Source organism: Pagrus major, chromosome 5 (genome assembly GCF_040436345.1).
Source record: "Pagrus major chromosome 5, Pma_NU_1.0".
Taxonomy (NCBI): Eukaryota; Metazoa; Chordata; class Actinopteri; order Spariformes; family Sparidae; genus Pagrus; species Pagrus major.
This window is the reverse complement of record NC_133219.1, coordinates 24,614,338-24,902,695: the sequence shown is the minus strand read 5'-3', so window position 1 is coordinate 24,902,695 and position 288,358 is coordinate 24,614,338. Positions and strand designations below refer to the sequence as shown.

Here is a 288,358-nt window from a genome sequence, read left to right as displayed (position 1 = left end):
GCAAAATTCTTAGTGTGATACCTGTGAGGAGAACTGAGCAAAAGTCGTGGTGAATTGCCTAAAATTAGGATAGATAGACCACTTGGGGAAAAAAAAGGGGTTTTAGTAATAGTAGTAAAGAAACAAGAATTGAATGTGTTGGTTACATTGACATGAGTGACTGGGAAGAGGTGTCTTACATGGTCAGCCGTTACCAAAAATTTGTCTTATGAGGAAGCTGAGATTGCAATAGAAGTTGAAGGAGAAATATCCCTTACTTATTTGAAAGTACTGTTAGTTTAAGACAGGCTTATAAGATTAGGAAACAGACAAAAGAAGCTGATTTTGAAGTAGGAAATTGTTACTGTCCAAAGTGCTCTGCAGGGTGTGTTAACTGTTGTAAATTAGGGTTTAACATGAATTTGAGGGAACTAAAAGAGCTGGTGCTTGGGAAAATGGAAGAAAACACATTGGAGAAGAACAGAATCAAAGCAAGAAGGGGAGCAGAGAAATTATGGACTGAATGGGTGGATCAAGGTCTCCTCGCCAATGACCCAGAGGCACCTATCCCCACTGCTTCGATCATTATGAGCATTAACACGACAGCTGCAGTGGCTAGAAGGGGAGCCACATCAAAGTGGGAAAAGACAGGACAGAAAAGCTGGGGACCAGCTTATGGGAGAATGATAAGAGCAAGAGATAGAGATGTTCTGACTAAGGCAATGTGCGTGATAATGTTATCAGTAGGAAAATACCAGGAGAAACAGAAGATCAGGAAGCCTGAGAAGCAGTTGAAGGATGAAGCCCCTGTTCAGCCAACGGCGCCCTCTGTGGAACAACATGCATCAATGTACCCTTCTTTACCTAAGGCCCCACCCCCATATGCCCTTCCCAGAGGAGAGAAATGCCATATCCAGGCTCCCTTAATCAATGTAAATGGAGGTATTTTAGATCTGGACCTGCCATCAAATCCAAATGACATTCAACTTAAACAGGAGATGGCTTCATTAGCAGACGCCGTGTCCCGGCTGATGAAGACGGCTCAGCAAAGAGTAGATATTCTGGAAAATACAGTGACTGATTTGTCACAGCGGCAACAGGGAGAGGTGAGCCAGAACCCGCACACTCACACTAACAGCTCTAGATCAATATCATCAGTTATGTCACAGGCATCACGTGCTAGCTCCCGAAATAATGAAGGATCTAGGAAAACCAGGGCCTCGACCAGCGGACGTGGCATCCCCTCAGTTGGAAAGCCACTGACCGCAATGGCAACCCCACACGGAGAGACTGGAGGGGCATCAGAAAGTGATGAGGAACCAGGCTCACGACAACCTTGGCAGCTCGATAGGGACCCTGATGGGTGGGTCCAACAACCAGGATCTGATCACTGTCAGGAATGGGAAGGCAAACTGGTTGTACGCTTTAAAGGAGTGTTGCATACATCTACTCCAGTCCATAGAGAAGAAGACGAAGAAGACGAAGAAGATGAAGAGGAAGAAGAGGTCCTGACACCTCATGAACCAGTTCGGCCTTCCCAAAGGGTCACTAGGTCCCAAACTGCGAAGCAAGCAGTCTTATCTCTGCCATTAAGGGTGGCCCCTGGAGGAGCACCTGCCTATGTGCCCTTTGCCCATCGAGACATGGAGGGTTTGCTCTCCAAGTTGCCCCCATTAGCTGGAGGAGCGTCTGAGTGGATAACAACGTTGGAAAATCAAACCATGGGAGAAGCTTTCTGCGCTGGAGACATGAGAGCCTTGCTGGGAAAACTGGAAGGAAAAGAAGTGACCAAAAGATTGCTAAAACAAGCTGGAGTGAACTCAGTGATGGGAGATGATGTGCCCCTGAACCGATTTAGGAGCACGTTGTGGGAAGTTCTACGTAGAACTTATCCAACGGAGAGAAATGTAACTAAAGTGAGAGATATAAAAGTAAAAGATGGAGAAGGAATGTTAGAGTATTTGAAGAGAGCAGCAAACTTGTGGGCTAAACATACGGGACTTCGACATGACTCCAGCACTGCAACCCTGGCTCTCTGGAGAGTACAGTGTGTTAAGGGACTTCCAGCCTCCGTACAGAGTGCCCTATCAGAAGTGGTAGGATTGGCAAAGATGTCTGACTCTATGTGGAAAGAGCACCTGGACCACCACTATCGCAGACACACCAGTAAACAGGAACAAGAGGCTGAAGAAATTAAATCACTCTCTAAGAGGCTGCTGAAGCATCAAGTTACCTCAAAAGATGATGAAGTCCTCCATCTTGCTACATAGCAAGCCAGTGAACGTACAACAAATGCTGGCCTTCCTGGGACTCACTGGATACAGCAGAAACCATGTGCCAGGATATGTGGAGCTCACACAACCATTGAGAGACATGGTGGCTGAAGTAGGAAATAGAAAACTTACAGCATCTCTAACATGGACACCAGCTGCAGAAGAAGCATTCATCCTCACAAAACAAGCATTGGCTAATGCAGCAGCCCTATCAACACCTGACTATACCAAAACATTCTATCTTGATGTTTCTGAAAAAAGCAGGGGTGGTGAGTGCAGTGCTTTTTCAGAAAAAGGAGGGAGAAAGAAGAATGTTGATGTATCACAGCTCGAAACTTGACAATATGGAAATAGGACAAGCTGGATGTACAAGACACCTAGCTGCTTTAGTAAAAGCCATCACAAAAACAAGTCATCTGGTAATGTGTTATGAACTCAAAGTAAATACTGACCATGGGGTTCCTAAAACCATCAGATCCAATAATGGTTCACATTTCAGCAACAAAGAGTTGGCTGAAGTGGAGAAAGCACTGGGGATCACACACAGGTTTGGAGCAGTATATCACCCTGCATCACAAGGGCTGGTTGAGAGAGCAAACCAGACACTGAAAAGAAAAATTAGTAAAATCTGCCATGGAACGAAGGTGACATGGTTGGATGCACTTCCTCTGGCTCTCATGTCAATGAGAACCTCACCAGGTGCTAAAACACATCTGACACCTCATGAGTTGCTGACAGGCAGGCCAATGCCAGGCCCACCCCGAGAGGGAGGTCATATGCCCTCTCTGGATGTTTGGCAGGTAAATTGTGATGAATATATGACTGCACTGACTAACTTGACTCGAGTTTTGTCTAAACAGGTGCAGTTGGCCGAGCCCGAAGCAACCACCCCAGAGACTCCAGGGATACAGGTAGGAGACTGGGTGCGTGTGAAAGTCCACAAGAGAAAGTGGCTTGATCCCAGGTGGACTGGACCCTATGAAGTCACTGAAGTGACCTCTCATGCTGTCCAGGTAAAAGGTAAAGCTGGAGCAAATTGGCACCACCTGACATATTGTGCACCTGCTCCTCCACCCTCTCGTACTTCCGCAGAGGTTAGAACTGATTTGAATAATAGTGGTGAAGGCTCCAAAAAAGTAGAAAACTAAATTGGCACCAACAAAAGAGTAAAAAGCCTGACCACAATTATGCTTGGGTTAGAGAATCGCTCTTGGCACTCTTTCCGCCTTCCAGGTTTTTGTGGCCTGCGAGGTTCATTATGCTCTATGCTAATAATATCACTTATAATAGTGCTTCCCATAATATGGTGGGAGGGCCAACAGTTGAAAACAAATACTACTGAAACTGTTCTGTCTCGCCCAAAAAGGTTTCTTAGAGTTGCTACCCCTCTCCTCCACATTCAGTTCACTGAAGGTGTGGATGAGACTGTGAAATTCGACCTCTGTACGGTAGTACACTGTAAGGCTCAGGAAGCTAGCCACCAATCGTCAGATAAGTATGTGTATAATTGTAGGAACTTGTGAGACGTTCAAGGACATATGGGGACAACAACATAACCCGTGGGGTTGTAGTTGTGAACAGTGGAAGTGGGTAGCAGCCAATACTGGGCCTATAGATTGGGGCTATACAGGAGCAGGGGAATTAAAGAACCGCCTGGCCCTTGTCAGCCAACAGTCAAATTGGGTTATTATCTATTACATACCTCACCAATGTTACATATGAAAGTAAGCTTGCTATTGAAACTGGCCATGATGATAAAAATATGTGGCTTGAATGGGTTCGCTATACTGCCACGAGTACAAATAGAAGTGATTGTGTTGCATGTGCTAAAGCTAGACCCGTGTTAGGGACAGCTCCCTTCCGTCTGTCTAATCGAACTGACCCCAAGGGCTTAAATTGTACTATTAACCTGTTCAGTTCTGCTTCCATCCCCACAGAACAAACATGCAAGACCGTGGCGTTGATTTATCCATCTGTGTTTAGGGCTGATGTTCCTCCATACATAGTTGTTTATCCTTGTAATTACACCTGTTTCACTAGGTCTGGAGGAGGGATTAAAGTGAGTATGTTGTCTAATAAATACTGCCAAGAGATTATAAATATCACATCTGACACTGATGGGTACTTAGCTTCCTCCTTCCTCAATCAGAATGTGTCCAGAACTGACCTCTGGTGGCTCTGTGGTAACAGTAAGCTCCGCTCATACCTCCCCTCTTTTTGGGAAGGTACTTGTACCTTAACTCAACTGCTAATGCCATTCCGGATTCTGTCCCTAGGGGCTGACGGCTTGACTAAGCAGCTACCGCAGTATCACCATCTGCACCGGAGTAAGAGGTCTATATCTTCTCAACCTGGAGGCTCCTTTGACCCCAATATTTATATAGACGTAATTGGAGTCCCCAGGGGTGTACCAGATGAGTATAAGGCTCGAAACCAAGTTGCTGCAGGGTTTGAGTCTTTATTTTTCTGGGTGACAACAAACAAAAATGTTGATTGGATTAATTACATCTATTATAACCAACAGAGATTTGTCAACTATACCAGAGATGCTGTCAAAGGCATTGCAGAGCAATTAGGTCCAACTTCTCTGATGGCATGGCAGAATAGAATGGCTCTTGATATGTTATTGGCAGAAAAAGGAGGGGTATGTAAAATGTTTGGAGACTTCTGTTGCACCTATATCCCTAATAACACAGCGCCCGATGGAAGTATTACAAAGGCTCTTGCAGGACTCACCTCACTGGCCAATGAGTTGGCTGAGAATTCTGGTATTGATGATCCCTTTGGAGGTTGGTTTGACAGACAGTTCGGAAGGTATAAGACTATTATTGTATCATTATTTATTTCAATAGGGTGTTTTTTTAGCTATATTAATTATTTGTGGGTGTTGTTGTATTCCCTGTCTCAGAACGTTGATAAATCGATTAATTATAACTGCTCTCTCCAAAGAAAAAGACCCTCCACCGTACCAGATGCCTCTTTTAGCTGAGGAAGGAAAGTCAGATGAGGATGAGGATCAAACTCAGGGAGAGGTAGACTTACAGGTACCGATCTGGCTGGACCTAGATGAGGAGGAAGACGAAGATGAGCTAGCGTGGAGTGAGGGGGAGAGAGACAGTGCAGTTTAAGTTTAAGTATTTTGTCTTAAATGAGAAAGTTACAAGGATGCAGGCCACAGCGGTTGGCCTGAACATAGGAGAGGATATAGATATCTTAACTGTGAAACGTTCCTGAAAATGTGATTTACACCTAGAAGGTGTAAAAGGAGGGATTTGTTAGAATAAAATGTCTTTGTATTTGTAATCTGTATTCTGTGACCTGTTAGTTGTTTTGTAAACTCATCACTGTAGTTTCTATAGATCCATAGAGCAGAAGGCCACCTCTGATTATCAGTTGATTGAAACAGGATCCGTAGAACAGAGGGCTACTCTGATTATCAGCTGGTTGAAAACAGAGGGACAAGACATCGTCAGGGTCAAAAGTCAAACCGCCTAAAGTTTAGTATGCAGTTAGTCATGTGAGGCATACTGTAAGATAGAGGTCTCAGATCGCTGAGTTGGTACAATTGAATATTGAAGGAGGAGTCTAGGGTTTAGGTTTTCCTCCCCTTTAGGATGCTGGCTGAAGACGGTTGGAGCAGCTAAGTGCCAACAAGGGAGAGCCAAGTTTAAACCAGGGCCGCTCCCCAACAGTTTTTGGACCAATTAGATAGGAACACATACTATATAACTTTGTGTAAATTCTAAGTAAGATACTCTCTTTTGGGAAGTTGGTTGCAGCTAACTGCTTGCAGACTGCGATTGGCTGAACAAAAGGGGTCCATGTACATGTAACATTTTGGTGTCCTGATGCTAAATAAATACTTGTACTAAGGAACAATTCGGCTATAGAATTCTTCTACGCAAATCAACGAACGCGCTGATATCAGCGACTGTCAGCTGGCTGGATGGAGAGCAAGGTGTCTCCCAGTGGAGGTTGGATGCAGGGGTTTTGCAGCCCGTTCCCTAACCAGAGCCTTCAGCTGTTTGGGCATCGCGGGAGAGAGAAGGAGGAGAGCCATCCGCAGTACCACCGATGTGGCAGAGAAGGCCTCAAGATGACTGTGGCTCAAAAGAGGAGAGCCATGGAGGCATGGTAGTTAGTCAGCCATCTGGACACAAGCGGGGGCCTGATCAGCCCCGACTGGGTCACCTGAAGGAGGGCGTATTATGTTGAAAGACCTGAAACGTCCGATGATTCCAGGCACATAACTGACGATGTGTCCAGAGGCATCAGTAGATGTATGTACACAGCAGTAGATACTACATGCAAACATGACACCCATTCAAACCAATGAGAATTGCTTCCCCAGCGCATACGCCAAAATAGTTTTCTGGCTTCCGCGTTTACTTCCTGGTTATGCGGCCCACTGAATATGGGCAGTAGAGTTTGCCCTGCTGGCCCCGCCTGCGAGGTCCCACTTGGCCCATGGGCTTTACATTGTGATGACGTCACAGATTTTTAAATCGCTTTTCTTAGCTTGAGGGAAGTTTTACAAATATAAAACCTCCATGGATTCCGACCTTTAGCTTTCCAGCTAATAACCTCTGAAAGAATGGGATCTACTTGTTGTTTACTTTTCTGAGATCTTCTTCAGAGAGCTGAAGCACACAAAGGTGGAGGAAACAAATTTTGTGTCATACAGCGAGTCTGGACCAGGAGGCTTTGAGTTGGTTTGGATCCAGGAAACTGGCATTGGATCAGTATCACAGGGGCTGTGGTTATGTATAGAACTAACAGAGCATGATGGACTCACAGGACTTGAGGGTCTGTTGTCAGGTTGCAGACTGACAGAAGCAGTATAGAAGGCACTCTGCTCAGCTGCTATGGTGTCGGTGGGGTAATGTGACATTGCATCTGCATTTAGGTGGAAGCCATACCCAGAGTGCTGGTAGGATGGGTGCGATGGAGAGTAGTACCTGACACGTCTGTCATTGTCATCCCACTCATGGTGTCTCTGATGAACAGGGGGAGGAGAATAATGTTCATAGTGGGAGCTTGAATCATGACCATAATACTGCTCAGGTGAGTAATAGTCTCTGGAGTGTTGTCTGTTATGGTAGGGTGAAGGAGAGACACTGAGTGAACTGTATCACGCATCATAGGAAGAGGATAGTTAGGCCCGGAGTCCAAATGCTGAGCAAGGTAACTGTTATTCTCTCGTAACTGGTGTATGTCATGTTTCAAGCTGGTTTCAGGAGGAGTAAGCTGCTCAACTACCTGTAGGAGTTTGTCATCAGGAGTTTTCAACAAATCATCTCTACCTGAAGGTTGAGTGTGTGGGGATCCTGCAGTGGTCAGTTGCAGCACTGTGTGTGCTCTCTCACAGTGGCTTGCAATGTGCACAAAATCCTAAAGGTTCTCTGCACCCATCTCATGAATTTTAACTCTAAGGTTGGGTCCAAACCAGCAACAAATTGGTGAAATTTCTCACCTTCTAGTGCATTGTTGTCATAGTTGGGAAAAGCTTCAAGCACAAGACGAGTAATGTCTGCGCTGTACACATCAAGACTTTCACCTGGTTAACGAGAGCAAGCATTTACATTCATCTGGAAGAATGGCAGGGAGTATCAACTTTGAGTTATTCTTTCATTAAATCATAGTCTCTCTGGGTTAAAGGAGGCAAACTGTCCCGATACAGAAATGCAGTATCAGCTAGACGAGTAGGGAGAATGGAAGCCATCACTGCAGACAAATCAACATCAGGTAAAGTCATAGCCTGCACTGCCACTTCAAAGCACCAACTTGTGAAAGATGCAGTCCCATCCTCTTTAAAAGCAGATGGAAGGTCAATTATCAGGGTACTGGAGACAGTATGTGGAGCCAAAGGGACCGTGCTGGTATTTATAACATCCACTGACCTCTGCCGTTGCATCAGAGAAGGCTGCAGCTCATCCCTTTCAGACATGTTGGATAGTTGTCTGCTTCAAAACACACGAAAAGAATGAAAAACTGGAGAAAATCACTACAAAAACCTTAATATCTCCAAACTAGTAGCTTTAAGTTCATCTACTGCTCACAAACAGTAAAAAAAAAAAAAAAAAAGTCCAGGAAGCACAAAAAGTGACAATGTCCACATGTGAAGGGAGTAAAACTCACTAATTTGCAAAACTACCAAAATAACACCATGCTGCCACCAAATGTAACACGACAGTTTGTTGATAGTGACTGGACTACTCTTGGGCAGTGCTTTATTGTTCTCCACAAGCAACTTCACAATAAGACTTCCTGCCTCTCACACACACGACACAGAACCCAGAACTTGACTGACTGAGAGTTAAAGATGCTTCGCTAAAGCAACACCGCAAAATGTTGGAGATCTTTAGCGCTGTAATGACAAGTGAAAAACGTTTTTCGATCAATTCAAGACTATGGTGCAGCCCCTTAGACTAGGGCGGGCCACCAGAGTCTCGTTAATTAATGGAAAACACTGCTCAAAGCTTTGACTGACTGAGCTGAGACTACGACTGACCTTGACTTTACTTCTGAACCTTACAATATTTAACCCCTGTTGCACATCCTCAGGCATCCAAAAGGGGTCCCAGTGAGACGTTCAGATACTTGACCTATTTTGAACGGCCATGGATGTCCAAGAAGTTTCCCAAGAAGTGAATTGTACCCATTCACATCAAAGACTAAAGTCACTTTTAGTGGGTCTTCATGGGTTTCTTGTTTAGTCTACAGTACAAGGGGTAAAGGCTCCTGAGAGGGGATTCAAGACTTGCTCAAGAACACTCTGGTACAGTAAGGTATAAAGTTGGCAACACGGGCCAGAAGACTAGTATTCCACCTTCTGCATTTGAAATATGTGTAGCCCGGGTGTAGAAATCAGGGATTAAAATAAATTGGTTCCTAAATAAGAGCAGTAATAAATCAGTAGCCCTTTTTAGATAGAAAAGGCGGCACATTTGCTCCAAGGTAAAGGCTGCAATCTGCCGCCTTGTCTCTGTGAAACGGAGGTGTAATATTCCTCCTTTTCCAAAAGCTGCTGTTGAAGAAATCATTCAAGTCCAGTTGAGTAGTTTGCTGTGGTGATGTGTTTAATCAGAGTCTAACGGTAGACTGGTGGACTGACAGGCACAGAGCAGATCTGAGCTGGTGAGTGAACACAGAGCAAAAGAAACAGTAGCATTTTATATAGTAAGAACCAAGAAGATTCAATCAGGTTCAAACAATAGGTAAGCAAAAGACATGCAAAGGGAGGGGGGTCTGCTCTTTGGAGAGTGTGATCAGCAGGGGGTGGGGGAAGTATGGGGGCACACATTTAACATAGGGATCAAATCGTCTGTCCATTGATTAACTGTCCATTGATTAACTGGTGTTATGCAAATGTGTATCTACAGGGTTTAGGAGACAGACAGGAATCAAAATTTACGTCTGGAGGTCAGAGGGCCCTTCTCAGACGTCACTCTAAATGTGTATTTTCTTCCTCAATTCACCCTTTTTCATTCAATGTCAATTTCAATGTTAAACAGAAAATCTGGATTTTCTTCCTCTATTGGTGGAGCAGGTTGGGTTACAGTGGAGTACATGATATTATTAGTGGTTTGAGTGATACATAACTTGCACATAGATTTGAAACAAGTAATCAGAAGAATGATAAAAGTCAAAGTTACAAATCCAAACAAAACAAATTAAAAAATTAAACAACCAAATGACCCTAGTTTTTCTTTAATCCAGTCAAACAAACCAGGGGTAACAGGGTTAAGAAATGTCTTTGCAATGTTATGCAAATGGTTCGTTATTTCTTTTAATTTGGCATTGTGGTCAGGTGTAAACGTACAACATTCAGTTCCAATTACAGCACAAATTCCTCCTTGAGAGGCCAATAAGTAGTCCAGTGCAGAATGGTCTATTTTGTGACGGATTGGGAAGTATGTGACAAGTGTCACAGGATGAAGCGGGCAGAGCCATCAGTGGGAGTCCTTCTCTTGTGCTGTGGGGTATGAAGCCACACACATAACAGTTCTTCGGGTTTGGACTATTTATCAGCAACCATCTTTGCCAATTAGAGAAATGTGTTTGACGACTGTGGTTCATATCCATTTAGAGTCTTTCCTTTTTGGTGCATGGAAAGGTCCTGTTTGTGGTGTCTGTAGTTCTCTGTGCTCTGAGGATGTGCTGGTGGGTGTTCTACAGCTTCTTCTGGGCTTCCGGTGCCAGCGCTGCTCCTCTGTTCCTCTGGAAGCTGGCGTACATCTTCTTCTGGTCCTCCGGTGCCAGTGTTGCTCCTCTGTTCCTCTGGAAGCTGGCGTACGTCTTCTTCTTGGCCTCGGATGCCTGCGTTGTCCTTCGGGGGGGGGAAGGTCCTTCCCAGGGATGTGGCCAACTCTTTATGGCTCCGTAGGCGATGAGGAAGATGGCCCACTGGATGTAGAGGGATCCTGCTGATTTCTTCCGCATGGTGGAGGTATCTTCTTACAGTGGGATGCGTGGATCCAAGTGGAATGACACTCACACTTGACTGCTGTGTTGGTGGTAAGCAGGACGTGCTGTGGTTTCGACTAGCGGGGTTTCAGGGCATTTTTCTGGCGGAACTCTCTGATGCAGACCCAGTCTCCTGGTTAAAGGTCGTGGCACGACTGGTTGCTCGGAGATATTAACTTGTCGGTGGATAGACTGGACAGCAGAAGTTAGTGCAGAGCAGAATGTTAACATTGACTCATCCATTGCATGGAGGTCCATCTTCTTCATGTATGGTACTGAGTTGCTCGGAATAGTCATTGGTCTTCCAGTAATGATCTCATGAGGTGTGAGCTTGTGTTTCCTGATAGGTGTTGACCTCATAGACATTAGGGCTATAGGCAATAGCATTGTCCATTTCAAACCCGTTTCCGCACACAGTTTGTCTAGTTTGTTGTTTAAGATACCATTGTGTCTTTCAACTAGCCCTGCAGACTGTGGGTGCTATGGACAATGTTGTCTTTGTTCAATCCCCAGTGATTTACAAAGTTCAGTCATTATTTGTTCAGTGAAATGACTACCTCGGTCTAAGTTGATGGATTGTGGGAGACCATATCTTGGAATAAGGTCTTTCAGCAAGCATTTCGCTACTGAAACAGAATCAGCTTTCTTGCAGGCCCAGGCTTCTGGCCAGTTGGAAAACATATCTATACATACAAGAATATTTTCATACCCATCACATTTTTACAATACAAAGAACTGGGTACCACAACGCGGCCGTCGTTGTGGAGCCAAAAGTTATTTACAATTTTACATCCATGGGAAAGCCACAATTTATGCTCCTTCATATCATTAGATTCTTGTAAAAAGATTACATCATTAGGAGAAGCAAGATCATTAGCGGGTAGGGAAGGACAGAGCTTTACAAGGACAGACATACCTATTTTGCCAGCCTTTTTGGCTGCATGGTCGGCCAGAGCATTGCCTCTTGAAACAGGGTCCTTGGACTTGGTGTGAGCTTCACATTTAACAACAGCAATAGAGGACGGTAGTTGACATGCATCTAAGAATTCACCAATTAGTTTGCCATGTTTAATGGGTGTCCCTGAGGATGTAATGAATCCTTGGTTTGTCCACAGAGTACCAAAATCATGTAGACATCCAAAAGCATATCTGGAGTTTGTGTAAATGGTGACAGTCTTACCTTTTGCTAGATGACAGGCATCTCATCAGTGCGTACAACTCAGCTACTTGGGCGGAACTTGAGGGTGGCAGGGCAGTGCTTTCAATTATTGAAAAATCATCACAAATTGCATATCCTGCACATGGCACTCCATTTTCTCTATAAGCAGAGCCATTAGTGTAGAAAACAAGATCAGAGTTGGAAAGAGGAGTTTCTGAAAGGTCAGGACGAGGATTTTAGAAGAATATGAGATGACATCCATGTAGTTATGGGGATCGCCATCATCTTTGTAGACAATAGTGTAGCAGGGTTAAGAATAGAACATTTTTTTAGTGTGATATGTGGAGCTGTGAGTGTCAAAACATATTTTGCCTCTCTGGTCCCTGTCACATGTCTGTGTGCCTCCCTGGTTATCAAGGTCAGTGCATTGTGTGGGATCATGACTGTTAGTGGAGAACCTAGGACAATATCAGCAGATTGTTAATTTCAAGCGCAGTTGCAGCTACGGCCTTTTAGACAATTTGGAAATCCTCTCTCTACAGGGTCTAATCTTGAAGAAAAATAAGCAACAGGTGCTGAGTCAGAACAGATTGTGCAAATCCACATTTTTCATGAAATCTTTGTCAGGGGGCACTTTGTTTTAGCAATATGTGTGTTGGCTCAACGGTTTTAAATCAAACCAATGTAATTAGAGGAAGAGGCCCATACTGACGGGGCACACTAGACACTACTCTATCATAGACTTTCCCTTTTCTCTTCACCTATGGGTTGGGTTTGATCTATCAGAGCAGCTAACACAGTTTTCTTGTTATGTTGATTAGTCTCTAAAAGTATGCCGTCTGGTGTGCAATAGATGGTGCAATTTAGTTTGCCTAACAAATCTCGCTCTAACAGATTCACGGGTGGGTCTGAGGCAAGAAAGGAGTGGGAAGAAGTGAAACTTAACATGCTTTCAGTGAAAGGACCTTATAGACACTACAGTAGGCTTAGATACAAGTAGATACATGGGAATACCTCCAACCCCCACAGCGCTCTAACTGTTTCAGCTACTTTCAAATTTGTAGATTGTGTTGGTTTTAATGTAGAAAGAGTAGCTCCTGTGTCTACCAGGAATGACGTTGATTTTCCATTTCCATTTATCATTAAATTAGGTTTCTTCTTTTGTTGTTTTGCTAATTTAATTAGTGGAGCTTGGGTTATAATTTCTCCTGTTTCAATTTGGTCACTGTCCTGACAGCTCTATTGGTTATACTGTGGGGTTGGTGACTCTTCTATCTGGTTACCTGATGGAGGTGCCGTGTGCAGGGTATGTTGGGATGTCTTGTATGGGCAGTTTCTTACCCAATGACCTGGCTCACCACATGAGAAGCAATTCTCATGGTTAGAGAAAGGTGGCCTGTGGCTTTGTTCTTGGTGTGAGGGTCTGTGTCTTTGGCGCTCTCCCTCTTTTTGGAAGCTTCCTCTGCCACTGCGTCCTCCTCTGGTTGTTCCGCCTGTGTAGTGAGACACTTAGCATTAGCATTTCAGTTCAGTTCAGTTCAGTTCACTTTTATTAGTACCCGTAGGTAGATTTGTTGTGCAGTGTCGGGAGAGAGAGAGGGCATCTCACAAACATTGATGACAGGACAAGGGACAGACAAGACATGAGTAGAGCCGTTCACTAAAAGAACATAAGATAAAATACAATGCAATGCAAGGGACAATAAATATATTTTAAAAACCATACCAAATAAATTGGTTGGAATAAATAAATAAATAAAATAAACCTCAAGGTGCATTAGGACTGATTCAAGAGGGAAACAGCAGCAGGGACAAAGCTGTTCCTGTAGCGTGTGGTCCTGGATCTTGGGACTGTGAATCTTCGTCCAGATGGCAGGAGCTGGAATTCACACGCAAGTGGATGGGAGACGTCGTTGGGGATGGAGCTGGCTAGTCGCCGCAACTGATTGGTGTACAGCGACTCCAAGCTCAGCTGTGTCTCTCCAATCAGCCGACCAGACCATTTAATGATCTGGTTAAGTGAGTTCCTTTCTCTTAAAGGCAGGTTTCCGAACCATGACACAAGTGAAAAAGCTAAAACCGACTCAATAAAAGCATGGTAAAAGAGTTTCATCATGGTCCTATCAATGTGGAACCGAGACAACTTCCTCAGACAGAACAGTCGTTGGTGTCCCTTCCTGCTCACAGCTTTGCAGTTCTCTTTAAAATTTAAAGCAGAATCAATGATTGTCCCAAGATACTTATAAGATTGCACCTGTTCAATAACTTGTCCCTTGATCGTAACAGGCTCCGGTGTTTTGGCCTTCTTCCTGAAATCAATAGCCATGTCTTTGGTCTTAGTTATGTTGATGTGTAGGTGAGAGTCCTCACACCACTTCACAAAATTGTTGACCACCGGGCCGTGGTTATGTTCACTTCCCTGGAGCAGGCTAACAATCACAGAGTCATCCGCGTACTTTAAAATGAGGTGATTTTTGAAAGTGCTCTGACACATATTTGTGTATAAAATAAATAACAAGTGTGATGATACACACCCTTGTGGTGAGCCAGTGGAAGAGCACACTTTGTCAGATAAAGCCCCATTAACTCTGACCCTCTGTGTTCTGTTTGTTAGAAAGTTTAAAATCCAGCCCACAAGATTTTTACTAAGATTAAAATGTTCTAAAAGCCTCTGTGTTAAAATGTGCGGCTGTATTGTGTTAAAAGCAGAGGAGAAATCAATAAATAAAAGCCGGGCATGACACCCACTTCCTTCAAGATGTTTAAGCAGAGTGAGTGTGGCATCCTCCACTCCTCTTTTGGGCCTGTAGGCAAATTGCAACTGATCCATTTCGCTCTCTGTGTTTTCCAAGATTTCCAGCCGTACAAGTGTTTCAAAAAGTTTCATAATAATTGAGGTCAAAGCCACCGGTCTGAAGTCATTTTGTGTTCCGGGGCAACTAGATTTGGGGACCGGGACCACCACGGCGTCCTTCCAAATCTGGGGGACCTGCTGAATTTCTAAGGATCTATTAAAAATCATATGAAAAACTGGGCTCAGTTCTCTTGCACAGGTTTTGAGTAACCGACCACAGATATTATCTGGTCCCTGACTTTTATTGATCTTTGTGCAGTAAAAGGCTTTTTCAACATCCTCTTGTTTTACAGAGAAGTGCTGATTGTCACACAGTTCTCGCTCTAGTTCCTGTGTTTCTTTGCTAAAATCGGACATATCAAAACGATTATAAAAACAGTTAAGAGCGTTGGCAAAAGCAGTATCCGAGCTGAAGCCGTTTAAAGTGACACTAGTGTTTTCTCTAGAGGTCTGGAGGCCAGTGATAGTTTTCATGCTGGACCAGGCTGAGCCTAGGCTGTTGGAAGCCATTTTGTTCTCCAGCGTGGATTTATAGCTCTGTTTTGCCTTTAAGATCTCTACTTTAAGTTCTTTGTTAGCTGTGTGTAGATCTAATGCTTTCCCATTTTGAAATGCCTCTTTCTTTTTCTGTATAAATGACTTAACAGATTTGTTTACCCATGGCTTATTATTTGGGTATATTTTGACCCTCTTAGTGGGAATAAGCATGTCTCTACAGAAGGCTGAATATGAGCACACAACATCAGTTAATTCATCCAAGTCCTCACACGATTCTTCAAAAATTCCCCAGTCTGTACAGTCAAAGCATCCCTGCAACGAGCTCACAGCGTTGTTTGTCCAAACTTTCACATCCCTGGTTTGGGCTTTCTCCCTCTTTAAGACAGTCTTATAGGTGGGGAGGAGATACACACAGTTGTGATCTGCAGAGCCCAGTGGAGGAAGAGGGAGTGATTTAAAAGCATCTTTAATAGACCCATAGCACAACCCATGCCACGTCTGGTTGGACAGGAGACATATTGGTAAAAGTTTGTAAGGGTCCTTTCCAGGGAAACACGATTAAAATCACCCAGTATGAAGTTCGGGGCCTCTGGTGATATAGTCTGCAGTTTCTGTATGACATCATATATGATGCGGGAGGCAGAGGAGGCATTTGCCTTGGGATGAATATATACAGTGGTTATGAATATCTGGGGGAACTCACGGGGCAGGTAGAACGGGCGTAGCGACACAGACAGGAGTTTAACGTCTGGTGCACAGATTTGCTCTCTGATAGTGACAGAGACACGACTGCAGTACCGTTTATTCACGTATAGGCATACCCCGCCCCCTTGTGTTTTCCCCGTGGCCTCCGCGTTGCGATCAAGACGAAAGGGGGCCCCAAAACTGTTGAGGGAGAGCTCGGAGTCGAGGTCCCGCTCGCTGAGCCATGTTTCAGAGAAGGCTAGGACACCACAGTCTTTAAAGTCTTTTTGAAAGCGGACGGTCCCCTGGAGCTCGTCCACTTTATTCCTAAGGGACTGCACGTTTGCCATGAACACCGAGGGCAGGGGGATCCTGCTGAGCTTCTGCCTCCTGAAGCGCAGTCGGACTCCTCCTCTTCTCCCCCGCTTCCTTGTCCCTCTCGTACCCCTCGTGGAAGCACCATGATCCCGCCGAATAAACGCTGGCAGGCGAAATATGACATCTGTCACTCGAGTGCTTGCACAGTTCATTTGCAGCAGCATGTCACGAGAGTAGACATGACGTGCCCTCTCTGAGATGATGGCTCCGCTGACATCTCTTGCCGGCAAAAAGTACAATAAAAGCCACAGCAGGGCAAAATAAAACAGATCCATGACAGATCGGCGTTGGCTGCTTACTCACATCCACATGACACTTACTGGGTTTCCATAAAACATTTAAGGACATTAAAAACGAACATAAAAGCCCTCGGACAGAGACACCAACTCCTTACTGCCGGTCGCTGCGTGCGCATGCGCCCAATGAATCCAATGAATGACTTGGTGACAGACCACAATTTACCTTTGCAGTTGTCATCATTTTTCCATACAGCTCCCTAGGATTGTCATATTTTCTTTGTTTGATTTTTGTGAGAGGAGTAAAGTCAACCTGTTGTATTACCTCATGTTGAACTACTAAAGCTATGACACTGTAAAATGTCTGAGCTTCCTCTGGTGTGATTTTGGCAAACTCTGTGGGATTGCGGGGGATTTCACAGGCATCAATTACTTTGTCTTTCAAATCAGATGGCAAAGTCAGTTTTAACAGTTGCATCATATCAGGCATATGAGGACTGTAAATTGTACATATTGAATCCCATTCTTCTAGCCATTTCTGTTTATTTGTCCTTACACCCATAGGAAAATCTCCAACTATTGCTTTAAGCTCCCTTCGGCCCCAAGGTTTGTAGACAACATTGTTTCCCATCATAATTAGTGGAGCTAATTTTGCTGGGTCTGTTTTCTTAGTTCTTCTACTTTGTTTTATTGGAATCCACTCTTCTTCATCTCCCTGATTATTCATCACATTTCTTGGGTATTCAAAAACCCAGTCATCATCAGTGCTATCATTACTGGATTCTTTTATCTCTCTTACAGGGTAAAGGCTTTTTATTTGATCGTTTTTGTTTGTTTTAGTGTTTCTACAGGACATGTCCAATTGACTGTCTGGCTTAGTCCAAGTCTGCGTTGTGTTTTTCTTTTCTTCTTCTATTTGAGCCGTTAGCTTTTTATTTTGACCTGTAAGAGAAGCTATTTGAGTTTCTGCATTACGGCGGTTACTTTTAACTCTCCAAAGTTTGAGGGAGGAGAAATGCTCATTTCTATCCGGGAGAGTACTCAATTTCTCTCTTAAGTTTTCTAATCTGGTCTGATCAAATGTCCCATTTTGGGGGAATCTGAGAAGACCATCGTCTCGCGTTATTTTAACCCATGGTGCAACAAATCTTAAGCTAGCGTTACCATAATTATCATGCATGTACTTCACAGAACCAGTTAAATCTCTCTTAGACCTTCTACTGAAATGACTTCCCATTTTCCTTCTGTAAGATCCCTCTATAAAACGAGAACAAAAGTTACCTTCATACACTCTTACTTTAACCACAATTCGCTTACAAATCCTTTCAATCAACATTCTACTCAGAAGATACAAGTCATCCTTTTTTTGTACCGAGAATAAATCAGATCGTTACAGGATGAAAAATATACATCCAAATATTGGGATTTATCATCCCTGGGATAACGAATTATCCCCACTACTTCCTACTGGTCCTACATAGGCCTATTTTATCAGTGTTCCAAACACCCGTTCCCCAAAATAGAATCACAGAACTGAATATCTGATCTCTTCTATTTCCCCAAAATAGAATCACAGAACTGAATATCTGATCTCTTCTATTTCCCCGAAATAGAATCACAGAACTGAATATCTGATCTCTTCTATTTTCTCACATGTTAAGTAGGATGTTAACCCCCAGATGCTTGGCCTTTAGGAGAGTGAGTCATTCTAAAGACTAGGAAAATACAAGCGACTCAATCAAAATCGATTAAAAGCTATGAAAAACAAGCATTCCTACACATCTAAAAACGAACTTCCCAATAACATAATTACAGTAGGATGTTAACCCCTAAATGCTTGGCCTTAAAAGAGCTCCTCGTTCTAAGACTAGAAAGATAGAATCACAGGACTTCAGACCTGTTCTCTCCTATCAAAACAGAATCACAGGACTTCATACCTGGTCTCTTCTATTTCACAAGTTATGATTCCTATGCATATAAAAACTAACCTCCCAATAACATCAGTTTCGAAACCATAAACCCAAAACAGAAAAAAAACTTCACAAAACACACAGCAAACTTACTTAAAATGTCGGATGGCGTCACCCTTCCTTAGGACTGAGATGTCAGCGGAGCTGTCATCTCAGTCCTAAGGAAGGACTCCCTCCTCCACAGACCTCCAACAATGCACAGTAACAAATTGGGTTTTCAAAAAGGACACTTACCTCTGCAATTTGGTTCTCAGGTCACTGGCATGTTATTGGTCTGGAAAAAGGAGTCTCTGTAGAAGGTCTGTTGCCATCCAGGTCACGGCACCAAATTGTTGAAGAAATCATTCATCAAGTCCAGTTGAGTAGTTTGCTGGATTAACTGTCCATTGATTAACTGGTTGTGACGCAAATGTGTATCTTCAGGGTTTAGGAGACAGACAGGAATCAACATTTACGTCTGGAGGTCAGAGGGCCCTTCTCAGACGTCACTCTAAATGTGTATTTTCTTCCTCACCGCCACTTGGCCGCCACTGGGGTAGGCGTAAACATGTGACGTGACGTGAAGCACGAAGTTGGGCAGTGAACAGTGACAACAAATTTGTCTTCAAAATAAGAGCTTTACATTGCACCCCATTGGATTTTAGAACTGGGTTCTTAGCGGGGGGCTTTTAATTTGAAAGTAGCGACCGTTCGTAGCTTGCTGCTACACAACAAGCTGACAGCAGCTACTAGCTGTTTGGTTGTGTCCACTAGCTGTCAGCTACAGAGACCGAGGAGACGCTAGCATCTCCTGGATCTCAGCGGCTTTCCAGTTGCTCATCTTGACGTCCGCGGATGAAGTGATGGACTGATTGCTGTGATCAGCTGTTTCCTGCTTTTAAAACTCTCCAGCTGTGGGTCGCACAACAATGCAGGTCATCGACACCTCCGCCCATCTCACACAATTGCTGGCACATTGACGTCTCGGATTTAGATAGCAATGGAGGCGGAAATAAGTGTACCCTCCGAGGCGTCAAAGTGGCGGACCAAAACAGACCGCCAATTTGCCGCCTTCTGTCTAAATCCGCAGACCTAGTCGCAAAAAGGACGGCCAATTGGCGGCTTATTGCCCAGTATAAAAACAGCTAGAGAAACATCTAAACTAAAAGTAATTTGGTTTAATAAAGAGGAAAGATGGTTAACTCAGAGATTAATTTAAGTTAATTAATCATAAATAAGTGATTGTAAATATTTGGAAGGTAAGTCAAAAGAACAGTAATGTAAACTGTGGAAAAAAACAGAGACTGTGCCTTTATTGTCATTTGTTTTATTTGATTGGTAACTGCATGTATCCGTCAGTGTCACCTGCTGTAATTGGCCGTAGGTAAGGAAGAGCCCGGTAAGGGGGCAGGGAAAAGAAAAGGAGACGGAGAGACAGACGACAGAGCGACACGAGAGTGAGAAGAGTGAGCCACGGAGCTGGAGAACTTTTGGAAGTAGTCTATTTAAATGTTAAAAGGACTTTTCAGCATAAGTCGGTGAGGCTAAGGACAGTCACGCACATTCCTGGTGTAACCACGGTGGTTTAGACCAAGTGTTAGTGACAGTGGGGCCTGAGCTAACTGAGCTAGCTGGCTAGCTGTTGGAGCAGCGGACGCTAGTGTTTTGAACCTCCACTGTTTGGTGTCAACGAGGACCTAAAGATGACTTCACCTCCGCTGCTGGGTTCATCTCGTCTTTTTGTGAACTGTGTCTCTGCAATGGACATTACATGGTGAGGTAAACTGTTTTTTTTTTACCGTGTGGAAGAAGAAAGAGTTTATCGGCCACACCGCACCCGAGCGACCCACAGGCCTGCCACGTTTTTTGATTTGCGCGCGTGTGTGTGTGTGGGCCCACTGCGTTTAAAGTCTAGATAATTCATGTTTCAGAAGTGTCTGAGAAGTTGATATTGTGGTGATTAATGTCTTCAGGATAAAGAAAAGAAAGAAATAAAGAGTTTTTTCTGAAGGCGTATAAGCCAATAAGTTAAGCTATATTTTTATATCAGCTAGTTCATTTTTCATACTGTTGGTTATTATTTGCTACTTTTGGGTAAACAATATTTGTGTTTCCAACTGTTTACAAGTTAATTTCATTTTAAAGGTATATATTTGTTGTATTTGTGGTTGTATTCTGTGAAGAAAGGGTGAATATTCTTTGCACATTTATTTGTTACATCTAATCTAAACAAAGCAGCAGTAAAATATTTTCTTTTCTTTAATGAAAGTTGTCGGGTCAGTCATTTTAAATGTGTATATGAGGTAAAGAGAGGTGAATGCTAATTTGATTTCTGCTTATATTAATAGGGTATTGTATCACCCAACATAGGTAAACCTTCGGGTAGCTACCTTTAAAACAACCCGAGCCCAAAACACCCCATCATCCAAGTCCACACTATTTATATCTCCGGACTTTATATTCCCGAATGTCTCTTAGCTGTACATATTTTATTTTTATTTTTATTTTTAGATCTATATTTCTATTTTATTTTATATTCTTATATTTCTATTTTCTGCTTTTTCTGTACATATTCACTTATATTGTCTGGACAGAGGGAAACACAATTTCAATTCTCTGTATGTCTTGTACATATTGCAGTTTTGACAATAAAGTCGACTTTGAACTTTGAACTTTGAACTTTGAAGTCTAAACTGATCCCAGTTACTTAGGCGTTTTTGTACAGGGTGGCGGGGTGCTACATAAAATGGAGGCACCGCTGGGATAATTTTGTGTTATATTATTTCCTGACCCTGACAACAAAAGTAATGTAGCGAGATAATCATAACAGTTAATAAGGGAATAAATTAAAGCTGCTATATATTTAAGTTCATAAGATTATTCAGTTAAAAGTAACAGTAAACAAAAAATACAAAGTTTAATCACCATAAATACTCTGCTAAAAACAATCTAAGCTATTTGCTTCAGGTACTAACAAATAGTGATTTTCCTTAGCTCAGGTTAGCCTATCCAGTCACAGTCATTATGACACAACTACAGCACTGGTGCAAAGGAGAAGGCATTAACCCTGAATATGCCATATTAGTCAAAGATGTGCCAGAGGACACACAGATTGGCTTTATTTAATAAACCTTACAGACCATAAAAGCCCTTGGACATGTAAGGGTCAGAGGAAGGATGTATGATCCTCAGTGTCAAGCCCTAACTGTACTTTGTGAATGCAGAGAGAAAGTCAACACAGAAGCCATTCCTTTGGACGTGTTACCAGGGGGCAGTGACTTTCCATAGAGGATTGTTGGACCCTTTGAAGAGGAACATGTGTCCATTGAGGAACAAATAAGGGATGCTGTGCAGGAAGAGCAACAAGTACCTGAGCCAGTTTTTACACTCCAAGCATCCACACCTGAAGCCATTATTAGAGCAGTGGGAGACATAATGCAGAGAACATCTAAGCCCACTAGTGACAGTAACTCATACAGGAGATTGAGAACTTTCTCTGGTGTCGTCCCTACACCTCCTGGAGAGGAGCAGCTGGACAACTGGATCGAGCAAGCGCGCCTAATGGTAGAGGAGTGTGATCGACCAGACAGAGAAAAGAGAATGAGAATAATGGAAAGTGTGAAGGGTCCAGCCCTAGAGATCTTGCAAGCTGTGCGATTCAACGACCCAGATGCAACCCCTTTAAGAGTACACTGATGTGATCAAGAACACTTTTGGCACACCTGAAACAGGCGAAGAGCTGTACTTTGCCTTTAGAACGTGTGTATTGAGCAAAGGAACAAAGATTAATATTTTGTCCATATGTCACACCACACAATTAAAAATAAAAGTTAAAAGGTTCTGGAACTTGGACTGGTTAGGAACCACGTTGAGTTAAAATAGCAAGACACAGGGTTGAAGTAAAAAAAGGGAAAACCCCATTTATTTAGAATAAAATGTGCATTTCTGGTGGGCTGGGTTTAAGATGATTGCAGCACAGCCTTCAATCGGGGGGGAAGCGGGGCAATATATTCCTCGACTCCTCGCTAGACTCTTCTAATTAGGAGGCCTTAATGGTACTCCAAGGGGGGAGGTGGGCCCACTTCTCCACGGTCCTACACCGTCTGATGCCTCAGCCTTTATTGAGCTTGGTCTCCTACAGCCTGCTGATCTCTAGGAAAGAGTTAGAGTCAGAGAGAGATGAACAGGGAAAATTATTCGACTTTTCTCTTCTTTTGGGTGCCAGCGATCCTCTGAGAGGGGGGGGGGGGGGGTTTCCAGGTAAGTGGGGAGTCCTCTTCTGCCCAACACAGCCCAGCACAGCACAGCAGCCTCCTCCTCACCACCAGTCTTCACACTGAATGCGTGAAAAACACAGGCTGTGTCCAAATTCAGGGGCTGCATCCTTCAAGGACGCGGCCTTTGCGGCCCACGAAAGCCGGGTCCTTCGGAGAGACCTTGAAGGCCACGTCCACCGTTGTTAAATGGGACGGTCTAGCCTTCGGAGTATTTCCTGGTTGCGTCACCAGGTGTTCATGCATTAAAGTCTGTTTTGGTTCAAATCTATCAAACGTGTACATTTATTTGTGTGTGTACAATGTGTAAAATCTAAATTGAATTATCAACATTACAAAATAAACATTAACCCCTTACGTGAATAACAACTATATTTACCATAGTATTACCAGCGTCACGTATTTTAACTGAAAGTTAAAATTTGGAGGTTTTATAGTCCCTTGAAGTTTAACTGTCTGGCGTTGGATGTTCAAATGAGTAAAAACCGAGTATAAACCCAAGACTCACACTTGAATGTCATGTCTGTGCCACTTGATGTCGCCATTTTCTCTTTCTTTCCCTCTTCTGTTTCGGGACTGAGCGGCGCGCAAAGGATCTTGGGATATGGGAGGCCGCGAAGGATAGTAGCGGTGCGTCCTCCAAAAAGGGGAAATGAAGGCTGCATTTGTGGGCTGCATTTGAAGGAGCCTTCGAATTTGGACAGCCTTCGCGCAGCGTTGTGATGTAATTGGCCTTCAAATGTGCCCTTCGAAGGCTGCAGACCCTGAATTTGGACACAGCCACAGTCTTCATGCCACTCCACTCCACACTGATTAGTTCATTGAATTCAGCTGTCACCTCACGCTCCTCACGGTGCATTCAGGTGCACTGACACTGTAGGACATCCACCTTTTGGAAGAAAACACACTAAGGCTGGTTCAAAACACCATGTTATGACACATACACACAGAACAGGATGACATCACCTATATGCAACAAACCAAGCAATTTCAAGTTGTAACTTGCCAATTTCAATGAAAAATAGGCTCAGTACATATCAGATGGATAGAAAACCTTGAAATCAACACAGTACAAGTACTGATGAAATAAAACCACTGAATGTCACATTACAGCCAGTGAAAAGTACAAAAAATTAGCTAATTTAAAAAAGCATAAACCATGAAGGAGTAATAACACATCTTTGAAATTTTCTTTTATATGCAATGAATATCAACACTTTCACATACTAAAGTTTCAAGGAAATTAATATTATCCTTCTTGGGAAAATGTACAGTCAAAATAACCCAAAAAGTGTGTGTCATTTTTTTTATGCAGGACCAAATAATTTCTAGATGTGACAGACACTATATTATTACTACACAGAACCAAAATTTGGTTGCAAGAAAGTTAAAACTAGTGGAGATATGAATTTTGGAAATTGACTCTTCGATCTGGTAAAAAAAAAAAAAAAAGACTTCCTGTTACTAATTTGATTGCTGTAACCATTCAACAACAACTATTTAAAGGTCCCATATTATACTGTTTTTCATCAATTTCACACAGCTGTCAGAGGTCCAACAACACTGTATTCGAAATGTATTGCCCCAAACCCATCAGTGGGCCTGAATTTCAGCTGTCTAAAAGTCGCTCAAGTGAGCTCTACTGAGAGCAGGCTGTTTCTGTGCCTGCACCTTTAAATGCTAATGAGCTCCGTCTGTCAACGCCTGCCTTGCCTGCTACACGCCCCTCTCAGGGAGAGGATGCCGCTTACGCTAGCGGTAGCATGCACTAATGTTTACGGTGGATGTATCGCTATGGCTCGCCAAGATGCTGTCGTTCAACTGGTTGTATAAGCTTAATAAGCCAACACTTAGGAATTTGTGTGTTGTCCACCATTACATGAGAGACTCCCCACTCCCCAACACAACCACCCGGCTCCCATCCCCCACTGACCTGCAACAGGTAACATCTAAAAACAGCTAGCGAAAGCTGTGTTTGTCTCCAACACAGTCTCCAAACTCTTGGACACTGTTCGTATAGTGTTACAGGCTGAGCCTGATGTGTATGACTGATTATGTATGTGGGGCTGGGGCGTGTGTGTGTGTGCCTGTGACATAGGGGGTACGCGACATTAGTGCGCCAGGTGTGGGTGTGACGTCAGTGTCATGCGACAGAGTGACCGGAAAGTGGAGTGCGGGTGTGTTGTGGGTGATGAGCTGCAGCCACAGTAGAGAGAGAGGCTATGTACAGTGCCGTGTTATAAAATCCTGCAACGTTGAAAATAAAGAGCCGTTCTCTTGTTCAGACAAAGTCCTGGGATTTTGTTGTGTTCTACTGCATCAAACCAGAGGCCCTTTACTATGGTTCGGGGTCTACAGCTGGGAAGTTAACACTGGGGGCTCGTCCGGGATCGTCTGCAAGTAAGAGACATTTATTATTCAGCAAGGAAAAAGAGGAATCTGCAGAGAAAATGACTGCATTTGGCAGCGGTGGGAGTCGGACGGCGCGAGAGAAAATGGCGGAGCGCTCGGACTTCATCGCCGCCAAGCAAAAGAAAAGGGAAGTAATTAACCAGAATATCAGCATGAATCCGTTTGTGACAGACACAACAGAGACTTTCGGAGCTAACATGGCTAACGCAGTAACCGGCGGACGTGCTGACAACAGATACAGCACTAATCCCTTCGTGGTTAGCATGGAGCTAACCCCGGCAGCTAGCGGAGCAGCGGTCTCCACGTTACCACCGCCGTTGTGCACGGGATGGCCGCTCACCCCGCCGCCCTCCAGATCTACTAACCCCTTCACCCCGCCGGCGGTGCAGCGAAAGGAGGCCTGTGGTGAGTTTGCAACGTCCCCGCAGGTCAATTATACTCCTGCCACGCCATTACCTACAGCAGTTGCTCTCCCCACTACTGGCCAAATGATTAACCCCTTTGCCCAAATGAACAGTGACTATTTTGCCACCAGCACCCCTGTTGTCCAGGCTCAAGCCTCCCTTGCCCCACAAATTATCTCACTATTCACCCCAAATCATCGAGTACAGGCCCAGAGTTACGACTGCGTCCCTCTGCCAGCTAGCCTCCCACCTCATCGTCCCACAGCGCGCTCAGCGCGCCATGAGTGCCCCACAGACAGCAGCGATGATGAACATTATGGACAGAGAGAGAGAATCCCCACGCTGCGGCCAGGTCAGTTTGACGGAACCGGTGCATGGAAAGACTTTCTTTACCAGTTTGAGAGCTGTGCCAGCAGTAATTACTGGTCAGAGAAGACCATGGCTGTACAGTTAAGGTTCAGTCTGACTGGAGCAGCGGGCGCTATCGTCCACAAAAATCCAAGGTCTGCTCGATGGAGCTATCAGCACATTGTGGAGGAGATCCAGGCTGCCTACGGGCCGTGCTCAGAGCATGCTGCAGCCATTGGCATTGAACTGAAACAAAGAACCAGAAAGCCAGGTGAAAGCCTGCACACACTGAGAGATGACATTTATGAGAAGGTTTCAATCGCGTATGCTGATCGCGGAGAGTTGGAGCAGGATGCTATCAGTGTGGAGATATTCACCAACGCCCTGGCCGATGCTGAGCTGGTGCAGAAACTTCTGGAGGGAAAGCCACACACCCTGGCCAGAGCCTACCACATAGACCGCAGGTATGAAACCACCAGAAAGGCCGCACAGACAGTCACACAGCTGATGCGCTCGGGGGCAGCCAGTGCCACTGAACGGAGAACCAGAGCAGCTACAGTACGTGAAAATGATAACCTGCTATGTTATGGGGAGCCAGAGAGAGTGGCCATGATGCATACTGAAACACCAGGGAGGCCGCCAAAACCTCTCCAGCAGTGGCGACCCAAGAAAACTGACAGCCCTAAGGGAAGAGATTTGGGACAGGTTGTTTGCCACAACTGTGCAGGCGTTGGACATTTTCAGAGAAATTGCCCATCCCCCCGTCGCCCTAAACAGCCTGCAGTGAATGTCACCCAGGCTAGGAGTGCTAGGAGTCAAGAGGAGGAGGAAATGTGTGTTCAAGTGACAATTTATGGACTCGAAATCTGTGTCTTGCTAGACTCTGGGGCACGGAGAAATGTGCTGCCACTCCATTGTTACAAGACTTTTCTATTCAGCCATCGCTGGCAGAGGTCCTGCAGGGTGTCGGGCCAGAGGGCCTGGTGGTCTTGGGAGAAATCACTGTCCCAGTAGTCATCAGGAACTATATTACCAATGTTAACTTCATCTTGGCAGACACAGCTGAGAATACAGACATTATCCTGGGGCACCCTTTCCTGCTGCAGGCGCAGGCCTGTTTGGATTATGGCCGTCGGAAAATAACTCTTTTCAGAGAAGAGATACCCCGCTTCGTCCCCAGCCCAGAACATGAGGTGTGGTTTGTCAGGGTGGCACGCAGGACAGTGTTAGAGCCAGGGCGTGAATACATGGTGCCTGGCACCACCCTCCCCCATTCCGCGGCTGCTGGAGAACTCATGCTAAGCCCCGCCAAGAGCTTCATTAAAAGACACCGCGTCCTAGTGGCCCGCTTCGTTGTGCAGGCACGGCAGTCTGGCATCCCCATCCGAGTCTTCAACCCCGATGCCACGCCGGTCACACTGAGAAAGGGGGCTGTGGCTGGCGTCCTCCAACCAGCGAAGGTGCTGGGGGAGGTGGAGCCCCACCCTACCAAAGCCACAGCAGCACTTGATCATGTTCATCCAGCTGACGCTCCTGTACCCAACCACCTGCAGGCGCTGTATGCCGAAAGCTGTGAAAACCTGCCCGAAGAGGACCACTGGAGACTAGCTGAACTACTAGAGTTGTACAGTGATGTTTTCTCCATTGGGCCCACTGACCTAGGCCGCACCAGCCTTGTCCAGCACGACATCCTGACCACACCTGGGCCACCTGTCAAACAGCAACCTCGCAGGATGGCCAGAGACAAACAGGCTGCAGCGGACCAGCAGCTGAAGCAGAGCCTAGAGGCAGGTGTCGCACGGCCAAGCAACAGCAGCTGGGCAGCACCGATCGTGATGGTGCGCAAAAAGGACTAGAGCTCACGCCTGTGTGTGGATTACAGACCCCTGAATGATCGCACTATTAAAGATGCTTACCCCCTGCCCCGTATACAGGACACTTTGGACACTTTATCCACTGCAAAGTACTTCAGCACGTTGGACTTGACATCGGGCTACTGGCAGGTGGAGCTGACACCCAGAGCCCGCAAAGCCGCCGCCTTCTGCACCCGAAAGGGGCTCTTTGAGTGGAATGTCATGCCATTTGGACTCTGTAACGCGCCGGCCACATTCCAGCGGCTCATGGATAGAGTCCTGGTTGGGCTACAGTGGGAAACGTGCCTGGTATACCTGGACGACGTCATTGTACTGGGGCAAGACATCACTCAGATGCTGGAGCGGCTCAGACAGGTGTTCAGCAGGCTGCGTGAAGCCACCTTAAGGTTGAAACCATCCAAGTGTTGTTTGTTCCGGGAGCAGGTTGGTTACCTGGGGCACATCATCTCTGCCAAAGGCATCGCCACTGACCCAGAGAAAGTAAGAAAAGTGGCAGAGTGGCCCACACCCCAGAACGTCTCAGAGGTGCGTCAGTTTGTCGGTCTGGCGTCCTATTACCAACGCTTCGTGGAGGATTTTGCCACCATCGCTAAGCCACTGCATGAACTCACTAAAAAGTATGCACGCTTTAACTGGACAGCCGAGTGCCGGGAGGCATTCGAGGAACTGAAGACATGACTGACATCAGCACCTGTTCTCGCCTACCCTCTCGACAGTGGCGAATTCTTTCTGGACACTGACGCTAGTGACTCAGGGATAGGAGCTGTCCTCTCCCAGCAGCAGGGGGGAGAAGAGAGAGTTCTGGCGTATGGCAGCAGAAGACTGTCTTCTTCAGATCAAAACTACTGTACTACCAGACGTGAGCTCCTGGCGGTAGTAGAGTTCACCTCCCATTTCAGACAATATCTACTCGGGAGACCGTTCACTGTACAGACCGACCACAACAGTCTGCGCTGGCTGACCAGGCTGAGAGAGCCAGAGGGGCAGCTGGCCCGCTGGCTGGAGAAACTGGCGGAGTACGACTTCCAGGTGCTTCACCGCCCAGGGAAACATCACCAGAATGCCGATGCACCGTCCAGGAGGCCGTGTAGAGACTCATGCCTGTGCACTGTGCCAGAGCCCGTCCCCAGAGAGGACCTGCATCACAATAAAGGAGTACAGTGCAACTTAACAGACAACCCAACTACAGAGGCCCTCATCACAAGACCCCCAGAGCAACCTCTAGTGGGGGTAGGCGACACGAGTAAAACAGACAACCACGACCACCTCCTGTCTCATCCTACCATCCACAGAGTGAGTGAATCACCACAGGCCGATCTGTTCAGTGGGTGGACCCACGAGCAGTTGAGAGCGGCACAAATGACTGATCCAGACCTGGAGCCTGTGTGGAAGTGGATTGAGGAAGGGAGGGGCCGACCAACATGGACTGACATAGCACATTGTAGCCCGGCCACCAAAGCTTATTGGGCACAGTGGAAACGGCTCTATCAGAAGGATGGGACTTTAATGAGAAAGTTTTACTGCAGCGAGGGAAACGTGTTCTATCCCCAGATCCTGCTGCCACAGGCTTATCGCACCGCTGTGATGAAGCAGATGCATGATGGTCCAGTGGGTGGCCATTTTGGGGTTGAGCAGACCCTAGCTTGCCTCAAGACAAGATATTTCTGGTACAGCATGAAGGATGATGTCACACTGTGGTGCCGCACCTGCAGCAACTGCACTGCCAAAGCCCGCCCCAAGAAGACTCCTCGGGCGGCCATGGGCACAGTTAAAGTGGGTGCCCCCATGGAGAGGATTGTAGTTGACCTGATGGGCCCACTAAATGAGACTGAGAGACATAATCGCTACATACTAGTGGTAAGCGACTATTTCAGTAACTGGGTGGAAGCTTATCCAGTCCCCAACCAGGAAGCAGCCACAGTGGCTGACAAAATCGCCTCTGAGTGGGTGTGCAGGTATGGGGCCCCACACTCACTGCACAGTGACCAGGGCACAAACTTTGAGTCAGCTGTGTTCCAGGAGATGTATAAGCTGCTGGGAATCGAAAAGACACACACCACCCCATTTCGCCCTCAATCCGACGGCCAAGTGGAGCACTTTAATGCCACTCTACAGAAAATCCTGGCAACTACAACTGAGAGATGTCACTGGGACTGGGATCGGATGACCCGTATGCAGTCATGGCTTATCAAGCCACCCGGCACAGCTCCACCGGATTGTCCCCCAACATGATGCTTTTTGGGAGGGAGATCACTGAGCCCATAGACCTGGTTGTCAGCCCACCTCCGGACACCAATGATGTCATCACTCTCCCCGACTATGTCATGCAGCTAAGGGAACGCTTAGTGTTCTCTCACCAGCTAGCCCGGGAGACTCTGGGGTGATCTGCAGAGCGTGCCAAAAGACATTATGACAAAACCATCTGCCAAGTCCAGTACAAGGTGGGAGATGCAGTATGGTACCTGATTAAAGGCACCAAGGCAGTGAAGAATAAAGTAAAGAAGTTCCTGCCTTCCTACGAGGGCCCTTACTTCATTGTGGGCCTGCTGGATGACTTGGTCTACCGCATCCAGAAAGGCCAAAGGTCAAAGGTCAAGGTCGTCCATCATGACAAGCTCAAGCGTTACTACTCCAGAACAACGCTGGACAACAGCTGGATTTTCCAGAGCGCCAACGCATGGTCACCAGTGGAGGTGCCACCACCCACAGCTGATGAGGACCCCACTGATTCCTACATCGGTCCCCTCAACCTGTGGGACACCCCATCAGAGACACAGGATGCACCTCGGGGGGCCTCTCAGGGCCCCTGCCTCTCATCACCGGTTCCGCTGAACAGCAGCCAGCATCCTGATGACATCACCTGGCCCCAGACTGCTGGGGCTGGCGAAAGGAGCCATCCTTCACCCTCCACATCAATGCAGAGACCCCAGAGAGTCTGCAGAGCACCGGATAGGTTTGGTGACTGGTTATTTTCTAAGGACTGAGAGGTATTTTACCTGGGGGAAAAGAAAAGAAAAAAAAAAAGGGTTTTATAGTCAAATCTTTCTAAGTTGCACTAAACAGTGTCAGAGTACAAGTTCATAAGTTGGCAGGTAAATGCACAGACCTACTTGAATGTGATTGCATAGCTTGTATACTGTGGCTGCACTTTGTTATTTTGGTATCCTTTTGCATTTAAACTTGACTGTACAAATTTCAGTGAGAAGAGTAAGGTTCACTTGAGTAAGGTTCACTTGAGGTGCCAGGTTCATTTTGAGAGCAGGTGTCATGTTTGGATTGATATGCACAATTTTTCTTGGCTTTGAACAAGAGTTGTTATCTCTGCCCGAAAAAACAAACAAACTGTGTGTTAAAATGACAATGGAGTGACGTTGCTAAGTTTTGGTTATGAGGCTCCACTAACCAGTAATTTCCTTTTCAGCTGTTAAAGCATAGATGTGGTGTTACACTTCTGTGAGAAGGACATGCAGTATGCATTCATGGACCTTTATTGAACATTTGCCCTCCATTTTAAGTTGCCCTCCTTCCAGAGTGGGAGGATCCCTTCATGGACTGTGGGAAAAATGGACACTGAGGAGAAATGTTTTATTATAGAATGTTGAAGATTTCCTTCTGCTGTGTGACAGTGCTGGAGTGATGTTAAGGGTTTAATCATCATCCAGAGTGGGGGTAGTGTTACAGGCTGAGCCTGATGTGTATGACTGATTGTGTATGTAGGGCTGGGTGTGTGTGTGTGCCTGTGACATAGGGGGTACGCGACATTAGTGTGCCAGGTGTGGGTGTGACGTCAGTGTCATGCAACGGAGTGACCGGAAAGTGGAGTGCGGGTGTGTTGTGGGTGATGAGCTGCAGCCACAGTAGAGAGAGAGGCTATGTACAGTGCCGTGTTATAAAATCCTTCAACGTTGAAAATAAAGAGCCGTTCTCTCGTTCAGACGAAGTCCTGGGATTTTGTTGTGTTCTACTGCATCAAACCAGAGGCCCTTTACTACGGTTCGGGGTCTACAGCTGGGAAGTTAACAATAGTCTCTGTCTCCAGTCTGCACATGTTTCCAGACTTTTTACTGTGACAACCAAGCTCCCTCGTAATATTATTAACGTTAAACTCACTTCCAGCGGCATTGTGTAGCGGACCGAAGTGGAGCTAACTAGTTAGCCAATTTCAAACTGACTTCACCATACTCGTAGGCAACTGTAAATACTATCAAAACATGGCGACACTTACCTGTGGCTCGGGTGCAGTTGCTGGGTCCCGTATGGTTGGAACTGATCCTTTTACGAGGGTCGGTGTCGAGGCAAAGCCAGCTTTGTACTGACCCTCGTTACTGAAGCAGTCCGATGTGAAGTGGTTAGCACACACAAACAAACTTACAGGAACCGTAGCCGGCACGTTGTCATTAAAAATGAAATGCAACCACTGTGTCTTCTGTTCTTCTGTAGCTGGGACAGAATATAGGCACTTATGTTGATTTTTACAACCAACAACAGAGCAATTTGCGTGTCTAGCTCTGAGCGACGACATTGCGAAACACTGCTATCTTACCGCTGGACACACCGAACCTCACCTCGGGGATGAACGCCCCCCTCTCGGATATCTCCGGGGAGAGGGGGGAGTGTTTTTGCGCAGAGGAGCCCGGCCTATGCAAATCACTCCTACCTGAGCCCCGTTTTACCAGTGGGTGGACTGCAGAGACGATGCAGGACTCGTTTGCTTTCCTCATTCTGCGAGTTGGTAGGCTCAGGAGGGACCAGTTTATATATGTAGAGACCAGAGAAAATGTGTTTTTCATAATATGGGACCTTTGTTGCCAAGTTTCCTTAGTGTCTCTTGGATGTTCAGGACGAATTTCAACTCACTCTAAGGGCCAAACATAATAAATTCAAAACTTAAAAAATATTTGGAACACAGCTATAGGATTTTGGAATGTCTAATGACTTTACTAGAAGTTTCAACATGATTTTTTTTCCAGAAAATCCATGACATAAACGGATGGATTTTAGGTGAGTTGGCATGGAATGACCCTTATATAACTTCAGCTGCAAATGTACATACACTATGGAGGACTCCAAGTGTCACGAAAACAGTAATAAAGCATTTAACTAATTGTACAATAAAAATAGGCATTAATAAATTAGTTTACAAATTAATTTATTAATCTATTAATAAATAGACTAAATTACAGTAATTCATTATTTGATATTTTAATGGGCAATAAAAAGAGGAACTTTGAATAGAATTTACAAATGAAATATTAATCCATCAATACATAGTTAAAATTAATTATTAAAAGGGATTTACAAAAACAAATTAAAACAGCCAATAAGTACATCATTTAAAAATACATTAATGAATTCATAAATAAATAATGGAATTTAAAAATCTATTTGAAAATGCAGTTTAAAAAGAGAAATAAATAGCTGGATTCACAAATTGAATTAAGAATACAGACTTTAATCAGGCATTTTTAAATGCCTGATTAAAATGTGTATTCTTAATTCAATTCAATTCAATAAATGGAAATGCAGATAGAAAAGGAAATTGCCCTTTTAAGTACAATTTCCTTTTCTATCTGCATTTCCATTTACTTGCTGCTTTTCCTTTTCCAATTAGCTATTCGATTTGCTTAGTCATTTAGCTTCTCCCTTTAGCCTCTCCATTCAGCCTTTGTGAGACACTTTGGGCCTTGAGCTGGTAAAATGAGGTAAAACAATGCAAATTAGCCATGGGATGTAACAAGCTCTCTGATTGGTTATTATCACCTGGCATATCATCTACAGACATACGAGATGCCTGGATGTGGGAAAGAGAAGGTGGGAGAGTAGAGGAGGACTTGCGCATTTGAAGCGATAAAATGGAAGAAACAGCATTAAACAACACATTGAATAACGAAAGAAATGCCATAGTTTCTCATTACATACATTCAAGTCTTGTTAACTTGCTAAAAATGTTGGGTATAATTCTATGAAATCTTCAGGAACTACATTTCTCAACAGCTGATTCTGCAATTTCTCACTTAATGTTAATACTTTGACAAATAGTTTCAGCAGAATTTAGGTAAATATTGTTTATTTACCCTTTTTTAAAAAAACAAAAAAACAAACTGTGGTTCTAATAGCAATTTTCTGTGCACTCAGACGAGATGACTTGAACAACAGCATCAGTGATGAGGAGTTGGACGTGATTGTGTCTGACATTCATCACCTTTACCTAAGCGCTGGCTACAAGATGATATTGGGTCACTTGAGACCAAGGCAACTTTTTGTCAAAAATGTTAGCACTTCACTGATTTGTACAGTGTTATTGAACACAGACAGCAGAGTGATGGTCAACTTATGTTTTCAACAAAAAATATTGTCAATTTAATCTTGTTATAGATGACAGCTAATAATCTTGAAGTCAGAATGACTTTTAAATAGCCCTTCTTCGGAATCATAGTTTATGAACTGTAAAAGTAATATATACAACTGTATTTACAATGAACTGTCTAAATATGATCTCGCTGTGGACAATGTATGCTACATTTTGTGTTAATGTAACTGTCCTTTTATAGGACAACGTGTGCTGGCATCATTAAGATGTGTGGATCCTCAAGGGGTACTGATGCGCAGGCTGTCACTACGAACCTTACAGCGAAGATGTTACTCTGTTCAAGCTCCCAATAGCAATACAATAATGTACAATAAGCAATACAGTAGAACAGTTTGTGAAGAATGGACTTTGCAGCCCACGTCCACACAGGATGGTGGCGACAAGACACACTGAGGTTTGGTGGTGATGAGGTGAAAAACGCAGCAATGGCAAACGTGGATGAGGGTGAAAAGTGCAGATTTATTTACAGTGCACAAAAATAAGGGTTCCAGCCCAATGGCAACAAAAGAAAACTTCAAAAACAAAACAAACAAACAAACAAAAAAACATGAACCCACCGGTTCCTCAACGTTAAAGGCACTGACTCAATTCTCTCTCTCTCTCAATACAACCTCTCGGCAAGTTGCTCTCTCCAGACTCCCACCCCTGAGGCAGAAAACCCTGGCTTTAAATAGCCCTTCAGTTCCTCTAATTGGAAGAAACCAACGTGACAGGGTATTTTGTAGGTACAGACATTCAACGGATATTTTACCCATCACCCACAGCTGTTCCAATACTAATAATAATAATATTAATATATTAATTATTATTATTATTATTATTATTAATGAATATGATTAAATAATATTTACATCTCTTTATAGTTAAACATTTTGTAATGTACCCATAGCTTCCCCCACTCAAAGCAACCCTTTCCCCTGTCCCAAACCGGGAATAAATTCGTCATCGTCGGGGGACTCGTGTTCCTTGGGGAAGCAAAGTGATGCGGGACCAGGAAGTGAAAGTGAAAGTTATCAATGTACTGTTGGTGTTTGTGTGCATGATGTATGGACAAACGGAATGAAATGAGTTATGGAGCCGAATCGACGGGTACCGCGTCGTCCGCTATGATGTTGGCAGAAGTTTGGTGAGTAACTGAAAGATGTGTAAAATAGTGATTGCGCATGAATGAATTACGCCGCGGTTGCCGGCGCCGCGTGTAATTACAAACGCCCGAAGCTCCGTGTGTGTATGCGTGTAAGTGTGTGTGTGCGTGCGTGCGTGTAATAAACAGTAGTCCATTTAAATGGTGCAGAAAATGTCAGGCGAGTTGGGGGAAAAGAGGGCTAACTTTTCACACAGTTGCAATGCTTTCACAGCTTCTGTTAATGGCAGTGAGATGAATATAGATCATATTGTTTTTTGGTAGAAGGATGTGGATGTGAGTGCATGTGTAGTGTGAACTTTCTAACAACTCAGGAATCTCACTTGTTTCTAACTACTGAAGAGCAACGAGTTCACCAGTAGGCACTACAAGCTTTACTATTTAGGTTCCCTGCCAATTAGTGCAATCCTTTATTCTATTTGATTACTTGTGTATTGTGTGTAATCTGCATTGTCTCAAACACCACTGGCCCAACAATGTCCCCATAATCAACATTGAGGCATGGCATGTTTATTTGTTTCACAGAATTCATACACAGTGGGTGCACAGTGAGTTTTATGAGACCTTGATCTGATCACATTTTCCAAAAATGGCTATGTGCTTCTTAATTAACTTGATCTGTTGCTTGCAGTTTTTTTTCTGAATCAGTTGTTATGCTAAGGCTTGGTATTTAGTTTTAAAAGCCAATTAATCAAGGTGAGCAGTTAGCTTTCCTTTTGCACCAGATGTTATTTCATTCACATTGTCTTTATCTGAGGGATGTTCTGCATCCATCTAAAGGCATAATTCTTGCAGAATGACATTTTCTGCACCTTCCTTGATAGTTATAGTCTTAATCTAAAATGTTGTACTTTGCCTCATCTTGTGTTTCAATGCTACCTCTTCCAGAAAGTGTTTTAAAAGGACCTTCTTTTTCATATTTGTAGATGGAGAGTGGTTGTGCATAGTGGTATTGATGGGTTTTCACGGCTCATCCTTCACCTGACTGCATCGATCAACAACAGAGCCCAAACTGTCGTGGAGAGTTTCCTGTAAGCAGTAGAGCAGTATGGTAAACTGTCTAGAGTCTGCTCAGATAAGGGAGGGGAAAACATTCTGGTGGCATGCTTCATGGTGACCAGTCGTGGACTTAATAGGAACTTTCACATTGCTGGAAGAAGTGTCCACAATCAACAAATTTAGTTGAGTTTCTAGATATTTGCATTATAGTGATTAATTTTCTTTGCAGACATTTACGTACATTACATAAATTATAAAAATCAACAAAATTAAAAGTACATTCTGTTTTAAAATGACACTTGGAATAATTTATTATCAGAATGTCTACAAACATATATTCTTATGAATCCAGATGTTACAACATTACTTTATGATACTTCTGATAGTTAATACATTTGAGACAGCATATTTAAAAGTCTAGTTGTCAGCCCTCAGGGTTATCAGTTATCAACATGTCATTCCTTGTATTACTGCCCTCTCCCAAGGCAAACAGACTTGAGCTGAGATAAATGTTATTAATATAGGTTAAGTTGTTTTAACTTTCACACATTCATTTTGAACTGAAAATGGACGCATCAAGGACCACCTGTGTAGTTTTATTTTCACACAATGGCTGTATTTGTCTTTATTATATTGCATGTCATTTGTATATAAAGTATATAATTAACATATAACAGTTGGGGGTTATTTGAATTCACCATGTCATCAGTGTTTATCTTCCTGCATAAATAGTAGTACAGTAGTCAAACGTCGTTTTGACTTTTGACTACTTTTGACGACTTTTGACTACTTTTGACTACAGTAGTCAAAAGTCGTTTTGACTACTGACCAAAATTTAAAACTGAACAATGAATGTATATTGCAGTGAATAGCATTTAAGAATGCACTGCACATCTAGTCATCAAAAGTTTTGGTAAAGATGCAATTCACTGGTAATGTGAATTGTGTGAAGTTGTGTTGGGTCCAACTACACTACTAAACTACACTAGTATGGTTCTTCAAAAAGCAACATCTTGCATACATTTTATATACTATATAGTTGAAATGAAAAATTATATATCCCAACTGTTTTTATTTATCAGCAGGGTGTCAATGAAAAGATGGCAAGTGAATGCTGAAATGTTTTGATATGCTGTTGTGTGTGTTTTGTTTTTTGTTTTGTTTGTTTTTTTAAGAATTGAGCGGCTGTGGAGGGATGTATTTGAAAATGTCCTTGATCTCTTCTAGACCACTTTTCATTGCCTGGAAGCTGAGGGATGGCTTAATCCAGACAAGGAGAGAGACCACTATGCTTTACATAGATGTTACATGCCGCATACCCAGTCACATCTGCAATAATTCCAGAGAGCATGAAACAACCACTCCTTAAGATCATCCAGAAACTAATCCCCTCAGCAGCTGTGGTTGAGTAAAGCAAGAGATGGGAACAGGACAAACTTTTGTCAGCTAATTATTATTATTATTATATAAATATACATATATATGTATATATAAATATATATATATATATATATATATATATATATATATATATATATATATATATATATATACATAGTGCCTTTACGTATTTCTAAATATGCAACCTTACCAGAAATAAGCTTGTTTTAACTACAGTTAGCTAGTTTAGCCCAGTGGTTCCTGACCACTGTTTGGGCATGATTAATGGGAGACAAAAGAAGAAGAAAAAAACAAAAAGTTATGATACACATTTGTTTTTATTTTTCAGACGTTTTTTGATATATTGGATCATTTGAACAGTTACTGAAATGAAACCATGTGAGATGTTTAGAGGGGAATGTCTCTTTGGTGGAACTGCTAACAACTCAGACACCTGAAACATGACAAGGGGCCCAATTTAGAAACTTGTAGCCTTGTTGTGAGAAGTCACAAGCAAAAAATGTTCAGACCCATTGGTCTAATTGTTAAAAAAATATATTGTAATTTATAGTATTATCCTGTTTTATTATTAAAGTAAGATCATCATCCAATTATAGTGGAGTAGAAGTATAAAGTAGAATAAAATGGAAATGCTCAAGTGAAGTACAAGTACCTCAAAATTGTACTTAAGTACAGTACTTGAGTAGGGCGGCTGTGGCTTAGGGGTAAAGCCAGCGTCTTGTTATCGGAAGGTCGCTGGTTTGATTCTGCATGTCAAAGTGTCCTTGGGCAAGATACTAAACCCCAAAAAAACTGCTCCTGATGTGCTGGTCGGCACCTTGCATGGCAGCCACCGCCATCAGTGTATGAATGTATGAATTACTGTAAGTTGCTTTGGATAAAAGCGTCTGCTAAAATGCCCTAAATGTAGATGTACTTACTTACTTTCCACAACTGTCAGCATATAACAACTAATTTTTTAGGTTTTCTTGCAGGCAACTTCTGTTATTGTTTCACTTTCAGCCAAAGCGAGCAGCGGTTTTCAGGAGAAAAGCACTAAGAACCCACTGTAAACTACCTGCAATTCATCAAAGAGCAGGCAAAGTTATCAAGCCAGATATTAATCTTGGGAGTTGAAAGACCAAAAGAGAACTAAAAGGAGAGTGATTACTGGACTGGCATTCATCAGGTGAACAGGAATACCACTACAATTGGATTGTGATGTTGCTTTGTGTCTGCTCAATGTGTAAATAAGCAGCTGCTTGCTAACATGTTCAACATAGGTGATAATAAATTATTGTTTTGTTTACAGCTTGTTGCACTGCTCGCAAGTGGGCAAAAAACAGGTTTGATTGGCCTGGTCTGTACATTCAAATTCAGCATGGTTGTAGTGATTTGGTAGTTTCCAACAACCTGCAATCCTGTTCATATTATACATACTCATAATACAATGCAATACAATGACTGAAAACATTCATTTGTGTCAATATTCAAAACATATTAACTATTACTAAGTGCTGTATCGTAGGCAACTGGACTCGTTTCAATTTCTTGAAGATGTTTCACTTCTCATCCAAGAGGCTTCTTCAGTTCTAACTAACTGGATTGGAGTTTGCAGGCTTTTAAACTCTGTGTGGGTGTGTCCTTACAGAGTCGTAACGGACACGTGTGAGCTCTGAGTTAGAGTCGTTGGGGCCACTTGTGGGTCTTCAAGAAACTAAAACAAGTCCAGTTGCCTATGATACAGCACTTAGAATTACCATGACCTGGAACCTTCATCAACTCATTAGACTTAGACTTAGTCTTTGTCATTCAGTGAGCAACAAGTGAACACAGAACGAAATTTCATTTCAGAGGCTCAGCATAGAATTAAAATGAAAGTATATCAAAAAAATACCACAATAAGAAAATAAATATCAAAAACAGAAACATACTGAAAGTGCAAATTATTTAAAGTGACATAGTTGAGTTAGGTAGTGCAAATGTTTTGAGGAAACAAGGTATCCAGAATAAATGACAATTGTCATTTAGAGTTCAGCAGTCTGATGACATGGGGGAAAAAAGCTGTTACAGATCCTTGTGGTCCTGCACCGAATGCTGCAGAACCTCTTTCCAGAGGCCAGCATGGAAAACAGTCCATGGTGAGGGTGGGAGGAGTCTCTGATAATATTCCCAGCTCGGGACATGCAGCACTTGGGAGCAATGTCCTGAATGGAGGGGAGAGAAGTCCCAATGATCTTCTCCGCTGTCCTCACCACTCTCCTCACATTCCTCCAATCAGAGGCTTTGCAGCTTCCACACCACATGGAGATGCAGCTGGTCAGGATGCTCTCTATGGTGCTCCTGTAGAATGTAGTGAGGATGGGCGGGGGCAGGAGGGCTCTCCTCATCCTTTGCAGGAAGTGCAGATGCTGTTGTGCCTTTTTGACCAGTGCCGCAGTGTTCACAGACCAGGTGAGGTTGTCTGTGATGTGCACCCCCAGGAACTTGGTGCTGCTGACCACCTCCACAGCCGTGTTGTTGATGAGAAGTGGAGCGTGGCTGGGCTGCTTCTTCCTGAAGTTGACAATGATCTCTTTGGTTTTGTCCACGTTCAGGATCAAGTTGTTTTTGCTACACCAGCCCACCAGCTGCTCCACCTCCTCCCTGTAAGCCAGGTCGTGGTCATCCCTGATGAGGCCCACCACTGTTGTGTCGTCTGCAAATTTCACAATGTGGTTGGTGGTAGCCCTTGGGACGCAGTCGTGAGTCATCAGAGTGAACAGCAGGGGGCTCAGGACACAGCCTTGAGGGGAGCCTGTGTTGAGGGTGATGACACTGAAGGTAATCTGACTGACCCGCACTGACTGTGGTCTTTCAGTGAGGAAGTCCAGCAGCCAGTTGCAGGGGTCCCAGTTTGTCTACCAGATGCTGTGGTGATGGTATTAAACGCTGAACTGAAGTCCAGGAACAGCATCCGAATATGAGTGTTTTTCTCCTCCAGGTGTGCAAGGCTCAAGTGAAGAGTGGTGGAGATGGCATCCTCAGTGAAGCGGTTTGGCCGGTAGGCAAACTGGAAGGGGTCAAACGTGGCAGGGAGTCTGGAGGTGATGTGCTCCTTTACTAGTCTTTCAAAGCACTTCATCATAATAGGAGTGAGTGCGATGGGCCGGTAGTCATTGAGTGATGTGATTTGAGGTTTTTTTGGCACTGGGATGATGGAGGCAGTTTTGAAACATAATGGGACTTAGGCTTGATCCAGTGAGGTTTTAAAAATGTCTGTTAGGACACAAGCCAGCTGATCTGCACATTCCCTGAGCACCCGCCCAGGTATGATGTCAGGGCCCAGAGCCTTCCGTGAGTTGACACTCCTCAGAGACCTTCGCACCTCAGCTATGTCAAGGCAGAGTGCCTTTTCATCCTGGTGGGGAACAGTTTTCACAGCGGGAGTGTTGTTCAGTGCCTCAAACCTCCCAAAGAAGTTGTTTAGTTCATTAAGGAAGTTCACGTCATCGTCACACGCAGGAGGGGCAATCCTGTAGTTGGTGATAGTCCGTATACCTTGCCACATATCCCTGGTGTTAGCGGGATCATGGAAAAAATCTTGGATTTTTCGACTGTGAGCACGCTTTGCTAGTCTGATGGCACGGTTCAAGTTGGCTCTTGCTGTTCTCAGTGCCATCTCGTCGCCAGACTTGAAGGCTGAGTTCAATGCCTTTAGCATTTTGCGTACTTCATCAGTCATCCAGAGTTTTTGGTTGGCCCAGGTGGTGATGGATTTGCTAGCGCTGACGTCCTCCGTGCATTTGTTGATGTAGGCTGACACAGACATGGCATACTCATCTATGTTGATGTGATCGTTGTAAGTGGCAGCTGCTTTGAAGATATTCCAGTCAGTGCACTCAAAACAGTCCTGTAGTGCCTCCATAGCCCCCTCAGATCACACCCTCACCTGCCTCACTGTAGGTTTTCCTCTGACCAGCAGGGGCTTATATGCTGGAATTAGCATAACAGATGGATGATCTGAGTGTGAGTAGATTGCAACTCACTGATAGTCCGGTAGAGAACTTTCATGGCCTCTTTAGTGTCAGCACTGGGGGGCACGTACACAGCAGTGATGGAAACTAAGGAAAACTCCCTGGGCAAAAAGAATGGTCAGTGTCTGGTGAGCAATGGCTTGAGACAAACTAAGCATTTATACACCAGTTGTTTTGAAGTAAATACATAGACCACCCCCTCGGGATTTACCGCTGAGTGCGCAGCTCCTGTCAGCACAAAAAGTAGCCAGTCCCTCGAAGCTGACAGCATTGTCCAGGATTGACGAGTTTAGTCATGTCTCTGTCAGAATTATTGTGCAACAGTTCCTCATCTCTCGTTTACTTGTTAATTCCAGCTGTAGGTGATCTATTTTGTTTTCCAGGGAACGGGGTTAGCTTTTAGCTTAGCTGTTAGTCCTCCCCGACAGCCGCGCTTCCGCCTTCGGTCACACCGTCTCCGCTTGCTCCTCTGTCGGCTTGTGATGCTAGGAGCATCCATAGCAACTGGGTCTTGTCAGCGTAGCACTCGGTCACACCGCCTCCACTTGCTCCTCTGTCGGCTTGTGATGCTAGGAGCGTCCAAAGCAACTGGGTCTTGTCCGAATAGCACTTGGTCACACCGCCTCCGCTTGCTCCTCTGTCGGCTTGTGATGCTAGGAGCGTCCATAGCAACTGGATCTTGTCGGCGTAGCACTGGTCACACCGCCTCCACTTGCTCCTCTGTCTGCTTGTGATGCTGGGAGTGTCCATAACCTATATATTATAACCCTAACCCTAACTATTGCTCAAAATCTTACAGTTGCAATCAAAATTATTCAACCCCAACTGCAAATTAGGTTTATTGGCAAAATGTACTAACTAGCAGCTGTTTGCAATAAACAAATCAAACAAGGACCATTTAAATAGCTCAACACAACTATTATTACAAGTAGGGGTGTCATGATTCTCCAAATCCTCGATTCGATTCAATTTTCGATTCTAAGGTCATGTTCAATTCGATTCTCGATTTTTACATTTATTTTTTTTAAAGCACAGGTTGCTATGCCATTTTTAGACTAGACTTTTATGCAATATAATGTCTGACCTTTGTTCACAATGTACCACACTACATTGTCATCGACGATTCTATTTTTTAACTCGAAGTTCGAGATTGTGAATTAATTTCAATCGATTTCGATTTAAATTTGAAATCGTGACACCCTTAATTACAAGTGGTTTCTCCAAATTCAACACAAAATGCCACTTTTAATGACTACTGCAGTCTCAAAATTATTCAACCCCTTCATGACAAGCATCTTTAGTACTTAGTAGAGCACCATTTTGTTGTTATGACCTGCTGTGTGAAACATGATGCATGGCTAGACACCAGCTTCTGGCAGCGTTCCTGAGGAATCTTAGCCCATTCCTCATGGGCAAAGGTCTTCAGTTCACTAATATTCTTGGGTTTGCGTGCTGCAACCTCCTTTTTCAAATCCCACCAGAGATTTTCAATGGGGTTATGTCAGGCGACTGTGATGGCCACTCTAGTATCTTCCAGGACTTCTTCTGAAACCAAGCCTTGGTGGACTTTGAGGTATGCTTAGGATCATTATCCTGTTGGAAGGTCCAATGATGCCCAAGCTTCAGCTTCCTCACAGACAGCATGACATTTTCTCCCAGGATTTCCTGATACTTGATTGAATCCATCTTGCCCTCCACACGCTTCAGGTTTCCAGTGCCAGAGGAAGCGAAGCAGCCCCACAGCATCACTGAGCCACCGCCATGCCTCACTGTAGGCAGGGTGTTCTTTTCAGCATATGCTTCATTCTTCCTCCTCCAGACATACCGCTGATCCATAGGCCCGAAAAGTTCCAGTTTTGTTTCATTGCTCCACAGAACAAAATCCCAAAACCTCTTTGGCTTATTTATATAGTTTTGAGCAAACTGGAGCCAACTTTTCTTGTGCTTTTGGGTCAGTAGTGGTGTACGTCTTGGAGTTCGGGCATGGAGCCCTTCAGCGTTTAGTATGCGCCTTACTGTGGAAACTGAAACCTCAGTGCCTGCTGCCACCAAGTCTTGCTGCAGGTCTTTTGCAGTCAGTCGAGGGTTTTTGACCACCTGCCTCCTCCACACCTGATTTGTAAATGTGTGCTCTTATGAGGAATTCTATTAAGGGGGTTGAATATTTTTGAGACTGCAGTAGTCATTGAAAGTAGGAATAAGTGTCGAATTTGGATAAAATCCTTGTAATATTAGTTTTATTTAACTATTTAAACTGTTCTGGTGTAATTTGTTTATTGACAAACACCTGAAATTTTTTTAATTTTGCCAATGAACCTAAAATGCAATGGGGGTTGACTAATTTTGATTGCAACTGTAAATGCAACACATTTAAAACAGTGCACTATGAAACAGGTGAAAATTAGAAAACTAAACTTTTCTTTAAAGGTCTCATATTATGAAAAACATGTTTTCTCTGGTCTCTACATATATAAACTGGTCCTCCCTGAGCCTACCAACTCCAAGAATGAGGAAAGCAAACGAGTCCTGCATTATCTCTGCAGCCCACCCACTGGTAAAACGGGGCTCCTACAGGCTGTTCAGATTCAGCTCCTTGCGTTACGTAATGACAGGAGTGATTTGCATAGGCCGGGCTCCTCTGCGAGGTGAAGTTCGGTGTGTCCAGCGGTAAGCTAGCAGTGTTTCGCAATGTCGTCGCTCAGAGCTGGACACGCAAATTGCTCTGTTGTTGGTTGTTTATTCTGTCCCAGCTACAGAAGAACAGAAGAGACAGTGGTTGCGTTTCATTTTTAACAACAACATGCCGGCTACGGTTCCTGTAAGTTTGTTTGTGTGTGCTAACCACTTCAGATCGGACTGCTTCAGTAACGAGGGTCAGTACAAAGCTGGCTTTGCCTCGACCCTGGTAAAAGGATCAGTCCCAACCATACCGGACACAGCAACTGCACCCGAGCCACAGGTAAGTGTCGCCACGTTTGGCTAACTAGTTCGCTCCGCTTTGGTCCGCTATGCAATGGCGTTCGAAGTGAGTTTAATGTTAATAACATTACGAGGGAGCTTGGTTGTCACAGTAAAAAGTCTGGAAACGTGCAGACTGGAGACAGAGACTATGCGAACAGTGTCCAAGAGTTTGGAGACTGTGTTGGAGACAAACTCAGCTTTCGCTAGCTGTTTTTAGATGTTACCTGTTGCAGGTTAGTGGGGGAAGGGAGCCGGGTGGTTGTGTTGGGGAGTGGGGAGTCTCTCATGTAAGTATGTCTCCTTCTGGGTCCGATTCTGGGTCAAACTGGTATGGTTGAATGTCAGCATCTCGGCGAGCCATAACGATACATCCACTGTAAACATTAGCGCATGCTACCGCTAGCGTCAGCGGCATCCTCTCCCTGAGAGGGGCGTGTAGCAGGCAAGGCAGGCGTTGACAGACGGAGCTCATTAGCATTTAAAGGTGCAGGCACAGAAACAGCCTGTTCTCAGTAGAGCTCAGTAGAGCTCACTTGAGCGACTTTTAGACAGCTGAAATTCAGGCCCACTGATGGGTTTGGGGCAATACATTTCGAATACAGTGTTGTTGGACCTCTGACAGCTGTGTGAAATTGATGAAAAACAGTATAATATGGGACCTTTAAAACTTAATAAAAGTGCACAGTGAAACTGCAGGAGGTCAAGGCTACACCAAAAGTCGGTGCCCAAAGGAGAGTATTCCACATTTGTGTTTTGAATGATTCAAAGTCTTTGTGGACTGGCAATCTTAAAACAATCTTATATGTGTTGGCTTCTGGAAAAATCTTGCCTGATTCTTCTGGAAGGATTTCAATTGTAGGCTTAAGGAGAAAGCCATTGGGAGGTATAGTAGAGGACCCAGAGGACAACTCCAGCACGTTCTCCAAGGTCAAGGAGGCACATTCTCCTTTTAGAATGAAAATGTAGTTTATTGTTGAGCATTTAAATAAATGTTTTTTTCATTCCAAACAACTGTCCTATAGCAACTTGCAAGTGTACTTTAAGCTACATTTATGGGATTATTCAAGTTTAGAAAATCCCCTTAGTTAACGATGCCAGGACACACAGACCATTACTGTATATTCACATGATGAATTTAAAACTCCTTTCTGAATGCACAAATGTATGTGTTCTAGTTAACAAATCATACTGTGTGGATTTGGAACTGGGTTTTTTTTCACAGTAACTATAATGAGTACAGCAATTTATAACAATTAAAACAAAAAACAAAACAAAAAAGAGCTTATTATATTGAGGGTTTATTTTAAAAGGGTTTAGTACCTTCAACATCGATGAGACAATCTCTCCAGAAGCAGATTTTTCTGTTTTTGCCTAAAGAGGTGCACTGAGAGGCTGGGTGGAGTTTTTCCCTTACTGGAGTGGCTGACACACACGCACCTGCAGCAGGTTGGCAATCAGCACCTGCTGTAGTGATGTGTTGGTTGCGAACGAAACAGCTCTTAGAGCCGGCTCTTTGAAGTGAACGATCGGAGCCGGCTCCTGCCTGGGAGCCGGAGCCGCTTCGTATTTTTTTTTTCTGCTCAAGCTGCACGTGACTGGCCAACTACATGATGTGTGGTGGCGTGTGTGTGTCTGAACTGAGCAGGAGGGGGAGGGGCGGGGGTTACAGACACAGCACACACAGAGAGAGAAGAAACAGGAGGGAGGCAGACGCGAGAGGGAGAGAGAAAGAGAACAGCCGCTACAGAGACGACACTGGAAAGGTGACAAAATGAGTGACGGCAGGAAAGTAAAATTTGGATGCATTTCAATAACATTGATAATACAAAGGCAGAGTGTAGAGTATGCAAGGTGAAAATATCATACAGAGCAGGCTCTACAAATAACCTGCACAGGCACATAAGAACCATGCATCCATCAGTGCAGTTAGAAGAAAAGAGACAAGCAAGTGAACCTGCAAGTAATGAAGGTGCCAGTTCGTCCACTGCAACTGTTGCTGCTGCATCAGTGTCTACATATAGTGCACCACCACAACCAGCTAGACCTCCAACCCAGAGCTCAATGAGACAATTTGTGCAAAAGGCTATGACCCCAGTAAGACAGAACACAATTGATGAGGAATTGGCTAAAATGGTTGCACTTGATTTCCAACCATTTTCAATCGTGGATGACAAAGGATTCAAAAGCTTTACTCATGCTCTCAATCCAATGTATGCAATTCCAAGCAGGAAAACTCTCTCCTAAAAAATTATCCCAAGCCTATATGACAAAGAACGTGCTTCACTGCAAGAGAGAGTTAAAAAAGCCACAGCAGTTTGCCTGACTACTGACTGCTGGACATCCCGAACCACCACATCCTACATGTCAGTTACATGCTACTTTGTTGAAAATTACAAAATGGTGTCCTGTCATCTGGATTGTTTCGAGTTCAGTGACAGACACACTTCTGAGAACTTAGCAGAGGAGCTGCTCAAAGTGGCAAAAGAGTGGGACGTGGAAAACAAGGTGGTTTGCTGTGTTAGTGACAATGCAGCCAACATAACAAAAGCAATTAAAATCCTGAAATGGTTCCACCACCCATGTCTTGCACACACAATCAACCTGATTGTAAGAGATGCTCTGAAGGTGATGAAGCCCACTGTGGACAAAGTGAAGGCGATAGTGGAATTCTTCCACAGGAGCACAACAGCCACACAGAAGCTCAAATCTATCCAAAGACAGATGGGCATGCCTGAGCTGAGGCCCAAACAGGAATGTACAACAAGGTGTAACTCAACATTTCATATGTTAAAATGGATTCTGGAGTCCAAGGATGCAGTCATCTCTACTCTGGCTGTCATCAATGCACCTGTTGATCCTCTGAGCCAAGAGGAATGGGAGGTACTGCAGGAGGCATGCACTGTTCTGGAGCCATTTGAGCAGGTCACAGTGGAGATCAGTGCAGACAGGTATAGTGTACAAATGTTATCACATTATTATTATTATTATTATTATTATTATTATTATTATTCAATGATTATTATCATTTTTATTAGTTGTTGCATTATTGGTATGAAAATCAGATTAGACATGAATGGAAATAATATATACTGCTAAATAAAACAAAGCATAATTTTAACAGTTATTGTTTACTTTTTTTAGCTATGTTACAGCCTCCAAAATGCTGATCCTGTGCAAGGGTCTGCAGAGAGTGACAGCTGAGCACCAGACCAGAGTAACCACAGGGAAAGTGATGGAATTAGCGGCTGCTCTCTGTGCATCCATGGACAGAAAGTTCCACAGAATTGAATACAACAGTATTCTCTCAGAAACCAGCATGCTCGACCCACGATTCAAAAAGCTGGCCTTTAATGACAATAGAGCGGCTGATGAAGCTCTTCAGAGAATATCTGCAGCAGCAGCAAGATACGGCCAGCCAACTCCACTGCCAGGGGGCCAAAAGGGAGAAGAGGCGACAGAGGATGATCAAGAGGAGCCACAAGCATCTGGTGTTTGGAGGTTCTTTGAAGAACGAGCAACTGGAGACACCACGAGAAGGAATCCCTCAGCAGATGCAATTATGGAAGTGAGGTCTTATCTTGAGGAGCCTCTTCTCCAGAGAAGTGCAGACCCACTGAGCTGGTGGGAGTACTCAAATATTTATTTTTGTAGCACTCTGTTTTGTATAATAAGCCATATAGAATAATAAACATTTGATATAATGTATGTTTTGTACATTAGTAATTCATTTAACACATGATTTTACATTTTTTTTGGTAATAAATTTTCCCGGAATTCCCATCACTAACCTGCTGATAATCCCCGTTATCCACGCTACCTGCTGCCAGATGATTTCGTCAACCAGATGTGGTATATGGCTCAGCCCGAATAGCCTTCTAGTGATCTACTAGTGTTTTCGTGTGTTTTCAAGATTTAATACTGCTTTGTTCTGCCTCCAGTGCCCACCTGCGACCCAGCTCTGCCAGTGACTCCGTTTTCCAGCAACCCAGCTCTCCACACCTCCGCAGCAGACAGCCCTGTCCTGCACTCACCTGAATAACCACACGCCACAAAGCAACCAGCGCCACCGTGAGCTACCTCTTCTCCTCCATCCATCCCTTGGACTGAGACTCACGCCTGTGCATCTCTACACTTCCACCTGCAGTTACCTGGTTCTTTCAATAAATAACCTTGCTCTTCTCATCCTGCCTTGTGTCCGCTTTTGGGTCCTACAAACTACTACCAAGTGTAACAAATAATACTGGATATATCAAGAGGGCAACAGAGCCCTGGGGAACTCCATACTTCGTATCAGTAAATAACGATCCATATATATATACACTGAACAAAAATATAAAAGCAACACTTTTGTTTTTGCTCCCATTTTTCATGAGCTGAACTCAAAGATCTAAAACTTTTTTAAATACGCAAACAGGTGTGGCATATCAAGACGCTGATTAGACAGCATGAATATTGCACAGGTGTGCCTTAGGCTGGCCACAATAAAAGGCCACTCTAAAATGTGCAGTTTTGCTTTATTGGGGGGGTCTGGGGGGGTCAGAAAACCAGGCAGTATCTGGTGTGACCACCATTTGCCTCACATCTCCTTCACATAGAGTTGATCAGGTTGTTGATTGTTGGGTTAGGGTTAGGCACAGGTGTGCCTTAGGCTGGCCACAATAAAAGGCCACTCTGAAATGTGCAGTTTTGCTTTATTGGAGACGGCTTATGGTAGAGAAATGAACATTCAATTCACGGGCAACAGCTCTGGTGGACATTCCTGCAGTCAGCATGCCAATTGCATGCTCCCTCAAAACTTGCGACCTCTGTGGCATTGTGCTGTGTCATAAAACTGAACATTTTAGAGTGGCCTTTTATTGTCTCTGGATACGACACGTATACGATACGTATACGACAGCGTGTTCCAGTTCCTGCCAATATTCAGCAACTTCGCACAGCCATTGAAGAGGAGTGGACCAACATTCCACAGGCAACAATCAACAACCTGACCAACTCTATGCGAAGGAGATGTGAGGCAAATGGTGGTCACACCAGATACTGAGTGGTTTTCTGACCCCCCAGACCCCCCCAATAAAGCAAAACTGCACATTTTAGAGTGGCCTTTTATTGTGGCCAGCCTAAGGCACACCTGTGCAATATTCATGCTGTGTAATCAGCATCTTGATATGCCACACCTGTTAGGTAGGATGGATTATCTCGGCAAAGGAGAAGTGCTCACTAACACAGATTTAGACAGATTTGTGAACAATATTTGACAGAAATGGATCTTTTGTGTATATTTCTTTACTATCAATAGTGATGTCAAATTTCTCTAGGACTTTCTTTCTTATTGAGAAGCACATTGATACTGTTTTTTTGTGATTGTTAAGTGATTCCTTTGTAGCCATTCTGAAACAGTAACCATCTGTCTGCTTAAGATCTCTGAAGCTTGACAGGGATTCTTTGCTGAAACATAAAACACTGTGTCATCAGCATACATCTGACATTCAGTGTCTGTACAAATGGTAGGCAAATCATTTATGTATAAGCAAAAAAGAATAGGACCTAAAACTGATCCCTGTGGCAGACCGGTCTTACTGTTCAGAGGAGATGTTTTTACATTCTGTAGGCGAACACACTGTTGTCGATATTCCAAATATGAGCTAAGCCAACTAACAGCAAGAGCAGAAAAATTAAACTCATGTCTTAATTTACTGACAAGTATCTCATGACTTACAGTGTCAAAGGCTTTCTTCAAGTCCAAAAACACTGCTCCAACCACATTTCCATTGTCAAGGGAACATTTTATTCTCTCAATGAAGTGGCACAGTGCCATCTCATTTATAAATTGGGGTAATAATAGCCATTTTAAAACTTTGTGGAAATTTCCCTTCTTTAATGGACAAATTTATCAGATGAAGTAATGGGCTTATCAAAATGGCACTATGTTTTTCAAAAATAAAACATAGATTCCAAATGTATCTTTTGCCTTTGAGTTGTTTAATTGCATTATGATTTTTTGAATTTTGGTGTGGTCAGTTTGTTCGATGTTAAAGTAGGAAGCCTGACCATTAGTTATGTTGTTTAAGTTTTGTAATTGTTGAAAATCTAAGTTAAGTTCATCTGTGTTGAGAGTTTTTTGGAAGTTTGATGTAAGTTCATCTACAGATTGTATGAAGTATGTATTCAATTTATTAGCTATTTCCTTGATGTTAGTGGAAATCATTCCTTTAATGCTAGGTTCCTTTATTTCTCCATGGTGCTTTGGCTTACGGTTTAAGAGTGTATTAATATGTTTCCAAAGATATGAACTGTTCCCACCTGAATCATTTATTAGTTGCATGAAATAATTTGTTTTTGCCTTTCTTAGTTCAGTTACAACCCGGTTTCGTAGCCCCTTGTAGTTGACGGATCTGGATCAGACTTTTTATTTCAACCCGGTTTCGTAGCCCCTTGTAGTTGACGGATCTGGATCGTCATACCCTGGGCACCGCTGGATCATTGTTCTCCTCTGTTTTATTATCTCCTTATATCTGTATTTCTGTAAAATTTGATGCCTCTTCACTCTGATGTTTTCTTTTTTTTTTTTTACTGCTAATTATCTTGTGTGTCCTTCCCTCTCCAAGGTCACCATAGTGGAGAGGAGGTTGTATGGCTCGAGCACCGCTCGGCGATGCCTTGGCCTGCTCAGTCGTCCTCCTGGATCCACATACATTATGTATGCATTCTGTAAGTTGTATCAGATATTCTGTCAATGCAATTTTTACATTGTGATTTTGTTGTTCTGTTCTGTACATGCAACATCTATTACATGTCCGTCTGTCCTGGGTGAGGGATCCCTCCTTTGAGATGGAGGAGAAGTCTTCGATAAACCTGGAGCAATAATTGGCCATACCCAGCAGACTTTTTATTTCACCCGAATTCTGGGGGTCTGCAGCATGCTGCTGACTTTTTCGGGACCAGCTGAAACACCTTGTGCTGAGAAGATCAAACCAAAGAACTTGAGCCTGGATTTGTTGAACTCACATTTTTCAGGATTAAGTGTGAGACCGTTTTCTCTGAGTTTCTGGAATAGTGCTCTGAGGTTGTTTTCATGTTCAGTCTGGGAGGCACCATAGACGATGCTAACCCAGACCTCAGCAGCGGAACATATGCCAAAACTCTGTCTTTTGTAGCGCCGCAATCCAAGGTGAGTGGTGAATGTAGTGATTTATCTGCTGTCTGGATGAAGCGCCAGCTGGTGGTATCCAGCTCTCAGATCCAGTATGGAAAACACAGTTGCTCCATTTAACTCATGTATCACGTCGTCCATGGTGGGAGTGATGTGGCGTTCCCTCTCTATCGCTGTGTTAGCTTGTCGCATATCAACGCAAACTCAGATTATATCAGGGTCTTTAGGCTTGGGAGGTGCGACAATAGGTGAGACCCATGGTGTTGGGCCAGTGACCTCCTCAATGATGTCATCTGCCTCCAGTTACCAAGGCTCATCCTCGACTTTCTGGCAGATGTGGAATGGGACACGTCAATGTGGTTGGCATGTAGGTTTGATGTCAGGATTTATGTGAAACTTTGGCTCTGAACAGTTTAGGATGACTCCACCAGCTCATCTGCAACTGTACAGCACTGTGGTGTGGCTGATACTGCTGTGACAACTTTAATAAGTCCCAGTGCGTTGGATGTTTTGTAGCTGAGAACATTGAATCTGTCACCTTTAAATCACAAAGAAGGTGCACATTGTCTTTTTCTGTTCTTTCTCCATACTGCACTTGAAAGCACCACTGACAGGCAATGGAACTTTGGTTTGGTGTTGGAGGGGGTGAGTTGCGAACTTGGCATTAGTTTCTCAAAATTTATTTCACTGACAGTTTGCTGAGGCTCCTGAATCAATTAAAACTAGCATACTACTGCCATTTAGCTTGATGTGGGTCTGTGGCAGCTGTGAGATCTTGTCAGCATCAACTTTCTGAAAAAATACACTATACTACTCGACTCACGAAGCAGAAGTAACCGGATAACTTCAGCTTCGTGTCTGCATATTTGTCATCTTCTTGCTGCAAATGTGTCGTAAATATCATGCACTCATTCTCTGACTACATGCAACAGCAGTGCTTTGAGCCTTGCATCACCAGTAATGTTCATTGCAGTGGTGTAGTTTTCATACCTTTGCACCCATTTATTCCTGTGAGGTCCGACAGAGCCAGGGTCAGTTTCAGTGTCGAAAGGTTGGAGAGCAGCAGTGTTTCCTGCCATGCTTACTGCGGTGTGCCGACTGCCATCCACGGTTGTCTTTGTTAGCTTAATTAGCTTAGCTTAGCCTCACTCATCCACATGTCCGTCTTTCTCCCCTCTTTTCTCTCTGGGAAAACAGTGGTGTCTGTGTTGACTTGTCGTGTGCTTTTCCATTTAAACCCTTGTTGCAAATGTAATGTTTCTGTGTATCTGTGCACCAGATGAATGACTTACTGAACAGCAACATGGTTTTATTAACCCAGGACTCTATAAACATCACAATATATACTGTATATCATGGCAGTCTTGAGTTCCAATGATTTTCTACAACTCTCATTTTTCTGTGATGGAATGAGTGGAACACATACTGCTTTGTCACAAAAACATTCATGACGTTTGGTTCAGTTATGAATTTATTATAGGTCTTCTGAAAATGTGGCCAAATCTCAAAAATATACGCACAGTAATTCTAATATTTGGTTATTTGTCCCTTGGCCATTTTTACCTCAAGGAGGTGCTTTTGATAGCCATCCACAAGCTTCGGGTAGTCCTCTGGCTGAATTTTTTACCACCCCTTAGCTTCCAGGAATCAACAGCACAGTCCACATGTTCTCAATGGAGTTCAAGTCAGGACTATGGAAAGCCATTCCAAATCTCCATTCCAGCCTGATTTAGCCATTCCCTCACCACTTTTGATATGTGTTTGGGATCATTTTCCTGTTAGAACACCTAACTGCACCTAAGACCCAATCTTTTGGCTGATGATTTTAGGTTTTCCTGAAGAATTTAGAGATAATCCTCCTTCATTATTCCATTAAGTTTATTTCGAGCACCAGATCCACTAGCAGCAAAACAGCCCCACAGCATAATACTAGGACCACCATGGTGTTCTTGGGGTTAAAGGCCTCACCTTCTCACCTCAAAACATATTGCTGGTCATTGTGACCAAACAACTAAATTTTTCTTTATCTGACCAGAAGGTTTTCCTCCAGAAGGTTTTTTCTTTGTCCATATGATCAGCAGAAAACTTCCGTCAAGCTGGAGCAGGGCTTCTTTCTTGCATGGCAGCCTCTCAGCCCAGGGCAATGCAAAACACACTTGACTGTGGACACCTGTCTTCAAGCATCTTCTAATTTATTGTGGACTTGCTTTTTGGTGGTTTTTGGTTGACTCTTGACCATCCTGACCAGTTTTCTCCCAGCAGCAGGTGATAGTTTGCATTTTCTTCCTGATCTTGGCAGTGACACAACTGTGCCGTGCACTTTATACTTACAAACAATTGTTTGCACAGTTGATTTTTGGACCTGTAGCTGCTTCGAAATGGCTTCAATGGCTCTCCTGACTTATTCAAATCAATAATGCAATCTTTCATATCAATGCTGCGCTCCTTAGACTTTCCCATTGTAGTGTTTGTGGCTGAGTCTAATGGGTGTATCAAAGTCATCAGCTGTTATCAATCATAATCACTCATGTCAAAGGGCAGAAGTGACTGTTTTTAAGTATTTTATATTGTTGCTCGCTGTGTTTTATTTGCATGAGTTTGTTTTGTTGTATTGCATACTTTTATTGTTGCAAATTGGTTTGTGTCTGCACTTACTGTCACTGCTTGATGTCTGCACTCTCCTTGACTAATTTGATTCCCTGATAACCTGCACCTGGTAGATCTCTTGTATTTGTAACAAGCACTGGTGACCACCAATCGAATCTCTGAGAATGGCGCAAGGGACCAATAGCATGGTTTGATGGGTGGGACCCACCACCTGGGCCAAATGTTAAGGATGATGAGATGATGAGTGTGTCCTTAACGAATCTGTAAGGACACACCCACACAGAGTTTAAAAGCCTGCCAACTCCCCTCTAGTTAGAACTGAGGAAGCCTCTTGGATGAGAGGTGAAACGTCTTCAAGAAACTGAAACAAGTCCAGTTGCCTACGATACAGCACTTAGATTTACCATGACCTGGATGACTGTGAACCCTAATCAGGATGATGAGACTGACACAGAAGAAAAAAGAAAGGAAAGAAGGCAGAGGTGTGCAGAGGTGTGCAGAGAGGACAGAGAGGTGTGTGGAGAGACACAGAGATGTGTGGAGCAAGGACAGTGGTGTACCAGTTGTGGAGAGAGAGAGAGAGAGACTGACAAGCCACCACCTTTTCTCTGCTGCACCCACACTGGACTGCAGGTTTTAAGGGAAGCTGGGATTTTAATATATTTGGGACTCTTTTAAACTGCATGCATTAAAAAAAATGTTAAATACATTTTAAACTTTTGTACCTTGAAGCTTGGCTTTTTTGGTCTCCTCAGTGTTGCTCTCCACCTGATTAAATAAAGAACTCACCTTACAGAAAATTTGGCATTGTCAGCAGGATTGGGTTTGAGAGCACCTGTGGTGACCAAAGAGCATAGTTAGCTATAATGATGCCTGTGTATCCTGGTGCATGTTGGCTGCCAAAATTTAAAGGGCCAGGCCAGATGATTTATAATATCAGGATTGGAAAGAACAGATCCAAAGATTGCTGGTATTACAGGAATTATCAGAGGCTAGGAAAGCGAGTATTGTGTTAGGAGGGCCAGCTGGGGAAGCTAAATGCCAGGTTAGTGTTCTTGAGGATGAAGAAAGGGACCAAAATTTTCTTATATTTAGATTCTCCTTATGGAGATCGAACCCCAATCCCAGTCTTGAGGTCCCAGGTGAGACAGTACCATCGTTCATTCTGAGGTTGCGAGAGCTATATTGCAGGTTGCGGCAGCACGACCCTAACGATGCTCCTGCTGATGCTTCCCTGCAAGACCAGCTGCTGTCGGGGCTGTGTGAAGGTCCTTTTGCTCAGGCCTCGAAGGTTTATGCACGACGTAATCCCGATTAAGACTTTGCTACCATACGACAGGAGGCACTGCTGCTTGATGTAGAGTATGGAAACCCACAACCCGAGGTAATGTGCTCTTCTGTGAACAACTCACGTGTTTCCTCTAAACCATTGCAGAAAACCGACTGGAAAGAGACCTTAGAGCAAGAGATCATGGAGGACGTGAAAACACAGATGAAAGGACTCACACAGGAATTGGTGAGGGAAATCAAACCACTCCTTCAGGCAGCCTCAGCTGACCCACAGTCTCCACAGCCCAGGAGGGCCCAACGGCAACCAGCTTCAGGTTCTAGTGATTGGGATTAGCAAGGCAGGCCTATTTGTCGCCAATGTAGACAGGCAGGACATATTGCCAGGTTTTGTAGGAGGCCAGCTGCCTCACGACCAGCTTTAAACTAGCCGTCCCTGCTTCTGAGGTCCATGGGGCAGGGGTTACTAGTCCACCAGATGAGTTAAGGGCCACAGGAGCATTTATCGGGCAATGTCCAACAATAGGGGTTGCCATTGAGGGAGTTCAGCTGCAAGGACTGTTAGATACAGGGTCACAGGTCACATAATGCAACAGTCTTTGACAAGCATTTCACTCAGCCTAAGCTTGGGAAGACCCCTGTAGTTTATCAGTTGAGGGCAGCCAATGGCCTTGAGATTCCTTACACTAGCTATTCAGTGTTAGATTTTGAAGTAGAAGGTATCAAGATACCTGGGCGAGGGATGCTCATTATTGGCATGAATGTTGTGACTGTCTGCTGGGATGCTCTCTTCAAATGGCCCGGAAAGTCTGATTCTTTTTCCCCACAACAGTGAAAAAGACCAGAGAGCTTGGAAGGATGCCTTTGTGACCTGCCGTCGCGTGGAGGACACCATGGCAGAGGACAGGCTGCTCGGATATGTGCAGCCAGCTGGCCGGCGCAGCATAAGAGTTCCCCCAAGAAGTGAGGTGCTGGTGTGGGGTCACGCTCAGATGGGCCCAGGAGGAGCAGACTATTGTGCCCTGGTGGAATCCATGCCTGACGCTAACGACATGGGAGTGGCTAGGACACTTGCTGTGGTAAAGAATGGCAAAGTTCCTGTGCGGGTCTGCAACCCACATCCCTACAGTGTGTCTATAGGTTGGAACCAGAAGCTGTGAAAGCTGTACCATGCAGACAAAGCTGATGTACATAGAAGCATCCACCAAAGCCACTTCAACACAGACCTGGGAGTTGACTGTGTTGAAGTGGCTTTGGTGGATGCGACAGCTGCCCATGGGGCACAGGAGCTGCCAAAAGAGGTGAGCGACCTGACTAACCAAACTGATCTGTCCACGCAGTAACAAGAAGAGCTGTGTGCCCTGCTGCTCAAGTGGGAAAAGATGTTTGCAAAAACATGACAAGGATTTTGGCCGGACGGACCTGGTCCCGCACCGTATACACATTGGTGATGCAGCATCTGTCAGAGAGAGGTATCGACCCCTTCCCCCTCTGATGTACAAAGAGATGAAGACCCTACTCGCAGGTATGCTAGAGAAGGGAGCGATTAAGGAAAGCTGCAGCCCATGGGCTGCGCCCATAGTCTTGGTGAGGAAGAAGGATGGCAGCTGGAGATTTTGCGTAGATTACAGAAAATTGAATGCTGTAACTTATAAAGATGCCTTTCCTCTGCCCAAGATCGAAGAGACTGTCACCAGCCTGACCCAGGCAGAGTGGTTTTCCACCCTCGATTTGGCCAGTTGGTACTGGCAGGTCAAAATGGATCCTAAGGACAGAGAGAGAACGGCCTTCACCACCCCACTTGGACTGTTTGAGTTTGAATGCATGCCTTTTGGACTTTGCAACGCAGCAGCAACGTTCCAACGGCTGATGCAACAGTGTTTAAGTGGTCAAGTGGCAGAGTCATTATATTTGGATGATATCATAATCTACTCACCTGACTTTTCCTCTCACATGCAGCATCTAGATGAGGTATTCCAGAAGCTCTGGCAGTACGGGCTGAAACTGCGACTAGACAAGTGTAAGCTCCTTGAGCCTGAGGTGAACTTTTTGGGCCATGTGGTAGACCAGAATGGGGTAAGACCTGACCCTGAGAAGATCTCAGCTGTGCTAGACTGGCTAATCCCTTCCACCATAAGACAAGTCAGAGCTTTTTTAGAGCTAGCAGGCTACTACAGGCGTTTTGTATCAGGCTTTGCTAAAATCGCATGCCCCATTAACATGCTGTTGACAGGCATTCCAGTCAACAAAAAGTCAGAGTGTAGGAAGAGTGGTCCCCCGAGTGCCTAAAATCAGCTTTGACATAAGCCCCTGTCTTGACATATGTGGACTATTCACCACCCTTCATCGTTTACACCGATGCCAGTAACCAGGGTTTAGGAGCAGTTTTAGTGCAAGTGCAGGAGAGACATGAACGTGTGATAGCTTATGCGAGCTGAAGCCTACGTCCATCTGAGCGGAATGATTCCAACTACAGCTCATTCAAGTTGGAACTTTTGGCCCTTAAGTGGGCAGTGACCGAAAAATTTAAAGACTATTTGACTGGGGCACAATTCACCATATACACGATAACAATCCTGTTGCTCACCTACAGACTGCACGCCTGGGCACAGTGGAACAGCGCTGGGTTGCTCAGCTGGCCTCTTTCCACTATGAGATAAAGTACCGCTTTCTCCAGGTCTGCCGAGATTCCAGATGAAGAGTGGGATACAGGTGTGGCTGTAACCTCAGCAGCCGTCGAGTTGAGCCCTGAAAGGAGAGGATGAATGGGCTGGCAGCAAATGAGAGGAAGCACAAGCCAGTGATTTGGACATTCAAGCGGTTCAGAGGTATGTGGAGAGACAGGCAGCACCAAAAGGGCCAGAACGTCAGGCCTTGTCATGCAGAGCACAGAGAGTTTTACAACAGTGGAAAAAGCTAGGAGGTCTGGAAAAAGTTCCATGAGGCCGCTGCCCATGCAGGTGTGGACAGGACCCTATCCCGGATTCATCAGCGGTTCTACTGGCTGGACATGGAAGGAGAGGTATGACAGTTCCATCAGGGAGAGAATAGAGCCCAGGGCCCAGCTAATCCCCATTGCTGTCTCCTATCCCCTAGAGGTAGTTGCCTTAGATTTCTTGTCCCTAGGCTGCCCCACAGACACATATCAGAACATCCTCGTTGCCACTGATTTGTTTACCAAGTTTGCCTGGGCCATCCCCACATGTGACTAAACAGCTCAGACAACAGTAAAAGCCCTGTGGACCTATGTAATACAGCTGTTCGGCTGTCCAGCCCGGTTTCATTCTGACCATGGCCCCAATTTTGAGTTAGCACTAATGAAACAGCTCTGTCTATGGCATAGCTAAAAGTCGCACAACACCGTACCATCCTGCAGGCAATGGTAGTGCAGAACATTTTAACCAGACTCTGTTAAACATGCTCCACTCCCTAGAGACAGCTAAGCAGAACCGTTGGCCAGAGTATTTATCAGAATTGGTACATGCTTACAATAGAACCCACCTTTCCCCCTTACATTAAACCCCCCTTACACTCAGAAGAAGTTAAGAGGCCATACTACAAAGAAAATTTGATATATAAATATATATAATAAATTCCTTATTGCACCAAACTTCATGAATGTTTTTTTTGTGACATAGTATGTGTTCTCATTCCATCACAGAAAAATGAAAGTTGTAGAAACCATTGGAACTCAATACTGCCATGATAAACATGTTCTTTACAAGTTAATGTAAACTTTTGACCATGACTGTACATGTAGATTGCTAGAAATTGTTACATAGAGCCCGTTTAACTAGATTAGTAAATTAAAATAACTTAACCTTGACTTTTGGTTTCACAATGGACAAGAACAGCAGTCTCCTGGGTGAAAGTCCTCTACCTGTTCAACCCAACCATCCACCGCAACCTCCTTACTTTGTTGCTCTTTATACTACTCCATCTGACTTCCTATTTTTGCTGCCGTAATAATTACTATGGCCACTAGAGGGTAATGCTTAACAAGAAAAGTAAATATTGGTTGTAATAGGCCGCTTTCACAGTTGACCTATATGAATGTTTTACTGATGAGGACAGGTAAATTGCTGCTGTTTGCTACGCCTTTGCTAAGAACATCTTTCTAAATTGATAATATGTCAATATTATTTCCTCAGTGGCCAAAATCCATTTATGCAGATATACAAAACTGTGAAAAAAATTTGCTTTATACTTTAAGTGAATTAAAGATACATTAGTCATTTATGAACTGAATGTTTTACTAATGAATTATTTATTGTTGTATGTATATATATAGGCTGTATTATTGTTTATGTTTTGGTTACATTTGTTTACACAGGTTTGCACTGAGGTTGTGTGTATGTTAGAGGTCTTCACGGGTCCAATTTGACGGACCCAAACCCAAATGGACCCGTGAAAATTGTACCCGGAGCCGACTGGCCCCGAGCTATTATTATAAATCTGAGTTCCGAACCCGAGCAGCACCGAGATATGTCAGAACCGGCTCCGAATAGAACCGTGACATACCAGCCCCGAACCCTAAAAAACCCGTGGACCCGAAATGCCCGAGTTGCTTTATGATTTAATACAAGTTGTCTAGCGTTAAATAAGACTTGTTTTTATTACTTTCTGTTTCTTACCTAAACGTAGTCTTCTTCTACCTGGTTCCTGCTGCGGGCACTGCCAGCCCCCCTGGCCATAACGTGATGTAAACAAAAATAAATCCACGTCGTCATTTTCTTGTTTAGATGGTCATGTACTGTAATCCTTCTTCTTAGCCATTGCTAACGCTAATCCACTGGTCAGTAGAACACATTTTCTCTTGTTTAATTAACGTTATAATTTTGGAGTTTCCATTGTGCTTTGTAGAGCATACCGGTAACAACACGCTATGGCAACTTGATTGTTTAACCATTTTGAACCATTAACCAAAATGTTACGTTAATAAACAATCTTTTTAACTGCCCAGAGTCCTGACCTAGGCTCTAACTTTTGCTTGAACTTTCACCTTTGACGTCATCATCAGAATGTGACAGTCATGAGTCAATCATTTAGTGCCCTCTTGTGGCGAGAGTTTTGTGAAAATGACATACAAATTATCCATCATCAGGGGACAACAGTCTAGTTCAAATGTATTTTTTTTTACTGAACAAACTACAGTCCACACAGCTGTGACCGCTAATCGCCGGGTCCTCTCGGGTATTGTACAACCCGGCCTTTCACTGTAAGAGCCCCGAGGCCCTAGACAAACTCTCTCGGTTCGGACCCGGCCTGGGAGTCACTTCTTGTGAATGGACCCAAAACCCGAGCCAGGTCGGGTCGGAACCTCGGGTTTTCGGGCTGTCGGGTTTTTCCGAAGACCTCTAGTATATGTAGTTATTTAAATCCCACTGTTGGGAGAATGTGTATTTGTGTCTAAATTTGCATGAGGCTAATTTTATTAGCAGTTGAGCTGTAAGATGATAGTTGGTAATGTAAATTACAAAAATACCAAATTAAATAATTTATCTCGATATTTGTGGATGACAGAAAGGCCTGATTTTGTTTCTTAAATTCGATCTCTGGCTACAATCAGGTGTTATTGTTGGCCAGGAAAATGCTTTAACTTATACATGCCTAGATTCAGCAAAGTATGATGAGTATTTACAGTGTCAGCAATAACATATCTCAAAATCTCCAAATTGACTATCGATGCATCATACTTAGTGTTTGTCCAGGGCGAGTTTTTCAGTATACTAAAGAGGTGCTTTCATTGATTCAAATTTAAATACTCAGCTGCTATTAGCAATCAACTGTTTGTATTTTATTATGGCCTTTCTTTACAACATATAGACACACTCACTGACACATTGTACACTCTACACTACGATCCTGGCACGCATGCTTGTCAACCTCATATCTCTTCCTACACTGGTGCCCAGAAGACAGTACAAGTGACAATGAGTGCTACACATGTGTGTGTCTGTGACAAGCATTGCAAGTTTCCAGATGGGCGAGATTCAGTGATTATCTTTTCAGCACTCAAATTTTCAATTCAATTCAATTCAAAGGGGCTTTATTGGCATGAAAGTTTTACAACAATGTTGCCAAAGCATCAAAACACAACTTGTCCAAACATTCGGACAGATCATAACAAATAACAACACAAACACAACACCAAGATTGATTTACATTAATTATATATACAGTATATATACAGTGTGTGTGTGCGTGTGTGTGTGTGTGCACTCACCATCCCTCTGTATCTCCACCCTGCTTTCCCATCTCAATAATTGACTGCAGGGTAACAATGGTTTTAATGTGCATGTGGCTCTTTGTGTGTGTCTGTGAGCAGCTTCTCTGATTAGATAGACAAATATACTCTGTATTCAGCCGCAGCACTGCTAGCCCAAACTGACATAGCTAATGAAGTGCCCGTGTCCCTCCCTTGGCACTAGTGTGTGTGTGTGTGTGTGTGTGTGAGAGTGCATAATTGTGTGATGCGTAGAGTCAAGCTGCAATTAAAAGGCCTGTCAGTGGTGTCTGCCATAATAGAGGCTCGGACTGTCACCATCGACCAGCCATACACACTGTATGGAGGAAGAGCAGAAGGGAGAAGTGAGCACAGGGACAAGGGGAGAGGTAAGGGATGCGGTAGACAGCAGAATCTACATCTACAGTCAAAAGAAAGGCTACATTACAAACTAAACTAGAAAGAGACAAAAAAACAACCAAGTTCTTTACTCTGTTTTCTGTCTAGGTAAAATGTATTGCAATGTATTTGTGGCCACACCCCAATCAGTGATGTCACAGCAGGTATCTTCTTTCAACTGCTCAGGTGTGGCACTAGCCAGCATTGCAGTGTAAACATATATTGGTATGTTAAACTTTTTTCTTGGTTCAACAATTGGACCTCACTTTGGCTTTTAAGACTAAAATCACTGACAATAAGTGATATTTGATTGTCAGAAAATTGAACCCACTGAGAATTATCACTACCCTTCAGCTCTTTTCAGAGTTTTTACCATCTTTCAGCTCTTGTTTTGGTTTCACAGCCTGCATATTGTACTGTTTCACTTGGTTCAGTTTCAAACAAACTTAGCAACTAGCTGATGAACATAGTGGAACATCGAGTAACAGGTAGGCCTCGATCACACCGTGACTCATCGCTACAGTCGTGGCTGCTTCAAGGCACAAGAGAGGAGCACGTGTCGCAACGAATCATAGGAAAACAATTGTTTTGCTGGCAAGGCTTTTGTGAGGCATCATCTTTTAAATTATTGCTAATGTTGCCCTGTGTCTGCTGAATATGCAAATAAACAACTGTTTGCTCCCAACTTTACAGCTTTCTGCTGTCAATGGTCCCCCAAACAAAATCCAGTTTTAATACTTCATCAATTGATAAAACAGTAATCATCAGATTCAAGTTTGATGAAAATAGTTAGTATATATATAATCGTCTTGATAGCAAAAACTTGCAAAATAAGTATGGGTTGTATATTACCAGATGTATCCTTGAGTACTTTGAGAACTATAAGGTCATGCCACTGGGGTTCAGATTTGAAATGTAATTTCTTTTAACTTACATTTTTTGTCTTTCTCACTTTACTCAGATATTGTGTCTTCAGTGTTTTGCAACAAAAAAGAAGGAATGTCAGTACTGGTAGTTGAGGATCAGTAAACACCTGTATTTTCACACGTATAATACCAATAACATAACATAAATGTGGAAAAAAGATTCAGACAACAAAATCATGAGGAAATAACATGAATGAACCTAATGACATGACACAGACTGAAGAAAAGGATGTTTCTTGTGTATTTGCTCCTCTCTTATGAGATTGCTGTCAACATTTAAGAAGCACGCCATGTCAAATATTTATCCAGTCTCTTTTTTACTTTAATTGGGATAGCCTGAACAGTTTTATTGTTTACAGTGGTCAATGGAACACATGACCTACAGTATATTTACATCACACACACAGTCTTGACTATTGCTGCCTTCACATGCTGTTTGCAGTGTCTTGCACAGCACACTTAACTGCGCCATGTTATACTGTTTTTTTTAGCAAATGATGTGTACAGATGTGTTACTATCTCTTCTCTTGAATTCTACACACACATACGGATCAGCTGTCCCTCCCCTGCCTCTCAGAGTAGGATGCGGTATTTGAGTGCGCGAGGAACCCTGTTGATGACGAGGCGTCCGTCGTAGCTGAGTGAGGCGAAGAGCCAGGGGTCAGCTGACGACCACTCTGCTGCATACACACTGTCTTCATGTTCCTCATAGGTGGACACCACGCTGTCCTTTAGGGGCTCCTTACTCCTAACAAATACACACACACGCGCACACACACACACAAACACATACACACACAGAATTAAGCTACTGGAAGAGGAGTTTGGAAGAGGAGGATGCATCATATCTGACAGACCTTATGTTGACTATCAATGTTTAGAAGACACTAAATTGGCAAACATTAGCTAATGCCAAATGCACAACTTTAATGACACAGTTTATCAGTTTTTTATTGTTTACAACAACAATTTCAAGTTTCATTTGGGATGCTGTGTAAAACATTCAGAAAACCAGAATGCAATCATTAACTGAGACTGACTGACTCAGTTAACTGAAGACACCAGGCTGCCTGAGAGGTTTTCCAGTCCAATCCAAATTTGCATATAATTGATAATCCTACAATTACATAAGAGCCTTGTGGGGTTGTAATGATTGTTTCAGCTATTAGTCAAACTCACAGGTGTTGCCAGTGAAACAGAGTTACTGCTTGTGAAAAAACGTCATACTTTGATTGCAAAACACACGAAAATATGGGGGGGGGGGGGGGGGGGGTGTTTGGCACATGACCATGGTATAAGCGGATAATCCAAAATCAGGAATTAAAGGCCTCTGTGTCGTCCATTAATTCCTGATACAGATGTCTCTCCTTTCATATGACATGTTTGTCGCTGCGTTACCGTAGTGACGCCGTGGCTGTAAAATGGGGGGTTGCACTTGATAACTGTAGATGCTAGGTGGCAGCAGAGTGCTTGAATTCTGATGATGACAGTAAAATCCTGATGACAGGATTTTATTTTATACCCAGTTTGACCACAGTGTTCTCAGGAAAGGTACACAGATGTATGTAGTGTAACGCTATGTTAATATGACTGCTTCAGCTGATATTTAACTTTAACAGCTCTTATGTGGACTTAAATAAACTAAAGATGTGTAGATATTTTTCAGTCAGCATTGCGTATACCCACTTCTAAATCCCCTCTGATGTGCACCTTCCTTACATTGTTTGAGGGAACTGTATGTAACTGCATACTTGTGGATGCAACCATCACTAATGATAATGTAGCTCCTCAGGGATTTAAGCTGCTATTTTCTAATTTTGACAATTAACCCGTGACAACACATTATTTAAGATTGTAAGGACTATGGCTGTTGGTAGCTGTTGTTGATTTTGTTCAAATACGCCAACATTTTTATTTTATGGGTTATTGTTCTCCAGACAATGGGGCTAAAATAGCTAATATGTGCTAACAGCAGTTGCCAGTTGTTGCACAAGCAACAGTAAACATCACGTATTGTGAATACTATAGAGTGCAGATTCAGGCTATGTTGTAAATACAGATAAGAGCCCTTGTATTCAGCACAGTATGCATGATTTTAGTAGTTGGTAAACCTGTAGAAAAGCATACCTTTTGATATATTAGAATGAATAATTCTTTGGGATAATTTGGGATACTGTGATTTTGATACAATACTGTGATACATATATATATATATATATATATATATATATTATTGTCAATTTCTTATTTTTTTTATTTCTCTCATTTTTATAGTAACTAACTGATGAAAAGAGGTCATTTGAATGTGCATAAGTGGGCCCTACATTTTTTGTAAACGCAATTTTAAGGTCATCATTATCCATGTTATCCATCAATATTCATATTCCTAAGCTGCTGACACAGTTGCGCAGCCTAGTTATTGATTTTGGACGGCTGAAGGGTTTGATCCCCTTTCAAGCAAAGCCTACTTTATTCAGTGCCTTGTTAGATTAATCAGCCACGCACAGTTGTTATTACTGTTTTTGTCTGTATTTTCATGTCTCTACTGTACCTGCTATTCAAGCCCACCACTGAGGAATGTTATTTTTTTAAAAAGATAACAAAACACCAAATTTGCAGTGTTACAAAGGCTCTTGCTCTCAGTGTGACAATGCACCTAGTGGGGCCTGGGAGACCTGTTGGATGATGGCCCATTAAGTGAACGAAAAGGTCCACTGTAATGCTAATTAGGTGTGTAGTCACAAGCCCTTTTCACACAGAGACTCTGCATAATCTCCGTAGCATAGCTCAGCAAATTCTCCGCATTTGTTTGTTCAAACAGAACCAAGCAGCTTTTGCGTAAGGCCGCACCAGTGGGTCAATTCATACAGCACTTTGGTGCTGCGGATCGAAAAGAGGCGTGAGGGTACACATCATGACGTTGACATCTGTATGGTTTTTTTCAACATGTTTCCCCCGGTGTCCACCTGTTAATCTAAACATGTACCTGCTGACTGTTTATAATCATATGGATGCAGTTATAATGTGTTGTGAATGAGATCCTGACCCACCATACCCCCCGGAAAGTGACAAAGTTACATTTTCTGCTGTAAATTACATAGTTACATAATCGCCATCAGTAAACAGCGGAACCTGTCTGACTCTCTCACTCCCAGGAAGGAGTGTTTTCTGGGGGAAAGTTTACTGAAGTCTCGGTTGGAAGGGCTGATCGTCATGGTGATTTTTTTTAAAGACAGTAACTACAACAACACAATAGTGGAAGGAGATGAACAGATGATGAGCCGGGGACAGAGGCTGTTTTTCGGGCAGAAATGTGACCAAGAGTCGGTAGGACAGACAGGATGACACATAGCCACGTACAACTGTGGTATTTCTTTACTCATATAGGTTGCCAAAGACATTAGCAGTTACCTCAGTACTGTTGTTTGGTCCTGTAACGTTGCTTTGTGGGTCATTTCTCTTTTATTTGATTAGTGAAGGATCTGTTTAGCTGTCAGACTGTGAACACCATCAGCTCGACACGCCCCTGCTCCGTGCCTCTGTCTTATCCATTCACACAGATGCCGGCTCGCCTCTGCTGTGGCTCTGATACTACCTCCAGAGCCGCAGCGAAACTGTCCCCCCTCTCCGCATCTGAAACTTTCACACAGAGGGTGATGCGGAGAATTGGCGCATGATTGCCACACTGAAAGGGCTGTGTGAATGGGGCTAGAGTAGCCCTCCCGGCACGGCCCTGGTGCTGCTGTCTGCTACACACACACACAATGTGAAGAAAGAAAACTTGTAATTTTATTTGACCATGTCCCTGTCCCGGGAAACGGATCGAGGGGAAAACCCCTCTCCCCTACTTATTGCATTTCACAATTTCAAACAATTCTTAGTTTTAGTCTTACTTGTATATTATGTCTTTGATTCTTATTCTATTTTTAAATGTTGTTGAGCAATAAAGGACAATAAAATCTTGAAACAGTTTACATTGTAAGAAATGCTGTATTTAACTGAAGCAGGAGGAGTGCTGCAGTGCGTCTCTGTGTGCATAATATTGTGCGTGAATCTCAGGATCTCGGACAGGTCATAAGAACTATCATTCTGACTAATAGGGGATGGGGTGTGGGTGGGTGAAATAATTAAGGAACATATTAATACCATAACCTGCAATGGACTCCAGTTGCAGAAACATTAGGGGTGTCTCCCCCTTAAGAGAGACGATGCGTGTGATTACACACGAGACAGAGTTTAACTTCATTGATTATTGAAATCTCCCGACTCCATCACTGCTGTTTCCTCTGGAGAGTATCCCATTTACTGTCCTGTTTAATATATATTATTAGTTTTGCTGCTTAAATGAGCCGTGATGTTTGCACAGTGACGTTACGTTGTGCATGGAAAGGAAACCTTTTAAGCTGGGGTTGGTAATCCATTTCAGAAACATTTTTTATTGTATTTGTATACAATCTCTTAACATCCACACAGCAATCAAAATATAAAATGATTTGGAGAAGAAAGGAAAAAAAATCCATGGTCTGTGGCAGCGACAGGGCTGTAAAAACTTCATCCAATTAATTTTAGCGGCCGAAGGTATTGTATGGACAGCCTACCTGTTTATCAATCTGTCCTTACATGCCCACCCTGCGCTGACTCCGCCCATCACTCATTGCGCATGACTGGAGTCTATTCACAGCACTGCTGGAGTTGTTTACGGACAAAACGGCAGAGAAAGTACAGCCACTTTTCATTACCAGCTGTACCTACAGCAGCTTGACTACAACTCAACTCAAGAAGGCTACAAACAAAAAGACAGTTGCTTGAGATAGCTCAAGAAGTTAAACGAGAGGATTGGAGTGGCTGTTCAACAATGGCGACAATGGATGGAGTCAAAGGCCTGAAAATGGATGCCATGGTAGCTGTTTCTCTGTTGGACAGGTAATGAGCTGATTTGTTTGTTAACTCCTTATGTTGCTGTCGTATGTATTAGCCCAACGCTAACATCGTTAGCACCATCAGCTTGTAGCTAAGGTTAGCTAGCTAGCTATGATCGACTACTGCCGTATGAAACATATTTACATGTATCGTTTCTGTTTACATGCAGGCCAACGTTTACACATACTGTGGATCTAATCCATATAGCAATGTTCACACATGCACTGCTACCCTGGTCTGTTTGGACATTAGCCAGGAGAGGTGGATTAATTCTTGTGTACTACATGTGTGAAAGGCCATATCCACTGTTCGGAGGTCCTGGGAAGATTACATATATCTGTGAATATATTTTGCATTGTATTTGTAAGCAGATGTCGTGAGATGGTTTTTCTGTGACATTCATTCATAGACTTAGAACTTGATGTTTTACAAATGTGCTGATGTTGCCTATTTATGTGTCATAAAGTTATGAGAGGAACGCATCAACTTCCAGCCTTTGGAAAGTTCAGTTCACGACAGAACCATGCCCTGCTGTTTCCACTATTTTGTAGAGTCTCTCTCTGACAGGCGAGTGTAACTTGATACTGGTAGCAACATGGATCAGACCACTGTTATTCATGTAAGATGTATCTTTGATGGATACATTTCATGTATGTGTACATTTGTACATTTCAAGTTGGTTTGCTTTATGTACATGAATGTGCTTCGTAGTAGGGATACAATACAAAATGGAATGGCATCATTTCATTAGCTCCACCAGGAAAATGCTTCAAGTACTGGTCCTAACAGTCACATGTTAGCCTAATGCTCGAGACTATTGCATATTAGAAAGACATTTTAAAAAAAATTTAAAATTGACTTTGCATTTCAATTCATGATCTGACTGTCAGCTGACCACAGTAGAATGTAGGAAACACAGAATGCACCTAATAATCCATATAAAAGATCGCTTGCCACCATCACATAAGCTTCCCATCACCCACCTAACCCCAGACTTCTATTTTTACTTGTTTTTATTTTACATAGAAACAGTCCTGTGTTGTCTTTGACAGAATCAATAACATTTTTATGCCCCATAAACACATTTAGATGTAACTTTATGTCCAGTAAACACATTTAGTTCTCCATCCTTATCCAGTTTTCTGTAATTATTATATTTTTTGCAGAGGTGATGGAACTCCTTTCTCTTAGGCCAGGCCAGGTACTACAACAAAAAGTCCAGCAAGTAGAGCTTGTACACACTACTGTCAAAATGCATAGTAAAAATAATGAGAACGTGAAACTATGTCAATTATTCTGAAAGTGACATTTTGCTAACCCCCCCCCCAAAAAAAGTAGAATTGGTAAATATGAAATGACTGTAAATGGCACAATTCTGATGTAACAGAGGCTATTTCTGGTTGTTTTCAGGAATATTTGTCACTCCACATCCAGTTTTTTTTCTACCATGTGACCCTAGAGGGGCTCCGTAGATACGGACTAAGTCAATGAGGAAATAAAAAAATAAAACAGTGTGTCTGGTTCGAGAGGGAGGAGAGAGAAACTCAGTGCCCTGATGTGTTCACTGTAGTCTGGACTGCTCACATGTGCCACCTGGTGGTTGTTGGTGCGCATTGCAGCTAATGCAAAATCAGCTGGATAAAAGCTGATTTACTCCTTTACTGCCTCGCACCTTTAACGCTGCGGTAATAGCCTCATCTTAAAGGAGAGACATCTGTAATGGACATCTCGTCAGACATTATCCCTTACTTATACAATCATGTGTTTGACAAAGTGTTGAACCTTTTCCCATCTTTGCTTGTGAACGACTGAGCCTTCAGAGGATGCCCCTTTCATACCCAATCATGACACAACCACGTGTTACCAATTAACCTGTTTACCTGTGGGATGTGCCAAACAGGTGTTTTTGGAGCATGCTTTTGAAGGCAGGAGTTAAAAGAAGAACAAATCCTGGTGGTCACAGGCTCCTCAATTAAATTATTGGAACCATGTGGGGTTTCAGATGCTGTTTAACCATCTGAAAAGCACTTTGGTTGAAGCATGCTGACATGTTAAGAGTTCATCATTTTCTTATTTAAAAAAATATGGAAAAATGTGTCAAAAATTCTTGAGGTAAATTTGTACTGGGGCAAACATTTTTCTATCCAATTACGTTAGATTTTTTTTAATAAAATGAATATACTTACAATACTTAAAGGTACCCTATACACCCTGTACAATTTTCTTGTGAATGAACATGTTTACTTTCACTGTGCATATGGTTTACCTCATATTTTACGTTTTTTTAAATAATTTGAAAACATAATTGTTTACATGCTTGTTTACTAGTTTGCAGTCTTCACTGCCTTTGAGGGTGCATTGCTGCATTCCTTTGTGCATCCTCATGTGCATGCACATTACAAACAAAACAGGGACCCTCCTGTAAAACAAGCTCCATAGCACTATTAGTGATCAACAACTCCACATGGTACCTCTAACAGTTTGTTTGAAGATAGTCACTTTTTATTCAAAGTATGAACAAGTATGTTCAAACTTGGAGTCAAACGTAGAGAAAAAGGTCCTCTTCCATCTCTCATGACTTCTGCCTTCATCAGCTTCCCCTACTGCATGCGCTGTTTACCTATAAGTAAACATAGCTAATAATGTTGTTTTTTGCTGCAAAAATGAAGGAGACTGGTGAGCAAAGCTGTCCTGAGCAGATAATCACAACACCAAAGCATCTGAGAAGCAGAATGCGGAAGTATTACTAGACGGGAATGTAACTGACAAAGATAACTAGAGAGAAAAGATAGAATGCTAGCTTGTCACAAAAGTGAGGCAATGGAGGCGCACAGACATGTATAACATCATCTGACTGCCTACTATTCATCAAATACAATAAGTATAAGTTATATGCAAGAACATGCGGAAGTGGAGCCACAATATAAAATTCCAAGTTGCACCACAAACTCAACAAATATGTGGAGTGAGTGATCATTATTGAGAACATGGTATCCATCGCTGTCTCTCCCTTTCTCTCTCTCTCTCTCTCTCTCTCTCTCTCTCTCTCTCTCTCTCTCTCTCACTCACACACACACACACACACACACACACAACTTCTGTTTGTATTGGTTTATCTCCATGTTGTGGACAGTTCACAAACACCTGTATCTGCTGATGACGGGAGAATATTTACTTTGTTTATTCACTGTATCTCTGCATCTTCAGTGCTACAACAATGTGACTATAAATAATATTAGCATTATTTCCATCCCAAATTTCTCCCAAATCCACTGCTGTAAATAGTTCTGACATACATATTTGGATTTATTTTAAACATTAACCATTTCACAGAGACAGTAGTTGCTCCCTCTGGACTGCAGCGTGAAATTAAAACACTCCAAGTGCTCTAGTCATATAGACTCATTGGGAAAGACTATAGGACTTTGCCTCAGTAGACTCTAAAGGGCAAGGTAAAGTGTTGTACTGCATTATCCTGAAAGGTATTATCGATATTTTGTCCAGCCAATTATTATCCCATGGAGGGACTCAATAATCTCAATAATTTCTATCACTCAGCGGCCGGTGAACAAACTCAGGCTCAATCACCTTCCTCTGGTCCTTGCTCCAGAGAGAAATGCAGCTTATTGTGCACTCGCTAACACTAAAATCTACAAAGTGGAAGAACTTAAATCAACTTGTGATGACCACAAAGGCAAACAGCAATCAAAATGTTTTTTGGTGTAAAACAGCAGCAAATTTGACTTGGTGGTCCACAAATCTGTCTGTCTGATGAATGGCATTGCCACTGTAGCGTCCTATCAGCGGGCTGACGGTAGCTGTTCTTGGCATTGTAGCGGAGGAAACAGTGGAGTTGACTTGGGTAAGGAACACTTACGCTATCCAAGTAGAAGAAAGGTAAACCTAGCTTGCTAGCTTTTATTTTCTGAGTAGAATAAATAGACATATTATGAGAGCTGAATAGGGATGTAACGGTATGAAAATTTCACACCACGGTAATAGTGACCAAAATTATCACGGTTATCGGTATACCGCGGTATTTTTAAAATGTCTTCAAAATGTTGAAAAAACACTGATACACTGATAAATTTAAATGATTTCACCAAGATTAATATTTAAATAGATTTATTATATATTAAAAGGCTTAGGGTATAAGCAGCCTGTTTTTGAAACGCGTCCTGTAATGTCTGCGTTACAGAGGTAGAATGAAATGTACTGGCAGTAGCACTCGATTGACCAGCAGACCCTCTCTGTGAAAAAAATGAATAGAAAATGTCATTATTAATTATTACTGTCATTGTTACTTAATACTAAGGGTGCAACTAGGGATGTAACGGTTACCGGTGTCACGGTAAACCACGGTAAAATTCCCGATGGTGAAGGTTACCGTTTAAGTTTTAATTACCATAGTAACCGCCGCGGTCGATAACCACGGTGTGGAAAACTCGCGAGATACTTTATCCAAGTCTCCCTACGCAGGCGCAGCGTGCAACATGCGCTTGTTATGTAGTGAAGAAGACATGGCGGAGGGAGGACGTGATAGTAGCGGCATTTTTGCCGCCTTCAAAGAGAACCAAATCTGAAGTCTGGGTGTATTTTGGTTATTATGAGAATGCTCAGGGACAGCTGGTCGAGGATGGCAGCCCTATCTGCAGGAGCTGCAAGAAGAAAGTTGTTGCGAGGGGCGGCAACACATCCAATTTACTTACTCATTTGCGCGACCATCACCCTCAACTGTTAAGCGAATGCAAGGTAAATTAACCTTAAGCTCAGGTGAATGATGTGTGTATGTCGAGTTTTCTCTGTCTAATTTGCTGTTGTCACTAATGCAAACTGACCAGATAGTGGTATAACTGAACAAAGTTGATCCGTGATTTGGCACGTTATCTGAACCGCTTATTAATTGTAGATTTCACTTTTTAAAGTCGACCTAATAATTCCCCAAATATTGATGCAGAGCTGCAGTGAGGAGGATCTGAGACAAACACGTACTGGGTGGACTGAGTTAGTGAATGCAAACTGACCAGCGTCTACCTGTGGCTCAGCAGCCATTAGACCAGTCAGATTGACCGAGTCCAGTGACAACAGACGAGCAAGCAGACAGAGACAGACAGCCAATATATATATAAGTAATATCAGAAATATATAATACTTGTGGATTATTTGTAGAATAGACTATATATAAAGAATAATCTAAAATGGTGAATATAACAAGTGTCTAGATAGAGATAAGAGCCAAAATAGAGTATTCATAATTAATTTAACAATAATCCTTTTTGTTTTGATCTAAAAGATTATCCAACCTGTTTCTCACAAAAGTGATATGATCTAGATTGTGAGTTTTGTTATCTGTTGGTTGCACCCTTAGTATTAAGTAACAATGACAGTAATAATTAATAATGACATTTTCTATTCATTTTTTTCTTTTGAGATGATGGTGCTCATATTTCTAGTTCCGCATAACCCTGAAAAATCTATTTCACTGAAGCTGTTTAAGCTGATTACTACTATTGTTAAATTGAAAAACAAGCCAAACTGAAAAATATATACTTGTTGTAAGAACATCAATCCAAGCCTCCACTGTCTGATAATCTCAAAAACGATCATCTGCAAAATTCATTTTTACTGTTAAATTTTAAAACCACCACATAAAGTCAGAAAATAGTCCAAACACTGGAAGAGTTATGTAGGTAGTGTCCAGGTACTGTGGACAAGTGGGGTCAATAAGTATAGTGGAAGGGTTAAAACTAAAGCTGAGTGCTAGTGATTAGGAAGAAGAGTTGATAATTGTACATAAGAGTCAGTCTTTGAGTTTAAGAGCTGGTAGTTATGGATGAGAGGGGGAATGGGACCATAATGGATGAGGACAGTGGCAGATTTAAAAAGCACTGAATGTTAACCATTACAGAGGATATCCCTGCAATTCTAAAATTGAGTGTAAATGCTGTAGAGAAAAACTGCTGAAGTGTTTTGACAGTAACATATTTTTAATGTTTTGTGTCTCAGTTTGTTTCATTAGGCTCCCTGTAGAAGTCCAGAAACATACAAGAGGAAAAAGATTGTCTGTGCCTTAACACAGAGCTATGATTCTACATCTGCATTATAATACAGAATCAAAACTGAAGAAAGGGTATCACTGTCCAAATATTTTTAAGAAAATTAAAGTCACTCATAGGTAATATGATAAAAGGTGATGTTCTGAGCAAGAAAAAGAGTCATCTTAAAAATGGGTGCGAGTTGTGCATCCAGAAGAATTAAATCACATTCCCCTTAATGTTTAACAGGTGACATAGTGAAGGGTGGTTTATAAAAATCAAGAATTGGCACTGGAAACGTATACGTACCACTCTGTTTCGAATTACTTTCTTCTTGTATTTTCTAGTTATCTGTTTTTATATATTTTTTAGAAAAATGTAAAAATGTATCCGGCCAATATATCAGTTATCGGAATTTTTTACTCCCTAATATCGGTATTGGGATTGGCCCCAAAAAATCCAGATCAGTCTGGCCCTAGTCCATATATAATTAAACGTCTTAATATAATAATTAAACAACAGCTCCTGAAAAGACACCACGTCTGCGGCAGAGAAAAAAAGCAACATAAAAAGAAGCTAGACAAGAGTACATTTTGCAGGAGCTTTTCAATGCCGGAGACAGCTGTGAGAGTAAAGAGCTGAACTCACAAAGTTTCTTTAGACCGGTAAGTGACATCTAATGTTGACCGTTTACCGAAACCATATCTTTAGTGTAACTAATGAACACACAAACTGTAACAGTTAGCATGATGTGACTGTTTTCTTGTTACTGCGGCATTGCTAAAGCTGAGCCAAGTAAGCTATAATGTAAATGCATGTGAAGATCATAAGGTAGCTTATTTTAACCAGCTGTATTCTTGCTCTGCTGTGTCACTTATTAGTTGCCTTTATTTATAACAGATGATTGTAATTTGTGTTTGTATGGACCCATTAGTAGACAGACTATCTTCATTCAAGTCATTATATTGTAACGACTTGGTATTATGGTTATGAGACTTCACTATACATTTTTGAGGACATTACAAGGTTTATTATGCGTGTCTAACTATAGCAATGACACTGTTAGATATTATGTACAGTTCTTAAATCATGGAATTCTTGCTCCAGGGAAGAACAAAAAGAAGAAGAAGGAGGAAGAACCCTCATGAAGAAACAACCAGGGCCTGCAGTGCTGGAAGATCCTGCTGTATCGGGCATTGGACTGAGTCACAGTCAGTACGTTTCCATGCACACTTGAGTCGAGCTACGGTCATAGCTCAATTAGGCCATTTAACTGAACTACTGCCATTGTCCCAGTATACAGTACAAGCACCAGGGGAGAATCAATTTATTGACGGAAGTATGTCCGACTCCACCACGGTAAGTGGTGATATGCACCGTTTCAGCTAGTTGCTACTGGACCTTCATCCGGTTGACCTATCACGTCACATGCCAAATAAGTTAAAAAGTGTCAGCCAGTGACTGAAGATCTCACTTGTTTGTACTTTGTAAACCGTGTGCCCTGTGAAAACCATGTGGCTGTCTGATAAACATGTTTTTTCTCTGCAGTCCATGTTTCCGCTATGTGACAATATAATAAATCCTGTCCGTTGTATTAAAAGTAAAGATCTTACTAATCATATCCTACATGCACAGAAGGCTTTATAGAAAGTATTCAAAACACATTACATTACATACAGCTGACATCTTTGACCATCATCCCATGACACATATTCTTTACACTGTGAACTTTTGGACACCCTATGATCAAGAGGTTTGCACAAAACTGTATAGCTTTGTGAGCCAAACACGTACATACTTACTGTAGTATTTGTTTTAGTATTTCCTTATATTTTCATTGTAATATTTGTATTATATATTTATGGTCTTGACTGTTGCAGTAATTAGCCTTCATTTTTTATGCACCAAACACCAAGGCAAATTCCTTCCTCTAAAAAAGGAGTGGCATTTTAGTGTCCACTATTGTTCTGATATTTTTGTACATTTTGTAAACTTTGTATAAATGGCAAAACATGAAAGGCTTTTGTGTTGACAATAACTGAAATGAAACATTTCAACCTGCTGGAAAGGATTTTGTACCAGCTTTACACAAATGTAGGTTACAATGGCTGTTCAGTATGCCCGCTTTCACAGCACTGCGTTTGTTAGAAACAATAGAATGAGCTGTTCTCAGAATTTACTATCAATGTATTCCTCCAAAAGTTTTATTTAGAACTTATTGTGTAAGAAAACAAAACAACAATGAAACAATCCACAGTAGTAATTTTTTTGGTTCTTACAATTTTAACAACTTGCAACAATGTATTTGCAAAGAAACAAATGAAATATATAAAATAAATAACAAAAAGAGTTTGAACTAAACATTGAGCAGGGGGGAAATACTGCCCCCTATTCGTTTGAACAAGGTGGCTGGAAATTAGAAATAGGTCCTTTTAATGTGTAACTGTTATTATGATTGTTACTTTTACTATCTCACTATTTCTGTACAATACTATACTATTCAGTAATTTAGGAATAAATTGTGATGAAAGTAAACAAAATCCAACAATATCAATTTTCATAATCAATGATTTAGTTAAACTCTATATCAAGCAAAATGTCAAGCATCTACTGATTCCTCTAGATGTGAAGGGCACTTGAACTTGCTTGCAATTTTGGATATACTGAGACTTGGATGACTATGAGAATCTTCACATTTTCACACACAGACATTTTCTGGTTTCAACTTTTCAAATCCGAAATCTGCTACGTTTCTGTAGTTTAATTGTTAATTAAGTATTTTTGGTTGTAAAACAAAACAAGCAATTTGATGATATCACCATGGGAATTGTTCACTATATTTGGACATTTCATACACTTATATGAATAGATTAGTTAATTGGTTAGATTGGACTAGGCCACGCACCCTAGTAAGTAAGACCCATCTGTTTGAATCAGAACTGAGCTATCTTACTTTTCAGTTATTTGGAATGAATAGATGAACAGGGTACTTGGCCTAATCTAATCTAAATAATCTAAATTTGAATTTTTGAAGAATTGTCTTGTGTACTATTTTGATTTATTTACACGAAAACGTATATTTTAACTGTTAACACTGTAATGTGGGCAACATTTCTCAAGTGACAATAGTGAACCTATGATGCAATGACAATCCTCTAATGGGATAAATTCACAGGTTCTTTACTTTACTTAAAGGAAAGCTAAGTTTAATTTAACACATCCTCATACCTCAAGGACTGAATAAGTTGATTGCCAATGATCGATACGAAAAGTACGACATGAAATGTTATGCACGTGATGTTGTTAAAGGCGTTTTCTGGTTGAAGCTGGATTGATTAAAAATTCTGGTTTCATTTTTGTAGCAAAAATAGCATCCAAGCTCTAATAAACCATATTTTTTGTTAAAAGCCACTGCCTTTTCTATGCCAGACTATCCTTGAAAACAGCAATTCCTACTGACTTAGATTACTGGAAGCACTTCCTTTTCTAACTAGCCTGAGTTGCTCTTACTTGTCCTCTTGGTGGTTGTCTTCTCCCTCACTGAGCTCCTCATCATCCACCAAGTGTCCAAATGGCTCCGAGGAGATTGACACCATATTGGAGAGGATGAGGCGGCTGTCACTGCTAGCTGTCAACACCAGTTGGTCATGGCTGTGGTTGTAGCGGACGCTCCACACCCTGGGACAAAAAAAAAAAAACATTAATTTAGCATTTAGTATTGCAGCAATGTGGGGAAGTGCAGGATAATTTACACTGATGCATGGATGCATATAACAGTCCGTGGCCGTATCTTCCATTGTTCCAAACAAAGCTCCACGTGGGTGAACAAACCAGCAGTAACCCAGCACTGAATGCAGTGATATTACTATAGTATGTGAAAGCAGTCATACATAAATGTTGTATAGGCAGACCACACAAACTGAAACACACAAACGTACAGACACACATACACACACAGTTGTGCAGGGTACCAGTCTGTCTCTATCTCTCTATCACACACACATGCTCACACAAATAATGCAGAAAATGCAGTATTCTCACAGTGGGATTCACAGCTAAATATTCCTATCTGGTTGTGTATTCAGGTGCCAACAAAAGGAATTTGGTGCCTTGCAGTCTATATTTGGGCTTACTTCACAAGTTGATGATCATTATCATAAGCTCCATGATCCTGGTTTTACAGTATTTGCTACTTAGTTTTGCCTCTTTGTCAATTCAATTCTCCATTTTTTCTTCCCTACTCTCCCTATTTTTCTCCCTCTCTTTCAGTTTCTCTGATTGTCAACACTGTTTCCTTCTCTTGCTCTTTTTCATCCTCTCTCTCTCTCTCTCCCTCTCTCTCTCTATGTGAGCTCAGAGTGCGGTCCCAGTTCCCTCCCAGGGAGGGATTGAGGGATAACCGAGGCTGTTGACAGGAAATCAGCCTCGGCCACGCTGTTCCCCACGCTCCCCTAATCCGCTTCCCTTCTAAAAAATAGTCCCTAATACCCCCAGCAGCCCCGAGGCCATATCCTGGCTGTGCTGTGAAAAAGGAGCGTGCACAACAAACACACAACACAACACAACACTTAGGGAAACACCTGCACATATATGCATCACACTAAAGATAGGTGACACACAGACATATGCATTATAGAAATGCTTGAGCACACACATTTTTGTAGCCACACATAGAGATAAAGAGAGAGCCCTTGCAAAAACACAGATTAGCGCACACATGTGCACACTTATCTCATATCTGAAGAGATCCCATCTGCAGCTATCTAGAGTTATGGATATGTTTCTATCTTTCTTTTGGAGATAACAGTCGTTTTAGTGTTTATGTGCACGTGCACAAAGGCATACGCGTGTGCATGTGCTTGTGTATGTGCTTATGTGTGTGTGTGTGTGTGTGTGTGTGTGTGTGTGTCTGCCTATCAGGTGAGGATTGGTGTGCTGTAGCAGTAGCCCAGTTTGGCTTGCAGACACACTGATCATCTATTTAGCTCACACAGGAGAGAGTGTCTCCCATGAACACACACACACACACACACACACACACACACACACACACACACACACACACACACACACACACACACACACACACCTGCAGTACACCTGCAGTACACGATGTTCAGCTCTTAGCGCTGCCTGAAGCTTCACAGAAGACAACCTAGAGCAGGGCTGGCCTGTGTTGGACCTGCAGTGATTCATCCCGAATGACAAAACGAGTAGCTGCCTATTTAATTAGTAATTAGTGTATTACTGCCTTTTATTGCACCATCAGTAGTTAGGGCATTTCATTAGTAAGGAGATAAAGCCATTAATAAAACCAGAAAACAATCAACAGTGCAGCAAAGGAGTTATCATCATGTTTATCATTATTGTTAGCGAGTTTTCCTGAAAGTGCCTGAATTACACTCTAATGCTGTGTAAAATATTTTTTCCCATTACGCAAATGCAGTATAATTATATTAGACACACAAAATACTTGCTCACATTTACACTCAAGTTGTAAAATTTAATGAAATGATAAATAACCTTTTCACCTATTCTGATGATATTTCTTGTCAGTTCCAATCAAGTAATAAGATTTATATTAAGGTAAGATGTTATGCCCCTAACACAAGTTCTGCAAGCTGTGGAGAAACATTGGATTTTAAAACAATGTTTGGCACTATAAAACAGGGGACTGTCTCTTACAATTAAATATTTGATCCTGGTAAATTTATATGAAAATAACTCAAATCCAGCACTGTCCCACTTTGTAAACCTATCTAACAAAAACATCTGATACCTTACCCCTCGTGGTATGTAGCCACAATGCTTTTTCCAATAGGCCCGCATTTAAAAACAATGACATAAAACTCATGCTCTCAGGGTAAATATCCTATGTTATAATAAAATTAGCGCCACACAGGTAGGCTTAGCAGTATTTTCCATTGACTAAGACAACTGAAAAGGAAAAAAATGATGTACAAATATTCTCTCATTTTATCCATGTCAGATGACGATTGACTGACTATAGCTGTCAGGCTACAGGCAGCTCAACTTTTATCCCCACACAGAAAACAGATCAGGAATCAATAAGGGAATTGATAAAGAATACAACCGATAAGCAAAATCGATTATGTCAGTATCAATAAAATATTATCAATTCCCAGTTGTCTCTGATTACAAGAATTTTGGCATATAATTTAGTCATACTCCATCGTAGGGAAAATTATTAAAGGTATGTTTCATAGCAAATACCAAAATGTTCTGCAAATGGCAACGTAAGATATAAGTTATAGCTGTGAAAATGTTTGGGTACATTTAAAAAAAGATATCAGGTTGTGGGATGACAATTTCCGGTGACAAACAGGTTGAAATTATATGTAGTGTGTCAACTGTCTGTGAAGACTTTGTTTCATAGACAATCTGGCAACTTGGGTGATGTCTAACAAATCATGTATGATGATGATTTATGAAAAAGTTTGAGAGCCATGCAAATTACATGTAAGGGAGACTCCCAGGACCAAATGAAAGGGTGCTAGACGATGGCCTTGAAATACCGAAGAAAGACAGGAAAAATAGTAGTGTTGGCAGGTCTGCTACATTCTGTACTGACATTGTATTTAAGCATTAAATACATCATAGGGCTTGGAGATATGGCCTTAAAATAATATAAAGCCATATTTTTAGGCTGTATCACGATAAACACAATATATATCTCTACATTTTGAAATCTCAAATTTCAAAGCACTTCATAAATGCTAGGACTGGGCGACAAATTCATATATCACAATATTTTTGACCAAATACCTTTACGGTATATAATTATCAGTAATGTGGATATAATTGCTATGTGGGTTATAGCGAGTATTAGAAAAATAAGTTATCCAAAATCTAAGATGATACAGTCTCATATTACAAAAATGATATAATATCTATATGTTGCCCAGTCCTACTACATCACATTAAAAAAGTAAAGATACCATTTGATGGGACCTTTAAACTTTTAAATCATTTCTGAAGTATGGCACATAATTTCACCTATTAAATGTGCTCACTAACATTGACCTTAAAAAAGTTTAACAATGTCATACTTAACTTATCTATGTACTAAACTTGTCTTTTTTCCACCAAACATGGGAGAATGACAGCAGGTTCTGATATAATGTGGCACATTATAGCAGAGGGGATATTTGCTAACATGGGAACTTTATCTCAGGTCTTGTCGTTCAAGGACCGACTCCACTAACGACCCTTCCCCAAACCTCTTTGGACTTCCACACCAATCCACCCACCAGTGCGAGTGGTCCTCCAGGGTCTTGACAGGCTCCTGGACGTTGCGGACATCCCAGAACTTGACCTTGCAGTCATCTCCGCAGCTGGCCAGGTAGTACTGGCGGTTGGGGTTTAAGTCAAGGTCACGTACCAGCTGTCCATGGGCGTTTTCTATACAGTAGATCTGACTGGAGAGGAGAAAGAGTGAGGAGAAGCGAGAGGTGATTAGAAAGTGGGGAGGTTATAAGAGGCATGGAGTGGAAGGCAGATGAGAGGAGAAGCAGATAGGGAAGAATAAGGATGGAGGGATCAGAATGAAAGGGAGAGAAATGATAAGAGACAGGTATGGGGGGTGTGTGTGTGTGCGTGTGTGTGTGTGTGTGACAGAACAACAAAAGGAGATATGAGAGAGAGACTGATTCACAGGGTCCACACAAGCTAGAACATTCCCAGGGTAAATCAAAGCCTCTTCTGTGGCTGTCAGCGAAGGCCAGGCTCAATAAAGAGGCCGACAGCAGTGGCGATAAATTATGAAGGCAAGCCTCATAACCACACAGCCTTCAGTTCCTGCTAGAGTGTAGTTAACAGAATGGCATGACAGAGGAAGGGAGACACCCTTTGCACTGTGTCTCTTTCCATCTTTCCGGCCACCTCCAACTCCTTTCATCCCCTATACATTTTTTCATTTGCCCAGCTTATCTTCTCTCCTTAAATATATACTTTTAGAAAAACTATTGCTTCCTTTTTTATTTGTTTCCTCCTTTGACCTTCCAAGCATGGCTTTCCTTTATGTATTGCAATGATTTCAAGAGTCAAGTTCAGCTATGGTAAGGGCACCAACCGAATTGCCTTGAGGAACACATATTGCAAGTTACAATTGTGTTGTCTTCTTCTGAACTCGACAAACAATGCCCACTCCAGCGGTGACATATATGGCTCTTGTCTACATTGCATGGCTCTACACAGGTGCAGCAGCTCTACGCCATGAATGTGACAACAGCATTGTTGTTGTTGTTCTTCTTCTCTGTGTTTATTGGCAGCTGGCAAACCAACTTTAAAAGGTGCATACCACCACATACTGTTTGTGAATGCTGCACTTGTTAAGTCAACTAAAGCAATTTGGCTTTGTAGTGTCAGTTCTATTTATCGGCTAAAATTTCATTATCTGCCGATAACCGATGATGTATATTTTCCTAAATAGATATCGTGTGTCCCTAAGTCAAGGTCAAATCTTTTCAGTGATACTGGGCCCTAGGTAATAGTCACTTTCAACAAATTAAATTCACTCTTGCTGGGAACTTTATCTTAAGAAACAAAGTTTCTTTGTCTTTTAGCTTAGCATAATATTTTTTACCCTGACAATGGATTGAATGACTATGTGTAATGTGAACAAAGAGAATTATCATCCAACTTCCCTCAGCTCTATGGAGCATTTTAACCCCTTTTAGCTCTTTGTTTTGTTCATGGTCCACAAACTGGACTGAAGCAAGTTTGGTCCACAAACTTGCTTCCAGACACAGCAGGCAGCTGTCACAGCAAAAAGGCTCAGATAAACCCACAGTACACTACAGCACCAAATAAAAGACAAAATGACTAATTGGTACCGTTGAACATCTAGCAAGTTAGATAAATATTTTTGTATTCAACATGAAAAAAGCAAAAGTAGTTAAAGTAATAGTTATAAATTAAATTATGAGTCCACAACAGAGCTACAACCAGAGTGAATCCAATACTGGATGAATAATTGAGCAATTTTTTCAAATGTCTGTATACACCAATATTACAGCTGTGTGCTCTAGCACTGCTTCCATTATTGTGGTAGACACATTTTTACCGAAAGTGGAAATACAGATACTTGAGTTGATCACAGTCAAATATCACCCTCTTTGTTATTTATTCTCAAAACATTTGTGCAAATGGTTATGACAGGCTTTTAGAAAACTAGAACTGGCTCATGGTTTTAGGGCTCCGACAACCAGTCAGATTGCAGTTAACTGTATATACTGTAATACTGTACATGTTCTATACCGGTGTATATCAACTTTTGACCACAACTGTATATATTACTTCTATCTCAATTTTTGTTGGAGCTGTCTATGTATGTTTGTTTATGTCTTATAACATTACTACTTGTACAGGGATATATTAATGGATCTGTTGCTGATTTTAGCAAGCTGTCTTTGAAGCCTCCTGATACCGTTTGCTATATAAAAGAAGAAAGCAGCAAGACATTTAAATAAAATAGTAATTAATTAGATCTAGAGCTCTGCCTCACAATCACTTCTTGTTTTCTGCAACACCATTTTCTCTCCAGGCTAGCCCAGCAAAGCTCAGCTTGGCACAGTTTTGTTCAGCAGAGTGAAAAGCCTCAGTGTTATGGCCCAGCTGGGTACCAACCACAGCTAGCCAGCTAGCTAGTCACCCTGCTGATCACGTTAGGCAATTAACATGCTAATTAAAAATCTCATTAAAATAAGGGAGGTATAAGAGAATGACCTGGGGCAGACCGCTGGGCTTCAATTAGGTCAAGACAACCCAAGGACTGTGTGTGTCTGTGTATACTTGTACTTGCTGTCACTGCCAGTGTGCCATGGTGTTGGTGTCAGAATATGGAGCTTGACAGAAAATGTCTAACAACAAGTTGAGCTTCCACTGAAAACACACATTTTTAATGGAGCATTGAGATTGAGCATACATTCATGTTCTATGTGACATATTCTTATAAGTATATTTGTATTTATTCATATTCTGTATAAATGAGAGTACATAAATTGATATCTGCTTGGCAGATTGTATGCAGATTAGCATACAGTATGCACAATCCTGGAGCCCACTCAAAAATCTCTCCCACCCTGGTTATGAGGCTTTTGTTCACGATGTTAGCTAGATATTTCCAAGCATCAGCTATGTCCTATTTGCATATCATATACAATGTACCATTGCCAAGATTTAAATATGGCAATAGTGAAGAGCTTCTGAAGAGCTTTTAGATGTAGGAGCAGCAGCTTTCTGCGGGATATGCAAGAGACACCGATGGGGACAATTAGATGAAGTGCATGTTAAATTGCAATAGCGGAGATTTTGAACTGCGCTCCTACAAGATGGATGAACTGCTGCTGCTCAACAGCGCAAACACAGACTTTTCCAGATCTCATGCCCTTTGCCTAACCAGATACTACACTACATCTACCGGGAGTTGCCTGCATACAAGAGCTATTGGGGAACATGAGGGGAGTCGGAATCTGCCTCCAAGGTTGCTGTACAGATTGCAGTGTTTTCATTGATTTTCACTGACTGTAAAGTCACTGCTGCCAACCCAACCTCCATTCAGGACTTATACAAGTCTGGAGTAAGGAAACGTGGCTAAAACATCACTGCAGATCCATCACACCCTAGACAAAACCTGTTCCAACCTGTCCCCTCTCGTAGGCGCTACAGAGCACTTAACACCAAAACAACCAGACAAAAGAATAATTTCTACCCACAGGCCATCATTAAGATGAACAGTTGACATCAGTCATGTAGTGTCAGAAACAATCGCTGTGCAATAATTCTGTAACACTAAGCATTCACTGTACCTACAATTGAAATTTGATAAGCTCATGCAATGTCACAACATTTATTTCCATCCAGAGTTGCATAAATTTCTTGCCAAGATCTCCTATTGATGATGGGAGCAACGGGCCACTGCGTAAAGTCTTCTCCAGCACATCCCAAAGATTCCTAATGGGGTTAAGGTCTGGACTCTGGTGGCCAATCCATGTGGGAAAATGATGTCTCATGCTCCCTGAACCACTCTTTCACAATTTGAGCCCGATGAATTGTGGCTTTGTCATCTTGGTATATGCCTGTGCCATCAGGGAAGAAAAAAAAAACATTGATGCAAAAACCTGGTCATTCAGTATTTGTGTGGTGGGCACTAGGCATGATGGGTGCATCACTTCATCAGCCTCTCTTCTTACCCTGATGTGCCCATCACTCTGGAACAAGGTAAATCTGGACTCATTAGACCACATTTCCTTTTTCTATTGCTCCAGAGCCCAATCTTTATGCTCCTTAGCAATTTTTCCACTTAGCCTCACCGATAAGTGGTTTTCTTAAGCTACACAGCTGTTTAGTCCCAATCCCTCGAGTTATCTTTGCATTGTGTGTGTGGAAATACTCTTACTTTCACTATTAAATATAGCTGCAAGTTTTGATTTTTTACGATTTGATTGCACCAAACGTTCATTCAAGATTTTTTCCGACTACATTTCTTCCTCGAAGATGATTGTTCACCATCCTTTCAGGTTTTAATAATGCGTGGGACAGTTCTTAATCCAATATTAGTAGTTTCAGCAGTCTCCTTTGTTGTTTTCCTTGCTTGATGAAGACCAATAATTTGACCTTTTTGAAACAGAGTAACATCTTTTCCACGACCACAGGATATCTCTTTTGACATGGTTATTTAAGAAATGAGAAGCTACTCACTGAATCAGTTAGGGTTTAATAACTTGTTGCCAGCTGAAACATATTAATCACTGCAGTAATTATCCAATGGAAGGTTCTTACCTATTTGCTTATTAAATCCAGGTGGTGACTGTTTTTTGGCCAGGCAGTCTATAAAGGAACCTGACACATTAATCATTCTATATTTATTCAAGGATCAATTGCACTCTGCACCGCTGCACCGTTGTTTAAATGTTTGCAAATGTCATTCTTGTTTCTGGCTGTGTGGTTATTTCTGTGTAAATACATTGAGAGCAAAGGAAAGCAAGAGTTAAATTCCTTGTATGTATATACATACTTGACCAATAAAGTTGATTCTGACTCTCAATTTGGCTACCGTCAGATATTTACTGATTATACCACGCTAGCAATTAGAGTTCAGTTAACATGTTGGCTGATAATATGTTGTTCCTTTTTTTCTCATTTTTAGATGGCACTGATCATCACTTTTGCCAGACAAAATGTCGCTGAGTGGTATCCAGGGCTCAGGGTGGGACTATTTTGGTCGCACATGGACCCAAAGACCTTTGCAGTGTGGGTGAAATTTAGCACTTAATTTTTAAAAAGTTGAGGTTATCGTCATTTCATTTTTGCCTGTGCTGCGATTTAAATGAAGAAAAACATATATTTGCGCCAATATTGCTTTTTAAAATAATTTACGTAATGTGTTAAGAATTAATGAATAGGAATAAATTCAAACGTTTTATTGGGTGCACATAAATGAAAAGTTAGCGGCACGAGCACAACCAGTGTAAAGTTAGCCTTGAACCCTGGGCCTATCACATCAGCTGTAGATAATTAATGTTAATGTCTTCATTATTTCAAGTGATCGTCTTTGTTTAGTCAAGGATCATTTATGCGTTGTGTCATTTATCAGGACCACTCTTAAACCTGTTTGCTTTTGCAGTTCAACAAGACCAACATAGTCATAATTTGTCTCAACTGAAACACTTGCTGCATCACTTTAGCTCAAGGAGTCAGAATCTCTCACTTAAACACTCATCCATATCATATCAATTTATTTATTATTTAATTTATTTAGTATCTTTAACTTTAGTAACAAATGATGAAAGTTGAACTCAAATGGATTAGATACAGGATTCAAAAGGATTTCCAATGTCATAAACGGATTTCATACTGGATTCAGATTCAATTAAAATTTGATCATACCCCAACCCTAGTACAATAACATTAATATTTATGGTTGTAATAGGCCATTTTGGGTGCAAATTGATGAGTAGGAATGATTGATAGCAAATGTGGATTAACAGGATTTTTACATCATTGTGAGGTTAAATTCAAAATATAGCCCGAAAATGGTCAATATTGGCCGATATCACAGATATGTCGGTGTGTATATGTTTTCTAATATGCACCCATCAAATTCTTTTAAGAATTGTTTTAAAACTAAAAAATATCCTGCCTCCATTACATATCTTTGTATGAGTTGGGCTCTGATTGCAACACATAAACTTTGATAAAGGATTTTATCTATATTTCCCTACTTATATTCAGGTAAAAATCATATAGACAGCATATATATATATATATGTATATATGTGTATATATATATATATATATACATATATATATAGACACACACACACATACACACATACATATATACATATATATATATTAAGTTGCATCTTCCTGTGCATTAAAACATGCTTTATGGGTTTATTTATTATTAATTGCATGTATGAAACATCATTTTAAAGACAGGTATCCTATAAGAATGAATACATATAGTACATCTACAAATTTAAACATGCATCGACTATCAACCATCAGTTCTAATCTGAGTCGACTTGGAACTTCAGTTGAACTTCAATTTCACTCAAAATAGCAATTTCATGTGTAATTTTGAGCTGGAGCATGATTTATTTACAGTGCTCCCTCCATCTTATATGTGAGACTCTGAGGTAAAAGACGTGACCCTGGGCTGTAGGGTGGCTGGTGTTCAACCCGACCTGCTGTGGAATGGGATGCACCCGCCGCGTGAAAAGGAAATGGAGCAAGAAATTGGGTTAGTTTCACTCTTTCCCTCTCTCGTGTCTCTGAGCAATCCCCTCTGTGCAGACAGACACACACACAGACACACACACTCATGCATACACTCCCTCAGCCCAGGCTGATAGTGGAGAGACCTGGGACTTTTAGTATGTGTGTTTGTGTTTGTATGAGAGCAGAGGATTAGAGTTGGGGCCAGTCTAAGCCACCAAACAAACTCAATCTCAAGTCATCCAGCCAGCTAGGCTGAGAGGGTGTGAGTGTGTGATGGGGGTTGATGAGGGGACAGGGGACCTATTACACACACTGTTAAGCGCTTACAGATAAAAACATAAAACTGGGAAAACACATTCCCCCAAATACTGTTATGTGTGTAAATACAGAAGAAATATAGGTGTATAAGAGGGAAGCTACAAGGGTAGACAGACAAGCACACATTTGGCCATTACACACACTCACACAGAATCATCCACACACACCCTCCTGGCTTAGTTTGGGTGATAAATCGCTCTGCTGAGGGGATCAACTGGAACACAGACGCTCACAGTCACACACAAACTCACATGCACATAAACACATACACATACAAGTCTCTGTTTCTATGACAACTGCTGTGGGGAGGGAGGGGGAGAAAAGAAAAATCGAGAGAGGAGAGCAATCATTTCATCGCTGATCAAAATTAAAGCCTGGCTTTGAGATGGAGCTGGCAGAGACAGAAAGATGGGAGAAAGAGAGGCAGTCGGGTAGATGGAGGGAGGGATGAGGAGAGGGGGAGAGTCTGCCTATGCATAAAAGTACGGGATCATTACATCAAGCAGCGGAAATGATTGAGGAGATCTTGATGGTTAGCATGAAGTGCTCACAAAAGTCGTTAAGAGAAAAACTAAAAGTGTAAACCTCTCAAAAATGTTTCATCCCCTACACTTCATTTTACTTCATCTCAGATGTCTGGATTCAGTACTTGACAAAACTGTAACAAAAAGCTGCTTTGATAAAAAACAAATAAAATAAGATATAAAGCCTAAATAAATAGAGCCCCTGAAAACTGCACACAGAACAAATCTTAGCCTTTAAATTAACATCCTTTACATAAATAACTGAACTTGAAAACTGTCCTTTTAATCCCCTTGACCTGACCTCATAAAAATGGAAAATAAAATGTAAACTAGACTGAATAAAATGTATACTTTATGAAGTAAACTGCTAACATTTAGCTGTTCTGGCTCATCAAGCTAGTGCTCCAAGAATAAAAATAATAGAAAACATCAAGATATATACTGTTTGTGCGCTACCCTCTCCAAGCACGCAATGTCTCCATTAGTGGTGGCTGTATTTTTAAACCGATTGGGAATTTTGAGTTTTAAATTTGACCCTCTGAGCTTGCTGTAGCTGGTCATTGTTGAAGCTAAATAGTAGCAAATTAAGTTAATAATGTGAAGTCTGCAGTTATAAGTTCTTTTACACAGCATACTGAATACTGTATATCGCTGCAAATATGAGCACGTGCCATTTTATGTTAAGTAAGTGAATTAAAACATATTGTTTGTAAATTTACTTTTATCACGTTTGTGATTTGTGTGTTTTCCAATCAGCTTCATGGGTAAGATTGCGTTGAGTGCTGAGCTGAAGTCAACAAACAGCAATCTGATGTAGCTGTTCTTTAAGTGAAAGGCAGTTGATATGGCATCGTTTTGCTTTAAGAAAGATAGTGTTAAATTTGTCACACATGTCTATTAGTCCTCATCCTAAAAGTCATTTTAATTGTAAGGTAAGAAGGTGAAAATATACTTTCTGAAAATATGGACAACTGTAAGCTATGCAGCCAAACAGCATTATGTTACAAGGAAATAACAGTCTGATCTTACAATTTCATGTATCATACTTGAAATGCTAGGACTTATGAGCTCAACACAGAAATTTAAGAACAGTGCTGCTTTTAAGTTTTCAAGAAGTGCCAAACTCCAGTTCTTCTAATTGAAGCCAATAAGGAAGTACCAAAAACTGTAGATCCTCAAATGACCACTTGAGGCTCGCTCCAAAAACGAGGCAATCCCTTTGAGAGCCCATGTTAAAATGACCAACTTTGCAGCAGAAATGGAAAACATGTTTACCACCTGGTACAAAAAAAAATTTTGGTGCCTATACCTAATTTATCCCTTCATGACAACTGTATGGGGAGTGAATTTTTATATAAGTCACTCATTTAAATTATTTTAAGGCTTAAAGTTATGCATAGTTAGGAGCATGGCTTTTTTGAGTGACAGGTAGTCCCTAGCTGTCTGCTTGGCTTCACCTTAGCTAATTGCAATCACCGAACCTGATCTCTCGAACGTATTTGTGGTGCTGATGTCTTTTGCAGAATTTTAATTAAGATATCAGACACATAGTGTGTCTTTCTGGACTAAAAGACCGGTGTGGAGGGACAGAGGCCAGTGTTTTGGATTAACAAGCGACTCTCTTAGCGTTTACTGGCAGATAGCTGCTTGAGCCAGCGAGCTCTGCAGGAGATAGCCAGAGCCTGGAGCTTCTGCAGGAAAACACCGGGAGTTGAGGAGAGCACAGTTTGTTTTTTAAACTTTTGGGATTAACAACTGGATTGATCGCCTTAGTGAGCCATGCAAGTCCACTGTAATATACTGTATCTCTCTTATTTGACTGCTGAATGGAAGAGAAACATAAAGTTACTTTACTTCATGAATGTACAGACAGGAGATTGAAAAAGAACTGCAGGATAACAGATAGAAAAGAGTATCTGGTGAGTGTTAACTTTGCTCAGATCAAACATAAACACATACCCTCGGTGCCAGTTGTTGCTTGGTCCGAAGTATCCTGGCTGTTTGGGGCAAATAAACCCCACTCAACTAACTAGGTTGGCTAAAGCTCCACCGGTGCTCCACCTCTTTGCCGATTTTTGATTAGCCGGGAGTTAGGTGGAGTCAGGCACTGACAAGATGGTGAGGGCTGGTACCACCCACTTTGGGCTCTATTATGGCTCCTCAGAAAGCTTTGGATGATGTCATGGTGGCTCTGTCCACTAATTTATACGCTGGTCACTGGTCTTTACTTGATCAAGAACTGTTGAGTTATTTGTTTTAGCCTCAATGTTTTAGCACAATATTGTGTATGTAGCCACCAAGTGCAGTGAAAAAGACCCATTTTATAGGGTTCTTATTTTAGAGTCAGCTGGAAACATATCAATTCCCCTAGTTAGAAATAGCATTTAAAACCGCATCATAACCGTAACATTAGGGCCAATTTACGGAGCTAATATTAGCTTAATAAGCTAATAGCCAAAGCTAGCCACAGATCTCATTTAAGCCTGCAAAAGAACCTGATGAAATGAGAATCCTGCTTTTGTCTACCTCTGTCAAGAGGACCCACTTTTTCAATAATCACTACAAATGTGGAGTGATAAATCTGCCATCATTATCACTGTAAACTGCATATGAGCTGTGCGAAAACGGAAAGGGGTGGTGGGCTGGTGTGAGAAATCTAAGAGGTATCCTGGTTCATTTTTATTTTTTGCATAAGGTCATGAATACACCATTATGAGAGACACAGTATGATTTCTGGTTCATGTCTACTGGGGAGAGTGACTTGGAGCATATGAAAAGGTTACAGATGATCAATTTCACAGTAGCAGGGTTCAAAAGGTCACCCTCATATCAACAGCGGCATATGGAATATCACTACTTCAAAAACACCTGACATCTTCTGCATAATGGCTTGTATTAGAATGTGAAATATGATACTGCTAATAGGCAACACTTTTTGCATAATGGTGCTATATTTCAATATGAGAATAGAATATGATGGAAAAGGCTTTTGAATAATGGTTTACCTGGGTACCCTATCATTATGGCATTTGCAAAGCACTGCCAGATCTGTTGAATATGTGTCATGAAAAAGCTGTTTTTGGTCAGGAGGCATGCAGTGTGAACAGGAGCCTGCATTGTCTGTCTGGATGAGGAGTTCTGACGGTGTCTAGTATTTTGTACTAACAGATAGCTGGCTTTTAACCTGGACTATGAAGGAGCAAATAGCATCACTATCAATCATTTCATCTTCTTTTATGCCATCTCTCTTTCCATATGTGCTCGTTGTGTTCCCTCTCTCCTTCTATGCTTGCTCTCTGTCAGTCCCCCCTCTCACTCACACTCACATGCACAAATACACACCACAGGGCAGGTGTAGAGTCCATGCTTCATTGCAGCACTGCACTGCTTTTCAGTATGCATCCTGTTGTGCATGGTATGGCTGCAGGCCTGACAGCTATTACACAGCTCAGTGTGTGTGTTGCCTCTCACTGGGGACTGTGGGTCAGTGTAAGAACATCTCCAGTTTGATCATTGTGTTTGGCCTGCATAGTTCCTAAGTAATTTCCTGATTCAAACTTTTTCCAGCAATTCATTTTTTGAGGGCTGAAAGGTTTTGTATGCAAACAATGGACACAAATATGACTGTAGGTAGAAAAGGCTATTTTCTCCAGAAATTGTTGCAGCAAAAATGCGATGTGACTTTAAGACAATTTCCCTGGTCATCTCAATAAAGTTTTTCACAACAATAGGATCAGATCTGAAAGTGAAAGCCCTTTACTTTGGAAAGAGCCATTTCGATACCAGCGGTATCAATTATGGCTAGAAAATCTACTTGTGCCATTGGACATAGGGAAGACTCACGGAGACCACAGCTGTAGCAGGTGACATCTTTGTGTATTCTGAGTGAAACTACTTACCTTATTACTAATACTACTTACTGCCTATATGCGAACATAAGCACCTGTCCAGCACCTATGCACCTTAATGGATCTTGAACTTGAAATACCTACTGTATTTATAAAAACATACACTTTATAAGGCACACCTGTACAATCTAATGCAATTTCACACAACTGTTGGCTGATACCGAGTACTGATCCGATACCAGTGCGTGTTTCAAAAAAAAAGAAATGGGTTAATCTAACTATTATTTTTTTTATTACTCGATGAATATACAACAAATGCGTATGCTACGCACGCATAGCATAACTTACAAACTGTGGTTTTCTTGTTGACAACGCGAGCATTGTTGACATAACTCATTGGGAACTCAAAATATTTCAGTGATTTCAGAGAAGCAGGAGGGTGTTTGAGTGTCTCCTGTATCAGCAGTTGCCATGGTGTCTTTTCATTGGCTGCAGCTTCAGGTCAGAGGAGGTAAAGTTAACTTGCTGCGCTACAACATGCTGTGTGTGTCTTGGCACACTTGCTGGACCTGATACTGGTGGCATGGCTAAATCCTCGATTCCACTTTTGATTTCGAAGGTCGCAATCGTGATGTCATTACAATTGATATCCGACTCACAATCGTGATCGTGACACCCTTATTATTTAGCATGGATAAGAAAGGAAGTTTCACTTACACTTCAGTTCGACACAGCAATGATCTACCTCATCCTGGTTGTTTCCTGTTATTTTTAATCCGTCGATGAGGACAAACATCCACGAGTAGGACCAGCATGCCAGTAGCATAACAACGTAGCAGCTTCGTCTTTCGGTAAACTGATCAGCGGGGCTTCCCAACACATTACACACACAGACCAACGAGTGACACTCCCACACTGCCGCACCAACATGCGGCTCTTCGCCGCACCACAGGATCCAATGTAAATCCAGCCGCCCTGGGATGCTTCCGCTTGAAGTGCTTGAGCATGGTGGTAGTACTGCTTACATGCTCTGCGTCGACGCACGTTACGTAAATCGACGTACAAGCCCTAATCTATTTTGACAGTCAGTCATAACTGAAAAAGAACAAATAAAGAAATCTAGAAATAAATAACAATTCCTTTAAAAACTGTCAAAGTGCAGCCATTTTTTTAAATAGAACCGTTTAAAACAGTAGTGCAACAGCAACTTAAATAAATAATTACCTTAAAACTTACTTATTACACGGCTCTATTGAATGCTGCTCTCTGATTGGTCCATCGCTGCGTTCTACGGTCCGTTATTTCTGTATAATGACCGTCGTCAAGTATAACAGACCGTTGCTAGGGACGGCGCTCTGATCCGCCCTGGCAACATATAGCAACATAAGCAAGACAGCTGGACTTTCAACGCGTTACACCAACCACAGCATAAGAAGCACCGCTGTCCAGCTCCTCTCTCAGGCCGGCCTTGAAAGCGAAAGTGAAAGTGAAAACTTTACCGACCAATCCTTGTTGCTGCTGAATCATTGTGGGTGTTTATTTATTATTTATTTCACTCGTAAGCCGTGTAATAAGCGGGATAATGTATAGTTAGTCGGTTATTATGGGGAAATAAACCCCGACCCGAAGCGGAGGGGTTTCATACAACCTGTCGGGGTTTATTTCTCCATAACAACCTCTGAACTATACATTATCCCTTACTTACGGAACTCGTTTGCTTGCACCGCACTTTGAAGGGCAAATATCCCTCACTGTCTCAAAGTTTGAGGAGGGCAGTTGTGTCGTGCCCTTACGCGTGATGCGTCTTCAAATGCTATATAAGGTTGCTGGTGTTGAAATTGGCAACACTTGTGCCACCCTTTGAAATTGCAGCCTTGCATACTGAACATGTTGCCGTTTTACCAGTGGGGTTATCCAGAGTAAAATATTGCCAAAAAGCTGACATGTGCTAGCTCCGTCTGACTCATGTGAAATCAACTTCTTCATCGCCGCTCTAAAAACAGTAGTTGCCAGTGTGTTGGCTGTTAGAGCAGCGAAATAGAATTGATTTCCGGTTTGTATTGTTAAGCAGAGCTAATGGAGCTAGCTGGGAAGTAGCAGGGTCCCGTTTCTAAATGATGAGGTATCGGACCGGTGCGTAGACTCACATACTCGCCAATACTGCACCAAAGGTTATTGAGGTAACACTCACTACTTTTGTAGTAATCTATTCAGTAGTTTTTGTGTAATCCTGCTGACAAACCAACTGACCAAACGAACGGACATGGGTGAAAATATAATCTCCTTGGCAGATGTAATTAAAGTAACTTTAAATTTAAACGACTGCAAGGGGAGACTCGCGTGCACGCGGGAGCGTGCCTCCAGGCAAATACTATAGTGACTGTTTAGGCTATAAAAATGTACTAAATGACGTTGTTTCGAGTAAACTCTGGATGTCGCCACTTCAGGACACTTGGATTGCAGCGGACGAGCACTATGGAGGAATATTACAAAGTTTTTGTGTAGTTTTATGGACCTTTTCTTCTCGGGCACATTGACGCCCGTTATATAGATTTTTGCTACAGGAGGGTACCCCCGCGGGTCTCCAGCTGCACTTTGAGGAATAAGAAACTACACTGGACTTCTCATCAGCATGAGGGTGAGTCGATAATGACTGAATTTCGTTCTAGAGTGAACTATTCCTTTAATGCAAAAAAAATTTTGTCTATTGCCAGTTTAATATTTTTTGATAAATGTACATTTGTTTCAGTGACCATATTCCTATACAAGCTTCAACCTTTTGTAAATATTATTCATCAAGGAAACTCTTCAAAGTACTGCCAAGCAGTTTCTGACGACGTATACCATAAGCAAAATATGACCTTTAAAATTCTGCATGTATTAATGAAAAAGTCCATGTCTAAAAGTCCCAACTACAGTCCTGTACAAGAAGGATTATACTCTGAATATCAAAAAGATCGGCTGAGAAAGAGTGAAAATGTGAAATACTGCTTTCCCCAGTATCGGAGTGGAGCATTCCATAATTTAAATAATGCTGCATATTACATCAGTACAAACTAGAACAGGATCCATACATGTTTTATAAGCAATGTTATCTTTGTATTTTTTTTTAAAGCACTGTGTGTCTGGGAGACAGGGTGCTGGAGATACCGCATTCCTCTCCACGGTGTTAGATAACTAACTAGAGGCGGCTGCCACTGCTGTTCTCCCTGTCCTTATTTCAGTGCAGTAGTGATTTGGCTGGCAGAGTGGAAGAGAAGAGAAGAGAAGAGAAGAGAAGAGAAGAGAAGAGAAGAGAAGAGAAGAGAAGAGAAGGTCTGTGTGTGTGTGTGTGTGTGTGTGTGTGTGTGCGCACGCGTGCGCGGGTGTGGGGGGACACCTCAGAGGCCGTCTGAGGAAGCAGTGGAGCGTGCTGAGAGGCTGCCATCACACAGCTGCCACACCAACTGGACACACACATAAAAACACGCAAGCAGGTCCCATTTATGTAGAGGCATGAGCACGCAACAACACGTACACACAAAAGCAGAAAGGTACACATAGCAAAGCGCAAACACAGTCACTTGTCACATGCACGTCACTTACTCCAACAGACACACACACATGAATGTGACTCACTGCTCATTCACACCTGCAAGCCTTCCAATCGCAACCACTTCACACTTGCGCATGGATGTGCACGCATGAACACACACCACAAAAAATGCCCTTGGTTGTTGCCTGTGTCTGTCTAAAACCTTGGATTGAAGGAGTAAAGAAGGCTGCAGTGACTCATTCAGTCCACTACTCCAATGGATAACTAGCAAAAAAACTACAGAAAACACAGACCTATTATTATTATTATTATTATTATTATTGTTATCTACAATTACTAGAAGTCGACGATTCATCCTCTGATAATTTTCTCAATTAATAAATAGTTCAATATCAATTTTCCCTGACACAAGATGACATATTCTCATTTTATCTGACTGACAATCGTGACCCCCAAAGAGATTAATTTAAAAATTATGGTGGACAAAGAAAAGCCACTAACCATCATATTTAAAGGTCACTTTGGCTTGAAAAATTACAAAACTGATGCTAATTATTTTTCTGTTGATCAACTGATGGATAATTCATTTCAGCTCTATATATTTCTATCTATACTTTTGTAAACTATTACTCTTTGATTATGCATTCAACGTGCTCCTCTTGGTATTATATTCTTATTTGTAAAATACATTCTGAAGTTATTTATAAAAAGTGGCAAATGAATAAAAGTTATAATTGTTATCATTTTCTCACATTCCATAGGATGGAATTACTGTAAATACAAAGACAGACTAATACCTCTAGTTGCTCTCATGAGGCAAATTAAAGCAATTAAAGAAATTAATCCAATTAATTACAAGCTTTGTGATTAATTAATTGAAATTAATCGCACATACCAGTATTTGTTGTAAGCATTTAAAATATTTAAATTGGTAGATAAGTGAATCAGTGAATAAATGGACATTATAAACTTTAAAAGGAAGTGATATTTTCAAGCTTGAAGTACTTCAGTGGCACGAAAATTCCTTGCTGCAAAAATTTCACAAAACAGTGCTCCCGTCAACAGTTACATCTGGGCATATGTCCAAACACACTCCAGTATGTTTTGGTATTTTTGTGATCTTTCCTGACAGTGTTTTATCATTTTTGACAAATAACTAAATTTTGTGCTTAAACTAAAAATTAAGTTTACGCTAAAAATTAATGGACTACAGTAGAATCTGGGACTTTTATGTCATCCACCAAGCTCCACCATAAGAGTGGTGTAGCCCCTTTTAGAATAGGGCAGTTTGTAGTGAGTGAATGGAGAGCAACAGTTGGTGGCTGAGCTCCGAGCAGACAGCTGTTGAAGTACCGGAGCAGAAGGAAAATTTAGCAGTGAAGTTGTCTAGTGGCAGTAAATGTACAGCACAGGTTACAGTTTGCCCATAAATTAGCTCTGCAGCGCCTTAATACAGAAGAAGATCTCATGTTTGAGTGACAGCTATTGCTATCACTGTGAAAATGTGTGCAATTGCCATCCTTGCTAATGTTAATCATGGTGAAACAGGAGTCTGCTAGCGAATCACACCACATTCTCGATTTGAGAAAGAATGTTAATGGTTAGACAGGAAGAAATACTGGCTGGAGTGGGTTTTTCCATTCAGGAGGTCTATGCTCAGCAGCGTCACCTGCCTCCAGCATGTTTACAAAGCGACTGTGGAACGTGACAGAAACGTGTTCAGTGGTACAAGGCAAAGGGGTGTCATTCAGCACGATTAATCTGCGTTATTTTTTTAACACATTATTTTTTCTATAATTGTTGTTCTATTTTTTAACCAGTGGTGACCCTTTGATTAAGCAGTTATTACAAATTCATGCTATACAGAAAAAAAAATTCCAACCCAAAGAACTTTTCAACAAGGTTTTAAAAAACAAAATAATGTAGGAGTCCTTGAGTCCTGCTACATCTATTTTATGGAGTGTTGTTGTTGAAGATGAGTTCAGGAGTCTCACAGCCTGGGGAAAGAAGCTGCTCGGTAGTTTGGTGGTATGGTAGCGGATACTTCTGTATCCCTTACACCTGTATTCTGTGCTTTTTTTAACAAGGGTGGTGATGTGTGGTGAGCAAGATAGGTTCTCAGTGATTGTAATTCCAAGTAACTGTTCACCTGCTCAACCTCAGCTCCACTGATGTAGACAGGGGTGTGTGTCTTGGCCTCCTTCTTTCTAAAATCAACAATCAGCTCCTTAGTTTTGCTGACGTTGAGCAGTAGATTGTTCTCTGTGCACCACTCTGCAAGATTGTCCTGATATGAACTCTCATCATTGTTTATAATACGGCCAATGATGGTGGTGTAGTCTGCATACTTCACAAAGAGTTCTCCTGATGTCTGGTGGTGCAGTTATGGGTGTACAGTGTGAACAGAAGGGGGCTGAGCACACAGCCCTGGGGTGCTCCGGTGTTGAACACTAACATAGAGGAGGTGTGAGTTCAATCTGAGTTCTCTGGGGTCTGCTTGTGAGGAAGTCCAATATCCAGTTGCAGAGTGTTTAGTTTTCTAGCTTCATGCGTGAGATTGTGTTGAATGCTGAGCTGAAGTCAACAGGATCCTGTGTATTTTAGTGTACCTCTCAAAGTTTCCAGAAATACCAGCCACATTTTTATGGAAATGAATATAAAATAATGTACATGATATCTTTCAGTACACTGTGATATTAGAGATGAGACTGTAGTCTCTGCTTACAAGCCTTGTATTACTGCCCCCTCCTTCCCTTTGTGCCGACAGCCAAATCAGCACTGTTGCATCTTTCAAAATAGCTCAGCGGGAGGAGAACGGCCAAAACAGAGCGTGCAGGAACTCTGTAATTTGTTATGGGGCTGAAAGGGAGTGATATAAATGATTCAACTATCTTATCCGGGCCTGTGATACACATCTTGTAAATATATTCTCTCTCTCCTTTAACAGACACCCCTCTCAATCTCTTCAGCATGTTGCCGTTATCATGGCTACAGATAGTGAGGTGATTATCAATCCCCTAGCAGTATACGCAAGCTGACCTCACTCATCACATACCTCAGACACACAGGGAACACAAACAAGACGCACACACATAGTCCACATACATGCACCACACACAGTTCGAGGTTGTAAAGTGGGTACAGTAGCTGATTACCTGCAGTTACAAGGTTAATGTGTGGTAGTACACATGCTCCACGTCAAGCAGGGACATTTGTGTCACCACCTCGCTTCTCTGAGGAGAAGCTTACAATTGATTAGATTCATGAACCGCAGACAAAACATGTCAAACAGCAAGAGGAAATTCAGAGAGATTCAATCTGCCATTCAGTTCACTGTTTCCACTACCTTCCTGGCATTTCCACAGAGAACATTATGCAAGACATTTTAACATGACATTCCTGAATGTCCATTTCACATGTTTTTCTGGACAAAAACAAAACATAGAATTTGGACCAAAATCACAGCAATGTGTAGGTTTGGTTTGTTTTCCCTGTCTTCAATTTTGCTACATTCAGAAAAGAATTTTCCAATAAATACCTAAAATGCAGCGATTTCCTGCACAAAAGGAATTGAAATTGAGTCCAGCAAAGTTGCAGTGTTCAGTTCACTGTACAGCTTGAAAAGTTTTGATCAAATCAAAGATTATCGTGATATGAGGTTAATTTAATATTATAACACAAACAGTAATATTTCAGGAAAGTTTGATAAATGTATTAATACAGTTTACTGATATTATTGTCCTGAATTAACATTAGAAAAATATGAGTGTTCATGTTGAGTAGTCTAATTAGCTTTTTCTCTGTGGCTGATATATCCTAAATTTACTTTCATTCCTTCTTTGACACATACAGTAAAACTGTTTTAAACCTTTCCACAGACTGTGCATTGCAGCTAAGACAATGTCACTGAAATAATGTAAACATAGCTTTTCTTGTCAACTTTTACAGAAGAGCAATAGAAATCATCCTGACTGGAAACTCGCTCTGTAGCCATCTGGCAAAAGATACATTGCCTTAATACTGAGTGGCAAAGCTTATGGAAAACATGCCTCATCTTGCTCTTTTTACATTTTCAATGTAAAATCAAACCAAAGCACTGCATTTAAATTATTTTTTCAAATTTATCAAATGAAAAAAAATTATCAATACAGTGAAACAGGAGAAGAGGTCTTTATAAAATAAATTACAATTTTAAAAAATCTGTCTTTCCCTTACATAATGGCCATTTAAAGTATTCATCAGAAAAGGGTTAAAATATAATAAAAATAAGCAAGATTTATTATTGTATTTTCAGACCAGCTCTATTAAATGGAGCTCACCTCATTGTGCGAAGGTCCCAGCCTCGTATGGCCGTGTCATTTGCTGTGGCAAGTTGACTGCAATTGTGGTGGGGGCTCCACTTGCCGGAGGTGAACTTGAGCTGACCTTTGCCCTCCAGGGTGGCAGTGCTGGAGACCTGCAGAGGATAGAAACACCTTCATTATCATTTGTAAGCAGCAACATGAATTTCATCCAACTATCTGTGAAAGGCTCAGCCAGTACAGTGCATTCAGTCAGCACAATGATACATTATTAGAATTAATTTTCTCTGCAGGCCACACTCACGCTTACAATCATTCAGCGTGACTCTGTAGTAATATGCCTGCATATTTATGTCGCACCGAAACATGTACACTCTTACTCACACTTCTAAATGTTATGGATTAATCTCTCATGCAAGATGTTATTTTTGTTTGTAATTGATTCAGTCTTAATAGAGTCAATATTAATTTAAAGCTGCACTCATCAATATCTTTTATATTAACAGTAAATCAAATGTCAGTGGTGAACATTAGCCCGGTAATCAAATTCAATTAATTTATCCTGGCATTTTAGCTGCTTTGTTTTTGGGAGAAGGTTATTGTTTTTTTTATTTTTTTTTGCCCCAACCACAGTGGTAGCAGGTGGTGTCTCTATCCTGCCGATATTCTCAACTAACACAAATGATGTTGGGTTTTAAGCTTGCTCTGTTTCCCACAAGTGGCAAAAATATCATATATATATATATATATATATATATAAATATATATTAATGTGGCTTGAAATTGCCTCTTGAATGCACAATATGTAATTTCTGCCACTAAGGGTTTCTCTATCTAAATAAAACAAGAGACATCTGCCGGGTGTTGTGTGGGGAGGGCCAGGTAGAGCAGGCAGCATAGCCCCTGCTCAGCTGCACAGAACCAGCAAGCTCTGGAGGAGAGAGTCAGGTGCACAGACCTTTTGGAGAAATAAACACCTGGAAACACATCAGATTCTGCTTTCATCTTGAGCTATTTGCCGTTGAGTGGAGAGCCAAGAGATCACTTTTAAACTTTTGTGATTAAGAAAAGTGGATTTATCTTCACTCCCACTTATTAAACATGATTGCAGCAGCGATCTGCTGAAGAGATCTCAATTGTTAAGTGCTTATGTACTGTAACATTGACTGTGGACTGGAGAGGAAATGTATTTTTCTGCATGAACGTAATGTTCAGTGAGAGATTTACCTGAATTCAAACACAGACACATACACTCATGGTGCGTTCTGTTGCTTGCTAGGTCACAATATGTACAGTAAAGTAATCTGGCTGTTGGGGCAAATAAATACTCCTGCTAGTAACACAATTAAACAAACACAAATGCATTACAAATCATCAACACAAGGGGAAAAAACAACAACCATGGGAGGTGAAAATCTATCTGATGTGACTTAAGCACAGATGTTCTAAGATGTTTTAATGTAACATGAATAAGACTTTATAACATTACCTTGTGTCACGGCACACACTGTATTCTGATTGGCTGTCCTGCATGGCTGTCAGGCTAGGGGGGTGGGCTTACCTCGAGAGCCGGTGGTGGTTTAAAAAGGGGCGGCCCGGAGGAATTACGGGAGGTTTTTGGAGCAGGTGTGTGAACGGGAGAGATTGTTTGTTTGCCGCGGCTGAGAAGGCCGAAGCTCTTCCTTCTACCCATGGAATTGGTTTATAGTTTTTGTCCACGTGTATAACTGTCAACAATTGAACTGTACTTACCGTACCGACGCTGAGTGGGGCACAGAGAGCGGGCTGACCGAGTGATGGACCGGGGCAGTTCCGGGGCCGCGAGACCACAGATAAGCCCAGTTACCTTACCTAGTCTGGCAGCCTAATGCTCTTCTTGAAACATGCCCGGCGAACAAGCCCTGGAAGCGCTAGATGAGCGAGTCCCAGAAAAGCATCGTTTTCTGCAGGGTTGTGTTTGCCGTGACACTTGTCCGTACAAAGTAATGTTATAAAGTCTTATTCATGTTACATTAAAAATCATTTGCCGACTTCCTTCCTCACTCCCTGACTCTATCTCGGAAGTTATAGCAACAGGCATCCAAATGAAACGCACTGTTACCTTGAGTAAACTTGTGGATTTTTCTGGGTTTGAACATTGTTGGAAACATTTGGGATAATGTAAACAATAATGTAGACAAAATTAAAAATGGGTCTAGTTGCACTAGATTGCTCAGAATTATGTATGGATCAGCAGTAGGGGTGGGCGATATGGTCAAAAAATAATATCTCGATATTTTTGGGGATTTTGGCGATAACGATAATCAGTCGATATCCTTTAAAATGTGATTGCTAAACTGTTGCAAGGCAACAGTTTAGCAATCCCAACTGAGGCCCCGTCCACACGGACGAAAATGATCTTTTTTTCCTCCGTCTTCCTCGGCATCATTTCAAGAATATTTGCGTCAAGACCGATCCACTGAAAACGACTGAAAACACTGTAGTTCATATTCCAGGCCTATAGGTGGCACTTGAAATTCACCAAAAACGGACAACAAGAAGAAGACGAAAATGGCTAGTGCAAGAAAACCAGAATCGTTTGTGTGGGCCGATATTGAGGTCAAACTGCTGCTGCGACTCACACTCGACTACAAGGCGAGTAAGTTGCAAGAAACACGAACACAAGCATGTAGTCCGCCATTGTTGTTGTTGTTGTTGTTGTTATGAGACGTCGCGGGGTTCAGAGGTCGAAGGCAAGAGGTCGAGGGGTGGGGCGAATCCTGCCATGCTGTAGAGAGCGTTGCTGCACCGTGTATTAAGTGGATGTGAGGAGTTTCCGCGTGCGTTTCAATATTTTTGGCGAAGTAATTTAAATACGCGATAATGGAATTTGCACATCGTCAAAACAACAATGACGATATTATCGCAAATGATATATATCGCCCACCCCTAATCAGCAGTTGAGTCGATGATGAGCCCTTGGAGAATTTAAAACTGATGAGTGTTGAAAGCAGAATCAAACTAACCTGATTAGACTTGTTGAAAATCATTAAAATATATTGGAATGTCTCAGGTATTTCAACAGAAAAACATTTAACTGACAGAATGTCACTGGATCCGAAAAATTTGAACAATTTAGCTCTGCCTTTCTCAAACTTTGGTACGCGTACCACTGGTGGTACATGGGCTCCCTCTAGTGGTACGGGGAGGAATCTTCGAAATAGCCTGCTTTTTAAAAAATTAAATAAAATTAATTTTAAAATGTATAATACTATCAAAATACTATGACAAATGAAATGAAAACACCATAACCGTGAGATAAATGAAAATGGGTTTACAATAAGTTTAGCCTTAACTGTATTTTTTTTTGTTCGATACGCCAGTCAGCCTGCTATGTAGTCGGATTGTGGCACGCGTGCCAAGCTGTTACCATTAAGGTAAAGAAAAAGATCGTAAGCGGAGGAAGAGTCAAAAACAATGCAGTCGTGGCTCCAAATAGGATCTCTTCGGAAGAGAAGTGGTGAACACAATTGGTGAACAACTGTGTGTGTGTGTGTGTGTATTTGAATGAAATGTGACTTTACAGGGACTTAGAGTTGTTATTGTTAATGTTCTCACTTGCTCTGTGTGTGTACTGTATGTGTGTGAAGGGTTGCCCCTGCATTATAGTTGTGTGAAAGAGTTTAATATGGTATGATATTTGTGCCACATTTGTGAAGGAACAATGGGAAAGAAAAATATATTTTGCAAGCACATAAATTATATTTTGAAGAGAAAATATGCGCAAGCAAAACATAATTTCATTTGAGCAAAGAAAAATATATTTTGTGCTCAATAAATGTATTTGCATGTAGCCAGTAAGAGTTTGAGAGTGCAGAGGTTATTATTGTGCATTAACATAAATAAAAGCAAATATGCACATTTCTGCATAATTTCATGCACAATTTCTCTTCAAAATATAATTTTTGTACTTGCAAGATATATTTTTCTGTACACTCTCTGCAAAAATATCACGCCACAGTTAAGTGCCAGTTCTAGTGCTACTCCTTTGCACAGTGTGATTGTGGCTGACAAGTCAACAATAAATAATATTCCTATTGGGAATAACTTTGACTCCTGTTTGAACTACATTTAGCTGAATAGGGTTGCCTAATTCCACTGCTGTAATTTTACATGGGTCGTAATGGTGGTACTTGGAGAACCGGATATTTTCTGAGGTGGTACAGGGTGTAAAAAGTTTGAGAACCACTGGTTAAGCTGAAAGGCAGTCAGGTGAAATTGTAACATTTAAGGCTTTTCAATCAAGACTACACGCTTGTCATCGGATATTTATCAAACCTGCTACATAGGTTTCACAGGGCAACAATGAAGGTGAAATTAATCAAAGTCAAAACACTTCAAGAGATTTGAATTATAAAGTATATCACTTGATCAGGCTACTACAATTAATTCAGCAGGTTGGCTTTAGAAATGGTTATCTTTTCCTTAAACTATGAGGCATCTAAGAATTCTAAAAAGCAGCATTGCACTGCTGTATTTTTCTCTGCTCTCTGACTATCTGCAGGTTTTTATCCTCATCGTTCTCCCTCTCCCAATCCTCTCTCCCTCCCTCTCCCCTCTCTCCCCTCTCTCCCGTCTTTGCCTGTTGGAGCAGGGATCATCGATCGCCCCGTCACAGCACAGTTCCCTGGTACATTCTCATTATTTCAGCTAGAGAGGACAGAGGGAGAGTGACCGAAAGAGAAAGAGAAAGAGAAAGAGAAAGAAAAAGAGAAAGAGAAAGGCCGAAAGAGGAGCAAGGAGGGAGGGAGGGAGGAAGTCTAAAAGGAAGGAGAACAAAGAGGATAGAAGAAGACAAGAAAGGAAAAAGAAAGGAAAGCTGAAGTAAGGTGGTAGAGGAAGTGGGACAGATAAAGGAGAGAAGCAGGGTTTTCCTCTGTGGCCACTATGTGAATTGCACGACTTTTCCATTAATTTTCATGATCGGATGAGCGCTTCCATAAACTGAAAATATTACTGTAGCTGTGTCCAAATTCAGGGGCTGCATCCTTCAAAGGGCGCATTTGAAGGCCAATTACGTCACAACGCTGCGCGAAGGCTGTCCAAATTCGAGGGCTCCTTCAAATGCAGCCCACAAATGCAGCCTTCTTTTCCCTCTTTTCGGAGGACGCACTGCTACTATCCTTTGCGGCCTCCCATATCCCAAGATCCTTTGTGCACCGCTGCTCAGTCCCGAAAAAGAAGAGGGAAAGCAAGAAAAATGGCGACATCAAGTGGCGCAGACTTGACATTTAAATGTAAGTAATGGTTTATACTTGGTTTTTACTCATTTGAACATCCAACGCCAGATATGTTAAACATCAGGGGACTTGGAAAACCTCCAAATTTTTAACTTTCAGTTAAAATACGTGGTATGCAGTGTTTTCTCAGCAAATCTGAGTTCTGCAGGCAAATCCAACACCATTTATTGCAAAAAACATTGAATCAAGATAAAACAACCTGTGTGCAATATTCTCATGTATTTTCCTTTTGACTTGTTTGCAAAATTTGCTGATCTTTCCTGAGTCCCCCAAATACTTTACTCTAATACTCAAATACAGCGAAACCTGAGTTCATGCATTCCAGGTTCCCAGCTTCATTAGTGTACTAACCAAATTAGGGGCTCTAACAAGGCAGTACACACAACAATGGGGGACACATTCATTTAGGACGCAAGTGGCTCTAATGCGAAGCAATGTATGTATGCTTGCTGTAGTCTCTGGAAGAGAGAGAAGGAGAGAGAGAGAGCGAGAGAGAGAGAGCGAGAGAGAGAGAGAGTGTGTGTGTGTGTTTGTAAGCAGATGTGCAGTATAAAGTGTTGGTGCTCTGTGAGAAGGCAGAGATGTTCTCACTCATTCTACCAGCGATTTTAATTGATGAGCCATGCACATGCAGTTGCACGCACATAAACACACAAATCTTCCTTCAAACAATGTACACTGGTATGCTTATGCACATGATCCGCTCTTATATATGCATGCACACACTCACGCAAACACCCACACTGAACACACACATAATCTAGGCCTGGCCCTTGAGAGAGAGACACATCCACACTGCAGCTGGACACAGCTTGAGATATACACATCACCCTCTGACAGATACAGGGAACAGGAGAGAGGAGAGTGGGTTGAAAGGAGGGAGGAGGGAGGGCGGGAAGGAGATTAGCATTCTCATCAGCACTGGAGGAATTTGTCTTGGCTGCCAAGCTCTTTCTCCTCTTTTTCATTCCCTTTCTCCTCATCAAGCAAACTCTCTTTCCTTATCTTTCTCCCTCCTAATCTCCATCTTTCCAATCAGCCAGGCCCTCCATTGCTCCCTCTTTCTCTGTCCTCCCTTTCTTATTATACTACTTTTCCACCATTACTTTCCACCTCTCTACTTCTCCCTTGATGCAGGATTTAATAGTTGTGCTGTCCAGTGTCAGTGTCAGAGAATAGAATAAACGAACCCCCACCTCCCTGGTCCTACTTGAACTCACACCGGGGACATGTCACAGGGGAAACAGACACTGAATTGATTTTAAGCAGAACAAATACATGTAATAAAGTTACAGGCACAAGGCACAAAGGATTAGTGATGTATAAATTCATTAATGTTTGATTATCTGTCATTTACATTCATGTTGGCATGATGATAAGCATTAAACTGAAAACGACCAAATTTATATTCGGTCATTCAACATATCTTATCTAACATTGTTCTACTATTTTTCCTCATGAGGTTTGCTTTGTATGTACCGGCATTTTTACATTAAGCTTGTCGGACAGGATAAGTTAAACATTTTTTGATTGTCATTCAATGCAAAGGTAAGACTGCATGCATTTTTTTTCGATTATAGAAAGTGTCAACAATATTGATACATATCGATTCTGAATATTTGAAAGTTTTCAGTACTCCTTTTCCAGTGTAGTATCCCCAGAAGGAAGATGGTCGGACTCTTTGACTGATGTTTGGAATTTAATAAATCCATTCACACCATAATAGCTGTGGAGAAAAACTGCAAAATATCACTTTACAATTCTAAGTGCTGTATCGTAGGCAACTGGACTTGTTTCAGTTTCTTGAAGACGTTTCACCTCTCATCCAAGAGGCTTCTTCAGTTCTAACTAACTGGAGGGGAGTTTGCAGGCTTTTAACCTCTGTGTGGGAGTGTCCTTACAGAGTTGGTAGGGCACATGTGAGATCTGAGTTTCAGAGTCGTTAGGGCCACTTGTGGGTCGTTGACCCAACCGGCCTTCATGTGGGTTGACAGGGCTAGGTAAGCCCAGGTGCGAATGGTTGTTAAGCTGTCTGGGGAGGGAACTCAGTAATGCATTGTAGGTGGGTGATAACCCTGAGGAACTGCAGCGTATCCAGAATGCTGCAGCATGCCTTGTTTTCAATCTACTGAAATTCTCCCATGTGACCCGCCTCCTCTGTGACCTCCACTGACTTCCTGTTGCAGCCCGCATCCAATTCAAGGCCGTCAACGGAACTGCACCCATCTACCTCCATACACTGGTCAGACCACACACCCCAGCGCGAGCACTTCGCTTCACTACATCAGCTGGCCAGCTGGTACCGCCATCGCTGAGAGCAAACAAAGGTCGCTCAGCGAAGTCACGACTCTTCTCTGTTCTGGTGCCTCAGTGGTGGAGCGAACTCCCGACCAATGTCAGGACAGCAGAGTCACTCGCCATCAAGACTCAAGGCTCACTTATTTAGACTTCACCTCGACCCTGCATAGCATGACTCCTTCCCACACCCCCACCCCCCCAAAAAAAACACACGTATATGCACTTGTATGTTCTTACCCTTAGCACTTAAATCATAGCACTTATGTACTTAAGGTATCCTTGATAAATAGCAGCTACTTTGCTCAGACGAGGGCTTGAAAATTTTTTCTATTTGTTTCATTCTTACTTTATAAATGGTGATATGTTGTGGTTCCTTTCTTGTGACAAATGTACTTATTGTAAGTCGCTTTGGACAAAAGCATATGCTAAATGTCCTAAATGTCAATGTAAATGTCATGGTGACACCCTGCAAGCCGGCTGCCAGCTGAAAGGAAGTCGGATGGGAGGGGAAAATCAAGGCAGCTGTAACTGTATGTGTAAAACTGGGGTAATCTGAGGTTACAACTTTGGTTTACAACAGTGCAGTATTAACTTTTAAATTAACTTATACCTTGCTAATTGTCTGATATGTACTACTGCACAGGTCATTGATAAAACTCATTGCATTGGGACAAAATTGTCACAATGGTCAAGATTTAATGTTCACCATTAGAGGACATACTTACACCAATAAATGCAGAGTAAATTAATGTTTACAGACACTATGAACAAATGCATGGTCATATTCATGAACTACTCATTCATTTTACTTCACCATTTTCTGTTCTGTTATTACTTGTCTGTGTCAGACTGTTTTTACTTGTGCAACTGAATCGAACTTTAGCACCAAATGCAGAACAGACTTGCAGCACTGAATGAAGAAAAGACCAGGCTAAAATGAACTATTCCTGAACAAACACCACATTAGCTTATTTTCTGTTTTACAGATGGAACTGTAACTAACCTATGCAAATTAATAATAACTGTAAGATATTTATGAATGGCAACATGAAAAGCAATGCCTACCCATGTAATTTAGCTTAATGGGAACAGTTGAGATGATCACCTCTCTTTGCAAGAACATCAAAGTCGAGTGTCAGATGTTGAAATGCACAGCACGGAGGATAGGTGTTATCAGTCAGTCGTGACCTGTAACATGACTTGTTGAAGTTCATCATAGACAAAGTTTGTTCGCACACATACTTGGAGCCAAACAAAACAAGCATCCCCTGTGCAGGCCTGCACAGGTTTGGAAACTGTGTTTCCTTCAGTGAGCAGTACAAGTTGTCCAGTGTGGATGTAGTGAACTTTTCATTGAGAGCAGGGTTACACTGCATGTCAATCAGTTCTTTTTGTTTAGTCAAGTATGTTTTATTAAGAAACGGCTGCAGGATGGATGACATACAAATGCATTCTGCATTTTCTTGTGAGAAAAATCAAATACACAACACAAAAGTAAAATAGTATCCAACGTATATGACACACACAGAAAGATAAAAACTTGAAAGACACCCACCCTCTCTCCCTCCCTCCCTTCTGCTCAGAGCCAACTAAAAAGATTGCAAAGTAAAGCAGTGGAAAATAATGAAAAACAAAGGATGGAAAATTGTAATGGACTGTCAACTATGAGAGGAGTATGCATTAAGAGTTATTTCTTAGGCAACAGATGAGGGGCAGCCAGATTTTGTTAACTTGTGACTCTTTGTTCTTTAGAGAGAACCATATTTTCTCAAGGTGAAGGCTGCTGGTCATTTCACAATGCCACATTTTGTCGGTGGAAACTTCCTTCTTTTTCCAGAATGTCAAATTTTTTTTTTTGCTGTAATCAAACCATAGGAAAGAAGCTGCTGCTGTGATTTTTGTTATGTGCATGTGAAGTCTGTAGTTCCCAGTATGATTAAGACAGGGTCAGGTTCAATGTGAATACTGAGAACATCAGAGAGTGTTTTGAACATTTTCATCCAAAATCTCTCTATTCTAAGACAGAGAGAGAAGCTGTCGAGGAGATTAGCCTCAACCATATTACATTTATTATGTGTGGGAGATATGTCCGGGAACATCTTATGAAGTTTTGATTTTGAATAGTGGAGCCTATGGATGACCCGGAACTGAATGAGACAATGCCTAGAGTTAATAGAGCAAGCATTAAAGGGATAGTTCGGATTTTTTGACATGAAGTTGTATGACATCCTCACCATCAGTGTCGTGCATCAGCAGTGACTTTTCCCTCACTGCGTCCTGTGAGCCGAGGTCTGTCCCGCTGTTGTTGCTGAAGAAAGTAGTTACGGCTAGTTTGCGGGGTCACTAAGATAAAGCGTTTTGCTTCAAAAAACAATATCCGTTCAAAGGAGTAAAACATTTGCATCACAAAATTGTTTACGACAAAAAAGTCAGACCTCACGATCACCTGGCACTACTTCCCCTCCCTTCGTATCACTGCGCGCTTCCGCCTGTTGACACACGGCACCGCTCCGTCAGCTGTTTCACGGTGTTTACATGCTCGGATGGTAAACGTAAATATGTCTGACTATGAAACGAGTGATGAAGACATTCCTTTTACCACAGAGCCAAAGGGATAACTTTATGAACCCGAATACACAGACACCGAGCTTCGTCAAATGGAGTTAGAACGGGCAGAGAGAGAGGAGAGAGACAGAGAAGCGGTCCAAGCTGAAGTTGGACCTGTACAGACAGTACATAGTTGCTGACAATAATAATAACAGTCATCATATAAAAAGGCACCGTCTTTAGCTTGTAGATAGTTGTTCTTACCTGGGGTCGTGGCACAGCAGCGCTCTTCAAAACATGTTTCTTCCTCTTTCCTGGGCGTGTAGGAACATAATCGTCCTTGCTGAAGTGTGCACTACACACACGAAGCTTTTTCACCCTTGGCAGTCTCACTTCAATGTTCAAGCCTATGGCAAGAAGCCAAAGTTGCCTAATAGCAATGTCCGTGACAGGAAAGCGGTGAAATATATACGGCGACTTGGTGTGATCTTTGTTGTTGCAACCCGGATAATCGCAAATCCGCACCATTTTTATATATCCTCTTGTCTAATAATCTCGCTAGTACTCACGTTAGCTCTCACGTTAGCTCTCTCGCACATCCGAGCATGTAAACACCGTGAAACAGCTGACGGAGCGGTGCCGTGTGTCAACAGGCGGAAGCGCGCAGTGATACGAAGGGAGGGGAAATAGTGCCAGGTGATCGTGAGGTCTGACTTTTTTGTCGTAAACAATTTTGTGATGCAAATGTTTTACTCCTTTGAACGGATATTGTTTTTTGAAGCAAAACGCTTTATCTTAGTGACCCCGCAAACTAGCCGTAACTACTTTCTTCAGCAACAACAGCGGGACAGACCTCGGCTCACAGGACGCAGTGGGGGAAAAGTCACTGCTGATGCACGACACTGATGGTGAGGATGTCATACAACTTCATGTCAAAAAATCCGAACTATCCCTTTAATATGTAGCCCAAAGGGAAAGGTCTATGGCATGTAGTAATACATTTAAAGTAACACATTTTAAGCAGTTACAAGACTTTTTATAACTTCAGTTTGCCAGCAGAACTGCACTACTTTCCCTGCCCTGTTGGCCTCCTTGTGCTCTCTACCTCGCTGTTTTTACTCTGAATAAACCAGTGAATATGCAAGAAGTATTATCAGTAAATTAGTAAAGAATGTTCATACACATAGTCATTGAGATTAGACTCTTCTGATGTCATTATTCAGTCTTATCCTATCATTATTCAGGCACCCCTCTCCCCCACCCAATTATTTTTGCAACTTAAAAAACAGTTTCCTGCAATTTTACATATTGTTCATAATGGACCAGCATAAGTAGAGATTAACATAATTGTTAAATCTGATAGAACAAGAAAAATTCAGACAAACAAAATACATTGTTTTATTTATAAACTTAAAATAAATACAAATGGATGTAAAGTTTCATCCTCGGACTCCTCGGAGTGACTATTTAAGAATGCATTTTATTAATCTAGAAAAATAACACAATTCATACCAAAATGAGGTGGTTACCTACTGATTGACCTTCTGCTTCAGTTGAAAGACTGTCACAGAATTATTCAGCTCACAATATTTTCTGAAATCATTTTCAAGCCTGTCTTGCTAAGGTTTGTTTTCTTCTCCTGAGATGGTGATGGCATGACCTGCCCTACTCTGCCTCTGATTGGTTGGTACTCGTTGCCTTTCGTTGGGTTGGTTAGATTTAGGCATGAGGACTCATGATTGGTTAGGGTTAACATCTGGGTAAGCCAATCAGAGGCAGAATAGGGCCCCAATTACGGCAAGTAGCAAGTGAGGAAATATATTAGGAGGGGAAAAAAATAACAAGGGGCAATTTATGATCCTCACCATGTAAAATAGGAGGATTAGGACCTTGTGAAGATGCTCAATTGCATGACTCTCACTGTCAATGCATGAGACCTGCATGCATGCTACAGATGGAACAATGCTAGCTTGAAGCTAATATCCATGTACACCAAGAATTGTAGGAACAAATGTTGGTCTAAGGCCATGTTCTGAAGGAATAGAAATGAAAATGGCAGACTTTTCAATAATTCTAGAACATGACAAACCTCTCCACAATTCAATATTTACACCCCATATTTTTCCAGCTGCCTGGTGGTAATATTTACCACAGCTCTATCTGGGGAACAACTGAAATCACTGCATTTTCTAGAAAACGTGGATGATGATCCAAATGACCCAAAATAAAACTCAACTCAACAATTGTAATTTGAACCTTGATGTATGAGTTTATATGAATGATTAATAAATAATCAATTAACTAAGGACCACCACCAGACACACATTGACATATTGAGAGATCAAGAGAGCGAGGGGGGTTAGTATGTGCATGCATTTATCCAAACTGCAACTACTGAGATCAAATGAACACACATGCACGCACTTGCACTCAAACACACACAGTTGTATCTATTCGGTGTGTGACCTGGCTGGTGAATCCCTCAACGAGGATGAGCATGACTTAGCAAAGACTCATCTATATTCTTCTTCACTCATGGTTTCAAATGGAAATACACACATTAACACGTATACACGCATGCACACTCACACACGACATACACAATACTCTATTACCTCCTCCTAACACACATGCATGCCTGACACACACCATTATCTTGAGTCTATAATATACAATGGGCATTTTAATTGCAAAGCTGGCAGGTTGGAGACAGGGAATTTACAGTAAAGAGCCTCTTCACCTTGCATTAGGAAGCACAAAACTACAAGCAAACTGACCAAACGTACTGGCAAACATCTGTTACATGGTGATTCATTTTTTTTTTGTCATCACTGTGTATTTCTGCATGATAGAATGAGACAAAACTGAGTAGAAATGTGACGAGTTGAATGCAAATGAGTCTGAATCTCTGACAACTTTCTGTAAGCAGTTTGTGTTTGTCCCTTTCCTGTTTCAACATTAAAATGCCCCCGTACACAAAGCAAGGTCCATAAATAATGGTTTTCCCAGTTTGGTGAGAAGGGACTTGAATGGCCCGCACAGAGCTTTGACCTAGACTCCATCCAACACCTCTGAGATTAATTGGAAAGAAGACTCTGAGCCAGGTCTCATCATCCCACATCAGTGGCTCCTCTTGTGGCTGAATGACAGGGGTGTTATGTTCCTAAGTACATTCACTCAAGTACTGTAATTAAGTAAAAATGTACATGTTACATGTTGTATTTTAATTTTATATTACTTTATCCTTTTCAGATGAAGATTTTAAATGAATAAACATGGTAAACTTGTGAAAAATTATATACTGCTATTAATCTATACTATTAAGTACATTTAGATGATAATAATGCTCAACGTTTTTTCTTAGGACGCATTTTGATCTCAAGGCTTTTACTTATAATGGAGCATTTTAAGACAAGGATACTTCTACTTTTACTTCAATAAAGGATCTAAGTACTTTTTCCACCACTGCTCAATGGAAGCAAATCCTTGTGGACAGGTTCCAAAATCTTGTGCAAGTCCCTCCTGGGAGAGTGGAGTTTGGAGTACTTTTAGAGCAAACTCAGGGACTAAACTAAGAACCTGTCATGTGACTCAAGTCATTCGATCCCAATCAGTCAGATAGGAAAGACTGCAGCACATTGATATTTAGTGAAATGAATGTAATTGTACAAAAAAAAAAGAATTTGATGAATGATCATTCATTTCTTCTCAATCAAACAAATTTCCTCCCTAACTTTTAAATAGTTAAATACTGACAGCCACACTGGAAAGACTAAACTAAAAACATAAAATGACCACAAATCATTTGAGTCAATTCAAGTCAAGTCTCAGGTCATTTATTTTCTGTCAAGTCAATTTACAAGTCACAAGTAATGAGTCAACTTGAGTTCAAGTAACAATGATTCAAGTCCACATATTTGTTAGGAACTACAACGTTCCATTATCACGTTCCTCTCTGTGGTCTATCACATCTGAAGACCTACAAATTAGGTAAATTAGTGCAGCTACAGATTAAAATACAACTGTTTTTAGAACATAACCAAGATCAAACTGTCATCAAATAAAATCACTTTCTCACTTTTAGCTGGTGCACACACTCTTTCTCTCATCTTATCTTCTTTAAATCTACCCTTTTTTAGTAGTGGGGAAGCTGACAGTGTAACTTTGATACTTGTGGTGGCCAATATTTCCTTTTGAAATGACACTGTAGCAGCCACATTGACTGTGTATGACCAACTAGTGATATTCAGCCCTCTGCTGAGATCATTTTTGAACCTTGGGAAAGTACTACCCTGGAGCAAGGACATGTTTTGGCACCAAAAACAATCACACAGGCGAATAATTTAGTCCTGTTGTGGAAACGCATTAAAAGCAGTATATTAATGCCCGTGGCTTCGTAATGCGAAAGACTTTCCATGATCATACAGTATATGGATATAATCTTTCAATGTCCACATACATTTGGCCATGTAGTGCAGTTTCCATACCTTTTATGCTAAATTCAATGTATGGCATAGGCAGCACTACTTTTGAAACAAGGCTATAACTATCACTATGAGAAAGACTTGATCAGAGCAATATTAAAGTGGTCATAGCTTAGAAATCTACCCAGATTCTGCGTGTGTGTGTGGAGTGTGTGAGACATAATGAACAGTGGACACTCTGCTATTGTCACAGAGAGAGGATGTGTGCATCTGATAACAACAAGACGATATGGTTGTTATCAAATAATGAGTTAGCTATTGTGTGATATGGTGTGTGTGTGTTTGTGCATGTTCTGTGATTTACAGTGTGAGTGGGCGTGTGTGTGTTTTACCATGGCCTGTGTGGAGCTCTCCTGCAGGTCCCAGAGTAGTGCATGGTTATCAGCCAATGATATCACTCGCTTGCCATCCCCCATGGGCTCCCACAGCACACTGTAAATACACAAAACCACAAAGTCACTGTCAATTAGAATACAGATGTTAGTCAAACATGCATACAGGCTCATCCCCACATGCTGCAGACATAAGGGACTGGAGCTTTTTGCTTGGATTTCACATGACTGCTAAATACAGCACCATGGTTAATACCATAGCCAAACCAATTTTAAACATCTGTGTGGATTTTCCGATCATGTCTGGGATTTCATGCGGATGTATGGATGCATGTATCCTATAAGTACAGTGTCAACAAGGAAAGAATTCTAAAATGTCACACGTTATAGATGTTAAAGGTTAAGGCTGCGTTCTGCAGTAATTTTAAGTTTGTCATCAAATTCCATTAAAAAAGATCTGGTGGTCTGTCTCTCAATTCTTCCTGTGATACAGATCACACATACAGGGTCAAATATTTAAAAAAGCGCAGTAATTTCCTGAAACAGCTGTGCACTGTAGGTTTTAGTGAGCGTTACTTAAACAGGGGGAAACAGTAGGGAATGGTTTATCTGTTCTGGGCTACGCAGAAACATGGCGGTGCAACATGGTGGACTACATGAAAGAGGACCTGCTCTCTCTGTAGAAATGAAAGGCTCATTCTAAGGTAATGAAAACAGATCCGCTAAATCCTACACTCTGGACCTTTAGTGAAAAACAACATTTTTCTGCAGTTTTACATTCAATTCTTCTAAAAGTCTAAAAACTACAGACAAATCCTTGGTTACTATCAAATTATTTCATATTTAGGAAGCATCTGTATCCCAGACCCAGGTGTCACTAGCCATGTTTCCATAAAGCATTTTTATGTGCATTTTGAAGAATATTGCATTTGCTGTGTGCATTGCATTTGTTCGTTGTCTCCGGACAGCGTGCAACATGGCAAATACTAGCTGACATCCAAGAACAATTACAACTTGCCCTATCAAAAGTAATTACTGACGACCTCTCTCCATTTTGCCTCCTGGTTTGTTTATCTCTAGCCTCTGTTTACTTTCACATAGACACGTGACGTAGCCACGTAGCCTACACCGTGTCATCCTCTGACGAAATTACAGTTTACGTAGCTTAGTTAATTCGCTCAAAACAGTTTATGGAAACGCACCAGAATTATATCTTAATTTTTAAAAGATTTTAATTTATTTTAATTTTAAGTAAACTTTCAAAGGTTCACTTAAAATTTGCTTGACATTTTATGGAAACATGGCTGCTGTCACCAGCCAGAAAAGTTTAGTTTTATGTGTGCAATTTGTCATGTTCTTGACCTGCATAAAAAAATCCTTCAAAACACTGTGACATTGCCTTTACAAATTAGGTTGCAGCAGCCAATTATTAATTGTCTAAGAAAGTAACAATAGCATACAACTGAGATCTATAAAGTATGTACTTACTGGCAAATCCAGCAGCCCAATTCTATCAATCTAGTGTTCAAACACAGCAGTGGGATACAGTGTTGCCTCAATGGGGTGAATGAAGTGGTAGCTTTTACTGCATTCTTAACTTTGATTCCTCCCTTCATACTACTTTCCACAGAGTACTGATTCCTCACGGCATGCTTCTTGGAGTTGCAAATCTCCACTGTGCTCTAGTTAAAATATGTATTCTGTGAGGGACCAAACCAGACTTGACACACTGTGTCACTGTTGCTTTATAATTCGCTCGGAGTAGATTGGATCACTCTTATGCTTTTGTTGTTCATTCTTCTTAGTTTGGATGGACTTAGCAGCTAAACGTAGGCGGAGACACAGTTACATGGGATATGAAAGGAGACACAACCCAAGTGAGAAAGCAGTGCTTTTAATTCTGACTCCTGTCAACTATAAAAGCAATGTTTATAGTAATGTTTATAATGGCTGTAAATTCATGGCTGTTGCTGAGGGAAAGCTTTTACTGCCCTCCTAAAGAGCAGAAAGTATATAACAGTACATAATACACACACACTCACAAACACATTAATACAATGCCTTTATACAATAAATGCCATATGTCCATTGAAAGTTGCTGTAATCAGTGGTTGCTGTAAACATTCATCCTCTCCATACTGGCCATGAAGCAATCTCTTCCAAACATGACTACAGTGTAAAAGATGGGAGACAAAATCCAGGTCTCATTCTGTACAAAAATGCATTCCTACTGTAAGTTAAGCTGAAACTAATATGAACCATTTGAAAACTATTTTAACCACTGACATGATCTATTTTTTATGTTTAATCAGACCAGGCTACATTAAGAGTTAAAAGAACAGATAAATTAAACACCAAGTTACTTGACTGATACATCACAAAATAATGACAACTGGCTCAACAAAATCCAACCTACATTGATGCTACTAAATGGCTAATAATGCAATAATATCAGTTTGTATAGAACGTCTTCTTGTATTTTTAAATGACAAATTACTTGTATTTTAATTAAAGATACGTGTAGATGTATTTGTGCCCATCTCTGATTGTCGATTAATACATTTATCATTGACATCCCTAGGTAGGAATGATCAATTGGCACCACAATTTTCCTTTTCATTGAAAAAACTATTAAAATCACGATGACATTTGTGGGGATCTGTACCAAACAAAAATGTCTTCTTACATCTGGAGATCAAGATATTTAGGCCAGGACATCTCTGCAGCAAGACAGTACTGCTGTTTTGTCACAAAAAAATATCAAAAAATGGCAGCTACTTGGATATTGCATTTAGCCATACTGCGATTTTGGTTATATTTTGATTAATTATGCATAGCTATAATGAAGTGAAATAAAATAAAACAAAAACGTATTCACCTATTAGCTTGATGAATTGACAGGACAAACTACTGTAGCAGAAGTAATTATGGAGGTCCAGATTCAAAGCTTTTACAGGCAATTCAGAGCCTCTGAAAGATTAAAACGATAGGCCATCTGCCAGCTGTTGGTCATTTACTGGAAAAGAACCAAAGTCCTTTTTTGAAAGGAAGAAGGCGCAGTTCAAGTTCTGTCTTTCCATACCTCAAAATAATTAAACTATATTACTCGCAACAAATGCACAGGATATATCTCACAGACACAATGTGAGAACAAAGAAGTAGCCTATATTTGGTTACTGTTGACTGTATTTGTAAAGACTTTACATCTTATTTGTCAATAAAATGTGTCTTCTTTCATAGTTTAGGGTAAATGGTGGTCTTGGGTTTAATTCTTTTATTCTGATTGGGGATTTATTTTGATTATAAGTGGAATATAAGGGTCCATGAAAACACAGCTAGTGTGTTCAAACAGCTGCTAAATTTTGGCAGGTAAGACACAGTGAAACCCCAGCTCGTCAAAAACTGACGCTTTCGGATGGGGGCCTACCTGCACCTTTAACCATAACTAACTTTAATGGTTTAGGTTATTGTTCCCAAATGGGTGGCAAGCCGCATGATGTGACTGTCTGTTGGTCTGTCCGTCCATCTCTCTCTCTTTCTCTCTCCTTTTGTATTCCACACATTCTTCTTCCTTTTCAAAACCTGCCGCTTACTTTACCCACAAAGCAACTTAGCCACTGTGTGACATCAGTGGAGGTAATTTATTAGATGACATGCAGCTTCCTCTTTATACTACGCTTTCCACATATGTAGTAGTACTTCCCAAGAGCTGACACACTTTAATGTGTAAAATTGGTGGAGTTACCCACACTCATCCTAAATCTTAACACAGAGAGCAATGATATAGGAAAAAACAATTGCAGGAGAGGGTAACATTTCACTTCCACCAGTGTGCCACCAGAAAAAATATCCCCCGAAGAAGAATCTTGTTGGCAAAATGCCAAAATGGCTGCAGAGTCAGACTTGAAATGGGTATACTCCCATTACGTTGAGCTTATCAGAAAAAAAAGAACAAAAACGTAATAGTCAAGAGCAATATATGTATTGAGAAGCAAAATAAAGCCATGTCTGCCTGCCCATCCCTGTGTCCAAAACTATTTGTTTATTTAAAAAGGCTCCGGGTCCAGGCTATAATACTTAATATAATACGTAATATAAGCGGGCAATTTAGCACATAGGGGTAATCACTACATGTGAATGCATTAATGGGCCAGATTTGTTGTCCGGGGCAGAGCCTTCACCAGGTTATAAAATATTGCCCACCACTGGATTTGTAAAGAACTGCAATAAATTGGAGCTTCTGTGCTTTGATTACTGACAAAATTACCCTCTTCCATTCTATGATGCCCAGTTGTACGTCTGCAGTTATTTTGGAAGTAGCGCAAAAGTAATCAGTAACACATTTCTCTACACAGAGAGTAATCTTGTTAAGTAACTTATTATTTTCGAATGAAAGTAACCAGGAATATGTACTGTAAAACATTACATTTGGAGGAAACTTGTCCAACACTGGACAAAATACCCTCCTTAAGCTTTGACATTGACAAATCTCTTATTGAACCTTTTATCTCTTCTTGTTCTTTATTATTGGCAAGGAGCAATGTAAAAAAACAAAAACAAAGACAACAGTTTTTTGCAGACCTTCACTTTTCCCAGTTAAAATGACAAACATCCCTGATGGCAAATTATATCATCCACTAATGCTGATCTTGAATCCTGAATATCAATATTTTAAGCTTATTAACTAACACTGAATGGGGACCTTCAGTATTTGGAGCAGGTAGGTGATGAAGAAGTTATGTGTGCAAAGTAGAAATGCTACAGTTGTTATTTCTGTGTCAGGGACATATTTTATTAACATTTAATATCTTGGACTACTCATCTAATTTTGTCAGGTTTTAGTGACAGATTGTCAACGTTACTCAGACTGCCACTCAAAATTGTTTCTGCCCTCTTCAAAACATCAACTTTTATTTGTTTTTTAAGTGGTTATGAAACATTTTCAATTTAATACTGACGTAGAGATGTAGGCTATATCTAGGCTAACCCAGGTCTCTTAACATTTTTCTTTGCTTTGTTTCATCAACATCATATTACAGTTATTAATGTTACATAATCACAAATAGATGCATTACCTCATCACCATGCATCTTGCATACAGCTGTGTTTAAAAAAGAAAAATAGTATGAAAAACACGTCTGTTTCTTTTACTTGCTTTCAAAACGAATACATGCAATAGCCAGAACAAGATCTTTATGCTCATACTACTTTTATCCACAGGGGTTGCCAGGATCACAAAAAGTGAAAGTTCCTGTTAACTGCTTTAACTTTAGCAAGTATCATTATTCTCACCCCACACAGGGAAAATTAATCCATCAGTGCATGTGAAAACATTTTAAAACTGGGGCATGTATGGTTTTCATATAACAGCTATAGGTGATTAAAGATCATTGTGTTTTAGTGAATTATAATGTAAGATACTTGCACATGATGAAAGCCGAACATAATTAGATTAGATGTGGGATTTGACAAGAGATTCAATAGTGAGTTGGGATTGGATAAAATCCCATCAAACTTTGACTTCAATAATATTATTACAGATAGAAATGATGGGCAAACCTATAAAAGTAATTCCCAAGTTGTAATAAATTTAAAGGATCCTTTAATGCACCTGCAACTGCAACATCTGCATTGTGGTGTTTAAAGATATGTGACCCGTCACGAGAAAACCAGGAACAAGTCGGGCCAGCACAAGTCGGGAAAACAAAGAAAAATAGATTTTTTTTTTTAAATTTGTGATTTTCGTTTTTTTGCAGAATATGTAAGTTGAAATCATGAAGAAGCCACTCCATGTTTCAAATAATAGTATCGGTGGTTTTAAAACTTTAAACTTTATATTTGAATTTGGGTAGTTTTAGAGTAAATCCTCGCTGCAGCTGGGACCTACTTGGGAGGAGGGGTGATCCCACAGTAAATTAGCATACTGGCTTTTCTTTGGCTGAAAAAAGAACAAAAGCACGTGAATAGCCAATCAGTTGCACGTTAAAAGGGTCTCACATGGCTACTTATGCAGCCGCTCAGCTTCATGTGTTCTCATCATTGAATGAAGATGGACCAAGAAAAACGCATTGCAGAAGAGCTAAATCGTGGCTGTTACAGTGCAAATCTTTTTTTAGTACTTCTTCAACAAGACAGATTCTTCTGGTTATGCCGATGCCGATTTCACTTCTGATTCTGAACCCGAACTAGAAGATGAAACTGAAGAAACTGACGAGAGCGACTGCATTACTTTGGAGAACATCCCTAATCTACAGTTGACTTTAGCCGAAGATGAAGACGACGAAGAATCCCTCGGCCTCGCAGTGGAGGAGCTGGAGCGTAAGATATCAGAAGCTATATCTACTGTAACATTTGAAGGCGACAAAGACAGAGAAATGGAGAAGATCCGTAACTTTGACTGCAAATGCTACGGAATAAGAAAGGAGAATTCTCTCCTTGGGACACAGTCGTGTAGCCACAAACTTTCTCCAGAGCTTATGTACAACATACGGATGGATTCTTTAGCTGCCGAAAGAGAGTGGCAGGACATGAGAATAATTGGACACCTTGAGGCGAACAGATGTACAGTAGTTACTTCGGAGATGACTACATCCACCAAGAAGCCCCCGACGAAAAGAAAGCACCCCCGGACCTCTTATTTAATCGGAGGCATTGAAGTCTGCAGGAATACTTTTATCGTTTCTTATGGGGTGAGTTTTCATTAACATCCGATGGATCTACTTTACGTAATTGTTCATTCAAAGACACACACATGGATTACAAACTGTTTCATTTCTTCATGCTAGATGCCATCTTTTAATAATCCACTGTGAGGGGCGAGTTTTCATTAACATCTAAGTTATCTACGTTATGTAATGTTCATTCAAAGTCACATACAGGGATTACAAACTGTTTTATTTTTTCATGCTACGCCATCTTTTGATAATCCACTGTGAGTCCAAGTTATCTAGCCTACTTAATTTCATATGGTTATACCATACATGTTAATAGCTAACTCAGTATTGTCGTTTTAAAATGCAAATGATATACACATCGAAACTTGTTAGATCAGATGATCCTATTACAAGCTGTAATGTGAGCATCTGCTATTAATTTGAATAACACACCAACCTGATGATGTGCTTGAATAAAGTGTGAATAACACACCCGTGGGTTCTATAACACACCTTTGGTTCATGAATAACACGCCCATGGGTGAATAAGACACTTTGGGTGCATGAATAAAGTATTGACTATGATGCTAATGGTTCAGGTGAGTCAGGTGACAAGGTGCCTGTTTACATGACCCATGATCTGAAACAATGGTTTTCTTTTTGTCTTCTTCAGAAATGGCAAAGACACTCTGACTGACATAACCCAACACTTTGATGAGAATGGGGCAAGACCACGGTTAAGGAAGAAGAGCTCACAGCCACGGCCAGCCAGGTTCATCAGCCGTGAACAAATTGACAGAGCTGTGGAATTTATAAAAAACTATGCAGAAGACAATGCCATCATGCTGCCTGGCCGAAATCCTGGGCATAGGGATTGGCATGTGAAGTTGCTGCCAACCCATATGTCTAAGGCCTCAGTGTGGCGTCTCTACATGAAGTCTGCTAAGGAGCTTGGTATGTGTAAAAATTAATTTCTATATAAGAGTTGAATGCTTCTAATGACTAGTAATATGAAGCACTATTAGCAATTAAAGTATACTTAAACACAAGTATCTGTTTTTTCAGGTGAGCGTGCAGTTTGTAAATCAAGCTTCAAAGCACTGTGGAACCAGCTCCTCCCGCACATCAGAAGTTGCAGGCCACTTACAGATCTCTGCTGGCAGTGCCAACACAATAACGAGCAGCTGGTACGAAGTGCAAACCTCCCAGATGATAGAAAGTCTGAAGCGGTCAAGAAGCAACAACATCATCTTGCCCTTGCGCAAAAAGAGAGGGCTGTTGCCTGCCGAAAGACATGTGCTGACTCTCAGTTGTCTTTTGGACCCTCCCCACCAGCAAGCAAGAAGATCAGGATGCCTTACAGTTTTGATTTTGCACAGCAGGTACTATTTATCACACGTTATTTACCCTTAAGACAGAAAGTTTTTTATTTCTATAGTTTTTTTGTGTTTGATTTATTAGACTGTTATGAATAGACATGAACAGCTTTCATTTTATATCTAATCCTTTTTCCCTCTCTGTCTTCTTCAGATGCACTTTCCCTCAAACCCTCTTCAGCCTGGGCATCCACTTCCTTATTGCTGGCCACACCAAATTTGCCCCTGACTGTGGCTTTGGACTAATCAAGCAAGCATTCATGAGGACCAGAGTCAACACTTTGGCAGACATAGCCAAGGTTAGTTTTTTTATTTGACTACTGTAAATGTGTAAAACATGCATTTTTAAAAAAAATCATGAAAAGTAATAGAATATTTCCATTGCGGTCCTTGCTGTCAACAGGTACTGGAAAACAGCTCTCCTGAGAGTCACCTCAATATCCCACAGCTTGTTGGACTGGCAGATGGCAGAGTGATAGTCAAGACCTTCGACTGGCAGACACATCTGAGTCCCTACTTCCGAAAGCTCCCACAGATCAAGAGTTATCAGCACTTCAGGTATTTACTATATTGAAACTTCCACATTGTGCACATATAAAAAATAATTTCATGGACATGATAGTGTTTAGAGAGAAAACAGTGAGCCATGTTTTAAATATCCTATTATGTGCTTATATTTTGTCACAGCTTTGATGCCAACAGACCAGGCGTGGTGCTTGCAAGAACTCACAGTGATGCAGAGCCTGTCAAATTTCAACTACTGCGCAATCCAGGAGTTCTGCCCCCTACTGACAGTCTTCCTGTCCTGGCCCCACCTGGACTGAACACTGACAGGCAGAACTATCTTTTTGAAAAAATCAGGCCTTTCTGTGCTGACGAGGCGAAAGACATCACATGCCCAGCGCCAAGGGTCACAGGACAGAGGAGTATGCAGAAGAGGATGCGGGTGTGATATCACCAAATATTGGACTCTCCTTCACACTCTCTCCACAATGTGCTGGCTGATCAGCCACAGCTCATTCAGCAACAGACTGATCCATCCACACTGCACCACACAGTGACTTAAATTTGTTTTATTCTATTTTATATTAGAAATAAGTATCTACATTTGCTAATTCTGAAGTATATTGCCTTTCTTGTTTTTCTTTTTTTTTTTTTAACAACAGAATTTCCATTTCAATAAAGTAAATTCTGATTCTGATCAGTAAAGTGTTTATGGAAAATAACACTACATGAACATTACCTACATTCATTCCTTTCTCGAGGAACCCCTCAGGGTCCCTAGACCTAGTTTCTTTCCTGCTGGTTAACAGTAGGGGTTGGACTTAATGTAAATGAGATGTAAATGAGCAGCATTGTGTTACCTGGCTCCCCAGTTAGGTGAGAATTCAGAATCTTTCAGGCTTGATTTCTCACTACACTAGTTTCAGGAATGCCTACATTCAAATGGCCACATCTTCTTCAAATATTTTCAGATTTCCATGTGTTAGACATCGTTGGAAAGCTTAGAACCTACACTTACAGAATCCGCCAATAACTCAAAATGCCCCTCGGGAGACTTGTTACTGGTTTTTCCATGGCTGGCCACATATTATTTAAAAGGCTGGATTGCAATGGCTCTATAATCTACTAATAGCCACAATCGCACACACACTCACATGCATCCACAAGGTTGATAGTCTGCATTAGAGCCTCATATTGGGGACCAACTGATTGGGACTAGGGGACCCTCGCAGAGAAAATCCTGCTAAGCGATCAACAAGAAATCAGCCTTCACAGTCACATACAGTGCATGCACGCTTTTGCATGTCCAGGTACATACACAGACAAAAAGCACAGATGCTAATAGCACTACAGGATAAAAGAGGCTTGACATATATACAGCCTGACTCATTTCACTTGAACGACTCAAAGTCTTTTACTCAGAATGATTACACAAAAAAAACACAAATGCATGTGCGCCACAAACACACAATCACCACCAAACACCTCGTACCCCCTCCTGTCACACCCCACTTTAGAAAATCAACCTTGTTGCTTTCTGAGCTTTACCATTCCTGCCTAGGGTCCTGATTGGCTCAAATGGCTCCACGGGAATTGCTTCGCTCAACCCAATCGAAATCAAGTGGGAGAAGAAAAATTAGAAGAAGGGAAAAAACACAGCAATGGTGAACGCACAAGTACAAAAAAAAAAAACACCAGGTATTGTTTTAGGGGGGGTTCGGGGGTGAATTTTGCTGATATTTCCATTCCATTTCAAGCACAGGGCAGAGGCTCAAATTTTTGCCCACCCAAACAATGAGGGAATTTGGGGGAAGGACACATTGTTTTTGTTGGATAAGTGCGTGTGTGTGTATGCGTGTGTGTGTGTCAGAGAGACAAAGGAGGTGGGCAGCAGGCCAAAGTCATCCATCTAGGGAAGCCAATAGTGCACAGCATAGGCTACAGGCTTCACAGCACCAAATACACACACACCAAATGCACATGCACATGCGCGCACACACACACACACGTGCCCTTGTGAGGGTTATAGCTCTAAGGGTGTTAAGATGGTGGAGCTCAGAGCCATCAATGGCAGCCTTGCTTGACCTGCCCTCTGACACAAACACACACACACACACACACACACACACACACATACACATACAAAACCTGCCTCTTACCACACACAGCACAAAACACACACCAAGTTGCACAAATGCAATCTCTCTCCTCTTGTGCATTCTTCTTTGTGAGCTTCTCTCCATCTTTCTCCATCTTCCTCACACCCTCTCCATCTTTATCTCCCTCACTGATACCGGCTACAGTATGCATCACACTGATGGCCCCTCTAAAAATGATAGCAATCATGTGCCAGCTGATGAACAGCAGACTAAAAATGGGAATGACCATTGATTTTATTCTCCTAGGTGCTGAGTTATGGTAAGGCATTGTGCACAGGAGCTCTGACTTTAAGACAAAAGGATTGTGCCGAGACTACAATCTGAGATGTGGGCCAGTCAATAGTCTGAGCCAAAAAAAAAAAAAACACTCATATGGAGGAGAGATACAGGAGAGAGGGGGAGATAGGAGAAAAGATGGGAGACAGGAGAATCTTTATTCCAGCTGGTAGGAATCTAATGACGTGAAGAGTGTGGGCTATTTCAGTTTCAGTAGGATGACATGTTCATCTGTCCCCTGGTGTGTTTTCAATGCTCACTGTAGTTTCTAAATGGCTCCCATTTAGTTTTAATTTCTGATCTGATAATAGACAAATCCTGCCTGACACTGCATGCAAGTTGCTTGTTTGTTTGTTTGAGCTTTGTTTGACAGAGCTTTTCAGAGGATTATTGACTTCAAACCACATAATGGGTTAAAAGGATTGGTGGGCATGTTCTTTTAAGTCTGTCATACTTACTTACTAAATGAAGCATGCCATTAGTTCATGCAGGACACAGAAGTCATGCACCCCAGCTGTAATCAGCTGACAGACTGCCGATTGAATCATTGTTACCAATCAGTCTCACACCAATCAGAGCTATTTCCACCACAAGGCAGACCATTTAAATATGGCTCCTTCCTCCCTGCTGATGCTGCTGAAAAGCTTACTGCCACCTTTCCAGCCTACACCTTTTTATTTCTGAGTCCTATCAAGGCTCAAGGTTAAACTGTATTCATGAACTTCCTTAGGGCTCACTCTTGTATACCTTGGGGGGATTTCTGCTTTGCTCTTCCTGTTTTGGCTTGGTATGCTGCTTGGTCAATTCAGGGAGCATCTTAAGAGCGGAGCCGTCAGCACCAAGCATAACTGTATTCAATTTGTTGCAATAAATGGCTAAACCTATGACGCGAGTGTTCCTGACTGAAAGCAGTTTGGGTCCCTGTAATCATTCCACCTATTCATACTGGTCATGAAGAAATCCTTTCCCAATGGATTTCCAATGTAAGTGATAAGGGAGACAATTGCGAGCCTAATTAACAAATTAAGCAATTTTCTAGTAAAGTTAGTCTTGTTAGAACTAAATTCCCTCTTTGTGTCAATGTTCTTCCAATTCAGCTCAGCAAGGAAAATCTGACTGGGGAAACAAAAAGAGGGACAGTAACTTTACTTTACCAGGGATACTCCACTCATACATTAATTCAAAACTGATTCTCAATTGAATTAATGAAAAAGGGGCACTATTTTATTCTCTCCTCCTAAAACTGTGTAAATATCATTAATCCACATACTTACTCCACTTCAATGCAATATATTACTTAACCTGCGAAATGGTCTTGATGAAAGCAAATGTCTACCAAAGAGTCAGTGTGACCATGAAATTAAATGAAACAGACAATGGACTGAGTTATTCCCTTCTTCCAAACCAGAGTTGGCTGAAGGTTTTGCGAAGAGCTGCAGTGTGTTGGCTTGTCTGCATGCCACCTGTGCAAGTTCGGTGCTCCACCTGACCAACTCTTAAGCCCCTTTCACATATGAACTCCGAACAATATCCAGATCCAATCAGATCAGGAAATTGTCCACATTTGCTGGTTCACACATGCAGCACTCAACAGGAGACTGTCACATGTGTTCAAACATATTGAAAATACTCTGTATGGTTTGTGCGAGGGGTGGCACCTGGGTAGGAAGCAGACAGCTCTGTTATTACTGTTTTTGTGTTGATATCAATACTACATGTATTTGGACATATCCATAATATCAACAAAAAAGTGGAAAGTAATATACAGTCAAACAGAGAAGAGTACGAAGTAGCCACACACTGCGCCACCGTAGAAAGAAAGCTGCAGCATTTTGGATCTGTGTCCAGCAGATGCATGAATGGGCCATACGGAAGTGAAAGAGACTGAAATATAGGTTGGGAATGTTCTGGGCAGATGTTTTGCAGAGCTTTGATGATAATGAGCAGTACAAACCCCATTTTCGCATGTCCCGGTGCATGTTTGGATATGTGTTAGAGCTAATTAAACCTACACCAACACGCAGTCAACACGCCTACTCGCTCGGCGTTAACTCACTCTGGACAATTGTCTACTCTATTCACACATGTAGCTCCCCCAGACAGTTTACACATACAGCTACTCTGGGTAAACTCTTCTTTCCATTTTCCTTTGTCAGAACTTATTCTGAAAAGGTGTTTCCATCTCTCCTTAAGCGCTTTAACTCTTTTTTTCAAAAAAGGCATAAATCATCTCAGAGTGTAAAAATGTTTTTTTGCCCCAAACTTTTTTGGGTTGTTTTGTTAAATGTAGCCATTTCATTAAACCTATTTTTAATGCAATACAATTGCTAATGAACATAAAATAACGTTGAAAGAGACAGTGCTATTGTACCTCCTCTCTGACATTGGACTTGTGTTTTATGTGACTTCTGGGGCTTTTTACACTTTGTTATTATTATGATTTTACAATATCAAAATATTTTTATAAGGTAAATATTTAAATTTAGAAAGGAAAATACTGACATTCTCTCTCTCATACACACATACACAGACACGTGGGTACGCATGCACGCACACACATGCGCGCGCGCACACACACACACACACACACACACACACACACACACAGACTCGCACACACACAACCTGTGAACTGTTGAATAGTATGCTCATCTCCTCCAACTGGGCAGTCTGCTTCATGGCAGCTGTATCCTCTGTGGCTGATTTTTTTCTGTACTATCTTTCTTACCTGCATGTGACATTTGGACGTTATGTGGTCTTTCATCGTTTCCAATTTTAGGTTGTTAGTACCAATATTTAAACCATTAGTTCTCTTATTGGCATCTGAAGCATGTTGACGACATACCAAACGGAGCATTGTCTGGCTTGTCTCGTCATAAACTAACCAATTACAGGATTTTGCACTGTTGGTTTTTATCCAGTTCTCAAAAAAAAAAAAAAAAAAAAAAAAAAAAAAAATCAAAACAAAACAAAACATTGTTTGACCTTTATCTATTTGGTCTGTGTCTCCTCCTGGGAGGTTTTCTCTGCAGATCTCTTCATGCCACATTGTATTTCTGTGTGTTCTCATGAAAGTGCCCAAGTGAAACAAGCAGAGTCACAATCCAATCTGCATTGTGGAATATCACAAATTGCTGTGTACGCTACTTTTATTTACCTGCCACTAGGGATGTAACGGTTACCGGTGTCACGGTAAACCACGGTAAAATTCCTGACGGTGAAGGTTACCGTTTAAGTTTTAATTACCATGGTAACCGCCGCGGTCGATAACCATGGTGTGGAAAACTCGCAAGATACTTTATCCAAGTCTCCCTACGCAGGCGCAGCGTGCAACATGCGCTTGTTATGTAGTGAAGAAGACATGGCGGAGGGAGGACTGATAGTAGCGGCCCTCAAGGCATTTTTCCGCCTTTAAAGAGAACCAAATCTGAAGTCTGGGCGTATTTTGGTTATTATAAGAATGCTCAGGGACAGCTGGTCGAGGATGGCAGCCCTATCTGCAGAAGCTGCAAGAAGAAAGTTGTTGCGAGGGGCAGCAACACATCCAATTTACTTACTCATTTGCACGACCATCACCCTCAACTGTTCAGCGAATGCAAGGTAAATTAACCTTAAAGGGGAATTGCCATTTTTTACAACCTGGACCTTATTTCTAGCATAAAATATGATCATTTAATCACCCAGATAACTTTGGTGTCATTTGGAGTTGTTCGGACAAAATTAGATCCAGTGGAGCGCCGCGTATATCCATATAATGCGAGTGATTGGGGCACCGAAGCGCAGCCTCTATATAACGCATTATCTGCCACGAAACTAATTCATTTCACCAATATTTTGTTATGATACGCTAGTGCTATTCCCCTCTAAGTCCGGGGTTGCCTGTTATCAACATCCGGGGTCTGTAGGTTGACCTAGCCGTTTAGCCTAGCCGCAGCCGTTTGTTATCTGGGTGAGTAAATGATCATATTTTATGCTAGAAATAAGGTCCAGGTTGTAAAAAACGGCAATTCCCCTTTAAAGGGATAGTTCGGATTTTTTGACATGAAGTTGTATTACATCCTCACCATCAGTGTCGTGCATCAGCAGTGACTTTTCCCCACTGCGTCCTGTGAGCCGAGGTCTGTCCCGCTGTTGTTGCTGAAGAAAGTAGTTACAGCTAGTTTGCGGGGTCACGAAGATAAAGCGTTTTGCTTCAAAAAATAATATCCGTTCAAAAGAGTAAAACATTTGCATCAAAATATCGTTTACGACAAAAAAGTCAGACCTCACGATCACCTGGCACTATTTCCCCTCCCTTCGTATCACTGCGCGCTTCCGCCTGTTGACACACCGCACTGCTCCGTCAGCTGTTTCACGGTGTTTACATGCTCGGATGTGCGAGAGAGCTAATGTGAGTACTTGCGAGATTATTAGACAAGAGGATATATAAAAATGGTGCGGATTTGCGATTATCCGGGTTGCAACAACAAAGATCACACCAAGTCGTTGTATATATTTCACCGCTTTCCTGTCACGGACATTGCTATTAGGCAACTTTGGCTTCTTGCCATAGGCTTGAACATTGAAGCGAGACTGCCAAGGGTGAAAAAGCTTCGTGTGTGTAGTGCACACTTCAGCAAGGACGATTATGTTCCTACACGCCCAGGAAAGAGGAAGAAACATGTTTTGAAGAGCGCTGCTGTGCCACGACCCCAGGTAAGAACAACTATCTAAAAGCTAAAGATGGTGCCTTTTTATATGATGACTGTTATTATTATTGTCAGCAACTTGGACCGCTTCTCTGTCTCTCTCCTCTCTCTGCCCGTTCTAACTCCATTTGACAAAGCTCGGTGTCTGTGTATTCGGGTTCATAAAGATATCCCTTTGGCTCTGTGGTAAAAGGAATGTCTTCATCACTCGTTTCGTAGTCAGACATATTTACGTTTACCATCCGAGCATGTAAACACCGTGAAACAGCTGACGGAGCGGTGCCGTGTGTCAACAGGCGGAAGCGCGCAGTGATACGAAGGGAGGGAAAATAGTGCCAGGTGATCGTGAGGTCTGACTTTTTTGTCTTAAACGATTTTGTGATGCAAATGTTTTACTCTTTTGAACGGATATTGTTTTTTGAAGCAAAACGCTTTATCTTCGTGACCCCGCAAGCTAGCCGTAACTACTTTCTTCAGCAACAACAGCGGGACAGACCTCGGCTCACAGGACGCAGTGGGGGAAAAGTCACTGCTGATGCACGACACTGATGGTGAGGATGTCATACAACTTCATGTCAAAAAATCCGAACTATCCCTTTAAGCTCGGGTGCATGATGTGTGTGTATGTCGAGTTTTCTCTGTCTAATTTGCTGTTGTCACTGATGTAAACTGACCAGATAGTGGTATAACTGAACGAAGTTGATCCGTGATTTGGCACGTTATCTGAACCACTTATTAATTGTAGATTTCACTTTTTAAAGTCGACCTAATAATTCCCCAAAAAATTGATGCAGAGCTGCAGGGAAGAGGATTTGAGACAAACACATACTGGGTGGACTGAGTTAGTGAATGCAAACTGACTGAGATGACTGACTTTCATCTCAGCTCCGTTCACCGGAGCAGCGTCTACCTGTGGCTCAGCAGCCATTTGACCAATCAGATTGACCGAGTCCATTGACAACAGACGAGCAAGCAGACAGAGACAGACAGCCAATATATATATAAGTAATATCAGAAATATATAATACTTGTGGATTATTTGTAGAATAGCCTATATATAAAGATTAATATAAAATGGTGAATATAACAAGTGTCTAGATAGAGATAAGAGCCAAAATAGAGTATTCATAATTAATTTAACAATAATCCTTTTTGTTTTGATCTAAAAGATTATCCAACCTGTTTCTCACAAAAGTGATATGATCTAGATTGTGAGTTTTGTGATCTGTTGGTTGCACCCTTAGTATTAAGTAACAATGACAGTAATAATTAATAATGACATTTTCTATTCATTTTTTTCACAGAGAGGGTCTGCTGGCCAATCGAGTGCTACTGCCAGTACATCTCATTTTACCTCTGTAACACAGACATTACAGGACGCGTTTCAAAAACAGGCTGCTTATACCTTAACCCTTTTAATATATAATAAATCTATTTAAATATAAATCTTGGTGAAATTATTTCAATGTATCAGTGTATCAGTGTTTTTTTCAACATTTTGAAAACATTTTAAAAATACCGCGGTATACCGATAACCGTGATAATTTTGGTCACCATTACCGTGGTGTGAAATTTTCATACCATTACATCCCTACCTGCCACTGTGACTGGCAGGTTTTGTAAATTCATCCTCTACTACACAAAATCACAATCATTTGGCCGGTAGTGGGTGCTGATTTAGTGAAAGTTCAACTGTGAATCTATCAACAGACCAAATATGAGAAGCAAAATATCTCCAAAGTATCTCCAGTTCCAAAAAAAGTTGATAAGTGTACCTTAATTTAACATTATTTTGTCAAACCCTGTGAGTATGATGATTAGCAGAAGGATTAATTGTTAATTTTATTGAGCTGTAGCCACTAAAATCAGAAAATGTAATCACTGAACTACAACACATCCTGGCCAAACCTGAAAAAGACAACATTTAAGACCATGTTTTTCAATCCTGTTCCTGGGGCACCGCTGCCCTGCACGTTTCCCTGCTCCAACACACCTGATTCAAATGATCAGCTCGTCATCAAGCTCTGCCAATGCCTGATAATGACCCATTCATTTCAGATCTAATTCAATGTTCCAATCTTATATCCCAACATTGATATTATATAGATTTACTTCCCAGCACTATTAAGAAATATTTTATTTAACTATTTATTACCTATTGCCAAGGTTTTGAAAGCAATCAATAAAAATTGATATGATCATATCTAAGCCATTTTAATCACTGTGACAAGACAAGTCTCATCTCATCTCATCTCATCTCATCTTCTTCCGCTTTGTCCGGGGTCGGGTCGTGGTGGCAGCAGGCTCAGTAGGGAGCTCCAGACCTCCTTCTCACCAGCAACACTTTCTAGCTCCTCCGGGAGGATCCCGAGGCGTTCCCAGGCCAGACCAGTCTCATTGTCTCAGATATGAGTCAGTGAGTTTTTTTTTAGTTTAGATCAGGCAACGTGTATTATAAAAATATTAAATACCCCATCCAACAAATATGCATGGAGACAAACACAGAATTGCACACACAGTGGACCTAAAAAAAAATTTAAAAAATAAAAAAATAAAAAAAATAAATAAAATAAATTGCACTTGCACTGTGAGTGCAACTGTGTAACTGTTTCCCAGCAGCACCTACCAAGCGGCGTTGCTGTGGGTGCTGTCGTCTAGGTGACAGAGCAACTCGAGGGTTTGGGGGTTGTGGGCGGAGTCGTCAGGTGACTCATGGCTTCCTGTCTCCCAATCAGAGGGCATCCGCCATACTGCTGCACAGGATACCACCCTGCTGTCACTGGCTGTGGGGAGCACACACACACACACACACACACACACACACACACACACACACACAGTCATTCACAGTTTGTTAGAGTATGTGTGTGTGGACAGGCGCTAATGCGGTGATGTGAATACACTTCACAAAAAATCCACATCACAAATGAGTTATTTTGGCACATCTACACCAGAGCCAGAGCTGCTAATTGGAACCAGTGGAGTAAATGTGGAATTGATACAGTAATTGGACTAAAAGTTTAAGGCTGGAGGGCATAACCAATCACAGAGCGAGAAAGGGAGAGAGACAGAAAACAGAGAGAGCAAAAGAGCCTAATTTCTTTTTGGTGTAGATATTGACAGTGCGTGGGCACGCGTTAGGCTATGAAACACTGGTGTTAGGCCTATTTGTCAAATTAAAAAGCAAGGTGGTGCGAGTGCACAGGCTCTTGAGTGGTTTTAGACATCCTTGTACTTGGAGTAAGTGGGCAAGCAATCATCTTGAACAAAAGCCTTTTCTTGCTCACATATTGGAGTGCCGGTGGGAGGCGGTATGGAAACACTACATGGACGCCCTTGTGTATGTGTGTTTATTACGCTTGTGTGTGTTTCTATGTATACAATTTTGTGTGTGAGTATGTGGTGTCTGCAGTGCATAGTGGGCTGTCCAGCCTGGTCTAGAGTTGCTGTAATCCTGTGAACTGAAGCATGTAGAACTCATCTGACAGAGAGATGGAGGGGAAGAAAGAGGGAGTGAGGGTGGTCACGGGTGGTGTCTACCCCTAAAGGTCTACAGTGGACAATTCAGGGGCTGCATCCTTCAAAGGATGTGGCCTTTGCGGCCTCCGAAGGCGAGTCCTTCGGAGGCCGCAAAGGCGAGTCCTTCAGAGCTACCTTCGAAAGCCGTGTCCAACGTTGTTAAATGGGACGGTCTAGCCTTCGGAGCATTTCCTGGTTGCGTCACCAGATGTTCCCGCCCCTTACCCTTACATCACGTTTTCTGCCGCCCAGGCCCGTGAAAGTGATGATCTACACCACTTGATGTCGCCATTTTCTCTTTCTTTCTTCTTTTTTGGGCGGCCACGAAGGATAGTAGTGGTGCGTCCTCCAAAAAGAGGGAAAAGAAGGCCGCATTTGTGGGAGCCTTCGAATTGGGACAGCCTTCCCGCGGCGTTGTGACATAATTGGCCTTCAAATGTGCCCTTCGAAGGATGCAGCCCCTGAATTGAGACACAGCCAGTATCAACCTCCCCATGCCCTATCTGATATAGCTGTCTGCTCCTGTGTGATGAAACCTGGGACACATTCACACACCTTCTATTCTTGAGAGAACCCTTATTAACATTGCATTCCTTAGTCCAAGTCTTACACAGACATGAAAACATTTGGGGTTGTGTGATTATGTTGCCAGGTCACTTGTGACTTCAACATTGCTTATTTATTAATGACTATATAAGGCCACAGAGCATTACTTCATATTTGGTGCAACGATTCTCCAAATAAATTGTTTGGTTCAGACCTCAATTTTTGAGCCACTGTTCAGTTCATACCATGGTGTGGTTCATGCCATTTTACCATGGAAAACAGCGGTGAATGCATGCAACGGCCAGTAGCTATTTCGAGCATTACTATATTTTTGGCTTCTTCGCTGAAACAAGTATTGCCTACAACAGAAATACAATTATCAGCATTGGAGAAGAAAGTGCATGTTTTGGATTAAGAGCAGCAAATTTTAAGATGAATACTACTAAATACGCTTGTTTAGCTTCTTTTTACGCTGCAACTTTTCTCTGCTGCTGGTGTGGTTTCTTTCCTGGAGCTGTGTTTGAGATGATTATAAAAGTTGTTTTCCTGCAGCTTCTGCATCTTTGTGTTTACTAAATAAATCAGGCTGTAAACTTCGATGCGTTGCCATTCCCTCCAGCTGGCTAGACTTCTTCATCCTCTCCTGCGGCGCAGTAGAGGCTACAGTGACTCACTATCATGGAGGTGGTGATATTAAGAAGGGACGGCCCATCCTGGCTGCTTAGCAATGGATGACTCTGCAATACAGTACATAGGCATCTTGGAAATAATGCCAGAACTGTTAATTCTTCACACCCTGTTGATAGGGCTCATTAATTTTTTGAATGTTAAAATTATGTCCAGATTTTACAAAATGCACTTTTAAGACTAGTCTACATATTAACTAAGTGCAGCAAAAAGTCTTTTAAAAGTGGGATGTGAATGGACTGCAACACAATATGCAACCCATCTCTAATATATATCTATATTAGAGATGGGAAAAAATAATTTTTCATTACACCCCTATTTGAAACTATGTCTTCGAGGGCTTTAAAGGACAAGTTCATCCAAAAATAAGAAGGAAGTTTTGTAGTCCACATAACATTTCTGTAGTTTCATTGGAAAACAGCATTGCAGCACTCTCATATACAAGTTAAGTTGATGGGGATTCGTTTTACAACTTTAAAAACAACTGGAAAAAAAACAAAACATTAATGGCACCATACAGCTCACAGGCTGTAAAGTCTCTGGAAGCCCTGAAATCCAAAAACTGATTTGAAAAGACATTATTTACACCTTTTAAAGCTGAAATCTTCACTGTAGCTGCTAAGCTAAAAGTGTTAGTGCGCACCCTATCTGAAGTGCTAAACAGCGCTTAGAGGGTGTAATTATCATCTTTTCAGATCAGTTTGGGATCTAGGGGATTGCAGAGATTTAGATTACACCAGACAAGCTGTATAGAGCCGTTTTATGTTTTCTTTCGGTTGTTTTTTGTTTTGTTTTTTTGTTTTACAAAAAACCCCCATCTACTGTACTTCAGTTGTTTGGGAGATTGCTGCAACATTTTTTTCCCCTGTGAAGCTCCATAAATGTTTTGTGGACTATGAACCATCATCTGACTTTCCATTGGCATGAGTAGATAATGAGTAGATTAAAATTTTTGGGTTAATTTATGCATAATAAAAATGTTTGTTAATGTTAGTGTTAATCTGAATAAACTGCACAATATAAATAGTTATTAGACTGTTTAAACTGTTACAAAGTGACACCAGTATGAACCTCAAAAGTTCAAAAGTACTGGTTAGGCTCTTGTTTTAATCTTACAACCAAGATGTGCAATTGCATCTTGTCATGTGTTAAAATTATGGAAGGCTATATCCATATCACCCTTTTGCTCTTTAAAGTAGAAGTAGTATTTGTTGTCAGTGCTATGGCAGCTTTTGGCTGCGTCACCTGAAAGAGTTATGGGGTTGACAAAACATGATTGTTAATATAGCTATTGGTGTTTGAAGCTGTTTTTTTTGTTGTAACCACTGGGTCACTGCTGAAGTATGAAATGTCATGTATTAAAATGCAAATGCAGGGATGGCATGTCTCAACTAAACTATTCCAAATCACAAAGGTGTTATAGGTTTTATAGCCTTCATCTGTACTATATTGATTCTGTGTAAATCTAGTGCAGCAAACCAAAAACTTTTTAGAAATATTAGAAAAAGACCTTACATAAAAAGCACAGATAATGTGCATGTGACCTTCACTGATTTCCTCTTGCATGACAAAGACTGTAGCAGCCACTGCTATTATCCCTTATGTGGGTCATCATATCCACACGTTGATTCTATCAGAGTCTGAATATGACTTTGAATATAGTGAAAGACAGACAGGCTGTTATTGATCACCTGTTAAAGGCTGATTACATGTTATGCTTCTCAACTAAACTGCACTAGGTTGTAAGATGGAAGAGACACACCGAAAGAGAAAACAATAGGAAGATAAAGTATGTAAAAAAATGAGACAACAAAAAACAGAAAGAATAAAGAGAAACAAGGCACCTACAGAGGGGTGAATGGAGCCAGAGACAGAAGGAACAGTGGGACTCACTTTTGTTATAGCAGGTGGTAAGCACAGCCTTATCTGCAGGACTGGCGCCAATATGCCATATCTCCCCAGCTTGGTGCAGGAGGACAGTCTTATTAATTATGTTATTTTCATCATCAAAGTCAATGATGTGGATCTGGAAAAAAAGCAGAGAGAGAGAGGAGAGATGTGTTGAGGATGAAGCTTGAGTTAAAATACTGCATGCTCCGCCCTAGCCACAGTTCAAAGCTCCACTAACTCCTCTTCTTTCTCCTGAAATAGAAAAAGGCTCCTCTTTTTAATATGACAGTAAATGTAATTTCAAGGCAGGCATCTCTTTGGTTCTTTTTTTCCCCTGTCAACTTCATACAGCTGAAGACTTTTCATCTTGATTTGGCCTTTAAAACGACGATTAAGACACTTTTAGAACTCACACTGGATTCATGGGAGTTGTGGATATAACATGTTGGAGGAGTCAGAGGAAGAGGTACAACAAAAAAAGAAACCGATAAAAGCTTCTTTTTTTTTTAGGTTAATGGCCCTGCCAAAAGGGGCTGGGCATTAAGTGCATTATCCAAGAAAGCATTTCTGTGAAAGGGCTTTAATTGCAGACTTTTTTTTTTTTACCTTTGGCAGCATTTGATTATTTAGCTATAGCTACTGAAAACCCCAAATGCTGTCTTGACTGTGGTGTTAATATGCTGAAGGTAGAAAAATCTACAACAATGCATGTTTTAAAGGAACAGTTAAAGCTGCTGTGTTCATTTCTTATTAAAATGAGTGTTAAATAGCTATTTATTCCAACAGTAATCACTGTTTCGAGTGTTTAGATACAGAAATGTAAAATTTTACTTCATAGTTTTAGGGGAAATTACATGCGATAACATTCTTGGCAAACAAAAGCCGGTTGCAGTGACTTCTTGGAGTTTTGCCATCATCATGAGTTTAGCAGGTGTGGCAATATTTAGGGCTGCAACTAATGAATACTTTCATCATCTTTTAATCTTCTGATTATTTTCATGACTAATCAATTAATCATTTAGTCAATAAAATGTTTGAAAACAGTTCATCAGAATTTCACAAAGCCCAAAGCAACGTTTTCAAATTGATTCTTTTGTCCAACCAACAGTCCCAAACCCGAAGACTCTACTTTTACTATCATAAATACACATAAACATAATATCTATAATAAACAAAGTAAAGTAAACATTTAAATATTTTAAAACATTTGAGAAGCTGAAGTCAGCAATTTTTTTGACATTTTTTGCTTGAAAAATAATTGAAACCATTAACCAATTATCAAAATAGTTGGCAATTAATTTTCTGTCGATCCACTAATCGATTAATTGACGCATCGTTGCAGCCCTTCCGACATTTAAAATTTTTTGCGCAGACCTGACCATATATATGTTTTCTTTTCATTAAAGTATTGAAAAAAGTATTGTTTTGGAAGCAGTACTGAAACTCAGGCATCAAATCAGCACTAGTTTCTTGACAAAAAAAAACAAAAAAACAACTTAAGTTCCATTTACTTTCTTTGCTTGGGACTCACAAGATGTGACTGAAATTCTGGACAAATGTGGCAAGTTTAGCTGAATTAAAATGTTTCAAGTGTTTCCAGCGTAAATTCTTACTCAGCAATAGCATCATATTACTAGGTTACACCTCAGCTTAGTCAGTACTGCTTTCTGCCATTTCACAGCCTGTTTGCCTTAAATCCACCCTACTCTTTCTTTTAGATTTTCAGGAATCTTCATTCGTGATCTTTAAAGATATAAAAGATGCATATGAAGAACTTCTTAACATCCAATCAACTAAATGCCATAAGGTACCAGAAATACAGATTTCCTTTATCTGGTGTAATGATGAGACCTCGGTTGCACTCAACACAATCAACAGCTGTCTAACTTTACACACACAAGCTCAACAAGCAAGCAAAACTTTTATCCATAGCAAGTTAATAGAAACGCTTTTCATTAGATGGAAATCTATTCTATGAGGGCCCTCGATTGAATGCAGTTCAGGGCTTACAATGCAGTAAAACAGTGAGGGTCTCAAGGTTTGATCAGACAATTAATGGTGGTTTCTCCCATAAGAGAGACACTTACAGCACCTTGGGGGACAGTTAATGGGGTTGCACTGGACAATAACTCCTGCAAGGCACTTCCACTCCTCTTCCCTGTACTATTTTTACAGGCTAAACAAGAGGATGACAGGAGACTGTGTGAGGACGAGGATGAGAAGAGCGACGGTGCAGCAGCATCCTTCAGCCTCCTCAAAGTCAGCTAGGTGGCTATTAACCTTGGGTTGGACTGCAAATTATTGCGCAAAGTTATAATTTTATGGTGGTGGGGGAGCAGTACAAATAAATTCAGGCCGGCGGGACAGGGTAATTGGAGGGCCTAGTAATAGGGTCCCCCCGAATGAACCCAGGTGTGAGGGGAGAGAGAAGTTCCAGCCTTCCACTCCCAGGTGATTTATCCCTCATTCTTCCAGTCCTGGGGAGTGACTCATAGCCTTCAGCCACTTGGGCACCAAGCCCAGCACTTTTAATTATGTGCCGATGGTGGGGGGAATTGAGGCAGAGAGGAGGAGAGGAGGGAGATTGGGAAGAGGGGGTAAGGGAGGGATAAAGGCAAGCTGGCTCATGGCCCCCACTTCAGGGGCCTCTACGCTAAAGCTCTTTAGCTGCACAGATGACAGTAAGCAGGGCGGAGGAGTAGGGAATGGGTGAGAGGTGCAAAGCTCAGGCGCTTTATCTCCTTAGCAGCCTTAAATGCCATGCCAACGCGCCCTCCGATTTGTCATTCCAGCTATTGGTCTCTGAGGGATTTGAGAGGTGCTCTGCGAGTTAAGAGAAACATTTCCACCCTGCATTATGCTTAATGGGAGGTTGAGAGGCTTATGGATACAGCAGAAGCTATCAAGGCTGAAATGCCAATTGAAAAAAAAATTTTCACATTGCGAGTTCAAACTTGGACGAACTGAGCTAACCAATGTTGGCCAGCAAACTTATGCAGAGTGGAAAAGACTTCATGAATAAGACGCACGGCACTGACTGAACCTGCGAATCAAATCATCTAAAAAACTATGACCTAAGAAATGAATAATGATCCCTATTAGGTTTAATAGCTTTGAACACTCTTTGATATTTACACCAGAAAACACAGGATGCATGTTTGTTTTTGTTTTTTTCACTTTAACAACATGGATTTGAATTCTGTACAATTCCATTGTACTCAAATACATTACTTGAGCAAAACAGCAATCCATTCACACTAAAGGTCTTTACACACCCTGTAAACTAGAGCTGCAATGATTAGTCGATCAAAAGAAACTTAATCCTAAACTTTTTATATTCCATTAATTGTGAGACATTTTGAAAGCAAAAATATCAAACACATGCTGGTTCCTTAAATGTAAGGATTTGCTGCTTTTCTTTTTCATTCATGAAAGTAAATGTCTTTGGGTTTTGGATTGTTGGTTGGACAAAAGAAGTAACCTGAAGATGTCTCTTTGGGCTCTGGGAAATTGTGATGAGCATTTTCAATTTTTTTTTTTATTTTAAAGACTAAATGATTAAGCAGTTAATTATGAAAATAATCAGCAGAATAACGAATAATGAAAAATAGGTTATTTGATGGGTGTAATAAACCTTGGTCTCAATACTTGTCAGACTGTATGATATAAATATTGAGGGATATAAGAGTGTGCAATGAAAGCATAGAAAATTGTGATGCTACAATGTAATTGGACGAAGAAAAACTTAAGTTTTGTCTTTCCTGTGTTTTATGTTTCAGTATGCTACATAGTCACGTTCATGCATACATCATCCATGATAAGTTACAAGCTAAACTCAAACTGTGACGGCAAGATAGTAAGCAGAAGGGAAATAAAAGGTCCAAAAACACTACGTACATGGCTCCAGGGGGAACTATCGAAGAGAAGTGTGGGGCAGGAGGAGAATACTTCAAGCAGCCATGTTGAAACTGAAGTTGATGAAAGTAAACCAAGCACGAGTGCTAGTGGCTACTTAAGTAGTGCCTCTGAAATGTGGCACAAAACAGTAAGCTGAATAGAGAAGGCCTAGCTACTGTATATAATGTTGGTCATAATGGTGATACTTGGAAAGTACAAATATTTTGGGAGCTGGTACACTGTGTAAAAAGTCTGAGAAACACTACTCTAATACAATTAGTTGGTTTGTATTCATACAATGTGTTGTTCAACCACTTAAGGTGAAAGTCTATATTTCCAAATAGTCACACTGTGAACCTGCAATTAAAGCCTCCTGACTGCATCATTTTTTTTTTTACCTTTATTTATTCAGAGAGGGTTCACGGAGAGGAATGCCCTAATCACATTCACACAGTTACACATGTCTTGTCGCTTATCCAAGTTGTAGGAACAACAAATAATAACTCGACTTGTAGTTGATCAATTGGAATCAAAAATGGCTTATATGAAAGGCAAAGGCCTCTAGATTATGCTTATTATACCAAAATAAAGTTGTGTATCATTCATTGAGTTTTATCATTTAATTAGGTCAGATTTTGCTTGGACAAGTCTTGTCGCATACAAAAATAATGTACGGTAGAAGTTATACTTTATTTTGAATACACAATCATGCTACAATAACATCAGAACATAAAGTCATGGTGCCTGGGGAAAAAGAATTAATATCGTGTATGACTCCCATGAGCTTGGAGGACTGCATCCATACATCTCGGCAATGACTCAAATAACTTATTGACGAAGTCATCTGGAATGGCAAAGAAAGCAGTCTGGCAGGACTCCCAGAGCTCATCAAGATTCTTTGGTTTCATCTTCCAAGCCTCCTCCTACATCTTACCCCAGACATGCTCAATAATGTTCATGTCTGGTGACTGAGTTGGCCAATCCTGGAGCACCTTGACCTTCTTCGCTTTCAGGAACTTTGATGTGGAGGCTGAAGTATGAGAAGGAGTGCCATCCTGCTGAAGAATTTGCCCTCTCTTGTGGTTTGGAATGTAATGGGCAGCAAGAATTTCTTGATACTTCAGGCTGTTGATGTTGCCATCCACTCTGCAGATCTCTCGCACACCCCCATACAGGATGTAACCCCAAACCATGATTTTTTCCTCCACCAAACTTGACTGTTTTCTGGGTGAATCTTGGGTCCATGTGGGTTCCAACAGATCTTCTGCAGTATTTGCGGCATTTGGGATGCAGTTCAATGGATGATTCATCAGAAAAATCAACCTTCTGCCACTTTTCCACTGTCCAACCTCTCCGCAAGCTGTGGGCCTTGGCAAATGCAACACGATTCTTTTGTTGTCTTCTGTTTAATGCTGGTTTGTGAGCAGTAATTCGGCCATGGAGACCACTGCATGAGAGAATTCGACAAACTGTTCTTGTAGATACAGGGGTTTCTGGTGACCAGTTCTCATGTAGCTCTGCTGCAGTTGACTGGCCCTGGACTGCCGAAGCAACAAACGGTCCTCTCGAGCAGTTGTCTTACGGGGTCTGCCTGACCTGGGCTTGTCATGAACATCACCAGTTTCTTCAAATCTTATTTTTTATCCTGTCCACTTGACGTTTGGATACATTGAAGATGTCTGCCACCTCAGCAGCAGACTTGGTCTTCAGGCTCTTGATGATCAGCACTTTGGTCTGTGGTTGAATCTTTGGCATGTTGTCAGAGGTCAGGTTGCACTTCACATGAAGGTCTGGTGTGCTGGGGTTCTTTTTATACACACCTGGGAATGTGTTAATTACAGTATTTGTCACAGGTGGAGCTCTAATCTGTGATTGGTTGAATCGTTTAAAGTGATGACAAGACTTTTGTCCAAGCAAAATCTGACCTTTCTGTCCTAATTAAATGATAAAACTCAATGAATGATACACGACTTTATTTTGGTATAATAAGCATAATAGTCTATTTGCCAGCCTATAGAGCCCCATTGTGAACCCGGAAATGTTGAGTACACCAAAGTTTCATGTTAGAAATGTACAGTATGGGTCCCCAGCATTAAGAAACTGCCGGATGCTAACTTGCAAATGTTGGACAATTTGCATAATTAGCATTATTAGCATTAATTAGCATAATTGCCCATATGGACAATATTTCAGCAACTGCTTGGCCGATTTGGACAATATTGGAGTGGTTTTGGGGGTTACTGAGGATGCTGAATCCATTTCTGACATTTTCAAAATTCAAAATGGCAGTTTAAACCAAAAGTGGACATATTTCAACTCCCAGTGGGCCGATTTTGATGAATTTGAAGTCGATTTTGAGGTTATTTATATGCTTAATACATTGGACCTGCATTTCAGAATCAAGAGAGCACAATGTCATTGGTGTGAATGTTGAGATGTAATATTTCTTCAAATTTCTTCAGTTCTGCTCGCGTTTTTTGGCTGCGCAACTTTGTGTCATTGCCGCTGTGGTTACTGCGTTGGGCTGAATACTGGCTGGATGGAAAGACGGACAAAACAGAGCTTTTTATATTTGGATCATATCATCTCAATGCAAGTAAGTTGGGTTAAGGACCGGGCTAAAATCCTGAGAGTGCTATGGGAAAATTCTCACCCACTAACCACAGAGACTACTACCCTCCACGGATGTAATTTGGGGGGGGGGGGGGGGGGGGACATGTCCCCTGCACTTTTTCAAAAGGCCGTTGTGGTCCCCTGCAGTTTTTACTGTCCAAAAACAATGTTACGCTATAGTAAACAGAGACACGACAAGCACTAGGAACAAGCGGAAAACAGCTGCTCAAGCTGAAGCCTGTTTCCCTTAGTTTAGACCGCCCACAAGCTCCTCGATTGGCTCCGTTTCTTGTGTGATTGGCCGTCCCCGCTGTCACTCCATCTTGCTTGCACACCGGTCTGCTAGTTGCCCAGGAGTCCTTATTAATCTGCCACGGTAAGTTGGGCGTTTGTTCTGCCTGGGTCACGTCAGCTAGAAGGATTGTAATATCAGAGGTTTCATTTACATTAACATTTGAATCGGTGTCCATGTGCGTGCGTGCGTGTGTATGTGTGTTTGGTAATTAGGCGCAGCCAGGATGTCTTTAAAAAAAAAGTGGACATAAGAGACTTCTTTAGAAGTCAAAGTGTAAGTTACTCAAAGAAATGTGTTATACCCATCCTGCAACTGGCTCCCAACAAAGCAGCATATCCACTTCAAGATCCTCCTTATCAATTACAAAGCTCTCAATAATCTTGTAAAGTGTCTTTGAGTTGAATTTAACGTGCTGATAAATCAAATGAATTGTTATTATTGTTATTATTATTATTATTATTATTATTATTATTATTATTATTATTATTTTTATAACTGTAGAGCCTCAACAATGCAAAGATTTTAAAAAAGCTTATATTTAATGCCAAAGAGATACACTTATTTTCATGTATTATTTTTATGTTGAAAGGCAGCAACTGTTTAAAAAAAACACCAACAATGAAAGATTTAAGGAAAAATACAATAAAACCTCAGATTACAAATGTGATTTTATACATCCAAACTCATGATAATTGTGAAACTAAGTTTTTTTCCTCTATAACCATATCATCAAAATTGATGATTGTTGCACCCCAAATTGTCCCACTGTTCATGTCATGCATCAATATATTTTTGTCAGGTGACGGATAGTAGAGATGCAGAAGGAGATACAGGAGGAGAGGCTGGAGGAGGGAGAGCAGGAGAGGCTGGAGGAGATGGAGGAGAAGAGGCTGGAGGAGGTAGAGGAGGAGAGGCTGGAGGAGATGGAGGAGAAGAGGCTGGAGGAGGTAGAGGAAGAGAGGCTGGAGGAGAAGAGGCTGGAGGAGGTAGAGGAGGAGAAGCTGGAGGAGATGGAGGGGAAGAGGCTGGAGGAGGGAGAGCAGGAGAGGCTGGAGGCTCACAGGTGAGGTTGAAAGAATAAACATATGTTAGTCATGAGATTAAGCATTGTGACAAATGTTAGGGTGATGATAATCTGTATCAGAGCTTTCAAAGTTCAAACACCATGCATCTATATATTTTGTCAGATGAAAGAAGTGGCAAACTGGCCAGGTACAGTTTTATATTGAGGCCGGTGTACTAAAAAATCTGTGTAAATGTGTAAATGTATTATTTTATTGGTAAGAAATAGTAGCGACTAAGCAGTGAGTTCATGAGCTGGGTCAGGAACTCGCAGTAGGGAGGGAGTGACATAAACTAGTTTATTTGGCAATATTTTTTGTCATTATTGTAATTAATTAAATTATAAGTTGCTCATAGATATTCCACCTTTTGTTATGTTTATCTTAGCTGGATCAGCAGCAACCAGGGGTCAGTAGATGCTCAGGCAGTAAAGGAGCACAAGATGGAAGAGCAGAAATGAGGTCTGTTTACCATATATTCCAAAAATAAGTGTAAAATAAACCAAAAAAGGGAACAGTAAACTTAAAAGTAGCAATAGAAAACTAGAAGAACTTGTGTCCCCCCCACCTCTGAAATCAAAATTTCGTCCTTGCTACCCTCTACCATATCATAAATGGCCAGGTGGCGGATGGAAAGGTGAATGTGCAAGATGCATTGAAGATCGGGCAGGACATGAGCACACTGTTCTCTTCATCGCTTCCTGGGGGATTTCATGCACCCATCTCAAATAAGGTGGTGACAATGAAATTCAAGACAAAAGGAGTGAAGGTCAATGGGAAGATCATATGTGACCTTGAGGCGTTGTTTGCTCGGCTGCTGGTGGTGGGGAGCAAGAGAAGAATGGGGCTCTCTACCCTCTTTAACTACGAGCTCGGCCTGGTCCCTGCATCCATCATCGATGAGTATGGATGCTTCAGAAAGGGTAACAAGTCTGTGATTGTTCAGCGTCTTGGAATCCTTCTTCCCAATCCCCACCCACCAGACATTGTACTCGTTGATGCATCGCAGCTCATCTACCACGTGGTGTGGCCATCGTCAGGCACTATGGCTGACCTCGCAGCCAGCATGGGGCACCGGCCTGATCGCTACATCACCCAAACATTTGTTATCTTTGACCGGTATGAGCAAGTCTCTGCCAAAGACCACGAGAGGCAGAGAAGAGCCGGGGAGAGCTCAACAGAGTACCAACTCTCACTGACAACCCCCCTACCTAGCCGTGATAAAGTGATGAAGAACAAGACAAACAAGTGGAGGCTAGGCGAGCTCCTGTGCACACACAACATAGGAGATCACATTGAGATGGTCAGCAGAGCAGACAGTATTGTTACTCATGACGAGGCTGACGTCTCCCTCATCTCATACATGTTGGATCAGAGCCGGCCCGAGGCATAAGCGAACTAAGCGGCTGCTAATCGAGAAAAAAACTTTTTTTTTTTTTTTTTTAAATTATTTTTTACTTTTGGCCATCCCTGTACGGCCCGCTTGAGGTCAGCAACTAGCCCTCAAAGTAGGCCTGGGCGATAAACCGAAAATTTACCGATACCAAAATTTACGACGATAACCGACATCATTTTGCCCCTGTCGGTATATTCGGTGTTTAAAAAAAAAAAAAGAAAAGTCGTTTTTGTCTTGTTTGGCTGTGTGTGTAGGTAGGCTACCGGTATGTTCATGTCCCTTTAAGACGCTCGGCTGTACTACGTATACAGCGTGTGTAGTCACGTGACTCCACGCCATCCAGTCTGTTACAAGAAGGGAAAGAGACGGTGAGACGGAGAAAATGGAGCACGCCGGATGAAAAGATGAAGCGGCTGCTGCTGCTGCGGCTGCGGTAGTCGAATCTCTTTATAAGAGACTGTATTTTTAATACTTTGTGTTTGAAGGAAATTTAAGTTATTTTATACTTTTAACATGGATTAAAGTTCTCCGTCGCTACGACGGATTTCCGTCATTCAAACTTAACAGAGGCGACTTGTGAGATCAATGTAGATTGGAGGAGGACTGTTGGCTGATTTTTATTGACAGATTGTCACACTCTACAGCCAATGGTATCGTTAACAGCGTGTGCGCGCCTGACCAATGACAGTGTAGTGACCCACACAGGGCGGGATCTCAACACGGAGCGGCGCTAAAGTTTAGCTGCTTAGCTAGCAAGGACTCGTCACGCTGCTACGTTATCAATTGAGTTTAGTCAGCACGTGAGAACTCGTCTGACACGGAGAGTCTCCTGTTGTGTGCTACATGTGTGAAATAACAACTATAGTCTGGACTTTGTCTGGAGTGTATCTGTGTAAACAGATTCATTCAGCGTCTCTCCCTCCCCTCTGGCACCGTGAGTTACCATGGTTACAGGAACGCCCTGAAACTTTATAATGATGATCAATAAGAAGTTTTTGGTTAGTTTGACTGTACAAAATCATGAATGTTGCCTGATTGTAGCTCAATGCTGAAATCTTGTATTATAACATATAGAACAGAACGGGCAAGGGAGTCAGATGCTTTGCTTTTTACCAAACTTCACACATCCAGTGATGCAGCTGTCAAGACAAGTAATGTCATATCCCACAGAATCGCTAGAAACAGTAAACCGATTATTAAGGAGTGTTTGTTGGACTCTGTAGCACTAATATGCCCGGAGAAAAAGGAGAGCTGCGATGTACGTGACACAGCACAGCTACTCATCTTCGTACGTGGGATAACTACGGACTTTAAGATCATGGAGGAGCTGGCAGCCATGCAGTCAATGAAAGGGACAACAACTGGGAGTGATATATTCACAGAGGTAAATGCATGTTTGAACAAGTTGGGACTGAAATGGGACAAACTGGCGGGTGTGACGACGGATGGTGGTCCAAATCTGACAGGGAAAAATGTTGGACTTTTGAAGAGAATCCAGGATAAAGTGACAGAAATTAACCCTGAACAGAAATTGGTATTTTTGTATTGTATCATACATCAGGAGGTGTTGTGTAAGTCAGTGTGAAAAATGAACCATGTTGTTGATGTTGTAACTAAAATGGTTAACTTCATCAGGGCAAGAGCATTAAATCACAGACACAGAGCACTTTTGGAGGAAAATGAGACTGAACATGGTGACAGGCTACCACACAGCTGTCAGGTGGCTCAGCCTGGGCAAAGTACTTAAAAGAGTATGGGATCTGAGAGAAGAGATTCAAGAGTTCTGTGTGAGTGAAGGGAATGACATCCCACAGCTTTCAGATTTTTAAAATGAGAGAAGATTAATATTGAGCAGAATTAAGTTCAAATTATTGTTGGTTCGGCCCTCCAACACAGCTCGGGTTTGTCATGTGGCCCCTTGGAAAAATTATTTGCCCACCCCTGCTCTAAGGTTAAAAGGTGACTGGTTTGGTGTAAATAACAACTATATTAATACAGGGTCTACCAAGCCCAGGCGGCCAGAGGTCTAGAGGGGCCAGGAGCCCCAAAACATTTGTGGCATGTGAGCAAGGATGGATTACTGAATGAGCCTACTGGGCCCAAGAGGTCAAGGAGCCCTGAAGCCCAAGTCGTTGCGTGAAGTCACTACCTCAATAAGTCAAAAAGCAAAAGGTTATGAATCTAAATGAATTTGGGTATTGCCCTTCTCCAGCTGGCCATCCCAAAAATGCACCAGAAAACAGGAAATCACATCTACCAAATTCAGAATTTTCTGGGGGAGGACCCCCAGACCCCCCTTCCCCCATTTGCACCCACGTTCGTACAAATAAGGTAGGGGGGGGTCCTTATGCATCTGTGCCCAGGAGGACAGTAGTTCAGGAGCACAGGTGGTGGGAGGGGGGCCCCAAATCAAATTCTGCTTAGGGCCCCCAAAAGGCTTGCTCATGGTCTATTGGTGCTGGAAGGTGGGTATCACATGTCACCTGCAGATGGAGAGATGGGATGGCACTGTTCTCAACATCAATTCGACAGTAGAGAATCTGGGTGAGCACTGTCGCTCCATCCTGGCTATGCACGCTCTCTCCGGGTGTGACACCACCTCCTATCCCGTTGGTAAAGGGAAGGTGTCCGCACTCAAGGCCATGAGAGTAGTACCTGGTGACCTGCTTCACTTCATCGGAGAGGAGGGAGCTACTGATGCAAATCACAGAGGCAGTGAGGGGTTTCTTCCTGGCTCTGTACAACCACAGGAAGTCTGCATCTCTGAACGTCGCCAGATATGACATATACCGAAAGCGCAAAACCCCCCCAGCACTGAAGACACTGCCTCCTACAGAGCGCAACGCGCACCTCCATGGACGGCGTGCCCATCTACAGGTGCTGCTTTGGAAAGCAGCAGACCGCCCTAATCCACCAGCTGTGGACATCACCAAGTTGGGACGGGACAAGAAGGAAGGCGAGAAGGAAGGAGAGGAAGTCATCATGCCTGTCCTGGATGCAAGCCCCGTTGTTCCTCCTGCCCTGTTGGACATTATCAGCTGTAGCTGCAAAGCCGGGTTAAAGCCATGTACAACAACAAAGTGCAGCTGCACAGCTGCAGGCCTTGCCTGTACCAGCTACTGCTTCTGCAAAGGCTATGACAGTACATGTTGCAATCCACTCACACACTCACAGCAAGAAGAGCCAGACGACAAGAATGTAGAGTCTGAAGAAGAAGATGAAGACAGAACAGACGATGACGTTGATGATGAAGATATGATTATATAGTGCAGAGTAGCAGAAGTGCAAGGCAATCTTGCTTGATGAAAGTTTTCTAGTTGTAACACGTTGTGTAACTAGTGCACATAGAGTTTTCTGCCCTGATAATTTTGGGTATACTTGTGTTTTAAAACCTGTTCCAGGACTCTTGTGTTCTAACTTTAACTGGTATTATACTCCTTTCTCTATATTATTTAGCCATAGTCATAGTATTCTAGTTTGATATGGTACTTGCCTTTGTTACCTCCAATGTCACCTCAGAGTGTAATGTTATGAGAGTTAAAATGTACATATTCTGCATCATTTGGATAATTGTGTTCATAAATATCCTACAATTTATATTTATAGATTCAGTGTCCTCTAAAACTTCTAAAATGACTTAAAATTCATCAAAATCGGCCCACTGGGAGTTGAAATATGGCCACTTTTGGTTTAAACTGCCATTTTGAATTTTGAAAATGTCAGAAATGGATTCAGCATCCTCAATCCCCAAAACCACTCCAATATTTTCCAAATCGGCCAAGCAGTTGCTGAAATATTGCCCGTATAGGCGAGTATGCTAATTAATGCTAATTAATGCTAATTATGCAAATTGCCCAACATATGCAAGTTAGCATCCAGCAGTTTCTAAATACTGGGGACCCATACTGTACATTTATAACATAAAACTTTGGTGTACTTAACATTTCTGGGTTCACATTCCTGGCAAGACTATAATCTAGAGGCCTTTGCCTTTCATATAAGCCATTTCTGATTCCAATTGATCAACTACAAGTCAAGTTGTTATTTGTTGTTCCTACAACTTGGATAAGCGACAAGACTTTTGTCAGGGACTGTACAGCCGGCAGTCTGATCTGCTGGCAGCTCAACTGGAGCAGTCTGGGTTAAGGGTCTTGCTCAAGCTCGCCTCTTTGTAGTCTTGGCGGGATTAATCATACAAATGAGGACAATGGCCCTAAATCTGGGACAGTAATCAGCTGTAAAAATAAAAAGTTATGGAGGAAGTTATGTAAAGTTTTTAAAAAAGAGTTTGCGAGACATGTTCAAACAATGTGTACTTTCACACCTATCCATTGAGTGCGTGGGGTGGGATGCAAGTGTCCAATTGTCTGTTTTGGAAAGTTACAAAAAAATGAAAATTTTATTGTTTGTCGATTTGTCGCATATCATGTATGTGAGGCCACACAAATGTTATGACAACAATAACTGAAATGAAGAATCGGCTTCTCCATGAAATCATGTTTTCTGGATGGTGCAGAACAGCAGGATGTGAAATACCAAAGTGGCAACTGATTGAACAGATGTGGTTCTGAGACATTGATTTGCTTTACATTGCCTCATTGGATGATCCTCCGAACCTGTTTGAGCCTTTCCTCCAAACTGTGCATCATGCTACACCGTACAAGTTTTCAAGGTCAGAAAAATGATTTGGGAGCTCTGTTTGTGTTGGTTTTAGTGCCAGCACGCAAATAGGGTCCCATGACTTCATTAAATGACTCTAGTATCTACTTTAAACACAAAAACTAGTATCGGGGGAGGGAGTTGGATTGTGCATTTCTTGTTTCAGTTAGAGCTGGGCAATATATTTATACTAGAACATGCATTTCCTGCTTTCCAACAGTTTTGTCAAAGGGAGAAAGGGGTTACCACCATAAGCAGGACAACGATGAACACGAGAGAAAATACTCCCTAAATGAGACAAGACAGCTGAAGCTGCTCTCTGGATCCGTACGCACATGGCGACGATGGACGGGAGTGGGGAGATTGTTCCAGAGTCTGGGTGCCAGGTGCCGGAGCCTGTTGCAAAGTATTTTAAACAAACTTCGGGGGTTCAGAAGAGACAGCAGGAAGCAACTCTCTGACATTAAACACGAACTGAAGAGAGCAAATGACAGATTGGACGAGGCAGAGGGGAGAATTGATTAAATGGAGAATGTGCTTCAAGCAGCATCAATGCTAATAAATCAGCTAATACAGCGCCAAGCTAACCTTGAAACTAAGCTGATAGACCAGGAGGGTCGTGTGCATAGGTATAACTTAAAGGGATAGTTCGGATTTTTTGACATGAAGTTGTATGACATCCTCACCATCAGTGTCGCGCATCAGCAGTGACTTTTCCCCCACTACGTCCTGTGAGCCGAGGTCTGTCCCGCTGTTGTTGCTGAAGAAAGTAGTTACGGCTAGTTTGCGGGGCCACGAAGATAAAGCGTTTTGCTTCAAAAAACAATATCCGTTCAAAAGAGTAAAACATTTGCATCACAAAATCGTTTACGACAAAAAAGTCAGACCTCACGATCACCTGGCACTATTTCCCCTCCCTTCGTATCACTGCGCGCTTCCGCCTGTTGACACACGGCACCACTCCGTCAGCTGTTTCACGGTGTTTACATGCTCGGATGGTAAACGTAAATATGTCTGACTACGAAACAAAGATGAAGACATTCCTTTTACCACAGAGCCAAAGGGATATCTTTATGAACCCGAATACACAGACACCGAGCTTCGTCAAATGGAGTTAGAACGGGCAGAGAGAGAGGAGAGAGACAGAGAAGCGGTCCAAGCTGAAGTTGGACCTGTACAGACAGTACATAGTTGCTGACAATAATAATAACAGTCATCATATAAAAAGGCACCGTCTTTAGCTTGTAGATAGTTGTTCTTACCTGGGGTCGTAGCACAGCAGCGCTCTTCAAAACATGTTTCTTCCTCTTTCCTGGGCGTGTAGGAACATAATCGTCCTTGCTGAAGTGTGCACTACACACACGAAGCTTTTTCACCCTTGGCAGTCCCGCTTCAATGTTCAAGCCTATGGCAAGAAGCCAAAGTTGCCTAATAGCAATGTCCGTGACAGGAAAGCGGTGAAATATATACTGCGACTTGGTGTGATCTTTGTTGTTGCAACCCGGATAATTGCAAATCCGCACCATTTTTATATATCCTCTTGTCTAATAATCTCGCTAGTACTCACGTTAGCTCTCACGTTAGCTCTCTCGCACATCCGAGCATGTAAACACCGTGAAACAGCTGACGGAGCGGTGCCGTGTGTCAACAGGCGGAAGCGCGCAGTGATACGAAGGGAGGGGAAATAGTGCCAGGTGATCGTGAGGTCTGACTTTTTTGTCGTAAACGATTTTGTGATGCAAATGTTTTACTCTTTTGACCGGATATTGTTTTTTGAAGCAAAACGCTTTATCTTCGTGGCCCCGCAAACTAGCCGTAACTACTTTCTTCAGCAACAACAGCGGGACAGACCTCGGCTCACAGGACGCAGTGGGGGAAAAGTCACTGCTGATGCACGACACTGATGGTGAGGATGTCATACAACTTCATGTCAAAAAATCCGAACTATCCCTTTAAGGATCTATGGAATACCCGAAGGTAAAGTGACATGTTTGGTTTTGTGGATAAACTGCTGAAAAACGCACTCGACCTTCCTGCTGACAGAGAGCTCGGAATTGACCGAGCTCATCGTGCAGAAGCACAATGACCCACAAGCAAAACCCTGGTCTATTACAGTCAAGTTTTGAAGCTACCGGATAAAAGAAAAGATTCTCTGGAGTGCATGGCAGAAAAAACTAACCTTCTACAATGGGACTTCCGGTGGGCTTAGACCAAGATGGTGGCGTGATTTGATTGCTCCACACAACCTCGCAGAATCTATAAATCCCTGAGTTATATTTACTAGTTCAACAGCTACCATGTCAAAAACTGCGTCGAACAAGGAGAGTGATATTTTCAAGCGTGCAAGAAGTTCGCAAAAGCAGAAAAATGAGCCAACAATCGGGCTAGCATGGACCAAGCTAGCATAGCCGCCATACTAACAGAGCTACAGGCACTTCGTGCGGAGTTCAGTGGATTTGGCTCCAAACTGGACGGAATAGACGGACGGCTCTGCAAGATGGCCAACTCCGTTTAGCATCCAATATTGCACGGATGGAGGAACCCGAAACACGCACAAGAACACAAACACAGAATAAGAGTAGCCTACTCCATAACGGCAAGATACACCTCTTCTTGTCGCCGGAGGATGCGGAGAAATTTCATCGTGGACTCTGAAGTGACGGCATGGGTTTGTTTACAAACTGATGCCTGTTGACGATGCACTGCACTAAATAATGTTGGAGAGGTTGGTACTCTTGTATCCATGAACAGGTGATAGATATGGTGCACGAGGGTACTATAATTTAATTTAACCCAGTTATTTCCAAGGCTTAATTTTAAACTCTATGGACGCTAACATAGACGGATAACGTGGGTTTGTTTACATGTAGGGTTAATCAGCTGATGTCTTTTGATAGGTCATTACCGTAAATATTGGAGAAAAGGACTAGAGAAGTTTGGACTGTGTTTTCTGTCCAATGTTACCTTAAATATTGTATAAAGGGCCCAGAAGTTTTATGTTTACTGTTACTTGCTTGAGGCTTATCGTTCAACAAATACATGACAACTTATTATAATATTTTGGGCACAGTGCTTGAAAGGAAAGCACGTTTTGAATTAATTCTCTGTCTTTTAAATCCATTATTTTATTTTTATTTTTTTTTAAGTAAAAGGGAAAAGTTTTAGTTAATTTCTTTTTTGGTTTTTCTGACTGCATGGTTTGTGGACATCATTCATGGTCTGCCTGGGATAGGTTTACCAGTGAAGCTGCTCCTCAGTTACGTGGATCAGCATTAAGTCCTACAAATGTTAAAGGTTTTGGAGGGAGATGAAGGAGAGGGGGGAGGCATTAGAAGGGTTCAGGGGTTCACATTGTTGTGGGAGGATGTTGTTAAAGTCTCCCCAGGTATGTGTATATGTATGGGTTTTTTTGTTTTTTTTTTCTTTTTGCAGCAGCCTCTTTTTTCTCTTTTCTTTTGTATAAATACATATGTATCATGACTGTAACTCCTCTAACATAAAAATAATGAGCTGGAATGTCAGGGGGCTTCGGAAAATAACAAAATTAAAACAAGTTATGAGTAGGATTAGACATCTCAAATCTAAAATCATATTTTTGCAGGAAACTCACCTGACAATTGCAGACTTAAAGCGCGTACAGAGCAGATGGCCTGGCCAAGTAATATATGCATGTTATAATAATTATGCAAGGGGAGTGCTTATCCATATTCACCGGACAATACCATTGCAGATTGTTAAAACTATTCAAGACGCAGATGGAAGATACGTTATCGTCCAATGCAATATCCTATCAATGACATGGAGCCTAGTGAGTATTTATGGTCCCAATGAGGACAACCCCAGTTTCTTTAGGAATATCTTTCTTGACTTGTCTACCATGAACGGATTTTTTTTTTAGGAGGGGACTTCAATTGTGCTTTAAATCCAATAAAAGATCGTTCAATGGGCCGTGACACGGGTAAAACTCAAACTAGAGAATTACTGAAACAGTTTATAGAGGACCTTAATCTAGTGGATGTTTGGAGAGAACGGAATCCTGATAAAAATCATTATTCCTGTTTTTCAAGTACATATAAATCACATTCCCGCATCGATTATTTAATTATTTCCAGAGAACTCTTACCCAAGGTTAGCGAATGTTGGTATAATGGTATCGTGACAAGTGACCATGCTGCTGTATCACTCAAAATCCAAATTGACAAAATTGTCCATAGCCCACCTAATTGGAGATTCCAGGCGAGATGGCTGCAAGACCAAGCTTTTGTTGACACTATTGGCTCTAAAATTAACAGCTTCTTTGCACTAAATACTGATGAAACTAGTGCTTGTATCAGATGGGAAGCATTTAAAGCATTCATCAGGGGAGAGATTATTAGTTACACCAGCTTTAAAACAAAACACTATAAAATGGAAATGGAAAATTTGGAAAATCAAATCAAAATATTGGAAATTACCTATATGCAAAAGATGATCCTTTAAAACAAAAGGAATTGATTATATTGAGAGCTAAATATAATAAAATGTCCACAGATGAAAGCACCAAAAGTTTAATGTGGTTGAAACAAGGCTACCATGATCAAGGAGAGAAGGCTGGAAAACTTTTAGCCTGGAGAATAAAAAAAACAACAAACTGACCGAGCAATAAATAGTATTAGGACACCGCAAGGGACTCTAACATTAGACCCGCTAGAGATAAATACATATTTCAAAGATTTTTATGAATCCCTATATAGATCAGAATGCAACCAAGACTCGGATGCGCCGGAAACATTTCTTGATCAGCTTCAGTTTCAGTCATTATCTGACGACATAAAAAATGCATTGGATAGGAATGTAACAGCCGAGGAGTTGTCAGAAGCAATCCAAAATATGAATAGTGGTAAGGCACCTGGGCCTGATGGGTTGCCTATAGAATTTTATAAAACATTTAAAACTAAATTGGTAGAGCCACTTCTAAATATGTTTAAAGAATGCTTCCAGGAAGGAACTCTTCCACCCACTATGAGACTAGCTATGATAACCCTCATCCAAAAACCAGGCAAACCATCCACATAGTGCTCGTCATTTAGGCCAATCATTCTGATGTGTAGTGACACTAAAATACTAAAATGCTAGCAAGAAGATTAGATCCACACCTTCCTAAACTTATACATAACGATCAGAATGGGTTTGTACGAAATCGTCAAGGTTTCCATAACATCAGAAGAGTCCTTAATATATTACATGAAAAAGCTGGTGATAAAGATAGATAGTACTGTCATTAGACGCCCAACAGGCATTTGACAGAATAGAATGGCGCTATGTTTTTAAATTGCTACCATGATTCGGATTTGGAGAGAGATTCCTTAGATGGATTCATGTTCTCTATACAAACCCAGTAGCAGAGATTCTGACCAATAGTGTTGTCTCAAAACCATTCAACTTACAGCTTTCAACCCGACAAGAGTGTCCACTATCACCGATGCTATTCACTTTAGCTATCAAACCTCTCGCTATGGCTGTCAGGGCCCATGATGGCCTCGCGGGCATCCAGATAGACAAACAAGAACATAGGATATCTTTGTATGCCGATGACGTCATCTTTTTTCTGACCAGGCTTAAGGATAGTATTCCAAATCTAATTACATTAATTCAAAAATTTGGAGAGCTCTCTGGATATAAAATAAATTTCTCTAAGTCATCACGCCTGACACCAACTATAAAGACACCATTTACAAATGCAAAAAATGGTTTTACTTATTTAGGTGTTAAAATTACACCTGCAATCAAAACTATTGTATCTTCAAATTATGACTCGTTAACAGAAAACATAACAAATACATTAAACTGCTTGACAGTGATGCCAATTTCAATGATCGGCCGTGTTAATATAATAAAAATGGATATACTGCCAAAATTCCTGTACCTTTTTCAATCAACCCCACTCCCACTTCCCAAGTGTTTTTTTGATAAAAATTAATAACATTCTTGCTAAATTCATTTGGAACAATAAAAAAGCTAGGCTGCAATTGAAGTTGCTTTACTTGCCGTATGAGAGAGGTGGCCTTCGTCTTCCAAATCTGCGGTGGTATTACCAGTCTGCTCAATTACACTCTGCTTCTTTTTATTTTAGCTCAGATATTCTTCCAGCTTGGGTAAATATTGAGCAAGCAACTACATCAGAACTACCCCTCAAGCTGTATCTATATTCAGCAGATCTTAAAACATTGAAAAAAAAGACAAAGAATCCTTTTCTTAAAAATGTCATTGACATTTGGTATCGTGTACACCAGCATATTGGAGACATCCCTGCTTTATCTCGTTTTTCTCCTGTATGGGGAAACAATGATTTTATACCAGGTAGAGGTGATGGTGGTTTCAAGCTTTGGGCAACCAAAGGTGTGCAATGTGTAGGGAACCTATACAGAAATGGCAAACTACTTACCTTTGAGCAAATATGTAAGGAGCATGATATACCAAAAAAACATTTTTTCAAATATTTACAACTGAAAAATTTTATATCATCAAAAAATAAAGACCTAATATCTGAGCCACCTTTGACAAATCTTGAAAACCTAATCATTACAAATCTGGCTAAAAGGGGTGTAGTATCTTTGTTTTATGGGACTTTGATATCTCATGAAAAGGAATCATCCAAAGACAGATTAGAAGCATGGAAAGTCGATATTGGGGAGGATGTACTTGAAGAAGACTGGGAAGTGGCATGCTTAAAGGCACAGCAAAATACAATTAATACAAGATTGAAATTGCTCCAATTTAAATGGCTAATGCGAACTTATATCACCCCAGTAAAATTGAATAAAATATGTCCTAATATTCCAGATATGTGTTGTAAGTGTTTAGAGGGAAAAAGGAACACTGTTCCATTGTGTTTGGGAATGCTCAAAAGTACAATCATTTTGGCAGAGTGTGATGGGGGCCATTTCCCAGATGGTGGGTAAGAATGTTCCCCTGCAAGCCAAACTCTGTATCCTGGGTATATACCCTGTAAATTTGGTCGTCAGTTCTAAACAATCAGTACTGATTGATTTTGGGCTTCTTCAAGCTAGAAGACTGATCGCTCTTTTCTGGAAAAATATACAATTGCCCTCTGTTAAGTTATGGTTGAAGGCGATTGCAACATATCTTGCATTGGAAAGACTTACATATATTGTTAGAGGGAAAAGAAAACAGTTTGTTAAAGTATGGAAACCTTTTTTGGAATTTTTGGAGGATGAGAATGTTGTAATAACTTGAGGTCTTCAAGTTAGCACTGCTGCTGCTTTTTCAGTTATTATTATTTATTTTTTTTTATTTTTTTTATTATTTTGATCTTTTGATTGTTTTGTTGTATAGTACATTTCTACATTATTGCTATTGCTGTGGTCATTGTTATTTGTATGTTTTTCCTATATGTAAAAACTTAATAAAATATTGTTTAAAAAAAACCAAAACTTCTACAATGACACTCACTTCTATGTTGACCATGATTTTCCTCTCGAGGTGCTAAAGAAACGCAGCGAATACACCAAAGCCAAAAAAGTGCTGAGAGAGAAACAAATCAAGTTTCAGGATGTGCGTCTTTTACGATGATGGCACTCGGGTATTCCAGGATGCTTCAGAGGCAACCAGGGACTTGGTTGAACGAGGGTTTCCAGTTAAGGTGGTGGGGTCTTCCAGCACTCCGGACCAAGAAACCCGACTCCTTTCTGCTTGCCCGGCGTGGCAGGAGACTACACAAAATCTAAGAAAGACCACTGTTCTCTATATAAAGAAAAAACTTCAAGAATTCAAAAGGCGATTGCCCAGGGCAGAGGACTGAGATTTCAAAATTGTCGGCTAAAGCAGATAAGTTTTGCTTAGTTTGAATAATATATTTAATCCTGCTACTCATCCAAAAGACTGTCAGCTCGTTTTTACATATAGGTATGTTTCATTTCTACTCTATATTTTCTTCACAGTTAAAGAAGTTAGGGCTCACTAATTAGCGAGTTATCCATGGTTTATTTAGTTTGGATTTTGGTTTGGACACTGGCTAACATGCGGCCACACTTAAGAGCCCCATCGCTGACCCAATGTGGGACACTCCCTTATGGGAGCTTTGACTTTGCAAAAGCTCTTTTGAATCGAGCCTCTTCACTGGAACCAACTATTCTAATTTTTCTCCATAAAGCTTCGTTAAATACTGTTCTTTGTTTGATGCTGTTTTACAATTGTTCTCTGGGAGAGAGATTATTACTGTGCAGTCATTATGTTACCAGGAATGTTGGGAGAGATTTTGTTTTGGAAAATTTTACAAGACTTTGAGCAAGCAAGTCCTCAAAGTTATCTCTTATAATGTAAAGGGGAATCTAAACCCAGCAAAGAGAAGCAAAAATATATCCAAAATGAAAAAGGAAAATGCACAAATCGTACTTTTGCAAGAGACACACCTCACCCAATCAGAGCTTGAAAAACTAAAAAGAATGGGATTCTCAAGGGTATATTATTCATCTTATAAATCAGGTCGAAGGAGAGGCATAGCAATCTTAATCTTGCAGAAAATATTATTCGAACAAATTTCAGAGATAACAGACAAGGAAAGGAGATATATAATAGTTTCTGCAAAAATTGACAATGTTACCACAACAATCTGTAATATTTAAAAATGTTTTCCAAAAGACAATGATACTGGAGATGTAGGCTCAGCTACAGTATGGGACACCCTAAAAGCAGTAATCAGGGGGAAAATTATATCTTTTTGTGCCCAAGAAAGATTAAGACCTCAACAAAGAATTGAAAGATCTTGAGGCACAACACAAAAGAGAACAAAAAACAACCATAATGATGAAAATAAAGAAAATTAGAAATGAATTGAACATATTATACTCTCAGGAATTTTTTTTAAAAAGATGGCATTTACAAAGCAAAAATACTATGAGTCAGGTTCAAAATCAACAAAACTTCTGTCGAGAAAGCTACAAAAACAACAAGCTGATAACACCATATATAAAATAAGGGATCCGGATTCTAAGACGATTAACAAGAAGAAATACAAAAAATGTTTAGAAAATATTACAAGTCTCTAGGACAAACAACAGATTACTAAATTCCTCAATTCCCTTAAATTACCTGGATTGTAGGTACAAAATCAAATTCTAATAGCTGCAATTACTGAAGCAGAGCAAAACAGTGCCATCACCAGACTTAAAACTAATAAATCACCTGGCCCGGATGGCCTCCCCTCAGAGTGGTATAGGACTTTCCGATCAGAGTTAATGCCTAGTCTTCTTCGAGCTTGTAGTATAACTTTAACAGACACAAAAATGCCTCCTTTGTGGAATGATGCTGTAATTACAGTTATTCACAAAGAAGGAAAAAATAAACTAGAATGTGGATCATACAGACCTATTTTGGTGTTGAATGTAGACTACAAATTATACACAGCTATCCTTGCCAAAAGACTAGAAAAGATTCTGCCACAGCTTATACACAATGACCAGACTGGATTCATCTCACAAAGACAAACCCACAATAACATGAGGCAGTCTCTGTACATACTAAACCATATTCAACAAAACAAACTTGAAGCTGTCCTAGTGAGTGTAGATGCTGAGAAGGCTTTTGACTCAGTGAGCTTGCCTTTCCTTTATGAAGCCCTTGAAAAATTTGGCTTTCATAAAACCTTCACAAAGGCCATCTGTACCTTATATAGTAAACTATCAGCTCAGGTTAAAATAAATGGGTACCTTTCAGACAGAATCACCTTAGAGCGTGGATCGAGACAAGGATGCCCACTTTCACCATTACTGTTCGCACTGTACATAGAGCCTCTTGTAGAGTATGTAAGGCAGACAGAAAGCATTAAAGGAATCCACGGTAATGAAGAAGACCACAAGGTGGCGCTGTACATGGATAATAGTTTGGTTTATTTAATTAACCCTTCTGAATCCCTCTCTAACCTTATGAAACTTCCTGACACATTTGGTAAATATGCAGGGTATAAATTAAATATACAAAAAACACAAATCATGTCATTTAATTATGTACCTTCAAAACACCTTAGAGAGAAATTTAAATTAAAGTGGGATCAAAACTCATTGAAATATCTAGGTATAAACCTTCAGCACTGACCTTCAATTTATCTCAACACTGGCTGAGATAAATTATAACCCCCTACTAACAAAAATCAAAGATTGACATACCTAGATGGAATCTTCCGTGGCCTCAGTCATAGAATTGAATGTGTGAAAATGAAGATACTTCCACAATATCTCTTTCTATTTCAAGCCCTTACTGTAGAAGTCCCCTCAAAACATTTTTCTGAATAAATTAAATAATCTCTAGATTTATTTGGCAAGGGAACAAACCTAGGATTAAATGCAAAACCCTACAACTTCCAAAAGAGGAAGGAGGAATGGCTCTACCGAATTAAAAAGCTTATTATTTTGCAGCCCAAATTAAACCCTTAATTAACATACGTACCCCAACATTCCAGGCAAGGTGGAAAGACATTGAGCTTTCCATTATGAACGACCCTCCAATTCATGCATCACTACCCCACAAAAACTTGGCAGAGTTCATAAATGATGCAAAGAATCCACTCCTCAAAGCTCAACTAAAAATCTGGAATATTATTAGGGATTAGTATAAACTAGAAGATAAACTACAAATAATCCAAAGGTGTGCTTATGATCCTATGTTCAAGCCAAACAAAATGGACTATAGATTTAAATCCTGGATTGCAAGAGGAATAACAACGTTTTACTCCCTACAGAAAAAGAACAATTGAAAGACTTTGAATACCTGAGGGAAATATCATCTTGAAAAAAATGATTTTTATAGATATCTAACAGATACGCAATCACTATGAACATAATATTAAGAATTAAACAGACTTTAATGACCCAATACTGAAAACATTTCCTGACACCTACAAAAGCAACTCTAATAAGGGTGTAATCTCTAAACTTTATAAAGGCCTAATGAAAAAGAAATCCAACACCACAGAATACATTAAAGCAAAATTGGAGAGAGAGGGTAATCTTTCAATCTCAAGTGAAAGTTGGCTTTATATGTGTAGATTTCAGTGGAAATGTATTAATTCTAATACCTGGTGGGAATTCAGATGGAAATACTTTATTCGTTTTTGCATATCACCAAGGCAGAAGGCACATTTTTCTACAGGGAATTCCAAATTCCAAATGTTGGAGACAATGTGGTTCTCAAGAGGCCAATCACTGGCATATATTTTGGGACTGTTCAGTGATAAAAACCCTTTTTGGGTAGAGTTTCACAGAGCACTCAAAAGCATACTTAACCCTCACCTACCCTTGGAATTTACTGTATTATTCCTAGAAAATGTTGACCTTTTGACAAGGTGCGCTGATATATATGTATGGTATTTTGGTATCAGCCTGCAAAAAAGCTATAACCAGGCACCGGTTACTTTCTGAACCGCCCACAATACAAGAATGGATCGATAAAGTGAATAACATTTATGTCATGAAAAAGGATTACTTTCTCCCTTCGCCTTCAGAAAGAAGTGTTCATTAAATTCTGGACTAAGTGGATTAAATATGTAAAACCTTTACAGTCAGATTTTGTGGAGGTATGAAAGACCCTTTTATGCTGCTTGTATTTAACAAACGGTATTTGTTTTAGCTCCTCATAAGTCTCCCCTTGTCTACTTTTCCTTTATGCACAGTTTTCCTCTCCCAACCTGTAAATAGTTTTTGTATATAGAAAATATGAGGACTGCAGAAGAGTTTAAACTGACTTTGTATGCATATTTGACTTTTTATGTGAACTGCTGTCCCAATAAAAAAATTTAAAAAATAAAAAATAAAAAAGCTTCAGCAGCTGAGATGGGAGAGACTCTGCATACAACAACTGTTGCCCAGGTTCTTCACCAGTCAAAGCTTTATGGGAGAGTGGCAAAGGGAAAGCCACTGTTGAAGTAAGCTCATATTAAGTCTTGACTAGAGTTCACCCAAAGGCATGTGGGAGACTCCAAGGTCAACTGGAAGAAGGTTCTTTGGTCTGATGAGACCAAAATGGAGCTTTTTGGCCCTCAGACTAGACGCCATGTTTGGCGGACACCAAACACTGCACATCACCACAAATACACCATTCCCACCAGGATGGCGGTGACAGCATCATGCTGTGGGGATGCTTCTTGGCAGCAGGCCCTGAAAGGCTTGTGACGGTACAGGATAAAATTAATGCAGCAAAATATAGGGAAATCCTGGAGGAAAACCTGGTTCAGTCTGCAAGAGAACTACGACTTAGGAGAAGATGTATTTTCAAGCAAGACAATGACCCAAAGCATACAGTAAAAGCTACACAGAAATGGTTTAAAGACAACCATGTGAATGTTCTGTAGCGGCAGAGTCTCTCTCTCAAAATAAATTCTGAAAAAAACTGAAAACTGAAACTTCACCTGTATCAAAAAATAGAAGCCTCTGCAATTTGGATATTGTATTTGACTAGGGGTGGGAATCACAGGGTACCTCACGATACAATAAGCAATACATGTCCCACAATACTGATAACATCACGATACAGCATTTCTGCGATAAACGACATATTGCAAGACAATCATACTGTATAAACGATATATCATGATATCTGTCTAACTGAAGAACATAAAATTCCCATTTAAAGGTAAAGTGCAGGATTTCTCTATTTATTCATTGCAATCTGGTGTCAGTTTCACAGAATTTGACATGAGATGAAACACTGAACACAAAAAGTCTTGGTATAGTGCCTCTTTTACCACTGTAAACTTCCTCTTCTTTGGCCAATTAACTTCTGTTCAAGTTTCCCTCATTCAGGTGATAAGCGTCACCGCAAGGAGCCATGAAGTAGCGACGCTGGGGAGTCAAATTGGCAGGGAAATCTCTTAATCTCTTTTAATCAAAATATCAACATTTGGCGCCAGCATATCAATAGTCTTATCATACAAGGAAGGACGACGATATATTGCCATATCGATATATCCCACCCCTATATTTGAGATATAGGGGTATTTATAGATATATGCAATTTCGATTGATAAGCCCTAGTTGCAACTATTTTATGATAAATGTCATTTATCAAGGAAGGTTTTCAAACATTTGCTGGTTCCAGTTTCTTAAAGTTTCATATTTGCTGCTTTTGTTTGGTTTATATTAGTATTCATCAAATATCTTTGGATTTTATGCTGTTTGGACAAATTAAACCAATTTAGGATGTTTGACAAATGAGAAGTTGTGATGGAAATATTCTGACATTTGTAATGAACAATTAATTTATTTAGGGCCACAATCAACAATTATTTCATCATTAATTATTCAGTTGATTGTTTTTTCAAACTATGTGCTGTCAGAAATGTCAGAGAAAAGCAGGACATCCTCGAATTTAAGACGCTGGGAGCAGCAAATATGTTACTTAACCTTATTTGATCAAAATTGTTTTTCTAATAATTGTTTTCAATCCAATTGTTTCAGCAGTCAACTAATTAATTAAAATTAAGTTTTACAGATGAATCAATAATCAAAATGTTTTTTAGCTGGAGCTCAATTATGGATGCCTAAATCCAAAAAGCTCACAGACACACAGGCACATGCACACACTCCACTATAACAAAGACAGGAAACCCTCAGGCTATCTTAAGTCCATTTGTGAATAATTTTCAGTCACAATTTTCAGTCTTCATTCTTCATTTTTGCAATATGTCGTTCTTTCTATTACTACATCAACGTTTTGTCAATTGTTTCATTCTTTAATATCTGACATTTACTGGCCAATACAAATCCACTGAGATATCTCATGCCGTTTGTCTTTAAATCTTTTTCATATTAAGGTAACAAATACAGGTCCTACTCCTACGCAATTATTTGGGTGCTTTTCATACAAATGCTGGATCATGAACATGATCTACAGTGAGGGAGTCCTTGAGAAAGAAAGCATCCTTACCAAAACACTGTGGGAAAACAAAAGTGTCTTTACAGAATCTTGATCTTTTTAGCTCTGTGAGTCTTTTTAAGCAGTTGCAAACACTTGACCATAAGATTACAATAACACCCTTACAAATATAGCTCACCCTTTCTGCACTCTAATACTGACTGCCTAGAAAAAAGTTGAAGGTTAGATTAGATCTCCAGATTACATCAGGAGCATTTTTTTTAATATGGACCTCATGTGGTGGCCATGATGGGCAAATCACAACAGTAAATACAAAAACACCACGGCAAATCAGAAAACACGATGGCAAATACAAAAACCAAACAGCAAAATTAAAAACATGACAGCATATACAAAAACACGACAGCAGTCTTTTTAGATTTGGTTTTGTGTTTTTGTATTTGCTGTTGTGTTTTTTATACTTGGTGTTGTGATATGCCCTTCAGGATCACCGTAGCCTCGGCTTTAGTTACTCCTTGTCCCTTGTGTCATTGGCTGATGAATCGGGGACCTGCAGTCAATCATAGTCTATTTGGGCTATATGACTGTCAAGGAGTTGGTCTGTAAGGTCTCTTAGACATTTGTGCTGCTTACACTCAGCGTGTTTGTGTATTGCAAGCTATTTTGTCAAGACCTAGCTCCTTTGTATGACGTTGTCAGATTAATGTAAGAAAGCTAGTGATTTGCTGTTAAATTTAAGTTAATTTATTAATTACTTCAAGTTTCTGTTCCATGTTCCTTTGCATCTTAAAGAGACAGTTCACCCCAAATGAAAATGTATATTTTTGCTTTTGCCTGTAGCGCCATTTATCCATCTAGGTTGTTTTGGTCAGTTGCAGAGTTTGGTAAATATTGGTCATTGAGATGTCTGCCTTCTCTAAAACATAATGAAAGTAGATTGCACTCCGCATGTGGTGTTCAAAGCACCAAAAATATACACGTGAAATACTCTGAAACAGCAATGTCTTTTTCCTGGTTACCCAAGATAATCTAAAGACCTTGTTGTGAGCAGTTTCATGTAGGAAATATTTTCTTTCCGTATCACCTCACAGAATGAAGCGTGCATCTACTTATGGACAAGCTAGCTAACTAAGCGGAAGAGGGAGCCATTAATGTTTGCATTCCACGCTGTCACAAGCACAAGCTTCTCGTCATTTATTTATTTATTTTCAGTCAAGCTATAGTTCTGGAATCTTGATATGTTATGTAAACACTCCTATGTACTGTCTTCTAACTCAAATTCAAATACATTTTAATAAATTCAAATATTTTTATTTAATTTAATTTATGTTTGCTGCTGTCTACCTGCATTTGACCACTACTGTATTGTATGGCATACTTATTTTTTTATTACAATGGTATGGCATGGTCTTATAATACTGAGTTAAGTAGATGCAGTATCACTTTTTTTAAAAACTTATGGGGACGTAGCATGAACGACCGCTATATACTGATTGAGTATAAGAATGGGATTCTTTCCATCCAGCTTTATACGGTATGAGATTTCTGTCATGAACTGATTCTTACCTGGTTGTCAAATTTCAGTGACTGTGTGCCCACAAGGAAACGAATGGCATCAGTTTCAGCTGTTTGGGCAGTAAGTGCTCGTGCCTGCAAAGTAGATCCAAACAACATGACTATATATCAACATAAACACTTTTTCGGGAATAGAATGAGATTGAATATAGAAACAAACAGTTGATATACGGTACTGATGCATTCCTTTATACAGATACAGACTAGAATCAGTAAGAATTTGTAATAAGACATAGAAAATAGAATTGAGCTAGCTTTCACTCAAACACAGGTAAATAGTATGAATGATGTGACACCGCAACAGCAATACCTGAAATTCGAGACCATAAATAACAGGAGCGTCGTCCTCCATTTTTCGGTGTTAAAGCTTTTTATCTTTTTAAAAACGTCCTCTCACGACGAAAACACTTTAAAATATTGTATATATTAACTGTGCTACGAACTGCACATAACACAACACAATAGTAGCAGCACTTCCGCGATTTAAAAACGGGAAAAATGAAGTGTGCGAATAAAGTGCGTAACGACAGCCGTGCAACGTTGTACAATCTTTTAAAAGTGCGCTGAAGAGCTTTAAGAATACCAAATACCAGGGCAGCATGAAATTTGTCACCTCTGGCATGCCGTACATGTAGCTTCCTTATGGAAATGCGCATGCGTACTAGAGTTTTATCTGTCAGTAAGGTAAGAAAACATCGTATTTGTGTCATTTTTTATCTGTTGTCATTGCCTAGTGATATGTATAGCACGGTCCTGTTTTTAAAGCGTTGGCAGCTATTAATGAAGCATTTATTTGACATTTACAACCAGCTGTTCAGATTAGTTAGCTTACGATAGCTGACTTGCTAATGTAGCATTAGCAAGACAGTCAGTAACCTAATAAAATAGGCAACAATTCTCCGATTTAAAAGAATAAAAGGAGACACGTTCTCTATTGCTGTAGTTCAATGATGATGATAAGAGTTCAAAAATAGCGTTTGCTTACAATAACAGGATGTGCCAGATGCTATACAGTGTTGTACGATACTGAGAATGTGTCACCGTTGATATTACATTTAAAGGTTAATATTATTTATTGATGTGTTTAATGTTCAAGAGCAGTAAAATGGATAGTGGGGAGGTTCCTGCTCAGCGGCCAGTCACATTGGACATCACAGTGGAAGATTTAACCAAGGCAGCCCCAGAACCTCCGCAGCCAACCACCAGTCAGCCCCCTTCCAGAGACAACCTCGTTCCCCAGGAAGACAGCATCGACCTTGGTGGCGAGTTTGCCACTCCCCAGGAGGACAGCAGCGCTACAACTTCAGAGAGCCTGATGGAAAAGCTCAACGACCAGATGATGGAGAGCGTCATGATTTCTGACTCACCTAATAACAGTGAAGAGGACGATGTAGCCCCAATTGAGTCCTTTCTGGATGGAGGAGAGGAGGAGGAGGAGAATGCACTAGAGCCTTCAGGCGACAAAGAGGAACAAAGTGAAATTGGACAGAACACAACTGAGATTAAAGTTTCAGTGGAGGAACAGGAGAGTGGTGGTCCTGAGGAGAAAGTAGAAGAGGACTTAAAGGAGCAGACAGATGCAGAAGAGCAAGTGACATCCTGTGTTTCACCTCAAGGTGAAAAACAGAGTCCATCATATTTTAAAAGTGAGGTTCCAGAACCACAAGAAGCTAAAGGGACGAGCCCAAAAGATGAGCCTGTGCCAGTGTGCACTATATTCAGCCAGGGTACCCAGCCGAAGTCTCTGGTGCCTGATGGCTTCCAGCCAACCCTCATCAAATCCCCCAGCTTTAGCATGGGAAGTGGTGGGGGAAGCGCTGAGGCAGTGACTCCCAGCAAGTTGACACCCCCCCTCGTGTGCCAGCCCAGCCCCAGCCTCAGTAAATTCTTCACTGATAATGGACAGGCCAATCCAGCCTCTGACTTCTTTGATTCCTTTACAGCACCCTCCTCCTTCATCTCTGTTTCAAACCCAAATGCTGAGATCCCTCATGGCCCCAGTCCAGCATCCATAGCCCCCACACCTGAGTGCCAGCTCTCTTCCACCTCCTCCCCTATCTCCACCCCTGGAGGACGCCTGGACTCTGGTGCCCCCACCCCTAGCTCAGTGTGTGGCCCTGCCCCTACTGAATCCACCACCAAGACCCAACCTCCTCCACCCCAAGCAGTCCCAGCTCCAACTCAAGCCCCTGCCCCAGCCACTCAGCCACAGCCCTTTAACCAGCTCCAGGCTGTGTTCTTGGGCAGCGATGACCCATTTGCTACAGCGCTGAGCCTGAGTGAGGTGGACAGGCGCCATGATGCCTGGCTGCCGTCTGAGGAGGCCAGGAAGGTGTTGATCTCTGTGGCTACCCAGCAATACAACCCAGCCTATGTAGAGAGCATCAGACTCACCATGCCTGGGCTCAAGTTTGACAACCTGCAGGTAGGACAAGCACTGTGTTAGCTTGTCAGTCAAATGCTTATTATACACCATGTGTCTTAAAAAACTACTGGGAGAAATTTCTCCTTTTACAGTATGTCATTCAAAACAATGAAAGATGTCTACTGCAGTTCACTTCACTCATCATGGGTAGAACTACTCAACTTGTGGAAATATAGAATAAGTCATAAAATAATAAACTTGTCTTTTTCTCTGGAGAGGTGTCTTTAAAAAGTAACCTTCTGATAAAATAACCTGAATGAGGATGTCATCTGATGATGTCATAATGTCATTTTGACCATTCTTTTTCAAGGCCCCAACTTTGTGGAATAACAATACTAAATCACTGGAGTAGTCCTTTAACATGACAAGAACACATACTATTAAAACAATTATTGTTGGTTATGAATGATGTATGATGAAATATGATTTTTTTTGTCATTGTTATACATACAATGTGTTGTTTAAATTTAGCAAAACATTTTTTTCTCCCCCAAGTTAAGTTCTGAAACATGAAGTGTTATCATTTCCATAATATAAGTGCTGCAACTAATGATTATTTTCAGTAGGGAGGGATTGATTTATTGACATAGAACATCAAAATGCCCATCACAAGATTGTAGAGGCCATGGCAACACTTTTAGATTCTTGTTTGCTCCGACCATAGTCCAAAACCCAAAACAGTTTAATTTAGGTTTAGAGAAAACACAGAAAATCAGCGAAACAATACATTCAAGAAGCTCAAATAACAGCCATATCAATCATCAAAATTGTAGCCAATTACTTTTCTGACAATTATCGTCTCGGGCTGGGCAGTGTTTTGATATTATATCATCATTATCATTATATATCTATATATATGATACAATATATCATTTAATTGTTTTAGCTCTAGTGATACTAGGTTTGGTAACAGCACTTGGCTGTAATCATATGGCATGAACCCACGTGAAAAACTGCTAGAACTAAAAGTAACAACCTTCATGTTAAAGATGGAAGGCTTACATACCAATTTGTGTGCTATTTTTGTGTATTGTTCTAAAAATAATGAAGAAGTACTTAAAAACATTTGTCTTTACATGTTGGAAGCAAAGTTTCTATAAGCTACGGCTGCAACTAACAATTTTTTTAGTCAATTGATCTGCTGATTATTTTCACTATTATTTTTATGATTAAATGATTAATTGTTTAGTCTATAAACATGCCCATTACAATTTCCCAGAGCCCAAATTGATGTCTTCAAGTTGCTTATTTATACTCTTCTTTTACAATCAAAAATGACAAAGAAAAGCTTAAATTTGCACATTTGAGAAGCTGGAACCAGCAAATGTTTGACCTATTTGCTGGAAACATGACTGAAATGATGAATCGATCATCAAATTTGTAGGTTATTAATGCAATTTCAATTGACTAATCGACAGATCTGGTAATCGATCAATTGTTGCAGCTCTACTATTAGCCAAAGAATTCACCTTAATCATTCTGATTTGTTTAACATTTACATTTTTCTACAGTGCTCTTTTGTTTGTCACACAATGACAGTAGTTTCAGTCAGTCACAATACATAATGTAGAGACAGTTGTTATTTGTCTGTAAGCACACATAAACATGCCCTTCCTTGCTCATGGATTTCCATAGCATGTTTTTTCCTCATAAACATCCTCTGAGCTCCCTCAACGGCAACATTTATCCTCAATAACAGCCCTGATGAAACATCAATTTACTTATTTATTGAGTTGAATCTTATGGTGTGCGTCCGCCTCCCAGCTCAGATTGTGTTCATTATCCCCTCAGAATGTGTTTGAATGCCTGCTTGAATAAATGAATAAAAATCAAGGATTTGTTTCTGTCATCTTGCTGTTTTTAGCCACTAAAAGCCAGTGTTCAGCAAACAAATTAGATCCACTCTAAAGAAGGATTAACAATAACAATGTTTTTTGCTCTGTTCCTATCTGGGCTGGATATTGTTTTATTGATTATAATTCTGTCCAAATCTAGGGATGGCCAGATCAAGTTGTTTTGCCCCCAGTCTATTTCATTTAGTTTTGAGTAACTACAAATAGCAAGTCCGTATCTGATGGTTTGAAAGGCTGCAGTTAGTGCTCAGGTTTTGAGTATAAATACCATCATGACAACTCTCAAATCTCTTGCTTGTCAATTTTGTTATTTTCTTTTGCATGATATTAAATTGGTGTGTGTGCGTGTGTGTGTTTTGCTGCAGGGTGATGCTGTAAAAGACCTAATGCTTCGTTTCCTGGGAGAACAGGCAGCAATGAAGCGCCAGGTCCTCACCGCCAACTCTGTAGAACAGTCCTTCACAGGCCTCAAACAGCTCATCGTAAGTCGCTCACCATACTGTTTGTGTGTGACTAATTCATTCATTTTCACTTCTTTAGGTCAGAACATCATTCACTGTGCAATGGTAGTCTGACATGCTGTATATAAAAACAGAAACAAAACATTATTTTCATGTACTAGTTGGTACAACCTTTTAGCTTGACAGTTCATTCTTGAACCTGAAAACAAAACAATCTCCTCTCAAGGTCCACTTATGCCCTTGTATGAGAGCTTTAAACTTTATCACACAGTCTTCCTCAGCAGATGAAGACTGTGTTTGTCACTTGTTTGTCACATTTAACATTTTCAGTATTATTAACATCTACAGAACAGAGCTCTCTTTATCTCCTGATTAACACTGTGTAATATAGTTACAAATTCTAGTGAGTAAGTGGACCTTGAAAGAACAGCTAAAAAGCTTTTTAGTAGGTTTCAGTCAAATTGTATGAGAATTCATACAACTTGCAACTTGGTTTAATTTAAGTACTAACCTACAATAAAATGCAGAACAAAATTAGACTTTCATAGGGTTACCAAAGGTCCTTGAGATCCTTCAAAAAAAATCCCTGTATTTGAATTTGAGGGGGAAAAATTCAAGGCTTCTGAAAGTTGTAAATGGCCATAAATAGACATGGGTGATTAAAAGTCTTTTACTTATTGTTTATAACAATGGGAAGATTTTATTGGAAGGAAGTTTTTATCATGGATCGCGATCAAAACACTCAGGATAAGTTAATCATGGTGAATTTCCATTGTCATGGATAATCATGACTACTCAAGAGTGACTTGAAAATGTTTTTTAGCCTGATAGCTTACAGCACTACATGTCTACTTCCTCTTTCTCATGAGCAAAGATCAGTGTAAGAATGCTCTTGTTTCCAGTGCTAAGTGATACTGAAATTAGTAAAACTACTCAAGAACGTTACGCAGACAGCGTTTTCTCTGTGGCCGTCCAGTGTGATCGGCACATCGGCTACTTTAACAGTGCTGTCAGCAGCCATCAATAAAAGAAGCTTCACAGTTGTTATAGTTGTTTTGCAAGTCACAGAGGACGATGAAAGGCACTAAAACATGAAGGTGAAATGTGAGTCATGACTTGTAGGCTGTAATAGGAGTTTAGTGTGGGATGGCTGCTCTGCAGGTGCACTTGACTGCAATCTGCCAGGAAGAGGCCATGAGAGGATAGTATTTGTAATAATTCTAGAAAAGGTGAAAAAGAATAATTAGAGATGTCCCAAGCTAACCCTAAGGATTGATATCCAAGCAAATCGAAGTATATTTTAATAGATCGGTATCAGTCCTTTTTTTACTAGTCCAACTGTGTTCTGTCCTCCTCAGCCTGCTGGTGTTGCAGTGGTTCTTTCCTTTGTGACAGCCAGGCTCTGTACTGCCTGCATTTAACTGTATATAAGAGTGAAATTGGAGTGTGTGAATATACAAAATTGTTTGGTTTTATCACTGACTGATACTGCTATGTTGGCAAAGAATATCATCCAACATAAACTGTCAAAAGTAAAAGTTGTTGTGCAGTTAAATGTTTCCTGTGACTGATATATTATCTGACATTATTAGATAGTTAACACTGACGCATTAATGTTTAAACATCATTTCACTGTTATAACTGCTTGAGGTGGAGCTAGTTTTAGCTAGTTTAGCCCTGTGGTTACCAATCCGTGGTTTAGGCCCTCGAAAGGGTCACAAGATAAATCTGAGGGCTCGTGAGGTTAATATTGGCAGAGGAAAGGAAAGAGGAAAAAACAAAGTTCCGATACTCAATTCTATATTGTATTCTTTGGACTTTTGTCTAATTTTTGCTGTGTTCTGTGAGATATAGAATACTTTGCTCTCTTGAATATTCATTTCAAAGAAAGCGTCTAAGCAGTTGGCAGAGAAGAATATTTTGTTTTGATGTAAATGAAGAACTAATTTGAAACATGACAAACAGTCCCAGCTGCTTGTAAGGGCTCACAAGCTAAAAAGGTTGGAAAGCATTTGTTTTAACTTTAACAATGCATTATATAAACATATTTAATTTAATGTAAATATTCAATCTGTATATTAACTAGTTATTGTCAAATAAATGTAGTGGAGTAAAAAGTACAAGATTTCCCTCTGAAATATAGCATATTTATATAAGTGTGTCTTGAATTAAATTGGAAAAACTGAAGTTAAGTACAAGTACCTCAGAATTGTACCTTAGCACAAAACATGAGTAATTGTACTTAGTTACTTTCTCTGGCAGCAGGTCATGGTCTGTCGTCCAACTGAAGCCACAGAGTGTTATTGTACTGTTTCTAATAACTCCAACAGAGTGACACGTCCTCTCTATAGAGGATCGCTTCATGTCAAATTCAGGAGTTGCAGTCTTCCATTTAAACGTTCCTTAATGACTATCAATAATTTAATCTGATCAAGTTATTGGTCCTATTTTGTATGTTATATTTTTGAATTTATACTGGACTTATATTTTGGATCAAGTAGCTTATGAAAAATAAGGTGTATCCGACACATTGAAATAACAGCTGAAGTCTACTTTATCTGATAGATATTTAATCAATGTTTAGGTAAGTATGAGTATCAGCAGATACCCAATTTTAAAGATATAGTATGCATGTATAACATTTCTGCATTCAAATGTCTAAGAAACAACGAGACCATTGTTCAAAAATTTTATTGAATCTTTCCAACAATGTTCAAACCCAGAGAAATCTGTAATTTTTATCAAGCTAATAGTACATTTCATTTGGTTGCCTCGCCTGTCGACATAACTTCCAGCCGAGAGTCATAGAGTGAGAAAGGCGAACAAGACTAAACATAAAGTGAGTAAAACTTGAAGTACATTACCTTGTCTGTGAACATTTCTGCCTGAGTCACGTCAGAATGATTTTCAACCGCAATGGTAGTTGTTTAACAATGAAGACAACAAGTCCCATGATCCCACACTACTTACATCTTCAGTTTTGTTTTTGGTTGAGAGACTCAGAGCGGCAGAAGGTGCATTTAAAGGACTTGGATCAGCACCAGGGCCGAAACTTGATCAGGACATATCTAATAATGATACAGTGTTGTTGGAGGGAGGAAGAACCACAAATTAAGTCTAATGGCAGGCTACCCAACAACACTAAGTGTAACAGATTAAAGCGGCCTCTCCAGCTTCTGATTCAATGACCTTTGGTTTTATGCATGTGCAGTGCAGCAGGTGCTTTCTGGGAACATTACCTCACATTCTAGAGGTAAATGACAGAAGAACTAGTAGGTTACCACAGCTTAACATCCCGTTGTTATTTCAGCTCATCTGACCTTTTGACAGTCAGCCTGTACAGGCAGTGATTCTATTGTAATTGCTGGGTGGTCAGGCCTCCACTGACTGAAAACAGTGAATCATCCGTCTTCTTTCTCTTCATATTACATTCCTCTGCTATTCTTCTGCCAAGCATTAAAATGCATGTCTTTCTTGGTGACCATGCAAACTCAACTTATTCCCTCTCCTGCTGCAATCTATCTACCTCTCCAGCCTGCATGCATTTCCTCCATCATAATTTCTGACCCACAGATGACCCTGAGAGACAGTTGTTATTTAAAACATATGCACAGCAGCAGCAGCAGACAGTGTGATGGAGACAGGAGAAAGGGGAGACGAGAAGGGTAGGGGTGGAGTGGAGTGGAGTGGAGAGATGGAGAGGTGGAGATCCACTCAGCTCACAAGTTATTTTCTCCTGCTCTGCTCATGTATTATGCATGGGACTGCTGTGCATATTTCAAGGGCCCTCTGGACTTGGTGTATATAAATACACTCACACACACATACTAGATGGTACTTTCAGCTTACAGTCTACTGCACTATATGGTGTAGGTGAGTGAGCGTGTGTAAAAGGATCATACACTGTCTGCCAAATGGTGTGGGTGGCTCCCTAGAGCAAGAGGCAAAAGAAATGAGAGAGACAGTGAGCCAGAGAGGTAATTTAGGCTTACAGGAGAGATGTCAAGGAATGACAAGCAAATAAAAGAAAGAGAAAACAAAGTTGTGTATGAGACACATGAAGGCAGTAGAGGGCTTCACCTGTAAAGCCCACCTGTAAACACACACATACTCGTGTTTTACCTTGGAATGTGCAAAAAGGTTGAAGATAACAAAAAAAGCAGCCCCTGTTCACAAATATGAAAATTTATCAATTTAGTAAAATGTATTCAGTGAGATTAGTTTTTAACGTTTTTTTGAATTCAGCAAAAGTTGTTTCTTGAAAATTGTTATTGTAGTTATCAGTGTTTGTTCAGACATTCAGTAAGGGATCATTAAAAAAGAAACAACTACAATGGCATTCAGTAAATAGCATACCTGCGCCAAGTCCCAACAATCCCCATTTAATCCAATCAAGTCTAATCCAGTATCAAACTCGATAGCCCTGTATCACTCTAAATTTTAAACCATCCATAACTGCTTAACCATAATTTAAGGTCTCTAGATCTATGATCCACCTTAAATTGTACTCACTCATAAGCCCCATTCACACTGCCCTTTCAGTGCGAGAATCATGTGCCGATTCTCAGCATGGCCGTCTATGTGAAAGTTACAGATGCGGAGAGGGGGGAGGTAGTATCAGAGCTGCAGCAGAGGCGAGCCAGCGTCCTAGTGAATGGAAAAGCCTGAGGCCTGGATCAGGGGTGTGTCGGTCTGATGGTGTTCACAGTCTGACAGCTAAGCAGATCCTTCACTCACTAAATAAAAGAGAAATGACCCACACTTCAAGCCACAAAGCAATGTTACATGACCAAACAACAGTAATGTGGTAACTGGAAGCGTCTTTGGCAACTTATATGAGGAAAAAAATACTGAAATTATACATGTAAAAAGTGTCTGTCCCACCAATTCTTCGTCTCATATCTGCTCGAAAAACAGCGTCTGTCCCCAGCAGCAGAGCCAGGTGGCTCTTGCAGTTGAATGGCGGTGATTATGTGACACGATTCAGAGCAAAAGAACTTAACTCACCATGTCTTTGTCGCCTTCCGCTGTTGTGTTGTTGTAGTTACTGTCTCTGGCAACTTGTATTGAAAAAAATCACAGCGACTGTGAGCCCTCCCAACCGAGACTTCAGTGAACTTTCCCGCAGAAAACAGCATCCCTCCCTGCAAGTGAGAGTCCCAACAGGGTCCGCTGTTTACTGATGGCAATTATGTAATTATGTAATGTCATTTCCACGATGCATGATCTCAATCACAACATAAATGCTAATAGGGTCTATTCTGGGCCAAGACCCATACTTTCAAGTTTCATTGAAATCCATTCAGTAGTTTTGGTGTAATCCTCTGACAAACCAATCAACCAACCAACCAGCAATGGACACGGGTGAAAACATAACCTTGGCAGAGATAAATAGATAATATAAAACTAAGAGTTCTTTGTTAGTGGACATCCACAATGATTCAATGTGTTCAGAGTCCTCATTGTGTTGTTGTTCATTGTGTGCAGATCTTTGGCCATCAAGCTTTCAGTGAACTTGAAATGTGAATCGCCTTACCTCTTCTACCTAGGGCAAAGTCTTGTGACATTTGCTTATGGGTTCTTCTGGTTGGCAACAACAGCAAGCTGCTGTTTTTCATTCGTAAATCTTAAAAAAATCAACAGTAGAACTCACAGCTTTGTTTAATAGTGAAAGTAAGAGCATTTCCACATGCACAATGCCAAGAGTAGGGATGGGCAATGATTTTCGATTATTCGAATAGTCGTTAAATCATAAATAATCGATTAGTAAATCATGTCTGAAAAAAATATTCCTTTGTTTTACTGGCGCCTTCCGCACGGGGGCAGTATAGCATTTGATACGCTGTATGATGGGCTGACGTTAGATGCCACCGTAGAAGAAGAAACAAGCAGGAGCCATGGAGAGAGCGCTGCAGCCGTCAAAAAGTTCCGTGTGGAACTATTTAAAAAAAAAACTAACGAAACAGAGGTGCGGTGTAATCTCTGCGAGGCAAAGCTTGCATATCACAAGTCTACGACAGCCATGCACAGTCATATGAGAGCAAAGCACCCGATAGAAAGTGGAGGCCCGTCGTCACAGCAACAGTCAATGGCCAGCTATCTCACTAGACGAAGTACATTTGATGCCAGACGTGCGGAGCAAACGACGTCCCTCATTTCAAAGATGATTGCAAAAGACATGTTCCCCATCAGCTTTGTTGAAGGTGAGGGTTTTCGGAGTTTGATGGCATTTGTTGAGCCAGAGTTCACGGTCCCATCAAGAAAAAACATTACAGCAAGACTTGAAAAACTTTTTGATGCTAATGCAAGTGAGCTGCGCACTCAGTTAACGAGTGTTGAAAAACTGTCTTTGACCACTGATTCATGGACAGCACTGACAACGGAATCATATTATGAAAAACGTGGGTGTCTTTCTGCTGCGGCGCGGTGGGGGGGCGATTAGTCGAAAAATAATCGATTAGTTCCCTGTGATTATCGAATAGTAGTTCTGCTTGAAATGCCCATCCCTAGCCAAGAGAACTCAAAAAGGTCATGTGGTCTGATGAGTCCAGATTTACCCTGTTCCAGAGTGATGGGCGCATCAGGGTAAGAAGAGAGGCGGATGAAGTGATTCACCCATCATGCCTAGTGCCTACCATACAAGCCTGTGTTGGCAGTATTATGAGGAGGTCAGCTGACTACCCAAATATACTAACTAAACTAACTAATATATAATTGTTAAAGAGTGGTTCAGGGAGCATGCAACTTCATTTTCACACGTGGGGTGGCCATCACAGAGTCCAGACCTTAACCCAATTGAGAATCTTTGGGATGTGCTGGAGAAGATTTTTTGCAGCGGCCTGACTCTCCCATCATCAATACAAGATCTTGGCGAAAAATGAATGCAACACTGGACGGAAATAAATGTTGTGACATTGCATAAGTTTATCAAATATTGATACCTCTGACAAAGTTATTCAAATATAAGAAAGAGGGAGTGCTTGAAAAAGATATATGCATTTGGTTAGAATAGTCATTTGAATTCGATTTATGCATCCAATCTTTGATATCGGCAAATTAGAACATCAATCCAACGAGTCCACCAGAGGGTCATAGTTTATTGAAACCAATATCAATATTACATCAAATTTTGGGCTTATTTTAACACCCAGGTACATAAATCCATCCTGTGTGGCCATAAATGGTGTATTTATTTTGGGGTTGAGCCTTTCATCTTGATTTAGAAATAATAACACTGACATAGATTTGTTGATTATATATCCAGAGAATTCACCAAGATTTTCAATTAAAGTAATTAGATTTGGGATACTATTCTTCAAGTTCATAAAGAAAAAAAATTATGTAATCAGTGTACAATGGTATACGATGTTCTGTGTCCCAAATTCTAATGCCAGATATATTCCTATGTGTCCTCACTGCAATTGCAAGAGGTTCTATTGCTAAGGTGAACAGCAGAGGAGACAGTGGGCATCCTTGCCTGGTTGAAGGTTGTAGACTAATATATTTAGAAATTATACTATTTGTCAATATTTCTGCTGTTAGGTTTGTATCCAGTAATTTAATCCTTTTAAAGTGAAACTCTCGCCAAAATGCAACCTAGGCTTTTTTTGTGAAGGAACTTAAGTCAAACCTTCGCGTAAAAGCATAATTACGACGAAAAAGCCACTTTTAAGATTCACCGTATTTTCGTTTTCGGGTCAAAATCATTTTCAATGGCGTGCTAGGGGCAACATTATGGAAGCATCAAAATCGCTATTTTTAAAACACTAAGAAGACTCGACACAACATGAAACTTTGCTCGTAGTATCACCAGGGTCTCTACACATGAAAACGAGCATTGAGAACATTGGGCCTCATTCACCAATATCGTCTTAAGAATCTTCTTAGATTCTTTCTTAAGTTGTTCTTAAGAGGTTCCTTAAGAAAACCCTACGTCAGATTCATCAATGCGTTCGTAAGCCTCAGAATTGTTCGCAGCTGTGTTCCTACATTGATGAATGCCACCTCCTCGTAAATTGAGAGCGCGTGCAAGGTGAGTCTAATTAACATAGGATTAGCATAGGTAACCGCCCATTAATGCCCATAAAAGAAACTGCAGGGCCGTGTAGACACTGATGCCGTAGTACAGAGCAAACAGCAACAAAATGCCAAAAGCAAACAATAAATCAGTTGGAGCGCAGCAGGTGAAGTGAAAAAAAAACTTTAGCAGTTCAGAGGTGGAGGTACTGCTGCAGGAAATCACCCGAAGGAAAAAATATATATTCAGTAGCCTTAGTGCAGGTTATACCAGTACAAACAAAAAGGAAACATGGGAGGCTGTCACACGTGCAGTGGACGCAGTGTCTGGAGAAGGACGCACAATAGAGGAGGTAAAAAAAAAATGGTTTGATCTTAAATCTGAAACCAAAAAAAACATTGCAAAATTCCGACGGGAGACGCAACGGACTGGAGGGGGAACAGCAGACACCAAAAACCTGTTTGAGTTGGACCAGCGCATCGGGGCCATCATCAGGGAGACGGCACTCTCAGGTAGGCTATATGGGAAAAATCTAAATCACTGTAATGTGTTATTTATTTAATTGATAGTTTAATTTTCCCACCTTACTTTTTAGGAGTACCATCGGCTGAGTGTGTGGATACAGTCCTGGGCCCCGAGGCAACGCTGTCTCCCCCTCCCTGTGCAGCTGCTACTCCAGAGGAATCAGAAGGTAATTTATTTATTTTCTGGAATAATGGCTTTATTTAAAAGGTGTACCCGCAGGAGTTTACCATAGTGTGTGAGATCAAAATACGTCTTAGTATTGGACTGAGGGTCGCAACCATGGCTTGATTTATTATTTATTCACAGATGAAGTCCCACAGAGCCAACTTGCGGAACGGACAGAACCCTCCTGCAGCAGTACCTCCACGCGTACTCGGGCCCGTGCCTCTCCACGCCTGATTTCGGACGCGGTGTTGGACAATCAGGAAAGGATAGCTGACACACTGGATAAGATTGCCTCATCACTCGCAACCATATCCAACACACTTAAAGAAATTAATGAGAATTTTAAAAAATAAACGTGTGAAAGATGTGCACTGAAACCGGTCTGTCTTTTTTTTTTTTGTTTTTTTTTTTTTAAGTGAATTAGACTGTTAGACTGAAATTGTGATATTAATGCATTTTCTTCACAAGCGGGCAATTAATTGGGCTCGAACATGAACAGCGCGCCTGCAGTCTGGTCCCATCATTGCGTCAGGACGCACATCCTCACGGTGTTGTGGCTGAGGGGGAAGTGGCACACCACGCTTCATAGCGATGTTGTGCAGGACACAGCAGGCCATGATTATCCTACAGACCTGTAATGGTGAGGGAGAGTCATAAGTTAAGATGCAAGGTGTTTGAATAAACGTGACCTTAGTCTAAGCAGATTTTATAATAAAATAAATCAAATCATCAGTTGTCTTACCTTCTCCGGTTTGTACAGCAATTTGCCACCTGCTGTGTCCAAACACATCCAGTGCCCCTTTAAAATGCTGATGGTGCGTTCGATGGTGGAGCGAGTGTGCGCATGCATCTGGTTGAATAAAATCTCCTGTGGAGTCTGAGGGTTGGTCAGTGGTGTCATCAACCAGGGAGCCAGGGCATATCCTCGATCCCTAATAAAATAAATCAAGATAAAATCAAATAAAAAGACACTTTTATGGGAAATTATAATTATATTATAAAAGATACGTGCCAATGAGCCATGCGTCACCAGCTGCTCCTTGTTCAAGGTGTGTTCCCACGGAGCTGTTTTGGAAATATAGGAGTCGTGTGCTCCTCCTGGGAACTGGGAGACCACGTTCAGTAGGTGGTTATTTGAGCAGATAAGTTGTACGTTTATAGAATGGTATTGCTTGCGGTTGAGGTATGGGAAGGGGTCTGGAGAGGGTGCCTTAATGCGTACGTGCGTGCAGTCTATTGCGCCAATGGTGCTATTAACTAATATCCCCGCCCATATCCATGTGACCCGCTATCCCCCTACTCAATATGACCATATAATAAAATTATAACATAACACATATAATCATAACTGCCTGGCTTTTCCCCCTGATCGTAGTATGTTTGTTTCATCCATAAAAGTTTTTTAGCAACTTTGTCAGTTGTCTGTTTATTATATTCAGCTCTCATTACTGTTAGCTTTTGCTGCTTGTCCAAATCATTGCTCATAAAGTTCTAATTCTAGTCTTTTAATTTATTTTTCCAATGTTTGTATTTTCCAATTGCATTGTTTAGTCTTGGAACTTGTATACTTGATTATTTCTCCCCTTATATATGCTTTAAATGCTTCCCATCTTACACTAGCAGTTGTTTCACCTGTATTTATTTGAAAATAGTTATCTATGCAAGCTCCTATAAATTTCAGAAAGGACAGGTCTTGTAACCAATTTACCTAAACATATTACCATTGACACAGCTGCATGATCACTAATCACTATGCTGTCATACCACCACAAATGTAAAAATAACCAATGCGTGAGTAAGTTTTATAAGTAGAAGAATGACAAGATAATTTTTTGTTTTTTTTGGGTTTTGTTTCCTTCACACATTGACTAATCTTAGGTCTCTTATGAATTCAGTCAGTATTTTCCTAGTCTGTATATGTGCGGTATCAACTCCACTAAGCCGATCCATGGCTGGATCTGAAGTACAATTAAAATCCACCCCTAGAATATAGAGACCCTCTAAGGTGGACACAGTCAACAGTAGTTTTTTTAAGAAAGATGGTATGTCCTCGTTGGGACCATAAATATTAATTTAATTAACATAACAGAATGTTCCTCTGTACAATAATATATATGCCATTAGGGTCCTGGATAGTTTTTGTGATTTAGAATGGAACTGGCTTCTGTACAAGGATAGCAACACCTCAAGCCTAATAGCAACCTAGAATAATAGCAAAAGAAACTGAGGTGGGGGAGGTGGAGATCCTGGGCTGCTCCATTGTCTTTTAAATCGACAGTAGAACTCATTCAGTTTGGTGGCCATGCGCAGATCATTTATGGAGTGGGGGCTGTAGGTTTATAGTTTGTAACCTTCCTGAGCCCACTCCAGACAGTAGCAGCAAAGTCATTAGCCCCATTCACACTGCCCTTTCTGTGCGGGAATCATGTGCTGATTCTCCGCATCGTCATCTGTGTGAAAGTTTCAGATGCGCGGAGAGGGGGGACAGTTTCGCTGCGGCTCTGATTCGCTTTCTGAAGTAGTATCAGAGCTGCAGCAGAGGCATGGTACACAGCAGTCCTCACAGAAGCTGATGTATGACGTCACAGCTTCTGTGTACTCATCCAGACTGTTTGTAGCAGACCTGAAAGCATCCCAGTCAGTACAGTCCAAGCATGCCTGAAGATCCTCCACAGCCTCGCTGGTCCACTTCTTTGATGTCCTCACAACAGGTTTGCAGAGCTTTGATTTCTGCCTGTATGCAGGAATCAGATGGACAATGACGTGGTCAGAGTGGCCCAGTGCAGCGTGGGGGACGGCATGATAAGCACTGCTGACTGTGGTGTAACAGTGATCCAAAACATTCCCCTCTCTGGTTGGACATTTAAAAAATTGTTTGTATTTGGGAAGTTCGTGGTTGAGGCGTACTTTGTTCAAGTCACCGAGGACAATAACTAAAGAGTCCCAGTATGTCCACTCCACGCACAGTATCTGGTTGGCGAGCTGCATTGTGCGTCCTGCACGTTGGCCTGTGGTGGACTGTACACACCGACCAGAATAAATTAAGCAAACTCATGGGGGGAGTAGAAAGGTTTACAGTTAATGAAAATATATTCCAGAACAGGAGAACAGTGCTGCAGGATCATTGTTACATCGTTGCACCAGCCACTGTTATAAAATCAGATTCCCCCACCTTTCACTTTTCCAGAGAGTTCTGTGTCGCGATCTGCTCTGAAGAGTTGGAAGTCTGCCAGCTGCAACCCAGAGTCCGGTATCGATCCACACAGCCTCGTCTCCATGAAACACAGAATGTAAGATGAAGAAAGGTTTCTGTTTTTCCCCACCAGTAGCTGCAGTTCATCCAGTACAGTGAGCACTCGTTGGATGGGAATATTCCAGGTAGTGAAGTCTGGTGCCCGCGCTTGTGGAAATGCACAAGCACTTTAGCACGTCTCCCTCTCCTCCAGTGTTTAACTGCATGAACAAAGGTGAGCGCACCTTTGACCAGAATGTCCAATAATTCTACTGTTGAACAGAGAAAAGTTGGAATTAATGGATCATGTCATGCACCCATATCCTCCTTGCTCTGATGTCCTGATGTCAAATGAAAAAACAAACAATACAGATAGTACAGAGGGAGGGCAGTAAACTGCAAAGGAGCAGTATAGATAATTCAGCAGCAGTTGTCAAGATATCGTTGTCATAGAGACAAGACGCACTTGCTGTGTTTTTTCTCTCGGCGCACAAACACTTCATGTTAGCGCACTGCAAGCGCTTTTCCGCCCGAAAAAAGCGCTATGTGGATACGGGCCCTCAGACTTTTTCAAAAGTAGGAAAACCCATATAATTTGATACTTGTGATCCTTGAGAGGATATTCTCTCTGCATCTTACCGCACTTCAAAGGTCAGAGTCAGCTACAGAGCAGCTCACTTGCCGCTGCTTGAGATTCAGTGTCTTGTTCAACAACAGTTCAATAAGGCTATAATTGCCGACACAGAGACTTGAACCCAGGGCCTCCAGCTGAAGGTCAGCATCTCTACACACTGCATCAGTCAGTGTGGAGCCAACAAATCCTGTTCCCTAATAAGGAGCTTGGTTTGGTCTTGATCAGAGCAGCCCCACTTGATGGCTGTGCTGACATAATAATCCTTAACTGAATTGAACTGAATTTTTATTTTCATGAGCTGTAAGCTGTAATCATCAAATTTAAAACAAAAAAAGGCTTGAAATATTTCACTTTGTGTAATGAATCTAGAATATATGAAAGTTTCACTTTTTTAATTAAAGTATGGGAAAAAATGAACTTTTCCATAATATAAAAATGTTTTGAGATGCACCTGTGTGTATATACTGGTATTACAGCCAGTGAAAAGTACAGAAATGGGCAAATAAAAAAAAAAATAGAAATAATAATTCATAAACAATGAAGGAGTAATATAACATCTTTGAATTTTTTATATACATGCAATGAATATCAACACTTTCACATACTAAAGTTTCAAGGAAATTAAAATTATCCTACCGGGGGAAATGTACAGTCAAAATAACCCAGAAAGTGTGTTTTTCAGCTGCAAAGCTATATTTAGCAAGATCTGTGGCACTCAATTTTTTATGCAGGTACTAATAACTTTTTAACATGATAGAACTACCTTGATACTACAAAGAACCAAAATTTGGTTTGTAGAAAGGGAAAAATAGTGGAGATCTGAATTTGTGAAAATGTATTAATTAATTCATTGTGGTAGAAAACAAATGACTTCCTGTTAATAATTTGATTACTGTAACCATTCAGCAACAACTGTTTAAATGAAAATATTCAAATTTCCCCGGACAAACTTAAAAAATTCATAACTTAAAAAGGATTTGGAGAACAGCTATAGGATTTTTGCAAGATCCCATGAATTTAATAGAAGTTTCAGCATGATTTTTTTTCCAAGAAAATCCATGACATGAACTGGAAAAAGTTCTAGGTGAGTTGGCATGGAACGACCTATATTTTACTCCTGGCCCAGTTTACATTGACTGGGTGGACTAGTTCAAACTGAGCCAAGTGTTCAGCTAGTAGACCAGAGTCTTTTCTTTGAAAAGATGGACTCATTCAGATTTTTAGAAAATATTTTGTAGTTTTGGCATAATTCCTACATTTGCTGTCGTAAAACATATGGAAACATGGCTGCATTGATATAACAAAGTCTGACAAAAGCTAGACTGCTTGTGTTTCTTAGCCTTCAGACCTGGATATAGCTTGTCACCTTGTTCCAGATTCCATAACTCTTGCAAGTACATTTTTGCACTGCAGTGTTTGGGAACTATAAGAATTTTTTTTAAATGTTGTCACTTTGATTGGACGTTATGTGAAATTAGTTTGGTCGGCTGTCCTGGCTTCCCCTCTACTTCTCCCTTTGTCTTCCCATGTCCTCTGTGGTGTGGTCAGCAGTGGTCTAGTCTCTGGCTCAGCACCACATGGACTGGCTTCATCTGTCTCTCTCATTAGCAATCACCCCCCTCCTCTCCTCCTCTCCCCCCCTTGCCTCCTTCTCCTTCATCTCTGTCTCTTTCTCCCCTCCCTCTGTACTATCCACCAGAGACTGTAACCTCTCTTTCCTCCCACAGTGTGATGCCGTCTGGGCCGAGGGCCAGCGTGTGTGTGTGTGTGTGTGTGTGTGCGCGTGTGTGTTTGTGTGTGTGTGATTGCGTGAGAGAGAGAGGGAGAGACCCACCTTGGCTGGGTCAGACAGACACATACCCATGATCAGAGCAACAACCCAGCTGCTAGCACTAGCACTTTGATATCATTGCTGTAACCTTTACCTGTCGTTATGGTAACCTTTTTACATAGCTGTCATTTCCACCACCAGTTACACTTGCAAGCCAGGGTATGGGTAATGCACCATCAGCTTTTGTAGTACTAAAGGGCATGTTTAAACTGTAGTGGTAGTTGTTTTCACCTTGCTCTGTTTATCTTGGATGCAGCCATATGCTCAGACCTATTGTAAAAGTACAGATGGAATTTAGCCCATTTCTCTGCCAGCATAAAGGATCCTTCCAGTTTCTTAAACTTGGGCCTTGTTTTTGTACGTTTTGCCATAATTTCTATTGGGGATCATAACACTGCACTTACCAAGTTATTGCAGAGATCCGGATTAACACTGAGATCTAAAAGTGGCTGATGGTATGCCACCATTGCTTTTGTGGTATAAGTTGATTCTTGTCTTGTCAGATTCTATGCCACTGTTGAATACTGGGGTGCCGCTGCAGTTCTTGTGATTTATTGCATTTACAACAGTACGTCAGTGTGTTCCACTCACATCATCTGGCAATTCGTACTGAGACATGCCACTGCTGACTGTGGATATGATGCTGCTGTGTGCCAGATAAAAACACCATGCCACTTGTGTTCAACAGGTGGCACTTTGGACCAGCAGGTACTGTGTTAAACTGGTCAGGCAAGCCCTGGCATTAAAATGGCTAATTTCTTACAGAAGAAGGTACGAGGTAAAGGTACAAGGTAAATGTATTGTCATTTTCTAGACAAGGGTTTAAAAAACTGTCCTTGAGTCCTGCTACATCTATTTTAGACACTGAAGTGTTGAGGATGAATTCAGGATTCTCACGGCCTGGGGAATGAAGCTGCTCCATGGTCTGGTGGTATGACAATGGATACTACTGGATGGCAGCAGGGTGAACAGACTGTGACTGGGGTGGGTGTCGTCTTTAAGTATCCTTTGGGCTCTGTTCAGACATCTCACTTCTCCGATTTCGCTGATGCTCTGTAGATGGGTATCAGTGATGTTCTGAGCGGTTTTAATAACCCGCTGTATAGCCTTTCTGTCCTGGGCCATGCACGAACCATGCCAGTTTGTGATGTTTCCAGTCAGTATGCCTTCTGTTGCTCCTCTGTAAAAGTTGACCAGACTCTTACCCCGGAATTTAGCCTTCCTTAGTTTCCACAAGAAGTAAGAACCTTTTCTGTGCTTTTTTAACCTGGTGGTGTGTGATGGCCAAGATAGGTTCTCAGTGATGGTAATTCCAAGGAACCTATAACTGTTCACCTGCTCCACCTCAGCTTCACTGATGTAGATAGGGGTGTGTGTCTTTGCCTCCTTTTTTCTAGAATCAACAATCAGCTCCTTGGTTTAGCTGACGTTGAGCAGTAAACTGTTCTCTGTGCACTTCTCTGCAAGATTGTTGATTTCCTCCTGATATGCACTCTCATTGTTGTTTATAATATGGCCGATGACCGTGGTGTCCTCCGCAATAGAGTTCTCTTGATGTCTGAGACTGCAGTCATGGGTGTAAAGTGTGAACAGATGGGGGCTGAGGGGGGCTCCGGTGCTGAACACTAACGTAGTGGAGGTGTGACTGCCACCCGAACTCTCTGGGGTCTGCTTATGAGAAATTACAATATCCAGTAAAAGAAAAGGAAACAGCTGGTAGCTTATTAAGGTTCGTACTGCGGGAAACCAAGTTAGGGTTAGGGTAGCTTGCCATTTTCATAGGTTCTTGTTGTGTCCCATTGCAAAAGAGATTTTGAAACCAGAAATCAGAATGCCGCCTGAAAAAGGATGGAAGAATGGAAGACATATCCCTGCAGTCTACATCTGGTGAGACAGACCACCATGAGGTTGACTTTTTTTTTTTTTTTTTTTTTTGTGAAATGTCTCGACATCCATGTCTTGTCATGTCATTTGACACAGATATACCATGCTGCCCAGAGGATGAATCCTTACAAGTTTCATCTAGTTTTAGCAGGGCAAGGTTTAAATTTGTAAGTGAAATATCTCGGTATCGATGGATTGGCAGCAACTTTTTGTACAGACGTTCATTTTCCCCAGATGATGAACCCTAACGACTCTTCAATCATGAGATTGACATTTCTGATTTTGAGTGAAATGACTTAACTATTCGATGGATTGCCATGACATCTGTTGCAGAAATTCATGTCCCCCTTAGGATAAATTGCAATAACTTTGGTGACAACTTTACATTTAGTGCCATCATCAGGTCAAATTTTCAGTTTTCCCAGTACTTCTTTATGACTAAGTCCCTGCTAAACTAGTAACATTCCCATCGCCTTCAGTTGTACTATTAGAAAATGCTAGAATGCTAACACACTAAACTAAGATGGCAAACATTATACCTGCTAAACACCATTTTTAACAACATTTTGAGATAAGATTTGATGAAATAACATCATGCATCAAAACAGTTTTGTTCCTTTTAAAAGCCAGCAAGTGTATCCAGTTCACACAGTGATTGGTGTGCAGAGGTGAAAAGGTATGCATGATTTTAACTTCACTCTTAAGCTTTCTTTTTCATTCTTCACACTACTTTTCATGTTTAAGGAAGACAGATTTTCTAAAAGTGTGCATTATAATCCCCATTTGGTCATCCCTTGCCACTCTATGTCTGGGTTTTCAGCACTGCAATCAGTTATAAACACTCTTGCTTTCAGATGTGTTTGGGCAACACATATTACCAATTTGTAATTTCCAGCCACATGCTTCGAATGAATAGGCAGCAATATTTCCCCCCTTCTCAATGTTTAGTTCAATCCCTTTTAGTTATTTATTTTATATATTTAATTTGTTTCAGTGCAAATTCATTGTTGCAAGTCATTCAGATTATAAAGACCAGACTTCCGGTGGCACTGATTCACTGTTGGACGTGTGACAAGTTAGCTCTTTACCAGTCAGGTACATCCCCCATAATTCAGTAATTTATTACAACAGGTATTCACCCAAACAACATGGAAGATGGAAGAGGGAAAGGATAAGTGTTGTCATAAGTCGCGAGGGTAAGACAAAAAGGATGCTTCGGATAGGGAAATCGACCCTGTGGAGAGTGCTAACACAGACAAAGATGGCAGCAAGGAAGCGCAGGCTAATAAGCTAGCTGGAGAGACAGCAGAACTGACTTCAATACTAGAAGTGCTGAAATACATGACCTTGGAAATGCATGAGCTTAGGAGCGATATCACGAAACAGCTACCCGACCTTCAAAACAACTTCCAGGTGGACATTAAGAAGCAACTGAATGAGTTGAGTGGTGACATTAACCAGAGGATCAAGGAGACAGCAGGGAAAATCAAGCTCACAACTGAAAGGCTGGACGAAGCTGAACAACGCATCAGAGATATGGAGACATGGTGGACGGGTGCAAAAGATGCAGTGGCCTCCCTGCTAAACATGCAACACACTCTATAGGCTAAAGTAACAGATCTAGAAGAACTCTCACGCAGGAATAATATCGGACTGTATGGTGTGAGAGAAGCAGCAGAAGGCACCCCCATCATTACCTTTGTGGAGAACCTCATCAGGACTGAGTTAGGTGAGGAAATTGGACCCGAGGTGGACTTGGGAATCCAGCGGGCATACAGGGCTTTGGGGGCTATGCCCCCGGATAATGCAACACCAAGATCCATAGTCTTACAGTTCCTGAAGTTCACAACTAAAGAGAACGTCCTCCGTGCCGCTTGGAAAAAGCCCATCACTCTTGAGTGTAAGCTAGTGACTTTTGATCATGACTACGCAACAGAAGTGATGCTGAAACAAAAGGAATACATCCTGATTAAGAGAGTGTTAAAAGAAAAGGGAATATGCTTCCAAACTCCACTAACAAGGATTGTGTATTCCTGAAAGACGGGACTGTTACATATAGTTACATGATACATGTTACACACACACACACACATATATACATGTATATATATATATACATACATACATACATATACAGTATCTCACAAAAGTGAGTACACCCCTCACATTTTTGTAAATATTTTATTATATCTTTTCATGGGATAGACAACCTCCAGACGACCTCTGGATATGACGCTGAGCACGTGCACTCAACTTCCTTGGTCGACCATGGCGAGGCCTGTTCTGAGTGGAACCTGTCCTGTTAAACGGCTGATGGTCTTGGCCACCGTGCTGCAGTTCAGTTTCAGGGTGTTGGCAATCTTCTTATAGCCTAGGCCATCTTTATGTAGAGCAACAATTCAAAAAATACAAAATGGCTAATTGGGCCCAGTTTGGACATTTTCACTTAGGGGTGTACTCACTTTTGTTGCCAGCGGTTCAGACATTAATGGCTGTGTGTTGAGTTATTTTGAGGGGACAGTACATTTACACTGTTATACAAGCTGTACACTGACTACTTTACATTGTAGCAAAGTGTCATTTCTTCAGTGTTGTCCCATGAAAAGGTATGATAAAATATTTACAAAAACGCAAGGGGAGTACTCACTTTTGTGAGATACTGTATATATTTATTTTTAGGGCCCGAGCAGGGAACCTGCGAGGTCCCTATTGTTTTTCGAATGATTATTATTATTATTATTATTATTATTATTCTTATTATTATTATTTTATTCCTTCGTCCAAAATGATCGCATTTTTCACTGCCTGAATGTGAATGAAAACTCGATTTTATTTGGCAAAGTCATTAGGCTTCGTGAAAAATTTTATAATCTGTTGTCGTTGTGAATTTCCACCACTACGTGGCGCTACAATCAAGAAAAGTGCGTTTTGCCTAATAACTCCCACATACTTTGTCGCACATTCAAAAACCTTATATCCACGCGTTCAGTGAATCTTGCTGAATCTCCTGATATAGGCCACGCCCATTTTTGCCTATCGTTTTTTTTCACTAGCTCGCGAAATGTCGCAAACCTACTTTTTCGAACTCCTCCCAGGCAATATCACCAATTTGCTCCAAACTTTGCATGCAGCATCTGTGGACCCTCCTGACAAAAAGTTATTAAAAGAATTTTGATATTCCAAAGAATACTCAAGTTATTAAATAACAACTTCCTGCAGATTTCGTTCCAAACAGGAAGTGTTGCATATCTCCACATTGGTTTGTCCAAATGACGTCAAACTCAGCATCCTACTTCCTCATGAGGCCCTAAGGCTCTGTGCTAAATTTTGGTTGATGACCACTAGGTGGCGCTCTTTAAATTGAACTATTTTATATCTCGACATCGGTTGGTCGGATTAACACAAAACTTGGTACACTCATTGCCACTGCCCTCCTGAGGACAGCTGACAAAGGGGTTACCGATCTGACACTAGGTGGCGCATTGGTGGCAGTTTCTTTTTATATTTGGCACTGTGCCCACACCATAACACTTATGGATATGAAATTGACAGGGGTGGTATAGACCGACCCCTGTAACTCACACACCAAAAATGACCAGCAGGTGGCGCTATCATCAACACAAACCGTTTTTGCCTAATAACTCCCACATACTTTGTCACACATTCAAAAACCTTATATCCACGCGTTCAGTGAATCTTGCTGAATCTCCTGATATAGGCCACGCCCATTTGCGCCTGCGTTTTTTTTCGCTAGCTCGCGAAATGTCGCAAACCTACTTATTCGAACTCCTCCCAGGCAATTTCACCGATTTTCACCAAACTTTGCACACAGCATCAGTGGACCCTTCTGGCAAAAAGTTATTAAAAGAATTTTGATACCCCAAAGAATACTCAAGTTATTAAATAACAACTTCCTGTGGATTTGGGTCAAAACAGGAAGTGTTGCATATCTCCACATTGGTGTGTCCAAATGACATGAAACTCAGGACACTACTTTCCCATGAGCCCCTAAGGCTCTGTGCAAAATATTGGCCCATGACCACTAGGTGGCGCTATTTAAATTGAAGTATTTTATATCTCGACATCGGTTGGTCGGATTAACACGAAACTTGGTACACTGATTGCCAATGGCCTCCTGGAAAGCTGACGAAGGTGTTACCGATCTGACACTAGGTGGCGCTCTGTTGGCAGTTTCATTTTATAATTGGCACTGTGCCCACACCATAACACTTATGGATATGAAACTGATTGGGGTGGTATAGACCGGCCCCTGTAACTCACACACCAAATATCACCAGCAGGTGGCGCTATTATCAACACAAAACCACTTTTTGGCTATCAATTAAGACATGCCCGCACAATAACGGGGCAATGGGTCCGGGTAAGGAGCACGCCCCGACAGCAGCACGGCCCGACCCGCGTGGCCTGCGAGGGCCCGTTCATCGCTGCTTGCAGCTTTAATTTAAATTTAAATTTTAATTAAAAAATTTTCACTTGGGGTTCGAGATTAATGGGTGGGGTTTTACGATGAGGTGGTGTTCTGTTTCTCTGTTCTGTTACACACCTCAAAGAGTGGTGGGAGCGGGTGTATTACAAAAACCAAAATGCGGGAACATATATTTAGGGCCCGAGCAGGGAACCTGCGAGGACCCTATTGTTTTTCGAATGATTATTAGGGCCCGAGCAGTGAAACTGCGAGGACCCTATTATAATTGTAATTAGGGCCCGAGCAGGGAACCTGCGAGGTCCCTATTGTAATTGCAATGATTATTATTATTATTATTTTATTCCTTCGTCCAAAATGATGGCATTTTTCACTGCCTGAATGTGAATGAAAAGTCGATTTTATTTGGCAAAGTCAGTGGGCTTGGCGAAAAATTTTATAATCTGTTGTTGTTGTGAACGTGCACCACTAGGTGGCGCTATTATCAAGGAAAGTACGTTTTGGCTAATAACTCCCACATACTTTGTCGCACCTTCAAAAACCGTATATCCACGCGTTCAGTGAATTGTGCTGAATCTCCTGATATAGGCCACGCCCATTTCTGCCTGGCGTTTTTTTTCACTAGCTCCCGAAATGTCGCAAACCTACTTTTTCGAACTCCTCCCAGGCAATTTCACCAATTTGCACCAAACTTTGCACACAGCATCTGTGGACCCTCCTGACAAAAAGTTATTAAAAGAATTTTGATATTCCAAGAAATACTCAAGTTATTAAATAACAAGTTCCTGCAGATTTCGTTCCAAACAGGAAGTGTTGCATATCTCCACATTGGTTTGTCCAAATGACGTCAACCTCAGGATCCTACTTGCTCATGAGGCCCTAAGGCTCTGTGCTAAATTTTGGTTGATGACCATTAGGTGGCGCTCTTTAAATTGAAGTATTTTATATCTCGACATCGGTTGGTCGGATTAACACAAAACTTGGTACAATTCTTGCCACTGGCCTCCTGAGGATAGCTGACACAGGGGTGACCGATCTGACACTAGGTGGCGCTTTGGTGGCAGTTTCTTTTTATATTTGGCACTGTGCCCACACCATAACACTTATGGATATGAAATTGACAGGGGTGGTATAGACCGGCCCCTGTAAGTCACACACCAAAAATGACCAGCAGGGGGCGCTATCATCAACACAAACCGTTTTTGCCTAATAACTCCCACATAATATGGTGCACATTGTTAAACCTTATATCTACGTGTTCCCTGAATTCAGCTGGACTGTATGATGTAGGCCACGCCCACTTTCTCGCCAGAACTCAATTGGCAAATTCGCCAAATGTCGCAAACCTACTTTTTCGAACTCCTCCCAGGCAATTTCACCAATTTGCACAAAACTTTGCACACAGCATCTGTGGACCCTTCTGACAAAAAGTTATTAAAAGAATTTTGATATGCCAAAGAATACTCAAGTTATTAAATAACAACTTCCTGTGGATTCGGGTCAAAACAGGAAGTGTTGCATATCTCCACATTGGTGTGTCCAAATGACGTGAAACTCAGGATAGTACTTCCCCATGAGCCCCTAAGACTCTGTGCAAAATCTTGGCCCATGACCACTAGGTGGCGCTATTTAAATTGAAGTATTTTATATCTCGACATTGGTTGGTCGGATTAACACAAAACTTGGTACACTGATTGCCAATGGCCTCCTGAGGACAGCTGACGAAGGTGTTACCGATCTGACAATAGGTGGTGCTCTGGTGGCAATTTCATTAGGGCCCGAGCAGGGAACCTGCGAGGTCCCTATTGTTTTTCGAATGATTATTATTATTATTATTATTATTATTATTCTTATTATTATTATTTTATTCCTTCGTCCAAAATGATCGCATTTTTCACTGCCTGAATGTGAATGAAAACTCGATTTTATTTGGCAAAGTCATTAGGCTTCGTGAAAAATTTTATAATCTGTTGTCGTTGTGAATTTCCACCACTACGTGGCGCTACAATCAAGAAAAGTGCGTTTTGCCTAATAACTCCCACATACTTTGTCGCACATTCAAAAACCTTATATCCACGCGTTCAGTGAATCTTGCTGAATCTCCTGATATAGGCCACGCCCATTTTTGCCTATCGTTTTTTTTCACTAGCTCGCGAAATGTCGCAAACCTACTTTTTCGAACTCCTCCCAGGCAATATCACCAATTTGCTCCAAACTTTGCATGCAGCATCTGTGGACCCTCCTGACAAAAAGTTATTAAAAGAATTTTGATATTCCAAAGAATACTCAAGTTATTAAATAACAACTTCCTGCAGATTTCGTTCCAAACAGGAAGTGTTGCATATCTCCACATTGGTTTGTCCAAATGACGTCAAACTCAGCATCCTACTTCCTCATGAGGCCCTAAGGCTCTGTGCTAAATTTTGGTTGATGACCACTAGGTGGCGCTCTTTAAATTGAACTATTTTATATCTCGACATCGGTTGGTCGGATTAACACAAAACTTGGTACACTCATTGCCACTGCCCTCCTGAGGACAGCTGACAAAGGGGTTACCGATCTGACACTAGGTGGCGCATTGGTGGCAGTTTCTTTTTATATTTGGCACTGTGCCCACACCATAACACTTATGGATATGAAATTGACAGGGGTGGTATAGACCGACCCCTGTAACTCACACACCAAAAATGACCAGCAGGTGGCGCTATCATCAACACAAACCGTTTTTGCCTAATAACTCCCACATACTTTGTCACACATTCAAAAACCTTATATCCACGCGTTCAGTGAATCTTGCTGAATCTCCTGATATAGGCCACGCCCATTTGCGCCTGCGTTTTTTTTCGCTAGCTCGCGAAATGTCGCAAACCTACTTATTCGAACTCCTCCCAGGCAATTTCACCGATTTTCACCAAACTTTGCACACAGCATCAGTGGACCCTTCTGGCAAAAAGTTATTAAAAGAATTTTGATACCCCAAAGAATACTCAAGTTATTAAATAACAACTTCCTGTGGATTTGGGTCAAAACAGGAAGTGTTGCATATCTCCACATTGGTGTGTCCAAATGACATGAAACTCAGGACACTACTTTCCCATGAGCCCCTAAGGCTCTGTGCAAAATATTGGCCCATGACCACTAGGTGGCGCTATTTAAATTGAAGTATTTTATATCTCGACATCGGTTGGTCGGATTAACACGAAACTTGGTACACTGATTGCCAATGGCCTCCTGGAAAGCTGACGAAGGTGTTACCGATCTGACACTAGGTGGCGCTCTGTTGGCAGTTTCATTTTATAATTGGCACTGTGCCCACACCATAACACTTATGGATATGAAACTGATTGGGGTGGTATAGACCGGCCCCTGTAACTCACACACCAAATATCACCAGCAGGTGGCGCTATTATCAACACAAAACCACTTTTTGGCTATCAATTAAGACATGCCCGCACAATAACGGGGCAATGGGTCCGGGTAAGGAGCACGCCCCGACAGCAGCACGGCCCGACCCGCGTGGCCTGCGAGGGCCCGTTCATCGCTGCTTGCAGCTTTAATGATTATTATTATTATTATTATTTTCCTTTGTCCGTCATGATCGCATTTTTCACTGCCTGAACATACCCCAAAAGTCACCAAACTTGGAATATAGATCAGACCTGGCGAAAAATTTTAGAATCTGTTGTCGTTGTGAATGTCCACCACTAGGTGGCGCTACAATCAAGGAAAGTGTGTTTTGCCTAATAACTCCCACATACTTTGTCGTACATTCAAAAACCTTATGTCCACGCATTCAGTGAATCTTGCTGAATCTCCTGATATAGGCCAGGCCCATTTTTGCCTGGCGTTTTTTTTCACTAGCTCGCGAAATGTCGCAAACCTACTTTTTCGAACTCCTCCCAGGCAATTTCACCAATTTGCTCCAAACTTTGCACACAACATCTGTGGACCCTCCTGACAAAAAGTTATCAAAAGAATTTTGATATTCCAAAAAATACTCAAGTTATTAAATAACAAGTTCCTGCAGATTTCGTTCCAAACAGGAAGTGTTGCATATCTCCACATTGGTTTGTCCAAATGACGTCAAACTCAGGATCCTACTTCCTCATGAGGCCCTAAGGATCTGTGCTAAATTTTGGTTGATGACCACTAGGTGGCGCTCTTTAAATTGAACTATTTTATATCTCGACATCGGTTGGTCGGATTAACACAAAACTTGGTACACTCATTGCCACTGCCCTCCTGAGGACAGCTGACAAAGGGGTGACCGATCTGACACTAGGTGGCGCTTTGGTGGCAGTTTCTTTTTATATTTGGCACTGTGCCCACACCATAACACTTATGGATATGAAATTGACAGGGGTGGTATAGACCGACCCCTGTAACTCACACACCAAAAATGACCAGCAGGTGGCGCTATCATCAACACAAACCGTTTTTGCCTAATAACTCCCACATACTTTGTCGCACATTCAAAAACCTTACATCCACGCGTTCAGTGAATCTTGCTGAATCTCCTGATATAGGCCACGCCCATTTGCGCCTAGCGTTTTTTTTCGCTAGCTCGCGAAATGTCGCAAACCTACTTTTTCGAACTCCTCCCAGGCAATTTCACCGATTTTCACCAAACTTTGCACACAGCATCAGTGGACCCTTCTGGCAAAAAGTTATTAAAAGAATTTTGATACGCCAAAGAATACTCAAGTTATTAAATAACAACTTCCTGTGGATTCGGGTCAAAACAGGAAGTGTTGCATATCTCCACATTGGTGTGTCCAAATGACATGAAACTCAGGACACTACTTCCCCATGAGCCCCTAAGGCTCTGTGCAAAATCTTGGCCCATGACCACTAGGTGGCGCTATTTAAATTGAAGTATTTTATATCTCGACATCGGTTGGTCGGATTAACACGAAACTTGGTACACTGATTGCCAATGGCCTCCTGGAAAGCTGACGAAGGTGTTACCGATCTGACACTAGGTGGCGCTCTGGTGGCAGTTTCATTTTATAATTGGCACTGTGCCCACACCATAACACTTATGTATATGAAACTGATTGGGGTGGTATAGACCGGCCCCTGTAACTCACACACCAAATATCACCAGCAGGTGGCGCTATTATCAACACAAAACCACTTTTTGGCTATCAATTAAGACATGCCCGCACAATAACGGGGCAATGGGTCCGGGTAAGGAGCACGCCCCGACAGCAGCACGGCCCGACCCGCGTGGCCTGCGAGGGCCCGTTCATCGCTGCTTGCAGCTTTAATTAGGGCCCGAGCAGTGAAACTGCAAGGACCCTATTGTTTTTCGTATGATTATTATTTTTAGTTATTTTTATTTTTCTTTGTCCCAAATGATCGCATTTTTCACTGCCTGAACATACCCCAAAACTCATCAAACTTGGAATATAGATCAGACCTGGCGAAAAATTTTATAATCTGTTGTCATTGTGAATTTTCACCACTAGGTGGCGCTATAATCAAGGAAAGTGTGTTTTGGCTAATAACTCCCGCATACTTTGTCGCACATTCAAAAACCTTATATCCACGCGTTCAGTGATTTGTGCTGAATCTCCTGATATAGGCCACGCCCATTTCCGCCTACCGTTTTTTTTCGCTAGCTGGCGAAATGTCGAAAACCTACTTTTTCGAACTCCTCCCAGGCAATTTCACCAATTTGCACGAAACTTTGCACACAGCATCTGTGGACCCTTCTGACAAAAAGTTATTAAAAGAATTTTGATACACCAAAGAATATTCAAGTTATTAAATAACAACTTCCTGTGGAATCGGGTCACAACAGGAAGTGCTGCATATCTCCACATTGGTGCGTCCAAATGACGTGAAACTCAGGATACTACTTCCCCATGAGCCCCTAAGGCTCTGTGCAAAATCTTGGCCCATGACCAATAGGTGGCGCTATTTAAATTGAAGTATTTTATATCTCGACATCGGTTGTTCGGATTAACACAAAACTTGGTACACTGATTGCCAATGTCCTCCTGAGGTTAACTGATGAAGGTGTTACCGATCTGACACTAGGTGGCGCTCTGGTGGCAGTTTCATTTTATAATTGGCACTGTGCCCACACCATAACACTTATGGATATGAAACTGATTGGGGTGGTATAGACTGGCCCCTGTAACTCACACACCAAAAATGACCAGCAGGTGGCGCTATTATCAAGAAAAAACGTTTTTTGCTAATTACTCCCACATAATATGGTGCACATTGTTAAACATTATGTCTATATGTTCCCTGAATACAGCCGAACAGTGTGAGTAGGCCACGCCCACGTTCGCACTGAATTTCCATTTGCAAATTCGCCAAATGTCGCAAACGTACTTTTTCGAACTCCTCCCAGGAAATTTTTCCAATTTGCACCAAACTTTTCACGCAGCATCTCTGGACCCTCCTGACAAAAAGTTATTAAAAGAAATGTGCTAGTCCGCAGAACGCCCAAAATATACAACAACAATTTCCTGCGCATTGTGGTCAAACAGACATTCTTGTGTATCTTGATGAAATACAGTCCGATGAACACAAAACTTTTGGCAATTGTGTTCCATGGCACGATGAGCATTTCTACAAAATTTCGTGCAAATCGACCAATAGGTGGCGCTTTTATTGCTAAATGACGAAATGACAGCTTCACTGCCTTCACTTTCATTTCCTCCATGGAAGTTGTTGCATGAACAAGCCCCGACAGCAGCATGTCACGACAGCAGCATGCCCCGACGCGCGTGGACTGCGAGGGCCCGTTCATCGCTGCTTGCAGCTTTAATTAGGGCCCGAGCAGGGAACCTGCGAGGTCCCTATTGTAATTGCAATGATTATTATTATTATTATTTTATTCCTTCGTCCAAAATGATGGCATTTTTCACTGCCTGAATGTGAATGAAAAGTCGATTTTATTTGGCAAAGTCAGTGGGCTTGGCGAAAAATTTTATAATCTGTTGTTGTTGTGAACGTGCACCACTAGGTGGCGCTATTATCAAGGAAAGTACGTTTTGGCTAATAACTCCCACATACTTTGTCGCACCTTCAAAAACCGTATATCCACGCGTTCAGTGAATTGTGCTGAATCTCCTGATATAGGCCACGCCCATTTCTGCCTGGCGTTTTTTTTCACTAGCTCCCGAAATGTCGCAAACCTACTTTTTCGAACTCCTCCCAGGCAATTTCACCAATTTGCACCAAACTTTGCACACAGCATCTGTGGACCCTCCTGACAAAAAGTTATTAAAAGAATTTTGATATTCCAAGAAATACTCAAGTTATTAAATAACAAGTTCCTGCAGATTTCGTTCCAAACAGGAAGTGTTGCATATCTCCACATTGGTTTGTCCAAATGACGTCAACCTCAGGATCCTACTTGCTCATGAGGCCCTAAGGCTCTGTGCTAAATTTTGGTTGATGACCATTAGGTGGCGCTCTTTAAATTGAAGTATTTTATATCTCGACATCGGTTGGTCGGATTAACACAAAACTTGGTACAATTCTTGCCACTGGCCTCCTGAGGATAGCTGACACAGGGGTGACCGATCTGACACTAGGTGGCGCTTTGGTGGCAGTTTCTTTTTATATTTGGCACTGTGCCCACACCATAACACTTATGGATATGAAATTGACAGGGGTGGTATAGACCGGCCCCTGTAAGTCACACACCAAAAATGACCAGCAGGGGGCGCTATCATCAACACAAACCGTTTTTGCCTAATAACTCCCACATAATATGGTGCACATTGTTAAACCTTATATCTACGTGTTCCCTGAATTCAGCTGGACTGTATGATGTAGGCCACGCCCACTTTCTCGCCAGAACTCAATTGGCAAATTCGCCAAATGTCGCAAACCTACTTTTTCGAACTCCTCCCAGGCAATTTCACCAATTTGCACAAAACTTTGCACACAGCATCTGTGGACCCTTCTGACAAAAAGTTATTAAAAGAATTTTGATATGCCAAAGAATACTCAAGTTATTAAATAACAACTTCCTGTGGATTCGGGTCAAAACAGGAAGTGTTGCATATCTCCACATTGGTGTGTCCAAATGACGTGAAACTCAGGATAGTACTTCCCCATGAGCCCCTAAGACTCTGTGCAAAATCTTGGCCCATGACCACTAGGTGGCGCTATTTAAATTGAAGTATTTTATATCTCGACATTGGTTGGTCGGATTAACACAAAACTTGGTACACTGATTGCCAATGGCCTCCTGAGGACAGCTGACGAAGGTGTTACCGATCTGACAATAGGTGGTGCTCTGGTGGCAATTTCATTAGGGCCCGAGCAGGGAACCTGCGAGGTCCCTATTGTTTTTCGAATGATTATTATTATTATTATTATTATTATTATTCTTATTATTATTATTTTATTCCTTCGTCCAAAATGATCGCATTTTTCACTGCCTGAATGTGAATGAAAACTCGATTTTATTTGGCAAAGTCATTAGGCTTCGTGAAAAATTTTATAATCTGTTGTCGTTGTGAATTTCCACCACTACGTGGCGCTACAATCAAGAAAAGTGCGTTTTGCCTAATAACTCCCACATACTTTGTCGCACATTCAAAAACCTTATATCCACGCGTTCAGTGAATCTTGCTGAATCTCCTGATATAGGCCACGCCCATTTTTGCCTATCGTTTTTTTTCACTAGCTCGCGAAATGTCGCAAACCTACTTTTTCGAACTCCTCCCAGGCAATATCACCAATTTGCTCCAAACTTTGCATGCAGCATCTGTGGACCCTCCTGACAAAAAGTTATTAAAAGAATTTTGATATTCCAAAGAATACTCAAGTTATTAAATAACAACTTCCTGCAGATTTCGTTCCAAACAGGAAGTGTTGCATATCTCCACATTGGTTTGTCCAAATGACGTCAAACTCAGCATCCTACTTCCTCATGAGGCCCTAAGGCTCTGTGCTAAATTTTGGTTGATGACCACTAGGTGGCGCTCTTTAAATTGAACTATTTTATATCTCGACATCGGTTGGTCGGATTAACACAAAACTTGGTACACTCATTGCCACTGCCCTCCTGAGGACAGCTGACAAAGGGGTTACCGATCTGACACTAGGTGGCGCATTGGTGGCAGTTTCTTTTTATATTTGGCACTGTGCCCACACCATAACACTTATGGATATGAAATTGACAGGGGTGGTATAGACCGACCCCTGTAACTCACACACCAAAAATGACCAGCAGGTGGCGCTATCATCAACACAAACCGTTTTTGCCTAATAACTCCCACATACTTTGTCACACATTCAAAAACCTTATATCCACGCGTTCAGTGAATCTTGCTGAATCTCCTGATATAGGCCACGCCCATTTGCGCCTGCGTTTTTTTTCGCTAGCTCGCGAAATGTCGCAAACCTACTTATTCGAACTCCTCCCAGGCAATTTCACCGATTTTCACCAAACTTTGCACACAGCATCAGTGGACCCTTCTGGCAAAAAGTTATTAAAAGAATTTTGATACCCCAAAGAATACTCAAGTTATTAAATAACAACTTCCTGTGGATTTGGGTCAAAACAGGAAGTGTTGCATATCTCCACATTGGTGTGTCCAAATGACATGAAACTCAGGACACTACTTTCCCATGAGCCCCTAAGGCTCTGTGCAAAATATTGGCCCATGACCACTAGGTGGCGCTATTTAAATTGAAGTATTTTATATCTCGACATCGGTTGGTCGGATTAACACGAAACTTGGTACACTGATTGCCAATGGCCTCCTGGAAAGCTGACGAAGGTGTTACCGATCTGACACTAGGTGGCGCTCTGTTGGCAGTTTCATTTTATAATTGGCACTGTGCCCACACCATAACACTTATGGATATGAAACTGATTGGGGTGGTATAGACCGGCCCCTGTAACTCACACACCAAATATCACCAGCAGGTGGCGCTATTATCAACACAAAACCACTTTTTGGCTATCAATTAAGACATGCCCGCACAATAACGGGGCAATGGGTCCGGGTAAGGAGCACGCCCCGACAGCAGCACGGCCCGACCCGCGTGGCCTGCGAGGGCCCGTTCATCGCTGCTTGCAGCTTTAATTATTATTATTTTTCGGCCAAAATGATCGCATTTTTCACTGCCTGAACATACCCCAAAAGTCACCAAACTTGGAATATAGATCAAACCTGGCGAAAAATTTTATAATCTGTTGTCGTTGTGGATTTTCACCGCTAGGTGGCGCTGTAATAAGGAAAGTGCGTTTTGGCTAATAACTCCCACATACTTTGTCGCACATTCAAAAACCTTATATCCACGCGTTCAGTGAATCTTGCTGCATCTCCTGATATAGGCCACGCCCATTTGCGCCTAGCGTTTTTTTCCGCTAGCTCGCGAAAAGTCGCAAACCTACTTTTTCGAACTCCTCCCAGGCAATTTCACCGATTTTCACCAAACTTTGCACACAGCATCAGTGGACCCTTCTGACAAAAAGTTATTAAAAGAATTTTGATACGCCAAAGAACACTCAAGTTATTAAATAAGAACTTCCTGTGGACTCGAGTCAAAACAGGAAGTGTTGCATATCTCCACATTGGTGTGTCCAAATGACATGAAACTCTGGATACTACTTCCCCATGAGCCCCTAAGGCTCTGTGCAAAATCTTGGCCCATGACCACTAGGTGGCGCTATTTAAATTGAAGTATTTTATATCTCGACATTGGTTGGTCAGATTAACACGAAACTTGGTACACTGATTGCCAATGGCCTCCTGAGGACAGCTGACGAAGGTGTTACCGATCTGACACTAGGTGGCGCTCTGGTGGCAGTTTCATTTTATAATTGGCACTGTGCCCACACCATAACACTTATGGATATGAAACTGATTGGGCCGGTATAGACTGGCATCTGTAACTCACACACCAAATATCACCAGCAGGTGGCGCTATTATCAACACAAAACCACTTTTTGGCTATCAGTTAAGACATGCGCGCACAATAACGGGGCAATGGGTCCGGGTAAGGAGCACGCCCCAACAGCAGCACGGCCCGACCCGCGTGGCCTGCGAGGGCCCGTTCATCGCTGCTTGCAGCTTTAATTTTATTTGACATTTGTGCAATACTGGTTTCCAATAAAAATACTTGGAAAAAAAAAAAGACTTGTATGATATCTGTGGCTGTGTTTTTCTTTGAGTATATGGTCAGACTTTGTAAAGAAGTTTCAGTTTCAGAGGGAGATAAAAGTACTTAGGTGGCAAGCATACGACCCAGATTTTGAACCGGCATCTCATGATTTAAGATGTAGATATAAAAAAGTGGATGTGGATAAGATGTGGTATCACTTCATACCCTTCATTATTAAAGGATGGGGAACTAATTGATTTCGAGTCCATGCGTACAGAATAAGACTTTTATAGATTTCTGCAAGTGCAGCATTATTATGTAAAGGAGTTTTTTTAGAAAGAAAGTAAGGAACAGTTGTGTAGAAAAATAACAATTTTACATTGTCACATAGTGGAAAAACGAGTACTGCAGAGAAATAACATGTTCATCAGACAGCCACGTGGTTTTTACAGGACACACGGTTTACAAAGTACAGTTAACTGAGATCTTCAGCCACTTTAGACCTTCCAGCTCTGCAGGCCTGGTCGTTTCTTCATGGGGATAGAAGCCAGACCTGCTCCTTTTTCATACCTGTTGCAAGAATTTCATGATTTACCAACTGTACACAATATCTAACGGTGTCATTGCTACAGTTAGAAATGTGTAATAAGTTTGTAGTGTCCTCAGAAATGTATTGCGTATCCCAACCTCAAATCTTGCCTCGTCTCATAACAGTAATGCCAAGATAATAACAGTAATAACAACTAATAACTGACAGCAGAACAAGAATACGCAAAATCTCTGCCACGTCTTTCCGGGGGCTGTTGTTTGAGATGATGATAAAAGTCATTTTTCTGGAGCTTCTGCTTCTTTGTGTTAACTAACTAACTGAGGCTGTAAACTTCTATGCAGTGGCCATTCCCTATGGCCTGCTCGACTTCTTCGTCCTCTTCTGCAGCAGACTAGAGGCTACACTGACTCACTATCGCCTCTCAGGCCAGGTGGTGGTATTAGAAGAAGGAGAGGCCCATCCTGGCTGCATCACAGTGGATATCTCTGCAATACAAAGTACATGTTTCTTTCTCACCAGACTTTGTTGTAGTAATGCCACTGTGTTCCCAGATCTCAGCAAGTACTTTTGTAAGTACAATAATATCAAAAATGGTAGAAATCTTGGCCAATCAAATGGCTTAGCAAATCGCTCAACTTTAGATGTTAGAGAACTGGGAGCACTTACTGTGAGTGCTGTACTCTTGGAGTCTTGGAGACAGAACTTCTCTTGAATGCAGTCTTCAGCAGCACGCTTAGAGGAAAAGGAAAGCAGGACATGCTGTTAGTGTTGACAACCAAACCATCAAAAGCTATCCAGTAGCCCACAAGTCAATCAATGGTTGATATTACACAGAGGAGCATCACTTACATCTCTGAAGCTGTGTTGAACCATCTAAGGGAGTGTTATGTGGAGTTTTCTTATAAGCCAAGTGCTAGTAGTGTTCGGACAGATGCTTTGGCAAAATTGTTGTGTAACTTTCATGCCAATAAAGCCCCCTTTGAATTGAATTGAATTGAATTGAATTGAATTGAATTGAATTGAATTGAATTGAATTGAGTACAGCGTGAGTCTCAAAGTCTCTAGTGAAAGTGTATGATGAGTCCAGCGATTGCATGTGGGGACAAAATGGCTGCTGTGTGAAGTTCATATCAGTACAGTAGTCAAGCAGCCATCTTGGGCAGGGCAATATTATGTCCCCTGGTTCAGGTGTAGACCAACTACAGAGTCATCCAAGTAAAGTTAGCCACCGTTGCAATGAACTTGCATGAACTTTTAGCATATTATGACTGTGTTTTTTCACACCCCTTTTTGTAATCCAAAATGCTGGGACTAAATTGAAGTAGCACAGGACCTCCCAACCAAAACTGGTGTGAGCCAGCCTTTTTAAGTCTGATTTGCCTGGAGGCTTCGGATCTTGCGAGAGAACATGTGAGCGTTCCTTTGCTCATCAGGCTTTGTAATGCAGGTTTTTTTTAAATTCGCCGAAGCAAAGGCGCTCTGAACCTACAATCTTCAACACATGTCTAATCATGGATACGACTAATTGTGCGTGCGTGCGTGCGTGCGTGCGTGAGAGAGAGAGAGAGAGAGGACATAATGTGTGCACATATTTATTGCACACATCATCGGGGTGGGTGTGAGTATGTAGGAGTGTGCGTGAAGCCTTATAATACTACTGAAGCCAGACTTGTTAATTACAATCAATGAAGTTGTTTTCTGTAATACTGAGCATACAGAAAACTGTAAACACTCTCAGTTGTGCACTTTCACACACACTTGCCTTATTCCATATGGAGTGAGGTTTGTTTTACAGCATTAAATATCACACTATGAGCATGTGCTGTCTTTCAGAGAATTTAAGATTTACAGGTGAATATCCATGATGAGTGAAACTGGGTTACATTTCTTCTGTTCACATCTCAGTCATTTGTCAAAGCGAAGTCCAATACTTCGCCTCTTTCACCAAAACTTTTGAGCTGCCTCAGTGGCTCTTGGTTTTGAGCACTTACCTTGTGAACCATCTTTAACAATACAGTCCCTCTCTGAGATTACCATATATCTGACTTCTTCCCTCTTCTCTGTTTCCTTTATTTCTTCTTTTGTTTGGTGTCTTTGTTCTCTCAGGAACAAGAAGGTATAGCAGGTGTACTATCCTAGCATCCTCCAAAACAGGCAATGGCAAACAAAAGAAAATGACCTTTACCCACTATCGTGCCAGAGACATACCAACACAATCTAGACACACTTCTTTCACCAAGCCTCTGTAGTCAATTCCTTATTTAATATCACTGGCAATAAATCACCATGGTATTGCCTCCTCATTTGATTTGGGGGGGATCTGATTATGCTGTATTGTGGAGTCATTTGAGCTGAGCTAAATAATTAATCACCAGCAGCCTATTGTTTTTGTATATATTTTTTTGTCCTCCCAATGCCCTTTCTGCATTAATTGAAATCGCTTAGACTCGGGGAGTGACTTCACGGTTTGTGTGCATGATAGTATTAATTGCAAGCTTTCATAAAGCACTTTGTATGTTCTTAAAGGAGAAATAAGTTCACCTGAATACTAAGGGTGTCAGGATTTCGAAATCGATCGAAATTAATTCACAATCTCGAACTTCGAATTAAAAAATAGAATCATCAATGCTGTCACGCCCCCATGTCACGTCTGGTCGGCTTGCCAAGGGGAAAAAACACACACGTGTTGAAGTGCTGCGAGTCAACCTCCTCTAACTTAGCTACTAGCTAAGTCAGTAGCTATTAGCTACAGCCAGTCAAGCGGGTTACACCCCGCCTTTCCGAAACCCCGCTGTTCCGAAAATAGACTTCCATTCTTCGTAATGGTGGGCTTTCCCATTTTTTCTAAAGACCCCGCTATTCCGAAAAGGCTATTGGGAAACCCCTGACCCTAACCCTAACCCTAACCCTATTGGGAAGTAATTGGAACTTGAAAGTAGGGATGTAACGGTATGAAAATTTCACACCACGGTAATAGTGACCAAAATTATCACGGTTATCGGTATACCGCGGTATCTTTAAAATGTCTTCAAAATGTTGAAAAAACACTGATAAATTGAAATAATTTCACCAAGATTTATATTTAAATAGATTTATTATATATTAAAAGGCTTAGGGTATAAGCAGCCTGTTTTTGAAATGCGTCCTTTAATGTCTGCGTTACAGAGGTAGAATGAGATGTACTGGCAGTAGCACTTGATTGGCCAGCAGACCCTCTCTGTGAAAAAAATGAATAGAAAATGTCATTATTAATTATTACTGTCATTGTTACTTAATACTAAGGGTGCAACCAACAGATCACAAAACTCACAATCTAGATCATATCACTTTTGTGAGAAACAGGTTGGATAATCTTTTAGATCAAAACAAAAAGGATTATTGTTAAATTAATTATGAATACTCTATTTTGGCTCTTATCTCTATCTAGACACTTGTTATATTCACCATTTTAGATTATTCTTTATATATAGTCTATTCTACAAATAATCCACAAGTATTATATATTTCTGATATTACTTATATATATATTGGCTGTCTGTCTCTGTCTGCTTGCTCGTCTGTTGTCAATGGACTCGGTCAATCTGATTGGTCAAATGGCTGCTGAGCCACAGGTAGACGCTGCTCCGGTGAACGGAGCTGAGATGAAAGTCAGTTATCTCAGTCAGTTTGCATTCACTAACTCAGTCCACCCAGTACGTGTTTGTCTCAAATCCTCCTCACTGCAGCTCTGTGTCAACATTTGGGGAATTATTAGGTCGACTTTAAAAAGTGAAATCTACAATTAATAAGCGGTTCAGATAACGTGCCGAATCACGGATCAACTTCGTTCAGTTATACCACTATCTGGCCAGTTTACATTAGTGACAGCAAATTAGACAGAGAAAACTCGACATACACACATCATTCACCCGAGCTTAAGGTTAATTTACCTTGCATTCACTTAACAGTTGAGGGCGATGGTTGCGCAAATGAGTAAGTAAATTGGATGTGTTGCCGCCCCTCGCAACAACTTTCTTCTTGCAGCTCCTGCAGATAGGGCTGCCATCCTCGACCAGCTGTCCCTGAGCATTCTTATAATAACCAAAATACGCCCAGACTTCAGATTTGGTTCTCTTTGAAGGCGGAAAAATGCCTTGAGGGCCGCTACTATCACGTCCTCCCTCCGCCATGTCTTCTTCACTACATAACAAGCGCACGTTGCACGTTGCGCCTGCGTAGGGAGACTTGGATAAAGTATCTCGCGAGTTTTCCACACCGTGGTTATCGACCGCGTCGGTTACCATGGTAATTAAAACTTAAACGGTAACCTTCACCGTCGGGAATTTTACCGTGGTTTACCGTGACACCGGTAACCGTTACATCCCTACTTGAAAGTCGGATTCAGAACAGCGGTGTTTCGGAGTGGGGGTGTTTCGGAATGGAGGGGTTTCGCAATGGAAGGCCGTCCCCAGTCAAACGCATGGTGTTACACCATTCCTGTTCGGCTCCCGGACCGTGGTCGGGAAGCACAGGGGAGATGATTTCCTCTAGGGCCGAAGTTTATGTTTACCTTCGGGGTGAACCCCCTTTCACGTGTTAAGCTGGTCGGGAAATAATACCAGGGAGCTTTGCTGTATCTTGAGGAGCCGTCGCCTTTATTCACAGCCAAACTGCAGCCTATATTGTACACTTTATTGCTGTCGCTACTACTGCTACTCCTTTCGCTTCTCCTTCCTCTCCCATTCATCCCATTCATTCACTGTCCGCACGTAGATTCAAGATTCAAGATTCAAGATTGCCTTTATTGTCATTGGACATTAACATGTCAATGAAATTTTCATTGCAACCCCCGTGTAATAAGATAATAAAATAGTAAAATAAGAAAGAGCATGCAACAAAAAAAATAGAATATGTATAAATATAATAAAGAGTATGTACATAGGAACTGTATGTGTATATACGTATGTTTGTATATATATATATACATTTGGTGCGGTTGGGTGGTAATATATACACTAAGGTGCAGTTAAATAGTCTGTTGGACAAAGTGCAGTGTGCAGCAGCTTATAGTCTATTTTCCTGCAGTGCAGGGGGTGATAGCTTTGACAGCTCTGGGGAAGAAGCTGTCCCTCAGTCTATTGGTGGTGGTGCGGATGTTCCTGTACCGCTTTCCCGATGGAAGCGGTACAAACAGTCTGTGGCCCGGGTGGCTGGGGTCCGTGGCGATGGCTCTTGCCCTCTTCTTGACTCGACCTGCATATATAGAGTCCAAGTCAGGGAGGGGGGAGCCCACGATGCCCTGTGCAGTTTTAACCACCCGTGCCAGTTGTTTCCTCTCCTGTGCCGTGCAGCTGCCATACCACACTGTCACACTGTGGCAGAGGATGCTTTCAATTGTCGCTCTGTAGAAGTTCACGAGCAACCGAGAGGAGAGTCCAGCCCGTTTCAGTTTCCTGAGGAAGAAGAGCCTTTGTTGGGCCTTCTTCACCAGGCGGCAGGTGTTCATGGACCAGGAGAGGTCAGATGTGATGTGGAGGCCCAGGAACTTGATGTTGTCCACACGCTCCACCACTTCTCCGTCCATGAGGAGGGGGGCGTGATCAGTCTTCCTGGACCTCCTGAAGTCCACAATGACCTCCTTGGTCTTCCCTGTGTTCAGCACCAGGTTGTTGGCTGAACACCACTGTGTGAGCTGGTGTATCTCCTCTCTGTAGTGGGTCTCGCTGTTCTCTGAGATGAGGCCCACTACTGTAGTGTCGTCCGCGAACTTCACGACTGTGTTGGTGGGGTGGATGGCAGCACAGTCGTGAGTGAACAGGGTGAAGAGGGCTGGGCTGAGCACACACCCCTGTGGCGTGCCCGTGCTGAGGACCAGAGGGGATGATGTTTTGTTCCCTATTCTCACCACCTGCGGCCTGTTGGTGAGGAAGTCTCTGATCCAGTGGCACAGTGACGCAGGCAGACCCACGGCGTGTAGCTTCAGCGCCAGCTTGTCTGGGATGACGGTGTTGAAAGCTGAGCTAAAGTCCACAAACAGCATCCTGACGTAGGTGTCGGGCTGCTGCAGGTGGGTCAGGGCCGTGTGCAGGGTGATGGAGACAGCATCCTCTGTGGACCGATTCCCTCTCTAGGCGAACTGAAGGCTGTCTAGGTCCGTGGGGATGAGGCCTCTGATGTGCCTGAGAAGAATCCGCTCAAAGCACTTCATGATTACAGGGGTCAGAGCAACAGGCCTGTAATCATTGAGGCAGGTGGGGGATGTCTTCTTCGGTACCGGTATGATGGTGGAGGACTTGAGACACTCAGGAACCATGGACAGCTGCAGGGACAGGTTGAAGATGTCCAGGAACACTCCTGCCAGCTGGTCGGCACATGTTCTCAGAGTCCGACCTGACACCATGTCCGGTCCCGCGGCTTTGCGGGTGTTGATCCTCCTCAGGGTGGATGACACCTGGTGCTGCTGCAGGACGAGGGGCTGGTGCTGCTCCTCCAGCCGGGATAGGTGTATAGCTTCTCTGCTGCCTGGTGTGTCGAAGCGAGCAAAGAAGCTGTTTAAGGTGTCAGGCAGGGTGGAGTCGTGACTGACGAGCTGAGTGTTGGGCTTATAGTCCGTCATGGTTCTGATGCCTTTCCACATGCTCCGGGGGTTGTTGTTGTTGAAGTGATCTTCAACTTTGTCCTTATACCGGAGCTTGGCCTGTTTGATTCCTTTCTTCAGTTCTGCTCGGGCCCTGCTGTAAGCCAGCCTGTCTCCGGATCTGTAGGCAGTATCGCGGGCTTTCAGCAGGGACCTCACTGTGCTGTCCAGCCATGGTTTCTGGTTAGGAAACACAGTGATGGTCTTGACTGGGAGGACAGCGTCAGTGCAGAACTGAACATAGGCCAGTACAGATGATGTATACTCCTCCAGGTCTGCCTCTTCGCTGAACACAGACCAGTCTGTGTGCTCAAAGCAGTCCTGGAGTGCAGAGGAGGCCTCCTCAGTCCAAACCTGTACTGTCCTGGTGGTCGGCTTTGTTCTGCAGGCCAGAGGCTTGTAGGCCGGTATAAGCTCCACTGAGATGTGGTCCGACATGCCCAGGTGTGGAGCTGCTACAGCCTTGTAAGCAGCAGGGATGTTGCAGTAGACCTGGTCCAGAATGTTATTGCCTCTGGTGGGAAAGTTGATGTACTTGTAAAATTTGGGAAACACCGCCTTTAGTTCAACGTGGTTAAAGTCTCCCGCCACAATCACAGCCGCCTCCGGGTTATCGTTCATCTGCCCGCTGATGAGGCAGTAGAGTTCCTCTAATGCTAGCTTAGCATTAGCCCGCGGTGGGATGTAGGCGGCCACAATAACAATGGAGGAGAGTTCTCTGACCAGCTTGAACGGTCGGCATTTCACCGCCAGGTATTCCAAGTCAGGGGAGCAGAATGTGCCGACGGTGCGTGTGGCTGTACACCAGGCGTTGTGTACGTACAGCGCCAAACCTCCGCCTCTGCTCTTCCCTGAAGCTGCGGACCTATCCGCCCGGAGCAGAGAGCGCCCCGCTATCTCCGCCGCTGCGTCCGGGATGTTGTCGTCCAGCCAGGTCTCTGTGACGACGGCAACACAGCTGTCCATCCGGCGAGAGATAATTCTCAGCCGGACCTCGTCGATCTTGTTGGCGAGAGACCTGGCGTTCGTAAGAAAGAGACTCGGAAGAGCCGGTCTGTGAGGGTTAGCTTGTAGCCTAGCACGCATGCCGGCTCGCTTGCCCCTCTTTTGTTTACGGTTCCTCCTCCGTCTCCTAGGCAGCAGTGGGGGGATGGTGGTGGGCCCTGGGGTCCGTAGCAGCTCCGGTGGAATAAAGTCCCGTTTGGGGGGTGTGTGGAGTCCAAACTGTATCCCAAAGTTCCACAGTTCAGTCCTGCTATACTGTGTAAGAGCTTCGAGAAAAGTTGTGAGTGTGGACACGAATAAAAACAAACAAACAAACACACGCACACGGGAGCTACGAGCCGCTGCGTCTGCACGCGCCACCATCTTGGTTTTACGCACGCTCCCTCACTCTCGCTCGCCCACTCACACCTTATGCACCTTGTGTTCAACTGTTCTTAAATAGTTTGTTAAGACACTTAATTGTTCAGAGAAGACTATGGACATGGCTGTTTTATTTTTTTGTTTGTTTTGTTGTGAACTTGAATGTCATCTTCTGTGAAGAAGACTGCAGTTACAAAAGAGAAACTAGATGGCAGGTTATTTTGTTTAAGTTTCCAATTGACTGAAGATATAAGTTATTGTTACATTATGTTGTTAATAAATGTTTTAAATTTGACAATGTAGTGTGGTACATTGCTAACAAAGGTCAGATATGATATTGCATAAAAGTCTAGTCTAAAAATGGCATAGCAACCTGTGCTTTAAAAAAAATAAATGTAAAAATCGAGAATCGAATCGAACCGTGACCTTAGAATCGAAAATTGAATCGAATCGAGGATTTGGAGAATCGTGACACCCCTAGTAGAAATGTATGACATACAACAGTGGTCCCCTGGCTGGAATTAACTTTGCAGTTATGTGACATGTGCAGTGACCATTTGGCTACCAAGGTGCTCCGGAAAGCTTTCAGTATGAAGCAACAGCAAAAGGAAATGTTTGATTTGTATTAGCAACAACTTTATTACAGCTCAAATGCAGCTCCAATATGGCTGTGAGGAAACAATCGGTAAGCAGTGAAGCTAATATCTTTAAGATGAAACTGCTACCATTGGAGTGAAACTTCACTGTAAACAACTGACATTCAAGGCTCAAGTCTCATCATTTATCAAGAGACATAACCATTACCACCCTAACCTCATATGTGTTGAGCTGTGCAGTGCAAGATACTGCTTAGTTTGAGGAAAGAGATCGTCACAGGTTGGCCTGGTCATCTCTGCTACTAAGCGGGACAATTGTAGCTTGGCTTAGTGTGGTTATCCCCTGTTGCAGAAACGTATGTGATCACAGATTGTCACGGCACATTGGGGCTAAAGCGGCTACACCAGGTCTATGGAAAAATGCTTGAAGACAAAAGTTGACCCATTAAAACTGTTAAGATTCAATATGAATTTCAGTCACTATAATGAGAACTGACAGCTTCAGAAAAAACTCATTCTAATTGTTAGATTAGCATGTTGAATACAGTCGGGTCTCTGATTGTTCTCTGACATTTTTCATCAGCGGTGTGGAGCAAAGATGTCATTATCTCACTCAAGGACGCTCATAATCGCATCCTGTCTTTAATGGAGTCTGACCCTGTGACCTTCTGGTCACAGAAGATCACCTCTTAAAACACAAAGGCTGCCTGCTGTCTACTCAAATCACAGCTCCTGTATTACTGTGCGCCTGTATTTGTGTTCCTTTGGTTTGGACTGGTATGGTTCAGGATCTGAAATTATAGGCTGGCATTAGATAATAACATACCATAAAGCTATGCGTAGCAGCAGTGCTGCATCATTACATAAGGCCTGAGCTGAAGTTCACTTTTCCAGCTCTGTGAGTTGTTTTTTTTTTTTTCACTTTGGCACCTCACAGTGCCTCTCTGCAGCTCCCTTGGCCCTCACCTCTCTTCTCCTCATCTCCTGCTCTCCACTCTGCTACACTACACTGCTCCTTTTTTTCTTTTTCCAACTCTTTTGGCCAAGAGTTGCTGTTTTTTTCTCTCTTTCATCCACTATGGCCAACTTAGACTTCTGCGCTCTTTAACTACATGTGGTCCAGATTTCTTCCATCCAGATCCTGCTTATCCTCTGTTGAAACTCCTTATCCCTCTGTGTCCTGTCTGAACTCTGTATGTGTGTGCATGCAGCATCACTGCTGGCTGGACTTATTTTCCCTACTCATGCCGTATTCCAATCTCACACAGACACCTACAAACACACGCTCGCACACCTGTGTTCTTATGCCCCGTGGCAGGGCAGCAGTGTACTGTAGCGTACAGTAGGATATATGTGTGTTTGAGCGACTGCAGCTGCTTTTGGCTGTCCAGGCTGCCTCCTCGTTTTCAGCTTCATTTCCCCCCCTAATGAAGATTTAGAGGCAGCACAGCTACTGGCACAGGGCAGGAGAGCAGAGGCAAGGAGGATGGGAGGGATGAGGAAGTAATTACAGCAGGAGGAGAAGGGAGGCAGAAATGAGAGTCAGAGGGAGGGCATGGAGGAGATGGAGGGAGAGGTAAGAGAAAAGGAAGCATCAAGATGGAGGGAGAAGAAAGTTCAGGAGATCCTGAGGAAGACAGAGAGGCAGTGAGGCAGGCAAGAGAAGAAAGGAGGAAGAGGGGAAGGATGGAGGCTGAAGGGGAAGAGAGGACAGCTACAAAAGAGAACGAAAAAGCACGATGACTTTTGGAATAAAGATGACTAGAAAGAAAGTAGCCGTCTCTCTTTCTCTCCTCATCTCTTCTAATTAGCTCCCAGGCTATGATGAATGGCACAACACTTAGGACCCAGTCAGCGAGCCAACCTTGTCATGTGTGTTGATGGGGTGGGGTGACTTTACACCTCCTCCTATCTTTGTCCCCCTCTTACCTATTGTACCACCTCCTGTGGAAGCAGATGCTTCTAATATCTAGGTGTGTGTGTGTGTGTGTGTGTGTGTGTGTGTGTGTGTGTGTGCGCGCGCGCACAATCACTTGTCCACAGTGTTTGTATGAGTGGGCACTTCATCTGCTGGCAGTCTCTACACATTGGTGTAAACACTCTCAGGTGTGGAATTTCAGTCACTATAATGAGTCACATAGTGACATTATGGAGTGACCTTTGTTTGCAGCATTAAATGTCACATTATGAGTTTGGAGTGACACTGTCATATAAGATGTTTAACAAGATGATTTGCATCAAAGCTGTCCCAAATATTATCTCTTGTAATTCAAGGCCAAAGAGGCCTTTTTCCCCTGGTTGTCAGAAGTCCTGCCTTATTGCACTGCTTGTCCACTGAGAATTCTCTCTGTTTAAATATGTTCTGTGTTGTTGTTCCCCTTAGGGATTTGCTGACTGGATCTTGATTTAATTTGACATTAAAAAGATCTGAAAGGTATTATATAAAAATATATTTCAATTGGGGTTTCTTACTATTTGGGTCTTTTGTTTTTATAGATTTGGCTATCAATACTGTACTCACCAACTACTTGCTGAGATGTGGGAACTCTGCAACCTTGCAAAAAATATCTTAAAGGGAAAGTTATATTTGCATGGAGTTGAAACAACTTTTCTGCTGTTCTGTGTGTCATACCATTCTAAAGTAAATATCTTTGGGTTTTGAACTATTGGTTGGACAAAACTGTTAACTAACTAAATTAACTAAACAGAACTAAATTAACTAATTATTTAATCACTTGAAGTCTGCCTCAAAAATGTGTGTGTCTTCTTGTACCTACAGTTGAATGTTTGAGCCTCACTGTGTAGAATTGACACTAGAAGGCTGTTTTCACATTCATGGCTCGAAGTCTCAATTTTCTTTATGCTCAGTGAAAGTCAGATTTAAACGGTGGGCCTATGAGCATGATTTGTGACATCACAAATAGTTTGTAAGCCAATCCTGTTCCAATATTCAGCATACACATAAGTGTGATGTTGAAACCTGAAGCCTTCAGTGCACATACACTGAGAAGGCAGTGAAGTATACCTTTTCAGACAGGCATTCTGCAATAGCGCCACAACAAAGGTTCGACTTTGCACCGCCTTTGTTTGTTCACACTGAGCATTGCCTGCATTACATCGCTTAAGTATGTCATTTTATACAGCATGCCAGCGTGCTCAAAATTACATCACATAAATCACCATCAGTAAATATAGCGGACCCTGTCGGGCTGTCAGTGTTGGAGAGGGATGCTGTTTTCCAAGTGGGAGTTCACTGAAGACTCAATAGGGACAATCAGGTGACTTTTCCACAAGTTTTTTATAAGTTGCCAAAGACTAAAAACTACAATAACATGTTTGTGGAAGGCAACAAAGACGTGAGTTTAAGTTTTTTGCTCAAAATCACTGCCAGTAAACAGCAGTCGCTGCCTGGCCCTCGCTGCCTGGGAAAGACACTGTTGTGAAAAAGAGTTGGTAGAACAGACAGGGTGACGTGTTTTTTTTCCTCATATATGTTGCCAAAGACACTACCTGCTACCACGTTACTGTTGTTTGGTCTTGTAATGTTGCTTTGTGGGGGACATTTCTCTTTTATTTTAAGCAATATCCAGTGAAGGATCTTTTCACACAGAGACTCCGCATTATCTCCGCAGTGAAGGCTTGCCAATTCTCCGCATTTGTGTGTTCACACAGAACCAAGCAGCTCCGGCGTAAAGCCGCAGTAGTGTGTCAATTCATACAGGAAGCCAATGCTGCGATTCCAAAAGAGGCATGACCGGTCATAGATTCAGGGTTTTTTTAAAGAAGAAGGAGTAGATGTAATTTAAAGGATTTTAGCAAAAACATTTTAGAAACTTAAAACATGTCTTTAAAACTAGTCAAACTTTGCAATGATTCTGCATCCATAAATGCACGCCTTAGAATAATACAATATAAATGGTTAATGCAGATGTATGTGACACCGATAGAATTGAATAGATATGACCCGAATATACCAGACATATGCACAAAATGTACAGAAGATAGAGGAACACTATTTCACTGCCTTTGGCAGTGTAGAATAATTATTAAATTCTGGGAAGAGATAAGAGTAAGAATCGAAAAGATTGTTTCCAAATCAATATCATTGGATTTTTAATACCCATATTTATTATTTATTGTTTGTAAATAAAAATACCAAACTGCTTATACTTACACTGTTCATATTATAAATACTATGTCATATTGTAAATAGCAAGTTCATATTGTAAATACTATGTATATACGAGTTAATTCTATTTCTTATCTCTTATTATATTGTTTATTTTTTACTTTTTATTATTGTTTAAGTGTGATACTGTCCTTTGGCTGCTGTGACTAAGGAATTTCCCCATTTGCGGGACAAATAAAGGATTTCTGATTCTGATTCTGATTCTGATCCTAAGCTTTTCTTGCTGGGCCTTTATCCAGAGAAACATAACTTCAGTAAGTATGAAAAAGCATTTATAGATCTAAGCTTGTTAAATGCCAAAAAATGTATTGCACTACTATGGAAAAGAACCCATCAACCAAGTACCAGTCAATGGTTAAAACAAATGTTATCAAGCCTACCGTTGGAAAGAATTACTTATATTCTGAAAGCCAAACAGCATGTATTTGAAGGTATATGGAAGCCCTTTAGTGAATATGTCAAGAACTCAGACTTAACAGAAAACCAAACTGATGACTAACTGTGGGTATGGCAATCTCCAAAATTGTGAATGTTAATGTCTTTTTTGCTATTACAGTTATCATTATTATTATTATTATATTTTTTTTTTCTGTTACTTTACCATTATTTCACAATCCATGACATTGTGTTTATAATCTGTCTAATAACAAGAGAAGCATATTGTTCGTTTTGTGTTTCTATTGTGATTGTTTTGTTTTAAGCTGTGTTTTTGCTATATTTGGCAGCTAATCTATGAGAAATGACATACGGCCATGGCTAGGCTATACATGTCACGATTGTTTGTACTGTGATTATCTTGTGCTGCTATAAAACTCAAATAAAGATATTGTGGAAAAAAAAAAACTTTGCAATGATAATACAGAACCAGATAATCAGACGGGTTGTAAACAAACCCTAAGGTTAGCAAAAGTTATTTGGAGATAACAACGACCAACAGTAAAATGGTACTTGATTGTTCCAAAGCTTTCAACCATATTTTATGGTGTTCATCATCATTCTTTGCCATGGAACTTTTCATTATTCTGAGCACTAAACCTTAATGCCGCGTTCAGACCAAACGTGAAGAAAATATTTTTGTGGCGTTACCCGCGCAAGAGTGATTGCAGGGTTCTAACTTTTTAATCGCTTCTAGTCACGCTAGTAACACAAATAAAAATAAATGTGAACCACATCAGTATGAACCCAAAACGAAGAGATTTTCTCTGTGATCTGACTGCAGTAAATCAGAAGGATGCCAAAATAATAACATCATAATGCCACCTTGTAAAACGCTTGAATTCATGCCTATCAGGTCTGTCGGCCAGATGACAAGCAAACAACTTTTAAAATGCTTGTTACCTGAATGGAGTTCGGATCGATAAGAGCTATGCGTTGCTGTGCTCAGACGTATTTCCAAAACTTACCAGGTAGTCTTACTTTCTAGCTCACATCCCTTCACGGCAGCTCCTTATTTGTCCGGTCTTGCTACAAGTAGTAACTCTGGGTGTCCGCAAACGGCCCTGAATAGAGAGTATTATCCTCTCCTCCATTGTTGTTCATGTATGTCCAGACATCAGCAACATGAACATCATGATGTCAGTGTGAGCGTCAATGCCAATAGGCTTTCGCGACACGGTGAAGATTTCAATTGAGTTCAATATTTTCAACTCACACGAATGCTCGGTTGACGCGAATTTCAAGTGAGAAATCGCTGAGCTCTTGTGTCATACGATCATAAGTTTCCCAGGTCAAGAATGAACTGTCCACAAAAATGTGGTGATACATTGTTTGTGATATGCCTTCTTTCATCAGTCAGTCATGGTGTGTGTTTCAGATTCAGTGTGTTGTGTATTTTTCTCTCCTGCAGAGCAGTAAGAACTGGCGGGCTGCGGTAGATCTGACGGGCCGGCTGCTGACAGCTCATGGTCAGGGATATGGAAAGGCTGGCCAACCAACATCGCACACCACCGACTCACTGCAGGTAAGACGCCAGTGACTCTGTCTTCATCCATCCATTCATCTGTCTGTCTCTCTGTCTTGGAGAGTGAAGCAAGGACATGGCTTTCTCTCCAGATTCATGTAATAATTCCCATATACCACTTGAAAAGTCATACTTCAATACATTTTTGTTCATTTTTTTGTTTCCAAACTATTTTAAGTGATACTATTTTTAGTTTCACTACAGGAGGGGGCAGATGTGGAATTTTTCTTTTCCTTAAACACCTCTGCACAATATGTTAGACATGACCATGACCAAAACACGGACATCTGAAGGAAAGGACAGAGATATTTTTCGTTATTTTTTTTTTCTTTTCCAATACTTGTGTGTTGATGCTAGCACATTCTTATGCCTGTGTTTGTGGGGCTCTATCCAGAAGATGGATGGCTGCATTAGCTCATTAAGAAGGCCACCCATGTGGTGGGCTCTGTGCCTGAGACTTAAAATTAATCGGCTGTGCTGTTGCCTTGTGCTTCATATTACTGTTTGTTTTACTTTCCTAAACATCCTGGCACAATTTTGAAGTCCAGGCTTTAAATCAAGGATAAGGTCAAGTCAGTCGGATGAAAGTCAGCGGCAGGAAGAAACCCACAGCCCGCAGAGCATCAGCACCCCACACAATGTGAAAGAGGTTTCAGGCACAAGTAACAGTCCAAGACACAACCAGGCACATCGTTAAGTGGAGAACATGCAAGGACGTAAGCTGTTGGTGAAATGAAATGGCCAAAGTCCAACAGAAGGAGCAGGAATCGCAAGATACTGTTATTCAAACAGCAGCACCCCGTGTGGCAACATGGAGGAAGTGGACTCCATCAAAAGCCATTCAGTCTGCTAAGTCTGCTCTTCGCTTCAGGGATGTGGTTTGGCAAGTCAGGTCCAGCAGAAGAGGTGGCTCGTAGTGGAGGAGGTGACAAGACAGGAGGCAGAGCGACACGCCAGCATCATCTCAATGGCCAAGCATGGCCAATGGACCAACTGGAAAAGTCTGGAAAAGAGAAATACCACACCCCAAAACCTGAAGCAGTGGTTCAGAGAAGACCCCACTTGTCCCCTTTGTCAAAACCTGCATCACAGAGGCACATTTTAACAGAATGTACTATGAGTCTCGCCAAAGGGCGTAGTACTTGGCGGCATAACCAAGTTCTTAGACAGCTGGCATCAGTCTTGGAACACAGGCGAACATCGGCAATGTTGGTTGTTCAAAAATGAAGACAGCAACTCCCATGATCCCACACTACTCCACAGCTTCATCAAACTACAACTTTTGCTTTCGACTGAGAGACACCTAGTGGCAGAAATTACAGACTGTGCTATTAATATCAATATTAGTAGTGGCCTCAAAAATCCAATCACAAATTAATTGGTTGGGCTCAAGAACAAAACATTGCATCAGAATTGCAATACCATGATGTAATTCTTGAATAATGTAATAAGATTATTTAATAAATACTGCACTACTGTATATCCCCAAAATGTAACAATGTCTCTAACAACAATGTTGTTAAGATGTTTGTTGAGCTCTGTTTTTACCAAATTAATTGCAAAATAAATGCACTTTTGGTAATTGGTGTTTGAGTCAAAAGACATAGGCATATGAAAACACTGATGAGTGACAGAGAGCAGTACAACAGTGACCAGTGGAGATAAGAGAATTTGGATGAGGTATCATTTTGATGCTTCTTTTGCACATTGAATATTTGATGAGCACTTTATACATTTAACAAACAGAGGGAGGCATGTCTGTGTGTGTTCCAGCTCTGGTTTGTGCGCCTGGCCCTCCAGACCAAACTGAACCTCTTCCAAAACGCTGAGCTAGAGTTTGAGCCCTTTGGCAACCTGGACCAACCAGACCTCTACTATGAGTACTACCCCACTGTTTACCCTGGGAGAAGAGGTACACACACACACACAAACACACACACACTCACACTCGGCTTGCAAACAACCACACAATCCTCTGTCCCTCGGGGTCATTATTGTTGACCTTTTGTGTAGGAGGAGTACTTTTGGCATTGAGCACAGAAACTTTATATAGAAAGAGTTGCATTGTAAAATCATGCATCATTTCATATCTTTACATATTTTATATGTCCAAAAGCTACTCTATGAATTATCTCTGAAAGTTGAACAGTAGTATTCATGATAGTGCTGAAAAGCTGCTCTGAAACTCTTATATGTGAGTTTTGAATGTGTTATTAGCCTGCTCCGCAAAAGGATTTCGCATTTTACCCACATTTTTAGGATACACAAGCATACCACCACTGTCCTATTAAATATTCAAAGGAAAGTTTCTGCCAGGAGCTTGATATTAGACTGTATCGTTGAGAAGCTCCAACAACTCTACTTGTCTCCAGCAGTTCTTTGGTTTTGTTTTTCCTCTTTTCACACTGCATGAATTGCTCTCTAATGTATTCCCATTACTTTGGATCTGCTTCGCCCCTTGGGCTACCACAGTGAAGGCAGTAGCTGAGACACAGCTGCACGCACACAAGCACACACAACCCACACAAACTCATACAAAGAAGGAAAAAAAAAGCTTACTCGAAGCTACACCGCACAGCCTTCTAAAGAGAGCACCGATTGACTTTCCATTGCTCAATTTAAACGCTTTGTGCCCTGCTAGGTGCTCGCAGACAAACTGGCACGAGTTGTTTAGCCTGACATCACAAGTCAAACATTTCTCTGTCCAATGCTTGCATCAACTATCTATTACCCATGATCGCACTCTTTGAATGCCTTAAGAGACAGCTGCCCATGTATCAGTCTCTGAAGAATTAGGATCGACTGAGCGCTCGAGAAGGAATCAATTTTTGGCAGTTATTAATTTGTTTGCCAAATGAAAAGTTTAGTCCAATATGGAGTCAGAAATATTAAGATCTGAATGCCACATGCCTGACAAATTGCATTCATTCATGTCCTTTTTAAAGCTGTACCTGTGCTTTACTTTCAGTCTTGATTCTTTTCATGTTTTAATCGATAAAGTAAGAGAGATGCATCAGTCTTCTCACAGGTTGAATAAAATTAATTCTCGGTCAAGTGCTAACCTTTCTTGCTTCTTTGAAATGGGATCCTTGCTTTTTTTCCCTCAGCTAGATGAAAGAGTATGGGCCTCTGTAATTGTACTCTAAAAGAATCACAGTCAACTGGTTTATTGTCAGCCCAAAAGAAAGATCGACATGCAGACTAGACTGATTTGTCCTGATAGTGTTTAACGTCTGATATTTTAATTGATAGAGAGCATTACACAAAATTGTAAAGATCCTCTGTGAGGTTTTCTTGAAGCAGACACAGTTCAGTGTTTTTCCCCAAAGTAATAAAATCATTTGCATAGACAATTGACTGAACCTTTACTTTTGCAAGCTAGCACTCCTCTTCTTCCCTGCCTTTTGTTGGTGCCTTTCTATATTTTTGTGGCACCCATCTGCCACCAGCTGACACTCAGAAATGAGTGCTTGGTCAGACCAAACAGTGATTCAGAAAAAAACAAACCAAACCAAACACTGACTCTAGAGAGGGCCTTTTAAGTTTTTCACATTTATGGCAGCCAACTTAGGGGGGGTTAGACAAGGGATACTTCGTTTGTTGCAACTTTCAACCTCATCACTAGATGCCACTAAATCCTACACACTGGTTCTTTAATTGATTTTCTCCACAATGTTGTTGTCACTAAATGCTATTCTTGATGGAACCCTGAAACTGTTTGAAGGAATGTGTGTCTTGACAGATGTGCTCCTGTGTGTACATGTGCATCCTCTTGTATGTGTTAGTAGAGATATGCATTAGAGATGTAAACAAAATGGGCTCCCACTCATAAAATCATTGCTTTATAGCTCCACCACTAGTCAAAAACCCCTTAGAGTACCCTTTAAATTTAAATTTTCAAATCTGCACAATGTTTTGGTCCAATGTTTTGTTTACCTTCTCAGTTAAGAACACTTAACCTTAAAGACACTGTAAAAGCATTAGAAGGCTTCACACCAGATAGAGACGGAATAACAAATCGAGCCAAGAGAGAGCTCTGTCCAGTCGGCATGAAGATAAAACAATATAACAGGGCAGTAATAGAAACACTTGGGGAAATGAGTTTGTATTCTGTGCTGTAGATGGGCAAGACAGAAAGCACAAGCAGACAGACGGGAGAGATAGAAATAGAGATACATAGACTGGCAGAAGCAGCAGCCGAAGATGGACCAGCTAACTAAGCTTCAGATCTAATGACAATATCAAAGAGACCCTGATCAAAGCCTGGGGACTCACCTGAATATAGGCTCTTCCTCAGTGATGGATGTGTGTGTGTGTGTGTGTGTGTGTGTGTGTGTGTGTGTGTGTGTGTGTGTGTGTGTGTGTGTGCGCGTGTGCGTGTGAGTGAGAGAGAGAGAGAGAGACGTGTGAATGATGCAGAGGCAGAGAGAGACAGAAGGATTAGGCAGAAAGATGAGTGATGGAGCTGTGCAGCACAGAGAGAGAGAGAGATGAGAGGGTTTAATAAGCAGCCATACGTAGCTCAATGCCATCTGTAGGTTCCTGCCTTCAGGGCTGTGTGCAGTCTGTGTGTGGGTGGATGGGTTTATATTCTCATCTTGCACTCTGTGTCTTTCTGTCTCTCTCTGCCTTATCTCTCTCTGTCTTTCTCTCTCCCTCCTTCTCCCTCTCATGCTATGTCCTCATTGCACCCTGTTTCTTTTTGTCCCCTTCTCCTTATTTCTCCCTCTCTCTACTGTCTCCTTCTTGTCCTTCCTCCTCTCCCCTTCCGTCCATCCCTGCCTCCCTCCTCTCTAGGCTCCATGGTGCCATTCTCCATGCGACTGCTGCATGCCGAGCTTCCCCAGTACCTGGCCAAGCCCCAGGAGGCTCTGGACCGCCTGCACAATCTCAGAACTGTCTGCCTTGCTGTTAGTATACACACACACACACACACACACACACACACACAAACGAACACGGTTTCTGGATGGACAGAAAGATATACATACTCTGTAGTATTCACCCAATAAAACTACACACCCACAGGAAATCACATTAACCATACAAATCCTTAGGCTCACCTCTGTAAACAGCCAAACATGGATGGATTTTAGAGTGAATATGCAGATTCAAATACATACACATAAAAAGCCTTCAGAGCCGGCAGTGAGGCTCCTCCCTCTGAAATGTTAATCCCCTCCCCCTGTTAACAGATTTTGGAGAACTTGGAGAAAGGCTTGGCTGAGGATGGCAGCATGATCACCTTAACACAGGAGAATAGGCGAGGTAAGCACTCACACACACACACACACACACACGCACACAGACATGGTCACGCACACAGACATTTGGCTACAGACCTGGCCCCATTCCCAGACTGCATCACACTGTGGGAGGAGAGTGAGGTCATGGGCCCCTTTGGGTAATACAGACATACACGGCCACTGAAGCAGAGGTACACCTGGCGCAGGACTGCAGCATACCTCAGCCACACATACACACACTTTGAACCACACAAACACACCAATGCGGTGCTCTAAAAGTGTTTAGCACCTCACTGCTTCAGTACCCGTGCTGAATATCAAATGATCTCTCTAGCCCTTCGTGTGTAGCAGATCAATACAGATCAATCTGATCCAATCCACTCACATCTGTTCTGGGGAAATAGGCAGCCTCCTTCGTCTAAAATTCACTAGTTTTAGGTAGACACACCGAAGCACAACCTCATGTAGTAGTCTTCTCTTCTCTGCTCTGCTCTGCTCTTCTCATCTCATCTCATCTCATCTCATCTCATCTCATCTCTTCTCTTCTCTTCTCTTCTCTTCTCTTCTCCCAGACTTTATCAACACAGCAATACATCTTATTTGCAAGTTCTGCAAATACCAATAATTTTGCAACTTTTCCAAAGACTGTGTTTCAGGCTTCTTTTTTTGAAGTGACTAGAATCTATTAAATTGGCTAATTCAGGGCGATGAACAACCACAAGCCACTCGTGAATTTGAGCTAAATGCACCAAGAGACTTGCTTATAATTGGGCAAATTGGCAGGGTGACACATGTACAGATATAAGTGTGAGGGTGCACTGGTTCTGCCAGTTTCTCCCCCTTCTAAAAGCAGTGTAATAGCTGTGCCCTCTGTCTCTCCTCTCTCTGCCCACGCAGACAGTCGACAGTCAAGTCAATAACGCAGGGCCTTGCCTTCACACATCAGACCCCTACTGAGTGATTAGCTCCTCTCCCCAATACACACACATAGACACACGTGTGCAGCAATGAATACTAATAGACCAGCACACAAGCTCTTCCACAGGGCGCACTGTCTGAGGGAAAAGAGGAAAGCAGAGTGTGCTGCAGTGTCTTCCTCATCATCTCATCACCTTAAATTAAAACCCTTTTTTGTGTATATATAGGGGTTGAGGAAGAATGGGGGGAAAGGGTAATGTTACAGGAATGCCCCAAAAAGCAGGTGCAATGAATAGGACAGAAGTAGGAAAAAGGAAGTAACCCTTTAAGAATAAACCCCTCTGTCTTTCTTCTTTTTCTCTCCCTGTTTCTAGTGTCTGCTAAGCTTTGGCGGTCTCGCCTCAGCCGGGTCATGTACTCCATGGCCAACTGTCTGCTGCTGATGAAGGTATGTGTGTGTGTTTGTCAGCTCAAGTTTGTGTGTCATGGTGTGTTGGAGTGAATGTGTCCCTGTAGGCATGTCTGACTCTGCCTGGATGTGTGGGAGAGAGTGAGAGTGTGTGTGTGTGTGTGTGTGTGTGTGTGTGTGTGTGTGTGTGTGTGTGTGTGTGTGTGTGTGTGTGCGTGTGTGTCTGTGTGTGTGACTCAGAGATCTCTGATGCCAGACTGGTGGAGGATGCACAGAGAAATCCCCCTAGACTGACCACTAATTGGATTCTTGGTCAGTGAGGGAGAGAGAGAGAGAGAGAGAGAGAGAGAGCGAGAGAGCGGTATGCATTTGGATCAGGCTCTAGAGAGAACCACAGTGCCATCTACTGGTGAGAATTGACATTACAGCATTTTTACATCTCTCAGTTTCAGTTTGAATATGCCAAACGCTCAGATTTAAAGCACCAGTGATTTTATATGTTGTAGCATATCTAATACAAATCATAAACACTTAATATTACTGTTGACTGTTTCGCAAACCATGCTTGAGTGCTTCAGATTTTTTCTACATATTTTTTTGATACCTACAAGGTAGACAGTTTCTATTCATTACTGCATGGTATGAAAATTAGATGGCTGATTGTTAAAACTTGCTTGAGTTGTGTGGTCTATCACAGCAAATGTTTAGTCCACAGTTTTACTATCTATGTGAGAAGATGCTGTGCACACTTTTCATATTATTATGCACTTAAACAGCAAAGTTCTCTCAAAAATATCAATACATATTGATTCTGAATACTTGAAACAAACATGGTATCGAATATCTAAATATTTCAAGGTATCATATCAAAGTTAGATATTCCAGTATCGTGACAACATAAAAACAATGTTGACACAGCACTCTAAAAAAAAAAAAAAACAATGAGGGAGATGGTTTAAAGTAGACATGATGTTTAGTCATGTCATGAAACACAACTCAAGCAAGGTTCAAGAGTCTGCTTATTTATGTTTACACTGTGCAGAAATTAATGGAAACCACTACCTGTCTCATAAGAAATAAAAAAACTACAGCATGCATTGGAATATATTTGACAAAAATATTTTGTGAACATTTGCAGGGTATGGCTGGTGCTGCTCTGAATTTCTGTGAATGTCAACATACCCCATTAAAAGAAAGAAAACACCAATATGTTAGCCCCTCTCTCAATACTTACAATTCTCAAACATGCTTTATAAAAGGACTAATCAAATATCACAATATTTTTGACCAAATACCTCAATATCAATATTGTGACAACTGTACTGTAGGGATGACTGTATACACATTCACAAAATATGAACACAATGAGAGTTTTGATAAATAGTCATCAGTTATGTGGATATAATGATATATAATAGTGGGTAAAAGCAAGTATTAGAACAACAGTTTGTTAAGTTCAGAATATGACATCATCTTACTGTAATGCAGCCTTTAAAACAGGAAAAGACAACACTAACTGCCATATCATAAAGTTACTATATCCAAAATCTATGACATACAGTCTCATATCACAATGACAATATAATATTAATATATCACCAGCCCTGGCAGATTAATCCATATTTGGGGCAGCAGGAAAGTGCATGTGGGATTGAGTCAAAGTAAATTGCAGTGTGTGTTCATGGTAATGAAAGAACATCTCACCAAGTGCAATGGTGTGGGTCTGATGTGTTTTTAGCAGTTTCTAGACAATAGTTGAGCTCTACGGCACAGAGGGACAGGCTTTTTGTATCTTGTCCCAGCCCAGTACACACTGTGTACTCTACACACATGCACTGAACTGACCTCTCAGTTGCCCCACTCAGCAGCCCAGTCACTATGTGAGCGATGTGTAGCAGTGCAGTGTGGAGGTGGAAGGAGGGTCACATCGCCTCACTAATACTCCTTATGTTTGATTTCTCTCTCTCTTTGCCTCAACTTCTTCTTTACCTTGCTCACCCTCCACCTGTCTCTACCTCCTAATGGTTACCCTGTTTTACCTTATTGCTTCAAACTTCTGCCTTTACTTTCATAACCATTACTCCATTTTTCACTTTCCTTTATTGCTTTTCCTTTTTTCATGAATCTCTCTCAGGACTATATTCTGGCTGTGGAGACCTATCACTCCATCATCCAGTATGAACCCCAGCAGAGGGTGCAGCTGCTCAGTGGCATAGGACGCATCTTTTTGCAGGTCTGCACATTAACACATGCACATTATTTTAGGACAGTGATTCCCTGGACACAGGCACAAGTATCCCCCAATCCACAGTAACCAGACAGTTTCTGGTTTTGGCTGATCAATAAAATTAAATACCTGACATAGTAGTAGACACATCAGTGCTGCTCCCATGTTTCTTTGTTTAGTACAGAGCTGAACCTGAGAGTTCATTAGCCCAGCTGAGCATAAACATTGGAAGCAGTGGGAAATGGCTCGTTCAAAAATACACCTACCAGATCCTCTGACACTCACTAATTAACACATTGTATCTTGTTTATTTAATGAGTTCAAAATACAGAAATATAAGTTATATGTGACCAAAAAGACAGTTTGTTTGTCCACCCAGCTCTTCTTTGCAGCATCCCTTTCTGCAGCACAGGTTGCCTGGCAACCTCACGTGCTAAGACTCAGGGAAGTCACTGACACTTCTAGCTGCTGTTTGCCAAGAAATAGAGTGCAAAACTCCCCCTCAAGGCTAGTTGTTTCCCCCTAAATTTAAGCAGGACCTGACTCCACCTCTGTTATTGACCCAAACACTTGAACTATTCCTTTAAACAACTCTGATTGGAATCAGGATTGAGACCTCATTACTTTTGACTTTACTTTTTCCAACTAGACATGTTGGTAGGAATGTTGATAATACCTGGCCTTTGCCCCAAAGGCCTGTTCACTAGTCCAACAGTGATTCACACACATGCATAGTGAAATGTGTTCCAACTGCCAGTCACGCAATACTGTGTATGCAGAAAATGAAGGGGCCTTTTTTTTTTGGAACCTGCCAGCTCCTCTCACTTGACAACGTCATTGTGTTGTCAATACCATACCAACTGTTTGTTTTGTCATCATTACTGTCTCTTTAAATGTTCCTGTTAATATTCTTTGTTTATGCAATGAGTCAGTTTTCCCTGGGGGATCATGAAATCTAGTGTAATTTATTTGTGCTTGCCCCATTTTACAATATACACACACAGATCTGTGGTTAATGTGTTGCTGCTACTTTCCCCTTGGCTAGATTGGAGACATTAAAACGGCAGAGAGGTACTTCCAGGATGTGCAGAAAGCCTGCCAGATGATAGGGAGCCAGCCCAGTCACAGCACATGCGTGCTAATGAACAGGTACGTGGGTGTCATGCATTTAACACGTTCATACAGCAGGTGTGTATTTTATGCAGCTCAGGACCATTTTTTCTCCGTGGTAGCAGAGTTTCCTTCAGGGCTGTTTTGCAGGTTTGTGCTTCCTCCTGGCATGTGACTAAGCACACAAGGTCACACCTGTGTAGCTCTGGCCTGAGGTGACTCTACATCACCTCAGGCCAGAGGCAAAGCTCAGGTGACAACCTGTCCCACTCACACTGCTCACTTCACAAAGGCTCAGAGCTGTGAATAAAGAACAAAATAGCAGTTCATTATTGATGATAGCAGTCCTATCCTGTCCTTTAAAACCGAAAGAAGTCTATGCAATATCTGTGAAATCCTCTTGAAATTCACATCCCTGAACTGCACAGCAACATTTCATTTACTCAGATCTGGACTCAACACCCCTATCTAGACAAAAAAGACAGTGAAAGTGTCAGTAATCATGCATCAACAACACATTTTTTTGAATAATGAGGAGGGCATGTTCAAGCTAAAACAGAGTGGCAAGTTCCTCTTTAAAGCTGCTATAATGATTTTTTTATATTAACAATAGATCAAACTACTTGCATGTAAAAGGTGTTGCATGTAGTGACAAACCCAGAGTCATCACTCAACTACAGTGCCACTAAGCTCTACATAGCTCAGCTACCATCTTTTTATCTATTTTTTAAGTTGTACAGCCCATCACTTACTGTTTTGTTTCCTCTCAATGCTTTAATCCTTGTCTTCTATAAACAAAGCTGGCAGTTGAGTATTGAACTTTGTCAGGTGGCCAGAAACACCAGTCCATAAAATATGTCTGTTGGTTGTGTAAATAAGCAACTGTTCACTGACAAGTATCACCATTTCACCTTAAGAGGTGATAATAGGTCATTGTGGTGTTCACAGCTTGTCCTGCTGTAGTTTGGATGACAGGGTAATTCTGATTATTTTCATGTTTGGCCTTATCATATATTCTATAAATACAATCTACCCATTGCAAAATAACTTTTGAGTGATAATGAATTGATTGAGTCTGACTGTAGACTGTGTAGACTGCATCAATACTCAGCTAAGACTACCATGGCTGCTTTCATAATATCCTAGGATTTTTTGCATTACTATCTGTTAATTAAAATCAACTGTATTGGCCAAGTATGTGTACAAATACAACAAATTTGACTCTGGTTTGAAGTTGCTCTCAATGTACTTACGCATAATGAACTTACAGACATAGCTTACATTAAAGGCAACAAAGCTGAAAAAAAGACAAGTAAACACATAAGCATATAACTACTATACACATAAGTGGGTGAAGAAATGGGTGAATATACAAATATATAGAAAGAAGCAACAGTGACAACTTTTAATGTCTGCAAGTCAAGTGTTTGAATTGTAAACAATTACAAGAAGTGCAAAGAAAAAAATCTTGCAATTGGGTGGGTATGCACAGTATACATCAGGAGTGGGCAACATTAGGGCCACACTAACTTACAAAATGTAAGCGAAGGGCCACAAATTGGGAAATCGAATCAAGACATTAAACACATATTGCTGAATTATGATAAAATACATGAATTTGGTACACATTGGACTGACTTGCAAAGACTGCTCTACAACAGGATATTTGCCAACCTAGAAGGCCAAAACTTGAGGCCTATTGTCCAATCGAAATGTAGACATCGCCATCTGTTGGAATCAAGCAAAATAGCAATGCACACCCACTGTAGTTGTTTGCTTTAACCTTAACGTGTTGACCCTTATTGATATTTTGGAATTGTTTTACTTTTTTGAGGACGTGGCAGGCCAGATTGCGCTGTATTTTGCCTATGTGTGGTGTATGATCACTTATCCACATACTTTTGGCCATGTATTGTATGCCTTCCAGAGCTTTAGTATGACCTGAAATTAGAACAGAATGAGCATGATTTAACAAAACCATAATTTTCCTTACATGTTGTAATCTCTATCAGTACTGTTTGTTAGTGCAATGATTGTTTGTTTCCCAGGGCCTTTGTCTACCTCAGTCAGAACAACTACGCTGAAGCACACACATCCTTCATTGAAGTCTTGAAAATTGACCCAAAAAACCCTGTTGTAAGTACTAGCACATTCACTGCTGTAAACATGTATTTTACTTTGTATCAGCTTTATAATGCACAAGAGCTCAAAAATGATCACACTTCCCTTAAGTAAAATGTTATATTAGATGGTACTTTAGTAACAATAGCATGACAATTAACCACATTAAAGGTCCCATATTATGGTTATTTTCAGGTTCATACATTGATTTCGGGTATCTACTTGCAAATGTTTACATGCCTTAATGCTTTAACATTATCTTTCTCATACTGTCCACTGCTGCAGCACCTCTATTCACCCTCTGTCTGACCACTCAGTGCTTAGCCGGTCTCTTTAAGGGCCTTTTAAATGTGATGATAATTTCACATTCAGACTCTTGTGTCCTCACCAATTCCCTTCCGCCTCATGTTCCCAGGCCAACAACAATGCAGCAGTGTGCCTGCTATATCTAGGCCGACTGAAGGAGTCCCTGGGCCAGCTGGAGGGCCTGGTGCAGCAGGATCCTGCACTCTACCTCCATGAGAGTGTCCTCTTCAACCTGACCACTATGTACGAGCTGGAGTCATCTCGCAGCACCCAGAAGAAACAGGCTCTGCTGGAGGCTGTGGCCTGCCGGGAGGGGGACAGCTTCAACACACAGTGCCTCAAATTGGTCTAAGAGACATGAGGATGAACTGGCAGAGGACTCACACTACTTCATTCTTCTCCTGTGTGACAGGAAGTAAAACCCCAAGAGTGGAGTGTGTAGGGAAGTACTGTAGAAAGCTCTAGTTCCAATGAGTGTGGTGACAGAATGGTGAATGTTTGGTGCTTTGTTTGGTTTCCCATAAGCAAGTTGATACATCATCTTTCAGAACTGGTTTTATTCTTACAAAATGGATGTGTGAAACCAAACCTAGGTATACATTTCTCTTTGTGGTTTTCTGAAGGGTGACCCAATAATGATTGACACTGGAAAAGGAGCAATTTAACATTTTTGGAAATTCACTAATTTGCTTTCCCGTTGTGACTTAGATCAGAAGATCTAACTCTCTGGTCATCAGATGGAGACTAAAAGATGGGTGTGTTTGCTAAGATAGCTTATCTTCCTACATTTAGACTTTTTAAACAGGAAACACACATTTTACACTGTGATATTTAGATGTTTCTCAACAGGCTAATGGCATACACAATAGCCAACGTAGAGATGGCGTGTTTACTCGCCAGAAATTTTCACTCCCCTGGCAATTTCCCTCAAGCCAGCTGGGACTTATTTAAGTTTTTGTAATAAAAGGAGACAGTACTGTATAGATTACTCCTCATTATATCTTCATGAATTAACCATCCAGTCAATGTCGCGCTTCCAACGCAAGCAACAGGAATGACAACAGAAACAGGACGTCGGGTTCAAAACGGCATGGAACATGCAGTTTGGACAAGGTGAAACAGGCATTTAACTTTGGCATTTACCTTAGCCTAGCTTTAAGCTAAGTTAAAAGAAAAATCACCTACTCTCGAGGAGACCACTACAACCTTATGGTGAGGCTCACATGACCAACAGTGGTACATCACAAGCACTACCAATGGCGAGCTAATCTGCTAGCATGTTCACTGCCAGCTGTATTAGCCGTTATTAAAATGTTTGCTGTGTCCGAAATCACTCACTACCCCCTACATAGTGGACAATATACAGTAGTGAGTTTGCCATTTTGAAGTACTGTCCAAATGTACACTGAGATTTATTGAACCCTATATAGTTGACTCAAAGAATCCTACAATGCTTCGTAAAAAGTAGTGTACCAATGGTCACTAACCAAGCATTAAATACTATCATGCATTATGCTGGAGGGAGAAAAAAATGACCAGAGCAGTGTACATAAGTGTTTGGTTTTTTTTGACTGATGAACTTACTATATAGTTCTCTATATAGAACCCCAGATGTAGTGAATAGGGAGTAGTGAATGAGTGGGTGATTTCTAATACGTTTGTCTTCTAGAGTGGTGTAGTAATGAGTCTTAAGACCTGAGAATCAGTAAGTATTTTTGCACGGTTCCCTTGTCTCAAAGTGCATGGGTTTTTTAAATGGGTTTTCAGTTAAATGCCTGAAAAAAGGACTGTGGTTACCACAGTGGCCAAAGTTGTCAGGGAAATTAAATGTAATTATGCCAAACAGAGACTCATCTACTCACTAGTTTGTCTTTACAGGCAGACTTTAATTATATATTATATTATATATTATAGTATATTATAGTACAATTTAGGAATTGTGTAGTAAGAGGCTCAGCAGTGGTTACTTTTAACTTTTTATAGCCTAACATTAGCTTTTTACTTCTAGTGGTTTAATTTACACTTTGAAAATCACAAAAGTGGTGTTCCCCTGGCAACAAAACATACAAACAGAAAGTATCATATGCTTGTATTATATATGATCCAAAATCCAATTAAAAAATCCCATAGGCTTTTTGACGAGGGTAATACTAACTTACGGGTTGGCCTACAAAAATACATCATCCCTACAACACTCTATAGACCACATTGACTGTGGGTTTATCATATTATTCTTATATCTCCTTCTAAGTTAAAATGCATACGTTTCAGAAAGAAAAAAGAAAGATATTTGAAAACTTTTGGGGGCTTTTGTCTCTCTACTATATCAAGCTTTTTCCTTTTCATAATGTGATATTTCTTCAGCCAGACATTGTGAACAGAAATGATGGAAGTTTTCACTAAATGAGACATACATATGAAAGAGTAGGTGTACATTTTGTAACTGACATTGTAATACAGAAAAGTTTTCAAAATCAGATCAACTGGAAGCTATATTTGCATGAATATTAATGAAAGATATATACAGTATTTTGTAGAGAGGGTGGCTTGTTATCGGCCTTTAGTTTTCTTCTCATAATCACTTTCATGTGAAAATTCTGCATTCATTACCTTTGAAATCACAGACATAAGGAATGCTTATGCTTTGTCAAAAATAAAAGTTCAGGAGGTTGTTCTCAGGCTTTACCAGGTTTTTTTTACCTTTGCTGTGGGGAGGTTTACACAGGGAGGGCCATATTAGGTGCTTCGGTGATTAGCTTCTTACAGTACAAGCAGACAAGCTAGTGAGGCTAGCATAAATCATCGTAACCTTTTGGCTACCATTATCTGTCATATGACTCTCACCTTTCAGGTCATGGTCCCTCAAGAGTGTCCTACCAAAGAATAGTCCAGAACAAACCACATGTTGCCATTTTATCAAGCTAGGTAACTTCCCCCTGGTTACAGTCTTTGTGATAAGTTAACAAGTTAACAAGCTGCTGGCATTTGCTTCATAATTAGCACAGAGATATGAGTAGTGTTGATTTTCTGATCTAAATCTCTGTAAGAAAGCTAATGAAAACATTTTCCAAAATTTCAAACTGTTCCTCTAAATTGTTTATTTTTTTATAAAAGAAATTCTAGTCACACAGTATTGATTAACTCAAGCATTGGGAGATTGGAAGAGAGATCTCAGAATACAGACTGGTAGTGGTTTCAAGGGAGGTTCAGGCTCATCATGTGAGACCTAACATGGGCATTATCCTGAGCTTCAGTGTGCTTTAACACTAGTAAACTACCAGAGGCTGAAAATTTCCTTCTCAGCAGACACCTGTAATTAACAGTCATATACCATTCTGTTTCAGCTGCCACGTATCTATTCTCATGCAGTGAAAGAAAACAAACTGTTCAGATTATCCTGTCCACTAAACTAAAATGTAATTATTAGGAATCCAAAATGGTACATATCGGAGAATTTGATGGTTTTTTTTTTTCCTATTTAAAATGATTATATCAAAAATCTCTGTTAAATCTTATGATTTGTCCTAATTGATCTTGAATTATCAATAGTAACATGTTGTGTTCGATCATATTTATGTCTATTAAAAAATAAATTTTGTTTTATCCTAAATGAAGCTGTTCTTTTAAATCAACTTGTCTGGTTTAATGGAAAGATCATCTTTATTTTTCATAGAACAAAAAATGTAAATAAATCTGTCAGAGAGGTTCCAGCTCATTAGCAGAAGGTGGTGAAGTCACATCCTTCACTTCTGATTCAGAGAGATTTGAACGTGACATTAGTTGCATAATATTCATTCTTAGAACATGCTGTTGAGGGCATGTACGGCACCAAATACAACTGATTAAAGAGAATAAGGCAATATGCAATGTCCTGTGGTAAAGGAAGTAATTGAGGTTCCATTACGAGTCCTGCATTTAAAAGTTTACTGAAGTGAAAGTACATATGGATTATGCTCAGGAATCAAAAGTAAAAACAATTTATGGTAAGTGGCCCCTTTAAGTAATTATATATTAATCATATATTATTGCACTACTATTCCTGATGCATTAACCTGTGTGTAACATTGAGCTCGTTTAACCCTAACCCCTAACCCCTGGGAATAATCAGGTTATGATAATAAAGTTGTAACTTCATGTAAATTTACTTACTGTGATTCCACCTGAGATAACACAAGACAAGTAGACTCCATCATTTAATTAACCACTAAAATCATCTTGGTGCATATTATGATTCTAATTATATTATTAGCCCTCAGTCTAGTACAAATAGTGGTCATATCGTCTTTGTTGTTAGTGTTGTGCACTGGAGCTCCCTCTCATCTCAGGATCCCTGCAGAGAAGCCACGTACTTCTGGCGGATTTCAAAGTCATCAGCGGGGCGGTTGTAAGCTTTCCATACTGGCTCCCCCACAAACAGCCTCATGGCTTTGGTGTAGTTCTGTAGAAATAGTGTTCAGATCAATCTGAGCTTGGTTAAGTAAATTTAAGTCAACTTTGCCTCCCCATGCAAGAATTCATGATCTTACACAGCAATAAAAACAGCTTGTTAGCTTTCTTCACAGAAACTAATTCATATGGCAACCGGAAGCTAACGAATTAACTGCTTTAAAAGGGTAATTCCACCACTTTCACACATTAAAGTGTGTTTACAGGCCTTTGGCATTACAACTGCAGATGTGAAAAAAGTAGTAAGCAAAGTTGCATTGTGGGAAAGAAGGTACCAGGTGTAGAAATTGAGAAGAATGCGTGGAATAAAGAAAGATAACTCTGGTTCTGCTCAATTTGATCATTTGTTTCTTAACTGTCTATAATAACCCACAATGCAATTTAACGACCAAGTGACATCATTGGAGGCAATTTATCAGATTACATGCAGCTTCCTCTGGAGCCACAAAAGGCTTTATACTACTTTTTTCACATATGCAGTAGTCGTCCCCAAGACCTGTAAACACTTTAAAGTGTAAAATAGGTGGAGTAACACCTTGAGTTGTTAAAGGCACTTTTGGACCAACTGCCTGAGGAACAACAAAAGGTCAAAATGTTAAACTGATTGTACATGCAAAAACAAACATAGCTTCAGATGCCAGGCCAACAGTAATGTCAGTGCAAACACTGAACAGTAGTACCACACTGCACACCTGCAAGACAATAGGACGTTTTACACTGAATATCCTAGCCCCGGGCTATCCTTAGCCACAATATACAATACACACAGATTGTTAACCCAGTGTTAACCTAAGACCAGGGCAATACGATTCACATTCCACTTCTACTAGCCCTGGGTTAAGTACACAAGTGCTTTGAAGCTAAGCTGAATATTCTACAATGTTGACTTACTACACCTTTAATCTCTAGTCTGTTTCACACTGGCACCTCAGAGCCCCGGGCTTCATTGATTTTCTTGCGATAACCCCACAAAGTCAGAGCTAACCCTGCTCTGAAGCAGGGCCAGCAAGCCCTAGGCTAAAGTCCACTTTGAACTGTGCCAGTGTGAACACTTTCTTAGCCTGGGGCTAAGCGCAGTGTGAAAAGCACTTTGGGGGAAGTAGTACTGTAATATTGTAACTGTAATGCACAAGATGTGCATTCTTTTAACATGCAGGTGAAATTTACAATGTCCGTATTTTTTGTAGTATGCATACTATTTGACAATGCACGCACCAATCAGATTATGCTCTCATTATCTGCTCTTGTCTTGTGTGTCTTAATATTGTTCTTTTCTGCACCAACAACCCAATTTTTCCTCAGACTTCATTTAATTTTCATACAATTTAATCCAGACTACTGATCTGCTTTGCTAACACTGTCAGTTTTGAACATCTACACTCAAGAAAGCCATAAAGCAGATAACTACTTCGATCTTTTTTTCAGAAATATGGCTTTATATCAGTTGCAATTATGTTCATGTATGTTACGTACAGTCTCGTCCAGGGTGAAGCGGTGGTAGATGCCAGCCGGCAGACTGATCAGGTCCCCCTTTTTCATGGCGATGCGGATCCATCTGTCCTCCTTGTCCCTTATGTCAAAGTAGGCCTGGCCATCCAGGATGTATCGTATCTCGTCATCCAGATGCAGGTGTTCCTCAAAGAACATCTTCAGCTGACCAATGCAAAAATAGAGAGACCTGAAAAATGCTGGTTTCTTCACTGAATTAAAAACCCACCCACAGTTCGGGTAGTAGCTTCCCTAATGGTGTCATTGTCCTCACCACTGACCTCACCATTTTTCACTCTAGTTCAATTTCAAATGTTTAACAGTCTTCTCTAAGAAAGTGACAGTTTGTCAGAATATAAAAGATTATTTAAAATGTGCAAAAATTACAGTGCAAAATGCAAGGGTTACCTTTTCTTCATAATTGGGTAGGTTGTCCCTGTGAATAGTGATTATGTCCATATAGGAGTAGCCTTGCTCTTTACGGATCTGCTCCAGCTCTGGGTCTGATTCATAGATATCAGTGTTCAGCTGCAACATATAGGATAACAGGTCAGTAAATAAAAAAACTTAAAAACAAAGTAGGTTACCGTTACTGAAACCAATTTGGTCATTTAGCCATTAATTAGTTATACATCATAACAGCAAATTTTGTTTCATGTAATAATACATAATAATAACATTAAAAAAACTTGGGAGAGCCAGCAGTTGAATTCAACTGACAGAAATGTATAACTAAATTTCCATGTGTTTATTTCCACGGGTCTTAATGCTGCACCGCTGGTTACTATCAGCAATTATTTAAATTGTAACAGTAACAATTTAAGGACTAGCTACAAAAAAATATCGACTTGATATGCTGAATGCTAAGTTGTAGAGGGTCACAATGGTTATCTGAGTGTTAACAGAAGTTTTGTAAATGAACTAAATACATACAAATAAAACACATGCCTTGACTTTGGCTACTCAAGAGTACAAATTACCGTTTATCGTGGTTATTCTGACAGCTAGGTTAGCTTTTATGTGGAAAGCAGCTAACGGCTTTCACGTTAATTTTACCTTCCAGTGAAACACCCCAAGCTTTTTTAATTCGTCCAGTGAAACGGGCTCATTTGGGTTCAGTCTGTGAGACTTCCTCTGATCTTCATCAGATGTGTCCATGTACCAGGCTTCTATACCCATCCTGAAATTTACAAATGGACGTTTTTACAGCTATAGTCCTGAGTAAAAACACGCCGACAAACGTTCCTACGGTCCAATACCCATACTAACATACTATTTAGTATGCCAGAAGTACCAGGATGTCCTACTACATCCGGTCACAGTAGGCTCGTTCGAGATGAGCCTGGCCTGCGCAGAATCGATCACCGGCGACTACCGCACAATGCATGCCGGTTAGATTTGTGTGTTTTTGTTTTTTTGTTTTTTGTTTTGTTTTGTTTTTCCGGTTAGATTTGTGTCCGACTTGATCCCGACTTGCTCTGACGTCATGCACGCGCCGGTAACGATAACCTCACGAGATCAAGGCGCCGCAGTTGCTCTCCACCGACTGCAAGACCTCAGGGCATGATGGGAAACGCCTGGCTGTCGCCTGATCAAAGAGCTGATTGGCTCTTAGTTAGGACTACAAACACTACGTTTTGTCAAAAATCCTAATTTTCTGTGTAATTGTTATATTTAATGCTAGATTATATGAATCTCATGTTGTGCAATGAAGGTTTAATCTGTTAACAAACATATTTTGTGTGGTTGATAATAACGATAATAATAATAATAATAATAAAGGTTATTTATATAACACTTATCAAAACGAGCAATCAGTGCTTTACAAGGCAGACAAAAAGAACAAAGGATAGAATACAATGCCAGATACGCACATATTCCCACATATATACTGTATATAATTACAAATATAAATACATCAATAAATAAAGATTATAAGAAACCTTTGCTGCTTGTCCTCCCCATGTGTAGCCTATATAGCTGTGAGAACGTTTGGACTGTTAATTCAGTAGTTCAATTTCTTAAATTTAGGGATTGTATGATTTATAAATGACAGTGCATACGCAATTTCTTCAGCCATAGCTATCCGAACGTGTTCTGCAAACTTCAGGTAGCCTACAGATGGATCTAACAGGATGTAAATATTTCTGTGACTTCCTGTATATTCTTTGACGGCGGCTAGAAACTGTCCGACTTGACTGCAGCTTTTTGTCACCGCCCCCTGCTGCTGCCGCCTGGTCTCGTCCACCTTCCAGGCAAGGCGCAGTTCATCTCGAACGACCCTATTTATGACATTTAGCAGTATGCAAGCGTATGCAAGTCAGCATGCTAGTCTGGCTATTCTGACCATAGACATATATACATAGACGCCTCATTGAGCGCTGGACCGTACGTCGACGTCGCCGCCATATTGGAGGAGGCAGATCTGCCCCGTGAACTAATACAAGTGAATGGAGTGAACTTAAGAAAGCTGCTTCTACAAAGTGCTATAAGCTAATGTCTCTCATTTACACATTCACACACGTACGAATATATTCAGGAAACAGATAGGAACAAAAAACAACGTCTGTAACGTTCGCTGATGATTATAAACGTTAACTACTCCTTACATGTTCAGTATACAGGTAGGCACCAAACCACCGGATGTACTTTTATAATGTTTTTATGAGTGTTTACAGCTGCCAACGTATGTAACGCTGCTACTGTAATGTTAAATGACGGTTAAATATTGAATCTGTGTCTATAATAACCAGATCCTGACATGTAAATGTGATGTCTGTCTACCATACTGTCAACTTAAATATGGACTACTGACTGCATAATATATTAATCAGAATCAGAAACACTTCATTAATCCCCGACGGGAAATTGCTTGCGTTACAGTTGCTCCCATTCAAAGTCAAGAATATGCAGAAAAATAGTAATAATAACAATAACAATAATAATAATAATAATAATAATAATAATAATAATAAAACTATATATATAGTGCATATTTATAAAAGTAGCCTACTGCAACTTTACTCTTTTTTTTACCATGTATTGTTATTTTATACAATATCATATTTTATAATGTTCTGTCATGGAGTTTATCACTTCACTGCTAAAAGAAAAGAAAGCAGGCTCACTGCCAGTTGCAGTTTCTTATCTTGATTTGCGGACTTTTTAATTGTCTCCATGATTGTTAATTTTATTACTTAGATTATCAGAAATCACTGTGTAAAAACGACGTTGGTGCTTTTTATTCCAACAGACATCACATTTACATGTCAGGATCTGGTTATTATAGACACAGATTCAATATTTAACCGTCATTTAACATCACAGTAGCAGCGTTACATACATTTGCAGCTGTAAACACTCATAAAAACATTATAAAAATACATCCGGTGGTTTGGTGCCTACCTGTATACTGAACACGTAAGGAGTAGTTAACGTTTATAATCATCAGAGGACGGTACAGACGTTGTTTTTGGTTCCTATCTGTTTCCTGAATATATTCGTACGTGTGTGAATGTGTAAATGAGAGACATTAGCTTATAGCACTTTGTACAAGGAGCTTTGTAAAGTTCACTCCATTCACTTGTATTAGTTCACGGGGCAGATCTGCCTCCTCCAATATGGCGGCGACGTCGACGTATCGCAGCAGCGGGCCAACCCGCTCAATGAGGCGTCTATGTATATATGTCTATGATTCTGACCATGGATGTATTATATAACTGGATACCGGACCGGAAGAGGTGTGTAGGAAGATTTGAATCCGCTCGACGGAGATGGCGTCTCAGTGAAGTGACTGCACCTAAGCTCTACAACATCAGCCAAATCTAAACATGCTCTGAAAACCAACTATGAAAAGTTGCCTGAACTGTGAGTAAATAACCTCAAGGAGAAGTTTTGTTTTTTAAATCCTTTTTGGAGTTTCCTAACCCTGACAACTGGCTTGCCCCGCGAAACTCGACCAAACTTTTTCCTTTGTCTCTGATGGACTCTCGCCACGCCGCAATTGCGATGCACTCATATGCTCGCAGTGCTTTAGAAAACCAACTTGGAATTATGGATGGTTTACTCAACCCCGAGAGCCCATCTACAATATCTGATGAAAACTGTGCAGATCGACGGCCAGGAAAGAAATCAAAAAAACTGGCCAGCGAATTAGAAGACGAGGAACAAACTGTTTCAAACGCTGCTTTAATGACAGTGATGGAGAGAATCGAAAAAATGCAGGAGGAATCCCTCAGAAAACTGCATTCTCTTGAGACCACTGTTAAAGATAACACACAAACAATTAAAAGCGTTACAGACTCCCTGGAGTTTCTGGGGAAACAGGTGGAGGACGTGACTCTCCAGGTGGACTCCCTGCAGAGTCATGTCGAGACGTTGGAGAAAGAAAACGCGGTTCTCCGCGACAAATGGAATAACCTGGAAGCCTACCAAAGGAGATGGAACCTCCGAATGGCCGGGATCCCAGAGCGGACCGGTGAAGACATCAAGAAGATCATCATCGACATCCTCGCCCAAGTCTCTCCTGACATCGCTCAGGATCTGCACTTCTCTGTGGACATTGTGCACAGGCTCGGACCTCGACCTGCTGACCTCCATTCCAGCCGCCGCATCATTGTGCAGTTCCTGTCTCGCACTCACCGGGATAAGATCTGGAGAGATGCGAGAACCTCTAAGCTTCTCAAGGAGAGAAAGATCAAAATCTTCGAGGATTTGACCCAAGACACGAAAGACGCACGGAACAAGCTATGGCCGCTGGTGGAGCAAGCGAGGAAAGAGGGCAAGAAGGCCGGATTCAGAGGCTCCCATGCCCTCATTGACGGTAAAAGGATCACGGTGAATGATATGAAAAATGACACTTAGTCCATAGACTGGTCACTGTTTGCACAACTGCCACAAGAGGACTTCTTCCCGCCACCCCCACCCTTTTCTTTATTTTTAATTATTTTATTACTCTTCTATTATTATTAAGTTTAGTAGCCTATATATATATTTTTTTCATTTATTTCCTCTTTTGTTAGCGTAATCTACCTCATTTAGCCCTACTTAATCTTTACTTTTTTTCTCTCCCTGAACATAGTAGGCTAATAGCTTTTCTTACTCTGTGTATTATAAACCTTTTGAATACCCATTTATTTATTTTCTTTATCATCTTTATTATTTATATACATAATTATTCGTTGACTTAACTGAATATCTTGCTCCCTCCTAATTACTATTCCACGAGGTTTTTTTTTTTTTTTTTTTGTTCTTTTAATCTCAGGATGAACAACTTTTTTGCTGCTATTTTCTTCAGTATTAGCATTATTATTTATTCTATTCCCAATTATTATTATTTTTTTTTTATTTATCTTTTTTTTTTCCTTTTCTCTGATCATATATAATTATGTTGTGTGCATAGTAGTGCATATAAATATTTAATATCTGACCCCAACTATTGCCTTATTTATAATTTACCTCTGTACATTATATTGCATAGCCTACTCAAAATGAACTTATGTTATTTCATATCTGAATTAAACTATTCCCCTTCTGGGCAATAGATTAACCAAATTTCTCCTTTAAAACTTCCCTAACTAAACCTCCACAGTTCACGTGCTCTGGATCTTAGAGCAAGAACTATTTTTCTTCTTTTTGTTGAAAGAATGCTGTAGAAGCCTGGTGTTTATGTTCTGCACTCATCCTTAGAAAGGTGTGTGAGTGCCTTGTTTTTAACCTTAAGATGAGGGGGTTCATGAATTATTGCCTTATTTTTATGCTTTTGATATTTGTTGACTGCAGGAGACTTAGAATTAAAAACCTTAAATATGAAGAGAAACATTAGGGCTATTTTTGGCTTTCTTAGTTATTCGTATACATTTTTGTAATGTCTTTATCAGTGCTGTCACTTAACACCAGAGGCTTGCGAGACAACTTAAAACGTAAAGCCCTATTTTTATTTATTAAACAACGAAAGACTGATTTCTGTTTCTTACAAGAATCACATTCAATTGCAGACGATATTAAATTCTGGAAAAATCAGTGGGGAAATGACATATGGTTCTCACATGGCTCAGAACGATCAGCAGGAGTAACCTCCCTGAAAAACAAATTTGAAGGTACCATACTACACTCAGAGAGTGACCCAAATGGTAGGTTTCTTGTATTAATTATCAAATTTGACGACATTATAGTTCTTCTGGCCAATGTATATGGTCATAATACAAAAACTGGGAATGACTTCCTATTTGACACGTTGGAATCATGTTTTCTCTCTTGGTTATCTAAATACCCAAACTTGTTATTTATTGTTGGTGGTGACTTCAATGTTACAGTTGATGACTCTGTAGATAGATGGCCTCCAAAAAATAGAACAAATTCTCTAACTAATATAATATTATTTATGCAGAAATTCCAATTAGTCGATATCTGGAGGAAAAAGAATCCAAATACCAAGTCCTATACATGGGCTAACAAAACTGGCTCTTGTAGATCTCGAATAGACTACTGGTTAATTTCAAGTAGTCTAGATGAAAAAAATATTTCTGTTAACATCTTGCCCACTCCACTCACAGATCACAAAACTATAAATCTCCAAATTAATTTTAGACCTAACGCCAGTACCCACCGGAATTCATACTGGAAACTCAACAACTCAGTCTTAAAACATAAAGTTGTTGTAGAAAAAATTTATACCCTATAAAATTTTACTGGCAGAGAGCTTTAATTTATAAATGTTTTCTTAATAACTGGGAACTATTGAAATTCGAGATAGCAAAATACCTTAGAGAATATGGATCCTCCTTGGCCAAATTAAGAAAAGAGGAAGAAACAAAAGTAGTAACCAGAATCGCTTCTCTCACTCAGTGTGCGCCTGAAGATCGGACAGATGATGAAAAACAAGAACTAATTGAACAACAGATTAAACTAGATGAAATGTACAGAGTCAGAGCAGAGGGAGCATATGTGAGATCCAGGAAACAATGGTTGGAGGAAGGTGAACAAAACACTGCATATTTTTTTAGACTGGAAAAGTCACGCAGTAAAACGAACTGCATTCAAAAACTTAACATCGATGGGACTGTCACAAACGACCCACAGGAAGTATCCAATCATTGTTTAATGTTCTATAAGAACTTATATAAATCACACTATGATAAAAACGCTACAGATTACTTTTTTGGATATCTTTCTCAATTAAAATGTATTAACAATGACCAGAGAGACACCTGTGACAAGCCAATCACTTTGGAAGAAGTCAGTTCTGCTATCCAGCAACTTAAATTAAATAAGTCTCCTGGTACTGATGGCTTAACATCTGAATTTTATAAAACATTTGCTGAAAAACTTGCCCCCTTCCTCCATGGTGTATTCACCGAAACCATGTATAATCAGACTCTTCCTCCTACCTTAAACCAAGGGCTCCTAACACTGATCCCTAAGCCCAATAAGGACCCACTCCTCATAGATAACTGGAGACCAATTTGTCTCCTCAACAATGATTATAAAATTTTAGCTGGAATTTTTGCCAAAAGACTAAAAGCAGTACTGGATTACATCATTGATGAAACACAAACAGGATTTATGAAAGGCAGACACATATCCAACAACATAAGACTAGTCCTGGATCTTATTGACTATGACTATGATGACTACTGCTCTGATGATAGTTTTATTTTATTTCTGGATTTTCGCAAAGCATTTGATACTATTGAACACAAATTTATGTTTCAGGCATTACAGAAACTTGGTTTTGGTAAGTACTTTTGTTCAGCAATTGAAACTATGTATAAGAAAGCAAACTGTTCAATCAAAATGCAGACAGGTTCCTCTCCACGTTTTGACTTAACCTGTGGGATCAGGCAGGGATGTCCTGTGTCACCATATTTGTTTTTGATTTGTGTTCAGTTGCTCTCTGACTTTATCAAGCAGAGCCCCATCAAAGGGATATCCATAGCAGGCAAGGAAATCATCATTAGTCAACTAGCAGATGACACTTCCTTATTCCTAAAAAATGCCTCACAAGTTTCTGTTGCTATTGACCGAATTTCAGTTTTTTCCAGTGCATCCGGTCTTCACCTGAATCTAAGTAAGTGTGAACTGTTACCACTGAAAAACTGCATCCTTTTATCTATCTCCAACGTACCTGTCTGTCAGAGTCTGTCACTTATTTAGGAATCACCATCAACAAAAATACAAACAACAGATGTTCTCTGAACTTTAGCCACATTATAGAAAAAACACAAAAGAAATTCAACTCTTGGCTTCAGAGAGATCTGTCCCTTCAGGGCAGAATCCTATTGTCTAAAGCAGAGGGCTTATCCCGGCTTACATACACTGCAATATCTCTGGAAGTAAATAAACAAACCACCACTGCCATTGATAAAATTCTTTATAACTTTGTATGGAAAAACAAAATCCATTATATTAAAAAATCAACTTTAATGAATTCTTATGAGAATGGAGGTTTTAATTTCTTAGATTTCTCCACTCTCAATAACACATTTAAAATCAACTGGATCAAACAATTCATTAGAAACCCAACCTCAATCTGGAACTTCATTCCCAACTATATATTTTCCAAAGTTGGTGGCCTTAATTTTCTGTTACTCTGCACCTACAATATTGATAAACTTCCCACAAAACTAGCCAACTTTCATAAACAGATGCTTCTCTCCTGGTCTTTGATTTACAAACATAACTTTACACCCCATAGATATTATATTTGGAATAACAGGGACATACTGTACAAACACAAATCACTTTTTTTAGAGAACTGGTTCACCCACGGCATTATTTTGGTCAGTCAGCTCTTTAACTCTAACGGCACACTCTTATCATACTCAGAATTTTTAAATAAATACACACTCCCTATTCCACCGAAAGAATATGCAATAGTATTTGATGCGATACCCTCTGGAGTGATTATGTTATTTAAAAATGTTCTGTTACCTGAGTCTGACCCCTTACCTCTGGAGCCTGTACAGACTGAAACTGGTCGAATCTGCTTCTCAGCCAAAAATAACCGTACTGTACGTATACTATTTCAAAAAGAAAACGTCAGTACCCCCAACGCTGTTTCATACTGGAATCATTTATTCCCAAATCTGATCTGGAAAAATATATGGTCCCTCCCCTACAAATATTTTATCACAAATAAAATCAAAGAAGTATCCCTTAAACTCATCCATCGCATCTACCCTTCCAACCTATTCATGCAGAGATACAAAAAAGACATTAATGAACTCTGCTCATTCTGTAAACAGGCTCCAGAAGATTCTCAGCATCTTTTTTGGTCATGTCCTCATCTGCAGTCCTTTTGGAAAAATTTAACCCTTTTTATCCGTCAACATTTCGACAAAAACTTTGTTTTGGAGTATCAAAATGTATTGTTTGGTTTCCTTTCAGTTACGGCTTCCAAATGAAATCAATACTATATAATTAACTTGATTTTATTTTTAGCCAAAGCCCATATTCACAACCGCAAATTTACAAATCAAATACTTTGCACTGACCGTTTCAAGAACGAAATCAAACAATACATCAACATCATCAGTCAATCTGAAAACAAGAAAGCCATAAAAACCATAACATTATTTTCTCTATTTCCATGTTTTTGAATATCTGCGCTGAATGAACTGTATGAAACATGAAAAAAACAAAACATGAGATGTACCTGTTCTCTGTTCTCCCCTGCTTTTCATGATATTATGTAACTGAAACTGTTATACATTTGTTTGTAACCCCCTCCTCCCTCATTTCACACTGTACCCTTATTGTACTTACAATAAAAAAAATTAAAAAAAAATTTAAAAAAAGGGTCCTTCGGAGAGACCTTGAAGGCCACATCCACCGTTGTTAAATGGGACGGTCTAGCCTTCGGAGTATTTCCTGGTTGCGTCACCAGGTGTTCATGCATTAAAGTCTGTTTTGGTTCAAATCTATCAAACGTGTACATTTATTTGTGTGTGTACAATGTGTCAAATCTGAATTGAATTATCAACATTACAAAATAAACATTAACCCATTGGTGAATAACAACTATGTTTACCATAGCATTACCAGCTTCACGTATTTTAACTGAAAGTTAAACTTTGGAGGTTTTATAGTCTCTTGAAGTTTAACATATCTGGCGTTGGATGTTCAAATGAGTAAAAACCGAGTATAAACCCATTACTTAAATTTAAATGTCATGTCTGCGCCACTTGATGTCGCCATTTTCTCTTGCTTCCTCTTCTGTTTCGGGACTGAGCAGCGGTGCGCAAAGGATCCTGGGATATGTGAGGCCGCGAAGGACAGTAGCGGTGCGTCCTCCTAAACGAGGGTGGGGAAGGCTGCATTTGTGGGCTGCATGTGGAGCAGCCTTCGAATTTGGACAGCCTTCGCGCAGCGTTGTGACGTAATTGGCCTTCAAATGCGCCCTTCGTGGGCTGCAGCCCCTGAATTTGGACACAGCCATGGATCTATTATAATGCTGCATTCCAGTTACATGGGAGACCACTCGCCCGAGTTGCTCTTACGCGAGAACGTGACGTCATTTCCTGGCTTGTAGCACAAATAGCGTTCCCGTTTGTCATATATGGCTCAAACAGTAAACTCCTCAATAACATAATTTTTTCAACAATAGAAAATAGGGTAAATCAGTGGCTGACGTTGTTTCCCTCAGCAGAGCTCTTATGGGGCGGAGATTTCAACACGGTGTTTGATGATAGAGTGGACAGATGGCCTCCAAAAGCCAAACAGACAACCGAGTTAGAAAACATTTGCCACAGAATGAACCTGATTGATATATGGAGACACAGATACCCACAGGATAAAGTATTCACATGGAGCAATAAGGTTAGATCTCACCAATCTCGCATAGATTTTTGGTTAATCTCAGCTGATTTAGAAAATAAAGTAGACTTAATCAAAATAGAACCCACAATACTGACAGATCACAAAGCTATATTAATTCAATTCCATCTTGGATCTGATAGGCAGAAGGTGAATAGAGATTATTGGAAATTAAACAAAATGCTGCTGCAAAATAAGGAATTTGTAAAGGAAAGCCAAAAAATTATTGATAAATGCTGGAGACAAGCAAACTTACTAAAAAATTTTGGTTTATACTGGGAACTAATTAAATTTGAAATAAGAAAGTTAGCTATGAAATTAAGCAAAAAGATCAATAGCTATAACAAAGAAAAAGAACTTCAACTTGTCACCCAAATTATTCCGCTTTCTGAGAAAACGGATCCAACTAGTGCCGAAATAGAACAATTGGCTTATTTACAAACCGAATTAGATAAATTTTATGAAGGAAGGGCTAGAGGTGCCTTCATCAGATCCAGGAGGAAATGGCTTGAGCAGGGGGAAAAATGTACCAAATACTTCTTTAATTTAGAGAAAAGGAATTATGAAATATCTTCTTTATGCAAACTTAAAATTAATGATACTGTGTGTGAAAATGGAAAACTAATTTCACAATATGTCGCCAATTTTTATGGAACGCTGTATCAGGCTGACCTGTTGAACGAAGATAAAATGTCATTATTCCTTCAAAACATACAACCAAATATTAGAAGAATAGATGATGACTTCCAAGTAATATGTGATCAGAAAATAACCATAACAGAGGTGCGAAATTGTATTGATTCCCTCAAGGACAATAAAGCCCCAGGGAATGATGGGTTAACAGGGGAATTTTACAAATGCTTTAAACAAGCAATCGCTCCATTTTTAGTTGGTTTATTTGAAGAGGCTCTAGATAAAGAAGAACTGCCCCACACATTAAGACAAGGACTGATAAAACTAATTCCAAAACCAAAAAAAGATAAATTAAACATCGAAAACTGGAGACCGATTAGTTTATTGAATAATGATGCGAAGCTGTTTGCTCTCATCTTTGCTAAAAGAATAAAAATAGGATTAGATGACATTATTGATGAGGAGCAATCTGGATTTATGCCAGGGAGAAATATTGTAAATAATATTCGGTTGATTTTGGACATGATAGATTATAATGAATTTATACATGATGAAAGCTTTATTTTATTTGTCGACTTCTATAAAGTGTTCGACACAGTTAATCACCAGTTCATGTTTAAAGTTATCCAATGTTTTGGTTTTGGAAATAGGTTTCTGAGGGCAGTTCAAACACTTTATAAAGGAAGTAACAGTTCAATTAAGGTAACAAATGGCACAACACCCAGATTTAATATTAACCGTGGAATCAGACAAGGTTGCCCATTAAGTCCCTTTTTGTTTTTGCTGGTCACACAAGTAATGGCAACACATATTAAAAAAAGCAACTTTCAGGGTATAAGAGCCTTAGGTAGAGAATTCAAACTGTCTCAGTTAGCGGATGATACAGCAGTTTTTTTATCCAATCAAAATGAACTCGACACAGCTGTGCAATGTATCAGAGAGTTTTCTGAGGTTTCTGGGCTGACAATGAATATTAATAAATCTATGCTGTTTCCCCTTAAACACTGTGATCTGTCAGAACTGAGTGATATTCCTATCAAACAAACTGTGACATATCTGGGTGTAGTGCTTGAAAAAAATGAGAACAGACGCTCTGAGATGAACTTTGAACCAATAACTCAACAGATACAAAGAAAATTCAATATGTGGTTAATGAGGGATCTGTCTTTAAATGGTCGGACTTTGTTATCTAAAGCCGAAGGAATATCAAGATCTGTATACTTATCACTAGCACTAGAAATGCCTGCATTAGTGTCTAAGAAATTAGGTCAAATGTTATTCAACTTTATTTGGAAGAATAGATGCCATTATTTAAAAAAGGATATCTTGTGTAACTCCAAGAGAGATGGTGGTTTGGAGGTGTTAACCTTTGAAATGTTAAATCATTCTTTCAAGATTAACTGGTTAAATAATTTATGTAGACGGAAGAACAACTTCTGGATCTCTTTTGCTACACATGTATTTAACTCATTAGGTGGTATACGCTTTATGTTGAAATGTAACTACAAAGTTGAAAAACTTCCTGTTAAACTTTCAAATTTTCATAAACAAGCCTTGTTGTCCTGGAAGCTGATCTATAAACATAATTTCTCGCCAACCAGTTATTATATTTGGAACAATGAAGATATTCTTTACAAAAACCGATCATTGTTCTACAAGGACTGGATGGAGCATAAAATTCTATTAGTTGACCAACTTATTAATGAACATGGTCTCTTACTTTCTTATGAAGAATTTTTGTTAAAATTTCAATTCTCAGTCACACCAAAACAATATGCAGTGGTTTTTGATGCACTACCTCAAGGTGTGCTACAGCTTTTTAAAGGAACAGAAAGAATCACTGTTGTTCCAGAAAATTATAATTGTGATATTTTTGTGGGCGGAGTAGACGTTATAAAAAAATCCTGCCCTAACAGATTCTTGAGAAGCTGCTTACAGCCAAGAAATCTGCCTAGAGGACAAATTAACTGGTCCGCACAATTTGGAGATATTAACTGGAATAAAGCATGGCTGGTTGGTGAGAAATTTTGTCTCAATAACAAGGTGAAAGAAGTCTCGTTTAAAATCTTACATCAAATTTACCCTGTAAAGAAAACCCTTGAAAGATTTAAGTTAGACATTGAATATGTGTGTGATTTCTGTGAACTTGAAGATGAAACTATTTCTCACTTATTTTATCATTGTGCATACAGTAAATCTTTTTGGAAAGATGTCCAACACTTTGTGCAAGTTAAAACAGGAAGAACGATCAGTTTCCAGGAAAAACATATTTTTATTTACTATGAAGATCAAGATAAAGACTTTTACTTTTTCTGTCAGTTAATCTTGAGCCTAGGGAAATTTCACATCCACAAAAATAAATGGGCCAAATCTAAACCGAACATTGTACCATTTAAACATGAGCTGCATCGTTATGCTGCCACAATCAAGGACCTTAAAAACAAGAAAGCTACCAAAACGTACTCTATTATGGAGAAATTTTGTGTAAGTGAACTGTAACGCCTCTGGCTGTCTTGTCTTTGTTTTATTTTTGTCCTTTGTTTTGTTTTGTTTGGTCATTTTGTTATTGTTACTTATTTTGTTTTATCTTATTGTATTTCGGAAGAACATGGACGCCATCAGGGTAGTAGCAGGCTAGTTATTGTTATTGTTAGCTACATTAGCCTCTTTAGCAAACCAGCTCGAAAACAAAACTTTACATTGTATTGCACGCACAGCAAGACCGTGCAATGCATAAATTGGTGACCGGATTAAAGCAGCAATGTAATCAAATGTGTAAGCGCATTTAAAATCGACATTAAAACGACCAACTTGGTACAAATACAAAGAAAATACATCAATTATATGGGCGCAGCCATCTTTGTTTGACGAGTCGTTTGTCTATCCTCGCTCTACTTGGTGACTTGGTAAAAAATAAAACAACACAAATTAACCACGTATAGTCTATAACCATGACTTTGAGAACATCATTGGTTGATGTGCCCTATAAATCCATCATTTGATTGTGTAGATTTGTCATTACCGGTCAAACTCATTGACAAGCACTCATGAGCGCGCAGCGCTTGTCCAGAACGCGATTTGCTCGTTCTCATTATCCCAGGGCGTTTTTTTTTTGTTTTTTTTTTATTGGTGCGACACATGTCATACAATTATACATAGAAATACAATAAGATAAACAAAATAAGTAACAATAACAAAATGACCAAAGAAAACAATGGGTGCTTGTCAATGAGTTTGACCGGTAATGACAAATCTACACAATCAAATGATGGATTTATAGGGCACATCAACCGATGATGTTCTCAAAGTCATGGTTGTAGACTATACGTGGTTAATTTGTGTTGTTTTATTTTTTTTAAGTAAGGATAAAACGTTGTTCTCCGCTGTTTTCCTAACCCTCCTCCCGGTCGTATGCATTTGTTTTCAGTGAAGTCAATCGGTGGATCGATGGATTATCATATACATGTTATGTTGTGTGTATTTGTGTAGTCTGATCTGTCATAAACAACAGATTACATGTTACGGGGCGCGTTTGTGTCGCGGACTCACGGTGCCACAGAGATGGGAGCTTCTTTTTTTTTCACCGAGACGAGAGAGCTGAGCCTGTGGCCAGAGCGACTGTCTGTGACACCGCCCGGTTCCAAGGCCCTGATCGCAGGTTTGGTTTTTAGCCACGATATGGAAGGAGCCTCCACTCTCCCTGTAACAAGTTACAAGTCATTTATCTACCATCACAATTAGTCTGAAGCTGTTTAATGAAGGTAAAAATGAAACACAAGGTAAATACCCTGCATAGTTCTTCTCTGTGCTACTCTGATCAGAGTGGCGTCCTTAGCAATGGGTCTGGCAACCGACTGCAGGAATTACTTTATCTGTTGTTGTGACTCCTATCTCTGGTCAATAGGTGGTGTTTTTTCTGTTCACTCTCCATATTCAGCCTTTAACACACTGCTAACTCCTAACCCCCATGCAATATTTTAAAACACCCACTCTTACTCCAAACAAAGATTAAGCTTTCCACCATCTACACAAGACATCTCTCACCGATATAGTCCCTCCTGGAACTATAAAGAGGTGTCTGGCCCCCGGGGAAGCCTTCTGGCCAAAAACCCTGGAGCACAGAGGACAGTTTAGTGTTTCATACTGTACACAATGACTCAACTAAATGCACACACTTATGGCACTATATTCTACACATGTAAGCCACAGTAATTATGGCACATGTTCCACCAAATACTAACAAAGTGATACACCATGTCCAATCTCCCTCTATTCAGGATCCTGACTATCTCCCTTTCAGGTGGAGCTGGTGTGATGTGTAAACAATGTTGTGTGCGAATCCAATAAAGCGCAAATATCTCTACCGAAGTGCAAGTGCCATTATTCATGTGCATTGTTAAGTTGATTGTGCATATATGTATAAAAATTAATTGTAAAATATTTCCAAGGCTCAAACAAATCTGTCCCAAGTAAAAATTGTTTAATTTGTGATTAGTCTGAAAAACTGAGAAAAATTGTTTGTAAGAGCCAAGTGAGAGTATAACATATGTAACTGCATGTTGACTGTTGTTTCTTACTTTCTTTAAATAGAGAATGCTTTGACATTACGTAAGTAAAATGTGCATTTCTTAATTAATTAATTTTATATTTTTCTATTTTATTATTCATCTTTATTATTTATTGCGTTGTAGTTTATACTTGCATAATCATCAGTATGCTGTGCTGCAGATTGCATAATTCCAGGCCATCAGACTGAGACGGTTCAAACCGTAATAAAAGGTCGTTATGATAGGATGAAAAGGATATTGAACATCAGTCAAGGTGAGACAGAGACCCTGGTGACACACATCACTGAAACTATCACATGCATGGTAAATAACTTTTCGACTTTTACACAGCAGTGGCACTGGCAGTAAGTGAAAATGCGGTCATTAAGCGGGTAATTTAACGCCAAAATACCTTTAGAATTGCATTTAAAAATACATGCCATTAAAATATGAAACATGTATCACAACTCTGTCTCGAAAAAAACTCACCCTGGAGTCGTTTAATTCACTTTTCCGACCACGTTTAGCCCCGTTCAGAGCTGTCATTAAGCCAACAGGCATCCTCGCTCTCGAGATGCAGCACGACCGCGCTTGGGAGTTCACGCACACGGCTGTGACGTCACCATGGCAAATGAGACTTTGGGGGGGCTTTTCTGGCCTTTAGAAAACTTTTTGACGGTTTAAAAGTCCATGACTTAAAAATATGGAATACAAAGATTAGCAATTAACAGTGGTTACAGCTGGAGCTGTCCTGAGAACAGTTTTACAGGCTTCTCTTTTACTATTGCGGTCTATGGGAAAAATGCTTTCTGGGCCACGTGGGATTTTTTCTTGCAATACCACGAGTGGCCACTGGGAAAAATCGGCGTGTCTGCTGAGAGGCGGCGCCATATCCAGGTCTTATAATAGATCCATGATGTCTACATTAAAAGTCACATGACATATTTTAGGTGACATCACACAGGGGGGTGTGGTCAGCATCAAACAGGAAGCTGACCCAAAAAATCAGGAGGTAAGGAAAACGGCATGTGCTTTTGTTGGAATTTAATATAAGGCTATTAAATTTGTATCACTAATTTACTGTAGGTATGTAAGTTATATTAAGATGTGTGATGCAATGGTGTACTAAAATAAACAAACATTGTTTTGCGATGATGTTTACATTTTCTTAATTTGGACATTTTCTTGCTGTCCCAAATTACCAATAGTGGTATGGTAATTTGGGACAGCATGTTCAGGTTATTTGGGACAATGTTTCTGGGTTTATATTGAAATATTTCAATAGTGTAGTCATATATTACATGCTGAAAGTGAGATTTTTTTTTTTCTAGAAAGAATATCGATGATCAGTTAGGCTATTGTATTTTTGTGAGATCAAATCACTCATTTACAATGTGCAATGAATCAGGCTATTGTTTCTTGGCCTGTTGAATTTATGAACACATGATTTTGTTTTTCATTTAACACAATATTAATAAAATGTATTTTAAAAAACATGCTCGCTTCTCATGAGGTCAATAGTCTGCTCACAATATGTTTTAGGCTATGAAATCTGCTGTTTGTTGAAATAATTAGTATATTGTAACCAAATCACAAGATTATAAATAATACATAACATAAACATAATAGGCTATAGGCCTAATATACATAATTAAGCAATCTATTAATGTCTTTTTTATGTAATTGCAGCTCCATGCAATATCCTATATCCACAGGCCTGTGTCCCAAATTACCAAACCTACTGTCCCAATTTACCAAAGAAGGTGCAAAAAAATAGTTTTGTGTCAAAACCTTTAAAATAGAGTGCTATGCTCTCACAAAAAAAATGTTAGTACATAATTGTTTCACATAAAGAATGTAGACACCTCGAGGAATCCAGACATAGCTCATTTGTTGGGTTATTTATTAATCTTGATGACAAAAAATGGCTCAGAAAATGAATTTACAAAAATTGTCCCAATATACCTGAATTCACCCTATAGACTGTAGGGGTTATCAAAATACATGTTATTATTGTAGTCTTTACGGTTGTCTATCAGTGGCTTATATTTGCATTGGAGTCGCACGCACTCGTTGACTTGACGTGATGAGAGTGAACACGTCATGGTGTTCACTCAATTGCAGGGATGGAATCCCTGCAATTGAAATGCTTTAATTCTTGCTGTCCATGTTTTTCTGCATATACTTAAGACATAGCTTGGGTTTCATCTCTGTTAACTGAGTGGTGGTGGTGTGTACTCCTCTCATTCAGTCATCTGTGAATCTTCATCAGTTTCTGTTCCATTTTTTTTTAGTCTTTTATCAAGCTCCCTTGCTCTCTATGTATTTATGATCCTAAGTGAGAGCCTCCATCTGCTATTGGGATGCAAGTAGAAGGGATCACAACACTGTTTCTGAAAAAAAGTTATATTTCACCAAAAAGTATTTCAGGTAATGCAAACAAATTGTGGCATCATCTGTCCAGTCGAAACTTCCACATCTTAACTTCAATAGTTATCCAGATCCAGATTTAAGCCAGTGCCTTGGTCAACACAGTACAAATATCTACCTAGGAAATAAAAACACTGAATGAAATATTACAACCAGTAAAAAATAGATATTTTTTAATAAAAAATATGGAGTAATTTTTTTTTTTTCATATCTGCAAAGAATATTAACACTGAATGCAAGCTGGCAACAGCAATGTTGTTTTTCAGTTACGCTTTTCAGTCATGAAGAAATAGCAACTACTTTATCTATGAGTTGGTTCAAGGTTCAAATCCCAACAGAGGGACATTTTTACTGTTTCATCCAACAGTACATGTATTGTTTCTTTACCAACACCATCTACATATATACAGCCATCATACTGTTCAGTTAAATTTGATATACAATCTACATTTGTTCCATCAATTTTTTTGTTCTGCAAATTTGTGAAACAACAGTCAGGATATTTTGTAATGATTTGACTAAGATATAAATTTGGAGGTGTATCATTGTGAAAAACCCAAGTCTATTATGTAACATGTCTTTAAAGTCCTTGTCGGCTATCTGCCAGGTTTTAGCAGGGAAGGAACAAAGGCTTTACACATACACACGCACACACACACACACAAGCACAGTTTGTTGTGATGGCCAACATATCAGCCCACACTGCTTCTTTCTCTGAGCTAGAGCTCCCAGGTTTAAAATAGCTCCTCTCCCTCTCAGGTCTTTACCATGATATCTGTGATGGTCTTACGTAATCGGCACCTCCTGATCTTCTCTTGTGCTGCATCCTAGTGTTTGTATGCCATGCTGCCTGCCTATATCAGTTTCTCTCTCGCTCTGTCTTCAGCAGCTTTGACAGAGGAAACGGGGGATGAAATGGCACAGAAATTTTCATGGCAAAGCCTGCCTGTTCCAGCCTAGACAGACTGGGTAACATTAAAATTGACATATTTTCAGCTTGTGTGGGTGCTTTTGCCTTGTGGTAACTGAGTAAAATGTATCGATGTCAGTAAGCTAATAGTCAGGATTTCATTCATCCTACATGTAACAAAGACTCTGTTTATTTTGTGACAACTTCATCTCTTGCTATCCTCCCCCAGCTGCTAACCAGTTTCCTGCATGCTACAGAGCTCTTTTATTACAGTTCGAAAGTATTTTACTACTAATACATAGTCTATCAAATACTGAAAGAGAGTGTATCCGTCACCAACTGCTCAGCTGTGAAAATACACCCATCTTACCAGCTGGTCGAGTAACATCAGGCATCAAAAAAGCTGGGTATTCTATGGACGGATGTGATTATGTTGCAATGAATGTTGGATTTACATTCATTAGGTGGCTGGAATGTCTGCAAATAAATGTGAAAGTTACTGTGTGTCTCCTGCATGTGCAAATATACAACTGTAATCGACAAATAAAAACAAACCCGCTGATGGAGGAGGCTAAGAAGGAGAAGAGCTAGAGTGATACAAACAAAAAGAGTGAACAGATGGGCATTCACTTGATGGAGTGCACTCCGGTGTTATCAAATCTGTTCCCCTGCTGACATATTTCCTACAGAGCCTGTCTGGTGACATTTAAAAAAAAAGAAAAATGTGTTTCCACAATTTAATAAGTCGTGGCCACAAATTAATAACAAATATTAATTTGTGGCCACGAGATATATTTAAGGGTGCACTTTGTAGTTTTGGGAAGGAAATTTTAATCAGAAGAGAAAGATCTTCTTTGACAAATTTTTTTCTTATGTCTAAACAAACTAAATAAACAAACTCTTCGTTTTTATGACTGAATAAACAAACTGATCTTAAAGGTCCTATTTGTGAGAAAAGTTGAAGTCATCAGCGATGAAGAAACAGAGCGCTCAGTTCATCAACCAGATTGCAACTGAGGTGTGGGCGGAAGTTCCCACCTGAGACAACCCCGGCACAACTGCACCCGTGATAAACATTCCACCTGGGTGCTGCTTACATTTACTGTGTTACTCCACAAGACATATGAAAAATAGAATGACGCAATTGTCATCTCCATTTTTTTTTTTGTTGTTTGGATAATATGAAATCCTCAAAATCGAAGGAAATTACATGCCTGCTGTTTCAATTAAATGAACACAAATTTGGTCACACAATTTTGGGTTTACCACACACCACAAAAGTCACTCCTGACACTTGCAATCAACAACACAACTTTAAAGGTCCACTTTAACCTTGCAAGATCTTAATAATATACCAAACATCAAACAAACATACCTGTCGGATACCCAAAATCTGACGTTATGTTGCTAAAGAAAACTATGTTTAAGTGTACGATGTCAGTAGGCTATTCAATAGCAGTGGATGGGATAGGTGACTGGTAGGTTTGTGGGAGGGATGATGGGTGTGGATTGGAATGGACAGAAGTAAGACTGTGGATAGTGGTGAGTGTAAACTATGGGCTTTGTCCCTATCGCATTGACAATGAGGCGTGGCTGGTAGATTGGCTGACCAAGGGAGGTGTAGGCTAACCTCTCTGCAGGATTGCCGTGTGGATGATATGGGGAAGTCCTGGAACAGTTAACACCAGCAAGTTCTCTGAGAGCTCTGAACAGTTCATTTTGGAACTCCCAGCCTTGATCGTGATGGAGTATGCTGGGTAACCCAACCGTGGGACAAAGGCATTGAAAATCCTGTCAGCAGCAGTTTTGGTGGCCTTGTTTCTGGTGGGGTATGCTTGTGCAAACCTGGTGAAGTGGTCGATCACTACCAATATGTACTTGTACCCACCACATCTAGTTTCAAGGTGGAGAAAGTCAATGCAGACAAGTTCAAGGGGTGAACTTGATGTGAGACTAACCATGGGTGCTCTGTCATGTAAGGCTGGCTTTTTCTGTTTTATGCAACGACACTTTCTGCCAGCAGTCTTCTAACATCGCCTACTGTCTGTGGGGTCTTCTCTTTTAGTGCCTGAACCGCCTCAACATCCTTTGGATCCACCCTCACCCCGTCTGCAGATACCAGATACCAGCCATCCAACATACCTACCCAACTTAACTCTGCGTGCTGCAGGGCTTGTAGTACAAGGCGCAGCACCTCGACATGCTCTTCAAAGGACCTGAAGAAGCAGAGGACATCATCCAGATTGGGGATACAACACCCATCCCTCAGCGTGTTGAGCATTTCCTCCATGCTTCTTTGGAAGGCTGCTGGTGCATTTGACAATCTGAAGGGTATCCTATTCATATAAACCCCAAGGGGTCATAAAAGCAGTCAGGTGCCTGGAACCATTGGCAATAAAGCCTTGGTGGTAGGCTTTACCCTGCTCTAAGAGGGAAAACCAGTGATAGCCTCCAACTGAGTCAATCAAGTCCTGTATTCGTGGGAGGGGATGTTTGTCAGGCACAGTCTTTTTATTAAGGACTCAGTAGTCGATACAAATGTGCAATGACCCATCTTTTTTTCTCACACAAACCATAGGTGCGGTATATGGGGACTGAGACTTCACAACCCATCCTTTCACCAACAACTCTTGAATATACTCTTTTACTTCCCTGTAGAAAGGGGGCGGCTGTAGCGGTAGCAGGGGACCGAGAGACTGTATGATCTCGTCCAATCCCCTCTCCTCATTTTTCCATCTTTCTCCATCTTTGCTGTGGCCAATCGCTGCGGCTCATTTCCAAAATTCGGACGGCCGACCAATCGGGGCTCGCCATTTCCATCTTTGCTGACAGCCAATCACGATGGCCCTTTTCCAAAATTTGGTTCGCGCAGCCGCAGAAAGTCTTTCCTCTCCTTTTTTTCCCGAGCGAGCCGGCCGGCTTAAATTCTTCGGAGAAGTTAAGAAGAGTTGTACTTCATCCTCAATTCACAACAGAAAAGTAAGTATAATGCTTATATTATTGTATTTAGTCAACTAGCTAGCCCGATAGGTATTACGTATGTATTACAGAGAGAAACAAATAAACAGAGAAACGATTTTGACGTCGCCGTCGTCGCCGTTAACATTAGGTTTGGTTTTTTTAAAAAAAAAGGGGGTTTCATCTATAATTTACAGTTTGACATTGTTTCTACATGTTTATATCAATATGGATCACTAGCATTGCATACGACCAGTGTCTGTTGATAAAGATAACATTGCTTTCATTTACTATCGCGTTATACCGGTCATAAGCTAAATTAGCTTAAATTATTATACCGCCTCTTTTTTGCGTCAGTTTTAAAGCATAAAGAGTTAAGATGAGTTTGCATATTTCGTTTTTCTCCAGGAACAATATATAATCATAACGTTGTTACTGTACTGCGGTACCTCAATTCTGCTTACAGTACAGTTTAACATCAGTATAATATTAGAGCATATTCAGTATATATTATGAATGAGATTTGTCTTGTATTCGGGTGTTGCACCTGTTGTGAATCAAGGCTTAACTTGAATATGTTTAACTAATTGATAATAAACTGTGTGTGACTGTATATAACAAGCACTTATGGCTTACTACTTCATTATACACTGAGCTGAAATGTGTTAGAATTTGCTTCTTTGTATGCAGGTGTTCTTATAATAGTGTAATATAATACAAATATATTAGTGTACTATAATAGTGTACATAACTGTGCACATTGATTTGGTTATATTGTGTAATGAACTGAATTATTATAAACCTTAGTTGGTTTGGTATAAACACTTTTCTTTCTCTATTAATGGCAGATGGCTTCCAAACAGAAGAAGCACAGATCTATGGCCGATTATGAGTGGATGTCCCGCCTGCGTAGGTTTGCTGCCTCGGGGGTCTGGCCCTCTGAGGCAGGAAACAGGCCGGCACCATGCCAGAAAAAGTGGCATGAGCTGTATCTGAAGGTAAACTTGGACAAAGTGATATGTGAGTACTATCATCAAACACAAAGCTATGTCATATTAAAAGGAGACACATTCTTATGATTCACTGTCAAACAATATTACAGATTGAGAAATGTCCGATGCAGCAGAGGGGACAAATGTCTCTGTTTGGAGGGACACGGACCTGTAACTGCGGTTTCCATACAAACAAGGTACCAGAGGTCTCTCATATAATTATGAGGTGTTGGTGTTGCATTCTGTATTATTAAAATTTCACTTTCTTGTCCGTGAACCTCTAGCCTTCCAGCTCTGTCCCTGTGTCCTCTTTGGGGACACCACAACCAGGACCCTCATCTGCATCAGCATCTTCCTTTTCACCCGCCGTAAAGCCTGGGCAGATACCTCAAAAGCCCATTTTGACTTTGTCATCGGTAAGTAATGAGGATTTACTTATGCTGATATTTATATTATTAATATTTTCAACTATATTAAAATGTACAGGGCTCCACTTAAGGTTACCTTTTTCTTTTTGTCAGTTTACAAAGCCACGGTTTGGTGGCTCTCATGGTGCCGCTTTAAAGCCAAACCTGAGTTTGGCTGGAAAATGATAAATTGTTTTATTATAATGTTGTAAACTGTGCTCTTATTCTCTCAGCCCGTCAGTAGAACATCTGAGCCATCCAGCACTATCACAAGTGCGATGACAAGAAGGACGCTTCCCCTTCCCGCAGGATGTTCATTCAGACTGTCTCTCCTCTTTCACTTCCTCCCTCTCCTGTGCCTTCAACCGCCTCAACCTCCTCCATTCCACCAGCCACTGCCAGAGCTGTAAGAAACTAAATTAATTTGTTTTCTTCACATTGACATTTTACTACACTCAAAACAAGTATTTTTCATGAGTGGATTGTAATCATATCTATATATGTACTTTTTAAAAATGATAAATTAGGAAGTGTCATCTGCCGCCTCCTCCTGTATCTCCTCTGGTACCTCCTCTGCTCCTCTCGCCCCTGTGACCTCTGCATCTGCCTCTGCTGGTGTCTCCTCTGCTGCTCCATCTGTGGCTGGTCCTTCAGCCCAGCCTGCACCTGATACTCTGCCACTGGCTGAAAATGTGGAGACTGCTCCTGGGTCAGAGCCTGGCTGGCTGCCCACAAAGCTGATCAAGACCATACCAGTTCAAGATCAGAAATGGATCTCAGCAGCTCTCTGGAAGAACCAGCGGCTGCGCACTGACCTCAGACTGTGGTATGATCCACCAGAGCCAGCCCTCATTTACCATCAGGTCCCCAAACCAGAGCGCTTCTTCGCTCACCGCCTTCTCTTGTGGATGCCATACCACCTATGGAAGGTCAGCCTGAGCTGTCCTGTGTGTGGAAAGCAGCTCACAAGCTATGGAGCCCACAAGAGAGCCCGCCACGTTCTGGATGTCGACAGGTATTACCTGATGATAACAGAGACTCTCTGGTGCAGTTCAGTTGGTTGCAAAACAACGTACCTTTCCACCAGCAAGACTGTCTTGGACCAGCTGGATTTGGCACACAGGCTGGAGTTCAGACTGATCCTGACTCGAAAGTGAGTATAGTGAGATAATTCAGCTTAGGTCACAGATGTTTGTCATTGAACACACAACAGATGAATTGGTTTTTGTGATGAGAATTTTTGTTTGAATTTTGAGCTGACTCTGATCTCCTTCCTCCAGTTCTAAATTAACGCAGAATTATTTTAACAGTTTTAATATGTGTCTCTTTCTGTCTTTTTCCCTTTGCTTAATACAGATACGCTTGTGATATGCGGGTGATTCGCTTTCTGAGGGAGAGGGCGCTCGGTAACAGTCCCACCCGCTTGGTCAGACAGCTGAGGGAAAACCACAGCGAGGAGTGGCTTAAGCGCCTCTGCCGGTACCTTGGGGCATGCTCGGACTTTGCGGCCCGGCCAAGCCTGCTCCCTGTCAAGTTCCAGGAACCACCTGAGCCAGTGGATATTCCCTCACACAGGTGGATGCTGGCTGTTTACGGACGAGACATCCTCAGCAGCAGTTATATCCATTAAAATATAACAATCTTTTTTATGAATTTTGTGAGAGCCAATTTTCCTCTTTCTGTTATTGTCTTGTCTGTCCCAGGGGAGCTAATAGGTGTAGATTACCTATTCCGCCAGACGGGACAGGCCTTACAGAATGCACATGCTGACTCAGAGGAGACCAATCAGATGCTGGAGGATGTCGGCACCGAGGAAGAGCTGCAAGATGAGGGCTTTGAAGACACTGGCTTTGACCCAACAGTTGAAGTACTGGCCCTGTCCTCTGACCCCTCATCTGTCACCACCAGCTCAGCCCACATTCCTCCCACCCCTCTGCAGGCCTCTGCTGGTCCTGCGCAACCCATCACCTTTGCGGCACCTCAACAGCAGCTGGTAAGTGTTTTTTTATGTGACATATCATCTGTTTTACTTGTGGTGTAGTGTGAATTTTTATTTCAATTGTAACGATTGTTTCAGGCTCTCACTTTGCTGACCAAAAGGTCCTCAGCCACCAGCTCAGCCTCTGTCCCTCCTCTCCCCACCACCCTCACAACCACTTGGTCTGCTGCTACAGCTACTGCAGGGTCACAAACCCCAGCAGCACCTGAGCAACAGCTAGTAAGTCTTTTTGTGAAATGTTGTGTCAAAAAGGTGTCAGTGGTCTTATTGTTTTGCTTGTCATTGTATTATTTTGATGATTATTTTATTACATTTAACAGATATTGTATGAGCACACCACGTCCTCTGGCCCATCTGCTGCCCCCAGCACAGCCGCTGCTCCTCCCTACATCACCATCCCACCAAACACTCTGTCCACTCAAACCGCTGCTCCCTCTGGGGCACCTGCCATGACCCGAGCAGCACCTGAGCAACAGCTGGTAAGTCATTTCGTGACTAGTTAGTTAGTTATCACAGGCATAATTACTTTTATGCCTGTGATATTGATTTTGATGTACTTTATTCTCCAGCAGGCTGTTGATGAGCACGGTGTTCCAGGGATGGACCGAGTGGATAGCCTGGCAGAGTACTTGGTGGGGCTTCGGACTGTAACTGGCCAAACACTTAGCAACCAGCAGGCCAGTACAATTGTCGCCCTTTGGCAGAACCTCCTGACATATGACCAGCAAAGGGTGGTGTATGCTGCGCGGCACCAGGTGCGTCTGACCACAGGACGCTTCAGGTGCTCAAAAAAGAGACCTGAATTTACACCAGGTGTGGAGAGCATGACGCGTTGCTCCTTGGCGTCTTCGGGATCCCCTGCCCAGTGGCCAGGCTGTAGTCGGCTAGTAGAGTCCATCTGTGTCAAGCTGTGTAGCGTTCACAAGAGCCCCAAAAAACAGGGCAGTTACGCACTGACAAGATGGACTCTGATTGTCACTGACTATGGGAAGATCAGGCAGCTGGTCCTGGGTAATGCCACAGTTATGCAGAGCACTACACTGCAGTTGTTTGAGATAAATCAAACAACGCTGGTTCAGTGGCACAACAAGAAACTGAAGAGGCAGGACAGTAGTATTCTGCTCCAAGGGGTCAACTTGCCTGCCTCTATTCCAGTTGCTCCTGCGCCTCTCCCACCTGTACAGGTGCGCCCCACAGCTGCACCCCCACGCCCTGGACCCCAGCATCAGTACCACTTGCCCCGGAGTACAGCAGGACAGGCAGTGGTCAAGAGGAAGTCTGCAGCTCAGAGGCAGTTGTTCCCTCAGCCGGCACCTCCACCTACATCTGCCACTTTGCCTGTTGTCCCGAACCCCAACCCTGTCATCGCTCCACTTATAGTAATGATCCCACAAGCACCTGGAGCCCAACAGATCGCTCCTTCTGTCCCGCTTCTCTCCCCACCACCTGCCCGCAGGACTTACACCCGGACAGTTGACAAAAATAAGTGTAGTTAGTGCCAACAGCCCCGCAATCGAGAAACTGGTCACAGCCAGTATTATGGCTACATATACTGTCCCCAGAAAGCAAACATGCCAGTCGAGCAATGGATGGAGGAGATGCGGAGAAAAGGGGCAGAAAAAAAATAGATTTGTCTGTGTGTACATATTGTAAATAGTTTTAAAAGAAAATAAATGTCTTGTTATATTTTAGTCTTGTTCTAATACTTTCCTAGCCTTATTTATCTTCTATTTTTAGTTTATTTATTATATTTTATTTATTTTTTTGCATTATAGTGTGCTATAGTTTTAGGTGTGTACACACACAGAATTAAAGTGAGATGTTTGTAATAAATTTGCTACATTTCTACATAAGTCTTTTTCCCTTATTTCTACTAAAAATGTCAAGCAAACTTAACCGGCGACCTTTGGGTCCACAGCTTCCTGCCATACTCCAGTTAAGTGACATGTTTGGTCATATTTCTCAAAATAATGGAGAGAAAACAGTGCCCAATAACTTCTGATGGGCAGCAGAGACACTTATAACTATCAGTTCACTTCATTTCTCTCAATTTCTCAATTTTTCCTCTCTTTTCCTTCATTTTTCTTCTTCCCCCTTCTCCCCCTTCTTTCCTTCTTCTTCCCCCCCTATCCAGTCTATTCTTCCCCAGCTTTAGCGGAGTTGGTAGTGCAGGTGACTAGTGATCAGAAGGTCACTGGTTCAAATCCCAGCTCCCCTTGGGCAGAACTGAGCTACATGTCAAAGCATCCTTGAGCAAGATATGCAGATGGCACCTTGTGTGGCAGCCTTCGCCCATAGAGAAACTGGGATTGGCTCCAGTAACCCCCGCAAAGTGGCAACATCCCCACCACCGTCATGGAAAAAGTGGTAGATAATGAGATGAGTTGAGACTTCCCTGTAGAATGGCTTTGGAATGGATGCATCTGAACAGGGATTTCATCCTTTTGGAGAGAGGGAATACATCCAATGTCCCTGCTGATCACAAAGCATTTCCTCCACTAAGATTACTGAGATCAACAGGTGGGCGCCAAGGTTCAGTCAGGAGGTCTGTAGGTGTGGTGAGATTGTTGACTTAGCCCTAACTGTTGAAGCCTGTCCTGCCTCACCTCGTTGTGTCTCTGTCTTTCCAATATCTTTGACTTTGGCTATGTGCTGGATGGAGCCCAGCTGAATCTTTTGGAGAATAATTTCATGCTAAGTGTTGTTGGAAATGGGCACATTGACAAGTGGCCCCCTGCTCTTAGGCCTTCTCCCACACTCAGCTCCTCTAAGGCTGTACTCTCTTCTGAGGGTTCATATAAGATGACAGGGTCAGTTGTATCGAAGGTAGGTGGTAGTCTTCACTGTACATGCATGGCGACTATATCAGCAGAGGACTCTTGTCCATTGATCACCTCTTCCAGAATATTAGATCCTAATAGAGGCTGAGGAAAGGGAATGTGGCCGATCAGGAAGGGGACTTATATTGCAAGGTTTGGATTGTCATTTCCTGGAAAGTTGACTGTCAGCTCCGCCCATCTGTCGTATGGAATTGATTGTCCATTTGCAGCATTAAGGTCAAAGCTTTTCCCTGGGTCAAGAAGCTCTTCTAGTGGTCATATTGGGTGATTTTGGATAAATGTCTCTCTCCAGGCTCTGTCAATGATGCTTACTTGTGAGCCTGAGTCAAATAGCACTGTTGCTGCATAACCACTGATGAAACATTTGAGCAGACTCTTCCTACCGATCAGTGGTGCTGTGCAACTGGTATTTTCAAGGGTTAGTGTCTCTTGAGAAGAGGGCTCACAAGTTCTCTTGCTGCACTTTTTTCTGTTTTAAGTGTTGCTGCTTGCGTGTGGGGGTTACTGGCTGTGTCCAAATTCAGGGGCTGCAGCCCTCGAAGGGCGCATTTGAAGGCCAATTACGTCACAACGCCGCGCGAAGGCTGTCCAAATTCGAAGGCTCCTTCAAATGCAGCCCACAAATGCAGCCTGCACTTCCCTCTTTTTGGAGGACGCACCGCTACTGTCCTTCGCGGCCTCCCATATCCCAAGATCCTTTGCGCACTGCTGCTCAGTCCCGAAACAGAAGAGGAAGCAAGAGAAAATGGTGACATCAAGTGGCGCAGACATGACATTCAAATTTAAGTAATGGGTTTATACTCGGTTTTTACTCATTTGAACATCCAACACCAGATATGTTAAACTTCAAGGGACTATAAAGCCTCCAAATTTCAACTTTCAGTTAAAATATGTGACGCTGGTACTGCTATGGTAAATATAGTTGTAATTCACCAATGGGTTAATGTTTATTTTGTAATGTTGATAATTCAATTTAGATTTGACACATTGTACACACACAAATAAATGTACACATTTGATAGATTTGAACCAAAACAGACTTTAATGCATGAACACCTGGTGACGCAACCAGGAAATACTCCGAAGGCTAGACCGTCCCATTTAACAACGGTGGATGTGGCCTTCAAGGTCTCTCCGAAGGACCCGGCCCTCGTGGGCCGCAAAGGCCGCGTCCTTGAAGGCTGCAGCCCCTGAATTTGGACACAGCCACTGTGTGGGACTAGAGCTGTGTAACGGCCTCTGGTTGTCCCTCAGCAGAGGCCGACTCCTGTTTCCCTGCTGTCTGGCTCTTTTTGGACAGCCAACAGCCAAGTGTCCCAAATCGCCACACACAAAACAGTGGTTACAGTTCTCTGAGCCCTGGAGTGAACAGTTAGTACAGCTGGGCACCTTACCCTTCCGTGCGAAAGAGAGCTGGCCTGCTGTAGGAGGAGGGGCTTTACTGAGGATTGACATAAGAGGGGGGCGGGCCTAGGGCTGGCTGCACACCTGCACACTGTGTGTGTATGTGTTGCTTTCTGTCTGGAGACATAACCTAACCTACGCTAGTTGTATATATCATGTTCTTTTGCGCATGCATGTGAAAAATGTGCATGCATGTGCGTCCTTGTGTGTGCGTGGACATACTTTCTTTCCATGCTCGGCACATCGAAATTCTAGATCTCAAGCCCCTCCCTTGCTTTTTCATTGTGTCTTGTGGGTGTTTGGTACCTATGCAAAGGCTGTTTATATACTTTTGGTGATTTCTTAGTGTTTCTTTGTTTTATCCAACATAGGACACATTTACTGTTGAGTTAAAGAGTGATGGTTAGATTTAGTTTTTTCACTTGTGTTTCTTAGTTTCTAATCTCCTTCATCCCTATCTATATGCTTAACACTTCCACAGCTATCTGGGCCAAACCATGGATTGTGTCATCACGCATGCAGCCATCCTGTCTGCAATGTAGCTACATGATTCAGTATGTCTTGTGAGTGAATGATACTTATACAAAAGGATGTTTATATTCTTTTGGTGATTTTTTAGGGATCTCTTAGTGTTTCCTTGTTTTATCCAACATAGGACACATTTACTGTAGAGGTAAAGAGTGTTGGTTTGATTTAGTTTTTTTCCACTTGTGTTTCCTAGTTACTATTTTTTTTTTTTGACTTTTATATTTTATTTTATTTGTTAACACAGATACATACACATACATAGTCCCTTCCACTGCCTCCATCGCCTCGGTGACTCACTCCCTCTCTGATGGGGTTTTGGAACAGATCCAGTTGTTGATGATCACCTTTTTTGTGATCATGCATAAAGAGAGGAACACTTTCTTGTCCTTTGGTGGAACTTTATTAAAATTATGTAGATCTCCTAATATACATGACTCTGAAATAGTTATGTTAATATGGTTCATAGCGTGTTTTGTTATACCAAACCAAATTTCTTTTATTTTAGGGCAATCCCAGATTAAATGAAACAAAGTTCCATCAGTATTGCCACATTTTAGACATTTACTGTCTTCTTGACGGTGTGTAGTATAAGCTGTTGAGTATTTTGAATTGTCTTAGTTTATTTTTTATACATCGAAAAGGTTGCCTTGCATTTTTCCATATACCGTTCCAGGACAGCTCTTCCTCTCGTTTATGCAGATCTCTGGCCCATTTTTTTGCACAAACATCAAATTGATCGCCAATGCTATCATTCAGAGTTGAATACCATAATTTAACTGCATTTTTATTTGGCAGGTTATGACTGTAAAGAACATTTTCAAATGTGTGTACACAAATTCTCAGCTTATCTATCTACACACATTTTTCAATAGAGTGCCGTAAGGTAATATGGTTCAAGTACTCACTCTTTGGAATATTATAATCAGTGATTAACTCATCAAAGTTTTTAAAACAATTGCAATTATTATTATTAGAGAATGTGTGACAAAGCCTTGTCACTCCATTGTCCTTCCACTTTTTCCAATGAATAACCTTTTTGTTCACTGTTATATTTGGGTTCTGCCATATTGGCTGATTTATTGAAGTATCTGTGTCAATTCTTAAGACCTTTGCACATGACTTTAAAATGTTGAATGACACTTCAATGGGAGTTCCAATCAGTACCTTAGGAAATGTTTTCATATAGTATAGACATCCTGAGTCAATATCTAAGCTTTGTAACATATTCGCCTCAATGGTTTTCCAGTCTTTAATCACACTGGGATCAAAAAACATATTAACTTGCTGACAACCAAATGATAAATAATAATGAAAAAAGTTAGGGAGCTGCAGACCACCTTTTTTGTATGGATTAGACAACCTCAAGTATGAGCATCGCGCCTTTTTACCATGCCAAATAAATGCTGAGATTGCTTTATGTAAGTCATCAAACCAAGCTTTTTGTATGATAGTGGGCAGCATTCTCAAGATGTAGTTGACAGTAGGGAGGATATTCATTTTTACAATATTTACTCGACCCCACAGAGATATGGGAAGGCTTGACCAGCGATCAATATTTGCTCTTATTTTATTATAGGTTTGAGTGAGATTAATATCTCTTGATAGATACTTGATGTAATTTTTAGCCCCAGATATGTTAATTCTGTTGGTTTCCATTTTATTTTGGTATTCCGTACACATGTGATAGTACAAGTTTTATTTAAGGGCATCAATTCACATTTCTCCCAATTTACTTTATATCCTGACAGAGAGCCGTACTGAGTAATGATCTGTGTGAGATGAAGAAGAGAAGATTCTACATCTGTTAAATACAAAATTATGTCATCACAGTACAGTGATATTTTATATGTTTGACTTCCAATATATATGCCTTTAATATTATTTTCAGATCTTATTTTCTCAGCTAATGGCTCAATAACCAAATTAAATAGGAGACCTGAAATTGGGCACCCTTGTTTTGTGCCTCGATGTAAAGTGAATGGTTTTGAAAAGAAGTCATTTGTTCTTACAGAAGCCGTAGGATTGTGGTAGAGCATTTTGATCCACTGTATAATGTTGGTGCCGAACCCATATTTCTGTAGAGCACTAAACAAGAATGACCATTCAATGCGGTCAAACGCTTTTTCAGCATCAATAGTACACAGTGCAGCTGACAGAGGGAGCTTGAATGTTGTATGATATTAAATAATTTCCTTGTATTATCAGATGAGTATCGTTTCTTCATGAAACCAGTTTGGTCACTATGTATCAGCTTTCCAATTACCTTAAATAACCTTGCTGCAAGAACTTTAGCCAGGATTTTATTATCCAGGTTGGCTAGAGATATTGGACGATAGTTCTTGCACAAGAGAGGATCTTTACCTTTTTTATGGATTAATTTAATATGTGAATGATTAAATAACGGTGAGAAACTGACGTTTTCATATGATGCTTGATACATCTGCAAAAGGAGGGGTGATAGATCCCCACTGAACTCCTGATAGAACTCTGCATTATAACCATCAGGCCCCGGAGATTTATTTTTAGCAAAAGAATTTATGGCCTGATTTATTTCAGATAGAGTTATGGGCTGCTCTAATGTGTGTTTTTCCTCTTCTGTTAAGAAGGGAAGCTTTACATTATTAAAAAAACTTTTCTAGTGACTCAGGGTTATCATCACCTTCAGACTCATAAAGGTTTTTGTAAAATTTAGTAAAAGTTTTGTTTATTTGATCTGGATCGGAGGATATCGAGTCATTTAGTAATCTGATACTAGAAATTTTATTTTTTGTCATCTGTTTTTTCAGTCTTGAGGCTAACAGCTTTCCTTCCTTTTCCCCACTTTCATAATCATTTAATTTTGCTCTCTTTAGTTTATATTCAATTTTTTCTCTTATAATGTCATCATATTTCATTTTTAGTTTGCACAGTTCTGTCCATATTTCATTCTTGTATTCGTTTGACAGTGAACTTTGTAACAGCTTAATTTTTGTTAACAATTTGCTTTCCTCTTGCTGCTGTATCTTCTTCTTGAAGCTACCGATCTTAATTAGCTCCCCTCTGAGGCAACATTTTAATGTTTCCCCTATCATTGGCAAATCATTTATGGAGTTTTTGTTAATATCCATAAATGTATGAATGTATTCATTTATTTGTTTCTTAATTTCTGGATCTCTGAACAGAGAATCACTGACCTTCCACTGTTTAAAACACACTGGTGCTGATTTTAATTCAAGGTCAATCTGAATAGGACTATGATCAGATATCACTATTGGATGTATTAAGCTTTGTGTCACATTTTTAACAATATCTTGAAAAATTAGGAACAAATCAATTCTTGAGAAGGCTTGATGCCTGTGGGAGTAAAAAGTATAATCTCTTACATCACTGTGTAGTGTTCTCCAGATATCAACAAGCCTAACAGCATGCATTAACTTGAATAACGTAAATACATACATACATTTTTTCGGTTGGTTTATCTTCCCGCTCTTGTCAACCTGTGGATTTAATGTTAAATTTAGATCTCCCCCCCATATAATTGTTGAGTCACAAAAATCTACTAATTTACTCTCAACTGCGCTGAAGAAACCTGGACAGTCTTCATTAGGTGCATATACATTTACTAGAGTAAAGTTGTTTGATTCCACAGAAACATTAATAAGAATATATCTCCCGAAAGGGTCACTTAATACATTATTGACTATGTGGTTTAATTTCTTATTAAATAAAACAGCAACACCAGCTCTCTTTGAAGATTGTCCAGCACCAAGTACCTCACCTACCCATTCTCTTTTTAAAAGACCAAGTTTCTCTGTTCTTACATGTGTTTCTTAGAGACAGATGATATCTGGGGAGAATCTTTTTAAATGCTTTGATATTTTACCACGTTTAACCTGGTTATTTGCTCCGTTCACATTCCAGGATATAATTCTTAATTTTGTGCTATTCATTAAACTAACCTAAAGATCAAGTGTAACACAAGATAGTATATATTTCTTCTTTTCATTGTCAAAAACATATGGATACAACAAAAAACAGCCTTCTTAGTTTCCATTCTCCCACCTATCCCTCCCTCCTCTCTTTTCCCCTCCCGTCCTCCCTCGCACCCACTCCCACACATACATAGAAGGTGCCACACATAGGACAAAAAAACTAACAAACAAATACACATTAAAGAAAAAAACAGAGAAAAAACAAACAAACAAAAAACAAACACAAAGGTGTCCATAGGGATATCGCCCATAATCTGTTCTCCTCGGTTGTCCATGATAAGAGTCACTGTCACCTAATGCTTCCCAAATATATAAATAAAGAAAGAAGAAAAGAAAAAGAAAAAAAAAAGAGGGAAAAAAAGGAGGGGGAAAGAAATCAGCGGGAAAGAAAGAAAGAAACAAAACAAAATGCTGACCTTTGTGTATTGTCTATAGTTATTCCGCCTTATTGTTGTCTACACTTAGTGTGACAAAATTAGGTCAGGCCAGTAGTTTAAGCGAGAAATCGAGCAACAGTCTTACCGCTGCGTCAAGGCGCACGTCGCCCGGTCCCTTTTATTCAGGTTTTACTCCACACCAGTTGATCCTTTTGCGGCCTCGGAATCCAGAAACGCTGAGGCTTTGGCAACATCCTCGAACATGTAGCGCTCACTGCCCCGGTTTAGAGAGATCCTCGCTGGGTAAAGCAAGAAAGCCTGGAAGCCGGCCTGACGCGCCCTGTTTAGGACCGGGTAGTAGGTCTTGCGCTTTTTGGATGTAGCCTCGCTGTAGTCTGGCGCAAATTTTTTCTGATGACCAGCTACCGTGACTGGATGTCTTCTAGACTCGTTGAGGATTCTGTCCCGGTCAGTGAATCTCAAACACTTCAGGATTAGTGGTCGAGGTTTTGAAGAAGCATCTCTCGGCGCACCAACCCTGTGCGGACAGGGTTGGTGCGCCAAGAGATGCATTATTTCTGGAGGTTGATCAGCCAGCGCAGGGAACCATTTTGAGAGATTGGCAAACAAATATTACCTGGTGTTAGATATCTTGATTCCCTCGTTGAGATTTATCAAGAGTATATTATCTCTATGTGCATGGTCTTCAATCTGGACAAGTATGTCCTCATATTTGGCCAGCTTGGTCTGATTTTGCGCACAATCTGTCTCGAGCTTCTGCATACAGGATTCAATCTTCCCCACAGCGGTGTGCAGTGATTTTAGCTGCTCAGCTTGGCAATTCAGAGTAGACTGCATTGTGTCCACTTTTTTCTCTAGCCGACTAAATCGTTCTTTAGCAACATCATCCGCTTCTTGAAAGTGCTTGGACAGCACAGTTTCAATGAATTTTGCAAGTGATTCAGTCTTTGCAGTCAAGAGCAGTGTCGGAAAGTTGGCTCATTGTTTGGCGTTCACGTGAGGCGACTCTCCTAGTGCGCATCAGTTGTGCAATGCTTTGTGCTTTCCTCTTATTAATTCTCAGGTATTGCTCATTTACTCATGGCGGTGCATTGAAAAAAACCTCTCGCATTAGGGTATTTAATCCATTTATGGACGCTCGGAGAGAACAGTCGGCGTCACTCTGCCGCCATCACACCGGAACCGGATACCCAGGCCCCTAGTTACTATTCATCTCAAGCTATGTGTGAAGATATGCCCCTCCCTGGCTTCTATGTAGACAAATAATTCAATGTGTCTTGAGAGTGTTTGGTACCTATGCAAAGGCTGTTTATATACTTTTGATGATTTTTAGCGTTTCTGTGTTTTATAGGACACATTTACTGTTGAGTTAAAGAGTGATGGTTAGATTAAGTTTTTTTCACTTTTATTTCTTAATACCCATTTTCCTCCATTTCAATACAGGGTTACACCTACCTTGTGATATGTCATGCCCCACCTTATGGGTGTGTAGAGGTATATATAAGAATGCTGTAAAGTGTTTGGCCAGTGCTCGTGCGTTCGTTGTGCTTTTTATATCTTTTACTTTTTGGAATAGTGAATAGTGAGTGTTTTTGTTGTCCTATTTTAATGGGGTTGTGCATAACAATGTAGTAAATATTGCTTGCATCCTGTTTTTAAAGGTTTTACTTATTAGATAACCAATGGGGACTTGATGTGGTGAATGGTGATGAAAACACTGGTATTAGTAACAAAGGTTGATGTTTGCTACTTCTGTATTTTTCTGTTTTTACGTGGACATTTGATCTGTGTATGAAATTAAAGTGTTTCTATGCCTTTTTTACTATCACTGCAATCTACCAGAGGTATAGAAATGCCTCTACAAAAAAGGGCTGTTTTGCAACTGGTGTGTATTGTTTCTACTTAGTGACCTACAAATTCTCAATACCTATTACTTTAGACATCCCGTAATTATAACCACACTATCTATCTCTTGTGTGTTTTTGTATAGATTTTCAAGAAGAAACACAACAGCCCAGATACCGTAGATCACTTTCTCTTAAAGTCCTCTGGGCAGAGTGGAAAAAGCACGAGGAAGAGAAGGCAGCCCAAACTTCCCTATATACAGAGTATGTAGTGAATTTTTATTTTATTTAATTATTTATTTTACTTGTCCAGTTGAATATATTACGGCGTATGTGTTGATAGGTTTTTTGTTTTTTTCTGGTTTCCTTGCATAGGCCTAGGACAGTGAACGGATCTTTGTATACACCAGATCAGCCCCAGAAGGTATCATCCTCACTCTATGAAAAGGCACTGAGGGCTATTGAGGAGTACCAAAAAGACGCGGACGGTAAAACACTGTTTTTATACTTAACAAACTAGAAATCCTCCGGTTACTTTCCGGTTACTTAAAACATTCCTTAACTATAACCCACTATCTATCTCTTGTGTTTTTGTATAGATTTCCAAGAACCAAAATTCAGAGTCAGAAGTCTGCATTCTTGTAAAGCCCCTGGAATCAAGTCTTCATTGCCCAAAAAGCGTAAGGAGCAGAAGGTCGTTCAAACTGTCGGTGATACAGAGTATGTAATTAATGTCTCTAGTCTGATTGAATATGCTGTCGTGTATGTGTTAAAGCTGGGGTCGGTAAGTTGGAAAAACCGTCAAGACCAGGCTAGATTTTGAAAGTATCCAGACAGTAAGCCCTGCCCCCTGCACTTCAGGCTCTCTCCAAAGCCACTCCCCCCAAACCATGAACACGCACTGTCCGACAACTGCCGAATACCACCGAAGGAGTCTGAGTCCTCAAGAGCGGTGGGAAGAGGTGTATCAGTGCATCATTTTTATCACAACATCTAACTACAAATAACTACCTCGTGTCTCATTCACCTGTGAACACCTGATATTATCATATTGAATGTAAACAACCAACATAGCCATTGCTAGTACTGATAGCTGTCAAGCTAGCTTTGTTAGCATTCAGAAATTGTTTTGAATGTGTATTTTGATGTTGTAACTTATTGTTGGTTAGCTAGCAGCAGCTGGCTATGGTAACATTAGATATGGCAAAGCTAAAGCATCAAGATTAGTGGTGGGACTGCTACATGTTTTTTTTGTTACCCTCAGTGATTCACAGGCTGTGTCCAAATTCAGGGGCTGCAGCCTTCAAGGACGCGGCCTTTGCGGCCCACGAGGGCCGGGTCCTTCGGAGAGACCTTGAAGGCCACGTCCACCGTTGTTAAATGGGACGGTCTAGCCTTCGGAGTATTTCCTGGTTGCGTCACCAGGTGTTCATGCATTAAAGTCTGTTTTGGTTCAAATCTATCAAACGTGTACATTTATTTGTGTGTGTACAATGTGTCAAATCTGAATTGAATTATCAACATTACAAAATAAACATTAACCCATTGGTGAATAACAACTATGTTTACCATAGCATTACCAGCTTCACGTATTTTAACTGAAAGATGAACTTTGGAGGTTTTATAGTCCCTTGAAGTTTAACATATCTGGTGTTGGATGTTCAAATGAGTAAAAACCGAGTATAAACCCATTACTTAAATTTAAATGTCATGTCTGCGCCACTTGATGTCGCCATTTTCTCTTGCTTCCTCTTCTGTTTCGGGACTGAGCAGCGGTGCGCAAAGGATCTTGGGATATGTGAGGCCGCGAAGGACAGTAGCGGTGCGTCCTCCTAAACGAGGGTGGGGAAGGCTGCATTTGTGGGCTGCATGTGGAGCAGCCTTCGAATTTGGACAGCCTTCGCGCAGCGTTGTGACGTAATTGGCCTTCAAATGCGCCCTTCGTGGGCTGCAGCCCCTGAATTTGGACACAGCCACAGATGAACATGAATATTGTATTGGACTCATGATGATATGATGTTTCACATGTCAGAGCTTCCACGATGAGAGCATCGTTGACTCTGATGATGAAGACACGCCAGAGCCAAGTGGAGGCAGAGGCCGTGGATGTGGGAGTGCGACAAGTCAAGGAGCAAATGTTCTCAGAAAAGATGACATACAGTAGAAGATCTTCAAGCTCAAATGATTGCATATGAGCAAGAATCTAAAGTAGAACATGCTTTTTTCTGATAAACACCACCTATAACTTTGTTTGTACAGTATATTGACCAGGCATGTAACTTGGACACACACAAGTGCCCTAATCAGAATCACAATTCTTGACAAGTAGTTTTTCACCATTTGAATTTGTGTTTTGGTGCATAACAATAAACACAGTACGTTGAAAAATGAAAAAAAAAAAAGGGCTGGTACTTAAAGTCAAAAGCATGAATAGATAAAATGAAAAAAACATGTCATATAAACTTGGACATACAGTTTTGTCCAGGAATGTCTAAAGTATTCACCATTGAAAGTGTATATGTTCACAGTATGCTGAGGACAGTGTCTGTTCCATAAAAATATCTAATCATGTTGCTCATCTATTGCTTTACAGGCCAGAATTCGAGGACTATGTTTGGAGCAATCACATCAATTGCTGGAACTATTCCTTGTTTTGCATTATCTCTAACTTGTTTGAATAAAGTCTTGAAAATGATAAATGCCTTTTCTTTACACTTCCAGCATAAACAACCGACCCATTACAGTTCTTACACCTTACATGATGCACTAATAATAACAACTGAATTAGGTAAGACTCTTGTTTATCAAATTTTTTGGAACACATTTAAATAAATAAGGCTACAAAAATAGTATATCTTCTGTCGTTTAGAGTCTAAATGATTGAAACTGGTTCTCAAACCTTTTACACCCTGTGACCCATGTAAAAATACAGTAGTAGAATTAGGCAACCGTATTTAGCTAAATGTAGTTCAAACAGGAGCCAAAGTTATTCCCAATAGGAATATTATTTATTGTTGACTTGTCAGCCACAATCACACTATGCAAAAGGAGTAGCACTAGAACTGGCACTTAACTGTGGCGTGATATTTGTGCCACATTCGTGAAGGAGCAATGGGAGATTTTGAGCACAGAAGAATATATCTTGTATGCACATAAATTATATTTTGAAGAGAAATTATACGCGAGCAAAACATAATTTCATTTGAGCAAACAAAAACATATTTTCTAATATGTATATATATATATATATATATATATATATATATATATATATATATATATATATATATACTCTTCAAAATATAATTTATGTGCTTGCAAATTATATTTTTCTTTCCCATTTTTCCTTCACAAATGTGGCACAAATATCACGCCATATTAAACTCTTTCACACAACTATAATGCAGGGGCAACCCCTCACACACATACAGTACCGTACGCACACAGAGCAAGTGAGAACATTAACAATAACAACTGTAAGTCCCTGTAGAGTCACATTTAATTCAAACACACACACACACACACACACACACACACACACATAGTTGTTCGCCAATTGTGTGTGGTTTACCTGCTTTCGCTATGCGGAGACCAGCACGATATGAGGCTTCCTGTGCTTTAGTTAAGGGTGTAACACAAGATTGAATGGTGGACTTGGACTGCTTCAGTTCATCCCGCTTTCTTCAAAAAAACTAGTTTTTCTGTCAGCGCTGCGTGTGTGGTGAGATACCGTTTGAGATGGTTTCATGCTCTCAATACTCAAAACATCACCACATACCACACACTGGGGCCTGGGCTCTTCCTCCATCCCGCTCCAGCTGAATCCAAATTTAATGTAACCTGCGTTATATTTTCTTACAGTTTTTCTGCTGTTTGCAGCTGGTGGTGCTGTGGATACTTCAGGGATGCTGCTGTGATCACTGTCATCCACTGCCTTTTCTGCCATGCCGTAACATTATTATCCTCCTGATCCAGACTTCTCTTCCGAAGAGATCCTGTTTGGAGTCACGACGGCATTGTTTTAAACTCTTTTTAGCTTCCTCTGCCTACAATCTTTTTCTTCACCTTGTAACGGCTTGGCACGCGCGTCACAACCCAACTACGTAGAAGGCTGACCGGCGTATCAAACAAAAAAAAAATACAGTTAAGGCTAAACTTATTTTAAACCCATTTTCATTTATCTCATGGTTACGGTGTTTTCATTTCATTTGTCATAGCATTTTGATAGTATTATACATTTTTAAATTAATTTTATTGAATTTTTTTAAAAGCAGGCTATTTCGGAGATTCCTCTGTGTACCACTAGAGGAAGCCCACGTACCATAGTTTGAGAAAGGCAGATTTAGACAATTTACAGTACAATAAGCATAAACAACTATATACAGGAAGGATGTCCAGAGGTTTCTTGACTGATTATAAACACAGGTCACCCAGTGAGCAAAAAGTTGTCTAGATCATGTCTTTTAGACGTCATTTATGGACATCCAAGACGTCTAAAAGACGTCCTCTGGAGAGCGTCTTTTCTTTTTTTAAGTCTTTTCTGGACGTTGTATAGACGTTTATATGTCGTTTGTCGACTAATTCTGGCTGTCCGTGGACGTCCAGATCATAGCCAGTAAGAACGTCTTTTCTCAACTAATTCTGGATGTCAGTGGATGTCTAGATTATGGCCTGTGACAGAAAAGTCATCATCTGTATTTATAGGACATAACAGTACATTTCAATGTGTTTACGGGACATAAAGTTACATCTGAATTTGTTTATTGGGCATAAAAAAATCATTGATTCTCTCAAAGACAAAACAGGACTGTTGCTGTAAAAAAAAAAAAAGCTAACGTCAGCTACAAGCTGACGAGGCTAATGATGTTAGCGTTGGGCTAATTCATCCGACACAGACATAAGGAGCTAACGTTAGCTACGTTGACTACATAATGCAGAGTAATAATACATTTCCGCAACCAAAACAAACCATCTCATTACCTGTCCAACAGAGATACAGATACCATGGCGTCCATTTTCAGGCCTTCGACTCCGTCAATTGTCGCCATCGTTGAACAGCCACTCCAATGTTGACTCTTGTTTCACCTCTTGAGCTATCCAACTTCTTTTTGTTTGTAGCCCTCTCGAGTTCGGTCTTTCATTTCTTGCTCTGTTTGGCAGTGCAAGCTGCTGTAGGTACAGCTGGTAATGAAAAGTGTGTCTGTACTTTCTCTGCCATTCTTGTCCGTAAACAATGAGCTCACTCCATGAGTGAGCGATGGGTGGAGTCAGCGCAGGGTGGGCAGGTAAGGTCAGATTGATTGACAGGTTTGTCCATACAATTTCTTCGGCCGCTAAAATCGATTGGATGAAGTTATTACAGCCCTGTCAATGCCACAGACCATGGATTTTTTTCCTTTTTTCCCCAAGCGTATATGATCATCTCTTCACAAACAGGCTATATAGAACATGAAGTGTCTGACAATGATATTTTCTGTGTAAACCATAGATGGTTTGCAAACAGCCAGATGTATCAGTGGTTCTACCTCCTGAACTAGAGAATCCAACAAGTCCTCCGACCCAAACGATCACATAGGTCGTTGGTTCCTACCCTCTAATAAGACCCACAGGAGCGTTTCCCAAATTAGCGCCCCTACTGGTGGCAGGAGATATGCCACAAATACTTTTATGACACCCTTTTTTCAACGCCTGATAGATAGGCTAATAAAGGTAAGTAGTCAGTAAATGGTGATTAAAAACAATTTGAGAACAATAGAATATTTAGTCTGTGGGTTTTGTGTTGTTTCGCCGTCTAGCAAAGTTATAATGTTAGTAACTAAGATTACTAGTAACGTCATGTTTACCTAGGATAGGAATAACCTTATAAGAGCTAACGTTAGCTAACTTAACTAGCATGGACATTATATGACTGGTAAGTTATGTGACATTAAACTATGCTTTTCTTAACATCTGTTTTCACGATAGCTAATCGAATGAGATCGCTTATTGTTAACGTACAGGGAAAGTTTTATAATTTCCAAGGACCGCCAAGACGTTACGTTAGCTTAATATAGATAACGGTGTCTAACGTTATGTGCTTTTAAACCCTCCTAATTACACAAAATGGTTTGCTAAAAATATATGGATTTTAGATGACGTCAAGACACACAGGTAAAAAGCCAGGAATAGAAAAGACAAAAGGTAGAGGACAGACAAAACAGGTGTTCAACTACATTTTAGTTGAACACCCATCGGTTTTTGTAACCTGATGTCGATTTTCGGCCACTGCAAACGTTGTTATAATGCATCACATAACGTTAACGTTACTTTATTCACCAAACACGGTACTGGTTTTGTATAAGGTGACACGTTTTGATAGGACGTTTGATTTTTTGGTGTTGATTCTGTGATGCTGGAGCATCAACTAATTGATTGACCAGATATTGACAGGTGAGGGTGGTCCTATGTGTGCATGCTTTTAGGATGAATTTATTTGCTAGAATATCACCTCACGCATATTATTCTTAATAGGCATTTGTTAATTCTATAACAAGCATTTATTTTTACATTTGATCTCGGACCTCTTCTAGAGCCCTCTTTCTCTAGAAGACTACCACAAATACAGGTGTTCTGTAATGACCCAAAGGTACCTTTTACCTTTGGGTATTCAACGTTGGAAAACTGCTACTTGTTGTACCGCTTTGGATATTCAACGTTGGAATTATATGACTTTGGTTTAGCACCACAAACAAAATACTGGGAAGGCACATCCTTTCAAAGATCTAACTACTGTAGCAGTTTTCTTTGAAAGCCTGTCAACATAGTATAAGAAAATTAAGTTCTTATCCCCTGATAGCTCAGTATGCAGTGTTTTAATCATTATTTATGTTTCTTCCTCCAGATGCCTACTCAAAAAGAATGCCACGTTTGTAATGAAAAAACTGGGGTAGCCAGCCAGACGTGTCAGCACTGTGGTGCTAAGCAGCCTTACAAGCAAAAGCTTGAGAAACAGAAGAAAAAAGTTGCCCACGACTGGAAAGACAGGCAGAAAAAAACTGCAGTGTCAACAAAGTATATGATGCAACAAATCTACTGGTAGGTTTTTGTCTTTCAGACAGTTATCACAAAATAGTAAGTAAATAATCCCTGATCTTTACATTTACATACACATTGCTATATTGCTGTTACATAATTGACATCTCCAGCATTCCAGCATTCATCCTTGTTTCATTGTGCAAGACAATCCTGAATTCTCAATTTAGTTAATGCGTGAAGTACAGATCACTGCCTGATTACTGCATTTTATGCAATGTGGTAAGCTATATTTTTGTAACCACCATATTTTAATTCAGTGAAGGCAGAGCATCTAACTTACGGGTATTGTATACCCGTTTGTTAAAAACATGATTTTATGTATTAGTATAACATTAATTTGTAACTAAATTAACATAGCATAAAAAAGGTTTGTGCACCCAGTATTAGTAAAACATTCCTTTTTAACCAAATGAACATAGTTTCGGTTATGCCTTCCTCAGTGTGCACACTAAAGAAGAAATAGCTGAGACATCTGTGCATTGTTTTCCCTGTGCTCAGGTCTCATGAAGAAAACTAAATAAAAGGAGTAAAAATAGATTTGGGCATACAAACATTTTTTGTGCTTTGAACTTTGGCTTTGGTTTCATGCACCCCAGACTCAGTCCCCTGTTTTGTTTTTAGTTTAATGCAATGTTTTTTTTACTTTCAACTAAATCAACATAAAAAGTAAAGAAGTTAGGAAGGGACCTCACCACTCACTGTCTTGATTATTCCATTGAATGGTGAGTGCCATCAAATTAGGACTAACACCCCTAACTCTAGTTAGGTGGAGAGATAATTTTTCAGTCTGGAAGGACTATGACAGGAATGTTTGGACATTAAAAGATAGGCCTTGTTTTTCAAAATGTTATTTTTCTCTTGTCTCTGACTGAATTTGAATAGCTTTCAAGTGTGTTTTTTTGCAATCTTATTTTTCATTAATCAAAAAATCAAAGTATGTAGTTTAATTAGAAGATTATGGCTACTCTATTCAGCTCTGCATTATACTATTATAATATGATCTTATTGTATGAACTGTAACTGTATATAGCGCTATATATTTTTGGTCATTTAATTCCACAGCATCAGGTATTTCTTTGTGCAGCTTTAATAGATTTTGATATGTGTATGTGTTGTTTACAACTGCTTATGCCAAGGTCCACATCACAATTTTTTATTCCCAAAAGTGACTATGGAAGTTGAACCAGCAACCAGGATGGGGGAGACTCCAGCAGAAAACAGATTTATCATGCTTGGTCTGTGGAATGCTTGGTCTGTGGAATAAGACCTATAAGAACAAGATAAGATAATGCCAAAGAGAGGGATCAACCAGTTACTACTGTAGAATCCCCATGAGCCCACAGTCAACATAATGTGTTTGAACTTTACATCTATAATGTGTATTTGGGACGATAAACAAGTAAATCTTTTGGCTTTTTTCAAACATCTAAGGCTGGTAGATCCTTTCAATACTTAATATATTACTTCATAATTATTTCAACAAAGCGACAATTCTATTATCATTGTATATATCATGTATTATATGTAGGCTATTATTAACCCATTCCCATTGGAGAACCGAGGACCCGCTGTCCGGAAGTATTTTCCTCATGTCTTTTAATGACATCCTCCACATACCTCAACACAAGTGTCCTTGATTATTAAACAATGTGATGGGTTAATGTTATTGCCATCAGTTTTAATTATTTCTCCTTCGATTCTGAGAAATCAGTTATTTTTGTCAGTTTTGGATAGTGAAGGCTACATTACCCATGATCCTCAGCCACCGTTGCCAGACGCAGCCAGTCCGCTATGCGTTACCATAGACTGTATAAAATAGTGTGTTAACTGTTATAAAACCATTGCCTGATATCAGTCTGGACCCAGGCAAACAACACCGTAATTTATTTCAAACTGATCAAGATTTTGTGTGTGTTCATGAAGTCGCCCCCTTCACACACACACACACACACACACACACATCTGATGATTTCAGTATACCCATATTCAGTCTGGACACTAGAGGACAGCCGATAGCGGGCACTCGGCCGTGTTTTGGCTTAAATATCTGAAATAAAACAACATATTCACTTTTTGTTAACATAGATGAAACAGATGCAGTGTAATTACTAGTTCGGCTGTACTAGATATTTGATATATTAAGTAGATATATCTTTTTAGAACCCTATTTACAACACTACTTTACAAACCGGAAGAACTACCGATCCAAAAACCCCATTTCTAGAAGACTAGCTAAAATATCTTAAATAAACCAACATATTTACTTTTTGTTAACATGTATCATCTAGATGCAGTGTAATTACTAGTTCGGCTGTACTAGATATTTCATATATTCAGTAGATTTATCATTATACGACCCTATCTAAAACCCTACTTCAGAAACCGCACTACAACTGTGGTGCTGATTTGTATCAAGCTAAATGGCGTGGCACAGGTGGGTTAGGGTTAGGACTGAAAAGACCAACCTGTTTTCATTCCCAGGTCATCAAATAGCGATGCATGCATAGGCTACTATTTAAACAACCCAGGAGATTTAATGTATCTTTATGATTCTTGGTTTTGGGAGTTCATGTCAGTGTGACATAGCAATTTAATCAGAATCCGTTTTATTAGCCAGTGCAAGCATACAGAATGTGTCTCGATGTTTGCTCCCAAAAAACACTATTTACAGAATGGAATACTAAGAGTTCTTAATGGGATATAAAACTTCACATGGCCATATAAACTGGATGAAGACGAGGTTATCAAACTGGACTTTACATATCACATCCCTCATTTAATCCCTGCACTTGTCACTTTCATATATTTCATCAAACTGGACTTTAGATTGTGCATTGCATTCAACCTCTACTGGTACATAATTTAAAGTTTAATCTTGTCACTTTCATATATTTCATATACTTGGGGGGGACTCCATGAACCAGGTGCACACAAAATCTTAATCAGTTTGAAAAACATTCTGTAATTATTTTTGTAAATGATGCTCAAAGCGTCTTATATTGCCACAGGTGGGTTTAAAACACAACATACACAGTAGCTGTGGGTTATTACAAAATACTGCCTACAATTCCAATTACTGTACTATCTGGACTATATATCACTCTGTATTTGTACGGAAGCGTATTGCTGCCACGTCAGAAAAAGAAAAACGGAGGAACAGAGCACAGCCTGGGTCAGGGGGCATGCTGGAGGCAGTCATAGCAGGGACAGGAGAGCCAGGGCCTGCAGAGCATGTTGGAGGCTCCACATCCAGGGGTGTGTGGTACCTATACGCTTTGCTTATAGTTGCCATATGGAAACAAATTCATTTTACCATTTTACAAAAAACTTCATTCACAAAATCACATCTAAACTGGTTTTATTGATGAAAATTAAAAGTTAACCTACCCCAAATAGTATTAAAAAAAAAAATTCTTGAAGGAATTTTACCTAAATATTGAACAAACCCCACACCCTTTTCACAACTAAACAGTAAAACATGGATTTTATATTACTGCCTTTTAGTAAAATTGAGATAAAGTAATTGTTGCCACATGGCAACACCATGCAATAGAGGGTTAAAGATCCCCTCCACAAATGTTGTAAGATGTATAAAAATACTCTGCTTCGAATAATATGTCTCATACATGGGTTTTCCACACAAAAGTCAAATAACCTTCATTCACATCTAATGCTAGAGGAGTCGCTGTGCTTATAAACAAGAATATAAAGTTTAAATTGAACTCAGTTGAAAAAGACAGGACTGGCAGATTCTTGCTCATTGACTGTGTTTTGAATACAAATATGGTGACACTAGTAAATATATACGGGCCCAATCATGATGATCCTCTTTTTTTTAATGAACTACTCCTAAGGATTGCTGCAGCTCAAGGACTCTGCGTTATTGGTGGCGATTTTAACTTGGTCTTTAATCCAACTGTGGGCCGTTCCTTGCCTAAATCACCCACGCCATCAAAGGCAGCCGTGATTTTGAACAATGGCATAAAAGAGTTGGGGCTATGTGATGTCTGGCACACTCTCAATCCTAATAAGAAAGATTTCTCCTTTTTCTCTAATGTTCATAAATCTTATTCCAGAATAGATATGTTTTTAGCCCCCCAACAGATAATCAGCAGGATAAAGGATTGTACATATTTGGCTGCTGCACTTTCAGATCATAATCAGGGCCGGTTTTTGCTATGGGCAATGTGGGCGACCGCCCAGGGCACAATCTATGTGCCCTCAAAAAGAAAAAAAAAAAAAAAAAAAAAAAAAAAAACTCGCCAGTTTTCTAGACTACCGCTCATTTCCATGTCAAGTTAGTGGAGTGGCTCATTGTCACGTCAACTTGCTGCTGAGAGTCACACAGGTTGTGTGTGTCAGAAGAGGTAAGGGGGAGGGGGGCGGGGATCAACTTGCGACTGCAGAGGTTGGATCAAAGCGAGGGGGAGAGGGAGGGGGAGAGGGATAGACTGATGATCCCAGTTCAGAAAAAGAAGAAAAGAAGAAGAGGAGAAACGGGCAAAAGATAAAGGTATGCAGATTTCTATGAGTGACGTGAGTGACAGTAGCCTATAGGCTATTTATTAGCCTCTTGCTAATATGTTGCTACTTAGCCACAGAAGACGACTGTATTTGTTTTTTTAGTTTTGCTGAACTAGCAACTATCAGAATTGAGGCATCATGTCATGCAACTAATTTCACCCATAGGCAACCTAGGCTAGTTTGTGTTTGCAACACAAGCGCAAATTCACACAGACGTCCTGACTGTGGAATGTTTAATGCTATACGCTGTATGCTAACTTAAATAACTTCTAATATACATTGACATGGCATTTTGTAAGCTACATGTGATATAGCTTTTTGAATAATTTGTAGTGTGTTATGCTTAGTTAATAGGATGTTAACAAATGTTAATAAAATGTGCATTATGGTCATTTTAATTGGGTAACTGATGCATGTGTGATGTAAGTGTGATCTAACTTACATATTGTATCTTAATTGTAAATTCAGGGGCACTTCTGAAATATTTTGGAGCTGGAGCACCCACTGGCCAAAATGAGGAGTCAGATACTTCCACAGCAGCCACAGACATGGTCCTGGAGTCTGATGAGGAGCCATCTACCTCTGCAGCCACACAGGCCTCTTCAGGGATGGTCCTGGAACCATCTACCTCCTCAGCCACATGTTCCTTGCAGGACTCCTCAGGTGTGTGTGTATGTGTGTATTTGTTTTAGCTTTCTTCAGGTATTTTTCAAGCATGGTTATTAGATCCTGTGATGAAGGATTTGTGCAATTTACATTGGTGTTTATAAACTGTATTTCATTTATTTATATTGTTTTTTTCTCTGTTCTTGTTACCTTTTTTGTATTTAAGATTATATATAATAAAATAATACAAATAATATATAGTTTTGCTGTTTTTGAGGGGGGGGGTGTCAAGGGATGGTTCGCCCAGGGTGTAAATCTAGCCAGGACCGCCCCTGGGTGCCTAGACCTTGTTCCCTCAGGAACTCAGTTTCTCTGTTCATCATGTGACTCAATCATCCACAGAAAAAATGTCTTCCATGACAGAGAGGCCATGATTGATGGTTTTTTAAAACCTATTCCACCCACATCCCTAGTGGTGGTGGATGAAAGTGGCCAATATCAACTCGGTGAACAAGGTGTGTTCAAAGAATTTAGATGTCCCCTCAGCATGTTTTCATAACGTGCACTACATGTACAGTGGCACAATATAAGCTATGTCTGAAGTTTGCTTAACTGTTTAAAGTGTGATTGTATTTGAATATATGTCCTAAATGTCCAGACATTACTGATATTAATTTCTGAAATGTTCTTTACTGCAGTCTTCTTCCGATACCTCCACCAATCCAAATATGCTCCTGCGGTCCAAACCAAGACTTCACCATTATCCCAGGAAAGCAGACTGTCTTGGTGACTATCAACGGTATGTTATCATGCATTATTATCATTCATTATCATTATCATTCATTATCATTATTATCATTCATTCATTATCTTCCTTCTACTTTTATATCCCACCAGAAGGCAACGTGAGGTCAAGCATAATAATGGCTTATTATTATCCTTTTGTCCTGTGTTGTACAGATACTGGTCAAATAGTAAATATATTTTTGTTTTCAGGTCCATACCACCTGTGCCTGCCTGCTGTGTGCTGTCCACTTTGTTCTTGCAAATGGACCCCAGGGGTTAGTGACTTGCTTGGATACAGATACTGGCCAGCAACCATCAGCTGCCAAATGCTGTTCAAGTTTGATGTGTTCACATCATTTGAGCAGATGAAGTTGGCCAGCCCAGCTATATCCCAACAAGCATTTCTCAAAATGCTTGAACATCGATCCCTTTGCACAGGACGAGTAAGAACTCTCTTTTTATTAGAAAAATATTTGGATTCCAAATTTTAAATTAATACCATCCTTGTTTGCAGACAGGTAGTATTTGTGGCAATACCTTCCACAGAGTCTTTCGAGAGTTTGCCTTCTGCAATTTTAAAAAAGAAGATCTGTGCCTGGTGGAGCCCGTTAAATGCCCAGCATGCACACCAGACATGCTGGCTATATCTGCAGATGGTAATAGAAAGCATTACCGCTTCAAGAAGTCCAAAGGGTCAGTGGAATCATTTAAAATACATTGGTGACTTATTAACTAAACAATAAAACCTTTATGGATGTGTGATTATGCTGTAAAACAAATTCTTTTAATTTAACAGGACAGACGAACCATCTCTTTTTGATGGACTGTTCATCGCACAAGATGGCAAATTTTCTGCATTCGTTGACCAAGTCAGAAGTCAGATGATGAGTGTAAGGATTTATTCAACCCTCTAACCATTATTATTTTTACTTGTCCCAGGGCTACATGTAACAGATTGTATCTACTTTCAGAGTACTGGTCATGATGTCTGTGGATCGGCAACATTTACAGCAGGCAGAGAAACATCATAGAAGTCCAGGGCCAAGGTGGATGAGGAGGGCCTGTAAATAGCTGTGTGCAGACATGGAATCTTGCTGCAAGGCTTAAATCACTACCATGGTGAAATATATGCCTACCCCATGTTCCTGCAGAAGGAGCTGGCTCAAGCTGCTAATACAACATTCTTTTGTATGGACATTACTTGCAGGTAGTCATAACCATGGCCAAATCATAACTGAAGTTTCACTGATGTTTTAAGTTGTCTTAATCAGTATTTTTAGGCCACGCAGAGGCACAACAACCCGACTAGCTAAAAATCACACATTTCTGCTATTATGGCCTTGGAAAGTTGATATGGCTAAAGTGTTTCTCTGTTTACTACTTGCACATCCAGCAGATATAAGGCAACATTAGCATTCATTTGGCTACATGTTGTTCTTTGATTGGTTGTCCCAATACATCAAATGCAGTATGCCAAAAATACCAGGATGTCCTACTACATC

General features: G+C 41.0%; 4 protein-coding genes, 1 long non-coding RNA gene and 1 pseudogene across 7 annotated transcripts; 4 read left to right on the top strand and 2 right to left on the bottom strand.

The window, feature by feature from the left end:
* LOC140995665 (uncharacterized) overlaps window positions 1–6,394 on the top strand; it is a 9,612-nt pseudogene extending 3,218 nt beyond the window's left edge.
* A 40,082-nt stretch (window positions 6,395–46,476) lies between these two features.
* Window positions 46,477–48,840, top strand: LOC140996513 (zinc finger BED domain-containing protein 4-like). Its single transcript, XM_073466934.1, has 3 exons — window positions 46,477–47,606; window positions 47,800–48,279; window positions 48,597–48,840. Exons 1-3 carry the CDS (start codon window positions 47,020–47,022, stop codon window positions 48,691–48,693), a joined length of 1,164 nt encoding a protein of 387 aa, XP_073323035.1. The 5' UTR covers window positions 46,477–47,019; the 3' UTR covers window positions 48,694–48,840.
* A 14,719-nt stretch (window positions 48,841–63,559) lies between these two features.
* eipr1 (EARP complex and GARP complex interacting protein 1) lies at window positions 63,560–167,548 on the bottom strand. 2 transcript variants are annotated; one of them, XM_073467318.1, is made up of 9 exons: window positions 167,391–167,548; window positions 167,072–167,155; window positions 137,722–137,854; window positions 133,703–133,859; window positions 115,421–115,520; window positions 100,499–100,635; window positions 81,480–81,647; window positions 77,719–77,886; window positions 63,560–64,001 (listed from the first exon to the last, which is right to left on the bottom strand). In XM_073467318.1, the coding sequence occupies exons 1-9, from the start codon at window positions 167,430–167,432 to the stop codon at window positions 63,827–63,829; spliced, it is 1,164 nt and encodes a 387-aa protein (XP_073323419.1). In that variant the 5' UTR covers window positions 167,433–167,548; the 3' UTR covers window positions 63,560–63,826. The 2 variants fall into 2 exon arrangements, with proteins under 2 accessions (XP_073323419.1, XP_073323420.1); XM_073467319.1 differs by lacking the exon at window positions 81,480–81,647 and having other exon boundaries at window positions 63,730–64,001; window positions 167,391–167,505.
* Window positions 167,549–167,730: 182 nt separating this feature from the next.
* Window positions 167,731–234,866, top strand: trappc12 (trafficking protein particle complex subunit 12). Its single transcript, XM_073465453.1, has 12 exons — window positions 167,731–167,764; window positions 168,177–169,505; window positions 171,724–171,840; window positions 218,806–218,919; window positions 220,693–220,831; window positions 223,717–223,829; window positions 224,115–224,187; window positions 225,458–225,531; window positions 227,627–227,725; window positions 228,765–228,868; window positions 230,878–230,965; window positions 231,366–234,866. The coding sequence occupies exons 1-12, from the start codon at window positions 167,735–167,737 to the stop codon at window positions 231,606–231,608; spliced, it is 2,523 nt and encodes an 840-aa protein (XP_073321554.1). The 5' UTR covers window positions 167,731–167,734; the 3' UTR covers window positions 231,609–234,866.
* Window positions 175,623–180,893, top strand: LOC140995518 (uncharacterized). Its single transcript, XR_012178783.1, has 2 exons — window positions 175,623–180,527; window positions 180,668–180,893. It is a non-coding gene; the product is annotated as an uncharacterized lncRNA (long non-coding RNA).
* Window positions 234,867–234,897: 31 nt separating the features above from the next.
* On the bottom strand, window positions 234,898–239,230 carry adi1 (acireductone dioxygenase 1). 2 transcript variants are annotated; one of them, XM_073465455.1, is made up of 5 exons: window positions 239,134–239,230; window positions 238,247–238,370; window positions 237,599–237,718; window positions 237,176–237,355; window positions 234,898–235,694 (listed from the first exon to the last, which is right to left on the bottom strand). In XM_073465455.1, the coding sequence occupies exons 2-5, from the start codon at window positions 238,367–238,369 to the stop codon at window positions 235,578–235,580; spliced, it is 540 nt and encodes a 179-aa protein (XP_073321556.1). In that variant the 5' UTR covers window position 238,370; window positions 239,134–239,230; the 3' UTR covers window positions 234,898–235,577. The 2 variants fall into 2 exon arrangements, with proteins under 2 accessions (XP_073321556.1, XP_073321555.1); XM_073465454.1 differs by lacking the exon at window positions 239,134–239,230 and having other exon boundaries at window positions 238,247–238,442.
* Between the last annotated feature and the right edge of the window lie 49,128 nt (window positions 239,231–288,358).

Coding starts and splice junctions, on each gene's coding strand:
- LOC140996513 (XM_073466934.1), top strand. CDS start 47,020: ATGTCAGTTACATGCTACTTTGTTGAAAATTACAAAATGGTGTCCTGT. Junction 47,607..47,799: donor GTGGAGATCAGTGCAGACAG/GTATAGTGTACA, acceptor TACTTTTTTTAG/CTATGTTACAGCCTCCAAAA. Junction 48,280..48,596: donor AGTGCAGACCCACTGAGCTG/GTGGGAGTACTC, acceptor TTCTGCCTCCAG/TGCCCACCTGCGACCCAGCT.
- eipr1 (XM_073467318.1), bottom strand. CDS start 167,432: ATGGAGGACGACGCTCCTGTTATTTATGGTCTCGAATTTCAG. Junction 100,636..115,420: donor AGAGCTCCACACAGGCCATG/GTAAAACACACA, acceptor TATCCTCTGCAG/GTCTCCAGCACTGCCACCCT. Junction 77,887..81,479: donor CTGGAGGACCACTCGCACTG/GTGGGTGGATTG, acceptor TTTTTGTCCCAG/GGTGTGGAGCGTCCGCTACA.
- trappc12 (XM_073465453.1), top strand. CDS start 167,735: ATGCGTACTAGAGTTTTATCTGTCAGTAAG. Junction 228,869..230,877: donor ACATGCGTGCTAATGAACAG/GTACGTGGGTGT, acceptor TTTGTTTCCCAG/GGCCTTTGTCTACCTCAGTC. Junction 230,966..231,365: donor TTGACCCAAAAAACCCTGTT/GTAAGTACTAGC, acceptor TCATGTTCCCAG/GCCAACAACAATGCAGCAGT.
- adi1 (XM_073465455.1), bottom strand. CDS start 238,369: ATGGGTATAGAAGCCTGGTACATGGACACATCTGATGAAGATCAGAGG. Junction 237,719..238,246: donor TTGGGGTGTTTCACTGGAAG/GTAAAATTAACG, acceptor TATATGTTGCAG/CTGAACACTGATATCTATGA. Junction 237,356..237,598: donor TACCCAATTATGAAGAAAAG/GTAACCCTTGCA, acceptor TGCATTGGTCAG/CTGAAGATGTTCTTTGAGGA.